Source organism: Ceratotherium simum, chromosome 10, assembly GCF_057802395.1.
Source record: "Ceratotherium simum simum isolate JZ-2026a chromosome 10, ASM5780239v1, whole genome shotgun sequence".
NCBI lineage: Eukaryota > Metazoa > Chordata > Mammalia > Perissodactyla > Rhinocerotidae > Ceratotherium > Ceratotherium simum.
This window is the reverse complement of record NC_141909.1, coordinates 83108748-83397105: the sequence shown is the minus strand read 5'-3', so window position 1 is coordinate 83397105 and position 288358 is coordinate 83108748. Positions and strand designations below refer to the sequence as shown.

Genomic DNA, 288358 nt, shown 5'->3' with positions numbered 1-288358 from the left:
CATACACCTTCACCAGTATTGACTTACATAGGTTTTTTCTAACTTCACCAATTTGGTAGGTAAAAAATAGCATCTCATTTGAATTTGCATTAATTTGATTGCTAATTAAATAATATATTTCTTCATTTGTTAATTTCCAATTTGTATTTCTTCCCCACTCATTGTCTTCTTCCTATATTGAAGTGTTTATATTCATTTCATTGATTTAAAAGAATTCTTTAGATATTAATAATTTTCATACTTTCTCTTTCAATATTGTGTGTGTATTTTCATTTGTTTAATATTAGAAGTTGTTTAATTTTTAGAGACAAATTTATCGATGTTTTCTTCTGTGGTTTCTTCCATTGCTGATACCATCCTTCCCTATCCCAAGATCAGCTATATTTCCTGTTTTTGTTTCTTTGTTTGTATATGGTATGAGGTAGGAATCTAATTTCACTTTTTTACGTAGAATATCATTTCTCCACTAATTTGTAATGCCTCCACTATCTTACATCAAGGTGTCATGTAAATGTGTATTTGTTTTCTATTCCATTGATCTATTTTTGGTCTCTTCTATTCCATTTGTCTATTTTGATTCAATACCACTGTGTTTTAAATACTATAGCTTCATGATAATTTCCAACTTCAATAGTTCAAGTCCTTCTTCTTAATTCTTTTTTTTTCAGAAATATTTTAGCTATTCTCAGATCTTTTATTCTTTCACATGAATTTTAGGAACAATTTGTGACATTCCACGAAAAATTTTGTTGTAATTTTTATTGGAATTGCATTGGATCTAGAGATCAGTTTGTGTAGAATTTATATCTATTTGATATTGATCTCTACATTCATGAAACCTTGTTTATTTCTCTATTTATTTAGATCTTCCACATCTTTCAATAATATTTTATAATTGATTCCATAAAGTTCTTTCACATTTTTGTTCATTTTAATTTGAAGTATCTTGTAGTTTGTTGTTTTTTCTAAGACATTTTCTAGTTGGTTATTGCATTAAAATGTTATTAATTTTTTAAACCCACTTCATTAAAGTATAATTTACATAAAATAAATGCACACATTTTAAGTGTACTGTTAGATGAGTTTTGACAAACATACACATTCATGTAGCCAACACCTCAGTCATGATACAGAACGTTTCCATCACCCCAAATCGTCCCCAATCTCTACCCATAACCCCAAGCACCACGGATTCACTGATCTGCTTTGTGTCACTATAAGTCAGATTTGTTTTTCCTAGAATTGTATACAAATAGAATAATACAGCATATACACTTTAGTACCTGTCTTCCTTTGCTCAGAATAATTTTTTCAAAAGCCATCCAGATTGTGTGTATTAGTAGTTAATTTCTTTACATTTCTTCTGTTGTGTAGATGTACCATAAATTGTGTATCCATTCATCTGCTGATGAACATTTGGATTGTTTCCAGTTTTAATTTTAAATAAAGCTGCCATGAACATTCACGTACAAGTCTTTGTGTGAACATACGTTTTCATTTCTCTTGACTAAATAACTAGAGGTGGAATTGCCAGGGCCTACAAGTGTATGCTTAACTTTACAAAAAGCTGCCAAACTGTTTTCCAAAACAGTAGTACTATTTTACATTCCCACCTGTAATGCATTTATTTGCTCCACATCTTTGCTAACAGTTGGCAATCTGAACCTTTAGAAATTTGGTAATTTGAATCTTTCAGCACATTTATCCATTGCATTTAAATTTTCAAAATTATTGAATTTTAATATCTATTATCCTTTAATGTCTCTAGGATCATACTGATATCCTTTGTTCTTTTTTTCTTGACCAATCTAGCTAGATTTATCCATTTTTATCAATTTAAAAAAAACAACTCTATGTTTTATTTTCTGTATTACTTGTCTTTCTTTTTATTTCATTGATTTCTACTCCTGTCTTGATTATTTCATTCCTACTTGCTTTGGGTTTAACTTATTCTTCTAGCAGCTTAAGCTGGAAGCTTAGTAGTTGATTTTAGACCTTTTCTTATTTTCTAATATAAACATTTAAAGCTACAAAATTCCCTCTAAGTTATACTTTTATGCTGCATCCCACAAATGATATGTTGTGTTTTTATTTTCATTTTTATTCAGTTCAAAATATTTTCTAATTTCCTTTGTGACTTCTTTTACCCATGGGTTATTTATATGTGTATTGCTTAATTTCAAAATATTTGGAGATTTTCCAAATATGTTTCTGTTATTGAATTTATAAATGATCTGTTCAACAAATTGCTGAACTCACTTATTAGTAGTTGTAGTTCATAACTAGGTTTTCTTGGATTTTTTCTATAGGCAATTATTTCATATTCATATTTGTATTTCATATCTAGAACCTCCAGTGTAACATTGAATTGTAAAGGTCATAACACAGATGTCATATGTCTGATTTTAATGAGAATCTTCTAAGATTTCACCATTCAGTATGATGTTTGCTATAGGCTTTGAGGCAAAACTCTTTACCAGATTAAAGAGTATTTATATAAGCAAAAATTAGATATTTGAGTGCATTTTCTACATCTACTGATATAATGATATGATGTTTTTCTCATTTAATTTGCCAAAGTGGTGGATTACATTGAAGATTTTCTGATGGTGAATTATTTTAGCAATCCTGGGATACACTTTATTGCTTATTTTTTTTTTTTTTTTAAAGATTTTATTTATTCATTTTTTTCCCCCCAAAGTCCCAGCAGATAGTTGTATGTCATAGGTTCACATCCTTCTAGTTGCTGTATGTGGGACTCGGCCTCGCGCTGGACGGAGAAGTGGTGCCTTGGGGCGCGCCCGGGATCTGAACCCGGGCCGCCAGCATCAGAGCGCGCGCACTTAACCGCTAAGCCACGGAGCCGGCCCTGCTTATTTTTTTAAAATATAATTCTGGATTCATTTTTGCTTGTTTTGTTGTTGTTGTATTTTGATAGTGATTTTAATATATCCGAAATTTGTTTGGGCATATGGTGTGAGGTGAGAACCAAAATATAGTTTATTCTGTAGCTAATTTTTCCTATATCATTTATTGAATAATTCATGTGTTTTCTATTGGTGTGTGATCTAAAAAACTTTTGGTCTTTCTTTTTAAATATTTTAGCTGTCCTGTGGTTTTTGCTAAGGTATTTTAATCTTATTGGCCACTTCAGATTTTTCTTGAAAGTAGTCAGGATATAAACGATTGTTGTTTTACTCCAATGAAGGTATTAAAGTTTTTCTCATACAGGAAAACAAAAATAACACTCTCAAAAGGGTGTCTGTCTATGTCTTAGTCAGAAAGATTTTTACTCAATGAAAATAATTTTAGATAAAAGGGAGCTCTGCTTATCTTTGCAAGAGTATTTACTACCTTCTATTACCATAAATGCATTTTCATTAATGGGAAGGAAAGCAAGTCCAATCTGGTTTACCTAAATGATAACCAAGGTTAGAATTCAGTTTGAGCTGGGCCTGGGGAAAGAAGCAGGGTCAGGTGACGGAGAAGTAATCTGGTTAGTCTCCATTCCCTTCAAAAACTCTCCAAGGACAAGGCTCTGACCCTTCAGAGCAGGCAAGATTGTGGCCAGTCCCAGGCCCTTTGCCCAGGTGTAACCACTGTTATCCATTTGTGCATGTCCTTCTAGAACTAGGATGCATATATCTATCTGTATTTATACAGATGTACATTCAGAAATATGGAATATTGCAGGTATGGATGTATGCCTGTTTCACACAAGTGGTACTACTTATCCTTGATGTTTTTACCCAACAATGCCTTACAGATCTTTCCACCTGAGTACATGTAAGTCCAACTCAGTCTTTGTAACTGCTGAATGTTGTGATGCAGATTGGCAACATCAAAACTTATTTAACTATTCCCTGATTGATGGGCATCTAAGTTGTTGACAATTTTCACTGTTACATTGTAATAGCAATCTTTCAAGATAAAGTTTAGAGGTATTCATTTGAGGTTCTGTACAATGTGTCCTCCATCTGTCTGTAAGTCTCACCTCCCAGTTACATACCCTTCCCCAAATAGTACACTCTAGTCAAATTAGTCTAGCCTCAAAACCTTTGTGCGCATCAATCCTTCCACCCAGAAGGCCCACTTCTCTGCTCCCTGTCTTTCTAAACCTGGCCCATGTTTAGGCCATCTCACATCCCCACACTTCTGTGAAAACTTCCCTCTTCCCTGGTCTCCCAGCCTATAATAATCTCTCTTCTTTCAAATATCTATTTTATTCTGTACCATTCATTCAATATTCATACACTCTCTTGTATTATATTTCATGAGATTAATAATCCTGATGTCTCCAACTAGAAGCTAAGTACTTGAAGTCAGAGAAATTCTCTTGCCTTTTAGCTGTCCTCCCCAGCTCTATTTTCTTTCCTCTCCAGACATCCTTCCCACCAAATCCAAACAAATTTGTCCACATTATTCCTCTGCTCACAAATCAATGATGATGATGACGATGTCATCAACAGCTTCTTCATAAGTGACATCAGCAATCTTCCTCAGATTAAGTAGTCACAACAAGGAGTGTCTTATAGGGTGATTCCTGACTTAGGCTTACAAAAACCCCTCCCTTTTCCCTTCCTTCACCCCCAATAGATTCCCTTCTGCATTGCCTGTAAGCCTGTATTTGTCAGGAGAAGCTAGGCTATGAGGTAACAAATAAATCCCAAAGTCTTAGTGGCACAAAACAACAAAGGATTTTCTCATTCACATCACACTTGGCCGTGGGTCAAAATGGTCTCCTTGCACCTCCTTTTCCTTTAGCACCTCTGCCGTCCTGAGGTCTTCACTTGTAGCCACCCAGACCAAAGAAAGAGTGTGTTGAAGACTCGCACTTGCTCTTAACTACCTCTACCCAAAAGTGACCCACAACATTTCCACTCATAGCCCAATAGCCACTACTTGTCACATGGCCCCAACATAACTGGAAAAGAGACTAGGAAGTGTAGGGGCACACAGGAATATGTTGTGATAAACTTGAGACTTTAAGAAGGGGATGCAGCAAGACACCATAAAAGGCAGAGAGAGCCGTGAGAAATTGTTCAGGAGAAAGACTTCCAAAGTAAGCCTGAACTGGGGCCTCTGACCAAAAGTATCCACCCCAATATTATCTGAGAATCTTGACTAGGTCACTCTGCCCAAAACTCTACCAATGACAGAGGCATTTGGCTTCATGAATTTTCTTCTTAAAAATTCTGAGAAATCTAAGTGGTTGTGTTCTCTCTCACTAAATTAATTCAGATAAGGTTTTCCTCACAATCACTAAATGAGGTCAGTGAGAGACAAGGCACTTTGATGAGAGAAAATAAAGAGGTAGGTTTGGAGCAGGGTTAACTTTAGAAGTGGGCACGCCTGGGCAAGGTGCCAGCTGCCATGAGAGGAGAGAGGAAGAGCACAAGATGGAGAGTAGTGGGAAGCCCCTATTCCACATCTTTCCTTCAACCACCTCTGGAAGGGGCAGATCCTCCTCCCACTTCTCCTTCTATCACTTACTTCCTCTCTCCTAACTCATCCTCCTTCTCCTAAGGCTCAGATTTCAGGCTTACTTCATAAACATAAATCACTTTGAGAAACATGGCAGAGTTAGTAATTAGTTAGGTTAGCCTTATATTTTCAACTACTTTGTGGTTTATATAGGCTATTATAACCTGGCCTGGGAATCCAAACAGCAATTTTGGTGTGTGTTTTTTTCTTTTTCCCCAAAGCCCCAGTAGATAGTTGTATGTCATAGTTGTACATCCTTCTAGTTGCTGTATGTGGGACGTGGCCTCAGCATGGCTGGATAAGCAGGGCGTCGGTGTGCGCCCGAGATCTGAACCCGGGCCGCCAGTAGCAGACCACACGCACTTAACTGCTAAGCCACAGGGCCACAAACAGCAATTTTAACTGTTTCTATAGAAAAAAATAATGTTCTAAGTTCCAAACACCTGGATTAGATTTTTTTAAATGAGATGTATTGCTTTTTTCTGATTATAAAAGTAACACGTAATAATACACTATGAAAAATACAGGAAAATGTAAAGAAGCTCATTTAAATCATCCATAGTTTCACTTTAGAAACACAATCCATTCTTTAACTGGGGCAGGACCCATGCCAGCCATCAGCCAGAATTCTTGTTTTTGCCTCCCTGGGTACACAGCTGGAACTCATTTCCTCTATTGCTGCCACATGTGGCCATGTAACCAAACTCTAGCCAATGAACATAAATGGAAGTTGCATGTTCCACTTCTGGGCCTGGCCCATAAAAAGCTCCCACACCTGCACTTCAGTGCTCCCTTCCTTTTCAGCTGGCTAGAATGCAGATGGTCTGCAAGGTAACGTTGGAAGCCACACACTCGAGATAAAAGTATACCCCTGTCTGCCTTCAACCTGCAGTAGCTTCCTAGAGGAGGGGCCCATGCCAATCTGCACATCCACCCAGCAGCACTAAGTAAGAAAAAATCATCTTCTCCTGTATTATGGCCTTTATACTTTTGGGTCTACCCCGTCACACACTTAACCTGCACTATTAATATAGCTAAGGATTGCCTAGATGTCTCTAGTAACCTGCAAACTATCTACCGTGGGCCTCGCATATATACTGGGCGCTCAACAAACATTTCTTATTTGATTATTGATCAATTGATAGACTAAACACATATATTCTCAATGAAATGATTTCTATAGGATCCCTCCCTTTCTAAAGCTGCAAAATTTTAAATACTGGAGTTGAGGCCTTGCTATCTAAGAGCTCCATTGCCAGCCTCTCTGGGAAGCCTTTGGTAGACTACAGAATTTTCCATTTCTTCCACTGAGAAACAAGACCATAAATCTTTCAAAACATAGCAAACTCTAGTAAAGAAAGAGTTTAATACTTATTTTACAAATCCAGAGTGTGCAGGGGAGTGTCATATCGTCACATCTAGATTCTAACTAGTATCTTCTGGCAGGAGTTTCAGTACAATAAGCATGCATTGATGGATCAATCCAGATAGAAGTTTCCCTACCTAAAGCACATGTTAATTTCAAGCATGTTGACAGGTGGCTTTTAGAACACACATAATCAGTAAATGTCCCTCACGTGTAAAGAAAAGAAACAATGGAAAGTGAAATTAGGGGATTGAAAATGGAAAGCAAGAAAATATAAAAAAGAAAATGCTTAAATTGAAAAAAAATAGAAACAAACAAATGTATCTTATAGAGAAATGAAAAGAAAGCTAAAGATCCAAGTAAAAGCCCTGAGATTCTCCAGCTTCCCTGTTGCCACTGGCCCGTGAGACTGGATGGAGTGGGATTCAGATCAACTGGCCTTTCTGTGGTTGGTGGATTTAATGTGCATCCCAAGACCATTCACCCACTTTCTCCTCAATGAATATACCTCAGTGTAGAATTTTGCTAACTATTCTGGAATTGCCTCTTCAAACCAGTGCAACAGCTTTCTTCAGCCAGAGTGATGTGGGGCCAAGGTTCACGGAAACTGGCAGTGGTGCCAGGATCATCACACCTGTGGTGTTACACCTTCTGTCACTGAACAGACATAAGGGGCATCTTTCAAGGGGACTAGTTGTCCAAAACCCGCCCCTCCACACTGTGAGTCAGACCCTGACAGAGGCCACTATTGGACCAGGTGGGACCCCAATGACTATGTCAATGAAAAAGGCGTGAGCTGGAGGTCCTGAATTGGTCTTAGCATTCACCAGTGAACACTATCTTCCTGAAACACCGGAGGGGCCTGTGTCAGTATCTAAATCAACAGTCACACCAGATGGGACTTTGGAAAAGGTCTAGAATCAAGCCTATCACCCTGTACATCTCCAAAGACATTTGCTGTCTGCTATGAAGAAAAGTCTCCCCTGCCACTATTCACATCTGCATGGGCAGCGCTGTGGCGTTCCCAAGTCTTGCCCTGTCAAAAGCAAACATCAGGGCAGGCCCCTTATGGATAAGTGTCAGGCCTGCCAGGCCACTAAAAGTCTCTGAGATGAAAGCAGGCTTGCTCCTGCACTCATTCTCACTCTCGTGCGTCTCGGTGCTGTTTGGTGTTGACAGAGTGGGAAGCACCTTACATGATAAAAACTAAGACCAGGACCAGCCTTCAACAAAATTGTGAAGTAAGCAAGGTTTATCTTGCCCATTCTCCCCACTTCTGTACCCCCACCGACAACCCTTCATTATTCCTGTCGTGGCCTGGCCTTCAGCTGACTGACATAGCCCTAAAATGACCAGCCGATGAATGCTGAATGATGTGTATGTTTTAACTGAGCCTCTTAGAAATCAAGAAGCCTTCAAGATTCATAAGGAGGAAACTATCATGGTGGGATTTCAGGCCCATTGGAGAGATATGGGGACTTGCTAGATCCTTCCCAAACCACCCCACATGGGTACTAACAACTCAGTAAATGTTTTAGATTTTTCTGTCCAAGGACATGAGTCTCCAAAGCTGACACATTTTCCTGGCTCCAGAACATCTGACCAGTCTACCTGTGGAAGTAATAGCCATGCAGTAACCCCGAAAGTGCAGTTAACTCCTTCCCCTCTTTCAACCAACAAGAAGACCATGTGTAACACAGCTGACTCTGAACACTCCATGTAGAGTTGCTCAGTGAAACCATAAAGTGATTGAACTCTAAGAAAATTCAAGCAACTTTTATAAATACTCTCCATTTCCTCCTTCCCCTGGGCAGCCTGTTCCCAGAGTTATTCCAGCACAGCAAAGAGAACAGATTTGTGCTGCCCCTTCACTTTCTGGTCCCTTTTACGTTCTGCAGGAGACTCTATCCTAAAAGGAACAGTAATAATCAAAGAGGAAAAGCAGGAGGAGAAACCAAGGGCTGGAGGATAAATGGGCAGGGTAGTCAGACTTGAGGACCAAGAATCAACCCATTAGGTAAAGGCTCGTAATGGAATATGAAGCATTTCATCACTCACTATCTCATATGATCCTCACAGCAACACTATGAACTAGGCAAGCTGGGTGTTATTCCATGAGGAACCAAGATTGATAGAAGAACACAGGTTCTCTAGTTTCTTCTCCAGTGTTCTTTTTGCTATATCCAACTACCCCTTGGGCAAATATATCTGATTCCAGACAACTATGGTCCGAATTGAATACTATAAAGATGCCTGTCGAGAGAGGCCCCTCCTAGGCGCCCAACCTCTAGCCAGAAAAGGCCATTGACCCAGAGGCTGGGTGGAAAAAAGCCACCATCCTACTTCTTCCTTCTCATTGCCTATTTCTCGGGAAAGGTGGGTCTCCATCGGCACAATTCCTGAGTGTCTGAGTCTCAGCTGATAAAGGATGGGGGGCGGTATCAAAATAAGAAAGTAGAAGTAAGTAACCAAAATAAGTTTAAATAGACTAAATTCACCTATGAAAAATGGAAACTATCAGTTTATGTTGTTTTTTAAACCCACCTATATATTACTTACAAGAGGCAAAACTTAAAAGAAACTGACATAGAAAGATTGAAAATAAATTGATGGAAAGAGATATACCAGATGAATACTAACCAAAAGAAAATGTGTGCCACTATATTAATACCAGAAAAATAAAATATAAGGCAAAAAATTATTAATAAAGATAGAAGGACCCTACCTAATGATAAGAGGGAAAAATCCATCAGGAAGATGTAACAACGTGGCCAATTACAGAGCTTCTACTCCATAAAGCAAAACCTGGCATAAATCACATAAGTTACAAGAAGAAATTAACAAAGCCACAATTGTAATGGGAGATTTTTAAGACACTTCTAAATCAGAAACTGAAAGATCAAACATGTAAAAAATTAATAAAATGATAGAATGATTGAACAACACAATTAATGAGCCTAATCCCATGGTTTCCAAACTCTACATGGAGGCATCCCAGGTTGCTGAAGAGAGGTCATGAGGACACTATAGGAGATTTCAAGTTTCAAGGAAAACAGCTAGACTCAACATCTGGTCAGACATTGTAGAAGTTACAAGCTTGAGAGAGCTCACAGTTTCAAAATTAATTCACACTACATTCTTTCTGTGACTTCACATCTTTGTGAAGCTGGGGTTTTGGCAGTTGTCATAATAAAAAGCAGTTATCATGGGAAAATCAAGATGGCATGGGACATGAGGGTAGGAGCAGCATCCACCCTGCTTTCATGGTCTGAGAAGTTGTACAGTGCCCAACAGGCACACACATCCCATTCATAAACAATCGTAGTTATTTAAGAAGGTAAAATTTTTTTTCTTTCAATTATATGTATTATTTTTTCAAACAGCTACAAGTTGTTTGAACAAAAATACTTACCAAGTCATTTGGATCTAACTACTTAAACAGAACTATTAGGCATTTCTTTTGGTCTAGAAGTGCTACAAAACAATTACTGAAACACTAAGGGTGCTGCGAATAGAGAAAATCTGGGAGTCACTGGCCTAATCTAATAATATATGTAGAAACCTACACCCCAACATTGGGAATATGCATTCTTTTCAAGCATACAAGAAACATTTTAGAAAAACTGATTATGTATTAGGTCACAGAGGAAGTCTCCACCTAGTTCAAAAAATTGATACTCCACAAACCATGATGTCAGATCATAATATCTTTAAATTAGAAATCAATAAGAAAGACGGTTTTAAAAAACACATGTATCTAGAGATTGGAAAGCACACTTCTAAATACCATTGGCTCGACAGGAGAAGTCAAGTTGGCAGCATAGGCAGACTCTGAACTCATCTCCTCCCACAGACAGCCAATTTACAACTACTCTTGGAAAAATTACCCCTGAGACAGAGCTGAAAACTGGATAAGAGGAACTCCTGCAACAAACGACAATCCTAATTGAGGTGGAAGGGACAGAAACTCCCTACTGGAGAGCAAAAAACCCACCTTCACAAGCCGCCAACTTCACGGCCGCCCGGGAGCAGCCCAAAGGAACGCAGCCCTCCCTGGAGGCGCGGGGTCCTGAGCCAGGGAGCGCTCCCGCTGTAGGCATTTTATGGACCCAGCACAATCGAGACAACTGGCATAATATCTGACTTTGCTTGCTACTAAAACATTGGGGAGTACCCCCAGAAAAGCTGGTTGACAAAGAAACTTAAAGGGCCCACGCAGAAACTCACCCGTTGCAGAAAGCAACCTAAAATCACCAGAAAGAAAGGTGCACAGTCCGTTGGTGAAAAGAGACTCACCTGATAGGCCCTGTGTGCATCTCAGTGAGAGGTGAGACTTCTCCCAGGACTGGGACATTGGCGGCAGCCATTGTAGTGGCCTGGTGTGGGCGTGCTGACACAGACACTGGCAGACGCCATTGGAGTTCTCTCTGGGTCCTGCTAGTCCAGGGTTTGCCCCACTAGGACACCGATTTAATCCAGCTCAACCAGGGAGGGCAGCCCACTCTAGGGACTGGCCCCACCCAACAACAAGCCCACAGGCAACTTGTGGGCCTGCATAGTTTGGTGACTGGATTCTCTGCAGCTTAGTGACTGGGTCCACCTCTCTGTGGGGCAGGGCATGTGTAAGGAGCTGGTGGAGAGTGTGGGGCACTGGTGGAGTGTGTGGGGCACCTACCTTGGAGAAACTCGGTCCACTTCAGGAGGTTGGGGTATGTGGATGGCACAGGACTGTGTTGACTGTGTGTGTGGACCTGTGGGCAGTAGGGCTTGCCAGCTGCAGAAGACTTGTGCTTCTCAAAAAGCCACATAGGGGATCAGCCCTACCTTCCAAAGCCTGAAACAATTGGGTGCTCCCATGCCTGAGGCCTGCTCCACCCAGCTGTAATCCTCAGAGAGCTGACAAGAGACCTAAAGGTGGGAGGCTTATAGCAATTGTAAGGCCCTGAGCCTAACAACCTGCCACACTGGGGGCCTACTCACTTTACAGAAATACTGCAATAGGAATGTGCTATTAGAACTTGCAGCCAACTGTGCTGGGGATCCCCAAACCTGATAAAGAGACTGAAGGGGCCACAACAACTACAAGCAGCTGAGCATTACAACAGCTGACCAGGGGCATAGCTCAGCCTCCCTGAGCACCTACAGGAAGAGCAACCATGCCACGACACGACACATGTAACCCACATAGGGGTCACTCCTAGAACATTCAGAACTCAGGGAAGCACACTGCCAGGCCTCATAAAACATCGCTTATAAAAGGTCAACTCTCTAAGAGCAGGAGATGTAGCTGACCTACCTAACACATAGACACAAGCACAGGGAAAGAGGCAAAATGAGGAGGTAAAGGAATACGTTCCAAGTAAGGGAACAGGACAAAACCCCAGAAAAGGAACTAAGTGAAACAGAAATGAGCAACCTACCTGACAGAGAGTTCAAACAAAGAGGGTTAAAGATGTTCACTGGTTTGGGGAGAAGAATGGATAAACTCAGTGAGAACATCAATAAAGAAATGGAAGATATAAAAAAGAACTGATCAGAATGAAGGATACAATACTGGAAATGAAAAATTCACTAGAGGGACTCAAAAGCAAAGTAGAGGATACAGAAGAACGGATCTGTGAGCTGGACGAAAGACTAGAACAAATCACCCAAGCTTAACAGATAAAAGAAGGAAGAATTAAAAAGAGTGAAGAAAGTCTAAGAGACCTCTGGGACATCATCAAGTGCACTAACATCCGTGTTATAGGTGTCCCAGAAGGAGAAGAGTGAGACAAAGGGGCAGAGAATATATTTGAAGAAATAATATTTGAAAACTTCCCTAACCTAAGGAAGGAAACAGACATCCAGGTACAGGAAGCACAGAGAGCACCAAACAAGATAAACCGAAAGAGGCCCACAACAAAACACATCATAATTAAAATGTCCAGAATTAAAGATAAAGAGAGAATCTAAAAAGCTGAAAGAGAAAGACTCGTTACATACAAAGGAAACCCCATAAGGCTATGAGCTGACTTCTCAGCAGAAACATTACAGGCTAGAAGAGAATGGCACGATATATTTAAAGTGCTACAAGGAAAAAACCTACAACCAAGAATACTCTACCCAGCAAGGTTATCATTCAAAATGGAAGGAGAGATAAAAAGTGTCCCAGACAAGCAAAAATTAAAGGAGTTTGTCATCAAGAAACCTGTACTACAATAAATGCTAAAGGGACTGATTTAAGGGGAAAAGAAAAGACCATAAATAGGAACAATTATCGATTTCCATTATAAGAGGGTAATGGATACAAATGCAAAAAAAATGAGGTTAGAAACGATATCAAAAACATAAAATGTGGGAAGAGGGGAGTTAAAGTGTGGAGCTTTCAGACAGAGGTCAAACTAAAGAGACAACCAACTTAATATAGATTGCTATATATATAGGTTACTGTATATGAACCCCATGGTAATCACAAACCAGAAACCTATAATAAATACACAAAAATAAGAGAAAGGAACCCAAACATAATACTAAAGAAAGCCAACAAACCACAAGGGAAGAGAGCAAGAGAAGAAAGGAACAGAGAAGAACTACCAAAACACTGAGAAAAAAAGTTAAAAAATGGCAATAAGTACATACTTATCAATAGATACTTTAAACATCAATGGACTAAATGCTCCAATTAAAAGGCATGGGGTGGCTGATTGGATACAACAACAGGACGCATATATATGCTGCATACAAGAGACACACTTCAGACCTAAAGACACGCACAAACTGAAAGTGAAGGGATGGAAAAAGAAACTCCATGCAAATGGCAATGAAGAGAAAGCTGGGGTAGCAATACTCATATCAGAAAAAATAGACGTTAAAACAAAAACTGTAACAAGAGACAAAGAAGGTCACTACCTAGTGATCAAGGGAACAATCCAACAAGAGGACATAATACTTGTAAATATCTATGCACCCAACGTAGAAGCACCTAAATATATAAAGCAATTATTAACAGACATAAAAAGATAAATAGACAGTAACACAATAATAGTAGGGGACTTTAACACTTCACTTACACCAACAGATAGATCATCCAAACAGAAGATCAATAAGGAAACATTGGCCTTAAATGACACACTAGAACAGATGGACCTAGTAGATATATACAGAACATTCCATCCAAAAACCAAAGAATACACATTCTTTTCAAATGCACATGGAACATTCTCCAGGATTGATCACATACTAGGCCACAAAACAAGTCTCCATAAATTTAAGAAGACTGAAATAATACCAAGCATCTTTTCTGACCACAACGGTATGAAACTAGAAATAAACTATAGGAAGAAAATCAGAAAAGCCACAAATACGTGGAGATTAAACAAAATGCTACTGAACAACGACTGGGTCAATGAAGAAATCAAAGAAGAAATCAAAAAATACCTGGAGACAAATGAAAATGAAAATACGACATACCAGAATTTATGGGATACAGCAAAAGCGGTTCTAAGAGGGAAGTTAATAGCAATACAGGCCTATCTCAACATAACAAGAAAAATCTCAAATAAACAATCTAACAATGCATCTAAAGGAAGTGGAAAAAGAAGACCAAACAAAGCCCAAATTCAGTAGAAGAAGGGAAATAATAAAAATCAGAGCAGAAATAAATGAAATAGAGACTAAAAAACAATAGAAAAAATTAATAAAGCCAAGAGCTGGTTCTTTGAAAACATAAACAAAATTGACAAACCTTTAGCTAGACTCACCAAGAAAAAAAGAGAGAAGGCACAAATAAGTAGAATCAGAAACGAAAGAGGAGAAATTACAACAGACACCTCAGAAATACAAAAGATTATAAGAGAATACTATGAAAAGCTATATGCCAACAAATTCGACAATCTGGAAGAAATGGATAAATTATTAGAATCATACAACCTTCCAAAACTGGATCAAGAAGAAGTAGAGAATTTGAATAGACCAATCACTAGTAAGGAGATCAAAACAGTAATCACAAACCTCCCCAAAAATAAAAGTCCAGGACCAGACAGCTTCCCTGGTGAATTCTACCAAACATTCAAAGAAGACTTAATACCTATCCTTCTCAAACTCTTCCAAAAAATTGAGGAGGGGGGGAAGCTCCCTAACTCATTCTACGAAGCTGACATTACCCTGATACCAAAACCGGACAAGGAAGACACAAAAAAAGAAAACTACAGGCCAATATCATTGATGAACATCGATGCAAAAATCCTCAACAAAATACTAGCAAATTGCATACAACAATACGTTAAAAAGATTATACACCATGATCAAGTGGGATTTGTTCCAGGCATGCAGGGATGGTTTAACATTCGCAAATCAATCAACGTGATACACCACATTAATAAAATGAAGAATAAAAATCACATGATCATCTCGATAGATGCAGAGAAAGCACATGACAAGATACAGCATCCATTTATGATAAAAACTCTGAATAAAATGGGGATAGAAGGAAAGTACCTCAACATAATAACGACCATATATGAGAAACCCACAGCTAATATCATCCTCAATGGTGAAAAACTGAAAGCTATCCCTCTAAGAACAGGAACCAGACAAGGATGCCCACTGTCACCACTCCTATTTAACATAGTACTGGAAGTCCTAGCCAGAGCAATCAGGCAAGAAAAAGAAATAAAAGGGATCCAAATTGGAAACGAAGAAGTGAAACTGTCACTATTTGCAGATGACATGATTTTATATATAGAAAACCCTAAAGAATCCACCAGAAAACTTTTAGAAGTAATAAACGAATATGGTAAAGTTGCAGGATACAAAATCAACATACAAAAATCAGTTGCATTTCTATACACTAACAACGAAGTAGCAGAAAGAGAAATTAAGAATACCATCCCATTTACAATTGCAACAAAAAGAATAAAATACCTAGGAATAAACTTAACCAAAGAGGTGAAAGAGCTGTACCCGGAAAACTATAAAACATTGCTGAAAGAAATTGAAGAAGACACAAAGAAATGGAAAGATATTCCATGCTCTTGGATAGGAAGAATTAACATAGTTAAGATGTCCATACTTCCTAAAGCCATCTATAGATTCAATGCAATCCCTATCAAAGTTCCAACAACATTTTTCACAGAAATAGAGCAAAGAATCCTAAAATTTATATGGAACAACAAAAGACCCCAAATAGCTAAAGGAATCCTGAGAAAAAAGAACAAAGCTGGAGGTATCACACTCCCTGATTTCAAAATATACTACAAAGCTATAGTAACCAAAACAGCATGGTACTGGCACAAAAACAGACACACAGACCAATGGAATAGAATCAAAAGCCCAGAAATAAACCCACACATCTATGGACAGCTAATCTTTGACAAAGTAGCCAAGAACATACAATGGAGAAAAGAAAGTCTCTTCAACAAATGGTGTTAGGAAAACAGGATAGCCACATGCAAAAAAATGAAAGTAGACCATTACCTTACACCATACACAAAAATTAACTCCAAATGGATTAAAAACTTGAATGTAAGACCTGTACGCTCTTTGACATCGGTCTTTGCAACATATTTTCAAGCACCATGTCTGACCGGGCAAGAGAAACAATAGACAAAATAAACAAATGGGACTACATCAAACTAAAAAGCTTCTGCACAGCAAAGGAAACCATCAACAAAATGAAAAGACAACCTAACAATTGGGAAAAGATATTTGCAAACCATACATCTGATAAGGGCTTAATCTCCAAAATATATAAAGAACTCATGCATCTCAACAACAAAAAAACTAACAACCCAATTAAAAAATGGGCAAAAGACCTGAACAGACATTTCTCCAAAGAAGATATACAGATGGCCAACAGGCACATGAAAAGATATTCAAAATCATTAACTATCAGGGAAATGCAAATTAAAACTACAATGAGATATCACCTCACGCCCGTCAGAATGGCTATAGTTAACAAGACAGGAAACAACAAGTGTTGCAGAGGATGTGGAGAGAAGGGAACTCTCATACACTGCTGGTGGGAGTGCAAACTGGTGCAGCCACTATGGAAGGCGATATGGAGATTCCCCAAAAAATCAAGGATAGATCTACCATATGATCCAGCTATTCCACTGCTGGGTATTTATCCAAAGATCTTGAAAACACCAATGAGTAGAGATACATGCACCCCTGTGTTCATTGCAGCGCTATTCACGATAGCCAAGACTTGGAAGCAACCTAAGTGAGCATCAAGGGACGAATGGATAAAGAAGATGTGGTATATATACACAATGGAATACTACTCAGCCGTAAGAAACGATGAAATCCAGCCATTTGTGACAACACGGATGGACATTGAGGGTATTATGCAAAGTGAAATAAGTCAGAGGGAGAAGGTCAAATACTGTATGATTTCCTTCATTAAGTAGTAGATAATAACAAAAATAAACAAACACATAGAGATAGAGATTGGATTGGTGGTTACCAGAGGGGAAGGGGGAAGGGAGGAAAGTGAAAGGGATAATTCGGCACATGTGTGTGGTGATGGGTTGTAATTAGTATTTGGGTGGTGAACATGATGTAATCTATGCAGAAATAGAAGTATAATGATGTACACCTGAAATTTATACAATGTTATAAACCAATGTTACTGCAATAAACAAAAAATTAAATAAAAAAATAAAAATAAAAAAATAAAAAGAAGTAAGACAGAGTGATTAAATTGAGACCAGCTTTTTCGATTCTTTGTGGCATGCCTTTCATCACTTGCCGAAGTGGAACTGATGAAAACTCCGGGCAAAGGATCTGGTTCCCAAGCAGGGCCAGGCCCAGCCCCTTTGAAAGGTGGAGGCCCCAGGGCACAGCCCAGAGGCTGGCTCCTCCAGTCCAAACCCAACCCCAGCTAGTCTTCCCCGGCCATGTAGGGAGTGAAAGAAGGAAAAGAAAGATGTCTTTAAGCCACCACGTAAGTGCTCCTGAGCTTCCAAAGGCACTCCGTGAGAAGAGGCGGTTAGTACCATAGATCCAAACAACCTGTAATTGCCTAGACTAGCAGGACTGCTAGTCACTCACTCACCACAGGAGCAATACCGTTCTCACTGCAGATGAACCAGCTCTTACACACTCTTTATAATAGCATAAAGACCAAATAACTTAGCACAGAGGAGTAGAAAACAATCAACAACGCTTGGCTTTTGCTGCACTGAACTGGAAAATCTCCTGAAGAGACCACAGGCGCTCAGATCCTAGACGGGAATTGGAAACTGACTACACTGAGGTAAGCTTTGTTCTGTTGATCCTCATTCCCTTCTGCTAATTCAGTACCCCAGCAGCTACAGAGGTCCTCCTGCAGCCCTGGAATGCCAGGAGAGGTCAAGTTCTCCCTCTTCCCCTTCCTCTGCTCCAGCTCTGGTCACATTCCACTGCTGCCAACTAACTGCCCATCCACCGGACTCCAAAGTTTGTTACCACTTCCTGCAACTTCCCGTTGAACCTCAGTCTTCCATGAGGCATAGCCACTGTTGATGCACAGAGCCTGCAGGCAACGTCGATGCCAAAACCTCAGCATTCATGGAGATCTGTGAAACAGACTTCTGAGCTTTTACTATCAGTCATCTCTCTTCCACGGGCCAGAGATGCATCCATGAGCTGGGCCATGAGATAAATCAAAATGAAAACACGCTGCACTGTCCTTCCAATGACTAGGTTTTGGTACTGGACCAATCTTTGCATACCTCACTCCTACCTCCCCGCAAGGAGGCACCTCACCCGACCTCCTCCCTTTTGGTCTGCCCTACCAGTTAACCAGACATGCCCAGGCAGGTCCTAATGTTGGACATAATTTAGGCTCAAGCTGGAAGCCCTGTCATACTTGCAATGTGTTCCTCTGCCCTTGTGTAAAATCATACACACATAAGTTACATTTAAAAATATAGAACTAATTTGAAATCTAGTTACTTTGAGGTCATCACAGTTCAATATGTTGTTTGCAGAATGATTCTACATCCCCCTGTATAAAAAGCTCCATACAAATGTCAATAGTACCTACACATAACCAGAAGCCAGCACATGACTAGGGTGCTCACCTTGCTGCTGCTGAATGTGTACTTCAAGTCTCCCTCATCGCATAACTGGCTTGTGCTGACTTGCCCACACCTCACATCCCCTTCTTTCTCTGAACAGAGTGGTCCTTCGTCAGGGGGTAACTCTGAAGCATTTGCCCTTGTAGGGTAGGAAGACAATTCCTCTACCCTCTAGGTCCTTCTGGCTGGTCTAAGAACTAAATTGACACGAGACAGAGTAACAGGAGAAAATAAAACAAACTTTATTAACATGTACACATGGGAGAAACCCAGGAAAACTGAGTAACTTGCCAGAATGGCTGAAGCCTGCTGCCTTAAATACCGTCTTCAGCCAAAGGCAAAGGAGGATGTTGGGGGTAGTGGTTTGGGTCTTCAAAGGGGAGGAAGGCAATTCACATGGAGATGGAAAAGCAAATGTTTGGTAGACAGAATGTTGATAAGAATGGGCTTAGCAAGGACCCTCCCAGTCTACTGATACACGGAGTTATCTATGGTGATGGCCTGTCCTGGGTACAGGCCTTCTACCTTAAATTCTTTTAGGCAGTTAGGGGGAAGCTCAAAGCTTCTTTCAGAGTCTTTTGTCCTTAACCAAAGAGACACATTTTGGGGTGGCCAATTATGATCTCCCACACCCTTCAGTCCATAGATTTGAGCTACAAGAGCCCAGCACCATTGCAACTAAATGCAATAAAACTACCACATGAGTACTTATGAAGGTAGAGAAAAGGTTCTCAGATCATAAAGTGTTAGAGGCAGAAGGATCTTAAAATCATCTAGTCCAGGGCCCTTGACCTTGCCGCACATTAGAACCATCTTGGGGGACAGTTCAACCTCAGCTCACACCAGACCACTGAAGTGACTCTCTGGTGGTCCAGGCATCAGTATGCACAGGTGAGAACCAATGGTCCAGTCCAATGAGTCTCAAGCCCACTGGTTCATAAGAATCACCTGAGAAGGTTTATAAACATAAACTTCCAGAGCTTATCCCAGTCTTATTTGGGTGTGGGTTCCAGGGCATTTTTAAAATTCCCAGATTCTGCAATTAGCCAGGTTTGGAAACCATTGATCTACTCAGCTCTGACACTGTCTGAGGCCACAGGAATATTTAATGTCTTGCCCCAACAAATACGGTCGGCAAACAATAAAGCCAGGACTAGAATGCAGGTCTACAGGTTCTCGACTCAGCATTATTTATGAAGAAATTATTGTCTCTCTCTCAAGCTGGAAAGAAATATGTGCTTTTATGTTTTAGGTTTCACAAAAAATTTAAACCCATTTTTTTTCTATCTCATCAGGACCCACTCACATCTAGAAATTAACTCCAGCTGCAACATGAGTTTTTCGGTAGCTTATAAGGAACTTTCCCAGTTGCAAGAGTCAATCACTAAAATAAAGGGTGATGAAAGGAGATTGTGAGATCTCCTTTTAAAATGATATTTTAAAAATGTTCTTTGGGCCGGCCCTGTGGCTTAGCGTTTAAGTGCACACGCTCCGCTACTGGCGGCCCGGGTTCAGATCCCAGGCGTGCACCAACGCACCGCTTCTCCAGCCATGCTGAGGCTGCATCCCACATACAGCAACTAGAAGGATGTGCAACTACGACATACAACTATCTACTGGGGCTTTGGGGGAAAAAAAGGAGGAGGATTGGCAATACATGTTAGCTCAGAGCTGGTCTTCCTCAGCAAAAAGAGAGGAGGATTAGCACGAATGTTAGCTCAGGGCTGATCTTCCTCACAAAAAATAAAAATAAAATATAAATAAAAATGTTCTTTCCTTTCTCCAAGAGAATTGAGACGTGGAGGCACCTACTAGGTGCCAGTCACTATAGCCATGTCTTTGAGAGACCTAAAGAAAGTATAAGACATGGCATCAAAGAACATATGTCCTTGCTCCTGAAATGACACAATCAGGAGACTGTCGGCCAGACTATGAATACTTCAGCCCTTTGGAGAAGGTGGAGTGTGGGGTGGGCTGTCACTCAAAGGATGCCTCACAGAGAAGCAGGTCCTGAAAGGCTAAACATGATGTTTCCAAATCCCGTGCAGCCCCGGGAGTAGGGAAACATTCACAATTTGTTTTTTCTTATAACCTTGTAGTTTGTTGCTTTTTTGTGCTGATTATCACGGGAGTTTTTTTGTTGTTGTTTCTTTTCTTTTACCAGTGGGCTTTTTCTCTGGTTTGTTTGTTTTGGGTTTGTCTTTTACCCAAGTTGTCCACTGCTCAGTCAGGAATGAAGCATTTGGCACACAGCTGCAAAGTCTGCGGTGCTCTACAAATTCTCGGTGCCTGAATCACATCTTGAGGCACTGAGGTGATAATCTATCTCATCTAGGTATCCTGAGCCTGCATGTCCTTGTAGAATGTGCTCCCTCTGCTGGTCACCTCTAAAACTGAAAATTGGTTTTGAGAAGTCATTGAATTCCCACAGCTCTTCTCAGATCCAATAATGTGACTCCTGCAGTAAAGGACTGACCCCCAAGGCATCTAGAGGAAGCAGGGTTGCCAGAGCTGGCAAATAAAAATATCCAGTTAAATTTGCATTTCAGCTAAACAGTGAATAATTTTTTAGTATAAGTACGTCCCATGCAATATTTGAGACATACTAAAAAATTATTTGTTGTTTATCTGAAATGAAACTCTAACGGGAGCCCTGTGTTTTATCTGGCAACGCTAAAAGGGAGGAAAAAGAGACTAAGATGAGGAGAAAGGTCAGCGCAGAGTCTAAGAGGGCTCAAACGTGGATGCTGGACACCACGGACAGTGGAGCCAGGACACTGAGACGATAACCAGCCCCACTGAGACCCTTTTAACTTCCTCTCCCTATGGCTGGAGACAGTTAGGCCCTACTCTATTGCATCTGTCAATTAACTGAATGCAGCTTGTCCTGTGTTTCTGACTCTGGTTTTTCCCGGCCTGTAATCATGCAGGTCGCATGTTAATTAACACGCATTGTGCTTCAGCAGCCAGTGGCTTTATGTCCTAAGGGGACACTGGCAGCCACAAAAAGATGGCACCTGTAAATGTCCCAAGCATTTTTCTCCTGCCCTTCCCACTTCTCCCCCAGTGCCCAGGTGCACTTTGGGAGCAGGTCTGACCCTTTGCCGACCCCCCTGCATGACAGTGGATAAAAGTTCAGAACCTCAACTACCCACTCACCTCTTAGGGGAACCTCCCAGGAGAATCTGCAGCCAAGCAGCTGCCAATTTTCTCCCAGTCGCCCCTTGGAAGGAGTTTCTCGTCTCCTTTACTTGTTTTTATTTCCTCAAGTTTACATACAAAACGCCTGAAGTCTCTAAGCATGTTCTGAACTCTTTGCTGGGTTGTGGCCTGGGCCCCTCTTGGCCACCCTTTTGGATCAGCGAGAGCTCATTTGTCCCCTTGTGTGAACGAGACAAGGAATTTGGGCTGTGTTCCTTCTCTTTTTCCCTATTTGCTTCCAGGGTTAATTTTTATGATTTTGAAGTGCTGATCCCAGGATAGATATGTTCATAGAGTTAGACTAACGTACTTCACGCTAACTTAAGATGTTGGGTTATCACAGATAATTATTTAAAGTATAGCAGAGAGAAAGAGGGAGACGACCAAGATAATGAAGTGATTGTCACCTGCACCTGGCTAATATGGAACACTGACCCCATAAGAGGAGGTCATTCATCTCGTACACCCAAACACTGAACCTGGCATCTTACGAGGGACAGATCAGGCAAGAAAATTGGGGGAGATGAACACAGCTTTATTAATATCACTAGAAAAAGGGCAAACTACTTTTTTTATTAACTTAGATCATCGTAAAGAATGACAACACCCATCCCTATTATTAGATTGAAGCAGATCTTTGCAGATGAGACGGACCAGGTCTCACATGACATTCTTTAATTCTATAGATCCTCTCCCCCACACAGCTCTTAGAACAGCTCAGTGCACCCTGGAAACACAGGATAAAAATATATTTATTGGGGGCAGGGAGAGAGGAGAGTCCTATAAACTTCTCTAACTTAGATTGGGTGACTGTCTTTTGCCCTTTGCCTGGTTTCATTTCAAAGACTCTTGAGAGAATGGATAAATTATATCTGAATTAACAGTTGCTTAGAGACTAGACATGCTCAGGGATTGGGGTGCTAAAGCACATACAAGGAAAGCAACACACCGCCTCGTCTCCAGCCTGTTCACTGACGGGACCCTGAAAGATAGGAAACTGGGATCAAGCCTCATGTGGGACAGCTGCGAGACCAGCAACTTCACGGAGTCCGGAGGGCTCTCTGGTTTTGCTATAAAACCTCTCATCTTTCCAAAATGTCATTTCCATTATGCTGCTCTCCTCCTCAGGGCTCCCCAGGGCAGGAGGACGAAGCCCAGGCCCTGCACAGTCCCACCTTGACAGCCGGGCCTCCGCTGCTTCCTGGGACCACCTGTCCTCTCCCTGAACCACCACCATTTTCCTTCCCACCTCCTACCTTCCCCACGGCATGGGCCATCCTCCTCCTCCCTATTTGTCTCAGGTTACCCACCCTGCAAACTCCACTTGCACTTGACCCCCTTCAAGAAGCACCCATCATCCCACCACACGGAGCTCACTCCTTCCTCAGCTCCTCTGGGACTCTGGTGTCTGCCCACGGACTCAGTGCTGGACTGCGCGTGGCCTTTGACATGTCTATGTTGATATTCTAACCTGCGGTGATATAGTTTATCTCCTCCACCAGGTGAAAGCTCTTTCAGAAGAAAGAGCTGCTATGGTGCTACACACAGATCACAAACCTCCAATAAATATTTCAGGAGTAAATAAATATTGGAGTGTCTGCTTTTAGTGCCCTAACTCTGAAGAATGTGGGAGCTGGTGACCAAGAGGGTATCACCTCACTCATCAGAAGAGGTGAATTCCTGCAAAGTTAACCAAGCATATTTGTATGAATAATATCCTTCACGTTGTACATGTTATGTCATATATGTTACATATGTATGTATATTATAACTTCCATGATAAGGGTGAAGATGATTCAAAGGGGAAAACTCTGTTTTCACCCTAGATTAAAAACAAAAATTGAAAGGCTTCAGAATGTGATTTTTTCCAATCACCTATTAAAAGGAAAATGGTAATTTTTTGAAAAAGGATCTTATTACCCAAAATAAGTCACAGAGAATAAACACTGTAGTAACCTAACATGTGAGGAGCTACATCCACAGTGAAGAAAACATGCCCTGTGGTGCCGCGGCCACCTGAGCCCCATGCAGGCCTTTCCCCACTTCTGACAGCACCACTGCCCTCTGGGCACAGCCTCCAACAGCCGCAGGCAGGACCCTCACATAGTCGTGCTCATTTCTGAAAGCGGGTTTCCTTTCTGCAGGATGTTCATACGCCGATCTCCGGGTGCCATATACAGTAAAGGAAGAAAGGAGGAAACGGCATAGAAGGGTGCTTGGCTGCAGTTTTGTTTTGTTTTTGTTTTTTCATTCTGACTCCAGCTCTAGGCGGCTCTCGTTGGTGGAGAAACGCTGCCTAGTCACAGCCTGGCACGATCAGTGGACACAGGTGTGAGGACTGCCGGTAAGCATGGGAGAGGAATCCGGGAGAGGAAGAGGACAGTGGGCAGCAGCGGCAGGTCCACCCTAGAGGCAGGAAGTGAACCCTCCTCTTCCCACTGTCATCTGATCCTCTTCTCTGTACTTTTGAGTCCTCACACTCACACTTCGTGAGCCTGCTGTGGACGTCCCTTTACCCAGGACTCTGCAGCAGGAGGGGCGTTTCAGGGCACCAAAAGGAACTGACACACTGACAAACACTAACGCAGCTGCCCTTTCTCCCTCTCTCCCACCTTTCATGGAGGGTGGAAAGGGACAGAAAAAAAATCTGAATAACTAATTCTAACTAATAAAAATCTTGCTATCTCCCCCACCTTTCCTTTAAATTCTTAAAGCACTTAGAGCCTATACCATTTAGTGCTAAATTCTTTTGCCTTACATTATTTACTATTGTTTATTCGTTAATTTTGCCTCTCCAACTCAAGTGTAGAGAATGACACAATTTTATTACCATTTCTCCCCACCACCCCATATGTCTAGTACAGTTTCAAATACATTAAGTATATTAATTGATTAAAATGAGCTAGGAATAGTTACAGATATTATGATAGCCTATTCCAAATATGTTCTATTTGTCAATCAGAACAGTCCTAGAAAAGACTCGGGATGGTTAGGCCTCTTTTTAGAAAGACAGGATAACCCAGCCTCAAGTGGAAGCTGCTCCTAGAATATTCGGGCTGCGGAGGTGTCCAGGTGGTACCCTGGCCTTTATGGCCAACCCAAGAGAGGTCATCAGAATTGGGTGGAGTTCAAGGTCATCACCCAAAACAGCACGGGAGATTGAAAACCTCTGGGGCTGGGGCTGGGCGTCCCATATAAAGTAGAGGAAGATGGCCACGGATGTTAGCTCAGGGCCAATCTTCCTGGGGGGGGCGGGGGGGCGGGGAAGGGGAGGATTGGCATCAGGTGTTAGCTCAGGGCTAGTCCTCACAAAAAAGTAAAAAAAAAAAAAAAAAAAGAAAACCTCTGGGGCTGAAAAGAGGTGAGTGTGCGTTTCTGAGGGGAATCAGGTCATAGTTCCACTAGGTGACATCTGGCGGGGGCCTGCCTCACAGATCCCTGGAGGCCATTCTCCTCAAGGAGTAATGGGATGTCCGGACTGTGGGGCCGGATAACCAGTGACAGCAAAGCAGTAACTCTGCAGTTAGGGTGGCTGTGGGGGGAGTCGCCCCATTTGTCCTCTTTGGTAGAGGTCACACTCCAGGACACCTGATGGCATCAGAAGCTGCCACAAGGGCCACAGCCACAGTGGCTGAGACGGGCACCTGGCAGATGCCGGGAACTCTGCAGGACCAGAGGAGAGGGGTGCTGGAGAACCTGACAATGTTCTCTTGTGTCCAGTTTGGTAGTAGCTAATGTTTTTTCAAACTTGACCCCAACAAGAACAAACAGCAATCTTCTCCAAGGGGAGTTGCTACAATTTACTAATTTTTAACCCTATGCCATCCCTTTTTCATTAGCCCACTCCTCTTCCCCACCTCCCACTCTCCTATCCCCCCCAATCAAGTCAATATGAATCAGGGTTTGCTCTTGAAGTCCGAACTAGACTTGAGTTCAGGGGCATCTCTCTAAGCATCCTGCTTCTCTATTCCACACCTGTCCGAAAAGGTAGAGCAGAGGCTAGAACAGGTCAAGGTGAGCAGCAGCCACTTGGGCCTGCAAAACCCTTTTTCTTGGATTTCGAGGAAACAGTGGGAACATCAGGTTCATACAAATTTTGTATCTCCTTACTCCTATCCTCAAATCTTTTCTTTGAAGAGCATTCTCAAGGGGAGAAGGAGAGAGGAAAGACGGAACGCAGACTTCCCCAGAAGTCCACTGTTGCTTGAGTTTGAACTGGAATTTAGGGGCGGCCCCGTGGCTTAGCGGTTAAGTACGCGCACTCCGCTACTGGTGGCCCGAGTTCGGATCCCAGGTGCACACCGATGCACCACGTCTCCGGCCATGCTGAGGCTGGGTCCCACATACAGCAACTAGAAGGATGTGCAACTATGACATACAACTATCTACCGGGGCTTTGGGGGAAAAAAAAAAAAGGAGGAAGATTGGCATGGATGTTGGCTTAGGGCTGATCTTCCTCACAAAAAATAAAAAATAAATGAACTAGAATTTAATGCCCCCTCCAATTCTAGACAACCTGTGAGGTGTATCTGTAAACCAGATGTCACCAGAGTCTTCCTGTCCCTTACGATTTAGTTAAGGAGTGTCTCATTGGAGTTGCCCCTGCTCCACAGTGGGGGCAGGGGGGGCTGAATTCAAATTCTGCCCTTTTAGAAAGAAAAGAGAGGGAGATGGAGGGAGGGAGGAGGGAAGAAACAAGGAGGGGCAGGGGGAAGGGAAGACCGAGGGATTTGTGTTTAACATTTTCCGGGAGAGGGCGATCTCCATCCCAGCTGGGGGATGGGTGGGCTGTTACCCAGCGAGCCCAGAGCCTCAGTTCTCCCGCCAGACAACTTGTCCCGGGGTCCCGACCTCCCCGCCCTGCAGATCTGCACAGTGTCCTCCATCTCTCCCTTCCGCCCTCTCCCGCCAAAATTATTTCAAAACACCAAATTCTTATCTGGATCCTGCAAACTAATTCAGTTACTGCTCAGAGGCTCTCTAGGTCATTCCCAAATTCACTCTGAGACCCACATTTGCCTATCGAAATCCATTCTCCGGCAATAAAGTGGCCTTTTATTGCCAGGACACCTTAGAGAGCAGTTGCTGCTAGAAACTGCAATTCCCTCCTCTGCTTACATATTTTTACAAATTCCTTTATTGGTAAGCAAATTAAACTTTAAAGAGAAAAGCGGGTGTGGGTTTTCACAAAGCTCGGACGAAGGCGTGGCGGAAGCCGCTGGTTGTCGGCGCCGGCCGCAGGGTCCCCCACGCTGCTCCCGCCGGGCTCCCTCAGGGACCCCCCGGCCGGCCGCAAGGCCCCCCGCCCCGCCCCCGCCGGGCTCCGGCGGTCCCGCCCGGCCGCCCCGCCCTGCCCCGGCCCGCGGGTCCCCGCCCCCCGGCCGTCGGGCGGCACCCGGCTCTGCGCGGGCACGTGGGCGGGCGGCTGCACTTAAGGCGGCGCCGCCTCGCGGAGGCAGCGGCTGCGCTCGGCCGCGAGGCTCTTGTCGCCGCCGCCTCCTCCTCCTCCGCCGACGGGACCTCCGGCCTGCGCCGAGCCCGGACCCCGCGCCCGCCCGCCGGCCGCTCCGGTCGCGTCATGGCCCAGGTGCGTGCAGCCCAGCGCCCCCACGGCCGGCCGTGCGGACCGCCTCTGTTCCGCACTGCCTCCGCCGGCCCCTCTCCCCTCGCAGCCGCCGAGCGCGCGTGCTGGGAGCTAAGGGCTGGCTGGGTAGAGAACCGAGTCCAAACGCGCGGGGAAGGGGCCCCCGGCGTCCTGGGCCAGCTCGGGTTCGGAGCGCTGGGCCGGGGGTGAGGGGTGGTGGTGCACCGACGCGTTACGGTCGGTAAAGCCTCCTGCCCCGTCCGAGGTGCACGAGTTCAGTGGGCACCCGCACCCAGGAGACGGCCACACGGTCAGCGCGTCCTGCGGAAACAAGGTACTAGGGAGGCCTTGCCGCTCCTGGGAGGGATCTTGTCTCGAACTGGGGGAAACCACTTCCCCACCCCCAGGAAGGGGTCCACCTGTGGAGATGCCACCGGCCTGTCCCTACCCAGCCTTTCCTCCAGCTCGGAGGAGAGGGCGGGAGAGAAAAGTCAAGGCTGGGGAGCTGCGCTGGGGAGTGGAGAGAGAACCTCCCACAGCCCTGCGCCTGTCTCTCTCCAGTGGAGGGGATGAGAGGAGGGTCGGGGCTCCCTTCGCTTGGCTCCGACCCACCAGGAGACACGCTCGCTCTGCACCGCCTCGGGAAACCCGCCTTGGGCTAATATTGCACCTCTGCTTCTCTTTCAGAAAACGCCAGAAATTTACTCTGTGGAGCTCAGTGGAACTGAAGACGTGGAGAAAACAGACAGGGGGGGTGGTGGCGGCAAGGAGAAGTACAGGGGCCTGAAGAACAAGCGCTTGGGACTCAGAAAGAATCACCAGAAGGAAGCACTGAAAAAAGAACTTGGTCTGGTCAGTTGATTTGGTCCTTAAGCCAAATGGGTCCCCGTGAGTACTGCCCTTCCCCCTGAGAGCTTGCCCCTGTAACCTGCCTCTTACAAAAGAAAAATCAGTCTCAAAGATTGGAAAATCTCTGTGACATTTGTTTCCTCGTTTAAAATTTTAGAAATGGTGTGATAGTATCTGCCCCGGTTCGGGCCTCTGCAGGATTCCTGCGTTCTGGTTGTAGGCACTCCCAAGCAGAGCTCAGGGAAGAATCATTCCAGTCCCCGCAGGCGTGGCCCAGCCCTCTCCTTCCTAGCTGCTTCATTGAGATAGAAGTATCCACTTGCCGGTTTTTTGCTGATAAGGTAAAACTATTTGAGCTGGAACCGCCCAGTAGGAAACCAAACCACTCAGCTTTGCTAGATTTCTGGTGTGTATGGCACATGAGAAAGAATAATTCCAGCGGTAAGAATGTTGGGCTTGGAATCAGACCCGCCTCAGGCTCAACTGAAGTTCCACTTCTCCACTGATTGGATCTGTAATTGGGAACAAACTACCTAGCTTCACTGAAGCTCCTTTTTCTTTATGTAAAATGGGAAATAGGGGCCGGCCAGGTGGCGTAGCGGTTAAATTCACATGCTCCGCTTCCACGGCCAGGGCTTCATGGGATCGGATCCCAGGTGCGGACCTACTCACCGCTCATCAAGCCCTGCTGAGGCAACATCTCATATACAAAATAGAGGAAGATTGGCACAGATGTTAGCTCAGGGCTGATCTTTCTCAGCAAAAAAACAAAAGAAAATGGGAAATAATTTACATGGGTCTGTGAGGGGGAAAAAGTGAGGTAAGAGGCAGAGTATTTTGTGATTAAAGTGCTCTATGAAGCACGGTATTTTTGCTATGAAAGAAGAACTTTGGGGTATTAAAGCTGGCTGCCTGGAGAAGAGCCACCACAGTGCTGAAATGTGATAGATGACATCTCAGGAGGGCCAGAGGGGAAACTTGCACACCGAGCCTAAGATTTTGCTAGATTGTCCCTGCAGTTCATTGCACACTTTAAAGCTCTAGGACTGTTTGAGGTTTGTGCGTCGGTAGTGCTGTGAGCTCCCGTGGGTAGAGAAACAATTGTTAAATACTCGGGAATTTTGCAAGCTGACTGACATTGTGTAGTAGCTTGAAATCTGGCTATGGTGAGAAATGCCACAAATCAGAGCTTTTTATGTGTTTTTCCTGGAGAGCTCGTTAAACATTAGCAGCATACCACTAGGTGTTTGTCCATATGTATTCTGATAGACATTTAAGAACACAGTCCTGGAATTGAACCGACCTGAATTCAAATCTGTCTGATTGAGGTTTAGTTTCCTATTCTGAAAAATAGGAATTAAAAATGGTGCCTACCTCTTACAGTTGTTGAGAGTGTTAAATAAGGTAAAGCAGGAGAAAGACTTGGCACAGCATCAGACAGTAGCTCCTCATTCTTATTTCCTGTGCATTTGTAGCATTTAGGATGGAAGACAAATCTAGTCTTCCTTGAAATTTCTACCTATAACATGAACATATATCCATTCTGTTATATGCTTGTTTATTATGGTGAGATCTCCATTCTTTGAGCGTTTTGTGAAGATGTGTAATAGAGAAAAATAATTTCCATAGCATCAGCCAAAGTGTTCCCCTGCTTCCTTGCTCAGAGAGGCACATCTTTCCTTCTTGTTTCCCAGCCTTCTCACAAGAGTCCTGTAGTTTGTGACAGCATACTTGGAAGCTCTTGCATCCTGACCTCTCCAGCAGATTAGAACCTGGTGAGGAACAAAGTATCCCTGGCTTCTGAATAAACAACAGGTTGATAATGTCCCAAGCCTGAGCTGCCAGATGCTGCCCTGGGCTATTCCAGGGCTGGCCAGCAAAGTGTACCCCAGACATCCCCCTCAACCCCATCCCCTTCTCCGTGCTGTCATCCCCAAAGCCAGGGCTAAAGGGAGGGGGAAAGGTGTTCTGCCTCACGGTAAAAGCCCCTTAAAGTCTGAGATCCAGCCATGCAAACAATGGCTCTAATCATCAGTTACTTGTATCTGCCCAGCACTGAGCATACTGTGCCCAGAACTGTGTCTTAATCCCTTGAATCCACATTCAATTGATAATCGGTACAATGAATGAATGAGCACAGCAGAATCTGGCTGAGGAGAGGGGAAAAAAAATTTTACTGGAAATTCTAATCTCTCAATGCAACATGAAACATTTTTTGCATATACTTAAGAAATGGTTCTGGTACTAATCAGTATAAGTCTCTGTTTCAGACAATCAGAGCTTACAGAATCCTGAGTGCTAGGTTTTCTGCTACAGGAAGGGGCTTCTCACCTTTCAGCCCAGTGGTTCTCAAAGGGAGAGGAGAGGAGGATTTTGTCCCCCAGGGGACATTTAGCAATGTCTGGAGACATTTTTGGTTATCACTTCTTGAGAGAGAGGGAGCTAATAGTTGGCATCTAGTGGGTGGAAGCCACCACAACAAAGAGTTATTGGCCCAAAATGTCAGTAATGCCAAGGTTGAGAAACTCTGCTTTAGTCTAATGAATCTGTGGCAAATTAGTAAGTGTGGGCCATACTTGTATTTATTTGGCAGGTGTTTAATCTGCAGGTCTTCTCTAACCAGTGAACCGAGTCTCAAGTACTTGAATAAGGAAAGGCATGCTTCTCTCTACCAGAGACTACCTACCTACCCAGGGAGGGCTCGTGGGTAAAGAGTTGTCAGAACATATGAAATGTTTTGGTTTTGCTCATCACCCTCAACTAATCCCAGAATTCAGGGCTGAGTTAAGGATACAGACAGCTAATGCCTAGACAACAGATGTGCTAAGACTTGCATGTGTTGAAGTCAGATTGAGGTGAAATGCATTGCTTTGTTCATAAAAACGAAAAAGACAGGTACTATGTGGTAAATGGCAAATTAAATCTGAACTCTTCAGGGATGGCCAGCAAGTCCCCAGCCAGTGGATCAGAAGAACCAGTCTCTCCTGCAGCACGACTCTGCCCTCACTGCAGCAACCACCTGACACAGAGGGTTCTTTGTTTTTCTCCCACACTGCCTGACCCCTGTCCCATCGTCAGTGCTACTTTCCCAGTGTTATGGGCTGGTCGAAGTTTAGGGTTTGAGTCTTTTGGAATTATCTAATTCACTCTGTTCTTCCTTTCGTGGCCTTCAGGAGGACCACAAACTCAGCACTAAGGAGTTGGAAAAGAAATACGGTACCAACATCATTACGGTAAGTCATCAGGGAACTAGTGACAGGGAAGAGAATCCCTGTGACTGTCCAGAGGAGACGGCTGTGTGCTCAGTGTGTGGAAAAGAATATGGCACCTCTAGGATGAGTAGCTTTGAGAATGCCAGTGACCCACATCCCTGGCATGTGAGAGAGAGGGCTGGTTAACCTCAGGAGCTGGTGTGTCTGAACCAAGGCCCTGGTCAAGCTCCTCTGCTGAGCTGTGCAGTTGGTCATAAATAATTCTCTTGACTGTGGGGAGGAAAGCTGTGGTATCCGCAGAAAGGTTCGGGTGTTTCCTCATTGTCATGGTCAGAAGTTGCTTTTACTCCCTGTGACCAGGAAGTATAATAGTCTTACTGAAGAAGGGGGAAACACAGTGTTAAGAAGCAAGGATCCAGGGGGCCAGCCCAGTGCATAGTGGTTAAGTTCACGCACTCGGCTTCAGAGGCCCGGGGTTTGTGGGTTTGATCCTGGGTGCAGACCTGTACACTGCTCATCAAGCCATGCTGTGGCGGCATCCCACGTACAAAATACAGGAAGAATGGCACAGATGGTAGCTCGGGGAAGATCTTCCTCCGCAACAAGAGGAGGATTCGCAACAGATGTTAGCTCAGGATCGATCTTCCTCACCAAAAAAAAAAAAAAAAAAAAAACCAAGGATCCAGAGTAACAGTCTGAGAAACCTGGCTTGTCCACCTCCTCTAAGAAGGGACAATACCTCCAGGGCACACTGCTGTGCTCCCGGGCTCTCACAAATTCTCCCACCACAGAGGTGCTGCTTCCTTCTGTGAATTCAAACTCAAATTGCAAGAGTTTGGTGTCTTGACATCAGGAGATTTGGATACATCTGTTCAAGTCAACAAAAATACCTACTATGTGCAACACGTTGGACTAGCAGTAAGAGGGGCACAAAGGAGCAGGGGATCCCCGGTCTTAAGGTGGAGGCTGCTCAGTACGAGAGGCAGACGTGGAGGAAAGTGTCAACATTCACTCTATTCTGCTTAGATGGCAAATGAGAGGTTTACTGTTTATATGCTGAGAGAATGATAAATTCTGACCAGAGGAGGCTTCCTGGATGGTGCAGTGGTTGAATTGGGGCATGGGAGGATGATTCAGATTAAGTTGGCAGAGTACCCAGGGGGCCAGAAAGGACAGACTATTATCTGGAGAGAGCCATCGGGGTTCCTGGGAGCCAGCGTGCGTGGGAAGGGGAGAGGCCAGGCAGAAAACGAGGCTGGTGAGAGGTGATGCAGGTGAAACTGTCAAGCGCTTTCATATTAAATTCAGGGATAAGGACTACATTAGTTGTATAAGGGGTACAATTTCTAAACAGGAAAGCGGTTTGATAAGATTAGTTTTCAAAAGGCAATTCTGGTAGAAGATAGATACAGATATCTACAAATATATCTATATATATTTATTTTTTAAGTGGGAGATGGAAGGGTCTAGAAGAATGGGACAATAATCCAGGACTGTGAAATGAGGATCTGAAACAGGCTAGTAGCAGTGAGATGGGAAGGAAGGGGGCAGATTCAGGAGATGTTTCAGAGAAATAACTGATTTTACTTTGCCTTGCCGGGGTTTTGAACAAATCCCTAATCCCATTTTCCAAGGCAGAGAAGCAGGAAGAGGAGGAGGTTTGGTTCTGTGGTGGACTGGACCATGGCGGGGCAAGGGGGTGAGAGATTAGAGAGGGCAGTAGGGAAGAGAAAACATGAATTGTATTTTGAATTATACTATTTGAAATGTCTGTGGAACATCCTGGTGGAAATGTAAATGTTCAACAGTCATTGAGAAAGGTGAGTCTGGGGTTCTGGAAAAGGAATTGCAGATGGGGAATGATGATATCAAGTTGGTGACTCTAAATCCAGTTATTCAACAAATACTTGAGCCTCTACTACAGAAAAAGCAGTAGACCTTATAAAGGACACAAAAATGAACAAGGATAGAGTCCTTACCTTTAAGTAGTTTACAATATAATTAGAAAAGATGTGTCAAAGACTTTCTCCATAAAAGACAAGTTTGTGGGGGGAAAAAACCCTATGAATGATAGGACAGGTATGTGGAGGGGGCTCTGTGCACTGTGGATGGCATGCTTACCTGGGAAGCTTCTGACAAGTGACTGCTCATGTGGGCCTCAGAGGTTGGTAGGGTTTATAACTGTTAACATGAACAAAAACTTAGAATCTCAGGTGAATGTATAAAAAAGCACCCCAGTTAAGGATGAGAAATTAGTCCGAGAGCTATATAGAAGCTCCAGAATAGAGATTATTTTCTGGATAGTTACTGCATTGCCCTTAACCCTGGTGACTAGCTTCTGGATTTCAAATTCTCCTTAGCCAAGTTACTCTCTTTCTTATCTCTAAGACACTAATATGCCTTTGCAGAGCATAGTACAGTGGCTCAGGAGCCGGGGTGCCTGGTTGAATGCTGTGCCACCAGTTACCGGCCGGGTGACTGAACCTCTGCATGCCTCAGATCCCACATCTATAAAATGAGCAGAATAGTAGTGCCTTCATCAGAGGGTTATCCTGAAGAATAAATGAATAAATATATGGAGAACACTGCCTGGTTTATAGTAAGCATTAAGTATTCTGTCTCAGCAGGTGGGGGTGGGGGATGAGGCCTCGTCACCTCCGGCATGGTCACTTGTACCCACAACTGTGCAAGCATGATGTCCACCCTGGGGGAGGAGAGAGGTCTCACTCCTGTTTGGTTTGCTTGGCTTTCTCAGGGTCTCTCCAGCACCCAGGCTGCTGAGCTCCTGGCCCGGAACGGGCCCAACGCCCTCACCCCTCCCCAGGAAACACCGGAGATTATCAAGTTCCTCAAGCAGATGGTGGGGGGGTTCTCTATCCTTCTGTGGATAGGAGCCATCCTGTGCTGGGTCGCATATGCGATTCAGTACTTCAGCGATAAGTCCTCATCCCTAGACAACGTAAGGCATGGGGGTCTCCTGCATGGTTTTGCTAAATTAGTAACGGGACAACAGAACCGTAAATAAGGTTTTTATGAGCAAGGCGCTGGGCTGGCATCAAGAGTTGACGACTGATCCATCACTGCACGGGTTTGGGAAAATCAGTAATTTTCCCAAAGTTGCGTCTGACTCTGATGTCTCAGAGGCAGTATAAGCATGAATTTTAAAAAGAGAGAGAGAAACTGTAAGTTCTAAGTGGGGGGAAAAAAAAAGTCTGTATCCATGTGGAGAGTTTTTGGACTCTCTCCTCAAAGCTCTCTCCCTCTAACCTGGAGAGCATGTGTGCCTGCTGAGAACTGAGTACCAGAACCACAGGGCTGAGTCAGCCAACGTGACACTAAGAGAAAGGCCAGATGCAGAGGGTCACGTGCTGTCTGATCCCATGGAGAGATGTCCCCAGCAGGTACATCCTGCAGACAGAGGAGATCAGTGGTTGCAGGGCTGGGGGCAGGGTGGGAAATGACTGACAGTGGGCACGAGGGGTCTTATTAGGATGATGGAAATGTTCTAAAATTGGATTGTGGTGACTGCCGCACATGGTGTAAATTTATTGAAAATCATTTCATTATATACTTAGAGTGGGTAAATTTTGTGGCCTGTCAGTTACACCAGGACACAACTGCCCTCTTCCTCACCTTCCCGTGGTGAGCTCTAGCCTAGGAGCTGGCTTACTCCTGATGCTTGATTTCTGATTGATGCCTCTCCTCCTCACCCAGGTGTACCTGGGCGTTGTGCTTGCCCTGGTCGTTATTTTCACGGGCATCTTTGCTTACTACCAAGAGGCGAAAAGCACCAACATCATGGCCAGTTTTAGTAAGATGATCCCACAGGTGAGTGACAGCCATCCCTCTCTGGTCTCTGCATGACTTCAGGTGAGGAAGCATCAGATGAAGAGGAGAGTGGGGCGTTAGGGGCAGAGGGTTCATGCTCAAGCCCTGGCCCCATCCCTTGCAATCTGAGAAGTCTTGGGCAAGTGACCTAATCTCTCTGAACCCCCGCTTCCTCAGAGGGTTTTGAGACGATCATTGAGGTAAGATAGAGGGAAATGCTTAGTCAGGGGTGAAGTAGGACAGAAGCAGTCATTGCACAACACTTTCTGTTACTGCTCGTAAGCACTGGTGAACTGTTTGGACAAAAGTAATTCAAGTGGCTCTGACAGTAACTACAGAAGTTCAGGAGTGTTCACTGGTAGCCGAGGAGATCAGCCTAGAATTCTGTACCTGGGGCCATTTTTGCTCCTGTTCTGAGCATGTTGCCCCACAATACTCTCAGCATGGGAGGCCCACGGCTCCCCTCTTCCCTGAGGAACCTGTTAGGTGTCCTCTGGGGACACCGGGCACCACAGCACAGCGGGAAAACCACGCTGTCCCTGGCCCACAGCTGCCAGCTGGAGGGGATTCTGGGTGGGTCTTTTGTGCTAAGAAGTGGGAGATCCACCCCCTACTCCGTTCAGGTTTTCCTGACCTGAGCAAGATGATTAAACCCTTCCTAGGCGTCCCAGCCAGGATCACTCATCCTTCATTATCTGCCTCTCTGCCAGGCCAAGGGCTGTTGCTTTGCTGTATCTGTCTACAGCAGATTTTCTGCTTCCAAGAATATCTCTATGAGCTCCTCAAGAAGAAATACTTCTTACGGTCTTCAGGCCCCAAGTAAAAGTCTTTTGTTTCATTTTTTGCTGTTCTGACAGCTGCGAATTCCAATGCCTCTGTACCTGAGGTTTGCTGAGGTATAGACAGAGGAGAGTCTGCATCATTGCAAGATCTGAGGCATCTGTCATGTTTTTCTTTTGCAGCAAGCTCTTGTCATTCGAGATTCAGAGAAGAAGACAGTCCCTGCAGAGCAGCTGGTGGTGGGGGACATAGTGGAGATTAAAGGAGGAGACAAGATTCCTGCGGACATCAGGTTGCTGTCTGCTCAGGGGTGTAAGGTAAGTGTCACAGGGCACCCTGAGGTTTATGCTTGTAACTAGCTGGCATTCTGTTGTCTTTCCAGGTCTCAGTGTAACTGGGGCAGGGAACAAAGTACCTAATCTTGAACTTTTTTGAAATTTCTTCTAGGTCGATAACTCATCTCTCACTGGGGAATCTGAGCCCCAGTCTCGCTCTTGTGAGTTTACCCACGACAGTCCCTTGGAAACAAAGAATATTGGCTTCTATTCTACCACCTGTCTGGAAGGTAAGTCGGGCTGGCTCTCAGGGCCACCTGTCCCACCCATGTAACTTCTCCCTCCTCGGGCTTTATGTTTTTGTATCTTTATCATCTCTTGCTACAAAGCTTTTCCAAGAGAAAACATGGAATTGAAGAGGCTAGAGAACTATGTTGGGCCTTTGTGACATCATGTGCTAAATGATCATGTAAGCCACCAAAGAGAGGCCTGTAGGCAGGCTGTGGTCCTCTCCTGGCTGAGGACCCCTGGAATAAAATGTCTGCTTCACCTGTAGGCACAGCAACTGGCTTGGTCATCAACACAGGTGACCACACCATCATTGGTCAGATCGCCTCCCTGGCTTCTGGAGTTGGACATGAGAAGACGCCCATTGCCATTGAGATCGAGCACTTTGTTCATATTGTGGGAGGAGTGGCCGTCTCCATTGGCATCCTTTTCTTCATCATCGCGGTGTCCATGAAGTATTCTGTCCTGAACTCCATCATCTTCCTCATTGGCATCATTGTGGCCAATGTGCCTGAGGGTCTCCTGGCCACTGTCACTGTGAGTCCATGCTGCTAGGTGGCCTGTACCCTGACGCTGTTAATACATGCCATTCTACTTTGCAAACTGCAAGTCTCCTCCATCTTCAGAGCGACACTCCCTCCACGTCGGGGACAACCGTGGGACATTCTAAGTATACTGTTTCTTAGCAGGACAGAGGGAATTGTGATATTGTTAATATTTGAATGTACTGTCCTTGGAAACTTTATATTTTCATTTTCAGGAGATCTATCTGCAAATCACATATGTTGCTTTGCCCCTTAAGATCTAGCTAAAACAGACTTGAACCACTGCTTACAGATTTTTCCCAGAAGTCTGATCCCTTCCTCACATTTCCACATTTCTTAGAAAAAAAAAATTTCCTTGGCCATTTCTACAACTGAGGAATTGAGGCAGGCAGATTGTTTACCTCACTTCTCTTCCCTCTCTCAGACACACAAATTCCTCCCATTTTTTTCTGCAAAGCAATTCAGCCTTTTCCTGCCTGTACCCCCAAATTCAGCTTTGGGTCTCCCTTTGTAAGGGCCCATCTACTTCATCCTTAACCAACCCCTACCTCTCTCCCTAATCTCTGCTGTGGAGGCCCTGTGGGGTGGGGGAAGAGGGCACTCCTATTTCCAGTTGTACGTAAATGTGGCCTATGTGATCATTGGCCTGGTGTTGTCCTGAGCAAAGACAGAGAGAAGTTTTTGAACTCTGGGTCTGTTCTGACTCCAGCAGATAGTAATTTGAAGAAATTAGAGCCAACAGAACCCTTTGAGATCTGGGGGTTTAAAAGAGAGAGCTAAGAATCTTTAAAATGCAACACAGATGCTTCTAGATTTCCCAAAGCAACAAGTGAGCCCTTTGGGACATGCTTTTGGGCATATAATTGTCAAAATCCTTCTTACACGTTCATGCCTGTTAAGTGACAGGAGCTGGGCAGCCACAGCTCCCTTTATCGTGACTCATGAGTGTCAGCCATCGCACCCTTGCCTGGCTTTGCCACCTGTGGGTCCTTCAGGATCATTTTTTTGAAGGAGTGAAGGCTTTATAGTGGTTTATTAGCCGCTGGGTCAGCTGTGCTGCATCTGTACCTGTACCTCTGTCCTGAAACTAGTCCAGCTCCGGCTGTTTCTGTGTTATTGAACCTGAGTTCACAATGATGATTTTTCTCAAAGCTTCTGTCTCTCTCTTCTGTCTAGGTGACTCTGTCACTGACAGCAAAGCGGATGGCCAAGAAGAACTGCCTGGTAAAGAACCTGGAGGCCGTGGAGACCCTCGGCTCCACCTCCATCATTTGCTCCGACAAGACGGGGACTCTGACCCAGAACAGGATGACCGTGGCCCATCTGTGGTTCGATAATCAGATCTTTGTGGCTGACACAAGTGAAGACCATTCCAGTGAGTCTTCCGGAGCCCTCAGTCTGGCCCAAAGCTGTGGACTCAAGCAGGGCACTGAGCTGTATGTGGCCGCAGTGGTCTGCAGTCGCAGAGAATTGTTTGCGTGGTATGGTTTGTGGATAGCAGGCCCAGCCCGCCAGCCTTCCCTGTTCTTTCTGTTTTCCAGACCAAGTCTTTGATCAAAGCTCTGGAACCTGGGCCTCCCTATCAAAGATAATAACGTTGTGTAACCGAGCCGAATTCAGACCCGGACAGGAGAGTGTCCCCATCATGAAGGTAATGCTTATGCGTCACAGCTGGTATGACGTAACTTTCTTCTGATTCGGTGCTTGATTTAATCTCTGCCACTGAGTGAAGTTTGTACTAGTAAGAGCAAGTCTGGCTCACAAGACCTGCAGGAAATTTTCTTCACTGTAACTAGCTCTGAGACATCACAGAGATGTCTGAAAGTTCTTGGAATATTGATTACGTCTTTTGAAAATTGTCTCCTTTCAGAAAATGTGCCTTTAAGTTACTGTCCTAACTTCTTTACTAGCTAAGTAGATATAATCAAAGTTTCTTTATTACATAAATGCCATTCACTGAAGTTTAAAATATAATCGGATGGTGGGCCGGTCCCGTGGCTTAGCGGTTAAGTGCACGCGCTCCGCTACTGGCGGCCCAGGTTCGGATCCTGGGCACGCAACAACACACCGCTTCTCCGGCCATGCTGAGGCTGCGTCCCACATACAGCAACTAGAAGGATGTGCAACTATGACATACAACTATCTACTAGGGCTTTGGGGAAAAAAAGGGAGGAGTATTGGCAATAGATGTTAGCTCAGAGCCGGTCTTCCTCAGCAAAAAAAAAAAAAGGGGATTAGCATGGTTGTTAGCTCAGGGCTGATCTTCCTCACAAAAAATATATATATATATAAATGGATGGAAATAGAAGGACTAATCTTAGAACACAGTCCTCTTGGCAGCAGGTGGAGCGCTGAGGGGCTCTAAACTTCTCTTCCCTGCTCCTCCCCACTCCTCCCCACCCCCCTGCCCTCCCCTACCCTCTCTTCCCCGCTTCTCCCTCTCTTCCCCTCCTTTCTCTTCTCCTCCCCTCCACCTTCTTCTCATCTTTTTTTCCCTCAGTGAGTCACTGAATCTATGTTCTCCTGACTTTTCTATTTGCCATCTAATTTCCTTCATCGACTCTTTCTCTTTCTTACATTTTTTGTTTGCTTTTCTTGTTTTTTTTTTTTTGTGAGGAAGATCAGCCCTGTGCTAACACCTGCCAGTCCTCCTCTTTTTCTTTTTTCTTTTTTCTTTTTTTTTTTGCTGAGGAAGACTGGCCCTGTGCTAACATCCGTGCCCATCTTCCTCCACTTTATATGGGACGCTGCCACAGCATAGCTTGCCAGGTGGTGCATTGGTGCATGCCCAGGATCCGAACCGGCGAACCCCAGGCCACCGAAGCGGAGCACGCACACTTAACCGCTTGCACCACTGGGCTGGCCCCTGTTTGCTTTTCTTTCTCATCAAACAGCTCATCAAATTCTCAGACAACTGGTCACATTCTTTTTTTGGCCAATCACCTCTCTGTTGGTATCTTTCACATCCTTATCTCCGGTTATAATTTCTCACCCAAACTCCATAGATCTCCAGCAAGCTATATGTTTCCACTTGGAAGTTTTGTCATGTTAGACTCTCAACAAATTATACTTGTCACCTTCCACCTGTACCCACCCTGGCTCCAAATCAATATTTTGTCTCACGTTTTCTTTTTTTCTATGACATAACCATTTCACTTGTCATCTAGGCCAAAACTTTGGAAGTCATCTTTAACTTTCTTCTTTCCTGATATCTAGTGATTCACTGAGTCATATCATTCTTGCTTCAAAATATCTATAATTTTACATTTCTATTATCACTGATACCTTCCATCTGAATAATTATACCAACCTCTCATTTGGCCTCCATGATTCCAGCTTATCCCTCCCATCGTCTTTCTTGCATGCCAATAGTTTTCCTTCATACTTCATTAGGTGAACTACTTTACCTAACTTTGCTCAAAAACTTTCTGTGTTTCTCTATTTTCTGCTTCTCGAGGCTCAGCCTGCCTTTCTGGGCCCTCTGTACCTCACCATCTCTCACCTCCACCTGCACTTCCGGCATCTACGTTGTGCCTTCGTTCGTGGCATTTTGGTGTCTGCTCCTCTGTCTGTGGGTAACCCACCCGTCTTTCGGGATCTAGTTCATAGCTGCTTATTCCAGGAAACCACCCAGCTCTCCTAGAGCTCTTACGTTTCTGAACTTCCCTAATGCCAGTAGGTGGCACCATTCAGTTTAACACTTTGCCATGGTCTTGAATTATCACTAATTACCATGTAATTGTTGCATCTGTCTAATTAGATGATAAGCTTAGTCAGGTTACATATTCGTTGATTGAAAATAATCACAAAAGGACCAGATTATGTGCTGCAAATATTTCCTTATCTCTTTTGATTCTCAGAAAGCTGTGGTTGGAGATGCCTCAGAAACTGCTCTTCTGAAATTCTCAGAGGTCATTTTGGGTGACGTGATGGAAGTTAGAAAAAGAAACCGCAAAGTAGCTGAAATCCCTTTTAACTCGACCAACAAATTTCAGGTGAGTCTTTCCTCACACCTGAATCTCTGTTATCACTAGAAGGGCATTTCAACGTGTAAGTATCCTTTGGTTAATAAGTGTTTTGAAAGATGCTTGACTTCAAAAATAGTTCTCAGGGATGCAGGGCCTGGGCATCTGGTAAACCCAGAACAGGTTTCCCTTGCTGGTCTCCTTAGTTTGTCTGAATAGGTAGAAAAAAAAAGAAGGTGAAGATCTTGTCCGGACCTGGCTGCTCTTAAGAATGATCTATGTATACTATGTACACACACGCATACCACGCCCACCCCACTGGGTAACTTTTGCACAACTGAGGGGCAACAGCCACATCCCAAAGGATAAGTGAAAGGTGGGGAGAGTTAACACTTACTGCATCCTTAGTCTGTGTCAGGCACTTTACATACATTATCTCATTGAATCCTGACAGTAAACCTCTGACTAATTAATCCCGATTTATAGGTGAGGAAACAGGCCCTGAGAAAGTGTTGATGTGACCAGAGTCCCACAGGCCTCTAAGTGGCACAACCGATTTTCACAGGTCTGTTTGACTCCTGAGTCCATGAGGCAGAACGGTTTAGTTCAGGCCACGTGAGTAAGTCTTGCCCTTCGTGAAGACCAGTGCATAGCCTCTCAGATGACGAGCCATGTTGTTTCCACTTCTGCCCATGTGCAGTCGATAGGGATCTCCTTTCTCCCCGTTGCTCAGGAGGAAAATGGCCATCCTTGCCTAGTTGTCTCCCCTCATTCCAGGGGTGGCCAGCAATCAACTGTCTCCATAGTCCTCATGTTAGGACAGGTGACGGTTTACCGCCCAAGGTACTGCTGCAGTTGGGATTTCCCACGACTCCACAGCTGAGAGGAGGCATCGTGACTTGATGGTTGCATGACAGTAAAGTCTATATATAGGATAACCAGTTTGTGTAAAAGTTTCTGGTGATTACTCACACATTTTGTTGGGATGGAGTTTAGGATTAGAAAAGAACTATTTGTGTTGCAAACATCTTTGTGGATAATGAGCCGATAAAGAATCGCAGTTAGCCAAATAGACAACTAACAAAAATGAATGATGTAAAATCTGAAGGCCAGGAAATCAGATCTCTTGTTCAAAACATAAGTAAAAATAGAATGCGTAACAATCCTAAAATAACAATAGTAATAATAGTTATCATGTGGTTATTTCCACGTGTATTTAATTACTCAATTCTCATAACGTGCATGCTCTTAAGGACTAGGTCGGATGATCTTTGCAATCAGCAACAGGACTGAGAATCCTCCTGGGGCTCCATTGCCTCCTGGTCATGTGAGAAATGAGAAAAGCAGGCTCTGTGAGGCCTCATGTACAAAATGCTAAGGGAGAAAGTGGGCTACCTTGAGTTGGGACTAGAAAGGAGAGAGGGTCCTGTGTGGGTTCCTGCAAAAGGGATCACAGAACCTCTTTGGATGCTGATAGTGCCATTTTATATTAACACTTAGCCCTCCACAAGGAGCTTTAGGTGTCACAACCTTGGAAGGTTTCAGGTATCTTTCAACTGAAGGAAACAAAGTGGCAAGTCTATGTCTTATTGATCTTAGAATAGCAATTCCCCAAACTGAGATTGGTCCATGAAAATATTTTCACTAGTTTATGGCAAATTGGAAAATTAGGACAATAATTTCTATATAAAGATGAATGTATTTAATTTAAAAGATTATCCTTTATATCCTATATGATTAGGACAGGGACTCTGGAGCCTGCTAGCCTGAATTTAAATCCCAGCTCAGCTACCTATTAATGTGTGGCCTTGCACACAAGTCATTCACCATCGGTGTCCTCTCTTGTAAAAGGCGATAGTAATAGTGCCCACAGCCTGAGGGTAGTTTTGAGAATTAGTCAATGTGTGAAGTACTTAGAACAGTACACACTCTAGAAGTGTTTATTATTTCTACTTTTTAAATGTTAAGGTGCTCTATCTTTGAGAAAATGGTAGTGATAATAGATGGGAGGTTTTTGGTTTGGTTTTGGTTTATTAGTTAGTTTTTTAATGTGTTTTCTTGGCCATTAAAAAAAAAAAAAAAAACCTATGTGTGCCTTCTACTTTTTTTTGTACTCATCTCTGAAACCCAAAAGTCTAAGAACTACTGATTTAGAATCAACAGATAGACCCCAAGTTGTAGAATTTTTCTTTGTTACTCATTCTCTCCCAAACACTCTGCTTTCTGAAATTCCTTTCAAAGGCTTAGAAGAGTACCTGGTATATAATAAGAGCTACATAAGATTCAGCCGTTTTATTATTGTCTATAAATTTTTTCTCGTTTTTCTCGATTATCTTATTAGGATGAATCCAGAAGTAGAATTATTAGGTCAAAGGGTATTGATGTTAAAATTATCATACCTGTTACTTAACTTTTCTCCTGAAAGCCTGTCCATGAGTGTGCCCATGTCCTCACAACCCTGCCATTTGCGTTCACATCTAGGCAATAAGGATCTGGATCATTAAGGACATGAAGTGGCACAGGAACTCCTCACGCCCTCATGCCTGTCTGAGCTCAGAATAGCTAGGGTCTGAAAGGCTGCTGCTCATGACAGGGAGGCAGAGGCCAGAGGTGAGGGAGGTGGCTCACAGTGCTCCAGCCCCACGGCCACCCCAGGAGATCTGGTTCAAGGCAGAAGATTTCACAGGATGACAACCACATCTGGCCTTGCTAAAGCAGCCAGTTTCCGCTTGAAAGACGAGCTCTACTTAGTTTGGATTCAAACTCAGGGTGCCCCGCTGGGCTGGGACCGAGTCTAGATCTCTGCATGTTACTTGGCCACAACATAAAAAGGATGGGACATGCCTATAGAGAACACTCTTCTCTTCCATTTCAAGGATAAGTAGCCCAACAGGAGAAAGGGATGTTTTTAATCTTCTAGTCATGTTGCTAATTAAAAGATTTGTACAGTTCAGGCCCTTAGTAGTAAAGATGGTATCATTATTCAAAAGCATGCAGTACTTAACTCACTCAATTCCTTCCCTCCAGCTCTCCATCCACGAGACAGATGACCCCAATGACAAGCGCTTCCTCATGGTAATGAAAGGGGCCCCTGAGAGAGTCTTAGAGAAGTGCAGCACCATCATGGTCAATGGCCAGGAGCAGCCTCTGGACGAGAGCATGGCCGAGGCCTTCCACACAGCGTACATGGAGCTGGGAGGCCTGGGGGAGCGTGTGTTGGGTGAGCTCTGTGTGGCAGAACCACTGTCGGTCACCTGTTGGGTGTGAGGCTCTACGCCAGGTCAGGGCACAAGCTGAGACGGGCTTATGATCTAGCAGAATAGCTGTGGCATCCACATGAATCATAGAAAGAATATGATTAACAGCATGGTAGACATATAAGAGAAGACTACATGATGGCATCTGGGTCGGTTCCAGATAAGGAAAATCTGGGAAGATTTTGTGGAAGGAGTTACATTTTAAACTGAGCCTTGAAAATATTTGAAGGGAGGTGAGGGAAAGCATTCATGGGAGAAGGAACAACACAGGCCAGAGCACAGAGGTGGGAGTGGATGGGGTGTGGGCACACACTGCTGGTGAGCCCAGTATGTGTTGAGTGCTGCAGGGCAGATGAGGTGACACCGTCCTGGGAAATGGGGCTGGAAAGATAGACTGGAGGTCGTGACATGGAGTGCCTTCTGTGGGTGAGTGGCTGGGGCTTCGTTCTGCTGTCAGTGGAGAGTCACTGAAGGCTTTGCAGTGAGTGAACTGATCCGAGTTACCGTGTTTTTTGAAGGATCATTCTTGGCAGCAGCAGGGAGAGGAGAAGCATGGGTCTCAGTAGGAGGTGGCTGCCCTCACTCAGTTGAAAGTGGGCGGGAATTTGATCCAAGGCAATGGGAACTTGAGGAGGGGTCAGATACGAGAGACTTCAAGGAGGTGGAATTAGTAAGACTTAGCAACTAATTAGTGGAGAAAAGTAAGTTTAAAAAATTTTTGAAGTTTCCCACTTAGCTATTAGGGAAAATACACTGCCAGTAACAGAGACATCGATGTTAGAGGTGGAAACAACTACAGAAATACAACCACAGTGGCAGGAGCTTTAATTGTGGTAATTTCAGTGGTATCCCAGGATGTGTTCTGTTGTGAGCATCATGGGTTGACAAAATGGTGCCTCTGAACCACAGAATAATGAATTCAAGGTAACAAATGTTCATGGCTGATGATAAGTGTCATTAAACCTCATGAAAGTTTCTTGCCAGAAGAGACACAATCTGTGGAATGTGTGTTTCTAAAGAATATTTGAGTTTGTAAACCAAATAAAATATACAAAGGAGATGTTGCTTTAAGCATGCCTTAAAATGCTCACAGCACCAGGTAATCTTTTCAATGCAGGACTGCTGCCCATCTGCGTAGAGTCACTCGAGGAACCTCATGTTTGATTCCTAAAGTCTGTGCTTTACTGAAATGTGTAAAATGGTAGGTCATGCTGAGAAACAATTTGATGTAAAAGCTGATGAGAAAGTCACACAATCTGGGAAGTCCCACCAGATGCAGAAATCCCTTCTACCTCAACCTGTGAGAGGCAGATGCCTTCTGAGTGACCAGTGGTTCTACTCCATTCCTAATGGCCTCTCACACTTTTATCTTGATTAAAAACTAAGCTTTATACCATTCCCCTGACACTCCAGATTCTTGCCTCAGTTCGTGCAGTTTTTTCTCTGCCTAAGATGGCCTTTCCACCCCTAATTCCTCCCTTCTTTCCCTGGAGAGTGTATGATGTGTCTCAAGAGTCAGCTCCCATGTGACCTCCTCAGTGAAGTCTTCCCTGATTCCCCAGGTTGCTGCAGCGTCGCTCTGCCCTGTAACACTCACTGTGCTGTATCATGCTTTATCTCTTTATGTCTCTGTCCCCACACTAAACTGGGACATCTTCAGAAGTAAAGGCTGTCCACTCTTGGTCTTTATATCCCTAGGGTGTAACAGAGCACCTAATGGGCACACAGTAAATTATTTTTGGATGAAATATGTCTTTCCTAATAACAAAACGCATTATAGAATTGAAAGAATTAGACAATTCTGGTATGCTCTGAAGTATTGGTAAAATAGTAAAGTACTGAGGGTGTATGAAAACGTTCCTCCTTTTCTTTTGTCGTTTCTTATCCTAGTTTCATTGACTCCCAAATTCATGCCCATTCCAGGTTTCTGTCATCTCTACTTGCCAGCAGACAAGTTTCCAGAAACCTATTCCTTTGATGTAGACACCATGAACTTTCCCACTTCCGGCCTCTGTTTCGTGGGGCTCTTGTCCATGATCGATCCCCCACGGTCCACGGTGCCCGACGCAGTCACCAAGTGCCGGAGTGCAGGCATCAAGGTGCGAGTTCCTTTCCTGACTTGAGATGTCCTCTATTTATGTTGTATCCCTGTCTAATAACGTTTGTCATAGGAGATAGTCAGTATTTAGGTCTCCTTAAGTAAGTATCGTAATTCCCTTTTCTTTAATCTCTGCTTTTTCTATACTAAGATTTCAGTACGTGTCCAATAAAAGCAAAATGACTGTGTCTATGTGGAATAAATCACAATAGCAACAGCAGTGAGAAGAAAGCTATCTCTGTGTGCCATGAAGTGGCCATGTCTTGCCCTAGACTACAGTAGACAATAAAAGGTTTTTATACTTAATCTTGAGGTCCAGCCTTTGTAATCATTTGCCTTCATGATATTGAAACCAAAATATTAATTCCGTTGCCATGTTAATATCAAGAAGCACCATGAGGCTGTCCCAAGTAGACATCTACCAGCCCTTTCACAAATAAAGTAACGTCAAAGGGAAAACGCTTCCTCTAGTGTCAGAGGAGGAAATGTAAGAAGCTTAGGAGCAAGGATAGAGCCAATGGATCAGTGTGTCCTGCAAAGACAGTTCTATCTTTGATGTAAAGATCAAGAACTGCCCGTAAGGGCAAACCACAGTAGTCCCTAGCCATGTTCTGCAGGTCATGGTGGCGTGAGCAATACTGAACTGTCCCTAATCCAGCCAGGTGAGTTCCTCATTGTTCACCTGCCTTTTTTGTTGTTTGTGTTCTAGGTTATCATGGTTACAGGTGATCATCCAATCACAGCCAAAGCTATTGCCAAGAGTGTAGGTATCATTTCAGCCAACAGTGAGACGGTGGAGGACGTCGCGCAGCGCCTCAGCGTTCCTGTGGAGCAAGTGAACAAAGGGTGAGCACAGAGCCAATGTGGCAGAAACTCGAGTTCTTGTCCATGGGGCCTGTCGGCTCTAAAGAGCTATGCTGTTGGGAGCAAGTCCCCTTGTTTCCAAACACTCTCTCAGGGTAATACTAGGCTGGTTTCCTCTCTAATTCAGATATCCATTCATCCACTCAATTTTATCAAGCACCTAATACAGGCCAGGCACTGTATTGATACCACTGTATTAAAATTGGTATTGTATTCCTTGTATGAAATTGCAAAATCCAGTGAAGTAGATCTGAAAACTTAAGTGCCCAATTTAGAAAGAAAAATTAAAATAAAGAGTTTATATGAAATTATTTGCTATTGATCCAGTTGTATAATCAGGAATATTAAGAACCTTTGGGTTCTGTGCACTCCCCTAGTGCATTTTAAATATTTATTCAGTTGCCTCATAACGTGTAGCTATGTAAACATATGCTTCTTTTCTGTTTTATTTGGTAGTAAAGAAAAGGGAAGCTTCCTAAGGAAAGACTTGGTTTTTCCTGCGTCTCCTAATTCTTTTAATGATGTCCATCCTTTAGTCCATTCATTTACCCATTCATTGGTGCGTTAATTTTTTCAACAATTAATTGTCAAGTACCATCTATACACCAGGCACTGTGCTAGACGCTGGAACTAGACAGATCTTCCTCGACTTACGAGGGGGTTATGTCCCGATGACCCATCATAAGTTGAAGATATGATAAGTTGAGAATGCATTTAATACATTACCTAACCAAACATGAGAGCTTAGCCTAGCCTACCTAAACATGCTCAGAACACTTACATTAGCCTACAATTGGGCAAAATCATCTAACACAAAGCCTATTTTATAATAAAGTGTTGAATATCATAATTTATTGAATACTGTACTGAAAGTGAAAAACAGTGGTTTTCTGGGTGCAGAATGGTTTTCTGGATGCAGAATGGTTGTAAGTATGTGGATTGTTCACCCTTGTGATCACGTGGCCGGCTGGGAGCTGCATCTCGCTGCTGCTGCCCCTCATCATGAGAGAGTATTCTACCGCATAGTGCTATCCCAGGAAAAGAACAAAATTCAAACTTCGAAGTATGGTTTCTACTGAAGGCATGTTGCTTTCATAGCATCGTAAAGTTGAAAAATCGTTCAAACCATTTGTAGTAGCAAACAGACCAGACACTCTCCCCACCCTTGGGGAACTTTCCATCTAGCCAGAGGGACAGAAAAATAAAAACTAATTGTGATGTGATAAGTACAACAAAGGAGACACTCTGGGGATGAAGGAGCTGGCAGTGGGAGGAAGAGTTACCTGGACTGTGGATAATTTTAATGATCAGACTTCAAAGTCTCAGTTTGAAAATAAATGTCATTGGCCTTATTACACATGTGGAGAAAAAAATGAAAGACCAATGAACCTCTTCCAGTTTCCCTAAGTATTTATGCCTTTTAGGAGTACAGAGCTGTCAGGTAATAAATTATTTCAAGGCGACAAATTACCAGTTAAGACAACCCAAACAGAGTTACAGCCTCTGGGCACAACAGCAGTATCTGTAGTCTGAGAGTATTCCAGCACTTGTGTGTGTGAACAACACTCATCTACGAAAACAGGTTTGGTGCTTTTATTTGTTTTGTTTTTAAAAATAATAGGATTCTGCATTTTCATACAAGTGACCACACTGAGCAGGAGAGTGGGGTGGATACTTCTGTGCATGTTTTCAGTTTCCACTTGATCAGCTCTAGCTTGACAACCATATAATAACTGTATTTTTGCAGCTGTGGAGGGAAAGGAAAGACCATCTCTTTGTCTTTTATATTTTTTTACCAGGACTTAAGAAAACCTGTAGTTTGAGTCCAGTGCTGGAATTCTAATATTGAGCACCAATAGGAAAAAACAGACCTAAAAAAGCTCAAGACTTTAAAAATGTATAGAAAAAGGCATGCAGTGTTTTGTACTTAAGAGTGTTTAAGCTGAGATTTGAAGGCTGAAATGTGGAGTGTTGGCCAAGGGCAGGTGAGGTGAGAGGTGCCCTTTCCTGGCAAAGGCAGCAGGACCCATGCAGGCCTTAGGGCAGTGGGATGGAGGTGGAGGGTGGAGACCTGAAGAGTCCGGTCCGCAGGAGGAAAGAGCCAAAGGAGTGATGAGGCTCGTGACCCGGGCTGCACTGGCCTTCCAGACCAGTGCGGCACTTGGGGAGGGGCTGCCTTCAGACAGTGGAAAGCCTCTGAAGAGTTTTGGCAGGGGGTAACACAGTCAGATCTGCATAATCAGTAGTTTCTAGAACCTTACTCTTATAGTCAGCCGACAATAGTTTTCCTCAAAGAAGACCTCAATAAATTTTTCTCCTTACATAGCTCATTGTATGGGAGACACCCTATAAATCTGAAATAAACAACAAAGAATTGTTACCCATGTGTTTTGGCATAAGCTAAATCGCTAGGATCCAAAACATAAACAGGCAGTTTTTTTTTTTTACCCTCCTTTTACTTGTTTAGTAAAACATTGCCCTAGGAAGTACCACTTCTCACCCATTCCTGTAAGGAAAAGGCTATTTGGCTTATTCCTATTGTTGTTTGATATCAGGAAATGGCCTTACTTGTAGCCTCAGTTTACTGTCTTGAAATGGAGACCCAGGTGTCACCGGTACCTGTAACCCTGTCATGCCACTAGAGTATTAGGTGTCAGGGATGTTGGGTTGCAGGTAAAGCCAAAGAGGCATCAGCCCACTTCCTGCCCAGAATGGTGTTTCCACCTAAGCTCCGACCTTTGGCCTCACCCGGTTCCTTCTGGCCCTTCTAGGGACGCTAAAGCTGCAGTGGTGACTGGCATGGCGCTGAAGGACATGAGCCCGGAACAGCTGGACGAGCTCTTAACCAGCTACCCAGAGATCGTCTTTGCCCGGACATCCCCCCAGCAGAAGCTGATCATCGTGGAGGGCTGTCAAAGGCAGGTGGGTGGACAGCAGCACTGGGCAAAACTTCCAGGTCTGTCACTGTCCCATAGGGAAACGCAGGGCTGAGATCTGGATCCCAGATCACGGCTATGGTGCCTTGTAAACCTCTCAAGAGACAATTCTTTGCCTGTCCTCATCACTCCACATTTCTACCCTCTCGGGAGGCTGACCCTTCTGCCCTCCTTTGAAACCCTCCCGCACACAGCACCATGCTCCCGGAAAGACTTTCTGACAGTATAGAAAGATTTAAAAACGTAAGCTGTAGAAAAAAAGTGTAAAGACATAAGATATAAAATGTGCACTTTCACCCCCACATACATTGGTTTGATTATTCCAACACATCTTGTTTGCAGCTCATTGTTCTTGCTTCTGGGATTTCTCGTTTTTGTCTTTTCCCCTGTCGGGGAAGAGGGAGAATGCCCCTCCACCCTTTCCCTTAAGGTTCTTATGGCTGGCCAAATAATTAAAAGACAGGTTAGCAGGAGAAAATAATACCAAGTTTAATAAAATGTATTCAGGGGAGAAACCTGGGAAACTGAGTTTCTCAACACAACGGCAGAGATTCTTGTCTTAAATACTATCTTCAGCTAAAGACAAAGAAGGATGTTGGAGGTGGGGGACAGGAGGGAGACAGAAATTACAGTAATCAAGAGTATGTAGATTTAAGTCCTTTTCTTCCATCCTGATAAGAGTTTCCAGAGATACGTCCATCCCCGGCCTCTTCCCAGTACAGAGAGGGAGATACCTTTTCAAATGTAAATGTTTGGTAAACAGGACTTTGATAAGAATGGGCTTAGCAATGACCCTGCCAGTCTGTCTATACCCAGAGTTAAATTCCTTTAGGCAGTTTGGAGGAGGTCACATGTCAGTCAGAGAAAATAATCAAGGTGAGACATATTTCAGGGTGGTCAATTTTGATCTCCCACACCCCAAAACGGGCCATTCATTTCGGCTCCAGTCATCCTCGCAGCCTCAGGATGAAAGGTGGACTGTGTTGTTCTTGCCAACTTGTGACCTGCTCACTCCCGTTTTCTCCCTGTGTCCCTTAGGATGCAGTTGTCGCTGTGACAGGGGATGGCGTTAATGACTCTCCAGCTCTGAAGAAGGCAGACATCGGGATTGCCATGGGGATAGCAGGTTCTGACGCAGCCAAAAATGCAGCTGACATGGTCTTGCTGGATGACAACTTCGCATCTATAGTCACCGGGGTGGAGGAGGGTGAGTGAGGTCTCAAGTGGTCTTACCAAGGGCTGGGGTCCCTTGGGAAACCAAAAGCAAGTCCTATAAGGAGAAACATCTTTGCCTAGGTCGCCTGATCTTTGACAACCTAAAGAAGACTGTCGCTTACACCCTGACCAAGAACATTGCTGAGCTGTGTCCTTTTCTGATCTACATCATTGCTGGGCTCCCCCTGCCCATTGGCACCATTACCATCTTGTTCATCGACTTGGGCACAGACATAGTAAGTAGCTAAAGGGAACAGCGTCTGTTTACCGCCCCAGGTGATGTGAACTTCAGAGTCCTCACCTTCAAGGGCAAGGAGATGGACTAAAGGGATGGCAATTCTGCTGGCCCACCAGCCACACTTCAAAGCAAAGGACAGAGAGATCTGTCAAGTGTTTGGAAATTAAAACCACTTCACTCCATTTAAGAGCTTTTCAAAATATGAGTTCTTCACCCCACCAAAAAATAAAAATATGCCATTGGTCAGTTTCAGCTCACATCCTCCCTTTTCTTTCTATGGAGCTATCACCAAAATAGTCCCTGTGCTGCTGGGGCTCCAGTGGGCAAAGTGATATCCCACAGCTGCCTCTAGTTAAAGTAAAAGCATCTGTGATCTGGAAGCCCCTCACCTGCACACAGTAAGAAGTAGCAGTGGCTAACACTTGATGAAGCCTCACAATGACCTACAACAGCGTCACCTAAACCATTTAAGAAAGCTTCATGACAGTTACTCACATGGCTGCGGCTTATACAGCAAAGGGGAAAACAGCAACAGGGAGCAAGCCAAGCTCACAGTGGGGAGAACAGCCCTGCAAATTGCTGCCTTCCCCACTCTTGTTTTCTATGGTACCCAGGCACCCTCCACATCCAAGGAGATGAGAGATATCTTTACCTTAGAGGGGAATTGAGGTCTTTGGAGTTTACAGTCAGATCACTTTCCAGGACCTTTATATGTGTTCTGTTTTCTCCACTGTAGTGGTTCTTCCACTGTGGCCCAGGCATCACCTGGGAACTTGTTGGAAGTGCAGATTCTTGGGCTCGGCCCCGCCCAGACCTCATGAATCAGAAAGTCTGGAGGGGCACCCAGTGATCTGTCTTTTAAGAGGCCTTCCAGGTGGGAGGACCTGTGAGAGAACCACTGTGATCCAGTGGCATGCCAAAGAGGGAGAGGGTGGTAGCAGAAATCTGCCACAGAGGGGAAAAGTGTTTTATAACCAGCATCGTTTAGAGCTGCCAGCACATCAAAAAGCAGATTGATTTTTAAAGCCGACTGTTCTTAAATTCTTTACAGACAGTGCACCCTATTGCCTGCACCCTGGATAGACAATTCCATAACCCCACCACCACCACCTGCCAGCCCCACCCTGACTCCTTGGCCCCTTGCTGTGCATCCCCACTGCTGTCGTCATGCTGTGGAAAGTGAAGTGTCTTGGTGTGTGGCTTCATGGGCTCTCTTCCCTCTAGATTCCCTCCGTTGCCTTGGCTTACGAGAAAGCTGAAAGTGACATTATGATCAGGAAGCCTCGCCACAAGAAGAAGGACAGACTGGTGAACAAGCCACTTGCCATATACTCTTACCTGCACATTGGTATGATGAGGGCATTTCTTGCAGTTTACACTAGGGACCACCCAGAGAATTCATTCCAGTCACAGTCAGAAACTGTTTTTCCTTGTGGGATGGGTTGGGATGGGAAGAGGAACCAGAGGAGAATGAGAACAGGGCAGTTCTGAAGTCATTAGAACACCTCTCCCTTATCTCTTCTTTCAGGCCTCATGCAAGCCCTGGGCGCTTTTGTTGTATATTTCACGGTGTATGCACAGGAGGGCTTTAGACCCAGTGCTCTCATTAACCTCCGGGTGGAGTGGGAAAAGGACGATGTGAATGACTTGGAAGACAGCTATGGACAAGAATGGGTAAGGGAGGGGCTCTGCCATCAGCCTCCTCCTGTTCTCCCGTCCTGTCCCTGCCTTGCGCGGACTGACACAGAACTCTCATTTCCCTGACAACCTTACTGAAGCAGAGAGGGTGCGAGTTAGCTCAGTTAATAGGGCCTGTGGGCCACTGGGATACATTGGTTTGGCCTTTGCTGTGATTCAGCCTCAAATTAGATGCCTGGAGCTCAGTTTTTTCCATTAGCTTTGCAGTTGGTATGGAGGAGTAACTAGTCCAGCAATGCCCACAGTTGGGCCAAATCAATTGAATTAACATCTTTTCCTACTCACCTGCTTAAAGAAGAAACATGTTTCTTTCCAAACACAAGGAGGTGATCCTCTCTCAATCTTGGTGAGAAGCGGGAAGAGAGTAAAGTGCCACAGAACTGCATGGAAATCTCCCTGAAGTCTTCCCTCCCCAGGCTTACAGCCTCCTCTTTCTCTGCCCATGGACAGACGAGCTACCAGAGGAAGTACGTAGAATGGATGGGCTACACGGCTTTCTTTGTTGGCATCATGATCCAGCAAATAGCAGATCTGATCATCAGGAAAACCCGGAGGAATTCCATCTTCCAGCAGGGCCTCTTCAGGTACTGCCTTCGTCCGGCTGCCTCGTTCAACCCTGGGCCCTCGATGCTGGGATGATGAAGGCCATGCCTGTAACACATAAGGCATTGACTCCACTGGGCATGTGGTCCTGGGACCATGGGAATTCAGAATCTGTTTGCTTTTATGTGTCTTGTAGAAATAAAGTCATCTGGGTGGGGATTGCCTCACAGATTATCATCGCGTTGATCCTCTCCTATGGCCTGGGAAGTGTCCCAGCCCTGAATTTCACTGTGCTCCGGTGAGTTCCTCTTCAGCAGCGGGGGAGAAGGAGCCAGCCCCATTCTGAGCTGTCACAGCCTAAAGAAACGTTAGGATTCCAGGGGCTTCTTTCCCCTCAGGTCTTTCAAAAGAGGTAAAACAATTGTTTCTATATTAGTCAGAGACTTGGACCTGTTAGTTTTCCCCAAAGAGGAAATGGGTTTTCCATCTTATGGAAATGGCTCACCATCTTATCTCTGCCCTCATCCAACAGGTCACTTCAAGGGCAGAAGAATAGCCATCACAGTCCAGGTTAAAGAAGAATCTTTCCAGTTTTACGTTGTATATGAGTATATGTTGCCATATACCCTTACCTGCACATTGATACAATGAGGGCATTTCTCTCAAGTCGCACAAGGGACCACCCAGAGAATTCATTGCAGACCCAGTATTTGTTGTTCTTTCTAGTAAGGCAAGGAACATGAACAAGAAGCCCTCTGCCTGTTGGCAGCGCGAGGCCTTGTCTTGGGTGCATTAGGACTCACCCTCCTCCCTTCTGTTTCCAGGCCTCAGTATTGGTTTGTGGCTGTGCCATATGCCATTCTGATTTGGGTATATGATGAAGTACGAAAACATTTCATCAGACTCTACCCTGGAAGTAAGTAGTACTATGATTTTTGAGACTCTGTTTATCTACTTCAACAGACTCTTCATTTCTTATTTGCTTTTTCTACCTCTGCAGGCTGGTGGGATAAGAACATGTATTATTAAGACCATCTTACTTCACAAGCCTCCCAGCCACACCCTGGAGATGTTCTTCCTTTTCTTGCCACTAGCTGGGAAGTTGCTGCAGGAGGGACATCATCAGGATGCGTACAAGAAAAGGCAGAGAGCGTCTGAAAGATGCTCACTGATGTTTTGTGCTTTAAAGCAGAGATTCAACTTTTTATATATGATTTTCATCTCTATATCCATATCCTTATTTAAAAATCTGTGAACTTCAAAGTAATGGTGTAGGAAGAATGACATGTCTCTATGTGTACAAAGCTCAGTCGTGTTAAATAGTCTGGGGTAATGCAGATGTCTGCTGGGGTCTCCTTGCTCCTTAAGCTCCAGATAGGACTGCTCAGACCTCCATTCCACACCCTTTAAAAGTCCCATGACCTCCCTAAGATTTCTGTGAATTCCCAGAGAACTTATGTTTTCACAGTCACCATGCTCAAAAAAGGCTAATTCAGCTGAAGGTTTGCAAGAGGTGGAAGTGATGGCAGGTGTACATCCCAGCAACATGGACAGCCTCAGTTTTGACTCGGAGACATCCTTCTTAAAGGTCTTCAGCCACCTGGCTTCGCGCCCCCTCATCCCACATCTCACCACCTCACCAGTGCTTGGTGTCCCCCCTCCTCCCATCTTGACTCCTCACTCCCTCCCACGTTGCCCTCCACCTGTACCACCAGCTCCTCCAAAACTGAGCTCCAAGTCCATTTTGCACATCCTAACTCCAAAGGCTCTCCTGACCCAAAGAGGTTTTCATTTGCCAAGACTCAACCTCAGTAGAGAACCGTTGTGGTTTAAAACAGTAATATTGATTTCTTGTAAAACGGTTGCAAAGCACTCTCCAGTACTCGTTTTATGTCAGTCATGTTCCATGCTTTATGTTAGGTTTATTCATGTGTGACACATATATCTATGTTGACAGTCCCAGAGAAGCCTGGTTTTTACATCAGGATTTCTATGGGAGGATGCATCTTTCAGCAGCAGCACACAAGAGAAAATAGTTTTCATAGCCTTTCCATCGACTTTACACCCAGCGCAGACTGATTTGCCAGAACCTGAAAATTACGTTTGGTTAAACTTTTTTTTCAGTGGCCTTATCCCATCACCTCTCCTCCATTCTTCCTTTGTGTAAAGGACAATGTCTAAGCACATTCTGCTGCTGGTGGCTCTAGATTGGTATCTCTGCAACAGGAAAAGGGAGGCTTAGAGCCACGGTTCTCTACCATTTTCTCAGAGGTCGCATTTAGAAGCATGCAAGAAGTCGAGACCTATGATTGTAACTTTACGTGAATAGATTCTAATGCACAAATGTGTATTGTATGTGTTTATTTAAGTTAAAATAATGTTGTCCTCAAGGTTTTTATTCTCTATTTTCAGCCACAGTTATCGTTGGACTAATCTCCATTCTGTCAGTAGTTCCCATGACTGGAAACCCTTTCCAGGCAGCATCATCATGGCTGTCTCATTCCAGTCTCGACAAGATGGCTAATGCTTTCTAAACTTCAGCCAGGTTTAACTTGTCCTCACTGTTTTTCCTGCCAGGCTGTCCAAGTGCCGCTGGCTGTGACCATCCTGTCCAAGCCAGCTGGAGAAGGTTGTAAATAGAGCACAAAGCTGTAGGGGGTTAAGTTGGGGTGGATTAAGTTTGAAAGGAGTTCAATTTGAATAGAAGTCTCTTCACAGCAGGAACCCTGTCTGGAATGACTTTCATATTGTGCATACCTACTCTTGCAAAAAGTTGACACTCAGATATTTGTAAAATGAACAAATAACTAATTTAAGGAATCCCAGAAATGAGACTGGTATAACAAATACCTGTATTCAGTTGTAGACAGAGAAAGGCAATAAAATCCCATATCAGAGGGTTTTTCCCAGAGGGATTACTTCATTGACCCATTAAGGCCTAGATATTTTTTAGAAAAAGTAAGTTAATTTAAATCTAACTGGTGTGGCAGATTTAAGTCAGAGATATAAAAATGAAGCTGGATTTATAGACTTTTTTTTAACTATTTTATTCTGATTATAAAATTACAGCTCATTTTAGAAAATTTGAAATATCCAAGAGTCAAAAAATTAAAATCATCCTGAGTCTCACTGCCGAGTAATAGATCTAACTGATAGAGTAGGTATTTCTTTCGGGATTTTCTGTACATATATTTATTTTTAGGCAAAATCGAAATAGAAAGTTTTCTATTCTACCTTTTTATTTAACATTGAAGACGTGATCTTAATGAGTGTGCAGTACCCCACATTGAGAGTTCTGTAACCATGTCCCCACTGTTGGATATTCATTTAGTTCCTATTCATCTTTTTTTTTTTAAAGGCCACATCTTGTACCCCATCTCTGATTATTTTATAATAGATTCCTCAAAATGGAATTAAGGGGTTAAGAGTATTTTTAAGCCTCTTGATACACATTGCCAAATTTATTTTCAGATAAGCTATATTAATTTACATTCCTGTCAACAATAATAAAGTGAATATTTATCTTGCCTGTCATTAGCATATGAAAAATCTGTTAACTAGGAGATTTTTATTCATTCAACGAAGATGTACAGAGTGCCTGCTGTGTGGTCTGAGAGCACAGCAGGGAACAAGACAGACTCATGGAGCTGGTCAAGACAGAGTGGGGCTTAAGTCAGTTATAGGATAGGGAGGTGTGGTGAGCCTACTCTAAATGTGGGGGTCAGGAAAGTCCTTTCTGAGGAGGTGAGTGGAAAGGAACCGCCGCTGTCAAGAACAGAGAGGAGAGAATTCCAGGCAGAGGAGACAGTGTGCAAAAGCTCTGAGGACAGCGAGGTGTGGCAGGAGCACAGACAGCACAGGAAGACTGGTTCCTCAGGCAGTTGGAGAAATAGGCCAGAATCTTATCATATAGGGTCTCATGGTCCATGTGAAGGAGGTTGGATTTCATTACAAATACAATGTCCAACCACTGAAGATGAATAATAAAGGCAGTGACTTGCTCGAGTTTACGTGGTAAGATTACTTGAGCTTCTGTGTGGAGGGTGGAAGGAGGGCCAGGCAAGAATACACACAAGGAGGTGAGTTAGGAAGCAAGGAAAGCCATGATTTAAGACCAGGCAAGTGGTGACAGTATGAGACCAACGTGTGGAGCACTGGCTCTTGCCTGTGTGTGTGGACCTTTAAGTGGATACACAGACTTCCATGGAGGAATTGTGTAAGGGAGGTTACCTATAGATGGTCCAAATCAGGCCCCTAGAAAGGCCACCAGTTTCCCTGATGACATTATTATCAAGATGGGGGAGAGAAGACACTGAGGCAAGGATCTTCCTCTCAGAATTCTGAAATGGGACAAGAGACATGTCTAAATGCACACGTAGGGCCGGCCCTGTGGCTTGGTGGTTAAGTGCGCGCGCTGCGATGCTGGTGGCCCGGGTTCGGATCCCGGGTGTGCATCGAGGCACCACTTCTCCGTTCATCCTGAGGCCGAGTCCCATGTACAGCAACTAGAAGGATGTGCAGCTACGACACACAACTATCCACTGGGGCTTTGGGGGGAAAAATAAAATAAAATCTTTAAATGCACACGTACTCGTTGCTTCTGACTCCGTTGACAAAGGTTATAAGGTCTCCACGTGCATTCATTCTGCCAGCATCATTCCGTGGCGGAGTTTCATGTCTCGTAGCAGGATAGCGACAGCTGATATCTATTACATACCTATTAGGTCCTGGGCACTGTGATAACCTAAAGCAGTATCTCAATGCTCACAACAACCCCAGCAGTTAGTAGCATCACCCTTGCATTATAAATAAGGAAACCAAGACTTAGAGGTAAGTGACTTGCCCAGCACTTGTCCATTTCTTTGGCTCCACTAAGCGGCTGGCCAACTTCAGCATCTGTAAAGTGGTGTGAGAGAATTTGTGCTACATGCCCTCTAGAGCACACCCTTCAGGCATGCTTGACAGGCTAAGGTTCTGGAGAATTGATAGCAATTCAAGATATTCCTTGTCTGTAGGTACTCAAGTGAATCCTGCCCTGTGACGGGCAGTCCTTCCTCTGGAAAAGCCAGTTTTGCTTCCTTTGCAGAGTCATCTGACATTCCTTGACTCCAGATAAATGTATGCTTTGCTCCTTTGAACCGGTTTTAACAACTACCTAGTTTGCTCATCTAGATAATGAGCTAAATAAAATCTTGAACAGTTGTTCATTTTGTATCTGTATGAGAGTCATGATTTTACTTTTTCTTTGAAAATTATCCTTTCACAAGAAAAGAGGAAGAAAACTACCATGCATTCCTTCCGGGGCACTCTTAGCCTTGGCACAGACATCTGCCAGTTCCAGCTGCCCACACGTGAAACTGCTCTACCAACTCCAGCTCAGCTGGGCTGCCCAGCCAGCCGCCCACGCAGGCCCCAGGGCCTGGCTTCTGGGTTTCGCTTCTGATTAATGATGCTGTTTTTGCCGCTTCCGACCAGATCTCTCAGCAGGCTCCTTCCTCCCCTGACCCCATTCCTAGTTCCTCACCCACCCCTCTGACATATCAGCACCCAACTCGGGATTTTATCTGTTGGGTTCAGAGGTTCTAAGATAAAGTTTAATAGAAATTTAAGACTAAAGCCTAATTTTAAAGGGATAGAAGCTCCCCTCTACAGAGTTGTGAAGATAAATTGAGATATTGTGAAGAAAAGCATTTCATAAGCCTGAAAGTACTACAATTTATTAAGGGTTTTTTTGTTTGTGTTTTTACGTTTTATATTTACAATATGGGATTTCTTCCTTATGCATTCATTTTTCAACAAATTAAGCATCTGCTAGATACATGGCACCAGGCTAAACGACGTGAGAAACAGTAAGATTGATGACTAAGATTGTGGTGCCAGCCTCAGAGGAGCAAATGATGCAGCAGGAGAGACAAGACATGTTTGTAAAGAAACTGTGGATCAAGGGCAGGATTCGATACAGGCAGCAGAGGCACAGAGTGCTGTGGGTACTGAGGAGACCACCCCCGGCAGGCCCAGTTCAGCACTTCGGAGGTGGGATTTCAGTGGCAGAGGTGAGGGACAGCATCGCAGGGCAAGGAAGGGACAGAGGCCAGAGATGTGTTCCCAGGGGGTCACAATGTGTACTGGAAGCCAGCTCCCTTCCAGGCAGTTTTCAGGCTACGTGGGTGAAGTAACTGCAGGGTGGAGACACCTATTTCAGCTCTCAGAACTCCCTGTGAGCATGGGTACGATATTCCACCTGGTCATCCCTGGAGGGCTGTAGTATCTGTGATCAAACACCTAGTGGAGAGAAATAAGATTGCCTGTGGAAGTAAAACTCTAATCAACACGTCCAGGGCCAGAGCTGAGATGGCAGAGAGTCACCTTCAATAAGGAGACTGTGATACTAAAGATGTGTCAGTCAGGAAGCAGCCGTCCACAACAGAGACAAAGCAAAGGGACACTGAGGCCCAGTTGACATGTCCACCCAAGCCCTGTCAAGGGGAAGGGGCCTGGTTCCACTGAACCGGTGGCATCCCTCACAGGTCTAGTCCTTATGTGGGGACACACTTGTCTAGTCCACATCAAGTCACATCTGCTTCCTCTCATTCCATACTTGCCTGTTAACTTCTGACTTCTGACACAACCAGGGGAAGAAGGCCAGGCAGGAGAACATGAAGACCTCGTGCTCCTGGCAGTTATTTCATAATGTAAGATAATAAATGGGCATCTGGTTTACACACTTGAGCCTCTATTACTCCAGTCATGGTGGAATCAGCCTCTATGAAGCTGTCAAGTTCCCAGAGAAGACTGAAGGGCCATTGCCCCCAGTGATCATTCCCTTTAAAGTCTAGGGTGGGAAAGCATGGGCTGGTCCTAGAGGAGAGTAAGAGGTAAGTCAGGTTGTGGGCAAACGGCGGAGCCCTTGAGTGCCTGGCTCAGGACTCCAGACGTCACTCAGCAGGTAATGAGGGATGAAAAAGGCCGATGTGTTGGGGGTCTGTGTGGATTAAACAAGCTTATCATGTAAAGTGCCCAGCAGTGCTCCCAGCACCCACTAGCAGCTCAGAGGTGTTAGCCATCCTCGTTAGCCACAGGTGCTCACACTGGCGCAAAGCTCTATACAGGGTGCCTCTGACCCCCTATTCTGTGACCTGTCCGTACAGGCCTCCATCTGGCCCCTTCAGGATGTCGAGTGGTTGTCCAGCTCGGGGCCTTTGCTGGCCACTTGTTCCACTGGAAATGCTTTCTCCCAAATGTCTCCAGGCTTCTTTCCCTCCCACCCTTCCCAGAACTGCCTGACTACTACAAACACCCCAACACCCACCTACCCTTTCCATGCTTCACTTTTCTTCTTAGCAGTTCTCAGCATCTGACACGTTTTACATGCTGATCTGTTTTATTGCCTATCTCCCCATCAACAAGCACTGGAATGTAAGCTCCAGGAGGGTAGGAACTTTGGTCTTATTGGCTCGCTGCTAAAGCCTGGAAGAGTGCCTGGCACACGGTACATGCTCCTTAAATATCTGATGAATCCATGACTAGAGGCACATGGAACAGATTGTCAACAAGGGAGAAAGTTAAGGAAAGAGTCAGAAACAGAAACATGGAAAGACCTACATTCAGAAGGTAGGAGGAAAGGGGGGCAGACTGACCGATTGTTCACAGTGGAAAAGCATCCTGGTCTTTGGAATCAGATAGAGCTGGTTTTAATACTCTCTGCCATGTATTATGTTACTATGCTATTCTCTGAGTCTTCATTTGTCATTTCTAGAATAGAGATAATAATACCCACCTCCTCTGGCAGTTGAGGGAATTAACCATGAAGCACATTACCTACTAGGCACCCAGTATCCTTCAGTTGCTGCTCCTTTTGTTACTGTATGTCACCAGATGTAGATCTGTTTTTTAATTAATGCTCATATACACATATAATTTTAATAAATGTGGTCATATTATACTATGCATATTATACTTTCTATTGAAGTCACATTGGTTTATAACATTACATAAATTTCAGACGTACATCATTATATTTTGACTTCTGTATGGACTACATTGTGTTCACCACCAAAAGTCTAGTTTCTATCTGTCATCATACAATGTCCCCCTTTAACCCTTTCACCTTCCCCCCCACCTCCTCCTCTGGTAAACACCAATCTGTTCTTTGTATTTATGTGTTTGTTTGTTTATCTTCCAATATGAGTGAAATTGTATGGTATTTGGCTTTCTCTGTCTGACTTATTTCACTTGGCATAATGCCCTTGAGGTCCATCCACATTGTCACAAATGGCAAGATTTCATCTTTTTATGGCTAAGTAGTATTCCACTGTATATATATACCACATCTTTAACCATTGATCCTTTGATGGGCACTTAGGTTGCTTGCAAGTCTTGGCTATAGCGAATAATGCTGCAGTGAACATAGGGGTGCATATTTCTTTTCAAAATAGAGTTTTCACGTTCTTTGGATAAATACCCAGCAGTGGAATAGCTAGATCATATGGTATTTCTATTTTTAATTTTCTGAGGAATCTCCATTCTGTTTTCCATAGTGGCTGTACCAGTTTGCATTCCCACCAGCAGTGTATGAGGGTTCCCTTTTCTCCACATCCTCTCCAACATTTGTTATTTCTTGTCTTTTTAATAATAGCCATTCTGACACGTGTGAGGTGTCATAATTAGTGATGTTGAACATCAGATGTGTGCATTGGCCATCTGTACATCTTCTTTGGAAAAATGTTCAGATCCTCTGTGCATTTTTTCATCAGGTGTTTGTTTTGTTGTTGTTGAGTTCATATTATACTTTTCAGATGCAATCTTTTTTCTTTTCTGCTTGCTTCTCCCTGGCCCTCATCCCAGGTAACCTATATTAACAAACTGGAGTGCAGTCTTCCTCACTTTTCTCCATGCACATATAATCATGAAGAAATAAAACTTCCAATGGTAGTAATAATGCAGCATTAGCTTGAAAGCACTCAGAATGGAGTAAAATTTTGCAAATATGTAGAAAGTAGCAAATACAGGTAATGCCCTAACTTCTGCATTCACCTAACTTTGGCTTTTGAGAAAACCCTACTCTAGGCCATCCCAGGAGTGGCAGCCTGTACATGCTTTCCTTCAAGAGGATAGAGAACAGATTTATTCAACTACTCAAGTAGTAGGGATAATGTCCTTTAGTTCTTTCATGTTCCTCATGGAGCTTAGCCTACTTTTAGATGAATAATAGGCTCTCAATACTCATCAAAAAAGGGAACAAATCAGAAAGTACACTGAGCCAGGCTGAGGGCTTGTTAACTAATCGACAGAGTAGTAAGTAGTTATTAATGGCAATTATAATTTGTAATTTGAGCAAACAGAGAAATAATCTCTCTCCTCTTCATCTGAAACTTCATTTAAAAAGTAGTCTCCCTTAGAAGGACATAGACTCCGAAATTTTATTTCCAGGCAAGACCCTTTTATTTCTCTTTCAAAGAAAGTGCTCATAATGTGTTCTTTCATTTATAATTTTATGGAGGTCTCAATTGAACATGTAAAGAAAGTGGGAAAATTCTAAGTTGCCATGGATGTTGGGCATTTTTCTCACTCTACTAAAATCTACTTTCTTGGGCCGGCCCCGTGGCTTAGCGGTTAAGTGCTCGCGCTCCGCTGCTGGCGGCCCGGGTTCGGATCCCGGGCGCGCACCGACACACCACTGCTCCGGCTATGCTGAGGCCGTGTCCCACATACAGCAACTAGAAGGATGTGCAGCTGTGACATACAACTATCTACTGGGGCTTTGGGGGGAAAAAAATAAATAAATAAAATCTTAAAAATAATAATAATAATAAAATAAAATCTACTTTCTCCCCCAAGCTAAATGGTTTCAGAGATTCCAGTAAAAGGGCGAGGAGGACAGTGAGGGTGGCAGTCTGGAATCAGAGTCTTCACAAAATTCATTTGTATTTTGATGATTTGAGTATAATATTCTTAGGTTTTCCCCCTATTTCAGTTGGCTTCCTATGTTAAAAGGGAGCTCCCTTGCATTTTATTATGTTTATAACTTCAGTAAATGGGTGTTCTTGGGTTTTATGTTTTACCAATGGATTTACAAAGTGGTAAATGTCACAGAATCTAGCATCTCTTGTTTAGGTTTGTTCGTTGTGTATTGTTTTTATTTTTCCAGTTTTCTAAAAAGAGGAAAATACCCAAGAATAAAAGAAATATTCAGTGATTTAAAAAAAAAAAAAGTAGGGGCCGGCCCAGTGGCATAGTGGTTGAGTTCGTGCTCTCTGCTTTGGTGGCCTGGGGTTCACAGGTTCAGATCCAGGCATCGACCTACATACCACTCATCAAGCCATGCTGTGGCAGCATCCCATACATAAAATAGAGGAAGATGGGCACAGATGTTAGCTCAGGGCTAATCTTCCTCAGCAAAAAGAGGAAGGTTGGCAACAGTTGTTAGCTAAGGGCTGATCTTCCTCACCAAAAAAAAAAAAAAAAAATGTAGACTCCCTTACTGCTTCTGCTTCCCCCATCCTAAATCCCTTGAGATCTGACTTTTTTCTCCACTAAGACTGCTCTCATTAGGTCTGGTGGCCCCTTCTCAGTCCTCATCACACTCGGCCTCTTGCAGCATTTCATATCATATTCTAGAAATTCCTTTCTCTTTTATTTCCCTGGCTTTGTGCCCTCCCTGACTGGGGTGGGAGAGGCCCATATCAATGTGATATTACTGAACATCTGTGACATATCATTGGGAGTCAGAATAGCATAAGGAAAGACATTTGTAATAGTGCTAAGAGATATGGGCCCTGGAGTTGGACGACTTGGGCATTGTCAAAGCCCACCAACCAAAGACCACCAGGAACATATCTGCCATCAAACAAAGCTAGGTTTAGTTAACTTGCTTCTTAAGTTCAAGTGAAAGAGCAGGCCAAGAAAACCATGAGGCTCTCAGTAAGATGGAGCTTGAAGGGGCTTATTCTACAATTGGCTTGTGTTGGGAGATTCGAAGGAGAGTCTAGGGAAGCAAGAGCCAGTTTGAATTGGGCACCCTCAGGAAGTAATGACAAATTGGTGGTTGGGCATCTTGGTAACTTTTATCTAGGAGGCAGGAGGATTAAAGAAGGCTAAAACTGTCATGAGTAAAGAAGCTCATGTTAGCTGGAAGAGAGGGGTATTATGTTATTTCTAGTTGAGAGCGTCCTTTCTTTCTAGGTTCAGACATGAACAGAGTAGTCCTATTTCCATCCCATTCCACCCTGGTCACAGAGTGGACGTGTCTGAGTCTTCTTTAGAGTCTACGAAAATTGTTCATGCACAGATGGGAACATTATGACCTGGCTGTCAGCTGCCAGGGCGGGTTCCTTCCTTACTCAGTTTGAATTGGTTGCTCTCCATTTATTAGCTGTGAGGGCTTGTGCAAATAACGTTCTTTCTCTATGCTTCAGTTTCCTCATCTGTAAAATGGTGATAATAATATTGTCTCACCCAATAGGATTGTTGTGAAGACTGGAAAGAGTTAATGCACATAAAGGGCTGGGACAGTGCATCGCGCCCAGTAAGCATGCACTAATTGGTAGCTGTTATTACCAACATCATTCTCATTACGACAACTTCCCATTAGCTTAGAGATGACTTTTCCGAAGGAAAATGCTTCCAAGCAGGCGTGATCACTTGTGTGAGCACGCACACACATACATGACTTGCAGGCAGTATTTTTCCAATTCTGCTCTCTCAAGAAGCTGCTAAAAACGCAGTGTTGGTTTAAATCTGTTAAATAAGAAAGTCCTTCAGCAGCCTGAACAAGAAATTTACATTACAGACAAAGTGCAACCCTGAAGCAAGGGAAAGAATGCCGGGAGGCCTTTTTGGACCCTGAAATCCTCCAACAATCTTTGCAGAGTACAAGTTTCCCAAATTAAATAAGATCTGAGTCTGATAAGAACAATAAGTACTAATGCAAATCACTATAGACTGTTAGTCAACTAAAAATGTCCTAGGATCTTCTGTATTAGGAGGGTAACCATACAATTTATCACTTAAACTGGGATACTTTTGAAAATTCAATGAGACACTATTAATAATTGTGCTGAGATAAGATGCATAACCCAGTATGTCTTGGGCGAAGCAGGCTGCATGGCCACCCTGCGCATTAGGTGGTGTGACCCGGCAGACCCAGAGCCCAGGACTCCCTATCCAAACGTATTCATGGACAACTCATTTAATCACTCTGTACTGCAGTTTCCTCACATGTAAGATGGCAGTGAGAAGAACCCCTCTTCATCTCAGAAGGATGACTTGAAGGAAAAAAGAGATGTTAGTACTTGTTTAAGCCATATCTTATCAAGTGTGGGATAACAAGTGTCTAATGTTAGTAAAAATTTTCTATAGGGACTCTGAGAATCTGGCTTCTTAATAAATTCCCAAAAAAAGGATTTATGCTCAGAACCAGCAACCTTTGCCCTCCTCAGCTGCTGGGGTCTAATAAGGATAGAGTTGTTGGGTTTTCTCAGGGGAATGGTGTCTCCTCTAACCACCACCTGTTTAAACAGCTTCTGTGAGGGCCAGTACAGAAAGCTGCTCAAATCTTCAGATACTAAAACCGAATGCTCAGACAATCTACGGAATGGTTAGATCCTCAGTATGTGTCCTGTTTGCTTCCAAAAAGCAGTAATATTTTACCACCTAAAAGTGAGAGATTTTGGCAACAGGGCAAATTTGTACTGTCTTGCCCTTATGATTTATCTAGATTCTCCAGAAGGTAGAGCCATCCTATTTATATATTAAGTCAGCTAGCTCTTTCATTGGCTATTTCACAAATTGCATTATTGGAGAGAGTTGTAGCCACCCTGTATAAACAGAATGGACCCCACCCAAACTTTGGTTCAGATATCAAGACTATTGATACCATACACATACCAAGAGGATATAGAAAGGTTTATTACTCACATAATTAGACTTTCCGGGGAGAGCAAGGTGACTCCCAAGCAAGTCCAAAAATGGCTTACAGAGCAGGGAAAGGAAACTGGCTTGGGCTTTTATTGTGGTAGGGGTGGGGATGGATTGAGAGTTCTAAAAGGGAGACTATCCAGGCTTTCTTATTACCTTTGCCAGATGTGGAGCAGAAGGAAAAGGGACAAGTGATGCTTGAAAGCCGTCAGCACGGGGCCAGCCTGGTGGCTTAGCGGTTAAGTTCGCATGCTCCGCTTCGGCAGCCTGAGGTTCACGGGTTCGGATCCCTGGCACAGACCTGCGCACCACTTGTCAAGCCATGCTGTGGCAGCGTCCCATATAAAGTAGAGGAAGATGGGCACGGATGTTAGCCCAGGGCCAATCTTCCTCAGTAAAAAGAGGAGGATTGGCAACAGATGTTAGCTCAGGGCTAATCTTCCTCACCAAAAAAAACCCAAAAAACTGTCAGCAGTCAAACACCAAAAAGATGGAGTCTGACTCCTTATTACAGGGGGTGTGTCTGAGTTGAGTCATCTCAGCTGGACAAGGAGGACAAAAAGCAGTGACATATCTGATAAAGGACTGCTATCCAAACTATACAAAGAATAATCCAATTAAAAAACGGGCCAAAGACCTTAACAGACACCTTACCAGAGAAGACATACAGATGGCAAATAAGCATATGAAAAGATGCTCCACATCATACATCATCAGAGAAATGCAAATTAAAACAGTGAGATACCACTACACACCTATCTGAATGGCCAAAGTATGGAACACTGCAACACCAAATGCTGGTCCTCATCTCTTTCATTGCTAGTGGGAATGCAAAATGTTACAGCCACTTTGGAAGACAGTTTGGCAGTTTCTCAGAAACTAAACATATTCTTACCATATTATCCAGCAATTGAACTCCTTGGTATTCATCCAAAGGAGTTGAAAACTTATGTCCATACAAAAACCTGCACACAAATTTTTATAGCAACTTTATTTATAATTGTCAAAACTTGGAAGCAACCAAGATGTCCTTCAGTAGATGATGGATAATAAACTGTGGTACATCCAGACAAGGGAATATTATTCAGCACTAAAAAGAAATGAGCTATCAAGCCATGAAAAGACAGGGAGGAAACTTAAATGCATGTTGCTAAGTGAAAGGAGCCAGTCTGAAAGGCTACACACTGTATGATATTCCAACTATACGACATTATGTATATGGATACAATAAAAAGATCAGTGGTTGCTAGGGGTTGGGGGGAGAGATGAATAGGTGGAGCACAGAAGATTTTTCACACCAGTAAAAATACTCTGTGTGATATTATAATAATGGATATATGTCATTATACATTTTCCAAATCCACTGAATGTACAACACCAAGAGTGAACCCTAAGGTAAACCATGGACTTTGAGTGATTATGATGTATCAATGTAAGTTCATTCTTTGTAAAAAAAAAAAAAAAAAAAGTACCATTCTGATGAGTGATGTTGATAATGGAGGAGGCTATGCATGTGTAGGACCAGGTGGTATATGGGAAATCTTTCTACCTTTCTCTGAATTTTATTGTAAACCTAAACTGCTCTCAAAGAAAGAAAGAAAAAAGCCAATATTGCAGGCAACACAGTTATGGAGGCCCTACATTGTGCTGAGAGTTGTGCTAGGCACTGACTGTAGGGCCTATTTAGTGCTTATTATTTGCAGATACTGTTCTAAGCTCTTATATATATGTTAACTCATTTAATCCTCACAGTACCCTTGAGAGGTAGGTATTATTATTATCATCCCATTTTATAGATGGAAAAACTGAGGCACAGAGAGGCTAAGTACGTTGCCCAGGCACACATAATTAGCTTTAAGTAGCAGAGCCAGGAATCAGATCCAATCAGTCTGTCTCCAAAGTCTGTGCTCTTAGCAACTACGTGATACTGTCTCTCATAAACAAGGGATCAGTCAACACCTGTGAAATCCAAAGATACTTATTTTAGTCTCTTCTACTTGAAGAGAGCACACTCTCTGAGAATACTTTCCATAGTGATTTTTATGTATTAGCATAAAAAATAAAACCTCAAAAGTACTTGAATGATCTTACACAGCTTTTAAAATTCCATTTAGTTTTCTAGCATCAGTGGGAATTAAATGGGGGAAGCAGGTTTCCTCCTACACTTCCATTTTGTAGGAAGGAGAACCAAGGCTCTGAGAAGGTAGGTCTGGACTACAAAGCCCTGCGGCCAGACCGCTCCCGCGCCCCTCCTGCTTCACCTGGACTAACCTCTGAAAGGTAAGGTCAGGTTCAACCAAAGAGCAGAGCTGCTGAAATTGTGAACGGATGGAGAGTTCACTTCCCATGGCTCACTCACACATTCTGACTACTAGTGCAGTCTGGCCAAGGGATTTTAGGAAACAAAGTCTAATGAGAAGGCTGCTGAGGTTTCCATCACACCATTCAACTCAACAGCCCATGCTGCCCTGGCCACAGCCCCACAGCCTTTCCACTCATGAACATCTCCAGGAGCATGGGAGATCAAATGTCACTTAAGAACAGCATCAATATCTCACATTCATTCACACTGGACTGTTTACAAAGCCCTTTCACACTTAATCCTCATAATAAACCTGAAGAATGATCTGGGCATTTTACAGATGAGGAGAAGGAACCTCGAAGAGATTGATTTGCCTGAAGTCACACAGTCAGTGCAGAATTGAGTTTCTCTGCCTCCTGGCATGGAGCATCTTTCATGACCCCAGCGAACTCCTCATTCAAAATTCTTTAAAGATGGAGAGACTAAAACAGAAATTCAGAGCAGATGGGAGTCAATGAGCTTCTATCTTTGTTCACGTGCCCACTGGATCCCTCTCTGTGTCAGGAGCTGTGCGAGTCTGACATGCCTTATCTCAGTGAACCCTGTGAACAGCTCTACAAGGAAAGGACTATTATCACAACCATTTTGCAGATGAGGAAAAAGAGGCTCAGAAAGGTAACATAACTTGCTCCAGGGTTACATAAGTGTCCATAGAGCAAATTTTGTCTAACCTAGGTCTTCCTCCCACACTGCCCTGCCTCTGTGGTATACAGGCCCGTTTTCTTCTTCATCTCCTTGGTAGGCAATACCCTGGATAGCAGAGTCCCAGGCTATGAGGATAATATTTCGTTATTCTGGAACTAAAAACAACAACAACAACAATAACAACTGAAGCTTTGCTACCAACTGCTCACCACAAAATAAAAGAGAGAGAAAGCAGTGGGATCATTCCCCTACTTAACAAAATCCAAAGTTTTAGCATAGCCTACAGTGCTCTACATGATCTGCCTTTGCCCATCGCTCCAGCTTCATTTTCTACCATTATCTTCCTCACCTACCACCAACAGGAAGAGTGTCAACAGCACATTGCAGGGGATAAAATAGTGGCCATCTTTAGGAAAATGCAATCTGCCTTAAAAAGCAAGACTAATCCATATGAAATGATTAACGACCAATAAAATAGAGAACATAATTGAATGCTAAAATGCATGGCGCAGACAGTGACAGAGATCTGAAAAGAGTGCCTGGTGCTGGAGGGAACCCACCACCCAGCACTGGTGGGGAAGGTTTGAAGGAGGAATTGGGGATTTAAGAGCAGCTTTATGTATAAACACAATGGTGAAATGTGGCATTTTATATACAGTTTTCACTAAAATGAGATAGGCCAGTGAAGATGGGAATGAGTGTATTGGTTTCCAGAAAACTCCTGTCAATTCAGATGTGCGTTTTATTTGCTTTTAAGATGAAAGGTGTGGGGGTGGGAGGAGATAAGAAGAGAACCTCCGAGAGGGAAAGGAAGACTGAGAATTAAATTTCCCTGGTGAGGGGACCAGCCCGTGGTGTAGCAGTTAAGTGCGCATGCTCTGCTGCTGTCGGCCCGGGTTCAGATCCCGGGCACGCACCGATGCACCGCTTGTCAGGCCATGCTGTGGTGGCGTCCCATATAAAGTGGAGGAAGATGGGCATGGATGTTAGCTCAGGGCCAGACTTCCTCAGCAAAAAGAGGAAGATTGGCATAGATGTTAGCTCAAGGCTGATCTTCCTCACACACACACACACACACAAAAGCATATAGATGTAACAATGAAATATCACTTCTCACCCACCAGATTGGCAAAAAAGAAATAATAAAAATACAAAAATAAATAAACAAACAAATTTCCCTGGTGAGAAAAGGGTGGTAGGCATGATCATGTTGTGACTCGGGCTGCACCAACCCCTCAGCCACATTCTTTCATAATTCTCAGATCCTCCTTTACCACAGTGAGCTTAAACACTCCTTCATTTATTTCTTCATCTTCTTCCTGAAGCCATCATCGAAATTGATGCCATCTCCATTAGAATCATAACTAGGGTTTGTGAACCCCATTTAATAACATATCTGACTAGAGCATGGGAAGTTAGAATGGCATTTAAAACAAAAACTGGGGCCGGCCCCGTGGCTTAGCAGTTGAGTGCGTGGGCTCTGCTGCTGGCGGCCCGGGTTCGATTCCGGGTGCGCACCAATGCACGGCTTCCCCGGCCATGCTGGGGCCACATCCCACATACAGCAACTAGAAGGATATGCAGCTATGACATACAACTATCTCCTGGGGCTTTGGGGGAAAAAAATAAATAAAATTAAAAAAAAAATTAAAGCTAGGTTTAAAAAAAAAACTGGGGCCAGCCTCGGTGGCGTAGTGGTTAAGTTCTGCTCACTCTCCTTCAGTGGCCTGAGTTTGGTTCCCGGGCGTGGACCTACACCACTCGTCTGTCAGTGGCCATGCTGTGGTGGCAGCTCACATACAAAAAGAGGAAGATTGGAAACACATGTTAGCTCAGGGCGAAGCTTCCTCAGTAAATTAAACAAAAAAACTGGCAGCCATAAAATACCACAACGAGACAATAAGAGACAGAAGAAGTGACTCTGCTTCTCAAGCTTTACATGAAATGTTTTTATTCTTTTACAATGTCAGAAAGGAGGGCTGAAGAGCCTTCTACCTGTGAGAAATGGGCAGGTCAGAGTTTGGAAAGGTCAAGAGCAGAGGGCTGCAGGTGCGCGCCTACCCACCACTTTGGCCAGATGCCTCAGGAAGAGCTCCTGAGGAAAGGGCCGCGGGGCAGGAATGCCTTACAGCTAACAACACAGCATGCACAATCAGTGACTATTATGATCTGAAACAACAGGTTGTATTTTTCTATTAAAAGTCAACCCCAAATGCACTTCCTTTCATCTGCCTCACCAGAGAGTGACGGCAGCCTGCGCTTGCACTGACTCTGCTGCTCAGAGATTTCCTAATCATGGTAACTTGCCTCAATGCAAACAAACAAAATCACTGAAAACATGGGTGTTGTTTCTCCCTCGGTGTCTACAGCTTTATGTTTCCAAAAGAAGAACACCTGATGTAGACAGCAGTGAATGTACGTCTTGGAATGGAAGGAACTAGAGAAAGGTATGTGAACCACTGAGGAGCCAGAAGAAATCTCAAGTATGTAAGGCAATCTGTCTCAGTGTGGGACTCAGGCCAACTACATCCAGCACCAGGACAGCTGTTAAAGGGCACATGCCTGGGCTTCACCCTGACCTCCTGAATCAGAACCTCTATGGCTTGGGCCTCTGTATTCCCATAACCTCTCCAAGGGGTTCTTAAGCACGCCAAAGTCTGGGAACCATGAGTTAATCTCTGCCAGCTAAGTTCAGGCTAGAGGTGTATTGAGCTCTGCAACCTAGTGCCCACGCTCAGCTTAGTCCAGAAGGCAGTCGCTTGCCCTGACTGTGACAAATGCACAGGGAGAATTCCCCCAATCAACGAATGGAGTACAGATGAGAGCATGGGAGGCACAGTAGCAGATGCTAATACCACACGGCCCTATAGGGAGGCCCACAGGGGTACATCTGCTCAGGCCCTGTAGGTTATTTCCCCAACTTTTAGGACCCCAGAGCTCTCCTGAGGGCTATTTCTCAAGAAAGAACGTTGCAGCTCCCATCCTGTCCCCTAACTCTTCATAGCAGAAAGATTGAAGTTTGCTGATCCCTGCAAAGGCCCCTAAATCTGGTCTGGAGTAGCACTGGTCATCTCTCCATTTATCCAAAATTTCATGTCCATGTAGTCCATCTCTTTTATAACTCCCAAAGTAGAGTTTTCTGGAAGTGGACATGGAAATTGGTGTAGTAAAGTGCTGGAGCATGGTCCATAAATCAGACCACCAGGACTCTATCTCTGCCCGAGAAAGTCAGAGCCTTGGCTTCCCCATCCTAAATGAGGAGGTATGATTCAGTGATTTCTAAAGATCTTTTCTGCTCCACTGCCCTGTAATTTCTAAGAAAAAAGCCAGTCACTTTCTGAAAGAGTTGGGTATTCTGCCTCCTCTGGAATATATATGGAAGACAACTTATACTTTTTCACTGCACACCTCTGTTGGTAGAGATTCAGGACAGAAAGGTCAGAGGCAAAGTAGCAGAGGACCTGACAACTACCTTCAAAAAGGAAGGAAGGAGGGGACGGCCCCGTAGCTTAGAGGTTGTGTGCGTGCACTCTGCTACCAGCGGCCCGGGTTCGGATCCCTGGGCGCGCACCGACGCACCGCTCCTCTGGCCATGCTGAGGCCACGTCCCACATACAGCAACTAGAAGGATGTGCAGCTATGACATACAACTATCTACTGGGGCTTTGGGGAAAAAAAGGAGGAGGATTGGCAATAGATGTTAGCTCAGAGCTGGTCTTCCTCAGCAAAAAGAGGAGGATTAGCACAGATGTTAGCTCAGGGCTGATCTTCCTCAAGAAAAAAAAAGGGAAGGAAGGAACCAAACTGCAGTGCTGTTTCTTATGGGCCTGGCGCCATCTGGCGCATTTTGAGACTATGTCATGCTGGTTGGTGCTATGTTGGTGTTTTCTCCCTACCGCCATCTGGGGTACTGACACCATGTGAGCATTTACCACTACATTTCTACTGAGCATACACTGTGTATGGGACTCTGTGAATGTTGTATAATAAATTATTTTAATGACAACCTGATACTTTTAGTGAGTTTAGAAGAAAAATGTAAACCCAAGGTTTTATTGAAACAAAAGCAGAATAAAGTTAAAATATACTCAATCCTTTTTAAAAATCATAATAAAATGCCATTGTGGAATATCTGCCTATCTCTATATCTATCTATGTTCTGAGACGGCACTACAACAATGGTGTATATGCGGAGACACATATGAAAAGGGTACATCAAGGTTCATGATCCTGTCCATCCAAATTGCTGGGCTCTCGTGTTCCCATTGCACATACTTCCTCCTACTCCAACGCAAATACCAACAACAACAAACCCGAATTATAAAGTAGAAAGGAAGGTAATAAAGCTTATGGAAGATAATGGATAAAAAGAATGTTTAGCTTGGGGAAAGATTTCTTAAACAATACACAAAAATTGCAAATCTTAATGAAAATAGCATTGTAAAATAAAACACATTTGGGCAATAAGAGATATCATAAACAAAGTGAAAAAAAGTCACAGCCTGGAAAAGGATATTTGCAAAGGAATCTAGAATAAATAAAGAATTGTTACAAATCAATAAGAAAGAGACAAACAACCCAAAAGAAAAAAAGAATATGGAAGCCTAAATGATCAATAAACATGAAAAGATGCCAGCCTTATTAGTCTTGAGAGAAATGTAAATTAAAGCCATAAGGAGATATCATGGTACAGCCATTGAATTAGCAAAAAATAAAACAGCTGCTAATTCAAGTATTTGCATACAAGGTTCAAACACTGCTGGTGGGAGTGAACAGGTAGGCTAAAAGGCAAAGAAATTTGTCTATCTTCTATACCTTTGGGTGGGGAAATATCTCCTCAGGTAATCTAGAATACACACCTGCCTTCAGGTGAGCTTGGGATTCAAAATATGCTATTGGAGTAGTCTAGGAAAATAACAAGCGAAGAAATTAAATTAAAGTGGTCCTAGATTCACAATGTCTTGGGCACCCAGAAGAAGCAAAAACAAAAGCTGGAGAAATGTATCCTTAATACAGGCCTCACAGGATTCCCACAGATAAACACTTCCAAACACGAGTTTATAATTCAAAATTACAAAATGCATGAGGAAACAACTCACCATGAATGAGAATCAGTAAAAATAATAAATTGCAGAATTAGACCCCTCAAGATTGTCAGAGGGCCAGCCCCGTGGCTTAGCGGTTAAGTGCGTGCGCTCCACTACCGGCGGTCTGGGTTCGGGTCCCGGGTGCACACCGACGCACCGCTTGTCCGGCCACGCTGAGGCCGCGTCCCACATACAGCAACTAGAAGGATGTGCAGCTGTGACATACAACTATCTACTGGGGCTTTGGGGGGAAAATAAATAAATAAAATTATAAAAAAAAAAAAAAAAGAATGTCAGAGAAAGGAATTTGGGAATATATAACAAAATAAATGTGTTTAAAATATTAAGGTAATAAAAGATGGAAGCAAAAACACAGAAAGGAACACAATACTATCCAAAAAGATCAGACAAATATGGAAATTGGAAAAAAAAAAAGAACATTTAGAATTGGATAAAATAGTCATTGAAATTTTAAGGCTCAATGGTCATGTTAAATAGCAGATTAGATCTAGCTGAAGAGAGAACTGATTAACTGGGATATATATATCTGAAAAAACTATCCAGAATGCAGTACAAAGAGATAAATGGAAAATATGAAAGAGAAATAAGGATATTAAGAGAAATAAGGATAAAATGAGAAGGTCCTATTTACTGTCTAATAGGAGTTCCAGAAGAAAAAAACAAGGAAGAGGTAATATTCAAAGAGATAAATGGCTGAGAATTTTCCAGACTAGTAAGGCAAGAATGAATTCCTCAGATCAAGGAATTGCAATCAATCTCAAGCAAGGTAAATAAATATCTACACCTTGATATTATAATGAATATATAGAATGCCAAAGGAAAAAAACAACTTACCTATAAAGAATGACAATTAGATTTATAGCAAACTTCTCAATAGCAACAACAGAAGTCAGAAATAAGTATAATGTTATCTCCAAAGTCTGAGAAAAAATAATTGTCAACTCAAAATTTTATGTTACTAAACAATCATATAAGAATGAAGATAAGATAAAAATACATTTTCATCCAAATGAAAACTGAGAGCATTCACCACTAAGATACTCTCTCTAAAGACATTTCTTCAGGATGTCCTTTGAAGCAGAAAAATTATCCTAGAAGGAAGGTAGGAGACACAAGGAGGAATAGTTAAATAATTGGCCAACATGTGAATAAATAGCCAGACATAATAAAACTAGATTACTGAAAAATTAGATTATTTCTTAAGCTGGTTGGAGGTTACATGGGCATGCATAATTTTATTCTTTATTCCTTTTTGTGGGGCTAATATTTTATAATAATTTTTTTAATAGTTCAGGAAAGAGAGTTCCAGGCAAAGGTCCTGAGATTGGAAAGAGCTTAAGCTACTTACAGAACTGAAAAAGGCCGATGTTTCTGGAACATAGTGAGGAGAACTGGTACAAAATGAAGCTAGAGGGGTAAACAGGTCAAATCATTGTCAGTCAATGGGAAGCCATTAAAGGATTCCAAACAAGAGATTTAAACAATCTAAGTTGAATGTTAAGAAGATAATTCTGTCTGCTCTGTTTGAGAGGTCCTGGTAAGTACTAAGACCTAACATATGAGGTCTAAACATATATCATGGTATTTCTCACTGACCCTAATTTACCCAAGATTTATTCAACTTCTGGGATTACGAAAGGCATATGCCTGATGATATTCAGAGATGACTCCTCTGTACTGCACTACATTAGATTTATTTTATGACCCAAGAAGAACTCCTATGCAATGAGATTGTCCTTATTCAAACTACAGTACAGATATCCTAGTAGAAAAGGAGATTGTTGCTCCATGCTATAGTATTGAGTGCAGGGAGAAATGTGAAGGTTCTGAGGAGGAGGTTCTAAAGCTGGCTCATGAAGGATAAGGAGAATATGAATGGATGAAGAGGAAGGAGTGGGCATTCCAGATGAGGGGAATAGGGAATACCACTCACAAATCTGTGGAAGAATCAGCAAGTTACATGAGAATATTGGCTCTGAGTTCCATTATGGATTACTAGTAGAAAGTATTGGATGGGTAGCATGGGGATAGGTTAAGGAATCAGTACTTTTTCCAGAGGGCAACATATAAAGATTTTTGAGCAGGGGTGAGCTTTTGAACAGAATACTTCTGTTTCTATTTCAAAAAAAAAAAAATGTAGAGAGAAAATGAGGAATATATGCAGGCTTTTATTCTTAGCAGCTGAAGGCACCCTGCTGTCTCCAGGTGCTTCCTCCACAAGAAACTTGCCACACTGCTACCAGATTACTTCATCCCTTGTTCACACAATTTCTCCAGCACTCTACTGCTTAAAGTGTAAAGCCCAAACTCCTTAGCCCAACATTAAGACTCTCCAAAATTCGACCCCAACATACCTCTCCAAAAACCTCACTTTAAGGAAATTAATACTCTGGCCAAAGGATCTATATAAATTCCAAAGAGGCCACAGCATCTCTCACCTACTTTCCCTTGCTGTTCTTTCTCCCTGGAATGCCTCATTTCCTCTGTTTACTCCTATAAGTCCTGCCCAGGTTTTAAGGTCTAGAGCAAACCCTACATCCTCTAAGAAGGCTTTTCATACCCCTGTAGGCCATATTGACGTCATCTCTTCAGAACACAGTAATTCTGTCTCTAACTCTTCTCCGGCACTTAACACAAGCTACCTTAGCAGAAGTTACCGTTTTAGGTAGAAAGCTACAGTCCTCTCAATCAGGAACCTGTTAATTTATAAATTTTTTGCATCTCAACTGTTCCCAATACAGTGACTTGTATAATATTAGGCTCAACAACTGTTAGTAATGATGATCACACCTTAGTCTGAAATTGTCAATTGAATCTCTCCACTAAAGCTCCTATTAGTCAAGCCCTCAAATCCCTGGCACACAGGTTTAGGCCTTCTGGCCCTAATACATACTAGGGAAGGGGGATTACCTCAATACAAAGAATTGTTTGCTACCTGTGAAGTCAACAACAATGTAAGTAATAATACACGAAGGTGGCGACGGTTTTGGTAAAGATATGAAAAGTAAACGGTTCTTCACAACCACGTGGACTCACTTAGAACTGTGCCGCCCAGGTTAAAACCGAAAACAGCCTCCCAGCGCCCAGAGGGCCCCAGGCGGGGGCAAACTGAGGGGGCGGGCTTTAACTTCTCTGCCCACTAATTGGCTATCTGGAGCCTCCTGCCTCCTTTCATTGGTCGCTGCCGCTAGGGATGCCGGGACTGGCACGCGGTACCTGTCCCAGGATCCAAAAGGAGGCGACGATGGCGGCGGAAGCTTCGACGGCTGAGCTCGCCGTGTCTTCCTGTGGGCCGACGGGGAGGTGGAGTCGGCCCTGGGGTGCCACCGAGGTTCAGTGCACTCGATGTGGAAGAAGTGTGCCCAGAGCTTCGGGTGAGGAGCCCGAGGGTTAGCCCGCGGGCCCTGGCTTCCCTCGTCTCTGGCGCGCCGCGGGCGTGGAAGCCGACAGCGAGGCGGTGGGCCGGGCGCCGAGGGCGCTGGGTGGGGGATGGCCGGTTGCACGAGGCCTTGTGGAGACCGTGTCACAGGCCGCGCTAGGAGCCGCAGCCCACCGTCGGAGGGCAGCGCAGACGCCCATGTGGTGGTCGGGGTGGCTCGCGCGTCCCGCGGCCTGCTGCGCCAGCGTGCCCGCTTCTCCGCCTTCTCTCCGGACTCGCCTACCCGATGGGGTGAGCGCTCCCGTGAGCCCCGGGTCGCGCGCTTCCCCAGGCTCACAGGTTCACGAAAGAGGAGATGTAAAAATTTAGCCCATTGTCTTGTGGTCAAGAAGTAACGAAACTTGATTTTCTTGTGTAGTTCTTGTTGTAGGAATGACGAGTAGACCACTGAGAAAAGCTCCTGAACTAAGAAACATGATAGAGTTGGGGCGGGGGGTGGGGGGAGGTGCGGTCATTGCTTAATTTGGCTTAAAGCATTGCTGGGAAAACGATACGTTACTTTTGCGCACCTTGTGTTTTGCTGCCTTTGTATAGCAAGGGAAAAAATACACTGCACTCCTGTGGATCTGCTAGTTTAGAATCTACTCAAGTGAAAACAGGTTCAAGTGATGTTCTTGTACTGTAACATGCCTTAGAGTGCTGTGTCTCTGATAGGGATGAGTTGTTGAATTTCAACTCCTGAAACTGCTGAAAAGCCTTATTACCTCGTGTAAATGTTTAATGTTTGTACTTTCAAAGTGAAAGTCACTTCATCGATTTTCTCAGTCCCTCCAGGGTGGACTCCCTTTAGGAGACTTGAACTGTGTAAAGAAGGTTGGTTAGTTGTGTTTTCTGGTGGAGAGCGAAGTTTCTCTTACCCGGGATTTTGATCTCTGCTGTTACATAGAAAATCTCCATTGTTTGAATGAAATAAATATTACAAAATAAAGTTTTAGAACACGACATTTTAAAATCACTGGTGCTTCCATACATTTGTATCACAATGCTTAGAAATTCTCAATTGGAAAGATGGTGGTTATGCATATATGGTAGTGCAAGTGCTTTGTAAGCTGTTATGCAACACAAGTTATTTTGACTTGTACAATATCAGAAATTTTATGAAGATAAAATTGTTTTTATCTCTTTGGTAACATTATCTCTGGAATTTAAATAGAGCTTTAAAATTTAGCTTGGTTGTAAGCAAGTTTCAGATATTTTAGTTGGCTTAAAAACTGTAAAGCTGCTTTTAATAAAAAGTGCGGTTATAAATCATGAAGAACACTGGTTTTTTTGCTAGTAAAAGAGGACTGATTTTATCTAGTTTCTTATCCCCTTTCCTTTTTTTCTTGCAGAGTCTTTTAAAATGTCAAACTTTTTTTTTTTTTTAATTTTTTATTTATTTATTTTTCCCCTAAAGCCCCAGGCGATAGTTGTATGTCATAGTTGCACATTCTTCTAGTTGCTGTATGTGGGACGCGGCCTCAGCATGGCTGGAGAAGCAGTGCGTCTGTGCGCGCCCGGGATCCGAACCCAGGCCGCCTGCATCGGAGCGCACGCACTTAACCGCTAAGCCACGGGGCCGGCCCGATTAAAATGTCAAACTTTTGAAGTTACATGGCTAAAACAATTATGATAAGCTTCAAATTCCATTTAGAGTATTAAAATCTTGATATTAAGGTTTCATTCAGGATTATAGTCTTTCCCTTCATAAATGCTAGGTTTGTGAAAATGATCTTTATATGGGTCATGTGTGTGTGACCGTAGCAGCATCTGGCTTCTGTCCTTGCCAGTGTCTTAGATCATTGTAAAAGAGAGGTCATGCCACTGTCTCATATTGGCCCTCCCTGTCCCACTCACAGGTTGGGAAATGAAAATTAGTAGAGGGCAGTATGATTAAGTAGAAAGAACACTGGACTTGGAAACAGAACTGGACTGGAGTCTGGATTATGCGATTTACCTAGATCGCCAAAATAGTTTTCCATCTCTAGGTTGAATATAATATTCCCAGCCTATGTAGTCATGATATTTACAAAGATCAAATGAAGTATGACAGAGCACTTTGTATGATTATAAGATATGGCACATTCAAGGCAGTATAAGTACTAAATAACTGTCTAAATGAATGCAAACAGTAGTACATAGCTTTGCCTGGCTTTTTTTCTGATTGTTTTCCCTCTTTCTGGCTTGTATAGTTTTCCCTGAATTTTATTTAATAAGTCATCCATTTCTGACTAAACTAGATATCTTTTCCTATAGAAGAGACTCCCTTTTAATTTACCCTTCTTATTAATACCGCACATTCAGTGTTAACAAACAGAATTTCATCAATAGGTCACCACCATGAACTTCAATGTGGACATGATTTTTGTGAACTGTGCTTGTTAATAACTGAAGAATACAACACAATTGTATGCCCTGGTTGTGAGGTAAGTTTTATCTTTCATATTGAATGCATTACAACTTAATGTTAAAGATAAAAATGTTAGAAAAATAAAATATACTTTCAGTTAGAAACTAAAAACTCGCATTTTTGCTCTGAATCTTTAAGCAAAGAAGCCTAACAAAAGATAAAGTTTTTCCCATCCATTTTATAATTGTTTAAAGTGATCAAGAAGAAGACAAGGTTCAGGTCATCTACTAATCAGCCTATGTATTTTAACTTTTTGTGGACTTATGTGGAAAATTGCCTGTTTTTATCTTAACGAAGTATATTTTTTCAAATCCCTACTGCCCTTTTCCACACCAATGCCATGCAAGCAAATTTTGAACTCCTCCTGCACCTCAACCTTTGTGTGTCATCAAATTTACATTTGTAGAGATGCCGTAGTATCAAAAGGCAGAGAAGCACAACTGTGGGCTGAAGTTAATGTTAACTTCTGAAGCATTAAAAATAGTACAGTTGCACTAAAATCTATGGACCCATAGTAATGAGAACAAATTAAGGATTTAAAATAAAGTATATTGAACATCCTTTGCATTTACTACAAATACAAATGTAGCTCAATTTATATAGTATATTCCTGGAAAGTTGTCCTGATCTCTAAATTGTTAATGTTCACTTGAGAGATCAGATGATGAGGATTTGTATCCATTGTTTTCTGTGGCAGTATGGCAAAGAATTAATATGGAGGCACAATACCTGGAATGCAGTCCTAGTTCTGTCACCCTAAACCTCAGTTTCCTCATTTGTGAGATGCAAATAATACCTGCTTTTCTTATCTCACAGGATTGTAAAAGTCAAATCTGAATTATGTAAAAGTTCTCTACAAGCTTTAAGATCACTAAGATAAGTGTTATAGTTGACCCTTGGCTATTTAGGTGTGGATTAACTGGTTTGCAGGTAAAAAATGAAAGTTTTAATTATAGCAGAAACACTTACATATTAGAAGATGTCTGTTTTGGAATTACAAACTACAAATTATGGCCTTTAATTTGGAAATTCCTATTTCCTATCCTTTTTTTGACAGTAGGTTCCCCAGATGTGGCTGACTATGTAGTTAAGATAGAGAGGAGCTTAGCTCCTGTGGTTGTAATGGAAGATCCCTGACAAATTGAGTCTCGTGGTGGGTAAACAAGTGATGGTGGGTAAACAATAAGTGAAGGGAAAGGGACGGGACAGGCAGCTGGGACTGTTTCTGTCCATATCCGCCCTGTTCTAATTTTCAAAAACAGTAAGTTTACTAGAACAGTAAACCTTGTGCCTTTTTTGGCAAATGATTTCGTATTTAATGGTCTTAAATCATCATACTTGTATTATTTTTAGTATTTTGGATAACACCTATACAAGTGTTTATAGTGTGTTTACAAATACTGGTTTTGATTTTAGGATTGTGACAAATCTATTTTGTGTCATTTTGACTAGTTCTGACTCTTACTTTGGGAGAGATGTGATGTGTCCCATTCTTCCCTCTTTTCCCCCCTCCACCTGTGCTATTATTAGCCCAGGTAATTGACAAAGGACTATTTTCAGATTCTTCAGATGCACTAAAGCCAGTCACTGTTTAAAGGAATCCTTCAAAAACCTTCTTGAAATTGTTACCACTCTTTTATTTTTTTAAGTTTAAATTTTTGCTGATATCTAATATTTATTGGGAATAAGAGAGAATGGAAAAATCTAATCTAAATTAGTGAAAAGTCTGAATTTATAGACTGTTTCAGGATTGTAGTTTATTACTTTTACATGATGTATGTTCTCTGAAAAGTAGGGTCATCCTTTCGTGTCCGCAGGAGATTGGTTCCGGGAGCCCCGTGAATACCAAAATCTGCAGATGCTCAAGTCTCTTATAAAATGGCATAGTATTTGCATATAACTTACACACATTTTCCCATATACTTTAAATCATCTCTAGATTACTTACAATACCTAATTCAATGTAAGTGCTATGTAAATAGTTTTTATACTATATTGTTTAGGGAATAATGACGAGGAAAAACGTCTGCATGTTGAGTACATGCAGAACCCTTGGAGGGCAGACTGTATGTGATCTAAAAAGTAAGATTTAAATATCTATATCCACATGAGACTTATATTTGTAATTTTATCTTTAACGTTGAAGGCCTAGGTAATGCTGTTTATTTCAAACTTAAGCTTGAAATGATTCCATTTGGGATTAATGGGTATACTTTTGTTCTTATTGCCGAGTTTGGGTGAATATGGATTTATCTACCAGTCTTTATCTTTCATTGTAGTATGGTTTTTGATAAAATCCCTTCTTGGCTTTTTCTTGATATCAATGATTAGTTAATAATAGTCATTCTATAATTTTGCACAGCAAGATGGCAGATTTTGTTCAAGGATAAGATCATACTTAGGTATCATTCCAGAAATACTGGCATTTTATTGATCTTTTGGACCTGAGTCAAAAAATGTATTGGGGCATGAGGAAAGGATAAGTTATCCAATCAATAGGTAATTAATCTATATTAAAATCCCATATGGATTGGAAGTGTTAATAACGTACACACTGAAAACGTAAACTAGAAGAAAATACAGATAATTGTATTATCTTGGATAGGGAAGCCTTGTTAAACTTATCATAAGTCAGAAACCATAGAAGAAATGCTGGTTAAATTTGACCACGTTTTTTCATTTATAAGTAACAAAAACAAACAAGCAAAAATACCACCATAAATAAAACTTAAATTAAATGACAAGCTATGGGGGAGGGGGGTCTTTATTATATATATAACAAGTTAAGAATCTTTATACAATTTTAACTGAAATCTTTTAAATCAGTTGTGTTTAATATTGTCTTAAATTTTCTGGAAGAAACGTCCTGTATCAAATGTGTCGATAATAACTTTAACCTCTTACTATGAAATGCCAAGCCAAAGGACGTTAAATGAAGAGGCATATAGAAATTAAGGTTGCAGTCCCCAACTCTTTGGGAGGGTTCTTAAAAATAACATTTGGTTCAGTATGATTTGTTAAAAGTAACACTTTTCCCCTAATTATCTAATAATTTGGAACATGGCTATCTTTGGTACATCATACTTACAACCTTGGCGGAACACACTCTTCCCCACAAAAGATGTATATTTAAATGGGAGATCATGACATGTAATAGTCTGCTTTGTTTCTCTTGGGAACATTAACCTATTCTCATGAGAGTCTCCTACATTACTTTTAATGGCTGCATTAGAAACCATTGTACGTAGTGCTGTAATTCTTAACTAATAGGTTTATGGTAAACATTTAGGTGGTTTTCAAAATTTTTCACTATGTCTTTGCACGATTCCTCAAACCCACTCACACCAAAAAAAATCCATCATCAAGTTCGGTTAATTTCTAGCCCCAAAACAAACTTGTGTTTGCATTTGTCATTTTTGTTTTAATGTTTGTCAATTTCATGGGCAAAAAATGGGTATCTCCTTGTTTTAAATCGCAATTCCCTGATTAGTAGTGAAATTGAGCAACTTTTCACATGTTGACTTCTCAGCTCCTCGTCTGGGAGGGTCTTTAATAGATCCTTTTAGATCCTTTCCATATTTTTTTTTTTTGAATTGTCTTTTTCCTAACTTGTAAGAATACTTCATGTGAAGTATAATAATCCTGTAATACAATAGGGATATTAAGAACTTGTCCTGTGTATTTTAACTATTTTCTCCTAATCTTTCACTTTTAATTTCATTTATTATGTTTAGCCATTCAGACATGTTTCCTTCTTCAGTCATTTTTCCCCCTCCTTCATGGCTGCTTCTTTTTTTTTTTTTTTTTTTTTTGGTGAGGAAGATTGGCCCTGAGCTAACATCTGTTGCCAACCTTCCTCTTTTTGCTTGAGGAAGATTGTCACTGAGCTAACATCTGTGCCCATCTTCCTCCATTTTGTATGTGGGACGCTGCCACAACATGACTTGATGAGCAGTGTGTAGGTCGGCACCTGGGATCCGAACCTGTGAACTCTGGGCCTCCAAAGCGGCGCAGGCAAACTTAACCACTACGTCATCAGGCTCACCTCTCCTTCATGACTTCTGGGTTTTTTTTGATTAGGCATATCTTCCCATCTCAGAGTGCTATGTACATATATTTTTTTCAATACTTATATCATGTTTTTTAAAAAGGTATATATTTAATCCTTTTACAGTATATTTCATATGATGTATGATGGGTGTATAACTTTGTTTTTCAGAATGATAGCTGACTTTCCAACACCATTTACTGAATAATCCTTCCTCTGTTTAATTGAAATGCCACTTGTATTCTGTATTACCTTCCCATATGTATGTGGATCTGTTTCAGGGCTCTGTTCTTCTCATTTATTGTGCCAGTACCCTAGTGTTTTAATTACAGTGGCTTTATTATCTGGTGGGATAAATCTCTACTGAATGGTATGTTAAAATTTTTGTAATTCTTGCACAATGTATTTTCCATATGAACTTTAGAATTGTATTAATTTTATATTAGATGTATTTTAGAATATTAGATCTTTGCCTCCAGGAACCTAACATGATTCTCCATTTATTCACTTCTTGTTTTATGATCCCCAATAAATTTTTTTGGTTTTCTTTTCTTAGAGCTTATATTTTTCTTTTAATTTTATTCCTAAGTATTTTGAGAGTTTTGAACATACCTTAAGATATCATTATAAAAATTTTACAATAAATTTTTAAAGTATTATTGCAAGTATTTCCTTTAGAATTGTGGGAGAATGGAGTATTTTAATGTTCTGTTTAATAGTTACCAAATTACTTTTTCAAAAATTAAAATAGGTAAAAATATCATAAGTACAATTTTTTCTTTGATTTAAAGAGGATTTAAGGATCTTGAAGGTTGTTATCAACTTTATCTATGAATGGCACACTAGTTGTTTGAATTCTGGATCAACAGAATTTATTGAATAACTTTCTGTTTTTTTGTTTTTAATCTTTTGTGCTAAGGTTGCTACAACTATAAATATAAGAGAAGGGTACTATCCAATAGATGGATGTATTAAAGAAGATTCTTTTATGGAAAAACTACAGCCTACAAAGTATGTTCTGTGTGCACTTATTTTAATATTTAAAGTTCAATATATTTCTGAAAGAGTTATTTTAGAATTATTGATAAAATGTCATTCTAGATCAGTGTTTCTAACTTATTGTTTAAAGAGTGCTTTTTAAGTTTATAATTTGTCTTAGCTGTTAATGAAATGGATAATTCAACTCCTAAAGAAGCAACATTAGTTTGTCATTATTTAAAGTGACAAAAAAAAAAGAATGCAAGATTACCACATCAAAACAGGAAAAGCTAAGAGTACAATACTAGCAAAAGCCATCGATGCTGGATGAGAGGAAGGTAAGGAGAAACAAATAAGAAGTTACTTCTCTGTTGATTCTTAAGAGGAGCACGAGTACAATACAGTGGAGGACTTTGGGAAGAGGTAGTTTGAGAGGTGATTTATAAAAGGACAAGTCATAACTTTGGGATTCTTTTATTCACTTTTCTGTAAGACTTTGCACATGTATATATTAATAAATGCTCTTTTTGAATTAGTAATGCAGAGATTTTTTTTTTTTTAACATATCCTAGCTAGAGACAAGCGCTCATGTGGTTTTTATTGCATTGTTTCTATATATATGTACCCTTCTGCTGATCTGTAAGCTTCTTTACAGGTATGGACCACAGTTTATTGCTTTCTACATTCCTGGCGTGGGACACAGTAAACATGTAATAATTGTTTGTTAGATAAAGAACCATGATATTTTGACATTTGCTATAGTTTTTCTGAAATCATTTCTCGATCCTAAGCAAGTTTTACATTTAGAGTTGACTACAGGGTGGATCATGGTGAAAAAATGGTAAAGTTTGACTTTACAACTTTTTGAGAGTTAAAGAACCTTCTTATTAATTCACTAGGACCTAATCAGATGGTAATTATATTTTGGTATAACTTTTAACTTCTTAAAGTATATTAGATGTGATAGTAAATTATGTGGGAAATAAAAGAAATATAGGATACCCTCAAAGAACAATCTCGTTTGGAACTTTTCAGTTTTGTTAATGGCACCAAGCATCTATAAATCACCCCAGTTCCTCATATTTCGTTGGTTTTACCTCCTGCAGATTCTAACTTCCACAATATCTCCCATAGTCATAATTTATCTTCTTTTTCTACTACCCTGTTTAATTCTCTTATTCTCTTTTGCCTATCTCCTTAGCACTCCAGACTCTTTCCTGCTCTGTGGTTCTTCATTGCCTAAGTAAAATTTGAAATTCTTTAGACTAGCATGTGTTGCTTTTTGCATAATTACTGAAGCTTTTCTGTCCAGACTTAAATGGGTGCTTACAAACCAAAAGAATAGTTATACAGTCATGCACCACATAACAATGTGTCAGTCAACAACAGACCACATAAGATTAGTGTCATAGAGCCTAGGTGTGTAGTAGGCTATACCATCTAGGTTTGTGTAAGTATACTCTATGATGTTCACACAGTAACGAAATAGCCTAAAGACACACTTCTCAGAATGTATCCCCATTGTTAAGCAATGCATGACTGTAGTTATTTCTTTGGATGGTAAAGTCATTTAGCTAAAGTCTAGCAACCAGGTATTAACAGAACCAGAAGTAGAACTCAGACTTACTGAATGCCAGTACTTCTCCCAGCTCCTATAATTGTATTCACCAGTCACTTCTTCCATAAGCTCTGTATGGAGTGATTAGAATAAATCTTGAGGAATCTTTCTGGCTCCTTGTGACTCAGTGGCCATAACAAATTGGAACACCTACGGGAGTCTAGCAGGTGACTTACTGGGTGAGGTAGACTGAGTTTAAACAATGAGTGGTAAGGATTGTGGCACACGAAAGAAGGTTCACCTTCACCAAAGGAGGTAACCCCTACTCAGCTCCAGCCAATTATTGCTGTGAGTTAAGGCCGACCCAGTGTTGCCAGATTGTCCTTTTTTTTCCCCCAAGAGAAGACAGAAATCTGGACTTGTATTTGAAATTTTCTGACTTTTTAAACATCATGCAAGTCAAATCTGATTGTACTGTTGTCTACATAAGTGTTATATCTAGTATGGTTACAAAGTGAAATTTCACTTTCAGAAGTAGGTGAATCTGTTTTAAGTACCCAAATTTTTTCCAAATTACCATTTTTAAATTAAATTCTCTATGTCAAGTATACTTATATTAGAAACTCTTGTTCCCTAATTTCAGTAGAGTTTGGTTTAAAATAGTTGTATATTTTTAAATAGAAGTATCCCTTGTTACATGATGTATTTCCTTCCTGATTTATTGTTAATGTTTTGAAACAGGAATTGAATAATGGACTCCTCAGGGCTAGTGTACTCACATATGTTTTCAAGAACATGAATATTCACTTTTCACAGTAATTGAATGTTTAAAAATTATTTAGACTATTATTTCTCTCTGTAAGAGTAACATATTTAAACATCATAGTTTCTTCCATAAACTCTTGTAGGTTTATGATTAACTTATTCAGCAAACACTGTTTACTGTGTGCTAGCCACTATGAGGACATAAAGATAAAAATAGGCAAAAACTCTTGTCAGCTATAGACGAGAAATGCAACTTTTTCTTTGCAGATTAATTTACCTAGTAAATTCATACCTTTTTGTAAATTATCCAGGCCTGTAAGTACATTTTGTTAATAGCTGGCATTTGTGTGTATAAGTACTTACTTTGAGCTTAAGACAGTTCAGTGGTTTATCAACGTCTCTACCAAAAAATGTCAGGTAAGGAGAGGGGATTAGGAAATTAAAGCACAATTTATACTGTAAGCTGTTATTTTTAGAAATTTGTTAAGAAGTTGAATTCTTGATTAAAATTAAGTTTTATATGAAAGCATATTTAGTCATGGTTTCCCTCTCTTCACTTATCATAATTGAGAACCTGCTGTGCGTGTTCTTATAAGTCGTCACATGAATTATTTTTCATAGAGGGTAAAAATCAGAATAGAAGGTTAAAACCATTATATAAATGTTGGTATTTAAAATAATGTACTTGACATTTTTCAGGATAAAGAATTGTTCTCAGGACTTTAAAAAGACTGCTGATCAGCTGACTCTTGGTTTAGCACATTCAACCTCCACACACAAGACTGTTTTGAACCCATCAACTGTAATGGCGGTATGAAAAATGTTATTCATGAAGATGAAACCAAACATTTTTATTTTGTCTCTGTTAGCTTGACTTTCCTCTCAAGGTTCCTATAATTATAGATTCTTTTGGAAGCTTAAAGGTAACAGAGGTAAACATGCTTACTAGAATCTCTTGTGGTATTCTAAACTATGCTTGAACAATTCTCTTTTCTTCCCAAGGCAGCCCATTCTACCTTTGACCACCTCGGTAGTGTTCTTGATGTTTACCTATATGCAGCTTCTTACCTTTGAACCTAGTTATTGAATCCAGATTCTATGAAACTTATATAAAGTACAAGTTTCTATGTTCTAAGTGTGATTTTCTAATTACGTTAATGGCAACCAAAAGGCCTAAAGCACCTGTTGATGATGCTGCTGTTGTTGAAATATTGACTTTTGCCTGTTACTACACCTGATAACTTTAAATAATGTATTGTTTTAATTTAAGATTAGAAATAGAACAAACTCCAAAATGCTATTGAATGAAGTATGAAGTCTTTTTGTTAAGGAGATCATTAGTGGGCTAGGGGAGAAGCTATTTTAATCTTGCTTTTACTTCAAGCTTAAATCTTAACACGGGCAACTTATAATCTTTTTTCTTAAAAACGGTTACTGTTTGCATTTGTACATTTATTGCCATGATAAATTTTTCAAGATAGTTTTAAATTGCAAAATGGTTACGGGACGTCATTCTGTTTTTTCAAAAAGATATCTAAAGAAAGAAATCTAGAATGCTGTCACCAATACTCTAAAATGTTAATGGTTTTTAGTCTCTGGGTAAGTAGGATTAAAAGTGTAATTTTTGTTGCTCGTTTTCAAATTTCTGTAGTGGGTCTAGGTTGCTTTTGTAACCAGGATGGTAGCTTGATGTTTTTGCAACGAATATAATGTATCTAAGCATCTATTTTTGTATTTTATATTTGTATGTGGTCCCCTGTCTCCTTCTTAGGAGACTAAAACTGCAGAAGAAATTGATGAAGCATTGAAGATAGCAGGCTATAATTCTGAACAATTAAGTATTGCTATAAAAGTAAGCATTTTGAATACTTAAATTCTATCATGAATTAAGGCATGTTCTCGTTAGATGTTTATATTTGGATGTCATATTGCTGAAGTTAGAGCTTAGCACTAAGTTATTAAGTATGATAAGATAGAGAAACATATGGAAAACTCCCATGGCCTCCTAGGATTAGTCTCATAGCATTGCTGTGCTAGCAGCCTGCTGAAATTGGAGCTCTATTAAGGAACCATGATTTCTGCTTGCTGTAAGCTGAATTTTGTCTCAGAGGCATTGAAATCATCTAACATTGCTTGTTATTTGCCTGTATACCCTAACACAAAGAGTTTTATGCTCTTTTCTTCCTTACCCCATCACCCAAGAGAGAGACTCACTCATTTGGTGACAAAGAACAAGCTCCTTAGCGCCCAGAAATAGCAAATTTTCAATGAAGGCATTCAAAAAGTTATAGCTGATGTGGGAGTTAAGACTTCAACATATCAATTTGGGATGGGCGGGGGGGCCAAAATTCAACCCATAACAGTCTGCCCTCTGGCCCCTCAAGATTCATGTCCTTCTGACATGCAAAATACATTCACCCCCATCCCACATCCCACATCCTGCAAATTCTTAACCTATTCCAGCATCAACTCTAAGTTCAAAATTTTGTTTAAATATCTTCTAAATCAGGTGTGGGTGAGACTCAGGGTATAATTCATCCTGGGGCAAAATTCTTCTTCACCAGTGAACTTGTGAAACTAAATAATAAATAATCTGCTTGTATAATACATTGGTTGGACAGACATAGGAATTGACATTTCCATTCCGAAAGGGAGAAATTGCAAGGAAAAAAAGGGGTCACAGATCTCAAGCAACTAATTTGGTAATAACCTTAAAGATCCTTAAATCCTCTTTAAATCAAAGAAAAAATTGTACTTATATGATATTTTTGCTTAAAAATGCAAAGAGGTATGTAGAATAGATAACATTTTAATTCAGGTATGTTTTTTTAATATATTTTAAGTCTTTTTAATTTAAGGAATCAGCTATCCCAAGAACTATCAGCTATCCAAAATGACTCAGCTAGAGAGAAATTCAGCTCTTCAAAATGACTCATCTCCTGTAATCATAAAAAATGATTAGAAAGAAGTTTAGAAAACTTAGTGGATTTTCTAGGCCTTTTTGCCAATTTATCAGTACAAAGTGTCAACAAAGATGTGATCTTGTAAAGTTGAAACTTGTGACTTACTCCATTTTTATCTAATCTCCTCTTGTGTTGTTATTTTGAAAAGTCCAAAAAGTACCTTTTACTTTGAAAATTATGTTGAACAGTACAATTTCTACAAAATAAAAATACCATATTAAGCCTTTGTATTATGTTCTTTCCCAGATGCTCGAACATATACACAATCAAGCAAAAGAAGAGACAGTCAGTCTTATAGAGGTTCTGGAGAAAAAATTTGATCAGCTTTTTACTTCTCTTGATTCCAGGTAATAACTTAAAAATACAGACTTGATGAAACTAAAGCTTTTAACATTAACTTGTCATTTTATTCCTTTGTATAGGTTGAAATAATGAGTAACTTTTACATAAGTTTAGAAGGTAATGGGTGGTCCCTACAGGCTGATGTTTTCAACTTTAAAATGAGGAACAATTTGTTTATTTTTTTTTATTTTGGCTATTTGCGTTTGGTCCCAAAGCTACCTGTTAAAATAAACAAGCTTCTTTCTTAAAGCAGTTAGCACATAAAAATATTTTCGAATTCTGAATCCCTGTTGTATAATTCAGCATACCTGGGAAAACGCAAACATACTTTTTCTTATATGTAGTTCCATCATTTTTTCATGTGTTTATTTGTATCAGAGCAAATAATACTCTGATTCTTTCTAATGCTCATTTCTAAGCAAATATCATAGTTATATATTCATTTTTTTAAAAAACTGGTATATATGATCTTTAATAATCTAATTGCATTTTGAATTTCAAGAGATAGGCTTATAAAAGTTGTGACATGCTTAAAGTAATATATTTAGTAATGGTAGTTGTCTATTTGACTCTTAGTTATTTTTTTCTTTTTAATCTCATTAGGTTGCCTAGAACATAGGCTCAATACATTATGAATGAATTGGTTGGTATTCTTTATGCTTCCATGTTGATACTATCTCACGTTTGGTCTTTAATTATAACATTTAAGTGATAGGTTGTGTGTATGCACATTTTTATTTACATTTTTTATTGTAGTAAATATACAAAACAAAGTTTACTGTTATAACATTTTTAAGTGTACAGTTTAGTAGCATATGGTAGTTTTCTGTTGAACTTTTTGAGGAAGCACCAAACTGTTTTCTACTGTGGCTACACGTTATATTCCCACCAGCAGTGCTCAAGGGTTCCAATTTCTCCATATCCTACCAACAATTATTTTCTGGTTTTTTTTTTTTTTTTTTTTTTTGATAATCACGATCCTAATGGTTATGAAGTAGTATTGTGATTTTGTTTTGCATTTTCCTAATTACTGGTCACGTGGTTATCTTTTTGTGTGCTTATTTGTTGGCCATTTGTGTATCTTCTTTGAGGAAATGTCTATTCAAGTCCTTTGCCCATTTCTGAATTGGATTATTTTGTTGTTGTTAGACTGTAGGAGTTCTTTATACATTATGGGTATTAACCCTTTATCTGATATATCACTTTCAGATGTTTTCTCCCATTCTGTGGGTTGCCTTTTCACTCTCTTGATTGCATTCTTTGATCCACAAAAGTTGTTAATTTTATAAAGTCCAGTTTATCTATTTTTTCTTTTGTTGCCTGTGCTGTGGTGTCATATCCAAGAAATCCTTGTCAAATCTAATGTTGTGAAGCTTTTTCCCTATGTGTTCTTTGAGTTAATTGTTGTATATGGTGTAAGGGAAGGGTCCAACTTCATTCTTCCCCATTTGGATATCCAGTTTTCTCAGCACCATTTTTTGAAAAGACGGTCTTTTCTCCATTGAATGGTCTTGGCATGCTTGTCAAAATTTAGTTGAACATATATGCGAAGGTTTATTTCTTGGCTCTCCGTTTATGCCAGTAGCACACTGTTTTGATTACTGTAGTTTTGTAGCAAGTTTTGAAATCAGGATGTGTGAGCCCTCCAGCTTTGTTCTGCTTTTTCAAGTTTGTTCTGGCGATTTGGGTTCCCTTGAGATTCTATATGACTTTTAGGATGAGTTTTTCTATTATGCATGAAACGTCATTAGGATTTTGATAGAGATACCTTTGAATTCTATGTTGCTTTGGATAGTATTGACATCTTAACAATATTAAGTCTTTCAAACCATGACGTGGGATGTCTTTCCTTTTATTTTTGTCTTTTTAAAATTTTTTTCAGCAGTGTTGTGAAATGTACAACAGGTGTACAAGTCTGGTGCCTCCTAGCTCAAGTTCATTCCTCAGTGTATTCCTTTTGATTCTATTGTAAAAGGAATTCTTTTCTTAATTTCTTCTTCACACTGTTCATTGTTAGTATATAGAAATGCATCTGATTTTTTTGTGTTGATTTTGTATCCTATATCTTTACTGAATTCATTTATTAGCCCTACTAGTATTTTCATGGCATCTTTAGGATTTTCTACCTATAAGATCATATTCTGAAAAAAGAGATCATTTTACTACTTCTTTTCCAATTTGGATGCCTCTGATATCTTTTTCTTGCCTGATTACTCTGGCTAGAACTTATAGTAATATGTTAAATAGCAGTGGCACAAGCACACATCCTTATCTTATTCCTTATGTGATATTAGAAGAAAAACTGTCAATCTTTCACCATCTGGTGTATTGATAGTGATATATATGGGTTTTTCATATATAGCCTTTATTATGTTGATGTAGTTTCCCTCAATTCCTAGTTTGAGTGTTTTTATCATGAAAGGGTGTTGAAATAGTCAAATCCTTTTTCTGTATCAATTGAGAAGATCATGTAGGGGTTTTTACTTCTTGCTGTTAATGTGGTGTGTAAAATTAACTGATTTTCATATGTTGAACCATCCTTGCATTCCTGGAATAAATCCTACTTGGTCATGATGTATTATCCTTTTAATATGCTGCTCAGTTCGATTTACTAGTGTTTTGTTGAGGATTTTGCATCAGTACTCATAAGAGATACTAGTCTGTAGTTTTCTTTTAGTGTTTTCATATGGTTTTGGTATCAGGATAATGCTGGCTTCATAGAATGAGTCAAGAACTATTTCTGCCTCTCCAGTTTTTTGGAAGACTTTGAGAAGGATTGGTGTTAATTCTTCATTAAATTTTTGGCAGAATTCACCAGTGAAGCCATCTGGTTGAGGACTGTTCTTTTTTGGGAGGTTTTTGATTACTGATTCAATCTCCCTACTTGTTATTGGTCTGTTCAGATTTTCTATTTCTTCATGATTTGGTCTTGGTAGGTGGAGTGTTTCTAGGAATTTGTCCATTTCATCCAGGTTATCCAGTTTCTTGGCATACCATTGTTTATAGTGTTCTCTTCTAATCCTTTTCATTTCTGTAAAATTGGTCATAATGTGCCCACTTTCTGATTTTAGTTAAGTTGATTCTTCTCCCTTTTCTTTGTCAGTGTAGCTAAAAAAGAGTTGTCAATTTTGATCTTTTCAAAGAGCCAACTTTTGGTTTCATTGATTTTTCTCTATTTTTTTCCTATTTTCTATTTTCTTACCTCCACTCTAGTCCTATTATGCCTGCCTTCTGCTAGCTTTGGGTTTAGTTTGTTCTTTTTCTAGTTCCTAGGTGTGAAGGCATTGGTTTGCTGTCTCTTTTTTAATGTGTTTACAGCTATATGTTTGTCTTTTAGCTCAGTTAAATTTTGATATTTTGTGTTTTGTTTTCACTTATCTCAAGATACTTTCCATGTGATTTTTTTTTCTTTGACCCATTTGTGTTTGGGAACACGTTATTTAATTTTCACATATTTGTGAATTTTCCAGTTTCCTTCTGTTGTTGATTCCTAGTTTCATTTCATCATCATCAGAAAAGATACTTGGTATACTTTCAGTCTTAAAATTTATGAAGAATTGTTTTTTGACCTAACATGATCTAACCTGAAGAATGCTCTATGTATGCGTGAGGAAAATGTGTATTCTCTGTCATTGGGTGGAGTAGTCTCTGTATGTCTCTTAGGTCCAATTGGTTTATAACTTCGTTTAAGTAATCTGTTTCCTTCTTGATATTCTGTATGGTTTTCGTATCCTTCACTGGAAGTAGGATGTTAAAGTCTCCACCTATTATAGTAATGTGTCACTTAACAATGGGGTACGTTCTGAGAAATGGGTCACTGAGTGATTTTGTCACTGTGCGAACATCAGAGTATACTTAAACAAACCTAGATGGTATGGCCTACTACACACCTGGGCTATGGTGGTAGTAATCTTATGGGACCATCGTTGTAAATGCAATGCGTCATTGACTGAAGTGTTGTTATGCGGCGTATGACTGTATTGTAGAGTTCTCTCTTTCTCCCTTTGATTCAGTCAGCGTTTGCTTCATATATTTTGAAGGTGTTATATTTGTTGCATATATGTGTTACATTTGTTGTCTTCTTGGTGATTTGACCTTTTTATCAATATATGATTAATGTCCTTTTTTGTCTCTTGTAGCAGTTTTTGACTTAAAGTCTACTTTGTCTGATGTTATAGCCATCCTAGATCTCTTTTGGTTACTGTTTGTGTGGAATATCTTTTTCCATCCTTTCACTTTCAACTTCTGTATGTCTTTAGATCTCAAATGAGTCTCTTGTAGACCCAGCCACTGTATATGCTGTCATATTTTAAAATCTATTCTTCCACTCTTTGACTTTTGATTTGGGACTTTAATCCATTTACATTTAAAGCAATTACTGGGGGCTGGCCTGGTGGCGCAAGCGGTTAAGTGCACACACTCCGCTGCGGCAGCCCGGGGTTCACCGGTTCCACTCCCGGTCGCGCACCAATGCACCGCTTGTGAAGACATGTTGTGGCGGCGTCCCATATAAAGTGGAGGAAGACAGGCATGGATGTTAGCCCAGGGACAGTCTTCCTCAGCAAAAAGAGGAGGATTGGCAGATGTTAGCTCAGGGCTGATCTTCCTCACAAAAAACAAACAAACAAACAAAAATAAAGCAATTACTGATCAAGAAGGACTTTTGCCATGTTATTTGTTTTCAATATGTCTAATAGATTTTTGTTGTTCATTTCCTCTATTACTACCTTCCCATCTGTTTACTTGATTTTTTTTGTAGTCACATTTTGATTCCCTTCTCATTTTTTTTTGCATGTTCTATAGTTAGTTTCTTTGTGGTTACCATGTGGATTACATATAACATCCTAAAATTCTAACGATCTACTTTGAACTGGTATCAGCTTAACTGAATTGCATAGAAAAACTCTACTCCTTTACATCTCTACTTCATCTTTATGTTTTGTTGTCATAATTGCATCTTTTTTGTGTGTGTGTGAGGAAGATCAGCCCTGAGCTAACATCCATGCTAATCCTCCTCTTTTTGCTGAGGAAGACCATCTCTGAGCTAACATCTATTGCCAGTCCTCCCCCTTTTTTCCCCCCAAAGCCCCAGTAGATAGTTGTACATCATAGTTGCACATCCTTCTAGTTGCTGTATGTGGGACGCGGCCTCAGCATGGCTGGAGAAGCAGTGTGTCGGTGCGTGCCTGGGATCCGAACCTGGGCTGCCAGTAGCAGAGCATGTGCACTTAACCACTAAGCCACGGGGCCGGCCCCTCAATTGCATCTTTATATACTGTGTACCATTAACATAGATTTATAGTCATTTTGTGTATTTGTCCTTTAAATCCTGTAGAAAATAAAAAGTGGAGTTATAAACCAAAATTACAATAACACTAGATTTTATATTTGTCCATTTATTTACCTTTGCTAGAAATGTTTATCTTTGTATAGCTTTAAGTTATTTTCTAGCCACCTTTCATTTTACCCTGAGTTGTTTTAGCATTTCTTGTAGGATACATATATTGGTAATGAACTCCATCAGCTTTTGTTTATCTGGGAATGTTTTAATTTTTCCCTAATTTTTTGAAGACCAGTTTTGCTGGGTATAGAATTCCAATGGCAGTTTTTTTCATTTCAACACTTTCAATATGTCATCTCACTGCCTTCTGGCCTCTAAAGCTTGTGCTGAGATATCAGCTGATAATTTTACTGAGGATCCTTTGTATGTGACAAATTGCATTTATCTTGCTGCTTTCAAAATTCTCTATTCGTCTTTCAACAGTTTGACTATATTGTGTCTTACTGTTGGGGTCTCTGAGTTTATCCTACTTTGATTTCTTGGATTTTTAGACTTGTGTATTCTGTCTAATTTTGGAAATTTTTAGCAATTGTTTTTAAAATAATCGCTCTGCACCTTTCTCTTTCTCTTCTACTTTTGGGGCTCCCATAATGCATATGTTGGTACCTCTGAGGGTGTCCCTCAAGTCCCTTAGGCTCTGTTCACTTCTCTGCATTCTTTCTTCTTCTCCTCAGACTCAATATATTATTTCAGTTGTCCTATCTTCAAGTTTGCTGATTCCTTTTTATTCCTGCTCAGATCTGTAGTGGCACCCCTCTACTAAATTTTTCATTTTGTTTATCATACTTTTGAGCTCCAGAATTTCCGTTTGGTTCCTTTTTTTTTTGTGAGGCGATCTGCCCTGTGCTAACATCTGCCAATACTCCTCTTTTTTTGCTGAGGAAGACTGGCCCTGGGCTAACATCCGGGCCCATCTTCCTCCACCTTATATGGGACGCCGCCACAGCATGGCTTGCCAAGCAGTGCGTCAGTGCACACCCGGGATCCGAACCGGCGAACCCTGGGCCGCCACAGCGGAGTGCACGCACTTAACCGCTTGTACCACCAGGCCGGCACCTGGTTCCTTTTTTTATTTTCTGTATCTTTGTTTGTATTCTCATTTTGGTCCTTCATTGTTTTCCTGATTTACTCTAGTTCTCTGTCTAGGTTTTCTTTAGCTTTTTGAGCATATTTAAGACAGTTGTTTTAAAGTCTTTGTCTAGTAAGCTTGATGCCTCTGCTTCTTCAGGGATGGTTTCTGCCACTCTATTTTCTTCCTTTGAATGGGCCATGTTTTCCCATGTCTTTGTATGCCTTGTGGTGTGTTGCTGAAAATTGGGCATTTGAGGTTCTTTGAAAAGATAAAGTTAACAAAGTTTTATTTAGCTAGACTCATCATAAGAAAAGAAGGCTCAAATATATAAAATCAGAAATAAAAGAAGAGATGTTACAACTGATACCACAGAAATACAAAGAATTGTAAGAGACCACTATGAACAATTATACGCAGACAAGTTGGACAACCTTGAAGAAATGCATAAGTTTCTAGAGACATACAACCTTGCAAGACTTAATCATGAAGAAATAGAAAATCTGAAAAGACAATTACTAGTCAGGATATTGAATCAGTAATCAAAAACCTCTAAAAAAGTCCAGAATGAGATCGCTTCACTGGTGAGTTCTAGCGAACGTTCAAAGAAAAATTAATACCAGTTCTTCTCAAACTCTGCCAAAAAGTAGAGGAGGAGGGAACACTTACAAACTCATGTTATGAGGCCAGCAGTACCCTGACATCAAAACCAAACAAGGACATCACGAGAAAAGAAAATTGCAGACCAGTATTACTAATGAACATACATATAAAAATACTCAACAAAATATTAGCAAACTGAATTCAACAACACATTAAAAGGATTATATACCATGATTAAGTAGGATTTATTACAGGGATGCAAAGATGGTACAACATTGACAAACCAATGTGGTACACCATATTACAAAATTAAGGGTAAAAATCATATGATCATCTCAACACAGAAAAAGCATTTGACAAAATTCAACATCCATTTATGATAAAAACTCTCAATAAAGTGGGTATAGAGGGAACATACCTCACTGTGATAAAGGCCATATATGACAAGCCTACAGCTAACATCATACTTAACGGTAAAAAGCTGATGGCTTTTCCTCTAAGATCAGGATCAAGACAGGGGTGCCCACTCTTGCCACTTTTATTCAACATAGTGTTGGAAGTCCTAACCAGAGCAGTTAGGCAAGAAAAAGAAATAAAAGGCATCCAAACTGGAAAGGAAGAAGTAAAACAGTCACTATTTGCAGATGACATGATATTATATACAGGAAACTCTTAAGTACTTCACCAAAAAATTTTTAGAGCTAATAAACAAATTGAGTAAAGTTGAAGGATACAAAATCCATAAACAAAAATTTTTTGAATTTCTATACACTAATAAACTATCAGAAAGAAAAGAAAACAATCTCATTTATAATTGCATCAAAAAAATAAATACCTAGGAGTAAAATTAAACGAGGCAAAACACCTGTATGCTGAAAACTGTAAGACATTGAAGAAAGAAATTGGAGAAGACACAAATAAATGGAAAGATGTTCCATGCTCATGAATTGGAAGAATTAATATTCTTAAAATGTCCATAGTACTCAAAGCAATCTACAGATTCAGTGCAATCCCTACCAAACTTCCAATGGCATTTTTCATAGAACTAGAACAAACAATTCTAAAATTTGTATGAAGCCACAAAAGACCCTGAACAGCCAAAGAAATCTTGAGAAAAAACAAAGGTGGAGGCATTGTGCTCCTTGTTTTCAAACTATTTTACAAAGGTATGGTAATCAAAACAGTATGGTATTGGCATAAAAACAGCCACATAGATCAATGGAACAGAATAGAGAGCCCAAAAATAAACCCACACCTATATGGTCAATTAATTTATGACAAAGGAGCCAAGAATATACACTAGGGAAAGGACAGTCTCTTCAGTAAATGGCATTGGGAAAACTGGACCACTGTCATACATTATGCACAAAAATTAATGCAAAATGAATTAAAGACTTGAACCAAAGACCTGAAACCATAAAACTCCAGAAGAAAACATAAGCTGTAAGCTCCTTGGCATTGGTCTTGGCAATGAATTTTTTGGATCTGACTCCAAAAGTAAAGGCAACTAAAGCAAAAATAAATAAATGGGACTACATCAAACTAAAAAACTTCTGCACAGCAAAGGAAACAGTCAACCAGATGAAAAGGTCAGTGTAATGAATGGGAAAAAATATTTGCATATTATGTATTCAATAAGAGGTTAATATCCAAAATATATAAAGAATTCATGTAACTCAATAGCAAGAGAACAAATAATCCAGCTAAAAAATGGGCAAACGACCTGAATAGACATTTTTCCGAAGAAGATATTGAAATGGCCAACAGATAAATGAAAAGATGTTCAACATCACTAATCATCAGGGAAATGCAAATCAAAACCACATTGAATGGCCTCACACCTCACACCCATTGGAATGGCTATTATCAAAAAGACAAGAGAGAACAAGTATTGGTGAGGATATGGAGGAAAGGGAACCCTTGTGCACTGTTGGTGGGAATGTAAATTGGTGTAGCCACTGTGGAAAACAGCATAGAAGTTCCTCAAAAAATTGAGAATAGAACTACATGTGATCCAGCAGTTTCACTTCTGGGTATTTATCTGAAGAAAATGAAAACATTAACTTGAAAAGATATATGCACCCCCATGTTCATTGCAGCAATATTTGCAATAGCCAAGATATGAAAACAACCTAATTGTCCATCAATGGATGAATGGATTAAGAAAATGTGTATATATAGGATGGAATATTATTCAGCCATAAAAAAGAATAAACCTTGTGATTTGCAAAAACATGGATGGACCTTGAGGGCATTACGCTAAATGAAATAAGTCAAAAAGAGAAAGACAAATATCATATGATCTCACTTATATGTGGAATCTTAAAAAAAAAAAAAAAAAAAAGTTCCTCATAGATACCGAGAACACATTGGTGGTTGCCAGACGCAGGGAATGGGAGGTGGGTGAATTCGGTGAAGAGGGTCAAAAGGTACAAACTTCCAGTTATAAAATACATAAGTCATGGGGATGTAATGTACAGCATGACGACTATAGTTAATAGTACTCTATTGTATATTTTAAAGTTACTAAGAGAGTAGATCTTAAAAGTCTTCATCACAAGAAAAAAAAATGTATAACTATGTATGTTGATGGATGTTAACTAGACTTATTGTAATGATCATTTTGCACTATATACAAATATCAAATCATTATGTTGTAAACTTGAAAATAACATAATGCTATATGTCAATTATACCTCAGTTAAAAAAATAAGAAATAAAAATAAAATTAAAAAAAAAAGAAAGTTGGGCTTTTGAAAAAACAGCCACCTCTCCCAGGCTTTGCAGACTGGCTCTTTGCCATGGGCAGCCCTTTACTGAGTAGCTGAGCATTCTCTGAGCCTTGGGATCAGCCTGAAGTGAAAGCTTAAGTGTTCTCAGGTCTTTTCTGAGCATGTATCTTGGGTGGGTGTAAGTGTGGCTTTTTTTTTTTTCCCATCGAGATCACAGTGATTTATAACATTATGTGAATTACAGGTGTACATAAATATATTTTGACTTCACCACCAAAAGTCTAGTTTCCATTTTGTCACTATACAAATGTCCTCTTTTAATGCCTTTACTCTCCCTCCACCCTCCTTCCCTTCAGGTAACCACCAATCTGTTCTCTGTATCTATGTGCTTACTTGTTTGTCTTTTTATATTCCACATGTGAGTGAAATCACAGTATTTGTCTATTTCTCCATCTGACTTATCTCACTTAGCTTAATACCCTCAAGGTCCATCCATATTGTCGCAAATGGCAAGATTTTATCTTTTTTTATAGTTGAGTAGTATTACATTGTGTATATATACCACATCTTCTTTATCCATTCATCCATCAGCGGGCACTTAGGTTGCTTCCAAGTCTTGGCTATTTATTATAAATAATGCTGCAATGAACATAAGGGTGTGTATATCTTTTGGAATTAGTGTTTTCATGTTCTTTGGATAAATACCCAGAAGTGGAATAGCTAGATCATATGGTATTTCTATTTTTAATTTTTTGAGGAATGTCCATACTGTTTTCCATAGTGGCTGGACCAGTTTACATTCCCACCAGCAGTGTAGGAGGCTTCACCCTCTCCAACACTTGTTATTTTTTGTCTTTTTAATAATAGCCATTCTGACGGGCATGAGGTGATATCTCATTGTGGCTTTGATTTGTATTTGCCTAATAATTAATGATGTTGAACATCTTTTCATGTGCCTGTTGGCCACGGTATATCTCCTTCGGAAAAATGTTCAGGTCCTCTGTGCGTTTTTTCATCAGGTGGTTTGTTTTTTTGTTGTTGAGTTGTATGAATTCTTTATATATTTTGGATATTAATCCATTATCAGGTATATGATTTGCAAATATCTTCTCCCAGTCATTAGGTTGTCTCGTCGTTTTGTTGATGGTTTCCTTTGCTGTACAGAAGCTTTTTAGTTTGATGTAGTCCCATTTGTTTCTCTTGCCTGAAGAGACATATCCAGAAAGATATTGTTAAGATCGCTGCCAAGGAGCATATGTCATCTTCTAGGAGTTTTATGGTTTCAGGTTTTATTTTCAAGTCTTTAATCCATTTTGAGTTAGTTTTTGTGTCTAGTCTGAGATAGTAGTCTACTTTCATTCTTTTGCATGTGGCTGTTCAGATTTGCCAACATCATTTATTGAGGAGACTTTCTCCATTGTGTTCTTGGCTCCTTTGTTGAAAATCAGCTGTCCATAAATATGTGGATTTATTTCTGGGCTCTCAATTCTGTTCCGTTGATCTGTGTGTCTGTTTTTCTGCCAGTACCATGCTCCTTTGATTATTATAGCTTTGTAGTATACTTTGAAATGAGGGAATGTGATACCTCCAACTTTGTTGTGTTTTTGTTTTGTTTTTTGATGAGGAAGATTGGCCGTGAGCTAACACCTGTTGCCAACCTTCCTCTTTTTGCCTGAGGAAGAGTGGCCCTAAGCTAACGTCTCTACCATTTTCCTCTTTTTTGTGTGTGGGTTGCCTCCACAGCATGGCTTGATGAGTGGTGTAGGTCTGCCCTCAGGATCCGAACCCACAAACCTGGGCCACTGAAGCAAAACATGCTGAACTTAACCACTATGCCACCAGGCTGGCCCCCCAGCTTTGCTCTTTTTTCTCAGGATTGCTTTGGCTCTTCAGGGTCTTTTGTCATTCCATATAAATTTTAGGATTCTTTGTTCTATTTCTGTGAAATAGATTGCTTTGGCTCTTCAGGGTCTTTTGTCATTCCATATAAATTTTAGGATTCTTTGTTCTATTTCTGTGAAAAATCTCATTGGGATTTTGATAGGAATTGCATTGAATCTGTAGATCACTTTAGGTAGTATGGACATTGTTTTTTTCTTTTCTTTTCTTTTTTTTTTTTTTTTTGAGAAAGATCAGCCCTGAGCTAACATCCATGCCAATCCTCCTCTTTTTGCTGAGGGAGACTGGCCCTGGGCTAACATCTGTGCCCATCTTCCTCCACTTTATATGGGAGGCTGCCACAGCATAGCTTAACAAGCGGTGCATCAGGGTGCGCCTGGGATCTGAACCCTGGGCCGCTGCAGTGGAGTGCACACACTTAACCGCTGCGCCACCGGACTGGCCCCTGGACATTTTTTTTAACTATGTAATTCTTCTGTTCCATGAGCATGTATTTTTTTCTCCATTTGTGTCTTCTTCGATTTCTTTCAGCAGTGTCTTATAGTTTTCAGTGTACGGGTCTTTCACCTATTTGGTTAAATTTATTTCTAGGTATTTTATTCTTTTTGTTGTGCTTATAAATGAGATTGTATTTTTGATTTCTCTTTCTGCTAGTTTATTGTTAGTGAACAAAACTGATTTTTGTATATTAATTTTGTACCCTATAACTTTACTGTATTCACTTGTTATTTCTAATAGTTTTTTGGTGGGTTCTTTAGGGTTTTTCTATATATAAAATCATGTCATCCTCAAATAATGACAGTTTTACTTCTTCCTTTGCAATTTGGGTACCTTGTATGTATTTTTCTTGCCTAATTCTCTGTCTAGGACTTCCAATATTATGTTGAATGAAAGTGGTGAGAGTGGGCTTTCTTTTCTTGTTTCTGTTCTTAGAGGGATGGCTTTCAGTTTTGCACTGTTGAGTATGATGTTGGCTGTGGGTTTGTCATATATGCCCTTTATTATGTTGAGGTATTTCCTCCTTTACCCGTTTTGTTGAGAGTTTTTATGAATGGATGCTGAATCTTGTTGAATGCTTTCCCTGTATCTGTTGAGATGATCATATCATTTTTATTCTTCCTTTTGTTAATGATTGATTGATTTGTGGATGTTGAACTGTCCTTGCATCCTTGGAGTAAATTTCACTTGATCGTGGTGTATGATCCTTTTCATATATTGTGGTATTCCATTTGTTAAATATTTTTTTGTGGATTTTTGCATCTATGTTCATCAGCAATGTTGGCATGTAATTTTCTTTCTTTCTTTCTTTCTTTTTTTTTTTGGTGAGGAAGATCAGCCCTGAGCTAACATCCCTTGCCAGTCTCCCTCTTTTTTGCTGAGAAAGATTAGCCCTGAGCTAACATCTATTCTTCTCTACTTTGTATATGGGATGCTGCCACAGCACGGCTTGATGAGCAGTGTGATGATCCGAATCTGCAAACCCTGGGCTACCAAAGCAGAGCGCATGAACTTAACCACTACACCACTGGGCCAGCCCCTATAATTTTCTTTTTTTGTGTTGTGTGTGTCTGGTTTTGATATCAGGGTAATGTTGGCCTTGTAAAATGGGTTAGGAACTGTTTCCTCCTCTTCAGTTTTTTGAAAGAGTGTGAGAAGGATAGATGTTAAATCTTCCTTAAATGTTTGGTAGAATTCACCAGAGAAGCTGTCTTGTCTTGGACATTTTGCGGGGCGGGAGAGAGTTTTTTGATTACTGTTTCAATCTCCTTACTAGTGATTGGTGTGTTCAGATTATCTGTTTCTTCTTGATTGAGTTTTGGAAGGTTGTATGATTCTAAGAATTTATCCATTTCTTCTAGGTTATCCAGTTTGTTGGCGTATAGCTTTTCATAGTGTTCTCTTATATTCCTGTGTATTTTTGTGGTATCTGCTGTAATTTCTCCTCTTTTGTTTCTGATTTTATTTATATGAACCTTCTCTTAGTGAATCCGGCTAAACGTCTATCAATTTTGTTTATCTTTTCAAAGAGCCAGCTCTTTTCACTGATCTTTTCTATTGCCTTTTTAGTCTCTATTTTGTTTGTTTCTGTTCTGATTTTTATTATTTCCTTCCTTCTACTGATTTTGCCCTGACTTGTTCTTTTTTGTAGTTCCTTTAGGTGTAATGTTAGATTATTTATTTGAGATTTTTCTTGTTTCTTGAGGTGAACCTGTATTGCTATAAATTTCCTTCTTATTGTTGCATCCCATAGATTTTGGTATGTTGTGTTTTCATTTTCATTTGTCTCCAGGTATTTTTTGATTTCTCCTTTGATTTCTTAGTTGATCCAATAGTTATTCAGTCACATGTTGTTTGGTCTCCCCATATTTGTGACTTTCCCAGCTTTCTCCTTGTAGTTGATTTCTAGTTTTCGCACTATTGTGGTTAGAAAAGATGCTTGATATGTTTCAGTCTTCTTAAATTTATTGATACTTGTTTTATTTCCCAGCATGTGGTCTGTCCTTGAGAAGGTTTCATGTGCACTTGAGAAGAATGTGTATTCTGCTGCTTTGGGATGGAATGTTCTATATGTATCTATTAAATATGTCTGGTCTGACGTTTCATTTAAGGCCAAGTTTTCCTTGTTGAATTTCTGTCTGGATGACCTATCCATTGATGTAAGTTAGGTGTTAAAGTCTCCTACTGTTATTGTGTTGCTGTCAATTTCTTCATTTAGGTCTGTTAATAACTGCTTTATATACTTTGGTGCTCCTATTTTAGGTGCATATATGTTAATAAATGTTGCATCTTCTTGATGGATTGTCCTCTTTATCACTATAATGTCTATCTTTGTCTCTTGTTATCTTTTTTGGCTTGAAGTCTGTTTTGTCTGATGTAAGTATGACTACACCCACGTTCTTTTGGTTGCCATTTGCTTGCAGTATCATTTTCCATTCCTTCACTTTGAGCCTATGTTTTTCTTTAGAGCTGAGATAGGTCTTCTGGAAGGCAGCATATTGTTGGGTCTTATTTTTAATCCATCCTGCCACTCTGTGTCTCTTGATTGGTGAATTCAGTACATTTAAGGTAATTATTCATAGATGAGGACTTAATGCTGCCATTTTATCTTTTGTTTTCTGGTTGTTCTGTATTTCCATTGTTTCTTCTTCCTTGTGTTTCTGCCTGCCATTTCAGTTTAGTAATTTTCTGCATGTGTTTCTCCTTTTCCTCTTTTTTTGTGTATCATGGCTCTGCTCTGAATTTTTGTTTTGTGGTTATCATAAGGTTTATATAAAGGCTCTCTTAGATAAGATATTCCTTTTTCTGCTGATAGCATCTTATCTCCATTAGCCTCTGCAGGTTCTGTCCTTTTCCTCTTCCCCTTCTATTTTTTTGTTGACCCAAATTATCCCTTTTTGTATTGTGAGTTGGTTACCACATTGAAGTGGTTATAGTTAGGTTTAATGCTTCCTTTTCCTTTAACCTTTCTGTTATTATTAAGTTTTTACTAACCTATTCTGATATAGAGTTGGAATTTTCTGATTCTATCACCTTGATCAAAGTTTTGTATACCTCTGCCTTATCATTTCAGGTAGGAGAGCTCCTTTCAACATTTCTTATAAGGCAGGTCTAGTGGGAATGAACTCGCTCAGCTTTTGTTTGTCTGGGAAAGTCTTTATTTCTCCTTAATATCTGAAAGATAACTGCTATATAGAGTATTCTTGGCTGACAGTTTCTATCATTCAATATTTTGAATATATCATTCCACTCCTGGCCTGTAGCATTTCTGCTGAGAAATCTGCTGGTAGCCTAATGGGGGTTCCCTTGTAGGTTATTGGGTTTTTTTTTCCCCCTGGCTGCCTTTAATATTCTTTTTTTGTCATTGTTGACAGTTTTATTATCATATGTCTTGGAGAAGGTCTTTTTGCAGTGAGGTAATTGAGTGTTCTGTTAGCTTCATGGATTTGTATATTTAGTTTCTTCTCTAGGTTTGAGAGAGCCTCACCTATTATTTCTTTAAATAAGCTCACTGTTCCCTTCTCTCTCTCTTTTTCTTGGCTACCCAGTTATACTTATGTTGCCATTTAGATAATACTTTTAGAATTTTTGCATTTTTAAAAAATCTTAGGGGCCAGCCCCGTGGCATAGTGGTTAAGTACACACACTCTGCTGCTGGCGGCCCGGGTTCAAATCCCAGGCGCGCACCAACGCACCACTTGTCAGGCCACGCTGTGGCAGCATCCCCCACATAAAGTGGAGGAAGATGGGCATGGATGTTAGCCCAGGGCCAGTCTTCCTCAGCAAAAAGAGGAGGATTGGCATGGATGTTAGCTCAGGGCTGATCTTCCTCACACACAAAAAAAATCTTAGTTCTCTCTTCTCTACTACCTGCATCGTTTCTAGGTTTCTATCTTCGAGCTCGCTAATTCTCTCTTCCATATGGTCTGCTCTATTTCCAGTGCTTTTTAATGCATTCCTCATCTCATTTATTGATTTCTTCAGCTCCAGAATTTCTGTTTAGTTCTTTTTTTAGAGTTTCAATCTCTTTGGTAAAGTAGTCCTTCTATTCATTGATTTTATTCCTAAGCTCATTGAACTGCCTTTCTGAGTTTTTTTTTTTTTTTTTGGTAGCTCCTTGAGTTTCTTCGTGGCAGCTGTTTTGAATTCTATATCAGATCACAGTCTTCTGTGACATTATGTTTGATTTCTGGAGAATTGTTATTTTTTGTGTGCAATGCTGTATTCCTGTGGTTTTTTGTGGTGCTTGCTGAGTTATTTGTTTGCCAGCACATTTGTTGTAGAAACACTTTTCTTATTTAGGTATAGCTTTGTTTTGATTCAAACTTTTTAACTGGTTAGAGATTAGAGGTCTTTCTTTTGTTTTTTAGTAGGTGGTGCTATAGTGCTAGTTTTTGGTTTCTGTTACCTGAGCTTCCTCTGGCTATATTTGAGGGATCTGCACATTCCACTTTCCACCACATCTGTTTGGGGTGTCAACAGTACTCTCGTCATTGCTGCCTGCGTTTCTGGGGTCACTGATGCCTTGCTGTTGCCAGTATTGCCCTGGTTGCTGGCTTTGCCACTGGAGGTACAGGGATGGCTGATGCCTCCACCACATCTGGGATCACCTGGGTTGGAAGCTCTGCCGCTGTGGCAGGGAGCAGGGTGCAGGGGAGGGTGGAGAGGGAACTGGGTTCACGAGGCACCACCTCTGCTGTTACCCGTTGCCTTGTGGTCGCAGGCACCAGTGCAGTTGGGATGTCAGAGTCCTCTGTGCACCTCTGCCGCTGCTACCAGCCTCTCAGCTGTGGCTGGGGGCCCAATTATAGGGCTCTGCCTCTGCTCCTGCTCCACTTCCCATGGCCACAGGTGCCACCACAGCTGGCCGGCTGGAATTGCATGCGTTCCTCCGCTGCTTTGAGTGTGGTTTTTTTGATTCCCTTGTCTACATAGCTGGTTTTAGATGTCTTAATTTCCCAGAGAATCTCACCCCAGCTTCTCCTCCAAGCCTCAAATGGTCTGTCGTATGTCTTTGCCTGTGATCTCTTGCCCAAGCATCTGCAGCTCTTAGTTCTCCTGCAGCATTCCCAAGCAGTGCCTGCTGCTTCTCACTCACCTGAGCTCCAAGTTAGGTGAAGTAGACTAGTTCTTCAGGCAGCCCCCCAACAAAGTACAACATTGCAAATAAGGTTTGCTATGCTCCCTTTGGTTAGAGAGAAGGAATTGGGAACTGTGCTACCACCTTCAGACCAAGACTGCACCGTGCTGAGGAGGGGTCTGGGCAAGGACAACTGAAAACATCATGAACTTCTCTACTGTTGTGAATGTGGCTTTTGGGCATTTGCTTGGTTGATGTACACCTTTATCTATTTTCCAGAGTCCCTGTATGATTGTTTTAACCAATTTTGGGTTATTATTTGACATCTCCATTGGGGACTAAGGGCTTACAAGTTTCCTAGTCTGCCATTTTGCTGATATCACTCCATGGGCATGAGTTTTTAGGAAGCTTACTATAACTTACTAAAATGAGCATTTTCTCCCCTAAAGGAATGACCTCAGAGATTATATATACAATACTAAAAGGTTTTTGGACTCCCTCTTCACCTTAAGAGCCTGTGTTCACATTCTTGTTATTCTTCAGTGTGGAAAACTCTCCTTTTTTGAGGCCAGATTTGATTTTGAGGGAATAATGAAAAGTTATTTGTTTGATGAATAAAATAAGTAAGTTAGACACTATAATTCTGGGTACAAAATATTTTAATTGCCATAATTAGATAATTCCACCATAGGCACAGAAAAAATTTTGAGTTATGAGGTACAGATGATGAAGGAATAGCTATATAGGCTTCCTAAGTGATTACTTTGAGGATTCTAGTTAATTGACACCTAAGTTCTAGTTGGGTGGAGTCTATATTAAAATCCCATTTTATAGTCATGCAATATGTGTCTATTGATGGAAATTTTTGTGTGTGTGTGTGTGAAATTTTTGTTGTACATTATTGTTTATCAGTCACCATATAAGTGCATCCCTCCACCACTTGTGCCCACCCCCCACCCCCCTAGCCCCTGGTAACCACCAAATAGTTCTATCTGTCCGTGTGTTGGTTTATTTTCCACCTATGAGTGAAATCATGCACTGTTTGTCTTTCTCTTTCTGGCTTATTTCACTTAACATAATACCCTCCAGGTCCATCCATGTTGTTGCAAATGGGATGATTTTGTCTTTTTTTATGGCTGAGTAGTATTCCATGGTGTATATATATACCACATCTTTATCCAATCATCAGTCGCAGGACACTTGGCTTGCTTCCATGTCTTGGCTATAGTGAATAATGCTGCGATGAACATAGGGGTGCATAAGCCTCTTTGGATTGTTGATTTCAGGTTTGTTGGGTAGATAGCCAGTAGGGGGATAGCTGGATCATAAGGTATTTCTATTTTTAATTTTTTGAGGAATCTCCATACTGTTTTCCATAGAGGCTGCACCAGTTTGCAGTCCCACCAGCAGTGGATTAGGGTTCCAATTTCTCCACAGCCTCTTCCAGCATTTGTTGCTTTTTGTCTTGGTGATTATAGCCATTCTAACAGGTGTAAGATGATATCTTAGTGTGGTTTTGATTTGCATTTCCCTGATGATTAGTGATGTTGAGCATCTTTTCATGTGCCTATTTGCCATCTGTATATATTGATGATAATTTTTAAATGTGCAGGTAGATCCTGCAGGTGAGAAAGGAGTACAGGTATGTCTTTGTAATGGCTCAAGTGACTGCAGGAATGCCAGGGTCTCTTACTTTAGGTGGAATCATCTAGGATCTGTCTTACCTCTGTAAGTCTGTGGCAGCTGTATCTGTGACATGAGATACAAAATTTACTTTTTCTCTAGTTATACATGCATAACTTTCAACTGTAATACGTTTCAGTTCAACTGAATGTCTCATTTAACCATGTTATGTTTACTAGTTCATAAACTAGTGAAATTACGCTTTCAATTCTGTTCACTTACTATAAATTCACTTTCATATAAATATTTATGAAATACTGCAAAATAACTTTGGGATCTTAATGAAGGAAAAAGAACCTCTGTGAAGAAGTAGTAAGAAATACAGATGATTATTTATCAAATGTAATAATGGCTAAAAGCTACATTGAAGAGAAAAAAAATGATTTGGATGCAGCTATGAAGATAGCAAGAGAGTTAAAATCAGCACCTTCTCTAAGGACATATTGTGACCTGAATCAGGTAATTTTAATAGTTCATAATGTGAATTATTTCTGTGGTAGTTTATTTTACATACTCTGGAATATGATATTTAAGACATAACAAGAATTTGTTTTTTAGATTATCCTAACTTGTATTGGCATCAATTTAGAATTCTTAGGTATTTGAATTCTAAGACAAACATTAATAAATCTGTTTAGCTTTTTATTGTTATGATTTAGGGAAATGGTGCAGTAAGGTCTTTATAACACGTGATCTGAGAGCAAGTAGGATGACAGTGAGTCAAAAGTTGTTGTTTCTAGGACACTTGAATAAAAAATGAGGACAAATAAGAGTAACAAATTAAATGGAACTCTCTTTTCATAAAGAATTTAGGTATTAGTGTCAACTCTTGATTTAAAAACTTCTCAAGATCCCATTCAGGTTTTTCTCTCGGCCCCCTCCCCCCTTAAATGTGAGGTCAGGATACAAGTTGTTTCAGCTATGTCCTGTCATCTAATCATGTGCCTGGAGGTCAGGGCTGGGCAAAAATAGAAACATGTTTCTTATGAGATCTTTTGGCAGGACGGGGTTAACCATCAATCTTCTTTACTAATTTCTCCCTTGCTCCCTTAGATCCTTTGAATCCTCATGGCCTCATTTCCCGTAGGTAATCAGATGTTTGGACTGAACTGAGGTATAAAAATAGAAGTCATTGGTTTACCTGCCTCCAAAGTCTCTAACTTTAAATGAAAGGAGAAGAGTTTGCCACCATCTTACTCCCTCCAACTGTAATTCTAAAGACAATAATAGTCGTTTCCTGTGTATTACACGTACATTAGAAAATGAAAAAAGGTAGTAAGATTTGGTCTTTACCCTAGTTAGCTTCATTAGGAAGTTGGGGCAAAAAAAAGAGAGAAACATTTGAGGATAGCATTGCAGATACGAAATGAATCTGATCAGAATTTTCTCTGATCATGTAGCTATATCCTATTTATTAACTAGTGTCTTTTGTTGTTGTTATCTGTTAATACATACCTCCAAAAGATTTTAAATTCCTTTAGGGGAAAAAGTCATAAACACTTATTTGCATCCCTTCCTTTGCGTGCCTAAAAATCAAACTTTGAACGCATTAATTAGTAAAATACCTAAAGAGTATAGTTTTCCTTCTAAAATCTTACTCTGTTTCAACAGTATTTATAACAAGAGGAAATTCACATGAGCGCCACTTCTCTTTTGATTCTAGATTATCCGGACTTTGAAGTTAACATGTAAGAGTGAATTGTCACAAGTTAGCTCTTTAAAACTAAGGAACTCTCCCAGGTAAATAAGTTATAATTCAGGAGAATATAACAATTAAGTATAAAAATGTATTACAGCCTAGACTTATTAAAATAGCAAGCAATTATAAATTGAAAATTTGGGTCATAAATGTTTCCCGAGTTAGCAGCCAAATGAAAATTAGTGTAATTTATGATAAATTGGAAAGTTATTTAAATGTTCTTTTAGAGTTTTTAATGTCTGCAGCTGATTTTTATTTAGAGGGAGTAATAAACTTGTATTAGAACATTTGCTTACATGCTAAGTGTTTTATTTTAGGTTGAATATGAATTGCAGTGAGATCATCTGCATGTTCAACAATATGGGAAAGATTGAATTTGAGGACTCAAGAAAGTAAGTTATTTATAAAAATGGGAACATGCCATTGTGTCTGACATGGCCTAAGAGACAGAAAAATTGATGTTTAGTGTAGTATGATTCATAAGCTGAAAAACAACATAAAGGGCAAAATAGTTTCTATCAGTTAAATTCTGTGTAAAATATTTAAGAACTAAAAGACCTAGAAGGGATCAGTATTCAGTGATACGTGTCAAAGTTATCTTTGAGATTCATTCATTCCGCCAGTATTGACCACTGGTTTTATACCAGGCACCAACACCCTACGTATTGAGATATATGCAGAGAAGTTACAATAAGCAGAGGATGACGCATGTAAACAATAAAGTAGTTTACAATAAAGTAAACAATAAAGTAAACAATAATTGCTATGATAGTAGTAGATGCAGAATTTAGTGGAGATGCCAAGGAAGGAAATAGTCAGTTCTTCTGGAGGTAGCAGGGGACTTGGAAAGAGGAGATATTTTCCCTCATCTGTGAAAAATGAGTAGCAATTGGAAAGGAGGACAAGAAGGAGGTAGGCATCTTAGCAAGAAGAAATGTATGGGCAGTGAGATAACGTACTACATTCAGGGAACTGCGTATATAACTCCATATGGCAGAGGATACATAGAGGCTAACTCCTGAAGGTTTTGGTGTTTGAACTTTATTTTCTAGACCTGTGCTATCCAGTATGGTAGCCATTCACCATGTGTGGCCGCTTAAATTTAAGCATAAATTAATTAAAACTAAATAGAATGAAAAATTCAGTTCCTCAGGTGCATTAGCCACATTTCAAGTGCTCAGTAACCACATGTGGCTACCGTATTGCACAGTGCAGCACATTTTCATCATCGCAGAAAATTCTGTTGGACAGCACAGCTGTAGACAATAGAAAACCACTAAAAGATTTTCAGCTTAAAAGTAAAAATAATTAGGTTAAAAATTTAAAGGATAAATCTGGTGGCCATTTAGAGGATTATTTGGAAGAATGTGAGGCTGGAGGCTGAAGGGTCAGTTAGGCTATTGTATCAGTAGTCTCAGCAAATGATGAGAAACCAAACGTGGATAGTAACACTGGAGAGGAATAGATTATGACAAATGCTAAATAGGGAAATTTGATGGAACTTAGTAATAGTTTGAGTGTGAGGAATGAGGAAAAGGGAAATGTCATCAGTGATTTACAGGTCTGGCTTTGGTGATTAAGTTGATGGATTGTGGTATTATTCACCAAGATTGGGAATACAGGGAGGAAAGAAGTTGGGAGAGGGAAGATAGTGGACATGTTGAGTTACGGTTTACCAGATGTCTGGGGAGAAATGTCCAGAGGGTACTTGGCTAAATGTGCTAGAATTTAAGAAGAGATGTTGGACTTTATTCTAGTTTTAGGATTAGTCAGAGTAGATGGTTTAGAAACCCCCCAAAAGAAAATAAGTTCATTTACTTGCAGATGGTATGTCTCCCAGGGAAATTGTCCCCCAAGAAGCGTCACAGTCATTACCTTAGGAAACTAATCAGAGTCCGGCCCAGTTTTATAAGCTCAGTAGCAGACATGAGCAGATCCACTCTAAGCCAGGTAAACTCATAAGCTGAGTTCACAAAACTGATGTATAGTCAGAATGCCAGTTTATTAACTTAAGGGGCAAATATAATTGCCACAGGGACTAGAATAGTTATATTGGCATTCTTTTCCAATGTCCAGATAGAGACGAGAAGCCAAATTATTGGAAGTTGCTTTGTTTGTGGTCTTGTTTGGAATAAAGGGAATAAGATTAATCAAATAGCTTAACAGCAGTAGGCCTAGACAGGCTGCTACTTTCCTTGCCACCACAAGGAAGACCTTGCTAGAGGACTAGAGTACCAGTCCTTTGGCTCAAGTCATCTTCCCTCAAATATGGAACACTGCCCCATATTTGCCTCTGTGACTTTACTTTTTGTGCTTCTGTGGATAATCATCATCCTTTCTTTTTTTTTTTTTTTTTTGGTGAGGAAAATTGTCCCTGAGCTAACATCTCTGCAAATCTTCCTCTGTTTTTTGTATGTGGGACGCCTCCACAGCATGGCTTGATGAGTGGTGTGTAGGTCCACACCTGGGATCCAAACCTGCGAACCCTGGGCTGCCAAAGCAGAGCGTGCGAACTTAACCCTTATGCTACTCGGCTGGTCCCTCATCATCCTTTCTAATCAGTAGATTCTTCTGGAGAGTTTCATAAGCTGAATATGGTTATTATCAAATATTTTTAATAACCAAAAGCTATTCTGTTTCTTGAAGAGTCTGTGTTGATCTTGTCTTGATTTTATATTTAACTCAGAGTAGTCTTTTAAATTTTTTCCCAGTTTTTAGGGAAAGTTTCCTTGTAACCTGCCTCTATTGATTACAGGTGGTAATTATTATTTTTTTTTTTGAGAAAGATTGGCTCTCTGCTAACATCTGTTGCCAATCTTCCTCTTTTTTTTTTCTTTTTTCTCCCCAAAGCCCCAGTACCTAGTTGTGTATGATAGCTGTATAGTTGTGGCTTTTCTATGTGCGATGCTGCCTCAGCATGGCTTGATGAGCGGTCAGCAGGTCCGCGACTGGCATCTGAACTGGGGAACCCCAGGGCACTGAAGCCGAAAGCATGAACCCAACCGCTGCGCCACCGGGCCAGCCCCAACAGGTGGTAAACAGTGGGTTTGCCCAGTGAGAGCAGGTATTGAAGTAGGTCAAGGACAGTACCCTGGAAAAATATTAAATATTAAGACAGGGAAAGGGTAACTTGCAAAAAAGCAACTGAGAAGGAGCAGGCAGAGATTAAAAGACAAACAGGAGCGAGTGGTGTTCTAGAAGTCAAAGGAGAGGTTTATGAGACTGGAGATGGTTGACGGTGTTAAATGTCTCAGTAAGGTCAGATAACAGTTGTTATAAAAAGAAATGTTTAGATTGCGAAGTTGTATATGTATCCTCAGAAGGTGTTTGGACCTTTATTCAACGTGTATTAGTTTTACTTGAGTTAAATGCATACCCTCTGTTGGAAGAGATAGATATGATGTCATTACAGAATTCAGTTAGCTTTGTTGGTTCTTATTTCTAAAATGGCTTCTTAAATGATGATCTGTGAAGAAGCTAAATCCATCCTGAGTTAACTAAAATACAAGCTTTTTGAGGCTTTATCAAAGAAATGAGATTGAATTTCCTTTTTTGGGGGGGGGGAGCCGGAGATTGTCCCTGAGCTAACATCAAGCTAACATCAGTGCCAGTCTTCCTCTATTTTGTATGTGGGATGCTGCCAAAACATGACTTGATGAGTGGTATGTAGGTCCACACCAGGGATCGGAACCCGCAAACCCCAGGCTGCCAAAGTGGTGTGCGCAAACTTAACCACTACGCCACCGGGCTGGCCCCTCCTTGATAGAATTTCTGTACTTGTAGATTTGTAGCCTAAATCTGTGTCAATATATGAAGAAGAAAATATGGAGTAAAACGAATAAATAACCAGCTGTGGATTAGTAACTATTGAGTATTCATACCCAGAGGATTTGGACTAATAGTGATTTTTAGCCTAGCCAGAGGTTTCTAGTGATTTGCTCAGGATTGTACCCTTCACTGTTTACTGCACTTTATTCTTAAGCCAGTGAATTAAAAGAAGGAATAATCTTAACATAATTTAAAATCTAAGCCAAATCAAAATGACTTCTTTTTGATTTGCACCTATATCTGCTGTCCTTTTAGGATCAGATCATTGTGACATGACTGTATCAAGTTCTTTCTTCAGCTTCTCATTGATTATACCTCTTGTTGACTTTTTAAAACCACTGGGCTTGCTTGGGGTTGGGAATGAGCAGAAGTTTCTTTTTTGGGTAATAGAAATGTTCTAAAATTAGATTGTGGTGATGGTTGTACAACTCTGTAAATTTAGTAAAAATTATTGAATTTTATGGTATGTAAATTATACATCAATAAAGCTGTTTAAAAGGTACCCCTGGGGCACCTATACAACTTGAACCTTTTGTATGTATCACAGTGTTAACTGTCATGTGGAAAGGAAATGGCTTGAAAGTGAATATAAAAAATTTATGGAATGATTTATAGTAGCTGTACGCCTCTATATTTTTAAACAGATGTGATCCCCAAGAAAATGAAATTGGACAGAATGTTCAAAAGAAATATAAAAAGGAATTTTTTTGTTGTGATACATACCCATCACTAGAAAGGAAAAAGGTTGACTTGCCTGTCCTAACTAATGAAGCCCCACCAACTCCTTTGCAACGGAAAACCAACTATGTGCGTTTAGAAGCAAAAAACACCCAGCCACAGAAAGAAGTTGTTGCAACAACGTCCTCTAAAACCATTGCTGCTCTCCCTCAGGTGGGATCTAGCCCTGATGTGATAATTGAAGAAATTATTGAAGAAAACCTGGAAAGTGAGTGAAAAACAAAAGCAAGGAAATAATATATCATGTCTGTAGTTAGAAACAAAATCAGTACCTTTTTGTCCCTATACTTGACAGAAGCATGTTGCTGTTATCTTACACCTCATTATGAGTTAACACCTGTTGATTCCATGCCCCCACTTTCACATTTTCCAAAGTTAGGATAATTTTTATTTTTAATGCAATAATATAGCTAAGCTCTGAGATGTAAATTTAATATTTGGTTTAAATTTAAAATTTGGTTTTTAGCGTTCCACGTATAAACCTTGTATAAAAGATGAAAATATAAATAAATGAGAGAGATTTGTAGAAGCAGTTTGATAACTTCGACCTTAAATTTGAGAACAGCTTCTCTTGAATCTTTGTTCTGAGATATAATCTGTTATAAAATGAACTGTCATGAGTATAATAGCATCTATTTTGTAACATTTAAATATATCATAACTGTTTGATTAGGTTTCCCATGTTGGTATTCTCACCATTAACATGAGAGTGAGATACTACTGTGTGTAGTTATACAGTACTGTCAGTCTTCTTTAGGACCATTTTCAAGATCCACTTTGGTTTTCTCCCCTACTCCCCATCTGTTTCATTGGCTCTCCAGAATGATGTTTTGAATACAAAAAAAGGACATGCTGTTTTCTCTCATTTCCGCTGTATTATCATCACTGATATCTCAGAGTTAAGAAACGTATCATGACTTTACTTACTAATACAAGGGGTCTTGCCATTCCAGTATTTTGCCAATTCAAACACAGGTTTTTAAACAACAGTGTGCCGTTGTCAACTTAATAAAATTAGTACAATTGCCTTTATTTCCTATTTTGATGAAGCATGCATCACAGATTATCTTGTGGAGACACCTAGATATCCACAAAAGCCTCTTCAGAAAAAATCGCCTGTTCCTTTTGGATCAAAAGCAGGTACTTTAACAACTCTGAAGTTGATGTAGTAGAGTTTGCTGTGTGTATAGTAACTTTTGTGTAGCGTGAGGCAGTGAGTAAAATGGATTTTACTGATAACTAGAACTTATTCCTTTTTAATGTTAAAAGTTTTGGCTGTTATTGGCAAAAATATTTCTGAAATTTATAGCACTTCTCTCAGCTGTCTCCCCAGTTACACATACTTATCTTTTTACCCCATCCTCATTATGGGTATTATTCTTCGTGATATATTTTGGATAGTTACAATGATCCATTTGTTCAATTTTTATCATCTGTCTGTGCTTGGATATCTCCAATTCCATTCCTCCTAGTGTTTGTTTTGTTTTTTTTGTGTGTTTTTTTGCTGAGGAAGATTCACTCTGAGCTAACATCATTGTATGTGGGATGCCACCACAGCATGGCTGCCAATGAGCGGTGTAGGTCCGCGCCCAGGAACTGAACCTGGACCACTGAAGCAGAGCGTTCCAAACTTAACCACTATGTCACCGGGCCAGCCCCGCTCCTGGTCTTTGTTTTTTTAAACATTTTTAGTAGATAAAACACCTACATTGTTCAAAATTAAATATATATATTAAAATACCCTGTGAAACTTTTCCCCTAACCTGTTCCATCCATTCTCTCCCACACTTCCAGAGTTTGTTTATGCATATAGAAATATACATTATTTTTCTGTTTTTTTGTTTTTTTCCACAAACACAAACATACCCTACACACTGTTCTGTTCTTTTAATTCCTTTCTTAGCATTGTATTCTGGAGATCTTTTCATATCAGTAGAAACACTTGGTTTATTTACTATTATATACAAAAAATTTCTCACTTTTACTCCACCCTACCCCTCCCTCCACCAAAACACTCACATCTTCCCCCAAATGCTGCCCGGTATGTTGTCTCTGCTCACACGTTTTTTCACACCTCTCTAACCTGATAAGATTTGGGATTTGAGTGTTGTAATACAGTAGAGTTAAGGCATAAACTCTTGACTGTAGAATCTAACTACCACATGAGTTGCAATTCCACTTATTTAACATATTTTGCAAGTAAAATGAAATATTTGCAGTTCAGATTGCTAAAAAAATCGTTGTTGAAAGTGAGATCTATTTATCAGTCTAGTTATTATTTTGGGTTTGGACTCTTGTGGGGCCTAAGTATTCTAGAGTTTGCAATGCCATGAGACACTTAGAGGATATTACATTCAGTTTTTGTGAATTCTTTCCTAACTTATGGTTTATTATGCGGTTTAAATATTCTTATCCAGGTTCTCCAGAGCTAGTTTTTGTGAGCCATGTAATACATCCTTGCCACTTCTACATTCGGAAGTATTCGCAAATAAAAGATGCAACAGTACTGGAAAAGGAGGTGAATCAGTTTTGCAGTAAGAGTTCACACCTTGATCCTTCAGACATTTTGGAGCTAGGTAACGAAATATTACTCCAAGTTAAAAATATCAAGTTTATTTAAATATTGTAATATTTGGCCAAACCATATAGAATTTTTATAATACATATTTGTACACCAAGCATAAAAGTTTTGGAGTTATTTAACATAAGTTAAATTTTATTTAGGTAGCTTAGCTAAATATTAAAATTGATCTTTGAGTAAGATATACACAAAAACTCCATTACGGAGTAAGGTGAGTTATTTTTTAAATTACAAAACCCGTGACAGGTTATGTAGTTTGCCCCCTAGTCTCCAGGGAAAAGTGTTCCTCTCAGTTGCTTCCTCGTAGTGTGTACAGTCCTTGCTGTCCACATGTGAATGTTGAGGATATCATTGGACACGTAAATGAGATGCAGGCACATGGTGGCACCCATTTACTAGGGCCACATGGAGGGCAGTTGGTACACTGAATCAGTCCATCTAATTCTAAGTGTATGTAATCTGCCATAATTTAGGCTTTCATTACAAATATTTTCCTTTTAACAGTTAAGTAAATTTGATTATATTTTGTATTAAGATGAAGCTATGATTTGTGTGATTTATAGAGCATTTTTCTCGTTCTGTTAATAGCAATCAATGTCCATATGTAACTAATACCAAAAAGTATTATCTGTTTAGCCTTATGTAGTAGTTCTTTAGAAGTGTGATTAACTCTCAGCTCGTCTACGTAGTTTATCGGAAGACTAGGAACATCATGTACTTCTGAAAATGAGTAATAATTTTAAAAGTTAAAAAATAATGTTTAAATTATGAGTATCCAAGAGGATGGAAATGTAATGTTAAACTTAATTTTTATGGCTGCAAATAATTCTCCAAAATTTAATACCCAGAAGGGCTCAGTTTAGATTCAGAAAATGTTCTAAGAAAGCTGAAAAGTCATCCTTTGTTTTAAGTTGTCAAGGATAATTATTTAAAGTAAATATATGTGATTTAAATACTCATTTATATTTTGAGAAATTAGTGATAAGGGAAGAAATGTGGTATGATGCTTTAGGAGAGTATTCTCTTGTTCCCTTTGCCTACTGGTGTTCTTCATTATAAAGAACAACAAATGGCTTCAACAGTCTTTTATCTTATCTGTTGCAAAAAAGAATGGTTTAATAGCATATAGTTTAAAACTAAGAGTACTGGTTATGTGGTATATCAGCATAAGAGAAAGGTTGATGACAATCTGAAGGCCAAACAAATGTTTTGGTAGAACTTAAAATTAAAAGGCTGTCCTGATGTACCTCCCAGCTATCCTGTTTTTATTAGCATATACAGAGGGGATTATACAGTATCCCTCTGTATATAATCAGTGAACAAGTCTTGCCAAATTTATCTCTGATGTGTAGCTTGGTTGTTAAGAGGATGGGCTCTAAGACTACCTGGATTCTCCTCCTACCTCTTCTAAGTAGCCATGTGGCCCAGGCTAGGTTTCCATCCTTTCTTTGCCTAGCACCTATGTGATGGAAGCACCATCTCCATAGGGTTATTATGGGGAATAGGTGAATTCAAACATAAAAATCTGAGAACATTGCCAAGCTCATAGTCACATTCAAATTCAGGCCTCTTTCTTCTTTGATCTTTTTTTCCTGGTTATTAATTTGTAATTCATCTGATTCTTCCTAAGGTCTTCCTCTGCAGCTAGGTCCTTGGTTCATCTTCCCCTTCTCTGAATTCCACTGTATATTAATTTCTTAATTTTGGCATTTCATACTCTGCCTTTCTTTGTTTCTTTGCTCTCATTCCCCATACCAAGAGAAGGTAATTGTTTCTTCTTTTATGCTACCAAAGTATTTTACAAATTTCAGTATACATGTATGTGTACATGTATGTATGTACATGAGGATAGAAGGTATTTATTATTGTAAGTACAGTGTGTTATAGTCATTTATTTGCCTGTCTCTTTTCCTTTTGTGAGCTTTTTGACGGCAGGACGGTCTCATTGATTTTTGTTGTAGTTCATAAAACATAGATTAATAAGTAACTTAGTATTCTTTGTTTTTACCTCCTCATTTAGCTCATAAGTTTCTGTATGACAGAAACCATCATAATATACCATCTTTATCCTTCTCATAGCACTTGATACAGTACTATATTATCAGTAAATAAATGAATTAAGACTTCTTAGCGTGGAACTAGTGTACATGTTTGTAAATTAGAGCTTATTAGGCATTTTTCTCCGTAATGATTTGTAATTTTGGTAATGATTTGTCTCCCTCATTTAGGTGCAAGAGTATTTGTCAACAGTATTGAAAATGGAATGTGGTGTCGAGGAACTATCACTGAATTAATTCCAGTAGAAAGTGAAAATATTAGAAAACTTTGTAGTCCAACCAAATTCTCAGTCCGTGAAGTTGCGCTAATACAAATATTCATGGTAGATTTTGGAAATTCTGAAGTTCTAATTGTTGCAGGGTATGATATTTTATAATTATTTTGTGTTCCTGGCCTGCTTAGAAACATTTGTGACTGGGGGAGAATAGTAAAGAATAAAAGAAATTGGGAAGGAATAGAGAGGAGTAATTTATCATTCTTCACTTCCAAGGCATACACTTTTTATTTTGCTCTAATTTGTCTTACTAATTACTAAATTAGTAAAGTATTACCATTTATCAGTGTTACTAGATGGGGAGCTTGGACAAGGAGCTTTTTGATATATCCAAACTTAAGTACTCTTCTATGTTACTTTCAAAGCAGGGAAAGATGCACAAAAATAGTTCTTTTAAATAAAGTGTTATGGTTAGCTGCAGGGTGATTGAGTGAAAGACCAGCTCAGGGCTGGTCTTCTATAATTTTATAATTTTTATATATAATTCTATACATATATAGTATATATATCTATTATATTAATATAGTTATATATAATTTCTATAATTTTATTAATGCATGTTAAAGTGGCATAGCTTCTAACTCTAGGTATTCAAAATGTTTCCCTCAGTCTTCTAGGAAAATAAAACAAACTGAAAATGTGTCTGTAGTAAGGACCAGTATTAACTATAGCATGGTCATGTTATTTAATGGTCATAGCTTTATAAGTAAATAGATTTCTATTTGGGGTGCCATTATGCCCTTTAATTTTAAACTGAATAGATATATGAAAGACAATTCAGATAGAGGCAGTTGAGATTTAATTTTTTAGAAAGAAACAGTGTGCTTAGAAAAGCTAGATTAAATCTATATAGTAAGATAGTATGAATTAGATTATAACTTTTTAGAAGATTTAACTTGAGAGTATTTTTAAAAATTCATACTTTTCATAGGGGAAAGCAAGTTCGAGTTTGAAGCATTATTTTCAATAAATATTGCTTAAATTCTTCCTAGAGTTGGTGATACCCATGTGAGAGCAGAACACATTGCTGAGCAGCATATAGTACTAAATGACTTATGTCTGGTTCTGAGAAAGCCTGAAGCCATTGAAGGGCTGCTGAAAGACATCCAGCCATTAGCACAGCCATGCTCATTGAAAGACATTGTTCCACAGAATTCAGTAAGTGAGAGTTAAATTATTTCTTCTTTGGGGCCTAAATATTCCAATTTTAGCTACGTGTTGCAGATCACATTGCTGAGTGTAGCTTCAAGGCACCAGTTCTTTTGGTAAATACATTTTGCATAATAAACTATTGGTGCCAATAAAAAAGGAAATGAACTTCAGTTTCCACAAGTGGAAACATTCATAATGGGAAATTAAGTTGAATAAGCATATATGTACATAATGATGGGTGAAATATCCAAGTAAACCACCAAATTTTGGAATCAAATAAGTATGGAGAGAAAAACAAATTTAAAATATGGTGTGGTGTGTGTTTCTATACATTTCTTCACTATTTCCATGGCACTTTGTTCATTACTTATTGCCCATATTGTATTCTGCATTGTATTATTAGAGTATCTATTCCTCAGCAAGTTTGAAAACTCCTAGGAGACAGGAATTGTATGTAAGAATATATATTAAGCAGTTATGTTATAAAGTCTATGAAAGCAGGCGTCTGTCTTTGATTATCATTGTATTCCCGTTGTATTCCCAGCACTTAGCAGATCATCTAGCACATAGGCATTCAACAAATATTTGAAAGAAGGAATGAATAAATAAAAAAGTGAAAGGAAACACACAACAATATTAGCACTGTATTTTCCTCAAAATGTTAGTTTTTTTTTTTAATTTTGTCTTTTATACTTTTTTGCATTTTCTATTCTGAGTAGGCTTTGCTTTTATACTCATAAAATCTTTATAAAGATGTTTTATTTTTTGTTTTTTGGAAATGTATAGTTTTGACCCTTGAAATTTACTATAGATAGGGGTACTTAAAGGTTCAAAGACCAACTTAAAAAAATCTTTTTTGAGTGGGTAAATATTTTAATTTTATTTATTTATTTTTTTGGTGAGGAAGACGAGCCCTGAGCTGACATCTATTGCCAATCCTCCTCCTTTTTCTCCCTTTTTCTCACCAAAGCCCCAGTAGATAGTTGTACGTCATAGTTGCACATCCTTCTAGTTGCTGTATGTGGGACGCGGCCTCAACATGGCCGGACAAGCGGTGCATCGGTGCGCGCCCGGGATCCAAACCCCGGGCCGCCAGCAGCGGAGCGCGCGCACTTAACCGCTAAGCCACGGGGCCAGCTCGATATTTTTCTTTATTGTTTAAGCATATACCTCATATATTACTAGTAATGGAAGCTAAGTTAACTGATGATGATTATAAATATCTTGATTGTATTACATGACTTCCATTATACTTTTAAAATTACCTTTGAATTTTCATGAAGTGGAAAATTCATGTGTAATACTTACTTTAAAATCTTCATATTAACATTCAGAAGTGAAACTAAATCCTCAAGTGCAACAGCTTATGGGTACCTTGAGACTGTGTTTATAAAATCGACTTATGATCCATACATTGTGCATATGTAAAGACTGCCCTTGGGTTTGTGGTCCTCAGTACTTCTAATGTCTCTGGTTGGTTCAGTGCCTTTGCTCAAATTTGCAGACTTTAGTTGGTGTAAAGCTAAATCCAGAGCATTGTACCATTAGAGCTGATTATAATTACTCAGTACATTGGAATTTTACTTTTTCCACAGAATGAAGGCTGGGGAGAAGAAGCTAAAGTAGAATTTTTGAAAATGGTAAATAACAAGGCTGTTTTAATGAAAGTTTTTAGAGAAGAAGACGGTGTGCTTATTGTAGATCTGCAGAAACCACCAGCAAATAAAATAAGCAGTGATATGCCTGTGTCTCTTAGGGATGCCTTAGTTTTTATGGAACTGGCAAGGTTGGTAACTTACTAAAGCTTAAATATTTTTTGAAATTATAACTATAAATTGGAATAGCAGATTTTTCTTTTAAAAACTATGAGCTCTAAAGTGAACCTCAGTATACTCTAAGAGGTTAAAAATACTGCTGTCAAAGAGTTTTCTAAGTAAGGTTGTCTGTGAAAACTGCATTCATATAGTTTGATTTAAGGAAATAAGGGAATTAAGGTAGCTCAAAATAGAAACTATTTGTAGATACTGAACATTTTTTAGACTCTTGATAACTTTATAAGCAGCTCCACTAGGATTTCAAGAATTACAGTTTTAACAATTCTTTTTTTTTTTTTTTTTTAATTTATTTTCCCTCCAAAGCCCCAGTAGATAGTTGTATGTCATAGCTGCACATTCTTCTAGTTGCTGTATGTGGGACACGGCCTCAGCATGGCCGGAGAAGCAGTGCGTCGGTGCGTGCCCGGGATCCGAACCCGGGCCGCCAGCAGCGGAGCGCGCGCACTTAACCGCTGAGCCACGGGGCCGGCCCAGTTTTAACAATTCTTGACTTAAATTTTCTAACCTTTGGAATAAGTTCATGATCACCACTGTATATTTCATGTATGAATCTAGAATAGATACTTCAAATTTCTTTCCTCCCTCATCTCTGATGAACAAAGTAAAATGACTAAGGAACCACAGAAATAGTGGAAGATACTAACGTTCTGTTCTGAGTGATTACACAACTCTAGAAGTGACCAAAGTAGGTTCCATTCTGAAAAAATAAAAGTAGAGTCTTGGAGCTGGAAGGAACCACAGAGACCCCTCCACTGGCCTTACTGAGTGCTACCATAGACCATGGTTATCAATTCAACCGAAAGAGTAGAAACTTTGAAATCTGAGTAGAACATACAGGTCCAACACTGATTTGAAGGTTAATTATTGAGTTTTGAGACTTGACGTCTTATTTAACCTGGTTTGATAATTGGAGACAGTACCAAGAAATGTTATAGGTTAGAAGAGAGAAATTGGAAAGGGAATACTCTTGGGAGATAAATGTATGTACAGGTCCTTTCTTCAGATCAAGTCACTGAGAGAAGAGAGACTTTAAGAAAATGGCCCTTGCTTATGCTTTTAATTATGCTTTTAATTAGGTTTAGGTCACAATCACCAAGAAGTCACTCTGAAAAAAATATGACTTTAAACTATCATCCACCTATTTTGCCTAAAGAAATGACTGATGTTTCAGTTATGGTTTGTCATATAAACAGTCCTACTGATTTCTATCTTCAGTTGGTAAGTATATAGTGTTCCTTTGAGACAAAATATTTTTTCAAATTTTAAGTAGAAATGTATAATGGAAATGAGTGGCCAGTATGAATCTTAGAGCAAACAAACCACTATCAATTTTCTGTAAATTTAAGTTTCTGAATAGCTGCAACTTTTTTTTTCAGTTATTTTATTGAGGTCATAATGGTTTATAACATTGTGTAATGTCAGGTGTACATTATTATTTGTCAGTTTCTGTATAGTCTGCATCGTGCTCACCACCAATAGTCTAATTTTCATCCGTGACCATATATATGTGCCCCTTTACCCCTTTCGCCCATCCCCCAAACCCGTTTCCCTCTGGTAGCCATTAATCTGTTCTCTATCCGTGTGTTTGGTTTATCTTCCACATATGAGTGAAATCATGTGGTGTTTGTCTTTCTCTGTCTGGCTTATTTCACTTAACATAATACCCTTAGGGTTCATCCATGTAGTTGCAAATGGGACGATTTTGTCTTTTTTTATGGCTGAGTAGTATTCCATTATAAATATATACCACATCTTTATCCATTCATCAGTTGATGGGCACTTGGGTTGCTTCCATATCTTGGCTATTGTGAATAATGCTGCAGTGAACATAGGGGTGCATAAGTCTCTCTGAATTGTTGATTTCAAGTTCTTTGGATAAATACCCAGTAGTGGGATAGCTGGGTCATATGATATTTCTGTTTTTGATTTTTTGAGAAATCTCCATACTGTTTTCCATAGTGGCTGCAACTTTATACAAGAAATTCACATGATTCATAGTAAATTGAAGAAACTCTTTATCATGCAAGTTAGTGAAATATGAAGGGAAAAGACAATGAAGGATACCTAACATATAAGTGTTTATTGCAACTTTCTGAAATCTAGAGAATAGGAAAGCACATAGGGCTGACAAATCAAAATAAAATGATAAAAACCTGTTTCTGATCATGTATATCTGAGAATTTACTGATTATTACTAGGTAATTTTCTGAATTTGAACACCAAAATAGATTTAGATTAAAGAGATTTTGTATTAAATTTTGGATGTGTGACTAATGGGTTTGTTTAGATTGCTGCTCACAGTAAGAATTATTCCTTATCTTTTTGCTTCAGTGCTTTATATAATTCATATAAACTCATTCTACGAGCCATAATGCTTGGTGTGAATTAACTGATTAATCTTCACAGCAATCCTCTGAAAAAGATACTGTTATCTTCCTTGATATGTGGAGATTCTAACCAAAGGGATGAAGCAAATTGCTTGAGGCCACACAGCTGCAGAAGGGTAGAGCCAGGATTGAACTGGGCAGTGCAGCTCATTCAGAACCTGTCATCTGAAGCACTGCACCACACTGTGCGGGCTCTCCAGATGAGTTGTGGAAGCCTGCTTATTTGTCACTACGTTACGCCTTGCATGTATTTCTTCTGTTGAATTTTTTTACAGCGTCTTTTATTTAAATTGAGGTAAAACATATATGACATACAATTTACCATTTTAACCATTAAGTTTACAGTTCAGTACCATTAAGGACATTCACAATGTTGTGCAACCATCACAACTATCCATCTCTAGAACTTTTTCATCATCCCAAACAAAGCTCTGTACCCATTAAACAGTAACTCCCTCTTTTCCCTCCCCCCAGCCTCTGATAACCTCTGTTCTACTGTCTTTCTCGATGAATTTACCTATTCTAGGTACCTCCTAAGTGGAAACATACAATATTTTTCCTTTTATGTCTGCCTTATTTCACTTAGCATAATGTTTATGTATTATAGCACGTATCAGAATTTTGTTCCTTTTCACGGCTGAATAATACTTCATCGTGTGTATATACCACATTTTGTTTATCCATTCATATGTTGATGGACACTTGGATTATTTCAGCCTTTCCGCTGTTGTGAATAATACTGCTGTGAACATGGGTGTACAAGTATTTGTTTGGGTCTCTGCTTTCAGTTCTTTGGGTGTATACCTAGGAGTGGAATTGCTGGATTTTATTATAATTCTGTTTAACTTTTCAAAGAACTGCCAAACTGTTTTCCGTGAGAGCTGCACCATTTTACATTCACAATAGCCATGCATAAGAGTTCTAATTTCTCCATATCGTCATCAACACTTGTTATTTTCCTTTTTTTAGATAATAGCCATTGTAAGGGTGTGAAGTAGTATCTCATTTTGGATTTGATTTGCATTTCCCTAGTAGGTAGTATTGTTGAGTACATCTTTTCATGTGCTTATTTATTGGCCATTTGTATCTTTTCTCTGAAGAAATATCTGTTCCAGTCCTTTGCCCATTTTTGAATTGGATTATTTGTTGTTGGGTTGTAGGAGTTTTTTATACATTATGGATATTAATCCTTTATCTGATATATCATTTTCAGATATTTTCTCCCGTTCTGTGGGTTGCCTTTTCACTCTTCTTGATAGCGTTGTTTGATCCACAAAACTTCTTAATTTTATAAAGTCCAGTTTATCTATTTTTTCTTTTGTTGCCTGTGCTATGGTGTCATATCCAAGAAATCATTGTCAAATCTAATGTCGTGAAGCTTTTCCCCTATGTTTTCTTCTAAAAGTTTTATAGTTTAGCCCTTACATTTAAGACTTCGATTCATTTTGAGTTAATTGTTATATATGGTGTAAAGGAAGGGTCCAACTTCATTCTTCCCCATTTGGATATCCAGTTTTCTCAGCACCATTTGTTGAAAAGACAGTCTTTTCTCCATTGAATGGTCTTGGCATGCTTGTCAAAATTTAGTTGAACATGTATGTGAAGGTTTATTTCTGGGCTCTCTGTTTTATTCCATTTATGCCAGTAGCACACTGTTTTGATTGCCATAATTTTGTAGCAAGTTTTGAAATCAGGATGTGTGAGCCCTCCAGCTTTGTTCTGCTTTTTCAAGTTTGTTCTGGCAATTTGGGGTCCCTTGAGATTCTGTATGACTTTAGGATGGGTTTGACTATTCTGCATGAAACATCATTGGGATATTGATAGGGATAGCTTTGAATTATATGTTGCGTTGGGTAGTATTGACATCTTAACAATATTAAGTCTTCCAGTTCATGAATGTGGGATATCTTTTCATTTATTTGTGTCGTCTTTAATTTCTTTCAGCAGTGTTGTGTAGTGTACAAGTCTGTTGCCTCCTTGGTTAAGTTTATTCCTAAGTGTGTTCTTCTTTTTGATTCTATTGTAAAAGGAATTGTTTTTTTGATTTCTTCTCCAGATTGCTCATTACTGCTGTGTTGAAATAAATGATTTTTATGTCTTGATTTTATATCCTGCAACTTTGCTGAATTTGTTTATTAGTTCTAACAAGTTGTGTGTGTAATCTTTAGGATTTTCTACATAAAAAATCATGTCATCTGCAAATAGAGATCATTTTACTTCTTCTTTTCCAAGCAAAATGCCTTTTGTTTCTTTTTCTTGCCTAATGGCTCTGGCCAGAAGTTCCAGTACCGTGTTGATTACAAGTGGAAAAAGCGAGCATCCTTATCTTGTTCTGTCTTAAGGGAAAAGCTCTTGTCTTTTACCATTGAATATAGTGTTATCTTTGGGTTTTTCACATATGGCCTTTATCATGTTGAGGAAATTGCCTTCATTTCCTTGTTTATTGAGTGTTTTTTTATCACAAAAGTGTGTTCAGTTTTGTCAAATACTTTTTCCACATCAATTGACATGATCATAGTTTTTATTTTTCCTTCACTCTGTTAATGTAGTGCATTGCATTAATTTTTTTTGTATTTTTGAACCATTATTGCATTACAGAAATAAAATCCCCCTTAGATCATGATATATAATCCTTTTAATATGCTGTTGAATTTGGTTTGTTAGTATTATGTTGAAAATTTTTGCATCAGTGTTCCTAAGGGATATTGATCTGTAGTTTTATTTTTTTGTAGTGTCTTCATATGGCTTTCGTATCAGATAATGTTGGCCTCTTAGAATGGGTTAGGATGAGTTTCTCTTCAATTTTTGGAAGAGATCGAGAATGAATGGTGTTAATTCTTTAAATATTTGGTAGAATTCATCAGTGAAGCCATCTGGTCCAAGGTTTTTCTTTTTTGGTGAGGTTTTGATTACTGATTCAATCTCCTTACTAGGTATAAGCCTGCTCAGACTTACCGTTTCTTCATAATTTAGTCTTGGTAGGTTTGTGTTTCTACTTATAGTAGACTCTTATAATTGTTTTTATTTCTTAAAATTGGAAGTAATGTGTCTACTTTCTTTCTGATTTTGGTAGTTTGAGTCTTCTCTCTTTTTTCTTAGTCTAGTCAAATGTTTGTCAATTTTGTTGATCTTTTCAAAAACCAACTTTTGGTTTTGTTGATTTTCTCTGTTCTCTGTATTGTTTGTATCAATGCTCTAATCTTCAGTTTCTTCCTTCTGCTAGTTTTGGGTTTAATTTGCTCTTTTTTCCCTGTTTTCTTAAGGTGTTTAGTTAGGTTGTTGTGATCTTTCTCTTTTTTTTTTTTTTTTTTACTGTATGCATTTACAACTATCAAGTTCCCTCTTAGCACTACTTTTGCTGCATCTCATAGGTTTGGTATGTCATGTTTCCATTTTCATTTGTCTCAAGATATTTTCTTATTTCTTTTGTGATTTCTTCTTTGACTCTTTGGTTGTTTAAGAGTATGTTGTTTAATTTCCACATATTTGTGAATTTGCCAGTTTTTTTTCCTGTAAATTTCTAGTTTCCTTCCACTATGTGTGGGAAAGATACTTTGTATGATTTTAGTCTTTTTAAAATTTGTTAAGATTTGTTTTGTGACCTGACATATGGTGTATCCTGAGAATGTTCCATGTGCACTTGAGAAAAGATGAGTATTCTGCTGTTGTCTGGAGTGTTCTGTGTGTGTCTGTTAGGTCTAACTGGTTTATAGTGTTGTTCAAGTAATCTGTTTTCTTCTTGATATTCTTTTTAGTTTTATCTGTTATTGAAAATGAAGCATTGAATTCAACTATTATTGTATAACTGTCTTTCTTCAATTCTGTCAGTGTTTGTGTCATATTTTGGGGCTCTGACGTTGATGCATATATATTTTTTTTTTTTTTTTAAAGATTTTATTTATTTTATTTTTTGCCCCCAAAGCCCCAGTAGATAGTTGTATGTCATAGCTGCACACCATTCTAGTTGCTGTATGTGGGACTCGGCCCCAGGATGGACAGAGAAGTGGTGCCTCAATGCGCACCCGGGATCCGAACCCGGGCTGCTAGCATCGCAGCGCGCGCACTTAACCACCAAGCCACAGGGCCGGCCCGATGCATATATATTTATAATTGTTATATCTTATTGGTGAATTGACCCTTTTATCAATACATAATGTCATTCCTTTCTATTGTAATATTATCTAACTTAAAGTCTGTTTTATTTGATAATATCATAGCCACCTCAGCTCTCTTTTGGTTACCTTTTGCATGGAATACCTTTTCCATCCTTTCACTTTCAACCTAGTGGTATGTCTTGAGATCTAAAGTGAGTATCTTGTAGATAGCAAATTGTTGGGTCTTTTTTTAAATCTATTCTGCTAATCTTTGCCTTTTGATTGGAGAGTTTAATCCATTTAAAGTAATTACTGGTAGGGAAGGCTTCTGCCATTTTGCTGTTTGTTTTCTGTATGTCTTTATAGCTTTTTTGTCTGTCATTTCCTCTATTTCTGCTCTCTTTGATGTTTAGTTGATTTTTTGTAATGTCTTGTTTTTTTCAACTTTTTTAACAATTGTTGTAAAAAACATAAAATTTTCTATCTTAACCATTTTTAAATGTACAGTTCAGTAGTGTTAACTATACTCACATTGTTGTGCAACGGATCTCTAGAATTTTTTCATCTTGAAAAACTGAAACTCTATACCCCTTGAACAACAACTCTCCATTTCCTGCTACGCCCAACCACTGACAACCATAATTCTACTTTCTTTTTCTTTGAATTTGACTATTTATATAAGTGGATTTATATAGTTTTTGTTTTTTTGTGACTGGCTTATTTCACTTAGCATAATGCCCTCAAGGTACATAATGTTGTAGCATGTGACAGAATTTCCTTGTTTAAGGCTGACTAATATTCCACTGTATCTATATATCACATTTTATTAATCCATTCATCCATTGACAGACATCTAGTTTGCTTCCAGCTCTTGGCTATTATGAATAATGCTGCAGTGAACATGGGTGTGCAAATACTAGAGTGTCATGTTTTGATTCCCTTATTTCCTTTTGTATGCATCTATAGTTTTTTTAATCATTACCATAGGGGTTACATATAATATCCTAAAGTTATAACAATCTAATGTGACTTAATACCAGCTTAACTTTAATTGCACAAAACCCTACTCCTTTGCAGCTCCATTCCTCTTTTATATTATCAATCTCACAAACTAATGTTTGTATATTGTGTGCTCAATAACACAGATTTATAATTATTATTATGCATTTGTCTTTTAAATCCTGTAGAAAATAAAAGTGGAGCTACAAATCAAAATTAAAATAATAGTGGCTTTCATATTTGTTCATGTATTTGCTTTAACCATAGATCTTTATATCTTCATGTGGCTCTGAGTTATATTCTAGCATCCCTTCATTTCCACCTAAAGGACTCCCTTTAGCATTTCTTATAGGGCAAGTCTAGTGTTAGTAAACTCCCTCACCTCTTGTTTATCTGTGAATGGCTTGATTTCTCCCTCATTTCTGAAGGACAGTCTTTCTGGATCTATAATTTTTAATTTTTTAATAAAGACATCAGTCATATTGAATTAGGTCCCACTTGAGACCTTATTTTAACTTAATAAACTGTAAAATCCTCTCTGCAGATAAGATCAGTGAGGTACTGGGATGTTAGAATTCTAACATATTTTTTGGGGAGGACACAATTCAACCCATAATAGTCCACCCTCTGCTCTATCAAAAATTCATTTCCTTCCCACATGCAAAATACATTCACCCCATCCCAACAATCCAAAAAGTCTTAATCATTCCAGCATCAACTCTAAGTCCAAAATCTCATATAAATATCATCAACTCAGAGTCCCAAATGTTGTCATCTAAATCAGGAATAGGTAAGAAGTGAGTATCACTCAAGCTGGGGTAAAATTCGTCTCCAACTGTGAATCTGTGAGACAAGGTGAGTCCAAAACTTAGGACAAATTCTATTTGATTCTTATGACTTCAGAATAATTCTCATTAGCTGGATACTGTGTCCTCCAGTCCCACTGGGGTAGTGGCCATGCCTGCTCAGCCCTAGAAGTAGCCTCACCCATTGGAATTGAGGAGTTGTCCTCACTCTCTGGAACCCAGAAGGAAGCCCTCCCTCTAGAACAGAGAAGGAGACAGCCCTGCCTCTCAGGCCTCTGCCCTCTGGGCCAGTGGTGGCAGTGGCAGACAAGCCAGCCTCTGAACCTCCTTCAGGGTCATTCTTTCCTTGTCTTGAAAGATAACACATGTTCATGACCAAATAGCTTTATCAGCTCACTTCCTGCCTGTAGACTCCCACAAGTCCAACAGTCTTCTTTCATTTCCTCTCATCACTGTCCCCTTCAGTTCAAGCTGGCAGTGTTTCTGCTGAGATAATTGATTGGATTCACAAGTCACACACTTGTAATCTCTTGAGCACACAATATCCAGCCACACCCTTGGTGTTCCCTCCAGAGCATGCTTTCTCATTTTTTGCAATATGGATAGGCTGAGAATGTTCTAAATCTTCAAGTTCTATGTCCTTAATGGTGAACAATTCCTCCTTCAATTTATCTCTGTCCTCTCACATTTTATTATAAGTAGCAAGGAGAAACAAGGCTGCACTTTCAACATTTTGTTTAGAGATCCTTAGCTAAATATTCAGGTTCTACTTTCCATCCAACAGAACACGATTCAGCTAAGTTCTCTACCGCTTTATACCAAGGGTTGGCATTCCCCCAGTTTCCGATAACCTGTTACTCATTTCTGAGATCTCACCAGAAGCACATTTAACATTCGTATTCCTACCAACAGTCTTTGCAAGGTGATCTGGACTTTTTAATTCAGGGTGCTTGAATTAAAGAATTAACTCTTTCTCCTCTACCCATTACCAAATTCCAAAGCCACTGCCACATTTTAGGTATTTGATAAAGCAATACTCTGCTTTCCAGTAGCAAAATCTGTATTCATTTCCTAGGGCTGCCATAACAGAATTCCACAAATTAAGTGGTTTAAACAACATAAATTAATTGTCTCACAGTTCTGGAGTCTAGAAGTGCAAGATCAAGTTGTCAGTAGGCTTGGTTCCTTCTGAGGGATGTGAGCAAGAATCTATTTCATGCCTTTCTCCTTGCTTCTGGTGGTTAGCTGGAAATTTTTGGTGCCCCATGGCTTCTGCCTCACCCCAGTCTCTGCCTTTATCCTCACATTCATTCTTTTGTATGTTTCTCTCTGTGCACAAATGTACCCCTTTTAATATAAGGACACCAATCATATTGGATTAAGGCCTGCCATAATGGCCTTATCTTAACTTGATTATCTCTGTAAAGATATCTCCAAATAAGGTCACATTCTGAAGTACTGGGAGTTATGCCTCCAACATACCTTTTGAGGAGAGACACAATTCAACCCATAACATTGAGCTGCTTGGATTTGTAGAAACATGTCTTTCATCAAATTTGGGAAATTTTTGTTTTGTTTTTTGTGAGGAAGATCAGCCCTGAGCTAACATCCATACCTGTCCTCCTCTTTTTGCTGAGGAAGACTGGCCCTGGGCTAACATCTGTGCACATCTATATGGGCTGCTGCCACAGCATGGCCTGACAAGCGGTGCATCGATGCACGCCTGGGATGTGAACCCGGGCCGCCAGCAGCGGAGCACGTGCACTTAACCACTACACCATGAGGCCAGCCTCAAATTTGGGAAATTTGTGGCCATTATTTCTTCAAATAATCTTTCTGCTCCTTTCTGTCTTCTCTTTCTGGGACTCCTATAATATGTATATTGCTGTGTTTAATGGTGTCCTACAAATCCCTTAGTCTCTGTTCACTTCAGTCTTTTTTCTTTTTGTCCTTCACTCAGTGATTCCAACTGTCCTATCTTCAAGTTCACTGATTCTTTCTTATACCTGCTCAAACCTACTGTTGAACCCCTCTACCCTATTTTTCATTTCAGTTATTGTACTTTTCAGTTCCAGAATTCTATTTGATTCCTTTTTATAATTTCTGTCTCTTTATTGATATTTTCATTTTGATCCTTTATTCTTTTCATAGTTTCCTCTAGTTCTTTGTTTATATTTTCTTTTAGTTCTTTGAGCCTATTTAAGACAGTTGTTCTAAAGTGTTTAGTAAGTCCACTATCTGGGCTTCCTCAGGAGTGATTTCTGTTTGCTTTGTTCCTTTGAAGGAGCCATGGTTTCCTGTTTGTTTGTATGCCTTCTGATTTTTTGTTGAAAATTTGGCATTGGCTATTATAATGTAAGTCTGAAATCAGATCCCCTCTCCCAAGGGTTTGCTGGAGTTTTTTAATAGTTGAAGACTGTAGTAGTTGATTTGTTTTGAGACTTTTCCAAACTTTTTTGAAAGACTAGTCCTTGTGTGTGATCACTGAAGTCTCTGCTCCTTGAGCTTGTATTCAGCAAATGTTTTGACAGAGATTTCTTTGAACGCTAAGAGCTTGACTGGGTGTTTGCTTGGTTGCTGTAAACCTTTGATTGTTTTTCCAGAGCTCTGACAACGTTGGTTCAGGTTATTTCTCATTTTGTCAGTGCTTCTCTGGGGGAACGAGAGCTTGGAGCTTTCTGGTCTGCTCTTTTGCTGATGTCATTCCTCTGTTGAATTTTTCAGTGTTCACTTTGGATAACCTGTTAATGGAATATGAATAATACCTACTTAGAAATAAAAGTTCAGAAAGTTTAAAGTAGTTGTTAAACTAATTTAAATGAAATAACAAGAAAAGAGAGATTCAGAAAATTTTCACTTGCATTGTTATATTCACAAAAAACAAAAACTTCATTTTTTTGCCAATTGAGATGGACTTTAAAATATTTTTTAACCTTAACAATTGGTGTTTGGAGAAATAAACATTTATCCTTGATTTTGTTTTAAGACCTATGTTTTAGGTACTATAGGAACTTTATAAACTATGTTTTAAAGTAAATTTAATAAGAGAAAGCTCTTTTCTATTCAATAATGCAGTTATTAAACAAACCCTACTGAAATTATTGATGTAAAGGTTTATCAGTTCACTTTAAAACCATTAGGTAGATGGTTGATAGGAAACTGGATATTAATATAATGCCAGAATAGCCCTACGTGAATTACTTGGTAGCCACAAAGGGCAAAACATAACTATACAATGGAGAGATCAGAATCATCACTCCAATCTGTAGGTGAATCTTAGCATATTAATAGTGAGTCAGTAATAATATTGTCTTTTGGTGTGTTGCAAGCTGAGTATACTATGATGTATTCTAGCCAAATAGGTTTGGCTTGAAACCATCAAACCTGTAGATAAAACTTTCAGCTTTTGGGAAATTCAGGGGATAGACCCTACTCATTGAAGGAACAAGCTGAAGAACAGCATGAGGACATAACCACGTGAATCCAGAAGATGGTGCATTCTGTGGAAAAATAGCAAACTCTTTTAAACAAGACATTATCATTTAAAAAAAGGAACACTACACTAAATTATAAAAGACTTATTAAGATAACCAGATATAACGTGTAGTCTTGCATTGGATACTGATTTTGGTTAGTTAGGGAAATCTAAATATAGTCCCGAAGTACTAGTAAGAACACTTAAATAGAAAAAGTGAGAATTGATAGAAAAATGCAGGTTATCAAATTATACTTATGGTATGGTCTCACTTTTGGTAAAAACAAAAGTATGGAACGTGTGTGTATAGAAGAAGATCTAGAAGGATATACACTTAAGATATCTGGAGGAGTGTGATTTTTTAAAGAATTCTTTTTACATCTATATGTGCTAATTTTATATACTACTTCTGTAATAAAATATTTTCAAATGTGCATTACATAACAATTGATTTCTGTCTAATTCAAATTCTCACATTTCATAATTTTATGAGTAGTGCCTATAATACATACAACATTTAAATTTTAAGTTTCTGTGAAACTACAGTGCTTTAATCCCTTTATTTCTTAGATAGAGAGCCTGGATTTTTTATTTCTATTAAAGACAATTGAGGAATTCTATAAAAGTGAAGATGAGGCAAGTCTGGAAATCCTCTGTCCAATTCAAGATCAAGCCTGTGTAGCTAAATTTGAAGACGGAGTTTGGTACCGAGCAAAAGTCGTTGGTAGGAAATTGCACACTATTTCTAGAGGGAAATAGAATGCTTAAAACCTGATACCATTTGAGTTGGTACAAATTAAATCGTGGAAGTGATATTATTTGATCTTACTATCTTGCTCTGTCATCTGTCTTTAGAAAGCTAATGATAATGTTGGGAGATGAATCTCTAGCTCCTTAGATTTTGTTTGCCTTCACTAGGACTTAACCATTTTTTTTCCTAATGTCTGCCTTATTTAAAAAGCTAAATAATGCTTAACAACTTACACACACTCCACTCTTCTCCTAAAAGGCAAGTGCTTTTAATTCTTTCAGCTATTTCTTTTGTTATTTACCTGTATTATTTCTTACTACTTTGTTAATTCTTAGATAGTATCTATTTTTATTATGTTAGATAACAATTTTAGATCTTTTATAGCTCTTTTGTCCCCTCCGTATCCGCCTCATAGTTGTATCTCAATTTTTAGTTAAATCCATATTCTATGTAAATATTTTCACTGCTAAGCCATAAAGTATACTTTGTTTAATTCTGAGTTAATAATTGCATCAAGTTTTCACTTTATTTTCTTTTAATTTATGGCTACATTTTTTAATAGTTTAAAACAATTTTCCACATGATTAGACTTTTCAGATAATGTTAGTTGGATTTTCTTTTCCTTAACGGTGAAAACATCCTCTCTCCTGCTACAGTTAAACTGCTCGTCCTCTAGGCTTACTACATTTTTGCTATTCTTGGAATTTATTTCAGTTGACAATACACTTCATTGTTCTCCTGTATTGGATTTCTTGTTTTTGGGATCCCATCTTTACCTCTTTGGTTTACTCCCTTATTTTGGTGAAGTGTTTTCTGATTGAGATGGATCAGGAAGAATAAATGGGAGGTAAATTTTGAGATCTTCCATGTCTCCTGACTCTACTCTCATACATGATTGATAATTTGGGTAAAAAATGTTCTTTAAATTCCATCCCATATCCATTTGTTTTTTGGTTTATTTAAACTGCATCACCATTCAGAGACTTGAGGAATGCTAAGAATCTAATGGCACTGGTACGGTTGAGAGTATCCTTCTAGCATGAGGACTCCAGTGGAAGTAGGGAGAGGTTCCTTCACCTCCTTACCTTACACTTATGGTAACACGTGTCTTCTCGGTTACCACAGATTTCCACCACCATAGGGCCTAAGTTGTTGGAAAGGTCATCTTGAGTACCAGTGTTGTTCTACCTGCTTCACTTCTACCAAGGAGCAGAGAATACCTATGCTCTTTCCCATATTGAAATTATATATACTGTATTAGTCTTTAAATTTGAAAATGGTGGCAACAAGTTTAGTAGCACTGTACATACATGTGCTGAGAGATGTTCAAGTCAACTGTATATTTTGAGTATTTATAAAAAGGTTAGTTTGTGATAGGTCTTGATTCAAACTTTCATGTGTTTTAACCTTCCAGAGATGTATTTGGTATCCTTTAAAATGTAGAGACTAGAGGGGCTGGCCCAGTGGCACAAGCGGTGAAGTGCGGGCACTCTGCTGCGGTGGCGGGGTTCGCCAGTTTGGATCCTGGGCGCGCACTGACACACCGCTTGTCAAGCCATGCTTTGGCGGCGTCCCATATAAAGTGGAGGAAGATGGGCATGGATGTTAGCCCAGGGCCAGTCTTCCTCAGCAAAAAAATAAAAAAAGAAGAGGATTGGCAGATGTTAGGTCAGGGCTGATCTTCCTCACAAAAAAATAAATAAATAAATCAATGGTAAAAAAATAAATAAAATAAAATATAGAGACTAGATGGACATAGAGGTCTGTCTCTGTGTGTTTTTCACAATATCCCCCAAAATTAAATTTTTAAAAAATATTACAGTTAGATATCATTATATAAATGAATCTTTAGTTTGATTATTAAATTTTTTGCCTTGTTTGATCACCTGTGTTGACCAATGGTAGACATTTATTAAGTGCTTGCTCTGTGACTGGTGCTTTGCAAAGTATTTTAAATAGGTGAATCCTCAAAAAACAGTCTTATGAGATTTGATTCTATTGTTATACCCATTTTACAGATAAAATAATGAGGCTTAGAGAGAAAAAGTAACTTGCTCAGGTTAGTATCTTAGAGATATTAATTAGCTTTCTTAGGATCATATGGTGTTTAAATGACTGAGCTGGGGTCCTAACCCAGTCAGTCTAACTCAAAGTCTAATTCATAACTTTTAGGCCATAATGTCTAGCATTTGATAGCTATTTATTTTATCCTAATTTTGATTGTCCTTTGGATATCTTAAAATTGTTAGTTTCTCATTCACCAAGTCTGAACAACTATGCATTGTGGTTGAATTTTTGAAGTTCATGTAGCTGAAATATTTTTTACATTTTAAACAATGTTAAGTTTGTATGTTGAACATAAAAGTATTCTAATCTAGTTGACTGTAAATCAATCTGAATTTTGCTAGATAATTCTCTCTTTTTGTTCCAAGTTTTTGATTTATAATTTCATAATTTTTGAAGGATTGCCCGGACATCGTGAAGTTGAAGTTAAATATGTGGACTTTGGCAATACTGCAAAAATAACACTTAATGAAATGCGTAAAATAAAGGATGAGTTTCTGAATCCCCCAGAGAAGGTAACCTACTTATTGTGAACTGCAGAGAGAGAATATTACCACAAATAGGAGAGTGTTTTTAGAAGTCATTTTCACCATAGAAATGTTCTCTTAACTACCATTTTTGTAAATAATTTTTGATACATGGACTGTAGGAAAGAGTTGCTATAGTTACTATTTAAGAAATAATATGTACATCATAGCAAATGAGCATTAATTATAAACATATGTATGTATATATATTTGTGTCTCTTTAAGTACTTACTGGTCTGCAGCTTTTAATGTGTTACTTTGAAATACCTATGTAATGTGGTAAGAGTATGATATATTATGTGAAAAAAGCTCATTACAGAAGTACTTTTATTGTGATCCCATTTACGTTTAAGTATATATAACATGTGTGCAAGAGAAAGAAGTCTAGAAGAATAAGTAAAAAAAACTTATCCTTCTCTTGGAATCCTGCACCCCAGAGATAAGCAAGATTAAGGGGGCTTATTTTCTAATTCATATACTCCTATGGTATTTGAATTATTATTAAGCAATATTTTTCGTTTTAAAAATGGGTGAAATGTTATAGGAAATATTTGAAAATATTGATGAGCAAAATGAGGGAAATCACTCAGAATTTATTCAGTATTTTTTACATGTATATACTTTTAAGATGTAGTGTTTTTCTTTTTTTTTTTTTTTTTGGTGAGGAAGATTTGCTCTGAGCTAACATCTGTTGCCCATCTTCCTTGTTTTTTTGCTTGAGGAAGATTAGCCCTAAGCTGACACTTGTGCCAGTCTTCCTCTATTTTGTATGTGTGTCACTGCCACGGCGTGGCTTGTTGGGTGGAATAGGGCTACACCCAGGGTTCCAAACCCCAAACCCAGGCCACTGAAGCGGAGCACACAAACTTAACCACTAAACCATGGGGCTGGCCCCTAAGGTGTAGTGTTTTTAACAATTATGGGATTAGACTATATATAGTCTACTTTTCTCATTTAACAGTGTATCATGAGTATCTGTAATTCTTTCAGTGGATGTTTGTTATTCCAGTATCTGAATGTACAATAATTCATTCAACCAAATACTCTGTTGATTCCAATTATTTGCATTTATAAAGTACTGTTATAGACACCTTTGCACATTTGTTTATTTTCTAAATATGTAAATTCAAACAAAGTTTAAGTTTTGCACACACATAAAACTTTAATTCTAAAATAACTAGAAATTAAGTTTACTTTCTTAATGGTGCAATTCTGTTTGACACAGGCAATTAAATGTAAGCTGGCCTATATCGAACCATGTAAAAGGACAATGCAGTGGTCCAAAAAAGCTAAAGAAAAATTTGAAGAAAAGACTCAAGATAAATTTATGACATGTTCAGTCATCAGTAAGCTATTTCTATTTTTATTTATTGCTATGTCATCATACATAATTTTAAATAAGAATAACATTATGATATAACATTTGCCAGATCTTATAGTAAATTTAATATATTATCAGTAAGAATAGTGAGAGAGAACAGTTACTGAGAATTAGGTACAATGGAATAATATATTCTGGAGGCTCTAGAGTCTAACATCAGCACATGAGGCAAAAATCACCATTAAAGATCAAGTCACCCTTATCATCGCCTCTTGAAAGCCCTAAAATCAGGAATTAGTTTCTCTTGTATCTGTTTGCATTTTTGCTAGGGCTCTGTCCCTGATCTTGGAGTGATGGATGCTCAGGTTTAATTTGCAGGAAAGTGAGGGGAGGAGGGACATAACTGGTAAATAGTTTTTGATTGTTTGTTTTTTGTTTCATTTGACTTAAGTGAATTCAACTGTAGGCTCTCAGCATATTTTGAAAAAAATTACTTTTGGAACAGTTTGGGTCTAAGAGACAGGCTGACCACTGGCCCACAATTTTGTAATCCAAACGTTCTGAAAATCAGAAATCTAATGGCACAACTTGATCTGAATTAACGTGAGGATATATATATATTCTTTATCAAAAGTGATAAAGTAAAAGTACAGTGTACACTGTAAAAGTACAGTGAATATTCATATATTCCACTTCAGGATAGTAATGTTTATTTGTGGGCTGCTGCCTCAGAATCTGCTGCGGGTATTACAAAATATGCAGTGTATGTTCTGTGTAGCTTTTCTCAATTTGAAGAATTCTGAAACACGTCTGGCCCCAAGAGATTTAGATAGGGGGATTGGGAATCTGTTATTTATCTGGGGTTTTGATCTGTTCCAGAGCTATGACCAACATTGTCTGTGTTGGTCTTAGTGAGTACTAGTGCAGGATACACAAGACTGTGTTTACTTAGGGTTGATTTATGGGACTTCAAAGGGTAATTTTTACTATATCCATTTTTTCACTTTTATCATACTACCATTAAATGAACCCAAACATCATAAGATTATTAGCTTGTTTTACAATGAGGAAACTGAAGCTTAGAGATCAACGGCTCCGGGTCACATAATATAGGAATGATGGCATATCTGTGATAATTTGTTCACTTTGATAGAAGAAATTGTTCTGAAGAAATAGTTCCATTGAAGAGGAATGTGATTATAGAAATTGAATCCTTAGTCTGTAGCGTTTTTAAATCTGGCTTCTCGGATATGAATAGTAAATTAAGGGCCTCTTAGACCTTGAGTAACCTCCACTGATTTTGAGCTGACTTGAACCTAGATAATTCTGCTTCCCAGCGTCCCTTTCGGTATTTTATTCTGTTGGTTTTTAGCTCCTCCCTTGAATGTTCCTTCCTGTGAACAAGCCATCAAGACCTGATTATCTGGGTTTCTTTCTTAACTCCCCTTTTTTCTTTCTTGTTTAATTATTTGTTATTCCAATAACATCCAAACACTAGTTGTACCATAGTTATTAAGGTAGATAATTTGATTTAAGGAGTGCCAGCCAGAAGGCCCTGCTCGACCTAAAATATCTTTCCCCATTAACCTGCACAATGATGAGATTGAGAATTCACGTTTAAAATGAGGTGAACTACCACAGATGAGAATGGGACCTTTATAAAGCAAGGGACATTTACATTTTAATTAGGAGCAGAGCAGGGAAGATGGTAAAGGTACAGAACACAAGGAAAGTTGGCCCTGTTGTTAGAATAAAAGACTTGGTACATGGGAAGTGTGAGATCAAAGAACTAAAAGGGAACATATGAGACTGAAAGTAAGGAAATCTAAGTTTATTGAGGCTCAGTGTTGCTTAGCCTTTTATTTCTAGATAGTATATCTTGTCCGTTGAAAAGTAGAGAGGAATGATTTTTAAGCTCTTGAAAAAAGCTTTCTAATATGTATTCTTATGACTAGATAATATGAGATGTTACTGCTGGTAATGATTTATCTTTTTATTTGGAATCATCATTCTGACTAGCAGCTACCAGCTACTATTGTATAGGAGGTGTAGGCATAAACTGATCTCAGTGCATAGAAGTATATGTTTCCTAAAGAACTGTCATTTATTCAGATGCTTATGGAACAGATTCTCTGTTCTGTGTACCAAATGTACCATAATAAGTAAATAGGCACATGAGATATAAACTTTACCCTCAGCTGACTCCCAGTTTAGTTTAAGAAATAGGTACAATAAACAAGTAACGAATTTGTTTTCTAAAAGAAATTAAAAGTTAGATGATTTGTCCTAGAAACAGGGATGGGGGAAAAATTCCAGTTAATTAAGGGTTCTAGATTGAATTTTTGTTATTTTAAACTTGGTGCTATTCTTACAAAAGCTGTAAACCTTTGCAAATAATCACTGGCCTGAATTTAAATTCTTTTGTCCTCTGGAACTTGATTGAATCTGACAAAACAATTTAAAAACACAACAGAACACTTCTTCAGTGAATATATAGCAATTTATATTTTTCTGAATCTAAAAGCTTTAAACTACTTTTGGTTCATTATAGAACACACAATAACCTAAAATGAAAATTTTATTAATTTGTATATGCTACAGATAACATTGGCACTTCTTTTATGTCTGTAAAATGCTATTTTTTCCCTTAGAGAGGGGCTTTGATGTTATTCAGCAAGAAACCCCATGTATGCAAAATGAAAGAAATTAAGTTGCCAGTTGTTTTTAATTGCTTCATTTAATATATTTTGCAACATATTTATTTCTTTCCCAAACTAGTCTTAATGGTTTTACAGAAATTCTGGAAGATAATGTGCTCTTAGTTGAGCTTTTCGATTCTCTTGGTGTTCCTGGAATGACTCCTACTAGTATTAATGACCTGCTAGTCAAAGAGGGCCTAGCATCTTATGAAGTAGGGTAAGTAGACCTGTAAACTTTTATTTTTATTTATTTATTTTTTTAATTTTGACTTACTTATTTTTTTCCCCCAAAGCCCCAGTAGATAGTTGTATGTCGTAGCTGCTCATCCTTCTAGTTGCTGCGTGTGGGACACGGCCTCAGCATGGCCGGAGAAGTGGTGCATCGGTGTGCGCCCAGGATCCGAACCCCAGGCCGCCAGCAGCGGGGCGTGTGCACTTAACCGCTAAGCCAAGGGGCCGGCCCGTAAACTTTTATTTTTAATTCATATGTAATGCTTTGTTCACAAGAAGGGAAACTGGCATATCATTTCCCATTGGATATCTGCTTAAGCCATAGACTTGGGAGTTTCTCCCTGTTCATGGGTCCAGAAAAATAGAGGGAAAAATAATTGGAGTCATTAGTCTAATGGGGAGTAGAGTGGCTTTTCCCTCCACCCCGAAGGGACCCTGAAACCACGAAAATTGCTCCTAGAGACTGATGGCATTTCTAAGAAAAGGAGATTGGTAGGGCCGGCTCCGTGGCTTAGCGGTTAAGTGTGCGCGCTCTGATGCTGGCGGCCCGGGTTCGGATCCCGGGAGCGCCCCGAGGCACCACTTCTCCGTCCAACGTGAGGCCGAGTCCCACGTACAGCAACTAGAAGGATGTGAACCTATGACATACAACTATCTACTGGGGCTTTGGGGGGAAAAAACTGAATAAATAAAATCTTTAAAAAAAAAAAAAAAAAGAAAAGGAGATTGGCATCCTATTTCTAGGTGGAACATCGGCTTAGGCAACCTCTGGTACCTATTTGAGAAGAAAATTAGGAAGAGAAATGGCAGGATAGAGAGTAAGCATAGTGGTAGAGTAGCCTGCATTCCCATTTGGAGAAACGTGAATTTTTCCTGGGTTCGGGTGGATACTTTGAAAGAGAACCAGGCTTGAGCCATTGTGGTAATACCCAGGACAGAGCAGTGGTTGAGGTGACCCCAAAAACAGAAGGGCAGAGTGGTGGTGAGGAGGGCTGGGAGGATTTGGAGTCAAGACAAAGCAGTTCTTCCACGATAGGAACTTGTGCAGTGGGGTGGCCCCTGAAAGGTCTTCTGAAGAACTCCCACACATAGCCCTCAAGAAAGCCAATATTTGATAACATCCACACATAATGCCTGTCAGGGTAAGCCAGAGAAGCAGTGACACCCAGCACAGGCCTGCAATCACACGCTCAGCATGTGGTCTTGCTTATCCTTCCCACCCTAACACTGGAGGAGCTAGTAGCAGAAGAGAGAGCACCTGTCCTTGTTCTACTATAGGTCTTAAGTGAAGGAGGGAAAGAGATTGAGAGGAAACGCTTAAATATATTAAACTGAATTTTCTTTTTTTTTTTTAAAGTTAGGGTTATTGAGATGTATACAATAAAAATTCACCCTTTTTAGGTGCACAGTTATGAGTTTTGATAAACATATATGGTCATACAACCATCATCACAGTCAAGATATAGAATATTTCCATCACTCCAAAAGGTTCCCTTGTGCACCTTTGTAGTCAGTCCCCTTCCTCCATACCCAGCCCTTGGCAACTACTGATCTAATTTCTGTCTATAATTTTGACTTTTCCACAACTTCATATAAATGGAGTCATATAGTATATTGCCTTTTGTATCTGGCTTTTTCATTTAGCATAATGCTTTTGCGATTCATCCATGTTGTTGCATGTATCAGTAGTTTTTATTGCTCTGCTCACTAGTATTCCATTGTATGGATGTACTACAATATTATACATTTACCAGTTGATGGACATTTGGGCTATTTCCAGTTTTGGGAGATTTCATGAATAAAGCTGCTATAAACATTTGCATACAGGTCTTGTGTAGACACATGTATGTATTTTCTCTTGTGTAAATACCTAGAGGTGAGATTGCTGCTTGTGAACTAAGTGTATTTTTAACTTTGTAAGAAACTGCCATATGTTTTCCAGCTTGGCTCTACCATTTTGCATTCCCACCAGCAATGTATGAGAGTTCTGTTGTTCTGCATCCTTGCCAGTACTTGATTTTATCATTTTGTGTTTATATTAGCCCTTCTAATAGAAGTATTGTGGTATTTCATAGTGGTTTTAATTTTAATTTCCTTGATGACATTAAGGATCTTTTCATGTGCTTATTTGCTATCTGTATCTCTTCTTTCGTGACGTATCTTTTCAAATGTGTTGCCCTTTCTAAAAATTGTGTTCCTTACACATGGACAGAGAAAACTGTATTGTGGTTACCAGGGGCAATGGGGGTAGGGGGTAGGCACAAGGGGTGAAGGGAGACATATATATGTATGGTGATGGACAAACAAAAATGTACAACCCAAAATTTCACAGTTATAAACTGTTAAAACATCAATAAAAAAAAATGTGTTGCTTATTGTTACTGAAACTTGAGAGTACTTTATATATTCTAGGTACAAGTCCTTCATTAGGTATCTTCTTTGCAAATATTTTCTTCCAATCTAATGGCTTCTTAACAGTGTCTTTCAAAGAGCAGAAGTTTCTGGTTTTGAAGTCCAATTTGACAATTTTTCTTTTATAATTCAGGTACTTTGTATTATAACTAAGACATCTTTGCCTAACCCCAGATCATAAAGATTTTCTCCTATGTGTTCTTCTAAAGTTTTATAGTTTTAGGTTTCATATTTAGGTCCATCGTCCTTTTTATTTTGTTAAATACACTTGATTTTTTTGAGCAGTTTTAGGTTCACAACGTTGAGCAGAAAGCACAGAGAGTGTGTGTATATTCCCTGCCCCTACATGGGCACACACCCTCCCCCACTATCAACCACCAGAGTGGCATATTTGTTAACATCAATGAAACTACCTTGACACATTATAATCATCCAAAGTCCATAGTTTACATGAGTGTACATTCTATAGGTTTTGACAAATGTATAATGATGTGAATCTGCCATTATAGTCCCATACAGAGTATTTTCACTGCCCTAAAATTTCCCTGTGCTCTACTTGTTCATCTCTCCCTCCCTTCTAACCCCTGGCAACCACTGATCTTTTTACTCTCTCCATAGTTTTGCCTTTTCCACAATGTCAAATAGTTGGAATCATATAGTATGTAGCCTTCTCAGACTGGCTTCTTTCACTTAGTAATATGCATTTAAGTTTCCCCCACTTTTTTCATGGCTTGATAGCTCATTTCTTTTTAGTGCGGAATAATATTCCCTTGTCTGGATGTACCACAGTCTATTTATCCTTTTACCTACTGAAAGATATCTTTTTTTGTTGTTTTTGTTTTTTTTATGAGGAAGATCAGCCCTGAGCTAACATCCGATGCCGATCCTCCTCTTTTTTTGCTGAGGAAGATTGGCCCTAAGCTAACATCCGTGCCCGTCTTTCCTCTACTTTATATGGGACACCGCCACAGCATGGCTTGACGAGTGGTGCGTCACTGCGCGCCCTGGATCAGAACCTGCGAACCCCAGGCCGCTGAAGCGGAGCTTAACCACTGCGCCACTGGGCTGGCCCCCTGAAGGACATGTTGGTTGCTAATAAGTTTGGCAATTATGAATGAAGCTGCTTTAAACATCCATCAGCAGGTTTTTTTGTGGACGTAAGTTTTCAGCTTCTTTGGGTAGATACCAAGGAGTGCAACTGCTGGATCGTATGGTAAGAGTATGTTTCATTTTGTAAGAAACTGCTAAATTGTCTTCAAAAGTGGCTATTCCATTTTGGATTTTCAACAGCAATGAATGAGAGTTCCTGTTGCTCCACATCCTCACCAGCATTTGGTGGTGTCAGTGTTGCAGGTTTGGGTCGTTCAAATAGATGTTTAGTGGTATCTTGTTATTTTAATTTGCATTTCCCTGATGACATATGATGTGGAGCATTTTTTCATATGCTTACTTGCCATACAGAATGTCTTCTTTGGTGAGGTGTCTGTTAAGGTTTTTGGCCCATTTTAAAATTGGGTTATTTGTTTTCTTAATGTTGAATTTAAGAGTTCTTTGTATATTTTGGATAACAGTGTGTCTTTTGCAATATTTTGCAATATTTTTTCCGAGTGTGTGGCTTGTCTTCTCATCTTCTTGATAGTATATTTCATAGAGCAGAACTTTTTAATTGCAGTGAAATCCAGCTTATCAGTTGTTCCTTTCATGGATCGTGGAATAAAGCTGATTTTAAACTTTAAAATTTCCCTTTGTTTTAAACAGCCTCAGGAAATAAGTCCTTTATTAGATGAATATTCCAGAAACCCATTAAGAATATCAAGAGCAGGGGCCAGCCAGGTGGCGCAGTGGTTAAGTGCGCGTGCTCCGCTTTGGCGGCCCGGGGTTTGTAGGTTCAGATCCCAGGCGTGCACAGACTCACCGCTTGTGAAGCCAGGCTGTGGCAGCGTCCCATATAAAGTAGAGAAAGATGGGCACAGATGTTAGCCCAGGGCCAGTCTTCCTCAGCAAAAAAGAGGAGGATTGGCATCAGATGTTAGCTCAGGGCTGATCTTCCTCACAAAAAAAAAAAAAAAAAAGACTATCAAGAGCAGAAGAAGAAAACAGAAAGCTCCTGTCACCTCATCTTGATATGTCACTGTTACAGGGGAGCACCAAAGCTAAAACAAAACTCACCCACAGTAAGCAAAATAGAATCTGGGAAGAAGAGCTCTTTGGGACAGTGAGAGAACTTTCTGGAAGAGTAGCATTCGGTAGAATACATAGGGAGTTACTGTCTTTTAAAATAAAATTTCCACACCTTTAGCACCATCTTTATATATATTCCCCTTGCATATAAATTCAAATATTAAATGAGAGTTTTCTAGTTACAAAATCGTGAATTTAGTGGCAATATTGAAGTCATTTAAGATACATACATCTCTGCCCTTACCAAAAGAAAAAAAAAGATAAATTTGTGAGGCAATAGATAACTAGATAAGGGGAATCCTTCCACAAGGTATACGTATATCAAATCACCACAATGTACATTTCAAATATCTTATAATTTTATGTGTCAGTTATACCTCAGTAAAGCTGAAATTTTTTAAAAAATTGGCTATCTGGTGGTAAAGTATGTTTGACACATAATAAGAAGGTAACATTTATGTGTCAAACTGTGAGCATGCCCTGAGTTTTTCATCAATATTAATATCTTTAGATGGATATATAACCCATATAATCCAATTAGTTCTGTTGTAGCCAAAATTTAGAGGCACAGTTCTTGGCCATGGAACCTTGTATTTTTTTGAGTTATGCCGTCAGCCAGTCTGGATCGCTAATGATAGGAGTGATAACATTGATTGACTTCAGGAGCCTTCCATTGCTACACTTAAGTGTTTTAATTAAAAACATTAAATATTTTCTTACCTTTCATTTAACCAAAGTTTGTTTTTTTTTTTTTAAATCAAGGTCATATAGTTTTAAATAAATTTGTTTTTTTCCAGTTAACATTAATTTTATAAGGCATCAAATTACAGCATAGAACCAATGATGGATGTTTAATTTTTTTAACCAGAAAATATTGTATACATGTATATGTACTGTTTCTCTGAAAAGATTCATAAAATGCAGTAATCATGTTTATCTCTAGGTATCTTTTTTACCTTTTAAATTTTAGACCATCTGCATGTATTACCTTGTCAAAAATGAATAACATTTAATTTTTAAAAGTCTATTAGTGTACCACTTTACATCACTAAGATGAATATAATCAAAAAAGTGGAAAATAACATGTTGGTGAGAATGTGGAGAAATTTGGCCCTGTACATTGCTGATGGGAATATAAATGGTACAGTTACTGTGGAAACCAGTTTGGCAGTTCCTCAAAAGCTTAAGCTTGGAATTATCATATGACCAGAAGTTCTTTTCCTGGGTATATACCCAAAAGAATTGAAACAGATACTCAAACAAATACATGTATGTGTATGTTCATAATAGCCAAAAAATGGAACCATTCCGAATGTCCATTAGCAGTTATAGATAAATGAATTGTGGTGTATATACATACAATGGAATATTATTCAGCCTTAAAGAAGGGATTAAATTTTGATATATGCTGTAATATTGATGAACCTTGAAAACTTTTGCTAAGTGAAATAAGCCAGACACAAAAGATGGCATAGTGTATGATTCCATTTGTATGAAATATCCAGAATAGTTAAATGCACAGAGACAGAACATAGATTAGTGGTTAACGGGCTGAGAGGAGGGGATGATGGGGAACAACTCCTTAAGGGGATTTTATTTTGGAGTGATAGAAATATTTGGAACTAGATACAGGTAATGGTTGTACAACATGGTCAGTGTACTAAATACCACTGGATTGTTCACTTTAAAATAGTTTTATGTTATGTGAATTTCACCTCAGTAATTTCTTCTTAAGTATTTTAAGTCTGTTAGCTATGGATTCAACTCAACCCCTGTCAAAATTCTGGCAGAGCTTTTCTCAGAAATTGACTAGGAGATCCTAAGTATATGTGGAAGTATAAGACACTTAGAATAGCCAAAACAATTTTGAAAACAGAGCAAAGTTGGAGTACTTGCACTTCCCAATTTCAGAACTTAATATAAAGCTACAGTTACCAAGACAGTGTGGTACTAACATAAAGATAGATATATAGATCAAAAAATAGAATTGAGGGTTGAGAAATAAATCTTTATAATCAGTTGACTTTTTTAACAAGGATGCCAAAGCAGTTCATTGGGAAAAGGTAGGTCTATTTAACTAACAGTGCTGGGGCAATTGGATATCCACAGGCAAAAAAGATGAACTAGCGCTTATCGCACACCATATACAAAAGCTAACTCAAAATGGATTATACTCTTAAAATTGAGTTAAACCTAAACTTCTAGAGGAAAACAGGAGGAAATCTTCAGGACTATGAGTTGGGCAAAGATTTCTTAGATATGACACCAAAAGCAAAGTCCATAAAAGAAAAAAATTGGTAAAATTTTAGTAAAAAATTGGTAATTGGTCCTCATCCAAATTCAGAACTTGTGCACTTTGAAAGACACTATTAAGGTAAATGAAAGACAAACAACAGACTGGGAGAACATATTTGCAAAACATATTCTGTAAAGGACCTTGTATCTGAAATTCATAGAACTCTTACAACTCAATAAAAAGACATAATCCAACACCCAAAATGGGTAAAAGATTTGAACAGACATTTACCGAGGAAGATATACAGTTGGCTAATAAGTACATGAAAAGATGCTCAACATCATTAATCATTAGAGAATGAAAATTAAAACCACAATGAGATACCATTTGTCACCCACTCGAATAGCTACTATATATAAGACAGACAATTACAGGTGTTGGTGAGGATGTGGAGTAACCCTCATTACTTGTGGGAATGTAAAATGGTGCAACCTGTTTGGAAAATGATTTGCAAATTTCTCAAGTTAAATGTAAAACTACCATACAACCCGGCGATTTCCTTCCTAGGTATCCACCCAGGATAACTAAAAACATATGTCCATACACAGACTTGCAAGCAAGTGTTCATAGCGGCATTATTCATAATAGCCAAAAACTGGAAACAATGTAAATATCCAGTGACTGGTGAAAAGACAGACAAAATACAGTATATTCATATAATGAGATACTATTCAGCCATAAAAAGGAACAAACTACTGACAGATCTACATCATGGATAAACTTCAAAAATTCTTTGCTAGGTGAAAGAAGCCAGACACAAGAGATTGTATGTTGTATGATTCCAGCTATAGGATATGTCCAGAAAAGGCAAGTTTATAGATATAAAAAAGGTAGATTAGTGGTTGCCTGGGGCTAGGGATGGGAATGAGGATTAACTGTAAAGGGACATGGGGATGTTACTGGGGAGGTGGGTCAGTGAAAATGTTTTAAAACCAATTTATGGTGATGGTTACACCATTTGGTAAAGTTACTAAAAATCATTGAATCATACACTTGAAATGGGTGAACTTTTTGACACGTAAGATATACCTCAATAAAGTTATTTTTTTTGAAAAGTACATTAACTAGTTTTCCCTTTTTTGGTTATATGAGCAAGAAATACTTATATGCCTACTTGTTGTGCTGTAACAAATGCTGTACTCAGTGGTGAATAAGGATGGTTTGTTTTGCCCCTCCCAGGGTACCCATGCAAGTTAAGGGTCCTGAAACTTAAACTCAGTTTTAGTAAATCCACCCCTGGTCCTCTGGCAGCCCCAGTCAATCTTCTTGCCCTCCAAAACCCACATTCCTCTTTTCTAACTACTGCAGCTAGACCCGCTGTTTTCATTGTATCTGTTGCCTGTCCTCAAATTAGAACATGAGCTTTGCTTGATCGTTGCCTGCTCTGATCACCTGAGGAATGATAAGAAATGTGAAGTCCTGCATTCTACTCTCTCTATTGGACTCAACTATGTCAAACACAGTGCCCACCATCCTTTATAAAATAAAAAATAATGTTGCCCAAATAATCTGGCCCCTGCCTACCTCAAAGTTAATGCAATCTCCTGTTGTCTTACTGTGTCACAGCTACATGTTTTCTTTCAGAACCTGGAATGCCTAGCTAACTTCTACTTATCCTTTTTAAAGCTCAGTTGAAATGTCACTTAATCAGAGAAACCCCAACTCCCAGACTAGATTATATTTCGTTGGCCTATGCCCTTGTTCTTTTCTTTATAACTCTTCTTCATATTATAATTTATTTTTTGTGCAATTATGTAATATATCACTACACTATAAGCTCCATGAGTACAGGTACCCTGCCTATTTTGTCCACTGCCATATTTCTGTTATCTAGCATTATTCTTGGCTCACAGTATCTACCCAGTAAATATTAGTTGAGTGGAGCTGTATGGATCTAAAGCAGAGAAGAGAGACCTGGTTAGGTAATTCAGATGGGAGTTAGCAGCATATAAATGATAAATGAGTTCATGAGAATGAATGAAATTATTACTTTCATCATTCATCTCAATATCGCTTGATAAAGATGCAACTCGGAGGATTATCACTTATGGGAAAGAAAGAGAAGTCCAAAAAAATGGTAGATAGGAACCTGAGACTCAAGGAAAACCAGGAACTAAAGAAAGAACATTTCAAGAAGGAAAGAGTAGCTAGTACTCAGAGTTCATGTCAAGTAAGAACTGAAAACTGTCCATTAGATTTAGCTGCAAAAATTGTTAGTCACCTTTGTTGGCTAAGTCTCAAGCTTATTATGAAAAAAATTTTTTCCTTAATAGAAATAAAAAATCTAATTATCTGTGGTTAGTGTCTGAACTAATCTGATATATTAAACATTCTAAATACCTCATTCAATAATTTTGCTCCTTAACACGTTTTAATAACAGTTGTTTTTCCACTTGTATTCGCATTGGCAAAGGATTGATGCTTTTTAGTCAAAGAGATATATTCAAGTTATCAAAAAACTTAATAATTCTTCTCTTCCTTTGTGAATACAAAATATCAGTGGGAAATGGTGAAATTATGAGCAAAGTTGGTATTTTAAACTGTGTTTTTAAAATAGAAAGTTTGGCTTTTAGATTTTTTCTTCTTTTTGTGCTTACATTGGTGGTAGTTAACTTTAAAAAAAAAAAAGACTAAAGTTGCTATTAATATCAAAACTGGGAAGCAGTGAATCACAGCTGAAATTTGTTCAGCTCTAGATCTAAGCAATTACAAACAAATATTTTGCAAACTACTCTTTTTGCTAATGGGTTTTGTTATTTTTCAGATATACTCTCAAAGATAATTCCAGAAAGCATATTGAAGTATGGGATCCTTCTCCAGAAGAAATTATTTCAAATGAAGTAAACAACTTAAATCCTGTGTCTGAAAAATGTCTACCTAACGAGAATCTCCAATCACTTTATAATAAGGAACTGCCTGTGCATATATGTAATGTAATATCTCCTGAGAAGATTTATGTTCAGTGGTTATTAACAGAAAACTTACTTAATAGGTATAATATATAAGGAAAACATGTTGCATATGGTTTTATTCTTTTTTCTATATTTTGTTTCAAAGATCTAGAAGTCGTAATTGCAGAATTTCAAAAGTAGCAAAATTATTTCAGCTAAATAGTCACTAAAAAACTAATTAAAAGTATACAAATAGTATCTTTAGTGGCTGTTTTCACTATATTAGAATTTATTCATTCCAGATACTTACTGAGCACCCATTATTTGACAGCCAGTATTCTAGGTGTTGGGGATACAGTGGTAAAAACATGGGTAAGACTTTGCTGTGATAGAGCTTAAATTCTAGAAGAGAGAGAGAGACAACAAATAAAATATTTAGTGTGGCAGACGGTGATAAAGACAATAGAAAAAATAAAGCAGTTGGGGAGGAAGACAGTTTTAGGAAGATCATGGAAGTCTCACAGAGACAGTGAGGTTTGAAATGGATCCTGAAGGAGAAGAGAGAGAGAAAGCCATGAGGATATCAGGTGGAAGTTCATCTCAGGTGGTGGTAAGAGCTAGTTTGAAGACTGCAGTGGAAATATGCTTGGGTATTCAAGGAAGAACAAGGTATCCAGTTTGGCTGGAGTAGAATGAGTAAGAGAGGACAGAAGACATGTGGTCAGAGAATTATATGTTATAAGCAAAGGTTTAGAAACGTAAATGTTTTTTTCTTTATATAGTTTAGAAGAAAAGATGGTAGCTGCTTATGAAAACTCAAAATGGGAACCTATTAAATGGGAAAATGATATGCACTGTGCTGTTAAGATCCCAGATAAAAATCAGTGGCGAAGAGGCCAGATCATCAGAATGGTTACAGACACATTGGTAGAGGTAAATACAGTGAAAAATATAATCATGAAAGTGAATGCATTTTGCATTTTTATCCTGGAGTTATTTAGTCCAATTTTTATTGTGCTTTTCAGTTTGCAAAAAAATATTTTGAAGTGTTGTCTTTCCAAAGACTTAAAAAGTTATTGTTTTCGTAGGTCTCGCTGTATGACGTGGGTGTTGAACTAGTAGTGAATATTAAATGTTTGAGAGAACTTCAAGAAAACCTAAAGACAGTGGGAAGATTATCTTTGGAATGCTCTCTTGTTGACATAAGGTAGTTTTTAGCTGAGTAAATTTTCTTATTATTGAATATGATTTTAAATATTTTTCTTTTTGGTTGGGTTTTAATTTTAATTTTGCTAACGTTCTGAAATTTTCATAAAATCTAGTTAATTTTAAGATTTTAAGAAGGAGAGATAAAAATCTGGAACACGTAAATTTTAGTGGTGTTAAAGAAATAGAGATAGATGAACGTGACAGGTTTGTAGATAGAATTCAAACTGTTAAATATAAAACTTGAGGAACAAAGGAAGATAAAAATAAAATGTATTTCATAAGCTTAGAATTGCATGGAAAGCTGAAAATGTGTAAATAACCAAAAAGAGTGACTTAGGATTCTGGGAAAATGGCATGGTATAGTTTTTACATCTACTAGAATCCTACCATAAACACAAAACAACTTGGATGGCAAAACCACTGATTGCACAGTCACTGTCTGCAGCTAAAGTAGGCAACGTCTCCCCCTCTGGACCCCCAAATACAACAGGTGTGGCATACCATGAACCTGGACCCTTATGGTATCAGTTTTTGTGTGGGAGGGTGCAGAGGTAAAGCTGACTGGGGTGTTAACAGCTCTGAGAATAGGAATTGGCAATAAGTATTTCACTGGAGTGAGTAGGCAGACCAATTTGAGAACAGCAACCAAAACTGAGAAAGGAGTAATGCAGGATGGTATTCATAGTTGAATGCAAGACATCTGTAATGTGCCCAAGTTTCATGGTTCTGGATCCTTCTTAGCCATATAACCTCTTGAAAGTAAACTGAAGCTCTCTTCCATGACCCTATACTGAGGAGAAACTGCTGGAAATAGAGCCTAATTTAAGCAAGACAGTGGGGCAAAGGAAAGAAAAGATACAGATAAATGTAGGAGAGAGGAGCAAGATATCCACGTATGAGGCCATATTTTCGGTCACTTTGGGAAAACAACACAAGAGACAGGTCTAGAGCCATGAAGCTAGAAAAGCAATTGTAATCCACCTCTTCCCCTTAAAAGCACAGGAAATTTTATTTCACTTAAAACATGAGGAAAAGAAAGGACTACAGTAGAATTCCATACAAATTATTATGAGAAAAAAGAATAAGGAGCCAAATAATATCCTTATTGGCAATGGAAATCCACCAAAAGACATGCTCACAAAACAAGAAAACTGTAATCTCCTATTTCAAAATGAACTAAAAAATTTAGAAAGTGATAGACTCTATGAAGAACAACATAAAACAGAATTAGAAAAACTCGGAAATAAGATTACAGAAAAAGGAAGATTTGAAAAGAGAGCTAACACTCAGGAAAGAATGAGAAATAAAATCATATCAGAAATGTAGACTACACGAGAAAAAACACAAAAGCAAGTACACAATAGATTAATGCCTTATGACAAAGACAGGATAGGACAAATTTTTAAAATTAAAAAAGATTAAAATCCAAAGGATTCAAAAGAAAACAAGAGATACACAAATAGACAAAAAAAAAAACCCCTGACATGTGCAGTAAGAATCTCAAAGGAGAAAAATGAAAAGAAGTGGAACAAAAAAAATACTAAAAACTCAATTTAACAACGTGTCCCTAAACTAGAAGACTATTTAAAACTATATATTGGAAGGGCACACTGCATATCTTGGGAAATCAATTCAAGAATGCCAACACTGAAAAATTATCTAGTAAAATTATTGACTTAGAAAGAAAATCACACTGTCGTCACCAGTACTTTATGCCAGAAGGTAGTGGAGTAACATTTTAAAAATACTCAAAATGACAAGCTATGAGTTTTATATCCAGCCAAACTGACCTTCAGGTATAAAGACCACAGACAAACTGATATGACTGCTCAGGGAATGTTGTTTCTCGGAACCATTCTTGAGGAATCTGTAAGAGAACAAGCTTTAGGTTAACCAACAAGGCATGAAAGATTTGACGTAAGGACTGATGATGAGCATTACCTTTATTTTACCTAAAGAACTAAGATTAAATGATCATGATTAGGGAAACAGTATACTATGCAAAGTAGATATGGCACAATTTCAAAAAATGTGGGGAGAAAGGAGAGTGTGTATGAAAAGTTGAATAAGCTTACTGTTTGTCTTATTGGTATTAACTAGGAGTAAGTACTTCAAATAAGACATAGGGGAGAAGAGGTTGCTAACAATATTGATTTATCATTGGAACTATGTTAATATTTTATATAAACATCAGTAAAATGGTAAGGAAAAGGAAATTTACTGTATATAGTGGTGGCATAGCCTCTCGGAGAGGAACTTCTTCAAATGACTTTAAAACACAGTAAGTTGGGGCCGGCCCAGTGGTGCAGGCAGTTAAGTGCACGCACTCTGCTGTGGGAGCTGGTTCGGATCCCGGGCGTGCACTGGTGCACTGCTTGGCAAGCCATGCTGTGGCAGCATCCCATATAAAGTGGAGGAAGATGGGCACAGATGTTAGCCCATATAAAGTGGAGGAAGATGGGCACAGATGTTAGCCCAGGGCCAGTCTTCCTCAGCAAAAAAAAAAAAAAAAAAAAAGGAGGACTGGCAAATGTTAGCCCAGGGCTGATCTCCTCACAAAAATAAATAAATAAATAAAATAAAAATAAAACACAGTAAGTTGATTGTATATCCTTACCAGAATATATCCTAAGGATAAAAAAATAGCTGCCCCCCCCCACATCATCAGCTGTTTTCATTAATCCCAAAGTTGGTTGTAGTGTTACTGAAACTACTGTGTGTGTATTGTGGGATAAGTCACAATAGCAATTGCGTACATATTAAGAACTGGGATAGTTGATAGGTGATAAAGATGTGAGATAAGGTTAATTTACCTTGTACTCCTGATTTTGAATTAGAAATAACAGTAGAAACTCATGAGGTATTTTAATTGTAAAAAATGCATATTTTGTAGCCCTGTACCTTGAAGGACCCAGTAGCAGTGAGATATACTGGTGCACAAATTGTGGTCTCCAAATACTGTTTCTCACTAAAAGAAACTAGTGCTCTTCGGGAAAATGTCTGATTCCAGGTCTTAGGCAGGAAATGTACAGTATGAGCCTAGAATATCTTGTCATAACAAACAAGCAAGAAAGCTATAAAAATTATGGAGATTGTGACCAGAGGACTTAGTACTCAACCTGAATAAACTTCCACTGACCAAAGATGGGACGTCTTAAGCATCAGTAGGATGATAATTGTAATGTATTAAAGCATTTGATATGTTTAAATCCGTAAGTTCATAAAGTGATTTAAAAAAAAAAACCTCATTGGTCACTTTCAGAGGATTCTAGGGAACCACCTCATTATTCTAAAAACTGGTGAATAAGGAAAATGAGCATTTGTCTAGCTTTTCCTGTACAATCCATATTTCAGGATAATCAAGTAGTTGATAAGGGAGAGTTGTTCTTTATGAGTATTCCAACGAACAAAGGAAGAGTATCATTAGAATGCCACCATTTTACAACCCTATAAACTAAGGGATCTAGACAATGATTATCAATGGCTGCTAAAATCACAAAAAATGAATCAGATATTATGTACCTCCTGATGGAAGTACACAGCTTTTCTGAAAAAAGAAAAATGCAAACTTGCATCTGATCAAGACTCTAGACCTAGTTATGAATTTAAAAGGAGCTATGAGGGCCGGCCCTGTGGCGTAGCGGTTAAGTGCGCGCGCTCCACTACTGGCGGCCCCGGTTCGGATCCCGGTCGCGCACCGACACGCCGCTTCTCAGGCCATGCTGAGGCCGCGTCCCACATACAGCAACTAGAGGGATGTGCAGCTATGACATACAACTATCTACTGGGGCTTTGGGGAGGGGAAAGTTAAAAAAATAAAGGGAACTATGAGGAACATGTTAAATGCCGTGGGAATGTAATCAGCTAAATCCACACCGTGGAAACTGCAGAACAATTGACTCAAGTTTCTTCAACAGAAAATTGCAAGGGAAAGAGGTGGAAGGGGCACTCGGCATACATATCAGCCATTCACGATGTACTAACTTTTGAAGCATCAGGAGAAAATGAACACTATCTGAATGGTTGATATTAAGGAATTACTCAGTTTTTTAGATGTGATAACAGTGCTGTGGTTATGTTTGTTAAATACTTATCTTGGCAATATAAACTAAAATCTTTCAAATGAGATAATATGATATCTGCAACTTGCTTAAAAACAATCAGGGATGGGCATGAGTATGTGCGAGTATAGATGCAATAAAATTGGTCATGTATTGAGTTATTGAAGCTGAGTGATAGTAGATACATCAGATTTTTTATATTCTGTCTGCTTTTTAATATATTTGAAGGTTACCATAATAACTTTTTAAAGGTGAATTCACCAGACTTTTAAGAAAATATTCAGGTAATCTTCAGCTTTACAGTAAGAAAAATTGATAAATAAGGTGTAGCTTAAAGGAATATAGGAAAATACAGCCTGTTCTGAATAGATTATTTAGGAGGAAAATGTTGTTTGGTAAAACCCGATGTGGCTCTTCCTAGATCTCACTGTTGACTTTTAGTTTCTAGTTTTCCCAGGCTGGAAAGGAGTCACAGGAGTGCTTAGCGTGGGTACATATTATCCTCAGATTTCTTTTTGAAAAATACAGAAATTGCAAATTTCTGCTTCTAGGGGACCTTTTTTCATTGATAAATCTGTGGCGGTAAAACCATAGTGTTTTTCTAACAAGAATTATAGAATCTTAGACTTGGAATCCAAACAGCTTAGAGGCATCATGACAGTAATTTCTTTTATACTAGACCTAATAAATGGACATTTTAGACCTGATTGAAAACTTCCAGTGCTGTGGAGTATACTTCTTGCTCAAGGGAGCTTGTTTCTTTATCAGGCAGCTTCAATTGCTAGTATTTTCTTACGTTGTATTAAAATTGGTCACCTCATATCTTCTAAACATTCTAATTTTTCCACTAAGACTTTTTTTTCCCCAGGCTATCTACAGTTTTCTCAAATAATCCTAAAATAATATGATTTCTAGATTTTCCTGCTTGCCTTCTCTGTTTTCTGCTGTAAGTTGGAAGAATTATTTCAGGGATATTCTCAGCAGGTCTCACTAAAACTATAAACATGTAATACTGTTCATCACGTTTTGCTTAATGCAGCGTGTTTAAATTTGAGAGAGTTGGATTGAATTTCTTAAGCAGTTTTCATTGAACTCACATTGAGCTTGTGAATACTAATCAGAAACTCACTGGTCGGAGCTGTAACTCCATTTGAGTATAGATGATCTCCAGCATGTCAGTCCTCTGTCTGTCTGTTGACTGTACCAGGATTACAATGCCCCATCTACCCTGAAGAAGAAGGTATTACCAGCTGAAACAGATCAGAGTTTACAGCCAAAGACCCAGCATTGATCTAGAGGAGCAGGACAGACCTTGATGTCCTTAAAAGAGCTTTCCACTTAGAAGGGCTTCGTAGAAGTGGCACTTGCTCTTCTCTGCTCGAACCTATTGTGAAACTATGTTTTTTTCCTACACTTAATTGATTTTTTTCACCAAAATATATAATTTTATATTTATTCTTGTCAAATTTCATCTAATTGGTTTTGAAATTCAAATATTATTGTTCAGTGTCTAGGCTCTCCTTTCTAATGTATTATCTGTAAATTTGAAAGCATATCTCTGTCATAGGTAACAGTTGGTGGGCCACATTTAACTAACATGTACCATATATTTGGCCTACAGAATGTTTTTAAAGTTTTGAACTATTTATCAACACTTTCTTAAAAACTAGTAGGTGCCACATAAATATTTGAGTTTCTGGCTTCTCTTGACAAAAATCAGAGTATCTAGTCACAGAAGTAACAGTGTTGCCAAAAATTAATTGACTTTCCCTCCAGAGGTTCAAAAGAATCATTAACTATTGCTAAATAAATCTTAGCTACTGTTCACTATGGCGTACTGGGTATAATCTTACCTATGGAGGCAGCTCTGTCATTCGTTAAAGCCTGTGGGAGGATCATTTCCTGTTGTTTTGCTGTGCTACTCACAGTTATCCAAATCTTACAGGGAAGCTTATAGTTTGGGGTTGTCTCATATTTGCTTTCTATTTTGAAGCAAATCTATCTAGGCAATTGCTGTTATTTGGCAAAAAGGTATATATACATAACACACACATATATACATGTATGTGTGTACGTTTTTCAGACATGGGCACAAATAGGAATATTAAAAAATCTGTTCACGGGGCCGGCCCGGTGGTGTGAGTGGTTAAGTGCATGCACTCCGCTGCAGCGGCCCAGGGTTCACCAGTTCGGATCCCGGGCACACTCCGACGCACCGCTTGTCAAGCCATGCTGTGGCAGCATCCCATGTAAAGTAGAGGAAGATGGGCATGGATGTTAGCCCAGGGCCAGTATTCCTCAACAAAAAAAGAGGAGGATTGGCAGATGTTAGCTCAGGGTCGATCTTCCTCACACACAAAAAAAATCTGTTCACAAATAGAGCTAAAAAATCCCAAAGACTCTTTCAACATTATTATAAAAACTTTAATGAACTGTTTAAAGTTACAGGTTTATCCAGCCTATTTTTATCTCACACACAAGGATCTCATGAGAGAACTCCAGATGCACTACGCAGTGACACTCAACATTTACTGTCTACTCGGGCAGACATTGTACAAAATGCTTTACTTGTATTAGTTCATTTAATCCTCACAACACTGACATGGGAACTTTTATTATCCCAGTGTTACAGTTAAAGAAAAAGACACAGAAGTTAAGTACCTTGCCCATAATTATCTAGAAATCTGACATTGGTTTATCAGTTTTGAAACCTGATTTTTTAAAAATTGAGATTAGAATAGGATGTCTTGTTCTTATTGACCCCTTTCTGTTCTAATTGCTGGTAGACCATCTGTTTAATGCTCTTGAAAAGCACATCAATAGTAGTTTCCATAATCCACCTGTTTGCACAGAACATTTCTCCAATCTTACAGGCACTTCTGACATTGTCTATGGTTGCTAACTGGCTGTGGGACCATACCTGTAAACTCTTTCAGTGCCCTGGAATGGGAATCTCAGACCCACAGTCTATATAAATCCTATCCTAGTTTTGACTTCCACCTTACACAGTTCAATCAGAACAGAATTCTGTCAATCTCTTAGTTGTTTCTTGAATTGTATCTTATGGACTGTAGTGGAATACCATCATTTCAAGACTCTAATAACAATAGCTAACCTTAAGCACTTCTGAACCCTATATTAATTGCCTTACAGGCGTTATTTTGCTTAATCCTCACAACAAACCTTTAAGCTATAGATAAGGTATTATTTACAGATAAGGAAAGTGAGTCTTCAAGGGGTTAAGTATTTTATTATCCAGAGTAATGCATCTACTCACTATGTTGAGCTAGGATTATAAACAAAGTCTGAATCCAGAACTGGAGCTCTAACCACTACGTTTTACTACTCTTCTGAGAAATCTTTTTCCATAGATTTCTTTTTCATTGTGGTAAAATATACATAACATAAATTGACTGTTTTTCAGTAGACAGTTCAGTGGCATTAAGTATATTGTTGTGCAACCTTCACCACAATCCATCTCCAGACCTTTTTCATCTTTCCCAGCTGCGAGTTTTATGGATACAGACCATAGATTTTTTTTTTAATGTTGTAAATACTTTTAATATTTATAAAATGTATATCCACAATAAATTTTTTTTGTGTGTGAGGAAGATCAGCCCTGAGCTAACATCTGATGCCCATTCTCCTCTTTTTTGCTGAGGAAGACTGGCCCTGAGCTAACATCCGTGCCCATCTTCCTCTACTTTATATGGGACGCTGCCACAGCATGGCTCAACAAGCAGTGCATCAGTGCACACCTGGGATCCAAACTGGCGAACCCTGGGCTGCTCCAGCGGAGCACACGCACTTAACCACTTGCACCACCGGGCCGGCCCTCGCAATAAATCTTAGGAAAACCTTAATGTTAACTGATTTTTTATCTGTATACCATCATAATAAATAAAAAACCATAACTAATTCTTGGAGTCACTGATAATTTAAGCTTCTTAGCTCATAAGGACACTGTTTGGGCCTAGTAAATAGGATTTAGTAAATATGCCATACTATTTGATCAAACTACACACACAGTTGATTTCATTAGTTCAGTCGTATGAACCATTTAACATGAAAAGATTGGCCAGATCGGTTATTTACTGTGTTGGTGGGTCAGCACCAATGCAACTCCAGATCTAGAGACTCCAGTCTAGGGAGCCCTCAGAGCCTACATCGTGTTATTGTAATCTCTTCAGGGTACCAGTTTTTCATTCCTTGAGGTGGATTTGGTGGTTAAAAACATTTAAAGTCACTCACTTGCAACTCTGCAAACTAAAATAGATGATGAAGTTGGATACTCTGCTTTTCATTGATGTGTCAATAAATATTTATTGAGCGCTTTTTACCATGAATATTAAAAAGTAAATATGTAAATTATTGAGGCTAATATTCATGAGTGACAATTCATATTGGATTTAAATTCTAGAAAAAAACTTCCAGGAATGTTTGAGCAGTGGAATCATCATTGCAAAGGGACTGTTCTTTTTTTTAATTTCCATTCTACTCCATTTGGAGTGCCTTCTGCATTCCAGGCACTATCCTAGATAGAAGGGATATGATGGTTGACATAACACATAATACAACACATATATACACATGTACACGTAACACTTAAAATACATTATCCCCGCTCTCAGTTTATAGTCGAGTTAGCATATATGAAATGTATACAATAACTAAAAAAAAAATAGTTAAACCATATACTTTTTGAGGGTTCTCAGTGTAGCTGCACAACAGATATACATAAATAAGTTGGCATGTAATATGGGCCATAGGTAGAACAGATGGAACAAAAGGCTATGAAAACAGGGAAGGAAATTGTGAAAATAACACAAAGCCATGTTCAGATTGATTTCTCACTACATATGAAGTTGGTTTAAATATATGTGTATATGGTAGTTTTTATGTTTCTGTATTCTATACTATTTTTTATAAAACAAGTTGTCATTATTTTTGTTTTAGACCAACTGGTGGGAGTAACAAGTGGACAGCGACAGCTTGTGACTGTCTTTCATTGTACCTAACTGGAGCTGTAGCGACTATAATCTTGCAGGTGTGTAATGGGGTGAACAGTTACAATAGCTGTTCACTGATGTTTTCTTTAATTCTTATTTATTTTCTTGTTGAGAAAGTAACAGCAAACTATCTAGATTTTTTTCTCTTGCAACTTTTCATGGCCTTATTTTAAGTTATAATGCCTGTTTGATAATGGATGTACCATAAATGATTGTATGAATAAACCAAAACATTTCTGAAGTAATATTCTTGAGTTGATAATTTCCATGTTGAAAAACAGAATGTAGAGGCCAGCCTAGTGGCATAGTGGTTAAGTTTGAGCACTCCGTTTTGGCGGCCTGGGGTTCCTGGGTTCGAATCCTGGGCGCGGACTGACACACTGCTCATCAAGCCATGCTGTAATGGCATCCCACATACAAAGTGGAGGAAGATGGGCAAGATGTTAGCTCCGAGCCAGTCTTCCTCAGCAAAAGGAAGAAGATTGGAAACAGATGTTAGCTCAGAGCCAATCTTCCTCAGCAAAGAAAACACCACAGAATGTTTGGGGGTCAGCCCCATGGCATAGTGGTTAAGTTCGGTGTGCTCCACTTCAGCGGCCTAGGGTCAAGGGGTCGGACCCCAGGTGCAGACCTACACCACTCATCAGCCATGCTGAGGTGGCAACCCACATACAAAATAAGGAAGATTGGCATGGATATTAGCTCAGGGCTAATCTTCATCACCAAAAAAAAAAACAGAAACAAAAAGAGAATGTATGTATGCCAGAGTACATTTCTGAAGCCTTTTAATGTTCTTTACAAGCTGGAAATCATACTAACTGTGTGTCATAAAATGTGTGTATGTATGAGTATGGATTTGAGAAGAGGATATGTGTAGGATATATTTTTTCAGAACATTTAAAATATTCTTTGCCTCCTTTTTTCTAATTTGTTACATTTTATTAATGATTGGAATTTTCTTACATAAGTAATTTTTCATGTTACTTCTTTCTATGTGTACTTTCTTTTTGTAATTCCACATGAAGCAAAAGATAGATATGTTTTCTAGTTCTTTCTTTTGCTTTTTGCAGAAAAAAAGATACACCTGGAAAAATATATTTTGATTTTATAATTTGCAAAGAGTTTAGGATAATAGAGAAACTTGTAACTGATGATGTGTTCCCTCCCTCCCCCATTCTGGGATAAAAAGTAGTTTTCAGTCCGCTACCCCGGCTTTGGTTAGTTTCGTCTTCCCAGTGAGGTCTTCCTGATACGTTTCACAAAACAACCATCTGTCCCCACTGACTCTGCCATGCTGTTTTCTCTCTGATATGTTCAGATATGCAAATAACTTTACTTTGTTGAGAAATTTTTTTTTCTGGCTTGGAGAAATGTGGAGGAAATGCCTGTGAAAAGTATATTATTTATAAAAAGATTTCATTTTTGAGTCTCATATTTGCTCTTAAATCACTGCAGGAAAACAGCACAACATGGCCATTACCTGTGAAAATTTTCTGCAGAGATGAAAAAGGAGAGCGTGTTGATGTTTCTAAATATTTGATTAAAAAGGGTTTGGCTTTGAGAGAAAGGAGGTATAGACTTGTTTTTTTAACATCAGTTTGTGATGGAGTCTTCTTATTTGCCTGTGTAAATCTTCATATCTGTGTGCTTTCAAACCTGAATTGCATCTTGTTTACTTAAAAATGATTTATAAACCAACCCTGAGAGCCAGCTCAGAAATAAATTCATTCAAGATTACTAATTTCTTTATTCAGTCCCATCAGCTCTTATATATTTAAACCCCTACTGACATTTTTGCTTTTGTACTTTGCCCTGTGCTTTGGCATTTACACTCTAAACCAAAGGAAAAGAGAATTATATAGTGGGTACTAGATCTGAGCCCTTTGGCCTCATTTGCTTAGACTGAGATGTTTAAGCTTAATCTTGGAAATTCTGGTAGATGTATACCAAAATGTGTTTATGTGAAACAGAAATAGGTAGCAAAAAAAGTAATTGAACAATATTTACAATTAAAGATCCTTTTAGGTACTAAGTTTGGGGTTTAAGTACCTTTATAGCCCTAGCTTCCTCTTTTTATCTCTTTTTTTCTAGAGGTAGAGGTATGTTGGAATTGCAAGCACATGTTCCAAGTAGCCATTTTGTAACACAGATGGCCAGATCTCTGTTTTTATCTTACTTTTATAGTATCTTACCTTATTTTGACCAGGACCCCAGTCCTGATGAAATGGAAGGAGAATGACAAATCAAAAATAAAATGGGACGTGAGGTAGTTAGCTAGGTATAGTAGATGCTGACTTAATTGCCTGGGCATTGGCGTATGGCTAGGCTCTGCATCTTTAGTCCTACATGTGTCTCTTTTTAGGTTCACTGACTTTAAGCTAAGGTAATTCCTTGATAAATGTTAAAGTGAAAAATGCTAGGCAAGTTAATGTTACTTACAATATCTGCCACTAATTGTGATGTTCTTTACTGCTTTTACGGCACTAAAACTGCCAGCTGTCTCAAGGCTGGGGATGGTGAGGGAGCAGTATTAGTTGAGGAAGTATGTAGCTATTTTATCAATACTTATTTCCTTTTAAAAGAAAATACAAGAAAGTAGAAGGAACAAAAATCTGCTGTAATTCTGCTAAAATAAGCAATGTTAATATTTCCTTACAAGATTTTTTTTTGTAGGCATACTTTTTTTTTTAACTGGAAAGGAATAACAGGAACTTAAAAAAATTGAAAAATTGAGTGGATATAGTACATATTACCACTAACACAACAACTGAATAGTACCATATTTTTTAGGGATTCATATTATCTTTGTATTATTTTATTAATGTTGATAACTTGCCACAATTTTATGTTTTATCTGTGGACTGAGTTAGAATCAACTTGAGGGTGTTATATTTCCTATTAACATCTAGTTAATTGTGTAATACTTGGAATATACTGATTATAAGATTTTAAGAGAGAGTAGTATGTAAATATGAGATAGTAATATAAAGCATTTAAGTAAAATTATATTGCTTTTTTCTCATCAAGCTCATTCAAAATTTAAAATAATTTTCATTTTAACTTAAGTTATGCTCATTTCCATGTAACAAATTAGACTAGTATATCCTAGATTAGAGCAAATATTTTCTCTAAATTTCAAGTATATTTGAAGGATTCTTTTTCTATTGTTTTCCCCAGAATTTTTTTTATTTGCTCATGTTTATATATAAATGCTTTTTTGAATATTACAGAATTAATACATTAGATAACAGCCATTCATTATTTGAGAAGTCTCTGGAAATCTCCCTGAAACGAGAAGATTCAGTGGATACTAAGTGTGTTAAAATTAACTTTGACCCTGACAGAAAAGCTGCTGATATTATCAGGGAACACAAGGTATCTGAATTTAAGGAGAAAATTCTAGAACCAAGAACCACGGGATACTACAAGCCACCAGCTATTCCTAACATGGAAGTATTTGAGGCAGTAGTCAGCTGCATTGGTGATGATGGAACTATATTTGTAATACCTAAATTATCAGGTAAGATCTTTTACGTTATATACGAGTAGTCAGTAAAAGTAATGCCCAGCAACTCCAGTTCTCGAGTAAGATAGACATGGATTGAAATACCTTGGGCAAGTAGTTAACCTCTCTGACCCTCATTTTCACTGGGTTGTTGTGGGGGTTAAATGAATAATAGGCACAAAGTGCTTTTCACAATCTCTAGCGCATAAAAGCCATTTGTGGAGACATTGGAAAGAGATAGACATTGGGCCTAAGATTCGCATGGGTGCAGTGCCAGGTTTGTAAGACCTGGCATGTGCACAGGTTTGGAGGCTCTTTAAGAAAAAAGAATGCAAAAGTTTATGTTGGTTTAGAATGAGAAAAGAGGGGCCGGCCCCGTGGCTTAGTGGTTAAGTGCGCGCGGTCTGCTACTGGCGGCCCGGGTTCGGATCCCGGGCGCGCACCGACACACCACTTCTCCGGCCATGCTGAGGCCGCGTCCCACATACAACAACTAGAAGGATGTGCAGCTATGACGTACAACTATCTACTGGGGCTTTGGGGGAAAAATAAATAAGTAAAAAAAAAATAAATGAGAAGAGAAATCACAACAAACAGCTGGAGGGTTAGGGCCCTTTGAGAATATTCAGGTCCTTCTTGAGGTCTCTTTAGGCTTATGTACAAGTGCATCCTCTCTACAACCTGAGTGTGTCCAGAATACTCACAGCAAGTCTAGTACTCACAGGACTTAAGCTCTGTTAGCTTCCTAGTAAGTTCACCTATATAGATAAGGGTATGGTGGCTATGAATTTGTTGAAATTTTTGTCTCATTTGTTGATCTCCTAAATACTATTTCTTAATTTGGAAAACAGTAAATCTGTGTAGTTGGCTATTCTAGAAGAAGTGAACAATGTTTGAGATCTTTAGCAATAATGTACTTAATCCAGAAGCTTTCCTTGACTTGTATAAATAGTCATAGCTAAAACCGGTGGACTGTGACACGCCAGGCAATGTGCTAGATGCTTTACATTTAATCCCCGCAATGCTGATAATGCAGGTGGGTGCTATTATACCCAGCTTACAGAAGAACAAACTGAAGCTTATGGGGGTAAAGGAACTACCCAAGATCACACAACTAAAGTGGTAGAACTGATATGGTGGCTGACTTGAGAGCATGCCTTCTGTGGTATCAATTATGAGGATATATATTTATTGTGGAAATAATGAGCCAATTAGCAGTAAGTAGCAACATTAGGATTTTGATTTTATGAATCCTCAGCATTCTGCTGTATCTAAGCATCAAGTAACATAACTTGTGTTCTATTTTACTTAGGTGTGCTGTCAAAATGACATTATCTTAAAGCGGTAGTTCTTTTATATTAGGCTATGTGGTATGTGTTAGAGCTTTTAATGATTCTTGCACTCCCAATGTAATGCTTGCATTTATAACCAGAGATCAGAATAATTGCTTACATGCTGTTAGTCACTAGTATGTTTTGAAACATATAGAAGCTGCTGACTGAATTAGATTTTTTTTTTTTTTTGGTGAGGAAGATTGGCCCTGAGCTAACACCTGTTGCCAATCTTCCTCTTTTTCCTTGAGGAAGAGTGGCCCTAAGCTAATATCTGTGCACATCTTTATTCTGTATACTGCTTACCGCCACAGTGTGGCTTGATGAATGGTGTAGGTCTGTGCCCAGGATCCGAACCTGCAAACCTGGGCCTCTGAAGCGGAGTGCGTGAACTTAACCACTACACCACTGGGCCGGCCCCTGAATTAGATTTTTATTAAAGCTCTGTTATGTGGGGACTGATTTTTAATTCCTTATAATATCCAAGTGATGAGATTATTAAAGGTTGGTGATAACTTCATTTGAAAACGGTAGGGAATTTTTCCTAAATGTTTTTTATGTTTAATAATTTTTTCAGAATTTGAACTAATAAAAATGATGAATGAAATTCAGAGGAATTTAAAATGCCTTGGTCTTTTGGAGCCTTATTTCTGGAAAAAAGGAGAAGCCTGTGCAGTAAGAGGATCAGATACTCTGTGGTATCGAGGCAAGGTAATGGAAGTCATTGGCGGCACCATCAGGGTGAGTCTGATATTTTGTGACTATTTTAAGGCTAAATGCTGTGACATTAAGTGGTGCTTTGAATCTAAATACATGAAAGTTTGATTAAAACATCTTTTAAGAGTTCAGTCCTGTAGGAAGACCAGTCAGATGCATTACATGTTTGTTTGAAATAAGAATTTTTCTGTTTATTTTCAAATGTATTTATTAAGCTGAATAACCGAAAAATATGTCCAGATAGGGATTTGGCCACTGGTACTTTAATGGTACTCCTTTTTTGTGATTGGCAGCCCTGTTATATACATGGTGTTAAGTAAAACAACTTGTTTTCCAGTATATTACATACTGGAAATTTGTTTACAAATTAGCCAATTTTTTTATGGCCCAGCTAATGTATCCTTATAGCATAAGGGCTAATTTACCTTTCCAGAATACTATCACAGTACTTGAGTTTCATGCAAAATCTTCAGAAAGAGCTGCATGATTTGAAAAAATGTGTATGTAAAAATACTATGGATACCTTCATTTACAATTTAAGTAAAACAATGAAATCATGAGACATTCAGCACTTGAAAATTTTAGTGTTAGGACAGGAGGGAAAATGAAGGAGACAGTCTGTTTCTGCTTGCACAGGTTTATTATCTGTTTGATGATGATACCTGACAATTACATAGCACTTGAGGTTTTTAAGTTTTTTTCACATATGTGTGTTCATAGTTTATAATTTGTTTCCAACTGTCATAGATATAGGCTATTATTCCCATTTTACTAATAAGAAAATTAAAATTTAGGTTCAGTGATGTGCCCAAGGTCACCCTATCAGTGGGTGGTGATGCTGGAATTCATATCCAAGCATTTGATTCCTAAATTTCTGATCTCTTGTGCCATTTCTGCTGGACTAGAAGCTTTAAATGGTTTTAATAGAAGTAAAATGGTTTCAAATTTTGGGTGAATGTTTAAGCATATGGATACTTAACAGATTCATGTGTTTATTTGCAAATGAGTCTATTTTTGCATACATTTGAGTTGTTCAGATAACGATTTTTCTTTTTTAGTACAAAAGTAAACTGAAATTCAATTTTCATTAAGTTATAATTCATGAACTTTACATATATGGAATCCAAATATATAAGATGGTGGTGAACTTTATTTTTTCTCATGCTAATATCTCTGTTTTTAAAATTTATTTAAAAGTATTTTAATATTATTTTGATATTTATTATTCACTTTTTATTTTTTCCTATGGTCATTTTACATTTCAAGTGTAAATTACTTACTTTCATTCCTTAGCCTGATATCTTTCCAAGTTTATCCTATGATCCACATTAAGAAATATGATGAAATCCACCATTTGTGACAACATGGGTGGACATTGAGGGTATTATGCAAAGTGAAATAAGTCAGAGGGAGAAGGTCAAATACTGTATGATTTCCTTCATTAAGTAGTAGATAATAACAACAATAAACAAACACATAGAGACAGAGATTGGATTGGTAGTTACCAGAGGGGAAAGGGGGGAGGGAGGAGGGCAAAAGGGATAATTCAGCAATGTGTGTGATGATGGGTTGTAATTAGTATTTCGATGGTGAACATGATGTAGTCTATGCAGAAATAGAAGTATAATGATGTACACCTGAAATTTATACAATGTTATAAACCAATGTTACTGCAATAAACAAAAAATTAAAAAAAAAAGAAATAAACATTACGTGAAACCATACTCACCCTAGCTATCTTTAGTGTACTCATATTTTTTATTCAATTCTGTTTTATTTTTTAAAAATGCTGATTGCCAAGCCAACCCAATTAAACAGTGATATCTTAATTTCATAAGTTGGGGCCAAAAAATACTTGTTGACATTCCTTTTTTTTTTTTTTTTTGTGAGGAAGATCAGCCCTGAGCTAACATCCATGCTAATCCTCCTCTTTTTGCTGAGGAAGATCGGCTCTGAGCTAACATCTATTGCCAATCCTCCTCCTTTTTTTTTCCCCCAAAGCCCCAGTAGACAGTTGTATGTCATAGTTGCACATCCTTCTGGTTGCTGTATGTGGGACACGGCCTCAGCATGACCGGAGAAGCAGTGCGTCAGTGTGCGCCCAGGATCCGAACCCAGGCCCCGAACCCGGGCCACCAGTAGCGGAGCGCGCACTTAACCGCTAAGCCACGGGGCCGGCCCATCTTGTTGACATTCCTTATTCTTACTATAATTTAGAAGTTGTTTAGGACTTCTTGTTTCTGGTTCCACATGTAAGGAGCTTAGAAGTCACCACCCCATCCTAACAAGTAAAAAAGCTGAACAGACTGAAAAAGTCAACAACTCTTCTTGGATCCATAAGAGAGGTAGTACACAGGGCAAACCACTGCCGCAATGATTAGAGAGTAAGGTGAATATAGGGAGTCACAGCTTATGGGAGCAGAGACTTCGTGACTGGAACTATAATTGAGGAATTGCTGAAGGCTCAGTGTGGACAACTCTGAGAGTTAAAAACCCCACGGGGACCCAGTCGTAGGAACGCCTCCCACAGTTCTGTGAGATTTACCTCCAGGAGCTCTACCTGGTTCTCACAGTAAATATCAGAGATGCTTCCGGCAGGGGAAGAGGTAAAGGAGCTATTTTGAAACATGCCAGAGCATTCTGTTTTTCTTAACAAGTCCTGCCCTCAGGAGAAACTCTAACCAGGGCCTAAGCAGCTGGGGTTGTATTATCAGAACCTAACTGACCTGTGAGAAAGGAAACTACCCAATTCCAGTTAACTCTGGCCTTTCACATGGGAGAAAGGAAATACCCAACTCCTGCCCGCTCTATTCATCCTCTCCCACCTAAGGGGGAAGAACAAAAAACAGAAACACTTGTGAAGTTCACAGTCCAGAGGCATAGGCTCACTAAAAGACTGAGACCTAATCGTAGGACTGCAGAACGCTTCCCCTCTCCCCACATCTCACTACCACATTACTAAAGGCCTATTTATAGCAGTTCCTTTTACACAGTACATCATCTGGCTATCAAGAAAAAAGTTACAGTCAAAATGGTGTGAAAAAGCAGAAACGTAGATCAATGGAACAGAATAGAGAGCCCAGAAATAAGCCCATGCATATATGGTCAATTAATTTAGGAGAAAGGAGCCAAGAATATACAATGGAAATAGGACAGTCTCTTCAATAAATGGTGTTGGGAAAACTGGACAGCCACATGAAAAAGAATGAAACTGGACCACTATCTTACACCATACACAAAAATTAACTCAAACTTGATTAAAAACTTGAACATAAGACCTGAAACCATAGACTCCTAGAAGAAAACATAGGCGGTAAGCTCCTTGACACAGGTCTTGCCAATAAGCAAAGGCGACAAAAGCAAAAATAAACAAGTGAAACTACATCAAACTAAAAAGCTTCTACACAGCAAAGGAAACCATCAACAAAATGAAAAGGTAGTTGACTGAATGGGAGAAGTTATTTGCAAATCACATATCTGATAAGGGGTTAATATCCAAAATATATAAAGAATCCATACAACTTAGTAGCAAAAAAAAAAAAAAATCCAATTAAAAGATGGACAGAGGAACTGAACAGACGTTTTTCCAAAGACATACAGATGGCCACAGGTGAAAAGGTGCTCAACATCACTAATCTTCAGGGAAATGCAAATCAAAACCACAATGAGCTATCACCTCACACCTGTTAAAATGGCTGTTATCAAAAAGACAATAACAAGTGTTGGTGAGGATGTGGAGAAAAGGGAACGCTTATGCCCTATTAGTGGGAATGTAAACTGGTGCAGCCACTGTGGAAAACAATATGGAGGTTCTTCAGAAAATTAAAATGAGAACTACTATATGATCTAGCAATTACACTTCTGGGTATTTATCTGAAGAAAATGAAAACACTAACTTGAGAAGATATATGCACCCCCATATTCATTGCAGCATTATTTACAGTAGCCAAGCTATGGAAGCAACTTAAGTGTCTATCAATGGATGAATGGATAAAGAAAATGCGTGTGTGTGTGTATAATGGAATATTATTCAGACATAAAAAAGAATGAAATCTTGCCATTTGTGACAACATGGATAGACCTTGAGGGCATTATGCTAATGAAATGTCAGACAGAGAAAGACAAATACTGTATGATCTTATATGTGGAATCTAAAAAACAATGACAATGACAAAAACTGAGCCTCATGGATACAGAGAACAGATTGGTTGTTGCCAGAGGCAGTGGGGTTGGGGTGGCTGAAATGGGTGAAGGGGGTTGAAAAGTACAAACTTGCAGCTATAAAATAAATAAGTCCTGGGGTTGTAATGTACAGCATAGTGACTATAGTTAATACTACCGTATTGTCTATTTGAAAGTTGTTAAGAGAGTAGATACTAAGTTTTTATCATAAGAAAAAAAATTGTAACTGTGTAAGGTGATGGATATTAACTAGACTCATTGTTGTGATCATTTTGCAGTATATACAAAAATCAAATTATTATGTTGTACACCTAAAACTAATATGATGTTTTATGTCAATTATATCTAAATTTAAAAATTAAATTTTTAGAAAAATAAAAAATTACAAGGCATAGAAAAAGGCAAAAAATACAATTTGAAGGGACAGAGCAAGCATCAGAACCAGACATGGCAGGAATGTTGGAATTGCCACATCAGGAATTTAAAACAACTATGATTAATATGCCAAGGGCCCTAACAGATAAAGTAGATAGCCTGCAAGAACAGATGGGCAATGTAAGCAGAGAGATAGAAATACTAAGAAAGAATTGAAAAGAAATGTAGGAATCAAAAACACTAACAGAAATGAAGAATGCCTTTGATGGGCTTATTAATAGACTGGACACAGCTGAGGGAAGAATCTCTGAACTAGAGGATATATCAATATAAACCTCTAAAACTGAAAAGAAAAGAGAACAAAAACTGAAAAACACAGAACCAAATACCCGAGGACGCTGGGACGAATTAAAAAGGTATAACATATGGATAACGAGAATACCAGAAGGAGAAGAAAGAGAGAAAAGATGAAGAAATATTTGAATTAATTATGACAAGAATTTCCCCAAATTAATGTTAGACACCAAACCACAGATCCAGGAGCTCTAAGAACACTAAATAGGATAAATGCAGAAAAAAAAAAAACCCACATCTAAGCATATTTCAAATGAGAAAAAGTCAAAGGAAAAATCCTGAAAGAAGCCAGAGGAAAAAAAGCACCTCACCTGTAGAGGAACAAAAATAAGAGTTATATCCAGCTTCTCCTGAGAAACCAAGCAAGCAGGAAGAGAGTGGATGGAAATATTTAAAATCTTGAGGGGAGAAAACCCACCAGCCTAGAAATCTGTACCCCATGAAATTACCCTTCAAAACTGAAGGAGAGAGAAAGACTTTCTCAGACAAACAAAAACTGAATTTGTTGCCAGTAGACCTGCCTTAAAACAAATTCTTTAGAGAAAGAGAAAATAATATCAGTCAGAAACTCAGATCTATTTAAAGAAGAGCATTGAAGAAGGAATAAGTGAAGATAAAATAAAACTTTTATTTTTCTTATTCTTAATTAATCTAGCATAATAGTTTATTCAAAGTAATAATAACAATGTACTCAATTACATACGCTTATGTATATGTCCTATATATATGCTTATATGTAAGTGAAATGAATGACAATGATACAAGGGATAGAAAAGAGGAATTAGGATTATTTTGTTATTATAAGGTACTCACACTACCTGTGAAGTCATATAGTGTTATTTGAAAGTGGACTTGGATTTGTTATAAATGTATATTGCAACCTGTAGGGAAACCACAAAAAAAAAGTTTTAAAAAAACTATAACTGATATGCTAAAAAGAGAAAATGAAATCATATAAAGTGCTTAATTAAAACCACAAGAGGCAGAAAACAGTGGAAAGCAAAAATAAGAACAATGAACAAGAGCAACAAATAGAAAACAGAAACAAATATGTTAGATATTAATCCAACTATATCAATAATCACTTTGAAGGTCAACGGTGTAAATGTAGCAATTAAAAGACAGATATTGTCAGAGTGGATCAAAAAACAACACCCAACTATATGTTGTCTAGAAGAAACCCATTTTTAATATGACACGTATAGGTTGAAAGTAAATGGACATAGAGTGATGTCAGCAACCTGGTGGAGTGAGCTGTTCCCTTTATCTCTTCCCCTTTGAACTGCAACTAAATGCACATTCATTGACCAATAGAGGATGTGCACACAGCACAACAGGATGCCTGAGAGACCCACGCAGCTATACATCTGAAGGTGGATGGGCTGGGTCCCCAGGAAGTGGTGGAGATAAGTGAGCACTCCCCTACCCTTCCTGGCAGTCCTGTGTGCGTGTCTGAATGCTTTCCCAGCTGATGTGAGTGCCCATAGTACCACTGCAGCCCCGAAAGTGTGAACGCACCTCGGTGTGGCTGTGGGAATGGCCAGTGGCAGCGGTCACCACCACGGCCCTGGGCCCACAGGTGAACAGTTTCCCAGCCAGTGAGAGAGCCCACCCTGCCGCTGTGGTCCCAATGAGTGGCCCAGGGTCAGACCCCAAGAAGAAGCCCCGCCCACCAGCACAGCAGCCAGCGCGACTGTTAGAAGAGGTGGCAGCAGGTACATGCATACACGTGAATGCTTCCCTGGCCGGCACGAGCACCCACAGTACCACTGTGGCCCCACAAGTGGGAATGCGCCTCAGTGTGAGGGCAGCTTTTAGCCATGTGTGAACGCTTTCCTGGCCGGGGGGAGCACCCACCATACCCGCACAACTTGCAGCAGACAGGGTGGGGTCAGAAACACAGCTCCTTCTCCCCCCCAGCAGTAGCAGGTGGAATCTGTGACCTGATGCTACCACAAATGTGCTGGCAAAAGATTAGTTCATCACACACCATGAGCACTCCCCTCATGCAAAATTCAGAGCAAAAATTCAGAGCAAAAGGAAAATGACAAATCTCCAGAAACCAACCCTGAAGTCACAGAAATTTACAGTCTAAATGACAGAGAATTCAAAATAGCTGTCATAAAGAAACTCAACAAGTTACAAGAAAACTGAGAAAGACAGTTCAATGAGCTCAGGAATAAAATTATGAGAAGAAGGAGTACTTCACCAAAGAAATTGAAACTATTAAAAAAAAACAAGCAGAAATTCTGGATATGAAGAACACAATTAATGAGATAAAAGATAATCTAGGGCCAGCTCCGTGGCTTAGTGGTTAAGTGCGCATGCTCCACTACTGGTGGCCCAGGTTGGGATCCCGGGCGCGCACCGATGCACTGCTTCTCCAGCCATGCTGAGGCTGCATCCCACATAGAACAACTGGAATGATGTGCAACTATGACATACAGCTATCTACTGGGGCTTTGGGGGGTGGGGAAGAGAGAGGAGGATTAGCATGGATGTTAGCTCAGGGCTGATCTTCCTCACAAAAAAAAAAAAAGATAATCCTTAAAAAATAGAACTGATGTTATGGAGGAAAGAATGAGTGATTTAGAGATGGAAATATAGAAAGGCTGCAGGTGGAGCAGGAGAGAGAATTAAGATTTTTAAAAAATGAAGGAATTCTTCAAGAAATATCCAACTCAATTAGGGAAAGCAATGTAAGGATTATAGGTATTCCAGATGGAGAAGAGGGGGAGAAAGGAGCAGAGAGCTTGTTCAAAGAAATAGTAGCTGAGAACTTTCCACATCTGGGGAAGGAACTGGACTTAAAAGTACATGAAGCCAATAGAACTTCTAATTACATCAGTGCTAAAAGACCTTCCCCAAGGCATATAATAGTAAAACTGGCAAAAGTCAACCATAAAGAAAAAACATTGGGCCAGCCCAGTGGTGCAGCAGTTAAGTTTGTGTGCTCCGCTTCGGCGGCCCGGAGTTCACAGGTTCCATCCCAGGCGCAGACCAACGCACTGCTTGTCAAGCCATGCTGTGGCCATGTCCCATGTAAAGTAGAGGAAGATGGGCACAGATGTTAGCCCAGGGCCAATCTTCCTCAGCAAAAAGGTGGATTGGCAATGGATGTTATTTCAGAGGTGGTCTTCCTCACCAAAAAAAAAGAAAAAGAAAAAGAAAAAATATTGAGGGCAGCAAGGCAGAAGAAAATAACCTACAAAGGAACCCCCATCAGGCTTTCAGCAAATTTCTTGGCAGAAACCTTACAGGCTGTGAGAGAATGGAATGATATATTCAAAATACTGAGGGACAAAAACTGTCAACTAAGAATACTCTGTCCAGGGAAATTATCCTTCAAATATGATGGAGAAATGAAAGCTTTCCCAGACAAACAAAAGCTGAGGGAGTTCATTGCCACTAGACCTCCCTTACAAGCAATGTTGAAGGAAGCCCTCATACCCGAAACAAAAAGGCAAAGGTTCACAAAGCTTTGAGCAAGGAGATGAATAGACAGACAAAATCAGAAAGCTTTAGCTCTCTTTCAGAACAGGGTAGAAAATACTTAATTATAACTTAAAATTGCAACAAATTATAACTTAAAAGATAAAGGGGAGGAAAGCATCAAAAGTAACTATCAATACTTCAACTTAGTCACAGACTGACAACACAAAACGGAATAATTTCTGACAACAGTAACTCAGAAGTGGAAGAGGAAAGGGATGGGACCTGCTTATGCTAATAGAGATAAGAGGTTAACAGAAAATGGACTGTCTCATCTACGAGATCTTTCATACAAACCTCACGGTAACCACTAAACAAAAAATCAGAGCAGAGCTACAATTCATTAAAAAAGAGAAAACTGAGAAAACCTCCACAGAAAACCACTAAACTGAAATGGCAGTTGGAAATACAAAGGAAGGGAAACAATGAAAATACAGAACAACTGGAAGACAAGAGATAAAATGGCAGTATTAAGCCCTCATATATCAGTAATCACTCTAAATGTAAGTGGGTTGAATTCTCCAATCAAAAGATTCAGAGTGCTGGATGGATTAGAAAACAAGACCCAACAATTTGCTGCCCCCAGGAGACACATCTCAGCTCTAAAGGCAAACATAGGCTCAGGGTGAAAGGATGAAAGACAATACTCCAAGCAAATGGCAAACAAAAGAAAGCAGATGTTGCCATACTTATATCAGACAAAAAGACTTCAAGATAAAAAAGACAATGAGAGACAAAGAGGGGCAGTATATAATGATGAAAGGGACTTTCCACCAAGAGGACATAAAACTTATATATAGGCACCTAACAGGAGCACCAAAGTATGTAAAGCAACTATTAACAGACGTAAAGGGAGAAATTTACAACAACACAATAATAGTAGGGGACCTCACACCACATTTACATCAATGGGTAAATCATCCAGACAGATATTCAACAAGGAAATAGTGGATTTAAATGAAACACTTGATCAGATGGACTTAATAGATATATGGACAGCATTCCATCCAAAAACAGCAGAATACACGTTCTTCACAAGTACACATGGAACATTCTCAAAGATAGACTGTATGTTGGGAAACAAGGCAAGCCTCAATAAATTTAAGATTGAAATCATATCAAGCATCTTTTCTAACTACAGTGCTATGAAACTAGAAATCAACTACAAGAAAAAAGGTGGGAAAGTCAAAAATATGTGGAGAACAAACAACATGCTACTGACCAACCACTGGATCAATGAAGAAATTACAAAGTACCTGGAGACAAATGAAAATGAAAATGCAAGATACCAACTCCTGTGGGATACAGCAAAACCAGTTATAAGAGGGAAATTCATAGCAATACAGGCCCATCTCAATAAACAAGAAAAATATCAAGTAAGTAATCTTAAACTACACATAACAATAATAGAAGAAGAAGAACAAACAAAGCCCAAAGTCAGCAGAAAGAAGGAAATATAAAAACTACAGCATAAATAAATGAAATAGAAACTAAAAAAACAATAGAAAGGATCAGTGGAAGTAAGAGCTGGTTCTTTGAGAAGATAAACAAAATTGACAATCCCTCAGAATCTATTCAGAATCCACAAGAAATCTATTAGAAATAATCAACAACTACAGCAGAGTTGCAGGGTACAAAATCAACTTATGAAAATCAGCTGCATTTCTATACACTAATAACGTACTAGCATAAAGAGAAGTCAAAAATACAATCCCATTTACATTTGCAACAGAAAGAATAAAATATCTAGGAATAAATTGAACCAAGGAGGTGAAAGATCTAAACTCTGAAAACTATAAGACATTATTGAAAGAAATCAAAGAAGATATAAAGAAATGGAAAGATATTCCATGCTCATGGATTGGAAGAATAAACATAGTTAAAATGTCCATATTCCCTAAAGCAATCTACAGATTCATTGCAATCCCATTCAGAATCCCAATGACATTCTTTACGGAAATAGAACAAAGAATCCTAAAATTTATATGGAATGACAAAAGACCTCAAATAGCCAAAGCAATCCTGAGAAAAAAGAACAAAGCTGGAGGTATCACAATCCCTGGCTTCAAAATATGCTACAAAGCTATAGTAATCAAAGCAGCATGGTACTGGCACAAAAACAGACACACAGATCAGTAGAACAGAAGTGAAAGCCCAGAAATAAAACCACACATCTTTGGTTAGTTAATCTTTGACAAAGGAGCCAAGAACATACAACGGAGGAAAGAAAGTCTCTTCAATAAATGGTGCTGGGAAAACTGGCCAGCCACATGCAAGAGAATGAAAGTAGACCGTTGTCTTTCACCATACACAAAAATTAACTCAAAATGCATCAAAGACTTGAATGTAAGACCTGAAACTATAAAACTCCTAGAAGAAAATATAGGCAGTGTGCTGTTTGACATTGGTCTTAGCAGCATCTTTTCAAATACCATGTCTACTCAGGCAGGGGAAACAGAAGAAAAAATAAATGGGACTACATCAAACTGAAATGCTCCTACAAGGCAAAGGAAACCATGAACAAAACGAAAAGACAGTTCACCAACTGACAAAATATTTGCAAATCATGTATCTGACAAGGGGTTAATTTCCAAAATATAGAGAGAACTCACACAACTCAATAACAAGAAAACAAACAACCCAATCAAAAAATGGGCAGAGGATGGGACCAGCCCAGTGTCGTAGTGGTTAAGTTTGCACACTCTGCTTTGGCAGCCTGGGGTTCGTGGGTTCGGATCCTGGGCACAGACCAACCTACACACTGCTCATCAAGCCATGCTGTGGTGCTGTCCCACATACAAAATAGAGGAAGATTGGCACCAGTGTTAGCTCAGGGACAATCTTCCTCAATCAAAAAGAGGAAGACTGACAACAGATGTTAGCTTGGGGCGAGTCTTCCTCACACAAAAGAAAAAATGGGCATGGGATATTAACAGATATTTGTCCAAATAAGATATACAGATGGCTAATGGACACATGAAAAGATGTTCAGCATCACTAATTATTAGGGAAATGCAAATCAAAGCTACAATTAGATATCACCTTACACCTGTCAGAATGGCTATAATTACTAAGACAAAAAATAACAAATGTTAGAGAGGATGTGGAGAAAAGGGAGCCCTTATATATTGTTGGTAAGAATGCAAACTGGTGTGGCCACATGGAAAACAGTATGAAGATTTCTCAGAAAATTAAAAATAGAAATACTGTACATTCCAGCTGTCACACTACTGGGTATTTATTCAAAGAACTTGAAATCAACAATCCAAAGAGATTTATGCAACCCTATGTTCATTGCAGCATTATTCACATTAGCCAAAACATGGAAGCAACACAAGTGCCCTGCTACGGATGAATGGATAAAGAAAATGTGGTATATATACACAATGGAATACTACTCAGCCATAAAAATGACAAAATTGTCCCATTTGCGATAATATGGATGGACCTTGAGGGTATGATGTTAAGGAAAGTAAGCCAGATAGAGAAAGACAAATACTGCATGATTTCACTCATATGTGTAAGATAAACAAACACATGGACAAAGAGAACAGATTAGTGGTTACCAGAGGGGAAGGGGGTTGAAAGTGGGCAAAAGCAGTAAAGGGGCATATATGTATGGTGATGGATAAAAATTAGACTACTGGTGGTGAGCACAATGCACTCTATGCAGAAATTGATAAATAATGTACACCCCAAATTACACAATGTTATAAACCTTTATGATTTCAATAAAATAATTGAAAAAAATAGTAAATGGATAGAGAAAAATATTCCATGATAACACTGATCAAAAGAAAGTAGAAGTAGCTATGATAATTTCAAATGGCGCAAACCTCAAAGCAAGGAAAGTTATCAAGGAAAAAGAAGAGCATTGCATAGTGATAAAGCGGTCAGTTTTCCAAGAAGACATAATGGTTCTTATTGTGTATGCACTTAAAAACAGAGAATCAAACCACATGAGGCAAAAACTAATAGAATTGTAAGGAGCAGTAGATGCATCCACTATCATAGTTGGAGAGTTCAGCAACCTTCTGTCAGAAATGAACAGATCCAGTAGGCAGAAAATCAGTAAGGACGTAGTTGAATTCAACATCATCACCAATCAACTAGATATAATTGGTATCTCAATAACACATGGGTCAAGGAAGAAATCTCAAGAGAAATTTTAAAATGTTTTGAAGTAAATGAAAATGAAAACACAACTTATTAAAATTTATGAGATGCACCTAAAGCAGTACTTAGAGGGAAATTTATAGCATTGAATGCATATGTTAGAAAAGAAGAGAAATCTAAAGTCAATTATCCGGATAACTGGAAAAAGAAAAAATTCAAAATAAACAGAAGAAAAGAAGTAATAAGAATTAGCAGAAATCAATGAAATTGAAAACAGGAAATCAAGAACAAAAATCAAAGAGATTAAAAGCTGGTTCTTTGAAAAGATAAAAGATAAAATTGATAAGCCTCTAGCCTGGCTAATTAAGAAAAAAGAGGACATGAATTACTAATATCAGAAATGAAGGATGGCATATCACTACAGATCCTATGAACATTAAAAGAGAGTAAAGGAATATTATGAACCACTGTATGCCCACAAATGTGATAATCTAGATGAAATGGACAAATCCCTTAAAGGCCGCAATCTGCCAAAACTCACACAAGAAGAAATAGACAATCTGAGGAAGCCAATATCTATTAAAGAAATTGAATCAATAATTGATAATCTTCCAAAACAAAAACCACCAGGCCGAGATGGGTTCACTAGTGAATTCTACCAAACATTTAAGGAAGATATTTTACCAGTTCTCTACAGTCTCTTTCAGAAGATAGAAGCAGAGGGAATACTTCCTGATTCTATGTGGCCAGCATTACCCTAATACCAAAAACAGACAAAGACATCATAAGAAAAGAAAACTACAGACCAATATCTCTCAGGAACATAGATGCAAAAATCTTCAGCAAAGTATTAGCAAATCAAATCCAACAATATATAAAATGAATTATACACCATGACCAAATGAGATCCCAGGTATACAAGGGTGATTTAACATTTGAAAATCAGTTAGTGTAATGCATCACATCAACAGAGTTAAAAAGGAAAATCATACGATCATATCAATAGATGCAGAAAAAGCAGTTGAGAAGATCCAACACCCATTCGTGATTTAAAACTCTCAGTAGAAGCCAAGAACATACAATGGAGAAAAGAAAGTCTCTTCAACAAATGGTGTTGGGAAAACTGGACAGCCACATGCAAAAAAATGAAAGTAGACCCTTACCTTACACACTACACAAAAATTAACTCCAAATGGATTAAAGACTTGAATGTAAGACCTGAAACTGTGAAACTGCTAGAAGAAAACATAGGCAGTATGCTCTTCGACATCAGTCTTAGCAATATATTTTCAAGCACCATGTCTGACCAGGCAAGAGAAACAATAGAAAAAAATAAACAAATGGGACTACATCAAACTAAAAACCTTCTGCACAGCAAAGGAAACCATCAACAAAATGAAAAGACAACCTAAGAATTGGGAGAAGATATTTGCAAACCATACATCTGATAAGGGGTTAATCTCCAAAATATATAAAGAACTCATGCATCTCAACAACAGAAAAACTAACAACCCAATTAAAAAATGGGCAAAAGACCTGAACAGACATTTCTCCAAAGAAGATATACAGATGGCCAACAGGCACATGAAAAGATGTTCAGCATCATTAACTATCAGGGAAATGCAAATCAAAACTACAATGAGATATCATCTCACGCCCGTCAGAATGGCTATAATTAACAAGACAGGAAACAACAAGTGTGGAGATGACATGGAGAGAAGGGAACTCTCATACACTGCTAGTGGGAGTGCAAACTGGTGCAGCCACTATGGAAGGCAATATGGAGATTCCTCAAAAAATTAAGGATAGAACTACCATATGATCCAGCTATTCCACTGCTGGGTATTTATCCAAAGAACTTGAAAACACCAATACGTGAAGATACATGCACCCCTGTGTTCATTGCAGCGTTATTCACAATAGCCAAGACTTGGAAGCAACCTAAGTGCCCATCAAGGGACGAATGGATAAAGACGATGTGGTATATATACACAATGGAATACTACTCAGCCATAAGAAACAATGAAATCCAGCCATTTGTGACAACATGGATGGACATTGAGGGTATTATGCAAAGTGAAATAAGTCAGAGGGAGAAGGTCAAATACCGTATGATCTCACTCATTAAGTGGTAGATAATAACAACAACGAACAAACACATAGAGACAGATTGGATTGGTGGTTACCAGAGGGGAATGGGGGAGGGAGGAGGGCAAAAGGGATAATTCAGCACATGTGTGTGGTGATGGGTTGTAATTAGTGTTTGGGTGGTGAACATGATGTAATCCTATGCAGAAATAGAAGTATAATGATGTACCCCTGAAATTTATACAATGTTATAAACCAGTGTTACTGCAATAAACAAAAAATTTTTTAAAATTATTATTAAAAAACAAAAACTCTCAGTAAACTTGGGAATAAAGGGGAACTTCCTCAACTTGATAAAAATTATCTATTAAAAAAACCCTATGGCTAACATCATATTTAAAGGTGAGAAAACTCAAAGCTTTCCAACTAAGATCAGGAGCAAGGCAAGGATGTCCCTTCCCAGCACTCCTTTTCAGTCATACTGGAAGTACTAACTGATGCAATAAGACAAAAACAGGAAATAAAAGGTATACAGATGGGGAAGGAAAAAATAAAATTGTCTTTGTTTACAGATGACACCTTCATCTGTGTAAAAAATGCAGAAGAATCAACAGAAAACTTCTGGAACTAGTAAGCAATTATAGCAAGATTGCAGGACACAAGGTTAATATACAAAAATCAGTCCCTTTCCCATATACCAGCAATGAATAAGTGGTATTTGAAATTAAAAACACAATACCATTTACATTAGCCCCCCCCCAAAATGAAATACTTATGTATAAATATAACAAAATATGTACAAGGTCTATGTGAAGAAAACTACAAAACTCTGATGATTGAAATCAAAGAACAAAATAAATGGAGAGACATTCCATGTTCATGGATAGGAAGACTCAATATTGTCAAGATTGCAGTTCTTCCCAACTTGATTGATAGATTCAGTGCAATCCCAGTCAGAATCCCAGCAAGTTATTTTGTGGATATCAACAAACTGATTCTAAAGTTTATATGGAAAGGCAAAATACCCAGAATAGCCAACTAATATTGAAGGAGAAGAACAAAGTCAGAGGACTGACACTACCTGACTGCAAGACTTACTACAACTATGGAAATCAAGAGAGTGTAGTATTGCAAAACAAAAGACAAATAGTTCAACGGAACAGAACAGAGTGTCCAGAAACAGACCCACATAAATATAGTCAACTGATCTTTGACAAAGGAGCAAAGGTAGTACAACTGAGCCAAGATGGTCTTTCAACAAATGGTGCTGCAACAAATGGATGTCTACATGCAAAAAAATGAATCTAGACACACAGTTTATACCCTTCACAAAAATTAATGCAAAATGGATCACAGACCTAAATATAGAACACATAACTATAAAACTCCTGGAAGATAGCATAGAAAACCTAGATGATCTTGGGTATGGTGATGAATTTTTAGATATAGCACCAAAGACATGACCCATGAAAGAAATAAGGGATAAGCTGGACTTCATTAAAATTAAAAACTTCTCCTCTGCAAAAGACAATGTCAAGAGAATGAGAAGACAAGTCACACAATGGGAGGAAATATTTGCAAGGGACACATCTGATAAAGGACTGTTATCCAAAATATACAAAGAACTCTTAAAACTCAACAATAAGAAAACAACCCAAGTAAAAAATGGGCAAAGGACCTTAACTGACACCTCACCAAAGAAAACATACAGATGGCAAATAAGCATATGAAAAGATGCTCCACATCGTGTGTCATCAGGGAAATGCAAATTAAAACAACAGTGAGGGGCCGGCCCGGTGGCGCAAGCAGTTATGTGCATGCACTCCACTTTGGTGGCCCAGCATTGGCAGGTTCGGATCCCGGGTGCGCACTGATGCACCGCTTGTCAAGCCATGTTGTGGCGGCGTCCCATGTAGAGTAGAGGAAGATGGGTACGGATGTTAGCTCAGGGCCAATCTTCCTCAAGAAAAAAGGGGAGGATTGGCATCGGATGTTAGCTCAGGGCTAGTCCTCCTCACAAAAAAAAAAAAAAAAAAAGCAATGAGATACCACTACATGCCTATTGGTATGGCCGAAATCTGGAACACTGACAACATCAGATGCTGGTGAGGATATGGAGCAACAGGAACTCTCATGCATTGCTGGGAATGCAGAATGGTGCAGCCAACTTTGGAAGACAGTTGGGCAGTTTCTTAACAAAACTAAACATACTCCCACCATAGGATCCAGCAATTGTTCTCCTTGGTATTTACCCAGGGGAGATGAAAATTTATGTCCAAACAAAAACCTGCACACGGATGTATAAGCAGCTTTATTCATAATTGCCAAACTTGTTAGCAACCAAGATGTCCTAACGTAGGTGAAAGGATAAATAAACTGGTACGTCTGGACAAGGGAATATTATTCAACACTAAAAAGAAATGAGCTATCAAGCCATGAAAAGACATGGAGGAACCCTAAATGCATATAGCTAAGTAAAAGAAGCCAATCTGGAAAGGCTGCATACTGTATGACTCCAACTATAGGACATTCTGGAAAAGGCAAAACTATGGAGACAGTAAAAAGATAAGTGCTTGCCAGGGGTTGAGGGGAGGGAGGGATGAATAAGCAGAACACAGAGGATTTTTAGGGCAGTGAAAACGTTCTATATGATACTATAAAGGTAGATACATGTTTTATACATTTGTCACGCCCATAGGATGTACACCACCAAGAGTGACCCCTAATATGAGCTGTGGGCTTGGGATGATTATGAAATGTCTATGTAATTTCATTGGTGATGACAAATTGCCACTCTTGGTGCAGGATGTTGATAGTTGGGGAGGTTGGTTGGGGGAGGTAGAGGGTATGAGGGAAATCTCTGTACCTTCCTCAGTTTTGCTGTGAACCTAAAATGGCTCTAAAAAAATAAAGTCTTTTTAGGAAGTTATTTTACAGAGAAGTTTGAGGAACACTGGATGATATAAAAACAAATTTCTTTCTTACAAGACTTCTCAGAGCCTTTATTATGCAATGTGATTCTCCAAGAAGGAAACATTGCATGCAGAGTTTCCTAAACTGTGAAACTGTTTGAGGAGTACTGAGAATTTTAGAAATGCTCCTTTATTAAATATAAATCAGTGCTTCGAAAATACTTGGAGAAACAAAACAAGATTAAGAAATCATCCTCAGAGAAAGTGGATTATTCTCAAGAAATTTGTAAATCTAGTAAGACCTAGTTTAAACAAAAGGGCTTTGGTATATGTGTAAGAAAACCTTTTGATGAGGTTTGATACACTATAGGATGAGGGAATACAATGTTGCTTTTTTCCTGGAGATTTTTCAAATCCAGATTTAGGTATCTTTCTAGTATGTCTTTTTTTTTTTTTTTTTTAATACCAGGGAGTCCCTCTTTCCTCTAGTTTTTAAAGATTTTATTTATTTTATTTTTTCCCCCCAAAGCCCCAGTGGGTAGTTGTATGTCGTAGCTGCACATCCTTCTAGTTGCTGTATGTGGGACTCGGCCTCAGGATGAACGGAGAAGTGGCGCCTCGATGCGCACCCGGGATCCGAACCCGGGCCACCAGCATCGCAGCGCGCGCACTTAACCACCAAGCCACAGGGCCGGCCCTCCTCTAGTTTTTAGTAGTAAATTTTAATTATAAATTTATTTGTCCTGTTTCAGGTACAATATTTAGATCACGGATTCACTGAGAAGATTCCACAGTGTCATCTTTACCCTATTTTGCTATGTCCCGATACACCCCAGTTTTGTATTCCTTGTCAGCTCTATAATACCATACCTGTGAGTAATCAGTAATTTGTAGGATGATTAATTTTAAATATTGTTTTTATATTAACAATAATTTTTTATAAAGTAGAATGTAATATGAAATCCCTTTCAGTTGCAACAAAGTTTAATAAGACAGCTAAAGGGCTTTTATGAAGAAAACTACAAAATTATACTGAAGGATATAAAAACATCTGAATAAGTGAAGAGACATAATATCATCATAGATGGGAAAGAGTAAAATTGTAAAAATTTAGTTATTCATCAAATAAAATTTCAACAAATTTGAAGCTGGAAATCATATAAGGAGCGGTATAATAGTTATTTCTTGCTGCAGAACAAATTAAACTAAAACTTAGTGGTCTAAATCAACAGTAAACTTTTTAAAAATTTCATACAGTTTCTGTGGCTCAGGGATTGGGAGCAGCTTAGCTTGGTGGTTTTGGCTTGTGGTCCCTTGTGATACTGCAGTCAAGGTGTCCACCAGAAGTGCAGTCATCAAAGGATTGACTGGATAGAGGATCCCCTTCCAAACGGCTCATTCACGTGGCCTTGGCGGGACGCTGAGGCTCCTCATTGGCAGCTGGCCCCCATTCTTTGCCATGTCAGCCTCCTTAACACATAAAATATAACGATCTCTGCTCCTTAATAAATACATAGTGTAGGCGTTGTACAAGCACCACACTGGCATTTTGGTCTTTTTTTTTTTAAGTTTTATGATGCTTTTTTTTTAATTTAGATTTATATTTTAAAAGCATAGAATGCTTTAAGAGAGTACTATGGGAAAATCTCAGACAAATTATTAGTTTCTTAAGATCATTTTAATCATATACCTATGATATTCTCTGAAAACTGCTTGTATATTTTGTACCACTCTCTAGTGTTATGTTTATGGCTACTTTTGTGTATCTTCATTTTCTTCCTGCTCTGTCTTATTTTGTGAAAGTGTGAAAGAATCTGAGTTTATTAATCTCAAATAGGTTGGGAATGTCTGGCAACCAGATGCAATAGAACTCCTTCAGGAACTGCTTTCAAAGAGAGAGGTGGAAATTCACATAAAGGTAATTTGTATGTAAAGCATCTATCATTGATTTAAATTATTTGCCATAAAGTGTTATAGGTAACATAATTTGAGGGATATTGTTTATGATGAGCAATGTTCCTATGTGAATGTAAATTACTCATTAACATACAAGAAGTTACCACTTTGGTTCCTTCCTAGGCTTATTGTAAATAAGCCTAACTTTGAGCAAGTTCTTGAGAACTTTCATAAACATTCAAGTCAGTAATTTGGAAGATCTTTATTAACAACTTAGTTGATACAGGGAGCAGTATCGAAGAATTAGAGATATTTATAAATACATATAGTGGTTTTCAGGATGGTACAGCGTGTGTAGCACTGAGTTAGATGCAGGTAATCCATGTCCTCAAAGACATTCTCTAAGTAAAACAGCAGACACAAGACATCAGCCTAAAACTCCACACCACAGAATAATGTGCTGAGAGCCCAGTGCCTGGTGAAAAGAGTAAGTGTAATAGGAAGTTAGAGATGGTGAGAATTGAGGTCGCCCTTCCAGAAAAGGTGGTCAAGTTCTCCTGACCAGGGAAATGGAATGCACAAGTAGGCACAGAGGGACAGAAACGAGCATGGCACATTTTCAGGAAATGGTATAACTGTTTGGCTAGAATAGTAGAGGTTTTCTGAGGAGAGTAGTGGTGAATAGGATTTAAGAGAGGTAGAGGTCAGTCACTGGGGCCCCATTGGAGGTTTCTGAGCAGTGAGGTGCTAATATTAATCTGCAGCTATGTTTGAGGATTCAAGTAGAAAGATATAAAAACTGTGAGGAAAGTATTTCTGTATGAAAGGTGTGATGCTAGGGTCATAAAGACCTAAAGAGAGCCACAGACCCACCTAAGAAAATAGAGATGCTTTAATGCTGCTTATGTTAGTACTAAGAGCCCCTCTCTGGTTACTCCTGTCTTCTGTGAAGGTCACAGATGTAAGGTAGAGATTGAAATTCTTTGCTTTATCAAGGTAGCTTTCTTCACTGCTTAGCTTAACATGGGAGGACAATTTGCAGTACTAAAGGCTGCCGAATTTCCCAGAAACCGTGAATGTGTGTGCCCTGCAACCCTTACTGCCGTGGCAAACCTTCCCCAGACTTTCTCCTCTCACCTTCACTACTAATAACAAAGCCTGACTCAGTGCCTCGAATGTGCCGGGCTCTGTGCAAGGGCTGGAGGTGCAACAGTGAACTGAGTAGTCGGGAACTCCTGCCTCCGTGGAGCTTCCATTTTAGCGGTGCGAAACAAAATAAAAAAACACAAAACATAAGGTGTAGTAGATAGTGATAGGGGCTAGGAAGAAAATAAAGCAGGAAAGGCTGATGGGGGGTGGGGCAGGGGAGGAGTGTCGTTTTAAATATAGTGGTCAGGGAAGACATCACTGTAAAGGTAAGATTTGAGTAAAGACTTTAAAATGGTGAGAGGACAAGCCATGCAGATATTAGGAGAATAGTGCAAGAGCTCCGAGGCAGGAGCACGCCTCGAGTGTCCAGGGCATGGCCGGGAAGCCGCTGTGGCTGGAGCAGAAGGAGCCCAGACAGCAGAGTCCAGACGGGGAGGGGACGTGAGAGCTCCGGCTCCCAGCTGACGTAGGTGGCATGTGAGGGTCTGAGCTAAGGACTGACGTGATCTGACCTCACAGGCTAGTACTTTCACTCTGCTCTGTTAAAAACTGGATAGCAGAAAAAGATAGAAGCAGGGAGATCTGCTGAAAGGCAATCACAGTAACTCGGTAGAGATATGAGTTTGGACTAAGGTGGCACCAAGTAGAAGTGAGGCTTATCAGCTATGTACATGTTCAACACCTGATAATTATAAATGGACTTAAGAGTTTTAAAGCCATTATCATGACTCCTTCTAGACTGTGGTTAGTTTCTTCTGATTCCTGCCATTTGGGGATTTTTAACTACATTTCTTTACCCCTGAACATACCTTTTCTTTCTCCTTCTACTTAGTATAAATTATTAGTATCATCTCAAGGTGATGTGTAGTAAATTATGTATAGTGAATTATTTTCTAGTAAATAACTAGGAAACTCTCTACCTTGTGGACATGTAAATGTATTTTACATAAACCCAGGTAGTAGAAGTACTGCTTCATAACCTGCCAAAATACCAGGAAGACAATTTTATCAAATGAGTCATTAGTCAAACTGGTAATACCATGATTGTCAGAAATCTCATTTCATTTTTGCTAACTATAAAATTTTAATCTTCAAACAGATTGTATTTTTATAGTAATAATCTTCATTATTGAATTTAAATAGGAATTACCTGAAAATCCATGGGGGAAATTATCTATTCATCTCTATTTTGATGGAATGTCACTTACTTATTTTATGGCACACCATAAATATTGTACTTTTGAACATTCTGAGGAAATACTGAAAGAAGTAAGTGAGCTATTTTTCTATAAAAATCTAAACTATAGAAAACAAATTCTGGTTAAAATGTCATATTTTGTTTTACACCTTGGTCTTCAATATGGTTCTACATGTCTGATATGTTAAGAGAGTCTAAAAGAATTTGTAAATTCTTTATTGAGAAAGCAATATACTATATCGTGCTTTATAAATGTCCTAAAAAGGACTTTAATTGCATTAAATGCATTAATTTAATTAATTGCATTTAATTGCTTTAACAATTAATGTTTCTGTACCTTCAAACCTAGTGAGAAGCCCATATGTTATCCAATGTTGTTTGAATATAGAGGTGTAAATTATAAAATCTTAATAGAATTCACTGCAGAGAAGGACTCTCTCCCCAGATGAAATGTTTTTTCCTTTTATTTGATATTATAACATTTTCCCCATTTTGCCTTCTTACAAGAAACTCAGAGCCAGATTTTAAGCTTAGCTTCAATAAATAGTCCATTCTAGTTACCTTGTGCTTCTGTTTTTAATATTTTAAAAAACAGAATTAGCCTGTTATAGATATGGTTTCACATTGCAAGCTGCCATAAATACTTTACAGAAATAGGGTATTCATCCTAAGTAATACACTGACATTTTATATAGCAAGATATTTTTATTTCTAGACTTACAGTTCACTTGTTAGGTTTTGAGTATTCATTTTAGTGTTGTACACAACCAAACATCGGGTGTTCAGTTTAGTATAGAAAACTACTCTCTTCTCTCAGAAAGCAACTGATATTATTTACTGCCAGCCCTTTCTTTTGGGCAGAGGGGTGTGGTGTGTGTGTGCGTGTGCGCATGCATGCCCCGTGTTTGTGTAAAAGGTGTCCCATCTATTAAACTGGTTTTATAAAGATTACTGAGTCTCTTCTGGTTGTTCTCTTCAGTGTCAACATTTCAAAGGAAAGGTAAGAGCTCCCACTCTCTTATAATAAACTAGTTACAATTGACAGGTCAACAAGGTCATGCACTCAGTTTTTGTGGGGATGAAATATGAAAGTCCCTTAAAACAATATTATATAAAGATGGTTTTATTAATTAATAATACTATATTATTTCAGAAACCAACAGATTACAATAGAAAGTATGAGGAGGAAAGATGGGAAATAAGGTTTGAGGTAAGTTTCAATCCAAGTATTTTGGGAACTTTGGACACTTCATCAATACAAATGATCTGATACAAGGTCAGGAAGTAAGCGTTTTCTTTTATAACAGCTTTTTTGAGATATAATTTACATACCATAAAATTCAACTTTTTAAAGTATACAATTCAGGGTTTTTAGTATATTCACAGAGTTGTGCAATCATCATGACTAATTCCACAGCATTTCATCACCCCAAAAAGGAACCCCATACCAACAGCAGTCACTTCCCATTTTCCTCTTCCCCAGTTTCCTGGAAACCACTAACATTCTGCCTCTATGGATTTGCCTGTTCTTGACATTTCATATAAATGGAATCATACAGTACTGTACATAGCCCTTTGTGACTGGCTTCTTTCACTCAGCATAATTTTTTCAAGGTTCATTCTTGTATTCTTTTTATTGCTGAATGATATTCCATTGTATGAATAATGCCACATTTTGTTGATCCATTCATCCATTGATGGACACTTGGGTTGTTTCCAGCTTTTTGCGATTGTGAATAAAGCTGCTATGAACATTTGTGTACAAGTTTTTGTGTGTATGTCTGTTTTCACTTCTCTTGGGTATGGACCTAGGAGTGGAATTAAGTCATATTGTGACACTCTTTACTATTTTAAGGAATTACAAAACTGTTTTCCAAAGGGGCTGCACCATTTTACTTTCATATTAGGTAATATACAAGGGTTCCATTTTTTCCATATCCTCACCAACACTTGTTATCTGACTTTTTTCCTCACCATCCTAGGATAGGTGTGAAGTGGTATCTCATTGTGGTTTTGATTTGCATCTCCCTGATGACTGATGATGGTGAGCATCTTTTCATGTGCTCTTTGGCCATTTGTGTATTTTCTTTGGAGAAATCTCTGTTCAAATCCTCTGCCCAGGATTTGACACCAAAAGCAAGGGTGAAAAACAAAATTAAACAAGTAGAACTAAATCAAACTAAAAAGCTTTTGTATAACAAGGGAAACCCTCACAAAATGAAAAGGCAACCTACTGAATGGAAGAAAATATTTGTGAGGATGTGGAGAAAAGGGAACCCTTGTGCATTGTTGGTGGGAATGTAGATTTGTGCAGCCCCTATGGAAAACAGTATGGAGGTTCCTCAAAAAATTTAAAATAGAACTACCATGTGACCCAGCAATTTCACTTCTGGGTATTTATTCGAGAAAAACTAAATCACTATCTCAAAAAGATATCTGCACCCCGTGTTCATTGCAGCATTATTTACATAGTCAAGATATGGAAACAACCTATGTGCTCATTGATGGATGAATGGATAAAGAAGATGTGGTATGTATATACAATGGAATATTCTTCAGCCATAAAAAAGGAAATCCTGTCATTTGTGACAACACAGATGGACTTTGAAGGTATTATGCTAAGTGAAATAAATCAGAGAAAGAAAAATACTGTATTATTTCACTTATATGTGGAATCTAAAAAAACTTAACTCATAGATACAGAGAATAGATTTGTGGTTGCCAGAGGTGAGAGTGGGGGAAATGAGTGAAGGTGGCAAAAGGCACAAACTTCCAGTTATAAGATAATTAAGTCCTGGGGATATAACGTACAATATGGTGACTATAGTTAACACTGCTGTATTGTATATTTGAAAGTTGCTAAGAGAGTACATCTCAAATGTTTTCATCAGAAAAAAAAAAAAATTTAAAACTGTGAGGTGATTGATGTTACTGTCATAATCATTTCACAGTGTATACATATATCAAATCCTGTTGTACATCTTGGACTAACAGAATCTTATATGTCGATTATATCTCAATAAAACTGGAGAAAAATAGAAAATAACATAAAAAAGACTGGAGAAAATTCTCTGCCCATTTTTAGTTGGGTTGTGTTTTTATTGTTGAGTTGTAAGTGTTCTTTATATATTCTGTATACAAGTCCCTTATCAGATATCTGATTTACAGATGTTCTCTCCCATTCTGTGGGTTGTCTTCACTTTCTTGACAGTGTCCTTTGAAGCACCAAAGGTTTTAATTTTGATGAAGTCCAATTTATCTGTTTTTTTCTTTTGTCATGTGGTTTTTGGTGCAGGAAGTAAGAGTTTTAATAAGTAAAAGTTTTAGCATTTATAAGTAGAATTTCATTCTGTGCCTATAAAAATAACATCCTTGTTGTAAAGTGACTTGCAACAAATCAGTAAAATTGAACAGTGGGTGTTACTTTTTGCTGAACTCTGCTGAGTGGTTCAAATATGTTTTGTTTTGCCACGAGTTTGGAAGTGGTAATAAATTAATACACAGATTTGAATGTGATGATTTTACTTTTTATGCTAATTACGACATTCAAGAATTTTTTAACTTTCAAATTTTTTTAAACTTTCTAAAAGAAGAGTCACTGGCCTTTTTATGTGTGTTTGCTTCTGGCAACTGCTAACTACCATGATCCTCTTGGGAATCACATCACTTTTTATTCCTTATGCTTTTATAGAGCTTAAGAGAGAGCACATTTTTTTGATAATTTTAACCTACTTAACTCTTCTTTTGGCATTTCATATATCATTTTAGTTTTTATTATAAAATAAGTACTTATTCTAAAAATAAATGAAATACTACAAAAACGTGAGAAGGAAAAAAAAGTGCCCCATTCTACATCTCAAACACCCTAGTCCCACTAAGCGGTGGCAATTACTATTAACTATTTGTTAACCATTCTACCAAAATTTTGTGTGTATATGTAAATATGTATACATAAACATTCATGTGGGCTTTTTTATACAAAATCTTTTTTTTTAATTGAGGGGACAAAAGAATTCTGAAGATCTTCTGTTGACTCATCCCATTTTGGTCCTCCTACTATAAAATCGTTTTGTGGTGTGCAGTGTCTGAGAGCTTGCTTTCTGCTGGGGGTGCTGTTGTGGATTTGATAATGTGGTGGATCTCGGTCGTAGTCATCCTGAAATGTGGATTCATTTGTGGTGTTGTAGAAAGTGCTTTCATCTGACACGGAGACTCCTATCTTACCGCTGTATTTGTCCTCATCTCTGCCGCCCACAGAAGAACTCTATGCCGTCCAAGTCAAGCACATTGTCTCACCCAATGAAGTATGTAATTGAAGTGATTAGTTGTTGGTTAAAAACGTAACAAGCAATCTTGGTCTTAAACTCTAGGTTTGACTCTTCACATTTCCATCTTCCTAATTTTAAATAACTGAAAATTGATCACCTTTAGTTTGCCCATCCTATAATTTCCTCTTCAGACATTTGTTTATACTTAATAAGGCGAGGGTTTCTTAAGCACTTGCTGGTTTTCCCAGTGTTGTGTTGCTTTAGTTATGTTTGTATAAATTATTTAGATTTTAAGCTGGAACTCTTTCTTTCTTTTTTTTTTTTTTTTTTTTGTGAGGGGATCAGCCCTGAGCTAACATCCACGCTAATCCTCTTCTTTTTGCTGAGGAAGACCAGCTCTGAGCTAACGTCTATTGCCAATCCTCCTCCTTTTTTTTTTCCCCAAAGCCCCCGTAGATAGTTGTATGTCATAGTTGCACATCCTTCCAGCTGCTGTATGTGGGACGCAGCCCCAGCATGGCCGGACAAGCAGTGCATCGGTGCGTGTCCGGGATCCGAACCCAGGCCACCAGTAGCAGAGCGCACGCACTTAACCGCTAAGCCACAGGGCCGGCCGAAGCTGGAACTCTTTCCACCTATGAAATCTTAAACATCTCCTTCCCCCTCCTCTTCCTGCACGGAACTCTAGATGGTCTTTATCCTGCTCTGTGTTGTCCACACCATTTATCACCTTCTCACACTGCAGGCCACTTTCTTACGAAGTTTGTCTGCTTCTCCCCACTAGAATGTAACTCCCTGAATCGGGGACTGTTGTCAGTTTTGGTCTTTGATGTGTCCCCAGAACCTAGAATACTCTGTAATATCTAGTAGGCACTCAGTAAATATTGAATGAGTAAGTACACTAAAGGAAATTCAATTATACCTCCTTGGCTAACAAGAAAGAAAGAAAGAAGTGACAAGTAGCACAGGCAGTCCCTTCAGCCCCCTACACAGTAAGCCATTCTTTCACAGGCAAGGGAAGAGTTTGCTCTACAATTTCATCAGAGAGCAGACCAACTATTGTTGGTTTTTATAGGTTTTTTTTTGTATTGGTTATTGCTGCATAACAAATTACCCCAAATTTAGCAGCTTAAAACAACACACAATGAGAGTCAGGAATCCAGGAGCTACTTAATTAAGTACTGGCTCAGGGTCTCTCGTAAGTTTATGATCAAGATGTTGGGGTGGGGGAGGGCGCTGCAGGATCCACTTCCAAGAAGAGTCGCGTGGATGTCGGCTGTGGGCTCAGTTCCTTGCCTGGCGGGCCTCTCTGCTGGCCTGCTACCAAGAGGCTGCACGCTTGCCCTGAGAGAGAGCAGTCATAGACAGCACCACCAAGACAGAGGCTGCATGTCTTTCATAATCTGATCTCATCAGTCACATACTGTCGCTTCTGTTGTGTTCTTTCTGTCATAGAGATCAACTCTGGTATTGTTATCTGGCCCACCGACCTCTCCATTCTTTGGACATTGAATAAAATTTGTGCTATTGAACGCTCAGCTTAGGTCTCATTTCAAAGTGGCGACACCGAGCAGAGGAAGAAACCCAAGAGGAAGGGCAAGAGACCCTTCCTTGGGTCTCTCCTCAGCTGGGGAGAGAGTTCAGTTGATAACAGTATGATGTGGGAGAGGAACTCCATGAGGGATCATTGGAGCCATCATTGGAGTCTACTGCATTGATTTTGTCTATATAAATGAATACTAAAAATTACAGAATTTGAAAGTTTTTTCCTTCCCTTCCCCCTACTTAGGTGTATATTTGCCTTGATTCTGTAGAGAACTGTAATCTGTATAACCAGCGCAGTGACACAGATGACAGTGGAGTCAGCTGGGAATCTGAGTCTCAGAGCCTTGATGAAGCACTGCGGAGGTTTAATAAGAATGTGGAGACATTTCCTCCTCTAACGGATTTTAGAACAGGTATACTAAATTTTCTGAGTAAAATAGGATTCTTAATAAAACTGTTTGTTTTGTTTTAATGGGCTGATGAAATTGGGTTATTTCTAACATGGACTGATATTTTTATTACATGCACTTTCTGTGCATGATCTCTTTGAATCCTTACCACACTCTGTAGATGATCTTTCCTGTTTTCTTTAAGCGAACTAAGCAAAGGTAGGTAACTGCCTTGGGGCACTTTATTTTCCAAAACTCAGGCTGTATTGGAAAATCGACTGCATAAAGATGATTTTTCTGAGCTTGAGGTTTTGCCACTAGCTCAACTTGCGAGGGTTGTCATTCAAACCTGAATGGCAGTAATTTTCATTAAAAGCCATCTGAGCTGGTAATTTTGGAGTGGGTGCAGGGGAGGTCAGATTGTGTCCTGTCCTGTCAGGATAGGTCAAATCCTGCTATCTTTTTTTCTTTCTAATCCATTCTTACCCATCTTTATTAAATATATGTGGTTCTCCTATGAGGAAAATGCATCTAGTGACTGGTGTTGACAATAGGTGAATACCAAGAGTGGTGTCTGTATATTTTTATCAATATGTAATGTGTAGAGATGTATTTATTCTTGGTATTTTGTACATATCAGAGGATGTCTTAGTAAAGGAAAACATCAGCTTGATGTCTTACTTGATTTTTATTCAATGAGATTTAATTAGTTGTGACCCATGTTTGGCTGATAAGCAGCACACTCTGTTCCCTCTGCCTGGAATGTTCTTTCCCCAGACTGTGTAGCAGTTCGGGTTTCTGCTCAGCTTTCCCCAGACCGCAGGTCTTCTTTGCCCTCCCTGCACCAGTGGTGGTGCCTGCCTCCCTTCCCTGCCTCACTACTCTCCCTCCCTCCTGCTGTCTGTCCTCAGCAGCTGAGCAGGACTCTGCTGTGTCACCAGCAGTTAGAAGGGCACCTTGTATAGGTAGTTGCTCATAAATATTTGTTGAATGAGTGAAAGAATAAACTCATTTTTTCTTGTAAACGTAACTTTATAGTTTGGAGGAAACAGTTCTTTCCTCATTGTGTCCGTGCTTCAAGGGAAGTCACACAAACAATCTATGCATAATGTGATAATCCATGATAACTCATGGAGCTACACATATATTATTGTGCATTTTTCTGTAGGTATTTTATTCTTCAGTAAAAGTTTTTATATATGCATATGTATAAGTTGATTCATAGGCAAGTACCTTTTAAATATGTATATTTGAATAAGGAGTTTATATTGAAGTTGTTGTTTTGTGGGTTAAAATATCATGACAACTAGATGGGTTTTTTTAAGTTCTATTTTGAGATGAAACTTCAGCCATGTTTTTAAGGCTGGAAATGGTAAAAGTTGGAAGGGACTGTTAACAGTGATTCAGTTGTTCACTATGCAGATGGATCCATTAGATGCATTTCTATCAGTAACCTCTGGATACTCAAGAAAATGTTTACAACTTCAGTAAAAATCATTTGAAATAAAATATCTTTGTACATTAGAGTCATGTAGTCTTTAAATGCTTGCCCACAACCATACTTTATTCCATACTTTATGGAAATTATGTGTAAGAGAAGATGATAACATAAACAAGGGAGGGGTGGTGGAGGTAGAGCAAGATGGGAACCTGAGGGTGTTGTCCATGTACTCTGAACCTTGATAGTGTATGAAGAGAATGGAGTACATACTGTACTAATTTTTCCACTATTTTACTCAAGGCTAGCATTCATTAGCAGACTTTTTACTGAGCAATTGCTTGTACCAGGTACCATGTTAGGAATACAACCTACAGTTCTGCACATAAGCTCTAGTGGGTTAGCAGAGAAGGAACATGTAAACCCAGTACAGTATGGAAATGAGAGCTCATAGTAAAGGTGCGTGTGTAATGCCAGAGGACCACAGAGAAAGCAGTGATCAGGAGTAGCCAGGGCTTTATAAAGGTCATGTTGGAGCTGATCTTTGAAAGAAGAGTAGATGTTTATCATCAAAGCAAGGCATAGGGGAACATTCTAGATATGGGGAAGAGCCGTGAGCTAAAATAATTCTATTCAGGTGATTCTATTTAGGTAACACCGTGAGGATATGTGGTAGGAGTTGGTTGGGAGTAGATGGTGAAGAACTCTGCAAATTACAGTGCTAATAAGGACTTGATATTGCAGACAGTTAAAATGTCATTGAAGAATTTTAAACAAGGGAGCAATGTAATTGAAATTTTTAAAATTTAATTCTAGTGGTTTTATAGAGAATGGATTGATGGAGGACAAAATTGAAAGCAGGAATAGCAGAAACCATTTATTATCGTTTGCAGCTGATGATGACCCAAGTGAAAAGAGATTTAGGGAGTATAAGAAGTAGGGGCAATGGCAGGAGGATGTAAGCCATGGGCCGTAGAAGAACTAGGAACTCTGAGAATGGGAGAAGTGCCTTTCTTAAAAGCTTAATTCTTAGGAATTAGGAAAAACGGTTTATAAAATATAAACTAAAAAAAAGCACAAGTCAACATATGGCTAATTGTTGAGTGTTAAATTCTGAATAATGAGTATATAGTGATTACATTTTCTTTATACTTTACTGTATTTAAAGAAAAATCATTTTTAAGAAAATAAAAGGCAATGTGATTTTTTTTCCTGTCTCTGTCTTTACAGAAATGCCTTGCCTTGCAGAATATGATGATGGCTTATGGTATAGAGCAAAGATTGTTTCCATTAAAGAATTTAATCCTCTAGCTGTCCTGGTACAATTTGTTGATTATGGATCAACTGAAAAGCTGACAATAAACAGGTTAAAAAAAAAAGTCAACTTAGTTGAATTAGGATTCTTAATTTTCTTTTGTTTTTTTTTATTTTTAAATTATGGGGAAGATTTTGCCTCTTTTAAAAGAAAAAGCTAAAGCTGTTTATATATAGGGAATTTTTTAAATCTAAAAGTTCTTTTTATTGTAAAATATAACGTAAAATTTACTATTTTAGCCATTTTTAAGTATACAATTAATGGGCATTAAGTACATTCACAGTGTTGTGCAGCCATCGCCACTGTCCATTTTCAGGACTTTTTCATAACCCCAAAGCGAAACTCCACACCCATTACACAGGGCTTCTCCCTGTTTCAGGGTTCACCCAACTGTAGCATGTATCAGAATTATATTATTGTTATTGGTAAATAATATTCCATTGTATGTACATACCACATTTTGTTTACCGTTTCATCTGTTGATGGACACTTGAGTTGTTTCCATCTTTTGGCTGTTGGGAATAATGCTGCTACGAACACTGATGTACAAGTATCCGTTTGAGTCCCTGCTTGCAGTTGTTTTGGGTCTATACCTGGAAGTGGAACTGCTGGATCATATGCTCATTCTATTAAACTGTTTTCCATAGCAGCTGTACCATTTTATATTTGCCATTTTACCCACCAAGTGTCCAAGGGCTTCAGTCTCTCTCTATATCCTTTGTGTGTGTGTGTGTGGAAGATCAGCCCTGAGCTAACATCCACACCAGTCCTCCTCTTTTTGCTGAGGAAGTCTGGCCCTGGGCTAACATCTGTGCGCATATTCCTCCACTTTATGTGGGACGCCGCCACAGCATGGCCTGACAAGCAGTGCATCAGTGCACACCCGGGATCCAAACCCAGGCCGCCAGCAGCAGAGCGCACACGCTTAACCGCTACGCCACGGGTCCAGTCTCTCGCTATATCCTTTTCTAACACTTGTTATTTTCTGGTTTTTTTTTTTTTTTTTTTTTTGGTGAGGAAGATCAGCCCTGAGCTAACATCCGTGCTAATCCTCCTCTTTTTGCTGAGGAAGACAGGCTCCGAGCTAACATCTATTGCCAATCCTCCTCCTTTTTTTTTTTCCCCAGAGTCCCAGTAGATAGTTGTATGTCATAGTTGCACATCCTTCTAGTTACTGTATGTGGGACGCAGCCTCAACGTGGCCTAAGAAGCGGTGCGTGCACAGGATCCGAACCCAGGCCGCCAGCAGCGGAGCACACGCACTTAACCGCTCAGCCACGGGGCCGGTCCCCTGGGGTTTTTTTGATAGTAGCCATCCTAATGGGTGTGAGGTGGTATCTCACTGTGGCTTTGGTATGTATTTCCCTAATGATTAGTATTGTTGAGCATCATTTCATGTGCTTGTTGTGCATTCATATATCTTCTTTAGAGAAATGTCTATTTTTTAACGTATATTTTCTCTTATTCTGTAGGTTGCCTTTTCACTCTGTTGATTGTGTCCTTTGGACAATTTTTTATTTTGATGTAGTCCAATTTTTTTTTTCTTTTGTTGCTTATGCTTTTGGTATCATGTCCAAGAAATCATTGCCAAATCTAATGTCATAAACTTTTCCCCTATGCTTTACAGTTTTAGCTATTAGAGAGTTTTGTGACGTTCTGAACATTTTAATTTAAATTCATTTTAATTTTGTGACAGATTGCGTCAAATTCCTCTTCACCTTATGCAGTACCCAGCCCGAGCCATAAAAGTTCTCTTGGCAGGGTTTAAACCTCCCTTAAGAGAGTCAGGAAAGACAAGAATACCATATTGTCCCAAATGGAGCATGGAAGCATTGTGGGCTATGATAGACTGTCTTCAAGGAAAACAACTTTATGCTTCTTCCATGGTAAATATCCATCTTAGCCAAAATCCTTTTGAAGCTATTTCAAGGGTCCCTATTAACTTTCTAAAGTGCTTTCTATCTGTGAAACTCTAAATGCAAAAATGCTTGAACTAAAGCATATAAAGCTGTAAATACTATAGGATTAATTTTAAGGCTCGTTGAAGTGATGTCTTAAGTTTACGTTTAACAAACTTTTTATTAGCTGTACAGTGATATAAAATGTCATTGATGTAATTAATGACTAAGACAAATAATCAAGATGAGTATCCTGTAATCAAAGAACTTGTAAGTCAATGAGGGAAACATATGTAAACCACTAATAATATGAGGTAGAATAAGTACTATAAAAGAGATATAGGTAACTGTAGGGGCATGCAAGAATAATTAATCATTATTTCCATGCAGAGAGATCAGGATATGGTGTTTGAGGTCCTCCTTAGAAGGCGCTCACGTGCTTACTGAATAAGTGAATAAGCAGAACAAGGAAGTGACATTTGAGCCATATCCTAAAAGATGAAGGAGAAAGCCCAGAATGGGAATTCTGGTCAAAGCCATAGAAAGACTTGAATTGTACTACTATCATAATTGAACTAATTTTGAATTGTTTAATACAGTAGAACCTGTATCAAAAGGTTCAAATAAGAAACTCCAGATCATGGTTAGTATAAATATGCTTTCTTTAGAGGCTTAGCATGTCACAGGGTGGCCTGCACCCATGTTCTTTTAGTGCACATTGCTTTAAAATTGGAAAATTGTTCCAAAAATCAGTCTGTATTTCTGACTTCTAATGAAGTATAAAATTTAGGAATCCTAGGGGCCGGCATGGTGGAGTAGCGGTTAAGTGTGTACGCTCCATTGCTGGTGGCCCGGGTTCAGATCCCGGGCGTGCACCGATGCACTGCTTGTCAAGCCATGCTGTGGCGGCGTCCCATATAAAGCAGAGGAAGATGGGGACGGATGTTAGCGCAGGGCCAGTCTTCCTCAGCAAAAAGAGGAGGATTGGCAACAGATGTTAGCTCAGGGCTGATCTTCCTCACAAACAAACAAAAATTTAGGAATCTTAGATCTCCCTTTTGAAATGTCAGCCAGTTGGCATGGTGTAGCAGCAACTTGCTCTTCAATTCACCCTAGTCCTCACCACTGTTATTTCAGCCCAACCTGCCCTGATTGGGGGAACCAAGATTTTGGGATTCGTGATATACTAGCTATGACAAGAATGAATTCCTAATGACACACAGTGCCGTCACTAGAAAGTGCTTTTTGAAAACCTCTGTACATACAGAGGTTATGCTTCTTTGTGTGCAGAGTGGTGTAAATAGCTTATGCAGGGTTTCTCTCAAGAAACCACTGAAGGGGCCGGCCCCGTGGCTTAGCGGTTAAGTGCTTGCGCTCCGCTGCTGGCGGCCTGGGTTCGGATCCCGGCGCGCACCGGCGCACCACTTCTCCGGCTATGCTGGGGCCGCGTCCCACATACAGCAACTAGAAGGATGTGCAGCTGTGACATACAACTATCTACTGGGGCTTTGGGGGGAAAAAAATAAATAAATAAAATCTTTAAAAAAAAAAAAAGAAACCACTGAAAATACAGACAGGGCAAGTAAGTATTCTTACAGATACGTATTTATTCATCTCTGTGATTAACACTCAAATTTGGTCAGTTTATGCATAAAGGTGTAAGCTTTATGTGTAGAATGTAAGTGAATTTTAATAAGGATGGTAGTGTTAAAGCCCACTGGCTCAATCTAGCAAAACTTTGGGGAGGAGTTACATTTTAAAATAAAGTAGAAGAATGCAAAGATTGGGATTTAGCAGAAAAGCAGCATCACAAATACCTTTGAAAGTAGAGAGTATAAATTATAAATAAACTTAGAGAATGCCTTTTCCCTCTGGCCAGATGCTGGAGGTTAAAGGCAGCGAAGACATTATTGTGTTTTCTTGACAACTACAGGTTTCCCCCACAATCTGAAAGTAGAGCATTCCTATGAAACCTTTCATAAGCTGAAATGGTGTAAAGTGAAGAAGCAATTACCACTAATTTATATGGGAAAAATTTTTGAGTGTTCCCAGACCCAAAAAATAACCAAAATAAATCGAGAGAAAGCACAGGTGCTCAGAGACACAGTTCAAAGGCGTGGTGGCTTGATGCTGAGCTGTTAAGTGTAGTTCCCGGGGAAGGCGCTTGGTGGCACCACTCTTGCTGCTTGGGGTGCGCATTGCCTCGATAGCGGCTTGCTGCAAAACAAATGCTGAACGCTATTTTCACTTTTTGCCTTTTTTCATAAAAACGAAGATCCTCTTTGGATTTCTTTTGGTTAACAAACACTGGTACTAATGTAGGTCTTTTGTGAAAGTGAAGTGGTGTAAAGTGACTTTTCAGATAGCAGGGGAAACTTGTATGTCTTTTAATTTTAGGCTCAGGCGCCAGAACAAATAGTGACATTATATGAAGATGAACAGTATCCAGTTCATATGTCATTAGTAGAAATGGGGCTCGCAGATGAAGATGAATGATGTAAGTATCATGACTTCTTGTTCACCCTTCTTGTTCATCCTTATAATCAGCATTGGCATGTGACTACTAATATAGCAGAGATTAATGCTAAATTGAATATAAAAGCACCTTTGGACTTTCCTTGATTTCTCAAAGGAATGACAACAAAGCTCAACGAAAAGCTCTCTTCCAGATTTCTCTTTCATAGGCCCTTCTCTGAATACCAGTATCAAAGAGGTTCCATATCTAAGAATGCTTGGAATGGCTATCATGACTTAATTCATAGTACCAGATAGTTAGAGGGATAAGGAGAAGAGCAGAAGGTGGGCACTATAAATAATTTAAGCACATAACTGTATGGTATGCATATAGCACTAATGAACAATCAATGTCCTAATAACAAAGTTATGAAAGTACTTGGGTAACCAGCTAACTCTTGATCCATTAATGTAAATGTAACAAGTGATTCAGTAACTCAACTTGAACATTAGCATTAAGCAAAAGTTTAAAATAACACATTTTGTTTTCCAGGTATACAGTACAGAGCATCTACGGCAGCCCAGAAGAAAGTTTTCTGTTATATGTAGACCATTTCAGGCTTATTTTTTTTGACTTGTTCTGCAATAGTGCTGGCCTTTTTTTCCCTCCCCCTTTTATTACATGTTGAACTGTTAGGAACTGTTTGAAAAAATAATAAATATTTGCTTTCAAATATTTTGTTTTATTTTACTGTAATTTTGAAATGAAATATTTTAGGCACATGAAAAAGACACCATTTTAGGTCATTTTATAACGTATATTCAGCTTAAGAAATTAGACATTGTCAATTGTCAGTACAGTTGTAGGGGTTTTCTAGTATATATACTTAGTAGTGGAATTTACTAGGTCATGGGGTAATTGCTTTCCAAAAAGTTGTTTTACCAATTTACTCCATCACCAGTAGTCTGAGTTCCTTGCCAACACATGGTGTGGCCAGACCATTATTTGCCGGTACATGATACTAGTATAAAAAGGTATCTTATTTTAATACACATTGACTGGTTTCGTAGTCACTTGTTTATTGCTTGTTCATATCCTTTGTCTATTTTTCTATTGAGTTTGTAATTATCATTGATTTGTAGGAATTCCTTATATATTCTGGATATTAATGCTTTGTCAGGTAATTGTATCTTTTCCTAGTCTGTGGCTTATCTTTTCTCGTTTTTGTGGTATCTTTGGGCAAAAAGAAAGTTTTCACTCACTTATCAACCTTTTAATTAAGGTTTCTGTGTCTCATTTAAAAATCCTTCTCTAGGGCCGGCCCCGTGGCTTAGCGGTTAAGTGCGTGCGCTCCGATGCTGGCGGCCCGGGTTCGGATCCCGGGCGCGCACCGACACACTGCTTCTCTGGCCATGCTGAGGCCGCGTCCCACATACAGCAACTAGAACAATGTACAGCTATGACATACAGCTATCTACTGGGGCTTTGGGGGAAAAATAAATAAATAAATAAAATTAAAAAAAAAAAATTAAAAAAAAATAATAAAATAAAAATCCTTCTCTATCCTGAGGTAATATATATAACTAACTCCTATTGTCTTTGAAAAGTTTTAGACATTTTTCATGTTCAGTTCTTAAATCACCAGAAATTAATACATCCACCTATTTTTTTAACTGAGTCATTGCCAACACTATTGTCATACTGCACTGAGTGACTGGACCAACCTATAGTTATATAAATTTACATGTAGGTGACTTGCCCTTCCTTCAAGGACATCTTGCTTCTGTCAGCCTATAGTTTTATAGGCTATAACATCAAGGTACCTGTGGTCAATCAGTATACACCAGCTAGTTATTTTCCACACCCCCTCCATTCTCAAGTGTCCCATTTTGACCAGTTGTATCATCACCCCTCACTATGAGATCATTTGTTCTCATAGAATGAAGTCTTCTGTTTTACTGTTGGACCTATTTGTATTCATTTGTTATTTTAACTTCCCAGTCTATTACAACTAAAGAACCTCTGTAGTAGATAAAATGCTTTGAGTACTAATTGAACACAGTAATGTTTTGACTGGAGAGATGCTCTTACTCCTTGAGTAAACTTTCTGTGTTAAGTCTTTGTTCTATGGCTGATGTGCCCATGGAAAATCTATGAGATACTGCATTTCTTGGACTTCTTGGTTTTTATAACCATCTCCAACCAATAAAAGTGCCCACTTACTATTTTTAAAGTCTATCCAGTTTATAACAAAGTAATAATGCTTTCCTTAGTCATGCGTTTAACTGTAGAAAGACAGGACAGGTGAATTAAAAATGAAAGCTGTCTTTGTGATTTCAAAGTATAAAAAGCAGCTGCCGAGTTTTATTTTCTAATCCAAACATAACCTCGTCCATTCACACACACACACAGTTTATATACATTAAACCACAGGATCCACAAGAAATGTACCTTTTTTAACAAGAAAATCAAGTTAGTGTTATTGCATGATTAGTCACACACAAGGATCATCACAATTTTGTATCCATTAGAACATTTCCGTCCTTGTCTTTAACTCTGATTCGACCAGATGTATATTTTGTTTCTTGATGACCATTTGTATATACAGTTTTAACAGTGCCATCTGGATATTCCCGTCTCTTAAACTGGGCAGTATGTAGTTCTCTTTGGCCGTTATTAAACTCTATGATTTTGTTGCCATCTCTGTAAATTTAAAATAATAGAATTTAATTTCTTTGAAAATACGAAATACACGACAGGAAAACAATTTATAAGTAACCTTCTGACTCTGGCAGTTATTTCCTCTCCTAGAACATCCCTTGGTGCTTTTCCCAGCACCAGATCTCCTTGCAAATTCTTTCCACACGTTTCTGCTGCAGGTTGATAGTTCCAATTATCAGATAAGCACTTGTATGTGCCCATGAAAAGTTTATTTTAATAAATTTGTTTTCACCACAAAATGTGTAGGCTGCTTTTGACTTTATGTGTGTTCTGCCTCTAAAAAACCTGGGCGTTGTATTAAAATATGGCTTTCAGTTTGGACTCATATTCTTTTCAATAAGTTAAAAGCTGTCTGAGTGCTTGCTCTTTCCCAGGTTAGAGAAGAGAGCTATATTCCTGGGAAGTGGCATGATCGGACTTAAGTCGTGTTTTGAAGCAATGGAACAAAGAAGCAGAATATGGAAAATAGTTAATATCAACTTGATTGTCTGTGGGACATTCAAACTAAACCCCTAAATATAGGTATAATGTGCCATTAGAAACATAAAGCTAGGGTTAAAGATTAGGAATCACCAGTTCTCAAGAGAGTGGTTTTTTTCTATTTTGGTTATTTCTCAAATTTTATATGACTGTGATGGCTTTGTGCCACATACAAGTGGTAGACCTAAAAGCCATTATCTAAGTGCAGCCCCTGGCCCAGGAGTGTCAGCATCACCTGAGAACTCCTTACAAATGCATATTATTGGGATGGGGCCCAATCTGCATTTGAACAATCCTTCCAGGTGATTTTAACATACAGTAAAGTTTGAGAACCACCGCTATGAGTGAAAAATGCCAACATAATCCTGAATGAATTGCATATTTGAAAGTTGCTAAGAGAGTAAATCTTAAAAGTCTTCATCTCGCACAAAAAATTTTGTCTGGTGACACGTTAAGTAGACGTATTGTGGTGATCATTTCACAGTATGTACAAATATCAAATCATTATGTTATACACCTAAAACTAATGTCAATTATATGTCAATAAAGAAATAATCCTGAATGAACTAATATAATATCTGGGATTTGCTTGAGTGTAGATGAAAAAAGATTGGCGATGAGTTAATACTTGAAAATGGACAGATGGGTACACAGTTTTTCATATTATTTTCTCTACTTTTTATTATAGAAAGTTTCAGAGTTAAAAAATTGAAAAGTTCCTGAAATCATTCAAAGTATAGTGTACACATAAGATTTTCCTCAGATTTTAGAACAAACTGCTATTTATTTAGTTGAGCACCAAATAGTTTCAGGCCATGTTAAGAGAAAAACACTATGAGGACCATAAGAAGTTCCTACATTATTTGAATTCATGTTTTTACCTTTTTTTTTTTTGGCCAAGTTTATGTTATAGAATTCAAGTTAGTTAAATGCATCTACGATGTATTAGTTGTATACAAGTTAACGGGCACATAATTGTCACACTCTAGGAGAGGAGGGTGAAAACTAAAAGTACGACACTGGATTTGATAAACCTTCACCATGGTTTTAATTAAAATGGTGATTAGAAGATGCTCTTGGGCCGGCCCCGTGGCTTAGCGGTTAAGTGCGCGCGCTCCACTACTGGCAGCCCGGGTTCGGATCCCGGGTGTGCACCGACGCACCGCTTGTCCGGCCGTGCTGAGGCGGCGTCCCACATACAGCAACTAGAAGGATGTGCAACTATGACATACAACTATCTACTGGGGTTTTGGGGCAAAAAAAGGAGGAGGATTGGCAATAGATGTTAGCTCAGAGCTGGTCTTCCTCAGCAAAGAGAGGAGGATTAGCACGGATGTTAGCTCAGGGCTGACCTTCCTCAAAAAAAAAAAAAAAAAGGCTCTTTATTGTGAATTGAAGTCACTTAAAGAAGTCATCTCTAACTTTAAGAAATGTTAACCCTCAGAAGGATAAACCTTTATTTTATTTTTTGCTGAGGAAGATTGGCCCTTGGCTAACATCTGTGCCCATCCTCCTCTACTTTATGTGGCACGCCACCTCAGCATGGCTTGACAAGCAGCATAGCTCTGCACCCAGGATCCGAACCCGGGCCACCAGAAGCAGAGCGTGCACACTTAACCACTATGCCACTGGGCCGGCCTGGAGGTTGCTAATTCTAAAGAATTGGATCAGGGAGGCTGGAGGAGTAAAGTGCTTATCAGGCTGGGACAAGGAGATCCAGAAAATCAAACTATAAGTAAGAGAAGAGAGAGTTTAATTTAAACACGGCTGCCACTGTTTGGTTATTTTAAAAAGTGACAGGGCAGCTTTCCTTTTTTGTGTCTCATTCACTGTTTTCAAATTTCACAAAATTATTTCTAAACAAATACTTGCCATTCTCCTTTCCTGAAGTGCTATTTACACTACCTTTAAGTCTCCAGATCTATATATCTCAAACTAGTTCCAAACTCACCTGCTCTAAAAGTGTCCTTCTTTGCCCACTTCTGAACTCACTGAAATTTTGAATGACTTACACATACACAAATGTTTTAAGATTTTAAAAATTAAATTGATAATAAAATGGAACCATGAAAATGGAAAAACCTAGAAATAAATTTTAACAGCTATCATACCGTTGTACTCTGACAATTGTACCATCTGGGAAAATGCTTTCTTCTTGTCCATCAGCAAATAAGTTTTTGATAGTCTGGTCAGGAAACGTGATTTCTTTTCTTCCATCTGGGAAATGTTTTTCTATTTAAAAAAGGTTACTATAAATATTTAATTATAAAGGAAGGGAAGAATTTAATAAGGAGAGGGCAGAGCAAGTTTTTACCTATCTGTCCACTTGAGAAATGTAAGACTTCTAGTCCTTCTGGATAAGTAGTGTGCGTGGTCCGGGCAGCCGCGTAGTAGTAGATCTGCAAAGACATGAAGTCAGTGTGCCTTTTATTCAGAGAAGTTTAAGCCATGAAGAAAAACACCTCACGGAAACCTACCACTCTCTCGTCTGGCATGACCTGCTTCACGTCACCATTAAAGAAAGCGACGGTGACAGTCTTCCCATCTGCACTTACTTCTTTTCGAGTTCCATTTGGAAACAATATAACATGGCACCCATTCTTATAAACCTTTTCTATCTACAAAAAAGAAAAACAAGATTATCAATATATAAGATTTCCTCCTGAGACTATGTGACAAAACATCCCTAATGCTCTTCCTAACTGCCTACTTTGAAATTTTTCATAATAAAAAGTAAAACATGGGGCTGGCCCAGTGGCTTAGTGGTTAAGTGCATGCACTCTGCTTCGGCGGCCCGGGGTTCGCAGGTTCGGATCTCAGGTGCGCACCAATGCACCACTTGTCAAGCCATGCTGTGGTGGCGTCCCATATAAAGTAGAGGGACAGGCACGGATGTTAGCCCAGGGCCAATCCTCCTCAGCAAAAAGAGGAGGATTGGCAACAGATGTTAATTCAGGGCTGATCTTCCTCACACACACAAAAAAGTAAAACATTCCTTCAAAAGGAGAGAGAGTTGTTAAACTCATAACAATCAACTTTAAGTATCTACACATCACCATTCTTATGTCACCTGTTCCCCCAACACTCTTCCTTTGGTGGAGTTTTTTAAAGCAAACTGCAGACGTACCCTGTACACACTTCAGTAGATGTCTCTAATGGAAGGATTTTTAACGTGACCAAGTCAGCATTACCCCTACAAACTAATTCCTTCATCGCATCATAACCATGTATAATGTTTTCCCTAAATTCACAAAAAAGGCTTTTTACAGTTTATTTGAATCAGGACCAAAACAAGGTCCTCCCACAACACTGGGTTGACGTGTCTCTTAAATCTCAATTTTAACAGTCCTGTCCTTTCCTCCTCTTTGATGCCAATTACTTGTTGAAGGAACTGGGTCACTGAACATGTAAAATTTCTCACATTCTGGATTTGATTGCTTTCCCATTATGGTGTCATTTAACATGTTCTCATATCCCCTATATTTCCTTAAAAGAACCAGTAGTTAGATCTAGAGGCTTGATTAAATTCCAGTTAAATTATTCTGATATTAATACTTTCTAGGTGCTGCTGTGAGCTTCTCATGGCAACACCTTCAGAAGCACAGTACACAGTTGTCGCCCCCGGCCTCAGGCCTGACCGGGTCATGCCAGATGTGCCATGAGGCCCCATCCATTTTTCATCTATGGTTTCAGGAGTCAGCAGTGACTGCTGCCTAGAGCCTTTACTTCATTAGAGGCTGTAAACTGGTGATACTCTAACTTTCTCATTCCTTTTCCATTTATTAGCTGGAATTCTTCTAAAAGAGGAAACCCTGCAGCATAACAATTTGTTACCCTAAACTAGAGCTTGTACAGGAAAAGTCTGCTTCTTTTGACTGTTGTTCTTTGTCCTTCCCTCATTCCTCAAAACTAGCAGTGAACTTTTGCCTTATAATTTCAATTAAAATGGATCAGATGAGGGCATTTGGAAAAGTAAATTCTCTATAAACCTGAGGAAAAATTCCTTCATTACCTCCCTGGTAACAAATGCTGTTTATGTCCCTTCCTTCATTCCTCCTTGTAGCTGGAACACCCAGCCAGGCAGTTTTCCCACTCCAAACCTTTCTCATGCACAAGACTAAAATTGTGCAGGCTGGAGACAGAGAGAAAGACACCTGACCCAGGATGTATTTAAGAAAGGCTGCAAGAAGGATAAGGCCTAGAACTGAGGCTTTTAAAAAATATTTTTAAAAGTAAAGGATTGCAAAGGCATTTTAGCTTTGTTTGGAGGAAGAACAACGAGTTTAAACAAAGGGACTGTATTCCTTCTTTACCTGCATCTCTCAAGTAGACATGGCAACTAAACGAACACTGTATAGTGAGCATTTTTAGAGGAATCCAAAGGTTTAAGCCAAAGTCATGCCCCAAAGTACTGCAAGTTCTTAAGCCCCATCAACAGTCTTAAAGATCAGTTATTTTAGAATCTGTTTCAACTCTATTTTAACCCATATTTATTTTTTATAGTATTATTTTTTTTTAAATTTTTAACCTTTCCATCAGGATGACTGATTTCTCCCTGAATTTCTTCTTTTTCCTCTTTTTCATCCTCTTCTTTATATGCAGGATCTGGGAGGTCCACTGGTTCAGGGGGCTCCCTGGGTGAGGCAGTCTGTAAGGACAAGAGGCTCTCATCTGTCCCAAAGGACATGTAATAACATTTACAGCAGCTAAAACTTACACTTATTTCCAAAAGCCAGATTCTACTATTATAAGGTTCTATGACTAGTGTTTGGTGTTCTATAGAAAACATTCACCATGTAAAGTAAAAAGCCTCCTTTGTAAATGGTTTAGAAACTTAAGTCAGTTAACTAATCAATTTCAAGCCTGAGTAATCTATGTTTGAATATATAAAAATATAAAGAGATTTACTTGTCCCTTATCCGAACTGCCTAAATCACGAGGAGGCATAGACTTGGATCTTCGAGATGGATTACCTGTTAGAATATAATTATCAGAGTTAGTTTTAATGTTTAATTGAAAGTTTTAAATTTACTTAATATTATGGTCAAACATTTCCTTAGTTCATATCCTTCTTTTGTGAACTGCTGTCCTTTACCCATTAAATAAGGAAGTCTTAATATTTTTCTTTATTAATTTGTAGGAGTTCTTCATTATAGAAGTTCAAATATTTATTCAGGTACTTAAGTCCTGGGTGACCAAGAAAGGCAAAGACAGTACCTGTTCTCTGATGGTTTACAATCTGTAGTACGAGACAGGTGCTCAGTTAACCTAACAGATGGACCCGAAGGCATTTTGGAGACAATCATGAGGGCTTTATCAGATGCTAGGTGTGGGGTAGAGATAAGAGAAGCATCCAAGAATACACAGAGAATTTGGCTTGAAAAATAACTGAGGATTTAATTACAATCTAGATCTAATAGCTAGGTCTAAACTTTTTAGATCATGACCAACACCTCAATGATATGCTGCATTGGTAATACATACATTATAAAATAAGTATACAAACACACATACCACCACCACTACCAACAAGTTGAGGTGAACTTTTTTTTTTTGATGAGGAAGATTGTCCCTGAGCTAACATCTGTGCCCATCTGCCTCTATTTTGTATGTGGGATGCCACCACAGCCCGGCTTGATGAGTGGTGCATCAGTCCATGCCCGGGATTTGAACCTGTGAACCCTGGGCCGGCGAAGCGGAGCACATGAACTTAATCACTACACCACTGGGCCGGCCCCTGAAGTTTTAAAAATATACTGAAGTTCTAATATTTTTTTTCCTATATGCCAGTGGGTCATATTATAAACACTCCCAAATTTGAAGGGTTTCAAGCAAGTGCCAGGATCTGACTCATATGTTAAAAACTAGAATGGATGCTGGATGCTACAGGGAGAATAGATTAGAGAAGAAGAAGAAAGGCAGAGGCCAGTTAGGAGGCTGTAGCATATGGGAAGGCTTGTGTGGCATCCATGGAGACAGAAGTTTTGGCCTGAGCAAACAGGTGATGGTAGATAAGGTTCTGGTGATAAAAGGAGTGCTCAGTTTTAGATATGACGAATGAGAATAACTTCCTCCACCTCATAGGTGCAAAGTAAACCATGCACTACCATTTGAGCTCTGTGTTAGCTTATTTCTAAATCTTATAACCACTGTCCATAGAAGAATAATACTCCATTTTACAGGTGAGGAAATCAAGGCTGAGAGGTTAAATAACATGCCACAGTTGTCAATTAATAAAAGGCAGAACCAGGATTCACACCCATTAACCTTAATTCTCTCAAGTTGTTCATGAACATTAACTTGAAGCCTCTAAGCATTCACTTAGCTGGGAGGATCAAGGAGAGGTGAACAGGAGCATAGAGTTCGGACTCCTAGGGGTGTGTTCACCATACTGAGTACTGTATATACACAGCTTATAAACTTATGTATAACATAAGGGATGGGAAGAGTAAAAGTATTTAATAAACAGTGCTGGAATAGCTAGATATAGATAATATAGGAGGATATGTTTATGACCTCAAGATAGGGAAAGACTTAAGAGGCATTACCCATAAAGGAAAAAAACTGAAATTCAACCACATTAAAATAAGAATTTTGGGAATTTTTAAGGTGATGTCAGCATCATGGTGGCATAAGTCATTCCTCTTTTCTCTCATCTTTTTAAAAAACTAATTAGACATCCATAACCAAACAAAAGTGTCTCAGCACCTTAACCAAGGGATCTGGGAGGATTCTTGCCCATCTGTCCACCTAAAAATAAACAAGGCCTCAGTAAGGGCTGTGGACCCAAGGGAAGTTGGCAAACCTGCCCCACTCCCACTCACTGCGACTGGAGAAAAGACTTGGAGCATGCAAAGCTGAGCAAATACCCAAAGACAAGAGAGAATCTGAAGAAGTCCAGCCTGCTTCAGAGGAGATGCCAGCATGCCATCAGACCAGGACAGAGACAAGTTCATACACAGAGGAGAGGGAGGAACTTGCCAGAGCTGCCCCCTAACCCAGGGTGACACTGCACCACTAACCTGTGTAGCAGTGGCAGCGATGACCTCTCCCAAGGAAGAGGTGGAAAGCAAAAGCAGTGAGTGACTGCCTGGCTATCCCAGTTATGTGGTTTGTGGCTGGAGAAACCTGTTTCTCTCCAAGAGCACTCGGATTTCTGAGGAGGGAACTCCATGACTAGCAGGAGGGAGGAGAAAGGGAAGGAAGCAGAAAAGAATATCAAAGGGCACTGAAGGAATGTGGTTCCTGCTGTCTGCTTCAGGACTTCAGCAAGAAGTCCACCCACAAGCCTCCAGTAGTACCCCACTTGAGGATCTCCCCACTAGGCCCACAGGGACCCTCAAAGCCCCAAGTGCTCTGCCCTACACCACCCCAACTCTGCTGCCAGCTCCTTGTGCACACTCACGAGAGCATCCACAACAACGTGCTCCAAGAGACAAGGAGTGTGTTCAGAAAACAGGCCACAGTTGGTGGGCAAGGGAGAAACCACAAACTTGAGCTTTAGCACCACCTTCTGGAATACAAAAGAAAGGTTTCTAATAGCCAGCCTGGTGAACTGTAAGAACCAAAGAAGTCACAGAAGCTTAGTTAAGGAGGTATCCGCTACTTCAAATGTGAAAACAGAAGCACTGAGCTACAAACACTACCAAAAAAATCAAAGAAACATGATATCACAAAAAGAAAATGATAATTCTCCAAGCAACTGAACTCAAAGGCAAGGAATACTGTGATCTACTAAATAAAGAATTCAAAATTGCTGTTGTGAAGAAATTCAATAAGCTACAAGAAAACTCAGACAATTCCAGAAAATCATGAATAAAATTAATGAACAGAAGCTCTTTACTAAAGAGATTGAAATTATAAAAAAGAACCAAACAGAAATTCTGGAGCTGAAGAATTCAATGAATGAGATGAAGAATGCAATAGAGCATCTACAGCAGGGCAGACCAGATAGAAGAAAGAATATGTGACTTAGAGGATAGGAATACAGAAATACTACAGTTAGACGAGAAGAAACTAAGATTTAAAAAGAGTGAAGCCACCAAGAGCTGTGGGATTCCATTAGAAAGGCAGATATTTGAATAATTGGTGTCCCAGAAGGAGAAGAGAGGGAGCAGGGGGCAGAGTTTATTTAAAGAAATAATAGCTGACAACTTCCCAAACCTGGGGAAGGACTTGGACACACAAGTCCACAAAGCTAATAGAACAGCCTATTACCTCAATGGCAAAGGACCTTCTCCAAGATACACTATAATGAAACTGTCAAAAAGCAATGATAAAGAAAATCTTAAAGGTAGCTAGGGAAAAAAAGAAGTAATGTACAAAGGAACCCCCTTAGGTTATCATCGGATATCTCAGCAGAAACTCTACAGGCCAAGAAAGAGTGGAATGATATATTTAAAGAACTGAAAGATAAAAATGGCCAGCCTGGCAAAGTTATCCTTCAGATATGATGGAGAAGTAAGGGCTTTCCCAAACAAAGGCTGAGGGAGTTCATCACCACTAGACCTGCCTTGCAAAAAATGATGAAAAGAGTTCTTCAAGCTGAAACAAAAAGACACTAATTAGCAACATGACAACATACGAAAGTGTACAACACATTGGAAAAAAGTGAAAATTTATAGTGAGAAACAGAAAACTCAAATACTATAACAAGATGGTATATTAACAACTTAATTACAGTATAAAGGTTAAAGGAAAAGAGTATGAAAAATAACTAAAGCTACTATAATTGGTTAATGAATACACAGCATAAAAGAGGTCAATTGTGATATCAAAAACATAAAAGGGGAGGAGTAGAAGGGTGGAGCCTTTATAGGTGAACAAAGATAAGCTGTTATCAGCATAAAATGGACTATTTTATCTATGAGATGTGTTATTTAAACCTCTTGGTAACCACAAGCAAAAATCTAGAGCAGACCCATGAAACATAACACATGGGGAAGCAGAGCTTACCACCATGGAAAACACCAATTTACAAATACAGGCAGAAACAGAGGGAAAAAGAACCAAGAGAAATACAAAACAGGCAGAAAGCAATAAATAAAATGGTAGTGGTAAGCCCTCATACATCAATTATCAACTAATGTAAATGGATTGAATTCACCATTCAAAAAGCACAAAGTGGCTGATGGATACAAAAACAAGACACAACGGGCTGGCCCAGTGGTGTAGTGGTTAAGTTCGTGCATTTGCTTCAGTGGCCTGGGATTCGCAGGTTCAGATCCCAAGTGTGGACCTCCACACCACTCATCAAGCCACACTGTGACGGCATCCCACATACAAAATAGAGGAAGATTGGCAGCAGATGTTAGCTCAGGGCCAATCTTCCTCACAAAAGAAATAAAATAAAAACAAGACCCAACTATATGCTGCCTTAGAGACTCATTTCACCTCTAAATACACACATAGGCTCAAATTCGTGAAGGGATGGAAGAAGATATTCCATGCAAGTGGAAACCAAAAGAAAGCAGGGGTAGCCATGCTCACATGAGACAAAATAGACTTTAAGCCAAAAACAGTAACAAGGGACAAAGAAGGTCATTATATAATGATAAAAGGGGTCAATACATCAAGAAGATACAACAATTGTAAATACATATGAACCCAAATCGGAGCACCTAAATATATTAAGCAAATATTAACAGATCTGAAGAGAGAAATAGACCACAATACAATAATAGCAGGGGACTCAATACCCTACTGTCAGGAATGGATAAATCATCCAGACAGAAAATCAAGAAGGAAACGCTGGAATTGAACCACACTTTAGACCAAATGGAATTAACAGACATTTCATCCAACAGGAGCAGAATATACATTCTTCTCAAGTGCACATGGAACATTCTCCAGGATAGATCATATGACAGGACAAAAAACAAGTCTTAGGAAATTTAAGAAGATTGAAATCATACCAACTATCTTTTCTGACTACAATGGTATGAAATTAGTAATCAACAACAAGAGAAAAGCTGGAAAATCTACAAATAAATGGCAAGTAAACAACACTCTTCTAAAAAACCAATGGGTCAAGGAAGAAATCAAAAGGGAAATTAAAAAATATCTTGAAACAAATGAAAATGAAAACACAATATACCAAAACCTATGGGATGCTGCAAAAGCAGTTTTGAGAGGAAAGTTTATAATGACAAATGTATATATTAAAAAATTAAAAGAGGTAACATCAGCATCATGGTAGAGAGAGCTCTTCCCTTAGTCTCTCCCTCCTAAGATACAATGAAAAGGACATTCATAAACCAAGAGAGGACATACACACAACACAAAAGACGTCTCACAGACCCACACAGCCATATGTCTGAAGGTGGAAATGCTGGACCCCCCCCCAGGAAGAAGTGGAAGGAGGTAAGGGGATCACCTCTCCCTTGCCGGCAACGACCCAGAGCGTGGGACCACACACGGCTCTGAGAAAAGAGGAGGGAGAGGCAGCTCTCCGCAGGAACACCTTTGGTCTCCAAGTTCCCTCACAGCCTGTGGAAAACCTCCACACAGAGGAGGCTACGCTATTGCAGGGGTGTCTTCATCAAACCAGCGCCCCTGAAGAGCAGACAGCGAGGGCAGAGCAAGAATGGCCGCGGGATCACACACACGAAAGAGAGCGCTGCTCCCCCTGAGCAGCACACCAGCTCAGCTGGTAGGCGAGAACACCCACATGTACAATAGAAAAGCAGCAGCAGTGACCCAGCAAGCAAACTGGCAATCGCAAATGGGCTCCGTTGGCATAGATTCCAAAGGACAGACAGAGATGCCGGGGATTGTGGTGGGCTCAGAATACACAGCTCCTGAACCCCCACCCCAGCAGTGGCAGGTGGAATCTGAGACCAAATACTATCACTATGGGAAGGCACAAATCAGCGCCATCTAATAGTATGAAGAAATATATTAATACTCCAGACCAGAAGGAAAATGACAAGCACACAGAAATCAATCCTGAAGGCACAGAAATTTACAGTCTAAATGACAGAGAATTAAAAATAGATACCATAAAAAATTCAATGAGTTACAAAAAACTACAGATAGACAGTTCAATGAAATCAGGAATAAAATTAATGAACAGAGGGACTTCTTCACAACAGAGACAGAAACTGTAAAGAAAAACCAATCAGAAATGTTGGAGATAAAAAACAATGGATGACGTAAAGAAAAATCTGGAATCCCTGAAGAACAGAGCTGATATTACGGAGGAGAGAATTAGCAGTCTGGAGGACAGAAACACAGAAATGCTTCAGATGGAGGAGGAGAGAGAACTAAAACTTAAAAGAAATGAAGAAAATCTCCTAGAAATATCCAACTCAATTGCGAAATGCAACATAAGGATTATAGGCATTCCAGAGGGAGAAGAGAGGCAGAATGGAGCAGAAAGCTTGTTCAAACAAATAATAGCTGAGAACTTCCCAAACCTGGGGAAGGAGATGGAAATGTAAGTAAAAGAAGCTAATAAAACTCCTAATTATATCAACGTAAAAAGACCTTCTCCAAGTCATATAGTAATAAAACTGGCAAAAGTCAATGACAAAAAATATTAAGGGCAGCAACAAGGCAGAAGAAAATAAGTTACAATGGAACCCATATCAGGCTTTCAGCAGACTTCTCAGCAGAAACCTTACAGGCTAGGAGAGAAGAGAATGATTATTCAAAATTCTGAAAGACAAAAACTTTCAACCAAGAATACTCTATCCAGCGACAATATCCTTCAGATATGAGGGAGAAATAAAAACTTTCCTAGAGAAACAAAAGCTAAGGCAGTTCATCACCACAAGACCCCAACTACAAGAAATGATCAAGAAGGCCCTCATACCTGAAAAAAAAAAGAAAGTGTTTACAAAGCCTTAAGCAAGGAGATAAACAGGCAGACAAAATCAGAAAATTGCAGCGCTCTATGAGAACAGGTTAGAAAACATTTAATTATAATATTAAAAATAAAGGGAAGGAAAATATCAAAAGTAATTACAATCCCGTCATTTTAACCACAAACTCACAACACAAGATGGAAGAAGTTGTGACAACCATAACTTAAAAGGGGAAGAGAAAAAGGATGGAATTGGCTTAGACTAAGGAAATAAGAGGCTATCAGAAAATGGACTATCTCATCTACAAGAATTTTATACAAACCTCAGGGTAACAAGTAACAATCAGAACAGAGACACCAATGATATATAAAGAGAAAACTGAGAAAACCATCATAGAGAACTATCAAACTGAATTGGTAGTCCGAAATATACGGGACGAGAAATAAGTGAAATACAGAACAACCAGAAAACAAGTGATTAAATGGCAGCATTAAGCCCTCATATATCAATAATCACTCTAAATGTCAATGGATTGAATTCCCCAATCAAAAGACATAGAGTGGCTGGATGGATTAAAAAACAAGACCCAACAATTTGCTGCCTCCAGGAAACATATCTCAGCTCTAAAGACAAACACAGGCTTAAAGTGAAAGGATGGAAGACAATACCCAAAGCTAATGGCAAACAAAAGAAAGCAGGTGTTGCCATACTTATATCAAAGTAGGCTTCAAGATAAAAAGAAGTAATGAGAGACAAAGAAGGGCAATATATAATGATAAAACGGACACTCCACCAAGAAGACATATCACTTATAAATATACACGCACCCAACACAGGAGCACCAAAGTATAGAAAGCAATTATTAACAAACCTAAAAAGAGATATCAACAACAACACAATAATAGTAGAGGACCTTAACACTCCACTTACCTAAATGGATAGATCATCCAAACAAAAGTCAAGAAGCAAATAGTGGACTTATATGAAAAACTAGACGAGACGGACTTAATAGACATACACAGAGCACTCCATCCAAAAACAGCAGACTACACATTCTTCTCAAGCGCACATGGAACATTCTCAAGGATAGACCCTATGTTGGGAAACAAGGCAAGCCTCTATAAATTTAAGATTAAAATCATAAGCATCTTTTTTGACCATAATGCTATGAAACTAGAAATCAACTACAAGAAAATAACTGGGAAAGTGACGAAGATGTGGAGACTAAACAACATGGTACTGAACAACCAATGGATCATTGAAAAAATTAAAGGAGAAATCAAAGAATATCTGGAGACAAATGCAAATGAAAATACACCATACCAACTCATATGGGATGCAGCAAAAGAGGTCCTGAAAGGGAAATTCTTAGCATTACAGGCCCACCTCAACAAACAAGGAAAATCCTAAATAAGCAATCTTACACTACACCTAACAGAATCAGAAAAAGAACAAACAAAGCCCAAGGTCAGCAGAAGGAGGGAAATAATAAAACAGAGCAGATAAACAAAATTGAAACCAAAAAAAAAAAAACAGTAGAAAGGATCAATGAAACAAAGAGCTGGTTCTTTGAGAAGCTAAACAAAATTGACAAACTCTTAGCCTGATGCACCAAGAAAAAAAGAGAGAAGTGTCAAATAAATAAAATTAGAAATGAAAGAGGAGAAATTACAACAGATATCACAGAAATACAAAGGATCTTAACAGAATACAATGAAAAACTATATGCCAACAAATTGGACAATCTAGAAGAAATGCATAAATTCTTAGACTCATACAACCTCCCCAAACTGAACCAAGAAGAAATAGAGAATCTGAACAGACCAATCACAAGTAAAGAGATTGAAACAGTAATCAAAAACCTCCCACAAAATAAAAGCCCAGAACCAGATGGCTTCTCTGGAGAATTGTACCAAACGTTCAAAGAAGATTTAATACCTATCCTTCTCAAACTATTCAAAAAAATAGATGAAGATGGAACACTTCCTAAAACATTCTACGAGGCCAATCATCACTCTGATACCAAAGCCAGAGAAGGACAATACAAAGAGGGAGAATTACAGGCCAATATCGCTGATGAACATACACGCAAAAATCCTCAACAAAGTATTGGCAAAACGAATACAGCAATACATTAGAAAGATCATATACCATGATCCAGTGGGATTTATACCAGGGACACAGGCATGGTTCAACATATGCAAATCAATGTGATACACCACATTAACAAAACAAGGAATAAAAACCACAAGATCATCTTATTAGATGCAGAGAAAGCATCTGACAAGATCCAACATCCATTTATGATAAAAACTCTCAACAAAATGGGTATAGAAGGAAAGTACCTCAACATGATAAAGGCCATACATGACAAACCCACAGACAACATCATACTCAATGGGGACAAACTGAAAGCCATTCCTTAGAGAACAGGAACAAGACAAGGGTGCCAACTCTTCCCACTCTTATTCAACACGGTACTTGAGGTTCTGGCCAGAGCAATTAGGCAAGAAAAAGGAATAAAAGGAATCCAAATAGGAAAGGAAGAAGTGAAACTCTCACTGTTTTCAGACAACATGATTGATATATAGAAAATCCTAAAGAATCCATCAGAAAACTATTAGAAATAGTTTTCTACAACTACAGCTAAGTTGCGGGGTATAAAATCAACCTTCAAAATCAGTTCCATTTCTATACTCTAATAATGAACTAGCAGAAAGAGAACTCAAGAATACAATCCCATATACATCGCAACAAAAAGAATAAAATACCTAGGAATAAATTTAACCAAGGAGATGAAAGTCCTATACAATGAAAACTGTAAGACATTATTGAAAGAAATCGATGATGACATAAAGAAATGGAAAGACATCCCATGCACACAGACTGGAAGAATAAACATAGTTAAAATGTCCATACTACCAAAGCAATCTATGGATTCAATGCAATCCCAGTCAGAATCCCAATGACATTCTTCAAGGAAATAGAACAAAGAATCCTAAAATTTATATGGGGGCACAAAAGACCCTGAATAGCTAAAGCACTTCTGAGAAAAAAGAACGAAGCTGGAAGAATCACAATCCCTGACTTCAAAACATACTACCAAAGCTATAGTAACCAAAACAGCATGGTACTGGTACAAAAACAGACACACAGATCAATGGAACAGAACTGAAAGTCCAGAATTAAAACCACACATCTATGGACAGCTAATCTTCAACAAAGGAGGTAAGAACACACAATGGAGAAAGGAAAGTCTCTTCAATAAATGGTGCTGGGAAAACTGGGTAGCCACAGGCAAAAGAATGAAAGCAGACCATCTTTCGCCATACACAAAAATTAACTCAAAATGGATCAAAGACTTTAAGGTAAGATCTGAAACCATAAAACTCCTAGAAGAAAATATAAGCAGTACACCCTTTGACATCAGTCTTAGAAGGATCTTTTCAAAGACCATGTCTACAAAAGGAAAACTAAAGAAAAAATAAACAAGTGGGACTTTATCAGACCAAAGAGCTTCTGCAAGGCAAAGGAAACCAGGAACAAAATGAAAAGACAACCCACAAACTGGGAGAAAATATTTGCATATCATATATCCAACAAGGGGCGAATCTCCCAAATATATAAGGAACTCAGACAACTCAACAACAAGAAAACAAACAACCTGATCAAAAAATGCGCAGCGGATATGAACAGACATTTTTCCAAAGAAGACATACAGATGGCCAATAGGCACACGAAAAGATGTTTGACATTACTAATCATCAGTGAAATGCAAAACAAAACTATACTAAGATATCACCTTACACCTGTTACAATGGCTATAATTACCAAGACCAAAAATAACAAATGTTGGAGAGGATGTGGAGAAAAGGGAACCCTCATAGACTGCTGGTGGGAATGCAAACTGGTGCAGTCACTGTGGAGAACAGTATGGAGATTTCTCAAAAAATCAAAAATAGAAATACCACATGACTCAGCTATCCCATTATTCGATATTTACCCAAAGAACTTGAAATCAACAATTCAAAGAGACTTAAGCACCCCTATGTTCACTGCAGCATTATTCACAAGAGCCAAGAAGTGGAAGCAACCAAGTGCATATCCTGATGTTTGGGTAAGATGATGTGGTATATATATACAATGGAATACTACTCAGCCATAAAAAAAGACAAAATCGTCTCATTCGCAACAACATCGATGGACCTTGAGGGTATTATGTTAAAGGAAATAAGCCAGACAGCGAAAGACAAACATTGTATGATTTCACTCATATGTGGAAGATAAACTAACACGTTGACAAAGAGAACAGATTAGTGGTTACCAGAGGAGAAGTGGATTGGACGTGGGTATAAGGGGTAAAGGGGCACATATATATGGTGACTGATAAATAATAATGTACAACTGAAATTTCACCATGTTATAAACTATTATGACCTCATAAAATTAAAAAGATAAATAAATTTAAAAAGAAAAAAAATTTAAAAGATCTCAAATAACCTAAGTTTACTCCTCAAAGAACAAGAAAAAGAAGAACAAAGTAAACCAGAGTTAGCATAAGTAAGGAAACAATAAAGATCAGAGTGGAAATAAATGAAATAGAGACCAGAAAAACAATAGAAAGGATCGATGAAACTAAGAGCTGGTTTTTCAAAAAGATAAACAAAATTGACAAACCTTTAGCTACATTAACTAATAAAAGAAGAAAGACTCAAACACATAATATTAGAATTGAAAGAGGAAATATTACAAATGATGCTACAGAAATACACAGGGTCATAAATGACTACAATAAACAATTATATGCCAACAAATTCGATAACCTAGAAGAAATGGATAAATTCCTAGAAATAGACAACCTGCCAAGACTGAATCAGGAAAAAATAAAAAATCTGAACAGACCAATAACAAGTAAAGAGATTGAATCAGTAATCAAAACCCCCCAATAGAGAACACCAGACAGCTTTACTGGTGAATTCTACCACACATTTAAAGAAGAATTAATTCCAATCCTTCTCAAACTCTTCTAAAAAAACGAAGAGGAGGGAACATTTCAAAACTCATGCTATGAAACCAGCATTATCCTGATATCAAAGCCAAATAAAGACACTACAAGAGGGCCGGCCCCGTGGCTTGGTGGTTAAGTGAGCGAGCTCCGATGCTGGTGGCCCGGGTTCGGATCCCGGGCGCGCACCGAGGCACCACTGTCTGTCCTGAGGCCGAGTCCCACATACAGCAACTAGAAGGATGTGCAGCTATGGCGTACAACTATCTACTGGGGCTTTGGGGGGAAAAAATAAATAAATAAAATCTTTAAAAAAAAAAAAAAGACACTACAAGAAAAGAAAACTATAGACCAATATCCCTGATGATGCAAAAATTCTCAACAAAATATTAGTAAACCAAATTCAAGAACACATTAAAAGGATTTTACACCATGAGCAATTGAGATTTATCCCTGGGATGCAAGGATGGTTCAACATATGCAAATCAATAAATGTAATAACTCACATTAATAGAATGAAAGATAAAAATCACATGATCATCTCAATACATGCAGAAACAGCATTTGACAAAATACAACATCCTTTCATGGTAAAAACCCTCAACAGACTGGATTTGGAAGGAACATAACTCAACATAATAAAGGCCATATATGACAAACCCACATCTCACATTATGCTCAATGGTGAAAAATTGAAAGCTTTTCCTCTATGATCAGGAACAAGACAAAGGATGTCCACTCTCACCACTCCTATTCAATATAGTCCTAGAAATTCTACTTGGAGCAATTAGGCAAGACAAAGAAATAAAAGGCACCCAAATTGGAAAGGAAGCAGTAAAACTGTCATTTTTTGCTGATGATACAATTTTATATATAGAAAATCCCAAAGACTAAATAAAAAAAATTGTTAGAACTAATCAATGAATTGAGTAAAGTTGCAGGAAATAAAATCAACATACAGAAATCAGTTGCACTTCTATATACTAATAATGGAACATCTGAAAAAGAAATAAAGAAAACTATCCCATTCACAATAGCAAGAAAAACAATAAAATACCTAGAAATAAACTTAACCAAGGAAATGAAAGATGTGTACAATGAAAACTACAAAACTTTGTTGAAAGAAATCAAAGACAAAGAAATAGAAAGACATCTTGTGTTCATGGACGGTAAAAATTAATATTGTTAAAATGTTCATGCTATCCAAAGCCATCTATAGATTGAACCCAATCCCTATCAAAATTCCAATGGAAACAGAACTAGAAAAAACAATCCTAAAATTTGTATGGAACCACAAAAGACCTCAAATAGCCAAAGCAATCCTGAGAAAAAAGAACAAAGCCGGAGGCATCACAATTCTTGACTTGAAACTCTACTACAAAGCTATAGTAATTAAAACAGCATGGTACTGGCATGAAAACAGACACATAGACCCATGGAACAGAATAGCCCAGAATTAACCCCCCACATATATGGTCAACTAATATATAACAAGTGAGGCAAGAATGCCCAATGGGGAAAGGACAGTCTCTCTTCAACAAATGATGTTGCAAAAACTGGATAAACACATGCAGAAAAATAAAATTGGACCCTTATCTTGTACCACTCATAAAAATTAACTCGAAATGTATCAAAGACTTAAATATAAGACCTGACACCATAAAACTTCTGGTAGAAAACATAGGGAAGAAGCTCCTCAACATCAGTCTTGGCAACAACTTCTTGGATGTGACACCAAAACCACAAGCAACAAAAGCAAAAATCAACAAATCAAAATTCATCAAACTTAAAAGCTTCTGCATAGCAAAAAAAACAATCAAAAAAATGAAAAGGCAACCTAAGAATGGGAGAAAATTTTCACAAACCATATTATCAGATGAGTTAATATTCAAGTTATACAAAGAACTAGGGGGCCAGCCCAGTGGTGTAATGGTTAAGTTCACGCACTCTGCTTTGGCAGCCCAGCATTCACAGATTCAGATCCTGGGCGCAGACCCATATCAAGCCATGCTGTGGTGGCATCCCATATATAAAGTAGAGGAAGATGGGCAGAGATGTTAGCCCAGGGCCAATCTTCCTCAGCAAAAAAAGAAAAAAAAATTATATAAAGAAAATTTAAAAAAAAACAAACAATCCCATTAAAAAATGGGCAGAGGAACAAAATAAACATTTTTCCAAAGAAGACATCCAAATGGCCATCAGATACATGAATAGATGCTCAACATGAGTAATCATCAGGGAAATGCAAATCAAAACCACAATGATATATCACCTCACACCTGTTAGAAATGGCTATCATCAAGAAGACAAGAGAGGGCCAGCCCAGCAGCATAGAGGTTAAGTTCGGTGCACTCTGCTTCGGTGGCCTGGGGTTCGCAGGTTGGGATCCCAGGCACGGACCTACACCACTCATCAAGCTATACTGTGGCAGCAACCCACATAGAAAACAGGGGAAGACTGGCACAGATGTTAGCTCAGGGCCAATCTTTCTCAAGCAAAAAGAGGAGGACTGGCAACGGTTGTTAGCTCATGGCCAATCTTCCTCACCAAAAAAAAAAAAAAAAAAAAAAAAAAAGACAAGAGATACCAAGTACTGACCAGGATGTGGAGGAAAGGGAATCCTTGTACACTGTTACACTGTTGGTGGGAATGTAAATTGGTTCAACCACTATGGAAAATACGGAAGTTCCTCAAAAAATTAAAAATAGATCTACCATATGATCCAGCAATTCCACTTCTGGGTATTTACGCAAAGGAAATGAAAACAGGATATTGAAGAGATATATGCACTCTCACATTTACTGCAGCATTATTCACAATAGCCAAGATACAGAAATAACCTGAGTGCCCATCAACAAATGAATGGATAAAGAAAATATGGTGTGTATATATATATATATATATATATATGTATACACACAATGGAATATTATTCAGCCATGAGACAAAAGGACATCCTGCCATTTGTGACAACATGGATGGACCTTGAGAATATTATGCTGAGATAAGTCAGACAGAGAAAGACAAATACTGTATGACATCACTTATATGTGGAATCTGAAAAGGCCAAACTCATAAAAACGGAGAGCAAAATGGTGGTTATCAAGGGTTAGAGGGTTGGGAGATAGGAAAGATGGTGTTTAAGGGTACAAACTTGCAACGAGTAGTAAATAAGTCCTAGAAATCTAATGCACAGTATAGTGAATACAGACAACAAAATTGTATTATAATCATCAAACTTACTAAGAGACTAGATCTTAATTACTCCAACCACTAAAAAGAAATGATAATTATGTGACGTGATAGAGGTGCTAATTATCACTACACTGGCAATCATATTATAATATATAAATGTATCAAATCAACATGCTGTATACCTTAAATTTACACAATGTTATATGTCATATATATTTCAATTAAAAAAAGATAAAGAATTTTGGTTCAACAAAAGATACCATACAGGGTAAAGACAAACCATAGACTGGGAGATGATATTTGCAATACACATAACTGTTAAAGGATTATGATGGAGGGGACCCTCCCACAAATCAACAAAGAAAAAGACAGCTATCTCCACAGAATAATGAATAAAAGACCTGAACAACTTCTTCTCAAAGAGGGAATCTAAATAACTAATAAATATAGGCAAAGGTGTTCAACATACTTAATAATCAAGGTGATGCAAATTAAAACTATAATGAGATACTGTTACACTCCTACCAGACTGGCAAAAATTTAAGTCTGACAACACCAAGTGTTAACAAGATGTGGAGCAAAGCAAGTACTTACACTGCTGGTGAGAGAACAAAATCATTTTGGAAACTATTTTGGCAAAATCTATTAGTATAATAATATTCCTGCCAATTACCCAGTAATTTCAGCCCTAGGTATATGCCCTAGAGAAATGAATGTGTGTACCAGAAATGTATAAGAATGTTCACAGCATCATTGTTTAACATCCCAAAACTTAAAGAAAAATTAACTATCAACAGAAGAATAGCAAATTGTAATGTATGCATAAATGGAATTTATGAAATTAGTGAAAATTAGTGTACTAGAGCTACAGATCAACATGATTAAATCTCAAAAATAATGTATAATGAAAGAAGACAACAGAATACATATAGTATGACTCTATTCAGAAAGCTCAAAAACAAGTAAAACATTTTTTACGGTGGCAACTGCACCTATGAGAGTAGAAACTACAAGGAAAAGCAATGTAATATGATCATGGAGGAGGCAGTTCCAGGGGCTGCTCATCTATTGCTTTATCTAGGTGGTAGTTATTCAAGTATTTCCTTTATAATTATCAAATTGCATATGTTATATCTACTTTTCTAAATTTAATTCACAAAAATAATTTCTAAAAATTCCAGGTAGATTAAAGACCCAGTTGTAAAAACAAAAGTTCATAGGAGAAAATAGCATATTTGTGCTCTAAAGATTGAGGATTTCTTAAAGTCATGAAAAGCACAAAACATAAAAAAGATTGATAAATTCAATATTAAAAGGAAAAAACATGGGGCCGGCCCCGTGGCTTGGTGGTTAAGTGCGCGCGCTGCAATGCTGGCGGCCCGGGTTCGGATCCCGGGTGCGCATCGAGGCACCACTTCTCCGTCCATCCTGAGGCCGAGTCCCACATACAGCAACTAGAAGGATGTGCAGCTATGACATGCAACTATCTGCTGGGGCTTTGGGGGGAAAAAACAAAATAAATAAAATCTTTAAAAAAAAAAAAAAAAAAAAGGAAAAAACATGTATACAAAAAACACAAATCAAAAGTTAAACACAGATTTGGAGAAAATATTGGCAGTGCTTGTAACTGACAATGGATTAGTTTGCAGAATAATTAATTTCAATAAGGAGAAACACCCACACATACCCAAAGTTTTAATTGGTCAAAAGAAATGAACAGGCAATTCACAAAAGAGGAAACCCAAATGCCCGCTAAATATACGAGAAGATGTTCCCATGACCTTACCAGTAATCAGGGAAATACCATTTTAAAATTATACTAATCCACCATTTCATACCCATCTGATTTGCCAAACTTTTACAGTCTGACCAGATCAAGTGTTGGCAAGCACAAAGAGCATATTCTGCTGATGGTAAAAACCTGGTAAAACCACTTTGCAGAACAAAGGGAAAACCTCCTAAAGTTGCACAAACCTAATATGACTCAGCATCCTACTCTTGATATACACCCTTGAGAAACTCCTAAGATCAAGACATGCTAAGCAGCCCTGTTCATTCTCGTTGACAAACTGCGAAAGAACCTGAATACCCATCAACAGGAAAACTTAACACTGGCAAATATACACAAAATCTGTACAGCTATTAAAATCAATACATAGTTTATACGTATTAATGAAGGTAAGTCTTAAAATACTGAGAAAAAAGCAAATTGCAGAGGGATACATACAGTATGAAGTAATACTATATTGATTTATGGACACAATGTATGAAAAGAATGAAAAACAAGAATGGGAATGCTGTCAAGGGGAAAAACTTGGGGAGTAGGATACAGAGGGGCTTCAATTATATTTACAATGTTTTGTTTCTTCAATTGGGTATAAATTCTCTACTCTCTAAATTCCTGAAATATTTTATAAAAAGATCATGCAACTTCTTACCTTGTGTTGGTAAATAACTTCTCTTGTATTTTTCTACCTGGATTCCTGCAGAAATTTGACTCTTTTGAAATCGGACTGATGAATTCTATAATATGAGATAATTTTGAATATAAAATTAGCATTAGTCTATATTAGCACAACGAATGAAACTAACAGAACTCAGCTTGCAATGAGAATGCTGTAAGTCTGTTCATTCATGTTGTTTTCATTTATCATTATAAGCAACAGTGAACAAGCTATTATCTAGGAATGAACTACACACAAACACACACCACCTTTGGAAATACATTCATTCTTCAAGTGACGGCATAACAGACAACGTAAAACAAAACAGTTTTCTCTGACTGTGACCAGATTAGCCAGAGGAGAGGGCAGGAACTCATGGTCAACATCAACAAAAACCTCCTAATCTCAACCTGTGAACACGTCCCTCATCATCTTGCTCCAACACTCTAACTGAGTCCTAGCTCCTGCTGAGAAGATTGCTCAAAACTGTCCACTTCCAGGGATGGAAGTTTCTCGCCTTCAGAGATCACACCCGTAGGTTTAGAGGTAGGGCAGATGTCCTCCTTGCTCCCCACCACTGCTTCCAAACCAAACCTCTTTCTCTCCTCCCTAACCACCCCACCCCAGCTCGGAGTCTCATGTCACCCACCATGTACCCTCCTTGCCAGGAGATGATACTGCAATGCCTTCACTTCCGTTTCTTGACCTACTCCTCCTCCAATTTGTACTCGATCCTACCTCAGCCATGCACTCCAATGCGCAAACTCTGGAACTAGTCATTATCAATACCCGCAATTATCAATAACCCTAATTTCAAAGCATTCAAATCCAGAATGCGGAGCATTCTACAAAGTTACTAGCCTGGTCTATTCAAAAATCCAATGTCATTTAATAAAATGCTGAAGTATTTAGGGGTGAGATGCCATGATTTCTGCAATTACCTTCAAATGGTTCAGCAAACTACACATACACAAATATGGCAAAATGTTAACAGTGGTTGAATCTAGGTGAGTATTCAGGTGTTCATTGTACTATTCTTTCAAATTTGTCTATTTGGGGAAGATTCATAATAAAATGTTTGGGGAGGGGGAGAGAATTCTACTTTCTGACTACCATATCCTGTCCTTCCAGCTCACTCCTCTGACTACAACAACGCTTACAGCCGACAGGGTCCTACAATTCATTGATCCACAGGAGTTTTCAGTCTATTATTTCAGTCTATTTCCATGCCCCTCTCTTACTCTCTGGTCACCTGGATGACCACACCTCTTCTAAACTATAACTCTTCACCACCCTACACCCAAAAAGCTGAATAAGAAAAAATTAATGTCAACAATTCTCACTTGAAATATATGGTCTCTAACCTACATGGGCTCCCAATGCACCCCAAGAACCACACTACACTTCCCCAGTCCCTTTGCTTTCCACTCTCTTAGACAACTATTTCACACTTTCTCCCATCTCCTCAACCCTCCTACAACTCCTTCTCCATCCTCACTCTCAGCTGATGACTGTGCTTTCCACTTCACTGAGAAAGTTAAAGCCTTAGGAGGGAACTTCCTACCAACTGGCACCACACCTCTAGCCCAGAGCCCATACCTTAGACCTTCTGTTATTAGGCATGAACTGTTCGTGCTCCTGGCCAAGGCCAGCTCCTTCATTCATTCCCTAAATCCCATCTTCTCTCATTCGTGAACATTGCTTCCACAACTCTCTCACTTTCTCCTGTGTCGATATTTTCCTCTCTACTAAATCAATTCTACCAATACACAAATAGTTGTTAATTTTCCCATCTTAGAAAAAAAACCTTCCCCTACAGCCACTACCCCACCTCCTTACATTTACTGCACAACTTCTCCACAAAGTTCTTACACTCTGTCTGAAACCTCCCATTCTCTTATCCAGACAGGCTTTTGTCTTCAGCACATCTCTGCTTGGTAAACCCAATGACCACTTTTCAGTCCTCATCTTACTCAGCAGCATCTTTGACGCCGCTCGCCACTCTATTCTCCTTGAGGTACTTTCTTTACTTGGCTCTCAGGACACCACACTGGCCTCCTTTACTTCATACTCGCTGGTTGCTTATCCTCCGCATTCCCCTTCTTTTCACAATCTGGATCAGTACTTGGATCTGTTCATTATCCACTTTCAGCCTTGGTGATCTCTCCCAGTCCACAGCTTTACCACACATTCTATGACCCCAAACTTCTAGCTCCAACTGACCTTCTCCTGATATATGTATAACTGCCCAGTTAACATCTCCACCTGATGTCTAACAGGCAACTCAAACTTATCTTGTCTAAACCTGAGCTTCTAATATCCACACCCCCAAGAAGTATGTGCTCTCTTCTTGTGGTCCCTCATAATAAATGGAAATTCTAATAGGCCAAAAAACTGTACTGAACTTGGAAACCATTCTTGACTCCTTTCTTGCTGTCACACCCCATATCCAGTCCATCAGTAAATCCTGTCCACTCCTCAACTCTGCACTGCCACAGGCCCAGTTTAAGCCACTATCATTTCTGGTCTGAATTACTGCAACAATCCCCATACTCCCTCTTCAGTCTATTCTTCAGTCTACAGCAGAGACAGTGAGCTAACTAAAATAAAGGATTAGGCCACCCCTCAGTCAAAGCCTTCCAAGGGCTCCCCATGTCACTCAGAGGAAAAAGCCCAAGTGCTTACAGGAATCTATTAAGGCCTAATGAAATCTGTACCCACCACCCTCTGTCACATCTCTGATATCATCCTCTAGTATTCTCCTCACTTAGTCTGCTCCAGCCACACCAGCCTCAGGCCTTGCTCATCATCAGGCCCACCAGGCAGAGAGCCTGCAGGCCTCAGGGCTGCTCTGTTTGCTCTGCTCCTCACCCCGGCTCAGCCTAGCTTATTTGTGCCTCTCCTCAGGGCATGATTCAAATGTCACTTTCTCAGTAAAGCCTTCCTGGGCCATCCTATCTAAAACTCAAAACCCCTAACTCCAACAGCTATCTCCACTTCCTTGCTTTTTCTCCTTACTTCTTGTCACTATGCCACACACCACATATTTTATCTATCTTATTTATAGTCTTTCTCCTGCCACGAGAATATAAGTTCTAAGAGGGCAGGGAGTCGGTCTGTTATATTCACTGCTTTATCCCCAGTGCCTAAAGACAGCGTCTGGCACACCACAGTTGTGACTACAGATGAATGAAAGACCAATTACTTGATTCAAAAGGATCATATACATGTGACTCTCTGCAAAAACTTCACTTGGCCTGTTTTAACTGAGATTATCTGCCTATTGTGGCATAATTCCTTTATAAGAATTATAAAAATGAATTTGAAGACTTCCTGTACAGCAATGCTCAAAACATTTTTTATTGTGGTAAAATATATGTAACATAAAATTTACCATCTTGGGGCCAGCCCGGTGGCGCAAGCGGTTAAGTGCGCGCACTCGACTGTGGCGGCCCGGGGTTCACCGGTTCCGATCCCGGGCGTGCACCGACGCCCCGCCTGGCAAGCCATGCTGTGGCGGCGTCCCATATAAGTGGAGGAAGATGGGCATGGATGTTAGCCAAGGGCCAGTCTTCCTCAGTAAAAAGAGGAGGATTGGCAGATGTTAGCTCAGGGCTGATCTTCCTCACCAAAAAAAAAAAAAATTTTACCATCTTAATTTAACCATTTTTAAGTGTACAGGTTAGTGGTATTAAATATATTCACACACTGTGCTACCATCACCATCATCCATCTCCAGGACTCTTTTCATCTTGCAAAACTCAAACTCTACACTCATCAAACAACAATTCTTCATTCTCCGCTCCCCCAGCCCTGACAGCCACCCTTCTACTTTCTGTCTCTATGAATCTGACTGCTCAAATATTTAACATCTTCCCCTCACTTGACAAAACCAGCTGGCCTCCAAACCCACCATGGATCCATCTTTATTCGCAGCAGTCACACACTGGGCTGTCCTGGTGCTGCTCTCAGTAGCTTCTGCTTTCTTCCAGGCATCTAGTCGGAATCTTTCCATCACTTTTATTTCTTCCCGGAGGTCTGTGTTCTCTTTGACCAATACTTCTATCTGGCTTCTAAGACGGCCATGTGTACTTGACCATTTTGCTTCCTTTCTTTTCAAATCTTCCTGTAAATCTGCTATCTGCTGTTTCAAAGCCTTTCAAAAAAAAGAGAGTTACTAGAATTACAACAATGCAACAGAAGAAAAGAGACACATCAACGCAACAGAATACCACAGACAGTAGAAAAGGGAAGGCTTAGTCAATTACATTTCAATAACACTGGGATTTTCAGGAAGGGAATAGGGGTTCAGGCTACCTCATACCGTTAACAAAATTAATTCCAGAAGTCAGGAGAAAAAGGAGTTCACTGCAATAACACTGCCATGAGGTAATAAAGGTATAAACTCAGACAGTAACTGAAATAGAAAGAAAGAGATAAATGGGGGATACCTGGTGAAGAAAAAATTAATAGGAATTCATGACTAATTGAAGGAAGAGCTAAGGTAAAGGGAAGAATAAAAGATACAAAGTCAAAACTACCAGCCCTGAAAACTGATTCTTTCTGGAATTCATAAGAAGAAACAGGTTTTAAGAAAGTAAGTTGTTTTAGATGAACTAAATGACGTAAGTGAAGAAACTCCTGGAAATGTCTAGAAGCAATTTGCAACTGTACAAATAGAAAGCAAGATTGACATCAGAAGTAAGGAGAGATTAGTCACCTACACAGCTTATGTAGGGCAAATTATGAGTGGCTGAGAGCTGAGGAAAGGACTATAGACAGAAGCAAGAAGGCATTCGCCACCACCTGAGAACCCACTCCGATAGGAGACTGAAGGCAGTGAAGAACCCTAACCACCTCATGAATACACATGTAAAACCTGACATCCATCCTTTCTCATGTAAGCCTCACAATAGCCAACAAAGTAGCCTACGGGACAGCGGAAGAAACTAGGGCTCAAAGGACTCTTCCTTGGGGTGTTATATCACATAGAGCATGGACTCGGGATGTGGGTGAGAGCAAGGCTCAAATCCGCATTCTGTGCCTCGAAAGCTCTTGAAATAAGGTCATTAACCTCCCTAAACATCAGCCTCCCTATTTATAAAATTGTGGAGTATAATCAATAAATGAGCAATTTCTAACTGGTAAGCATTTTTACCATGTGGGAAAACAGACCTATTAATACTAAAATGGTACATATAAGTCTAAATAGGTTAAGAATTCAAAGGCAAATAAGCCAGACAGAAAAAGACAAATACTGTATGGTATCACTTATATGTGGAATCCTAAGAGAAAAAAAGCCAATTTCATAAAAACAAAATAGAATTGTGGTAGCCAGGGGCTGGAGGGAGAGGGAAATGGAGTGATGTAGGTCAAAGGATACAAACTTCCAGTTATAAGAATAAGTTCTGTGGAGCTAACATACAGCATGGTGACGATACAGTACTGTATACTTGAAAGTTGCTAAGAGTAGATCTTAAGCATTCTTACCACATGCACAAAAAAGAGTTAACTATGTAAGGTGATGGTTAATTATCTTAATCTTGATAATCACACCACAATGTATATCAAACCATCACAATGTATACTTTAAATATATAATTATACCGTTACTGCAATAAAAAAATAAAAATGTGTTAAGAGCATAAAAACATAAAAATAAGACATAATTTTTATATTGATTGCACGCTGAAATGATATTTTGGATAGATTGGGGGCCGGCCTGGTGGCACAGTGGTTAACTGCGCGTGCTCCACTTCGGTGGCCCGAGGGTTCACAGGTTCAGATCCCGGGCGCGCACTGATGCACTGCTTGTCAAGCCGTGCTGTGGCGGCATCCCATATAAAGTAGAGGAAGATGGGCACGGATGTTAGCCCAGGGCCGATCTTCCTCAGCAAAAAAGAGGAGGATTGGCATCGCAAGTTAGCTCAGGGCTGGTCTTCCTCACACACAAAAAATATATATTTCGGATAGATTGGGTTAAATAAAATGCATTATTAAAATTAAAAAAAAATAAACATATACAATTATATTTTTCAATTATTCTTCAATAAAGTCAAAAAAGAATTCAATAGCAACTAATATTTATAAAATACCTATCAACTATCAGGTACTGTTATAGGTCCTTGAAATACAAAGAACAAAACAAAGATCGCAGGGAGAATTATTTTGGAAGGTGGCACGGGGCTATGGAAGAAAAAGCGGGGTAGGTAGGAGGAATCAGTGTTGCTGGGGAGGGAGGCATGTGCAGGGAAAGTGAGCTGCAGTGTTAAATATGGTGGATCTCAGGGAATAAAGACCTGGAGGAGGTGGAGAACGAGCCACGTGGCTGTCCAGGGCTGTCCAGAAGCACCAGCAAACACACCAGGAAGGAGGGTGCCTGGCACAGCTACAGAACAGCAAGGGAGCCAGTGAACTGGGGCAGAATAAACAAGGGGAAGTAGGAGATGACGTGAAAAAGGTAAAAGAGCACCAGATCACATAGGAACTTCAGGCCATTGTGAGGACCGGGGCTCTTATTATAAAAGCAAAACGGGGAGCCATGGAAGGACTGTGAGCAGATAGGGGACGTGACCTGGCTTCCTAATGAAAGGATCGCTGGCCACTGCATGACAAAGAAACCACAGGGACAAGGGTGACAGCAGAGGCCAGGTTAACTCAGAGATGGCAACTCAAATCTGGGTAGGTTTTCTGACAGAACAGCATAGAGTATAAGAAAAAGAGAATGATTCTGGTTTTTGGCCCGAGTACAGGGAAGGTCAGGGTGGCCCTCATCTGAGATGGGAGACGACTGAGGGAGGGAAGATCAGGAGTTTACTTGGAGACATACTGAAGTGAAATGTTTAGTAGCTAGTCAGATATACCAGACCAGTACAGAGAACAGTCTAGGCCAGGATTTCAGTTTGGGAATCTTTAGCATATAAATCATAATTTAAGCCATGAAACTAGATAAGGTCACCAAGGGAGGATAGACTCTCCTCTCTGTTGGATGAACTCCACCATCAAGTTAAAGAGAAGAAAAAAGCAAAAGAGAATAAGACGAGTCAAGCAGCCCAATGAGGGGAAAAGCCCAAGCATCAGGTATCCTGAGAGTCAGACGAGTGAAACCTATGATGAGGAGTCGTGTGCTGCTGACGGGCAAGCCACACGAGGACCAAGAACTGGGCACCGGGTCTACCATCCGGGAGGGGCTGGTGACTTTGACAGGGGCAGTTCCAGCACAGTGGTATGGATAGAAGCCTGATTGCAGTGTGTGTAGAGAGAACAGGAGGCAAGACTTGAAGACAGTGATATAGACAACACTTTCAAGGAGTTTGGCTGCAAAGAAACAAAGAAATAGGGTTGTGGCTGACACGGGGCGTGGAGAGGTTTTAAGAAGTAACAGCAAGGGTATACACTGATAGAAAGATTAGGTAGAGAGTGGAAGATGGACGGTGTAGGAGAGAGCGGGAAGAAATGCTGGAGCAGGGGTGTAGGTGTGAAGGGGTAAGACCTGGTGTGTAAGCAGGGCTTTATCTATAAGCATGGACAGTACATCTACACACAAGAGGGAGGCAGAGAACATGGGCTGAGAGGCCACAGGCGGCACCAAGGGTAGGGTTAGTGGGAAGTTCTCAGCCAAGCAGAAAGCAGAGTCTTTAGGGGAGAGTGAGGCCACGGAGTGGGAGGTTTGAGAAGGGGAAAATATGAAATGGTCCTCTAGGAGAGTGGGAGAGGAGGTGGGATGGAAATATTGCAGGCCCACTGGTGGTTCCTGCTCATGACTTTATTTATTACTATTTTTTTTTTTCGTGAGGAAGATCAGCCCTGAGCTAACATCCATGTCAATCCTCCTCTTTTTGCCGAGGAAGACTGGCCCTGAGCTAACATCTGTGCCCATCTTCCTCCACTTTATGTGGGACTCCGCCACAGCATGGCTTGACAAGCAGTGTGTTGGTACGCGCCTGGGATCCAAACCCAGGCCACCAGGAGCGGAGCACGCGCTCTTAACCGCTACGCCACGGGGCCAGCCCCCTGCTCATGACTTTAGAGTGAGCCTGTTCCCTGTGAAATTTTTCTTCCAGCTAAATTAAGCATTATGGGCACAGAGATGGAGCAGGCAGGAAACGCACGGTTGTAGTTTTGCCAAACAAAATCTGATGACTTGAGAAAGAGGAGTAAAGAACATATTTAAAGTAATGATTATAGCGATTGACTCTGGGGTTCAAGAACATAGGGTCAGGGCCGGCCCCGTGGCTTAGCGGTTAAGTGCTTGCACTCCGCTACTGGCGGCCCAGGTTTTGATCCCGGGCGCGCACCAACACACCGCTTCTCCGGCCATGCTGAGGCCGCGTCCCACATACAGCAACTAGAAGGATGTGCAACTATGACGTGCAACTATCTGCTGGGACTTTGAGGGGAAAAAAAAGGAGGAGGATGGGCAACAGATGTTAGCTCAGAGCCGGTCTTCGTCAGCAAACAGAGGAGGATTAGCATGGGATGTTAGCTCAGGGCTGATCTTCTTCACAAAAAAATAAATAAATAAATAAAATAAAAATACTCTTAAAAAAAAAAAAAAAAAAAGAACATAGGGTCAGGTGAGTAGGATCAATGGATTTGAAAGTCCTAACGGGAATGAAAGTTTATTGGGGTCAGAGTAATAGAGGGAGTGACAAATATTCATTTGCATGGTCACAAAAGGCTAGGAAATAGGGTTTAAAATAACTACTAGAGATTGCAAGTATTAGTAACTGGAGGAATAGAAGCTGTCCAATCTTAAAGGTATGGGAAACATAATCAAAGATAAGCTTATTGAAGCAGGTTTTCACTAAAAGACCAATACATCAGACAAATAAGCAGAAAGAGAAAGGTTACTGTGAGACAGAGAAAATACAACATACGAATGCAGAGATGGGAAAGAAAGGCTGAGGAAAGGATCTATCCAGGGGAAAAGCGCAAGACTTGGAAGGGAGGAAGGAACATCACTATGAAGGGTCTTGTATGGCATGTGAAAGAGTTTGCATTTTATTCCAGGAGGAAGCCAACTGAAGGATTTTGAACAGGAGAAGAACATCAAGTTTTATGTCAAAAGATCACTCTGACAGCAAGAGGAGGACAGAAGTGGACAGGAAAGAAGGAGAGACAGAAATGAAGCTAAGAGACAAATGAAGAACAAAGACACAAGTTAGACATGGAAGGAGTTGGGGGGGAAGAGAAAGGTCAGGACAGAAAAGATATGACGGAGATAAAGTCAAAAGAACTTACTGTCTGATGGGATTGAAAGAGGTCCAGATTTTTATACCAAGTGAATGGGTAAAAAGTCAAAAGGAAAGGCAGAGTTAGTAGGTACAGGATAAGTTAAGTTTGAAACTCTCAAATAGAGCTGGCCACCTCACTAGACAGCACCTCACAATCCTGGGCCCTCAAATATCGGCTGAACGAAGAAACAGATACACAGGTCTGTAGTGCAGCAAAGATCTGACTGAACATCCATGTGTAAGTTGTCAATGAAACCTCACTCTAAGAAAATCAGAATAAAGTTACATGATTAAGAGAAAAATCAATGTGAACTCATGATTTCAAAGAGACACTGCCCTTCCCCAGCTCTGCCACTGGGACAGGACCCAATAGCAAGGAGAGCACGGAGGTCTACTGCCAATCTTCAGGTGAATCCCTAATGGTAGAATAAAAGGAATAGGGCTCCTTGGAGGATGGCTAATTCAGATCTGGGGTAGGTTTCAGGGGGAAAAAAAAAGAAGAAAAAACCAGGTGGTCTGAAATAACCAGTTGTTACAGAAAGCACGGATACTTTCAAAAATTCAAGGGCAATGGCAATGCTAAAGGACAAGTTGGGACCACTTGATTATCAAAAAGGAAATTTTATAATTAATTAGAGTAACTTGAGTTTGTGAAAGGCTGTAAGTCAATAATGATGAATATAAATTCCAGGAGGACAGAAATGTCTTATTCATCAACAATTCCCCAGTGCTTAGAACAGTATCTAGTCATAAAGAGTTCAACAAATTTGCTGAATGAATTCTCAAAAGAAGAGAGTTAATATTTTTAAAAACAACTATAATATAAAGGAAGGTTAACTATAGCATCTCTTTAATCTTTTAATGATTTAATAAGTAGAAGAGTATCAATAAAGAAAGGTTTGTTTTCTATTAAGTATATATCTGTTTTTAAAATATGTGTTTCCAGGGGGCCAGCCCAGTGGCACAGCAGTTAAGTGCGCACGCTCCACTTTGGCGGCCCAGGGTTCACAGGTTCAGATCCTGGGCGCACACTGATGCACCGCTTGTCAAGCCATGCTGTGGCAGTGTCCCACAGAAAGTAGAGGAAGGTGGGTACGGATGTTAGCCCAGGGCCAATCTTCCTCAGAAAAAAGAGGATTGGCAACAGATGTTAGCTCAGGGCTAATCCTCTTCACAAAAAAAAAAAAAAAAGTGTTTCCAGGGGCCAGTCCAGTGGCCTAGTGGTTAAGTTTGGCACGCTCCACTTCGGTGGCCCGGGTTCAGTTCGGGCCTACACCACTCGTCAGCCATGCTGTGGTGGCAACCCACACACAAAACAGAAAAGATTGGCGACAGATGTTAGCTCAGGGGGAATCTTCCTCAGCAAAAACAAAAAGTAATAATAAAAAAATAAAGATTGTGTTTCCATAGTAGAAGCACAAAGAAGGATAAATACAGGAAACTATGAATAAGCCAAAGAGTGTAAAGAAAGAAGGAAATGTACCCAAAATAGAAAGAAATAATAAATAACCCTGGTCGCCCACGATAACCAAGTATGAAAAGGGTCCAACACTTAAATCAACACTAACGAAGTAGAAGGAAAATTCAAGAATGAGTTATGAAATAGTCTAACATCCTAAACAGGAAAGCTAACTCACCAACCCAACTCATCTCCAGGAGATGAGGCCTCTAGATCAACACTATCCAGAACCCAGGAGATGAGGCCTCTAGATCAACACTTTCCAGAACATTTTGCAACGATGGATATGTCCTAGACCTCCACTGTCCAATGTGATAGCTACCAGCAACACATGGCAATTGAGCACCTTGAATTGTGGCTAACGTGACTGAGAAACTGAATTTTTGGTTTTATTTAATTTCAATTAACCTCAATTTAAATAGCCACAGGTGGCTAATGGCTAGCAGACTGGACAGAACAGGCTTAGAGAATAAAAAGACACAATATTTGAGGGAAAGGTACCAGGTTGCAAGAACGTAAAATCTATGTGTTATTCACATAAAGTAAAGTAAACCATATCAAGAAAGCTCGTCTGCTCTGGTTTGAATCACAGTGGAAGAAGTAATCAGGTCCCGAGCTATGAGAAAGAGGGGAAGGTGGGGAGAATCAATCTTATAACCTTAGGTAGTCTGAGGTTTTCTTTCTTTTCAGGTCTCATAAAATTTTCTTAACATAGCAAGGCATCAAAATAAGTACTGCTCTACTCCTAGGAGATCAGGAAACAAGAAAAATGAAATGACAAACCCACTGTGCAGATATTTTAGAATAGGCTATGGCTTTAATTTAGCGAAAAGTTTTCTGATAGCTGAATTTGATTTTAACTACTGCATTATACATTATTTAATCTATAATCTTAATCGATTATTTAAAAGAAATTCAATTAAGTTTAATATCAATTTTTAATCTTTTACCTTTTAGGCAAAGAGCAAAAAACACTCTAATAATTGCTAGTAGAATTAAAAATTGGCATGACATTTATGGAGGGATAATCTGACAATATCTACCAATGTTCATACCCTATAACCTAGAAATTTCACTTCCAGGAATATTTCCTGCAGATATACTTGAGTACGTAAGCTACAAGGGGGCAAGGATGAATTTGTTTTGTTCACTACCGTATTCCCAGGACATGCCTGCTACATAGTAGGTACTCAATAACCATGTGTTGAATGACTAAGTAGAAGAATGAGAGGTGATGTATGTACAAAGTTATTTAAGACAGCACTTCTTATACACAGAAAAAGAACAGAAATAACATAAATGCTTAGTTAAGTAAATTATAGCACAACCATATAATGCAATTCTATTCAATGGTAAAATAAAGAAAGATGATGCTCTTTATGTTAAGATATAGAATGATTTCAGTATACCACCATTAATTTTTTTTAAAATTAAGAATATATATATGGGGCCAGCCCTGTGGCTTGGTGGTTAAGTGCGCGCGCTGCGATGCTGGTGGCCCGGGTTCGGATCCCGGGTGCGCATCGAGGCACCACTTCTCCGTTCATCCTGAGGACGAGTCCCGCATACAGCAACTAGAAGGATGTGCAGCTACGACATACAACTATCCACTGGGGCTTTGGGGGGAAAAAAAATAAAAATAAATAAAATCTTTAAAAAAAAAAAAAAAAAAGAATATATATATGTATTTGCTTAGAATTTCTCTGGAAAGATACAAGAGATTGGTAACATTGCTTGCCTTAAAAGAGAGGTGAATTAGGGGCCAGGGCAAGGGGGAGAGGGAGAAGTTTCACTGCACATCCTTTTTTACGTTCTGAACAGGAATATATTACCTTTTGAAATAAAAAATTTAATAGATTGTTAAAGTCTAACATATTAGATTTAATAAACCGAGCATTAACCAAAACAAAATGGCACATGTTTCTCCCCACAAAAATAAATAAATGGAATTAAAGACCCTAATCAACACGACATGTGATAACTTAAGCTACAGGTGTGCAGACGAAACTGTTCAAGGATGGTGTACTACATGAGAAAGGAAGAAAGCAAAGCATGGAACTCAAAAATACTAGTATTTAAAATATGATATATGGAAAAAAAATTAAATATGGAAGTGGAAGATGAGTTTGCATTTTATGCCATAAGCAATGGACAGTCTTAAAATTTTTCTTTTGGTAAACTGAAGTTTTACTTTTGATGAAGTCCAATATATCCATTTTTTCTTTTTTCTTCCTTCCTTCCTTCCTTCCTTCCTTCCTTCCCTTCCCTCCCTCCCTCTCTTCCTTTATTTTTGTGAGGAAGATCAGTCCTGAGCTCACATCCGCCAATCCTCCTCTTTTTTTGCTGAGGAAGACTGGCCCTGGGCTAACATCCATACCCATCTTCCTCCACTTTACATGGGACGCCAAGACAGCATGGCCTGACAAGCTGCGCGTGGATGCACGCCCAGGATCCAAACCGGCGAACCCTGGGCCGCCACAGCGGAGCGCGTGCACTTAACCGCTTGCGCCACCAGGCCGGCCCCCATTTTTTTCTTTTATATTTAGTTCTTTGTGTCTTCTCTTGGAAATCTTTACATATGCCAATGTCACGAATATATTCACTGGCCGTTTTTTTACAAGGTTTATACTTCTAGCTAGAAATGCATTAGTTCTTTTTAACTACCTCATTCCTCTAATCATGTCCATTTCTAAGTTTGAAATAAACAGGACTGATAATTTGGCCTATCAGTTTATAAGTTTTAGAATTAAACAGTTAGTATACGGGCCTTAAATTATTATAAATGAACAAAACTAACAGTATTTGGTGTGTAGTGGGTCAAACAGATTAACACAACATTATACTGGTGAATTGCCAACTCCTGGCTTGTTAATTCATCCATGTCATTATCATAGTCTTTATTTTGGAAGCCTTTAGTACGAAAAGAAGTGATATGTTTTACTCTTTAAAAGTCAGACTACAAAAGATGTTCCAGATGCAGTGTCTCAGACAGATGATTTGTTGAGTTAATGGATGATTAATAAATTGATACCCAGTTTCTCTTTGACATCAAATAACCCTGAGATTCTTACAAAGCTGTCATCTTTACTAACTTATATGAGCATAACGTAAAGAACTGGCATACCTGTATTTCTTCACGTTCCTTTTTATCTGGAAAAATTCTTGCAACTGTGGTATACTTTTCAAAAACTTTGCGTTCTTTTTGTAATTTCCTCATTTCCTCCTTTTTAAACTCTTCTATTCGAGCTAATTCTTTTGCTTTCTGTTGTTCAAAGTCTGCAATTTCTTTCCTAAAATGACCAAACCATGTTATCATCTAAGGGGACCGTCTCAATATGAGTAACCCATATGAGGTGTCAAAATGGAACACTGGTGATAGCCTGTAATTGAAGAGCTGCTAGTTTTGGTGAATCCATCTTCCATCCACAGTCCTGTAATAACAGTCAATTAACTCAATAAAGCATTCCTCCAACAAGCATTCATTGAGCATCTACTATGAATCAAGTACTACACCAAGTACTAGAAAAACCATAGTGAAAATAATAAACATCCATACTCCCATGAAGCTTCTTACATTCTAACGGGAGGGACAAATGATGATAAACAAGATAAATAAGTAAAATATATGGAACATTAGAAGTGTTAAAGAGAAAAATAAAGCAAGGAATGAGTTAGGAAATATCAGGGTAGAAGACTGAAATTATGGATGGGGTCATCTTGCTGAGATAATGTCTGAAGTAAAACCTGAAGGAAGTGAGAGAACAGCCACGAGGATATCTGAACAAAACAGTTCAGGCAGAGCGAACACCACATGCAAAACTCTTGAGGGAGAAATATGCCTGAAGTGTTCAAAGAACAGCCAGGAGGCCAGTGTGGCTAAAAAAGAGTGAGCAAGAGACAGAACAGTAGGAGAAAACGTAAAGAAAAAAACCCAGAAGCCCAGATTAATTAGTCTTATACACACCACTGTGAGGACTTCAGTATTTAGCTTAGGAGACTGTCAAACAGAAGAACTGTCATCACCCAGGTTCATCTGGATGCTGTGTTAAGAGCATAGGGAGGGGCTGGTCCCATGGTATAGGGGTTAAGTGTGCACGCTCTGCTGCTGGCAACCCGGGTTTGGATCCCCGGCGTGCACTGATACACCGCTTGTCAGGCCATGCTGTGGCGGCGTCCCACATAAAGTGGAGGAGGATGGGCACGGATGTTAGCTCAGGGCCAGTCTTTCTCAGCAAAAAGAGGAGGAGTGGCGACAGATGTTAGCTCAGGGCCAATCTTCCCCACAAAAAAAAAATTAAAAAAGAAAAAAAAAAAAGAGCATAGGAAGAGTGACATCAGCAAGATGGTGGAATAGGAGGTCCATGGGTCACATGCTCCCAAACAAACAATTTGACAGCCATTCATGGAAAAAAGTCCTTTTGTGGGAGCTCTAGGATCCAGGTAGGAGGTTGAGAAATCCCAGTGAAGCCTAAGATCAAGGACAGCCACTTTGAGAAGGCAGGCCTGTACCCCAGTGGCAGACTTACTAAACGTCACCCAGGCTGTAGACCAAAAACAGCATGGTCCCCCTGTGGACTCAGGTCCAGCCCCATCTGTCAAAGGACACAGGAGGAACCATGCCCATCTGGGCCCCTGGTAACAGGCCCACAGACCTTGCTCCCAACTATGGATCCTGAAACAGCCCTGTGACACAGCTCCAGCCCTGCTCTACTGTGGTACTGGAGGTAGTCCGGCACACCCAGGGAACCAGCAGGAGGATACTCAGGGGCCCAGCAGGATGATGCTCAAGAAGCTGGCAGGAACCACACCCATCGTCACCCCTGGTAACAGACCCACTGCCTGCAGACTCAACAGTGGACCCAAAAGCAGCCCCATGACTTAGCTCCAGCCCTGCTCAACTGTGGTGCCAGAAGCAGTCCTGTCAAACTGGGGATCCAGCAGCAACCACACCTGCCTGTGTCCCTGGTAATAGGCCTGCCAACTGTGGACCCCATTTTAGACCCAGAAGCAGCCACATGATCTGGCTACAACCCCACTTGATCTGCAATCTTGGAGGCAGACTCATCAGTCCAGGGATCCAGCAGGAGAGAAGGTCTTTACCTGTCAAAACCAATTTGTAGACAGGAAGAGGTGTTTTCTCTTTCAAATGAAAGACATCAACACAGGCTACACAGATCATGAAGAATCAGGCAAACATGACACACCAAAGGAAACCAATCAAGCTCCAGTAACCAACCTCAAAGAAAGGGAGATCTACAAATTGCCTGACAAAGAATTCCAAATAATTGTTTTACGGAAGCTCAGTAAGCTAAAAGGGAAAACAGAAAAGAAAATCAACAAAATCAGGAAAACAATACATGAAACAAAATCAGACATTCAACAAAGAGATAGAAATCATAAAAAAAAAAGAACCAAACAGAAATTCTGGAACTGTAGAATACAATAAATAAAGTGAAAAAATGCAACAGAAAACTTCAACAGCAGACTCAGTCAAGCAGAAGAAAGAATCTGTTACCTCAAAGACGGGTAATTTGAAGTTATTCAGTCAGAGGAGAAAACAGAAAAAAAGAATAGGACCGGCTCAGTGGCATAGCAGTTAAATGTGCACACTTTGCTGTGGTGGCCTGGGGTTCAGATCCCAGGCACACACCGACGCACCACTTGTCAAGCCATGCTGTGGTAGCATGCCATATAAAATGGAGGAAGATGGGCACAGTTGTTAGCCCAGGGCCAGTCTTCCTCAGCAAAAAAAGAGGAGGAGTGGCGACAGATGTTAGCAGGGCTAATCTTCCTCACAAAAAAAAAGAATAAAAAAGAGTGAAGAAAGCCTATGGGATTTATGAGACTCTGACTAACAAACCAATATATGTATTATGGGACTCTCAGGAGGAAAAACCCACACAAAATTGACAAACTCTTTGATTGACTAAGGAAAAAAGAGAGAAGACTCAAATAAATAAAGCTGTAAATAAAAGAGCAGACATTACAACAGATGCATCAGAAATCAAAAAGAACATATTATGAACAATTATACTCCAAAAAATTGGATCACCTAGAAGAAATGGATAAATTCCTAGAAACATACAACCTACCAAAAGTGAATCTGGAAGAAATAGAAAGTCTTAACAGACCAATAATAAATATGGAGATTGACTCCATAATCAAACACTTCCCAACAAAGAAAAGTCCAGAACCAGATGGCTTCACAGGTAAATTCACCAAACATTCAAAAAAGAATTAATACCAATCCTTCTAAAACTCTTTCAAATAAGGAAGAAGGAACGCTTCCAAACTCACTTTATGAGGCTAATATCATTCTGATACCAAAGCCAGACAAAGACACCACAAGAAAAGAAAACTAGAGGCCGCTAGCTCTGACGAACATAGATGTAAAAATTCTCAACAAAATACTACTAAACCAAATTCAACAGCACATTAAAAGGGATATACACTATGACCAAGCAGGATTCATCCCTGGGAGGCAAGGTTAGTTCAAAATATGCAAATCAATTAATGTGATGTAACCTGGTGTACCCACTGTGGAAAACTATGGCAGTTCCTCAAAAATTTAAGTATAGAATTATCACATGATCTAGCAATTCTACCCCTGGGGTATATATCCAAAACAATTAAAAGCAGAGACTTGAACAGATATTTGTACACCAATGTTAACAGCAGCATTATTCACAATAACCAAAAGGTAGAAACAACCCAAATGTCCAGCTGCAACCAGGGAACAACAAAGGATCGTTGGCAACCACTAGAAGACAGGAGAGAAAGCATGGCTCTGCTGATGACTTGACTGCATATTTCTCCCCTCCAGAACCCTGAAGAAATAAATTCCTGTTGTTTTAAGCCACTCAGTTTGTGTGTACTTTGTTACACACACTTAGCGCAGCTCTAGGAAATTAATACAACAGCCAAGGTAGCAAGTGAATTCATGGTTCAAAACTGCTTTTCAAATTTCAATTTATGATCTCAACACTAAGACAATTCTCTTTTTAACACATCTTTGACCACAATGGGTCATTCGATTCAATCAGAAAATTCTTGGGGCCGGCCCGGTGGCATAGTGGTTAAGTTGGCGCACTCCACTTCGGTGGCCCGGGATTCACAGGTTCAGATCCCGGGCTTGGACCTGCTAACTGCTTATCAAGCCATGCTGTGGCAGGCATCCCACATATAAAGTAGAGGAAGATGGGCATGGATGTTAGCCCAGGGACAATCTTCCTCAAGGAAAAAGAGGAGGCTTGGCAACATGTTAGCTCAGGGCTAATCTTACCAAGGGGAAAAAAAATTCTTATGTGGTATAGATTTCAATTCCTTTTCATTTATACTGTTGGACTGATAAAAACTGTTTCAAATATTTTAGATATAATCTTAAAGATATTACAACCACTGTATATTTTTCCCAACTTATAAATGCAAACTTACCTGAGTTTTTCCAAGGCACTTTCTCGTTTAATGCGAAGTCTAGCTAAAGACATGTTCTCAGCTTTAAATTTTTCTATTTCCATTTCCAATTCAATAACTTTCTCTCTCAAAACTTGAGATCGAGCACTGTCACCTATAAAACAGGCCATAAATATTGAACTTCACAAAGGGACTTCAGCAGCAAAAACACTAGCTAGCTGTATTAAAACTAAGAGCCAAAAATATAGTAAACACCTGTACAATTAAAATGCAATGCTTCCAGGCTGGCCCCACGGTGTAGTGGTTAAGTGCGTGTGCTCCACTGCTGGCAGCCCGGGTTCAGATCCCCGGCACAAACCAACGCACCGCTTGCCAAGGCATGCTGTGGCGGCGTCCCACATAAAGTAGAGGAAGATGGGCACAGATATTAGCCCAGGGCCAGTCTTCCTCAGCAAAAAGAGGAGGATTGGCATGGATATTAGCTCAGGGCTTATCTTCCTCACAAAAAAAATAATAAAATAAATAAAATAAAATAAAATGCAATGCTTCCAATAACAAAAAGAAAAAAACACTATATTGGCCTAACTTTCCACATGAAACCAGTCTAAATTTAATACAGAATCAAATTATTCTACCTCAAAAGATTATTCAATCTGATAATGAATTAATATATATAAAAAGAAATAATTTAAATAAAATTTTTCTATGGTGAGGAAGATTAGCCCTGAGCTAACATGCGTTGCTAATCCTCCTCTTTTTGCTGAGGAAGAGTGGCCCTGGGCTAACATTCATGCCCATCTTCCTCTACTTTACATGTTGGACACCTGCCAGAGCATGGCTTGATAAGCAGTGCATAGGTCTGCACCCAAGATCCAAACCTGTGAACCCTGGGCCACCAAAGCAGAGCACACAAACTTAACCACTATACCTCCAGGCCAGCCTCTTAAATAAATTTTTTTAAAAATCAATACATAAACATAGTTTAAGGGGTCTGGCCCCATGCTTAAGTTCAGCCTGCCACGATCTGGCAGCCCGGGGCTCATGGGTTCAGTTCCTGGGCACGGACCTACACCACTCATTGGCAGCCATGCCGTGGCAGTGACCCACGTACAAAATAGAGGAAAGACTGGCACAAACGTTAGCTCAGTGCAAATCTTCCTAAAGCAAAAAGAGGAAGACTGGCAACAGATGTTAGCTCAGGGCGAATCTTCCCTCAACAACAACAACAAAAAAAAGCTTAAGAACAAGAATAAGCAATTCACAACAGCTCTAAAGCACTAATCAACACCAAAAATAAACTTTACCCCCACTAATCAAAGAAATACAAATTAAGCCTGAAAAATATCAAATTTTCTATTTAAAAGAGGAAAATACTTCTGTCCTTCAACTACCTTTGGGAAAAATAAATCTGATTTATATCACAAGACTAAAATACCCATATCCATCCTTTGACCCAGTTATTCTACTTCTAAAAATCTAGTTTAACAAACCTGTAAAATCACACAAATAGTTTTGCACAAAAATATGCACAACAGTGTTATTTTTAATACTGAGAAATAATTTAACTGTCTAACATTAGGTAAATTACTGAATAAACTTATGCTACATACATATAATGTTCTGCAACCATTTTTAAAGAACAAAAAGAATTTAATTATATGGGCCAATGCATATTATACACCTAATCAAAAAAGATGAGTCAAGTTATAATATATGTTTCTACCATATTAAAAATACACAAGAGGAGACCTCCAGAGCATCACGGCAGACTGAGCTTTCTCCTTTGAACTCTCCCCATCTAAGACACTACAAAAAGGACATTTTCATACCAACAAAGGACACACACAACACAGAAGACATCTGAGAGACCCACACAGCCTTACATCTGAAGGAGGAGGTGCTGGAACCCCCGAAGGAAGTGGGGAGAGGTATGGAGAAATCCTCCCCCTCCCCGTTCAATAGGTGACTCCAGGTCTGCGCAGCTCCCAGAGAGGTGGGGGAGGGGTGAGCCTCTGCAGGAAAACTGTTGCTCTCCAAGTTCTCTCACAGCCTGTGAGAAATTCCCATACGGAGGAGAGTGAACTGTTGCAGGGGTGCCATCAACATCTGAGCACCCCAGGAAAGCAGATAGGGAAGAATGAGAAATCCCAGGATTGGGCAGGTGAAAGAAAAAGCCCCTCCCCCCACATGCCCAGCATTTCAGCACAACCAGTTGGCCAGAGCGCCCGCAGATTGCGGCAGGCTTAGAACACACAGCTTTTCACCCCCACCCAGTGGCAGTGGGTGGAAACTGCAACCAGATATTTTCAGTATGAGGAAAAAATCAGCCAACATCGGCAGGCACAATACAAAAATATACTGAATCTCCAGACTAGAAGGCAAATGATAAGCACCCAGAAATCAATCCTGAAGACACAGAAATTTATAATCTAAACGACAGAGAATTCAAAATAGCTATTATAAAAAGGCTCAATAAATTACAAGAAAATACAGATAGACAACTCAATGAAATCAGGAATTTCTTCACAAAAGATTGAAACCATAAAGAAAAACCAATCAGAAATGTTGGCGATGAAAAAAACAATGGAGGAGATAAAGGAAAATCTGGAATCTTTAAAGAACAGCGCTGACAATATGCGGGAAAGAATTAGCATTATTGAGGACAGGAATGCAGAAATGTTCCAGATAGAGGAGAAACAACTAAGACTAAAAAGAAATGAAGAAATTCTCTGAGAACTACCTGACTCAATTAGGAAATGCAGCATAAGAATTGTAGGTATTCCTGAGAGAGAAGACAGGCAAAAAGGAACAGAGAGCTTGTTCAAGGAAATAATAGCTGAGAACTTCCCATCTTGGGAAGGAGCTGGAAATACCAGGGAATGAAATCAATAGATCTCCTAAATACATCAACATGAAAAGACTCTCTCCAAGGCATACAGTAACAAAGCTGGCAAAAGTCAATGACAAAGAAAAAATATTAAGGGACGCTAGATTACAAAAAATAATAATAATACAAAAAAGGAATTCCCATCACTCTCTCAGCAGATTTCTCAACAGAAACTTTACAGAGTAGGAAAGAATGGAATGATGTATTCAAAATTCTGAAAGACAGGGGCCGGCCCCATGGCGTAGTGTTTAAGTGCGCACGCTCCGCTGCAGGCGGCCCGGGTTCAGATCCCAGGCGCGCACCAACACACCGCTTGTCAGGCCATGGTGTGGTGGCATCCCATATAAAGTGGAGGAAGATCGGCACGGATGTTAGCTCAGGGCCAGTCTTTCCTCAGCAAAAAGAGGAGGATTGGCATGGATGTTAGCTGAGGGCTGATCTTCCTCATGCGTGTGCGCGCGCATGCACACACACACACACACACTAAATAAATAAATAAATATTAAAAAAAAAATTCTGAAAGACAAAAACTTTCAACCAAAAATACTATATCCAGCAAAAATATCCTTTAGATATGATGGAGAAATAATAACTTTCCCAGATAAACGAAAGCTAAGGGAGTTCATTGCCACAAGACTCCCACTACAAGAAGTGCTCAAGAAGGCTCCCTTGCCTGAAAAAAAAAAAGGAGAAAGGGGATACAAAACTTTGAGCAAGGAGAAAAATAGGTAGAGAAAATCAAAAAAGCTCTCTATCAGAATAGGTCAGCAAACACTTAATTACCAAAATCAAAGATTAAGGGAAGGAAAACACCAAAAATAAATATAAACTCATCACTTTAAACACAGACTCACAACACAAGAAGGAGTAAGTTGTGACAATAATAACTTAGAAGGGGAAGAGGAAAGAGATCAAATAGACTTAGTCTAAGGAAATAAGAGGTCATCAGATAATGGACTATCTTATCCATGAGATTTTTTTATACAAACCTCATGGTAACCACTAAACAAATAATCAGAACAAAGTCACATGTGACAAATAAAGAGAAAACTAAAAGAATCATCATACAGAACTACCAAATTGAATTGGTAGTCCGAAATACATGGGACGAGAAACAAGGAAATGCAAAAGAACCAGAAAATGAACCAAAAAATGGGCAACATTAGGCTCTCATATATCAATAATCACTCTAAATTTAAATGGATTGAATTCTCCAATCAAAAGACACAGAGTGGTGGGATGGATTAAAAAACAAGACCTGGGGCCAGTCCCACGGCTTAGTGGTTAAGTGTGTACGCTCCGCTATTGGCGGCCCGGGTTCAGATCTTGGGCGCACACTGAAGCACCACTTCTCTGGCCATGCTGAGGCGGCATTCCACATACAGCAACTAGAAGGATGTGCAACTATGACATACAACTACTTAATGGGGCTTTGGGGAGAAAAAGGGAAAAAAAGGAGGAGGATTGACAATAGATGTTAGCTCAGAGCCAGTCTTCATCAGCAAAAAGAGGAGGATTGGCATGGATGTTAGCTCAGGGTTGATCTTCCTCAAAAAAAAAAAAAAAAAAACACCCAACAATATGCTGCCTCCAGGAAACACATCTCAGCTCTAAAGACAAACAGGGGCTCAGCGTGAAAAGATGGAAGACGATACGCCAAGCTAATGGGAAACAAAAGAAAGTAGATGCTGCCATACTTATATCAGAAAAAACAGACTTCAAGATAAAACAGGTAATGAGAGACAAAGAGGGGCAATCTATAATGATAAAAGGGAAACTCCACCAAGAAGACACATCAATTATAAATATATATGCACCCAACACAGGAGCATCAAAGTACATAAAGCAACTATTAACAAACCTAAAAGGAGATATTAACAACAACACGATAGGAAAGGATCTTAACACCCCACTTATATCAATGCATAGACCATCCAGACAAAAAGTCAATAAGGAAATAGTGGACTTAAATGAAAAATTAGACGAGATGAACTTAGACATATACAGAGCACTCCACCCAAAAACAGCAGACTACACATTCTTCTCAAGCGTGCACGGAACACTCTCAAGGATAGACCATATGTTGGGAAACAAGGCAAGCCTCTGTAAATTTAAGATGATTGAAATCATAACAAGCATCTTTTCCAACCACAATGCTATGAAACCATAAATCAACTACAAGAAAATAATTGGGAAAGTGATGAAGATGTGGAGATTAAACAACATGCTACTGAACAACCAATGGATAATTGATGAAATTGAAGGAGAAATCAAAACATATCTGGAGACAAAAGAAAATGAAAATACACCGTACCAACTCATACGAGACTCAGCTAAAGCGGTCCTGAGAGGGAAACTCATAGCAATAGAGGCCCACCTTAACAAACAAGAAAAAACATAAACAAGCAATCTTAAACTATACCTAACAGAATTAGAAAAGACGAACAAACAAAGCCCGAAGTCAGCAGAAAGAGGGAAATAATAAAAATTAGAGAAGAAATAAATGAAATTGAAACCAAAAAGCAGTAGAAAGGATCAATGAAACAAAGAGCTAGTTCTTTGAGAAGCTACACAAAATTGACAAACCCTTAGCCAGATGCACCAAGAAAAAAAGAGAGAAGGCTCAAATAAATAAAATTAGAAATGAAAGAGGAGAAATTACAACAGATATCACAGAAATACAAAGGATTATAAGAGAATACTATGAAAAACTATATGGCAACAAATTGGACAATCTAGAAGAAATGCATAAATTCTTAGACTCATACAACCTCCCAAAACTGAACCAAGAAGAAATAGAGAATCTGAATAGACCAATCACAAGTAAAGAGATTGAAATAGTAATCAAAAACCTCCCAAAAAATAAAAGTCCAGGACCAGATGGCTTCTCCAGAGAAATTTACCAAACATTCAAAGAAGATTTAATACATATCCTTTTCAAACTATTCCAAAAAACAGAGGAACACTTCCTAATACATTCTAGGAGGCCACAATCACCCGGATACAAAAGCCAGACAAGGACAATGAAAAGAAGGAAACCTACAGGCCAATATCGCTGAGGAACACAAACACAAAAATCTTCAACAAAATATTGGCAAACCAAATACAGCAACATGTTAAAAAGATCATACACCATGTTCAAGTGGGATTTATACCAGGGACACGGGGATGGTTCAACATCCACAAATCAATCAATGTGATACACGACATTAACTAATAAAAACCACAAGATCATCTCAATAGATGCAGAGAAGGCATTTGACAAGATCCAACATCCACTTATGATAAAAACTCTCAACAAAATGGGTACAGGAGGAAAGAACCTCAACATAATAAAGGCCATATATGACAAACCCACAGCCAACATCACGCTCAATGGGGAAAAACTGAAAGCATTCCTCTGAGAACAGGAACAAGACAAGGGTGCCCACTCTCGCCACTCTTATTCAACATAGTACTGGAGGTTTTGGCCAGAGCAATTAGACAATAGAAAGGAATAAAGGGTATCCAAACAAGCAATGAAAATGAAACTCTAACTGTCTGTCAACATGATTTTATATATAGGAAACCATAAAGAAACCATTGGAAAACTATTAGAAATAATCAACAACTACAGCAAAGTCGCAGGGTACAAAATAAACTTACAAAAATCAGTTGCATTTCTATATGCTAATAACGAACTAACAGACAGAGATAATCCCATTTACAATCGCAACAAAAAGAATGAAATATCAAGGCCAGCCCAGCAGCGTAGTGGTTAAGTGCACACGCTCCGCTTCAGCGGCCCAAGGGTTCACAGGTTTGGATCCCGGGCGTGCACCGATGTGCTGCTTGTCAAGCCATGCTGTGGCGGCGTCCCATATAAAGTAGAGGAATATGGGAATGGATGTTAGCCCAGGGCCAATCTTCCTCAGGCAAAAAGAGGAGGATTGGCATTGGATGTTAGCTCAGGGCTGATCTTCTTCAAAAAAATAAAATAAAATGTCTAGGAACAAATTTAACCAGGGAGGTGAAAGACCTATACAATGAAAACTGTAAGACATTATTCAAAGAAATCGATGATGACCTAAAGAAATGGAAAGATATCCCATGCACATGGATCAGCAGAATAAACATAGTTAAAATGTCCATAACAGATTCAATGCAATCCCAATCAGAATCCCAATGACATTCCTCATGGAAATAGAACAAAGAATCCTAAAATTCACATGGGGCGACAAAAGACCCCAAATAGCTAAAGCAATCCTGAAAAAAAGAACAAAGCTGGAGGCATCACAATTCCCAACTTCAAAACATACTACAAAGCTATAGTAATCAAAACAGCATGGTACTGGTACAAAAACAGACACACAGATCAATGGAACAGAATTGAAAGCCAGGAAATAAAACCACACAAGTACGGACAGCTAATCTTTGACAAAGGAGCTAAGAACATACAATGAACAAAAGAAAGTCTCTTCAATAAATGGTGCTGGGAAAACTGGACAGCCACATGCAAACGAATGAAAGTAGACCATCTGCTTTCGCTATACACAAAAATTAACTCAAAATGGATCCAAGACCTGAAGGTGAGACCTGAAACTATAAAACTGGAAGAAAATATAGGCAGTACACTATTTTTCATCAGTCATAAAGGGATCTTTTCAAATTCCATGTCTACCCAGACAAGGGAAACTAAAGAAAAAATAAACAAGTGGGACTTCATCAGATTAAAGAGCTTCTACATGGGCCGGCCCCGTGGCTTAGCGATTAAGTGCTCGCACTCCGCTACTGGCGGCCCAGGTTCGGATCCCAGGCGCGCACTGACGCACTGCTTCTCTGGCCATGCTGAGGCCACGTCCCACATACAGCAACTAGAAGGATGTGCAACTATGACATACAACTATCCACTGGGGCTTTGTGGGGGGGGGAAGGAGGAGGATCGGCAATAGATGTTAGCTCAGAGCCGGTCTTCCTCAGCAAAAAGAGAAGGATTAGCACAGACGTTAGCTCAGGGCTGATCTCCTCACAAAAAAATAAATAAATAAATAAAAATAAAGAGTTTCTACATGACAAATGAAACCACGATCAAAATGAATAGACCACCCACCAGGGAGAAACATCGCCCACCACCTGGGAGAAAATATTTGCAAATCATATATCCGACAAGGGGTTAATCTCCATAATATAGAAAGAACTCACACAACTGAACAACAAAGAAACAAACAACTCAATCAAAAAATGAGCAGAGGATATTAGATATTTTTCCACAGAAGATATACAGAAGGTCAATAGGCACATGAAAAGATGTTCAACATCACTAACCATCAGGGAAATGCAAATAAAAACTACACTAAGATATCACCTTACACCCATTAGAACGGCTATAATCACCAAGACAAAAAACAACAAATGTTGGAGAGGTTGTGGAGAAACAGGAACCCTCATTCACTGCTGGTAGGAATGCAAACTGTTACAGCCTCTATGGAAAACAGTATGGAGAGTCCTCAAAAAACTAAAAATAGGGCCGGCCCCATGGCTTATCTGTTAAGTGCACACGCTCCGCAGCTGGCGGCCCGGGTTCGGATCCCAGGCGCACACCGACACACCACTTGTCCAGCCATGCTGAGGCCACATCCCAAATACAGCAACTAGAAGGATGTGCAGCTATGACATACAACTATCTACTGGGGCTTTGGGGGGAAAAAATAAAAAATAAAAAAATCTAAAAATAGAAATACCATATGACCCAGCTATCCCACTACTGGGTATCTATCCAATGAACCTGAAATCAACAATCCAAAGAGGTTTATGCACCCCTATGTTCATTGCAGCTTTATTCACTGTAGCCAAGAAGTAGAGGCAACCCAAGTGTCCTGATGATGGGATAAAGAAGACGTGGTATATATATACAATGGAATACTACTCAGTCATAAAAAAAAGACAAAATTGTCCCATTTGCAACAACATGGATGGACATGGAGGGTATTATGTTAAGCGAAATAAGCCAAAGAGAGAAAGACAAACACCACATGATTTCACTCATATGTGGAAGATAAACCAACACACGGACAGAGAGAACTGTATGGTGGTTACCAGGGTCAAGGGGGTTGTGGGGTTGGCCCAAGGCGTGAAGGGATGCATTAATATGGTGACTGACAAACAATAATGTACAACTACAATTTCAAAATGTTATAAACTATTAAGACATCAATTAAAAAAAAAAAAACACAGGAAAAATGACTGGAATGAAATATCCCCAAATGGTATCACAGTTACCTTTGGGTAGTTGATAAATATTTTTGCTTCTATACTTTTTAAGCTTACAAACTTTCTGCAAAAAGTAATATTTTTAAAATTACAGTAGTTTTTAAAAATAGCTTAAGTTATAATTTATATTTTAAAACATCTATGTTTTGCTAGGCATTCACAGTTTATAACATAACATGATATACTGGAAAAGAGTTTTTCTTTTTTTTTTTTTTGTGAGGGAGATCAGCCCTGAGCTAACATCTGTGCCAATCCTCCTCTTTTTGCTGAGGAAGACCAGCTCTGAGCTAACATTTATTGCCAATCCTCCTCCTTTTTTCCTTCCCCAAAGCCCCAGTAGATAGCTGTATGTCACAGTTGCACATCCTTCTAGTTGCTGTATGTGGGACGCGGCCTCAGCATGGCCAGAGGAGCTGTGCATCGGTGCACGCCCGGGATCTGAACCCGGGCCACCAGTAGCGGAGTGCAAGCACTTAACCGCTAAGCCACCGCGCTGGCCCAAGAGTTTTTCAATATAAGTTTAAAAAGTCCATCATATTAACTAAATACTATACAACCATTAAATGGAATGAGGCAGATGTGTATGTGTTAGAATAATCTTCAAAACTTATTATAAGCTGGGCCGGCCCCGTGGCTTGGTGGTTAAGTGCGCGCGCTCTGATGCTGGCGGCCCGGGTTCGGATCCCAGGCGCACACCGAGGCACCACTTCTCCGTCCATCCTGAGGCTGGGTCCCACATACAGCAACTAGAAGGATGTGCAGCTATGACATACGACTATCTACTGGGGCTTTGGGGGAAAAAATAAATAAATAAAATCTTAAAAAAAAAAAACAAAAAAAAAACTTATTATAAGCAAGCTGCAGAATGGTACCTAAAAAGCATGTTTTCCTTTGTGTAGAAAGGAGGAGGTTATATACACACTCACACATATGCTGTCACATGCATGGAACCTTTTTGGAATACACAAATGAAATGGGAATGCTGGTGCCTCTAGGGAAGGAGACTAAGAGCCCAGGCCTAGGGAAGAAAGGAAACTTCAATTTTACTGCATTTCTTCTTGGTCATATTTAGCAAGTTAATGCATGAGGTAGTAAAAAACTTAAGTAAAAAAATAATTATTAAAAAAAAAGTGTGCTGGCCGGCCCCGTGGCTTAGCGATAAAGTGCGTGCACTCCGCTGCCAGCGGCCCAGGTTCGGATCCTGGGCGCGCGCCGACGCACCACTTCTCCGTCCATGCTGAGGCCGCGTCCCACATACAGCGACTGGAAGGATGTGCAGCTATGACAGACAACTGTCTACTGGGGCTTTGGGGGAAAAATAAATCAATAAAATCTTTAAAAAAAAAAAAAAGTGTGCACTGGGGCCAGCCTGGTGGTGCAAGCGGTTAAGTGTACGCACTCCACCTCCGCGGCCCAGGGTTCGCAAGTTTGGATTCCCAGCGCGCACCGACGCACCTGCCAAGCCATGCTGTGGCGGCGTCCCATATAAAGTAGAGGAAGATGGGCACAGATGTTAGCTCAGGGCTGATCTTCCTCTCACACACAAAAGTGCACCCCACAGTAACACAAATCATAATTTGGGTACTCCTTGGTTGTAAAAGAAACTTAAATGCTATCTCACTTTATAATAAAGTAATTAATTTTAAAGCCTTTTAAATAACACACACGCTTAAATTTCAACTATCTGAAATCACAATTCATCTGAATCTCTTATACTAGTGACTATTACATTATTTAGACCCACAAAACAAATCATATTTTAACAAATAACATACTAATTAGACTTCTACTGAGCAACTAGAAAGGTTAGGATTTTAAGCATTCTGACAACATACTGATAAAATAAATGTTAAATTCATAACTTTCTGATACATATTTTATAATGCTCTGACTTACCTGGTGGTTGGTCTTGACTTATGTTTAACTTGGGTTCATTTTCCAAGTGTGAATCTGATTTTGGTTTTGGTTTCAAAGAAGGGAAGAACTTCATCATCAGATCCGAAGTAGGAGGAGGACTTGGGCCCCTACTGGAATTGTTCAAGTCTTCTCCCTTCTTGACTGGGGCAACCTTCCTTTTTATTGTTTTGTCTAATACACACATTTCACTCTTGTTAGGGTAGGTTATCTGGGGAGTCCCATAAATGGCTTCATTCCCAAGAATAACATCATGTTTAAATGAATTCTCTTCAAGGTCGGTCCAAGTTCTTTCATCATCAAAGTCAATTTTACTCATCCTTATAGATGAGGGTCTTCTTGAGGACTCAGAAACTTTATTTTTCAAGCTTTCTGTTATGATAGACTCATCACTACTATAATCTTTATCAGACAAATCTAAATCAACATCTCTCCTTTTATCATCTCCTTGAGTCCCAGTGTCCCTAAAAGGTCCCTTACCATCACAGACTTGTGGACTATCCTCTCTGCTGCTGAAACCCCTTTCTTTATCCTCCATTGATAGTTTTATGGTAACATCAAGTTGTTCCTCAGAGTTAGTGCTACTGTCACTGCTCATAAGACCTTCATCATCACTTGCATTCCATCTAGTTTGACTTTCAGAAGTGCTCACTTGGAAGGCTTTCATACTGACTTGACACGACTGTTCCCTCAATCCATCAGGTGAGGGTACTGAATCAAGCTGTTTGGGTGCGACTTCACACTCACCCTTATTTTCACGTTCAGGACAGTCTGGATCCTCATTTTGGTTACACTGACTAATGGGATCCAATGTCATTTTCTCCTGTTGCACAGCTTTGACAGGGGTAGAAGACAGCCGGCGACCTTTACAGATCTGTTGGTCCCTCTCTAAGATCTTCAGTACAAACGAGGAATTACTGGAAAACGATATTTCATCAGCAGCTTGTTCTAAAAACAAAAATTCATCTAATTCCAAGTTTTCCTTTTCCTTTTCTCGTTCCCAGTTCTCTAACTTTTTCTGAAGAGAAATGTCAAGAGAAGTTTCTGACTCTCTCAAGGTCTCACTTATCAGGCTCTTAGAAGCCATGCAGCTGACCAGCCCTGTCGAAAAGGGGAGTCTGTCTTTACCTTCTGTTTTATTCCAGACTTTGCAACCAATATCACAAGATTTTGTAGACTCAGGTACATTTTCTTTATTATTAGATTCTACTTTTTTTCCTAATTTGATCTGGTCCCTAAATTGCCCATCACATTTCTTCCCTGCTGGTATTTTCCCTCCTGATGGAGACAGACTTTTCCTATTACTCTTAAGCACTTTTGGCTTTTGACTGAGTGTGAAAGAACCACTTTTGGTTCTAGATTTATTGTTCTTTTTAACAGAAAGGTTCTGTACACACAGTTCTTTATTTATAAGAGCAGTTTTCCGCTGGAATTGTTGTCTATCTATTTTAAACACAGGTTGGTCCTCTGAAATGCTCTGATTAGTCACTAGTTTACTTTCTCTCCCTTTCTGAAACTTAGATTTAGCATTAGTAAATCTAGCTAAACCTTCTCCTCGTTTTAAGAACGGTTGTTTTGGTTTTGCTTTGATTAGCAATGATCCTTCTGTTTCCTAAAATAAAAAAAAAAATACTTGAATTATTTCTACTATATCCAAGTAATCTCAGAAGTTATTTTTAAAGCAAATTACAAATAAATCTGTAAAGCCTTAGATAATTTAACCAAAATAGTGGAAATGCTAACCCTTAGCTGTTTTTGTTTCAGTTCTTGTTCTTCCAACCGAATTTGTTCTTCTAAGTAGTCTTCAAATGTCTGTTTCTTTTCTCTAATAGCAGCTTTAATAGGCCTAATTATAAAAATAAAGGTATTTAATATGCAAATCATGATGTGGTGAATATTTTACACTTAGTGTGCCTGATATAAACACCCCTGACTACACTGAGAACTAACCTTTTTCAAAGTCACAGACCCCCACTGAGAATCTAATGAAAGCTACAATCCCACTCTATCTCCCAAAATACAGATATATACAACGTTCCACATAAGATTTGGAAAAAATCCTTTTGAAGTCCATCTATTGACCTTAGATTAACTTTTGAAGTAACATATTTATTACATAACTTCAAAATATATTTCAGAAATAGTTCATTAAATACATATTCTTTAATTAAGATCCTTAACAATGTAAATAGAGCAACAATCAAAAAAGTCATTTGTCCATCCATAATGTATATTAAAACACTTCAAATATTTAAGAAAATCATAAACAATCTCAATACTGATATTTTATCTTTGTCATAAAATTTTTAAATTCTGTGACCAGACTTCTGCAATTATAATTTATAAGTAACACCAAATGTGAGAGTCCAATATTTAATTTGGTTTTCTCTTTTCCAAAATAGGATTTACTTATTTGAGAGAAGATTAATTTTATCCAGATATTTCTTGTAGGTGAAAAAACTTGGCTCAATTCTTCCAATACAATGTCAAAACTACTTTAATTGATGTCTCTCCCCAACTTCTTTCTGTTCCTGATAGTATGTGACAAGCTGTATCTTCAACCTTATACGTAAAAGCATATTCAAGCAAAAACAAGAAAACTATGGATCTTTCAAACAAAGAAAGTGCTCAATAAAAATGGCTGGCTATTATATTAAACTGCCACATTTCTTATTCCTTTCAATATGGATGATACCTTTCTTCAATATTAACCACTTCTGAGGAATCACCAATTTTTTTTACATTTGTATCGTTCCCTTCCTGAATCTGTTCCGTCATTTTCTCCCAACATGGTAAAATACCTTCTCCTAGGGAAAAAATTAGGAACAATTTAGTTAAAAAAAAAAGCAGATTAAAGCCTTAAAACTTGAGAATTTTACAAGTTACCATGCTAAAAAAAATATTTAGTTAAAAGTAATGTATGCCAATGATTTTAAAACTCACAAGGATTTCTTTAATATGATAAACTACGAAAACTTAATTAAAACAAGACATTCTTAAAAAGGTTAATGTTATGAAAAAAAATGTAGGCTTTTCTAAATTAAAAATACTAAAGCGTTACAATTGAATGTAATACATGATCTTGCTTGGATCCTGATTTTTTAAAAAAACATCTTTAAAAGACATTTTTGGGATAATAGGGGGAATTCTAAAATGGATTTGAATATTAAGGAAGCATCGTTAATGCCCCTAGGTATGATAATAGTATTGTGGTTATATAGAAGAATGTCCTAATTTTTACTTGACATGGGCTGAAATACTTGAAATTATGTAACATAATGTCTGTACATTACTTGCAATGAAATAACTTAGCAAATTATATATATGTGCAGATAGAGATATAGATATAGGTATAGATATAGATATATATACACACATACAAACATATATAGACAAAGTAAATACAGCAAAATATTAACTGTTGAATTTAGGTGGTGGGTATACTTGGTAATCCCTGCAGTGGTCCTTCAGCTCTTCTGGATGTTTAAAATTTTCCAAAATAAAAGATTAGGGTAGTGTATTCTTTAAAAAATGAGAAAAAAACATTTGACCTTTCTATACCAAAGAATATCTGTAAAATAGGAATAAGATATTATGCACAAAGGTACCCAATCCTAAGTAGTAAGTATAGACACCTTTTGTCATATTATTTGCATTTTCCTATAACTTACTCAAAAGAATAGATTCACAAAAACACTATTAAAATTGAAAATTAAATTAAAATTCAAAATACTAGAAACAACTCAGTCCTACCACAAAGAACATTAAATACTGATATATTATTGACCACTAGCATAATGATGACAACCATTAAAATTATGGTTATGAAGACTACAGAACATACCATAAGCATTTTCCATGTTGAATGGGAAAAGAATACAATTTAGTAAGCAATATTCTATGATTATAAAATGTGAAAAAAAGAGGGAAGGTGCACAGAAACAGAACTTAAAGAAAAAAAAAGACCAGAAGAAAATATACCAGAATTGCAACAAGAGCTCCATGAGTTCAGACATCAGATACTGAGGGCCAGTTCTCTGGCAGGAACAGACTGGATACTGGGAATACAGAGGTACAGTGAAGACAAACCAAGTCTCTGGGTTGGGAGGATTTCTTTTATGAGTAATAACTCCATCACCAACCTATTTCTCAAATTTCACAACTTCTATCAAGTGCCCAACCACTACCACACACATTTTAAGTCAACCTCAAACTATTTCTAAGCTTTCAAAGAAAAATGGTACAGGCAGAACTCGTTGCCTCCCTTTTTGAAGACCCCATACTACCATGCAAGGTTTAAAGTCAGCATGAATACTGCGCTTGTTCTTAGAAAGTCACAAATTCTATGTCGGCTTCTACACCCAAACCAGGCTCAGTGGCTATGCAGCATGTAGGACCCCACAATTAAAGCAGAAGGGAACAGGAAAAAAATGCAGAAAAAAGTTTGCTTGTCTTAGGACAACTTGGTAACACTGCTAGTTAAGTAGAGGAGAGAGAAATATGTATAAGTAACCCACCAATAGGCTGGTTTTGGTTTTTTTCCTTCAAATCATTTTTTTTCACAAGCACTTCTTGATACCGTCCGTGCCTCCTAAAACCAATTGGGAGAAGCACCACTTTTTGAAGTTAAGACCAAATCTTGATGAGTAGTTCTATAGAAGCTGTTTTGTTCATTAGCTAAAATGTTGGACATGTGTGTTTTTTCTTGGGTTTGATTGTGGTAGATACATGAAGATAAGGGTGTGGTTTTCTCTACAGTGGTTGAATTTCCTAGAGATCTGTACTTCTGGCTCTGATCATCAGGAAGTAGAGTTAAACCTTTCAATTAAGAAAACCAACAAAGCTGACGACTTTAACATTTTTCTTCTGCCTGTCAGTGACCACTACCACAAAGTTTTCTCCAAAGTGATAAAAGTATTTTTTTCTTCCTTTAACAAGGAAACTGCGTTTAACAAAATCATGAAATTTTAAAATTCCAAAGTGACCCTTGCATAATTTTAATTAAAAGTATACTTATACTACGATTCATGTGCAGACAGTGTGTACATGGCATAGATGCAGCACAGCCTCATTCTGGAAGGCACCATTCATGCTCCATCTATGCAAAGGACTGCTGGAGTTGCCAACTCTGCAGACCCATGACCAACACAGATAGAGCACCAATGCAAATAGTTACAAATGATCTGAATTGTTCCCTAGTGATTGATAACTGCTCTGTGTCACAATGTATAAAAATATCTTCCCTTTAGAACACCGTTAACATTTTGGTATCCTCAGGTGGTGAAATTATGGGTGACTTTTCTGTTTTGTACTTTTCTGTAGTTTCTAAATTTCCTGTATTACTTTTTGTCCATTTTGTTTCTTAAGTCTCTGCTTTTAAAACAAATAAACAGAGAGAAGATTCTCCTTCTATATATCTCTAAGATACAATTCTTGGGGGCAGATGGCAATATGAGCCATCCTACCTGCTACAGCAGCCCACTGAAATCCTGCTACTATCCCTCTGTTCTCCCAGATTGTCTCAACTAAATTTAAAAGTGAAGACACAATGGGAAGTGTTAAAAGCCAGGCCACATATCTCTTATACCTAACTACCTCACCCCTAGCCCACAAATAAAACTGAAATCAGGTAGGTCCTAACTGAATATGAGGTTCGACTTCCCTTCCTTTATAACAATACTCTCCTCATCTAAACATTTTTGACTAATGGTCATCTCACTTCAGCTGAAAGACATCTTAGATAAAAGAGCAATATCCCAAAGTAGCAGTTCTCAAAGTGTGGTCTATAAACCCATGGAGGTCTCCAAGATTCTTTCACGGCATCCACCAGGTCAAATCTAGATTCATAAAATATTAAGATAGGTGACGTGAGCACCACAGCGGAGTGACCTTTCCCTGTAAACTCTCCCCGGATAAGATACAACAAAAACGACATTCACATACCAACAAAGGACACTCACACAACACAAAAGTACGTCTGAGAGACCCACACAGCCAGAGACCTGAGAGTGGACGTGCTGGAGCCCCCAGAGGAAGTGGGGAGAGGTAAGGAGAAATCCTCCCCCTCCCCATCGGAACGGCATCTCTGGGTCTGCGCGGCTCCCAGAGAGGGGGGAGATGCGGGCCTCTATGGGAAAACTGTCGCTCTCCAAATTCTCTCACAGCCTCTTGGAAATTCTCACACAGAGGAGACAGAATAGTAGCCGGGGTATCGTCAACATCTGAGGACCCAAGGAGAGCAGATACTGAGGGAAGAACGAGAAGCCCCCCAAGAGTGAGCACGAAAAGAGAGACGCCGCCCTCCCCCCCGCACACCCAGCGCTTCAGCAAAAGCGTCTGGCAAGAGAGCTCAACAATCACAGCAGGGTCAGAATACACAGGCCTTGACCCCCACCCAGTGGCGGCAGGTGGAAACTGCAACCAGATATTTTTAGGATGAGGAAAAAACAAGCCAACATCAGCAGGCACGATGCAAAAATATATTAAATCTCCAGACCAGAAGGAAAATGACAAGCACCCAGGAATCAATCCTGAAGGCACAGAAATTTATAAGCTAAATGACAGAGAATTCAAATAGCTATCATAAAAAAGCTCAACGAATTACAAGAAAACACATACACAATTCAATGATATCAGGAATTTCTTCACAAAAGAGATTGAAACCACAAAGAAAAACAAACCAGAAATGTTGGAGATGAAAAATGCAATGGTGAAGATGAAGGAAAATCTGGAATCTTTAAAGAACAGAGCTGACAATATGGAGGAAAGAATTAGCATTATTGAGGATAGGAATGCAGAAATGTTCCAGATAGAGGAAGATAAACAACTAAGACTAAAAAGAAATGAAGAAATTCTCTGAGAACTATTTGACTCAATTAGGAAATGCAATATAAGGATTATACATATTCCTGAGGGAGAAAACAGGCAAAAAGGAACAGAGAGCTTGTTCAAGGAAATAATAGCTGAGAACTTCCCATCTGGGGAAGGAGCTGGAAATACCAGTGAATAAGACAACAGATAACCTAAATATATCAACAGGAAAAGACCCACTCCAAGGCATATAATAATAAAGCTGGCAAAAGTCAATGACAAAGAAACAACATTAAGGGCAGCTAGACAAAAAAAATAATGTACAAAGGAATTCCCAACACTCTCTCAGCAGATTTCTCAACAGAAACTTTACAGAGTAGGAGCGACTGGAATGATATATTCAAAACTCTGAAAGATAAAAACTTTCAGCAAAAATACTCTATCCAGCAAAAATATCCTTCAGATATGATGGATAAATAATAACTTTCCCAGATAAATGAAAGCTGAGGGAGTTCACTGCCACAAGACTCCCACTACAAGAAGTGCTCAAGAAGGTCCTCACATCCGAAAATAAAAAGAGAAGGGGATACAAAGGTTTGCGCAAGGAGAAAAATAGGCAGAGAAAATAAAAAAAATAGCAGCTCTCTATCAAAATAGGTCAGCAAACACTTAATTACCAAAATCAAAGATTAAGGGAAGGAAAACACCAAAAATAAATATAAACTCATCACTTTAAACACAGACTCACAACACAAGAGGGAGTAAGTTGTGACAATAATAACTTAGAAGGGGAAGAGGAAAGAGACCAAATAGATTTAGTCTAAGGAAATAAGAGGTCATCAGATCATATATAGACTATCTTATCCATGAGATTTTTTTATACAAACCTCATGGTAACCACTAAACAAATAATCAGAACAAAGACACATATGATAAATAAAGAGAAAACTAAAAGAATCATCATACAGAACTACCAAATTGAATTGGTAGTCTGAAATGAAATACATGGGACGAGAAACAAAGGAAAGGCAAAAGAATCAGAAAATGAACGAAAAAATAGGCAACATTAAGCCCTCATATATCAATATCACTCTAAATGTAAACACATTGAATTCTCCTATCAAAAGACACAGAGCAGAGGGATGAATTAAAAAACAAGACCCAACAATATGCTGCCCCCAGGAAACACATCTCAGCTCTAACGATAAACAGGGGCTCAGAGTGAAAGGATGGAAGACAATACTCCAAGCTAATGGCAAACAAAAGAAAGCAGGTGTTGCCATACTTATATCAGACAAAGTTGACTTCAAGATAAGAAAGGTGATGAGAGACAAAGAGGGGCAAACTATAATGACAAAAGGAACACTCCACCAAGAAGACATATCAATTATAAATACATATGCACCCAACACAGGAGCATCAAAGTACATAAAGCAACTACTAACAAACCTAAAAGGAGATATTAACACCACCACAATAATAGTAGGGGATCTTAATACCCCACTTACATCAACAGATAGATCATCCAGACAAAAAGTCAATAAGGAAATAGTGGACTTAAACGAAAAACCAGAGAGATGGACCTAATAGACATATACAGAGCACTCCATCCAAAAACAGCAGACTACACATTCTTCTCAAGTGTGCATGGAACTTTCTCAAGGATAGACCATACACTGGGAAACAATGCACGCCTCTGTAAATGTAAGAAAATTGAAATCATAACAAGCATCTTTTCTGACCACAATGCTATGAAACTAGAAATCAACTACAAGAAAATAACTTGGAAAGTGACAAAGATGTGGAGATTAAACAAATGCTACTGAACAACCAATAGATCACTGATGAACTTAAAGGAGAAATCAAAAAATATCAGGAGACAAATGAAAATGAAAATACACCATACCAAATCATATGGGACGTAGCAAAAGCAGTCCTGAGAGGGAAACTCATAGCAATAGAGGCCCACCTTAACAAACAAGAAAAATCCCAAATAAGCAACCTTAAACTACACCTAAAAGAATTAGAAAAAGAACAAAGCTCAAAGTCAGCAGAATGAGAAAAATAATAAAACTCAAAACAGAAATAAACGAAATTGAAACCAAAAAAAGAGTAGAAAGGATCAATGAAACAAAGAGCTGGTTCTTTCAGAAGATAAACAAAATTGACAAACTCTTAGTCAGACTAAGAAAAGAAGGGAGAATGCTCAAATAAATAAAATTAGAAATGAAAAAGGAGAAATTACAACAGATACCACAGACATAGAAAAGATTATAACAGAATACTATGAAAAACTATATGCCAACAAGTTGGACAATCTAGAAGAAATGGATAAATTCTTAGACTGATACAACTTCCCAAAACTGAACCAAGAAGAAATAGAGAATCTGATTAGACCAATCACAAGTAAAGAGATTGAAACAGTAATCAAAAACCTCCCAAAAAATAAAAGTCCAGGACCAGATGGCTTCTCTGGAGAATTTTACCAAACATTCAAAGATTTAATACCTATCCTTCTTAAACTATTTCAAAAAATAGAGGAAGATGGAACACCTCCTAACACATTCTCGGAGGCCAATATCACTTAGATACCAAAGCCAGACAAGGACAATACAAAGACAGAAAACTACAGGCCAATATCGCTGATGAACACAGATGCAAAAATCCTCAACAAAATATTGGCAAACTGAATACAGCAATATGTTAAAAAGATCATACACCATGACCAAGTGGGATTTATACCAGAGACACAGGGATGGTTCAACATCTGCAAATCAACCAAGTGATACACCACATTAACAGAACAAAGAATAAAAACCACATGATCATCCCAATAGATGCAGAGAAGGCATTTGACAAGATCTAACATTCATTTATGACAAAAACTCTCAACAAATCGGCTATAGAAGGAAAGTACTTCAACATAATAAAGGCCATATATGACAAACCCACAGCCAACACCATACTCAATGGGAAAAAACTGAAAGCCATTCCTCTGAGAACAGGAACAAGACAAGGGTGCCCACTCTTGCCACTCTTATTCAACACAGTACTGGAGATTTTAGCTAGAGCAATTAGGCAAGAAAAAGGAATAAAAGGAATCCAAATAGGCAACGAGGGGCCAGCCCAGTGGCGCAAGTGGGTAAGTGCGCACGCTCCGCTGCAGCGGCCCGGGGTTGGCTGGTTCAGATCCCGGGCACGCACCAACGCACTGCTTGGCAAGCCATGCTGTGGCGGCGTCCCATATAAAGTGGAGGAGGATGGGCATGGATGCTAGCCCAGGGCCAGTCTTCCTCAGTAAAAAAAGAAGAGGATTGGCAGATGTTAGCTCAGGGCTGATCTTCCTCACACACACAAAAAAAATTAAAAATAGAAATACCTTTTGATTCAGCTATCCCACTACTGGGTATCTATCCAATGAACCTGAAATCAACAATTCAAAGAGGCTTATGCACCCCTACATTCATTGCAGCATCATTCACTGTAGCCAAGAAGTGCAAGCAACCCAAGTGGCCCTCGACTGATGATTGGATAAAGAAGACCTGGTATATATATACAACGGAATACTACTCAGCCATTAAAAAAACACAAAATTTTCCCATTTGCAACAACATGGACGGACATGGAGGGTATTACGTTAAGTGAAATAAGCCAGAGACAGAAAGACAAACACCACATGATTTCACTCATATATGGAAGATAAACCAACATACGGACAGAGAGAACTGTATGGTGGTTACCAGGGGCAAGGGGGTTGTGGAGTTGGCCCAAGGGGTGAAGGGACACATTTATATGGTGACTGACAAATAATAATGTTCAACTAAAATTTCACAATGTTATAAACTATTAATACATCTATAATAAAAAAAAAAATACTAAGATAGTATTTGCCTTTTTCATTGTGCTGAATATGCACTGATGGTGCAAAAACAAAATGGAAACTCCTGGTGCCGTCACTCAAAAGCAAGACAGCAGGACAGCAGCATCCAACTATGCTAGCAGTCACTGTATTTATCATCACCATGCACTTGCAGTTTAAAAAAAAAAGTTTTACTTAAGAATGTCCTAGATGAAATAGCAGAAAGTATTAATTTTTTTATTAAATCTCAAGCCTCGAGTACATGTCTTTTGAACATTCTATAGGACAAAATGAGAAGTATGCATAAATCACTTCTGTAAACCAACAGATGGCTGTGTAATTTTCTGTGTAGTTGTAAGTTCGACTAGCTACTTCTTTCAAGGAACATCATTTTTACCTGAAACAATAAACGACAAATTACGATGATTTAAACCTTGGTACTTGGCAGACATTTTCTCAAAATTGAAACAAGTGAGCCAGTCCCTTCAAGGAAAATAACTGACAATATTTGTTGCTAATGATAAAATTTGAACTTTCAAGTAAAAATTTGTATTTTAGAAACATATCCACCACCACAAGCTTGACAGCTTTATAATACTTTAAGATTTTTATGATGAGATCCATTAGTGATACTAATGGATATAATTTTTTGATATTATATAAGGAAATATGTCAATATGTTAAAGACCTACATATCTCAGTAAACCACTGTTTTCCAAATAACCACTGCGTGATTTTACCAAATCATGCAAGATGAAAGATCCATTCAAAATGCCAAGATATTCCAATATATTTTAATGTAATAGAGTACAAATAATTCATTAATATGATTTCATATCCCACACTGAGCATAATCGCTAAGAAATGACCACTTGCTGAATTTGGGTGCAACATCAAAGAAATAACCAGAATTATTTGAAAAGGCTATTAAAATACTCTCTCCTTTTTCCAATTACATATCCATGTGAGGCTGGATTTTTCTTCACATACTTCAACCGAAATAACATAACTCAAGAGATCGAATGCAGAAGTAGATAACGAGAATCAGCTGAGTTCTTTTAAGCCAGAAGGTAGAGATTTTCAAAAACATAAAACAATGCTGTTCTTCTAATTTTTTAGAAAAGTTTTTTCATTAAAAAATGTTATTTCTGATAACATGTAATTGGTTATTATTTTAAATGAATTAGTTTTTCAATTTCTCAGTTTTAATTTCTAATACAGTAAATATCAATAACTACAGCCCCCCATATAACAAAAGCTCTTTGGGGTCCTCAATAATTTAAGAGTGTTAAGGGGTCATGAGACTAAAAAGTGTGAAACCGCTACTCTAAACCACTGCCCTAAAGCGACATAACTGAATGGGGCTAATTCTTATATTAATAGCTTTGAAATGTGCTTCCCTATTGCTCTACCATAGTGCTATTTCTACCTTAAAAAGGATCACAGGCTGTTATTTAGGTGATCTTGATTATTCTTTTTATGTATTCCATAAAGGAGCCCTGAACCATTCAACTCTTTCAAGATACACACCACATTCTCTAAGATGAACATCCAACTTCTCTATACCATTCTTCATTTGCTACATTTCTCATCACAACTACCGCCACTCCCCAGTTTCACCCAGCCACATTTTGCACACTCATCTGCCAATGTCTTTTCTTCTTTGTATTCTCAATGCCCAGTGCAACCTCTGAACAGAACAGGCACTTTCCTGAATCAATAAGGTATGTCTCCTAAAAAGTCGCACCAAAAAGCAAACACATTGCTCCAGGTCACTGTTTTTCAAACTATGGGACACAATCCATGAGTAATTTTATCATTAGATGCAACAGGTAGGTAATGACTGGCATTTTTTTTTAATGACATAGAATAGAATAAATAAAATAGTAAGTATCTTTGCTACATGCCAGGTACACAAATAAGGACTGATTTATGAAACTTCTTTGAAATTAAGAGTCATGATTTAAAATGTTTTTGTTACTATGCAGTATGATCAAAAAACTTTAAAACCACTGCTCCAGATCACATTTCAACAGGTTTCCTCCCCCCTGATAAGCACATCATGCATTCTATTAATTGATCCAACATATAACAAAAGAATTCTGTCACCTACTACCACAGAAAATATTTTTGGTATGTTTCTTCAGCTGAACAGAATGGCTTTTACACATATTTACCTTTACAGCCCCGAGCAATTTTTCATTCATCAGGCAGAGGTTGTAAACCAGTAGCCCTAGGCCAAATTTGGTTCTAGATCTTTTATTCTGCTAGGTCTTTTTAAAATGTTATTTTGTAAATAAATGTGAATGCCTTTAAGCAGGGCACAAATGCTCCAGATTGGCACAGCTCCCACTTGTCCCAATTATACAACACCACCACCATTTCACAGTTATCTGCCTGCCCCCTAAACAAATTGGAGTTTGCAACGTGTGATAAAGAAATGGCAGGGGCCGGCCCCATGGCTTAGCAGTTAAGTGCACGCACTCCAGTACTGGCGGCCCGGGTTTGGATCCGGGCGCGCACCAAGGCACCGCTTCTCTGGCCATGCTGAGGCCACGTCCCACATACAGCAACTAGAAGGATGTGCAACTATGACGTACAACTATCTACTGGCGCTTTGGGGAGAAAAAGGAAAAGAAAGGAGGAGGATTGGCAATAAATGTTAGCTCAGGGCTGGTCTTCCTCAGCAAAAAGAGGAGGATTGGCATGGATGTTAGCTCAGCGCTGATCTTCCTCACAAAAAAAAAAAAAAAAAGAAAGAAATAGTAGAAATAACCTGTCAAACAACTAAAGGTAAGAAATGTATGTGACTGTTTACCATTGTACTAACTGAAGAGCCTATGTAAGCAAACAGTACCTGGGAGTGCATGTTGCCCAGACGCCACGGAAAGCACCCTCTCTTGTTCTTCCATGAGTCTCTGCAGCTGCTCTAACTGTTGCCTCTTCAGTTGTTCCTGCTTCTTCTGTTGTACTTCTTTCAGCTTTTTAAACATAAAATAACTTTATTAAACTAACTTTACATTTCTTTATGGACCTTTGCTCCTTACATTTATCTTAATCCCTCTGATCGCCCTTCTCATATCTTCTCTAATAAAGAGTTTCAAAGAGGGATCCCTAAGGAACTAAATCTGCCACCAAAACTCTAAAATCCAGTTTTTTATGAAGGAAACCGTATCGACGATCTCAACTAAGAAACAGAAAAAGTCATATAAATCCTTTGATTCTTAAAATAGGATAGGTATCAGAACATTTATGATCAACATTTCCCCCCTAATATTTGATCAACCATTTCTAATTTAGTTTTTGTTATCTTAAGTTTGATATTTATGACTTACACATTAAACATGTTTTAATGTTTCTGATTAGGCAAAAGGCAAAATTTGGCATTTTAAGGATTTCACAGTAAAGGAGAAGAAAAAGAGAACCTGCAACAGGTTACTTTTCACCATAAAGAGAAACCTGCAATGACACAAAGACATTTGACATTTAGGCCAAATCCTGTTGTACCTGTTCAAGCCTTTTGAAAAGTGGGTCTTTACAAGCCACTTCTTTGAATTCACTTGCAAGATCTGAGATAAAGTCATTTTTGTTATCATATTCCCATTGTCCAGGAGCATTCTGACATGCCACTATTGGTAGTCCCTCTTTAGTTAAAGGAAAGACTATATGTGCTTCAAATTTATCTGGTTGTAGTTTGTAAGGGCTGTTATACTCCAACTTCTGTTCTTCTCGAAGTGAATCTTCTTCACTTATAAAGCTGAAACTATTTGAAAAATGTGTGGCTTTAACAGGAAAGTTGGTAGAAATGTTCACATTTGCTCGATTCTCTTTGTCGGCTTGCAAAATAGGAAATCCACGATTTAATATGACCCCAGCCCGAGAAGGACTGGTCATCCACTGAGTTAAGAAGTTCTGCCCACTATTTAACTCTGAAGAGGTTGGCATCAGGAACATTTTAGTCCAATGACAAACACTATTGTCTTTAAATCATGTAAAAGCTAGAAGAGGTAATAATTTCCAACACCTGTTGAAAGAAGACAGCCAACAAAAAGTATTAGTTAAAGCTATTCTACCCAAACCTCAACCCAGCACAAAAATCTACTGAATATTTCACATACAAGAGACTTTAACTAGCAAAGCAATTGGGCATTAAGCTACATGTTTTTTTTAAAGTCTTAAAAATATCCAAATTGAGTGGATCAAAAACCTAAATTCCTTTTTGATCTAATCATTTAATAGCCGATGACTTTATACAAGTGCTAGATCAGTTGACAAGAGCAAAAGCACCTTCTAAACTATTTGATTGAGGCCGGCCCCGTGGCTTAGTGGTTAAGTGCATGCGCTCCACTGCTGGCAGCCCGGGTTTGGATCCCGGGCGCGCACCGACGCACCGCTTCTCCGACCATGCTGAGGCCGCGTCCCACATACAGCAACTAGAAGGATGTGCAACTATGACATACAACTATCTACTGGGGCTTTGGGGAAAAAAATAAATAAATAAAATCTTTAAACTATTTGATTATCAAAGGAAAAAAAAGCCACTATCAATATCAAGTATTACCCACATTAAGCACTTTCATGCTTCTGACCCTCCTCCAACATTGCTTCTTTGCCCAACTGGGGAGCCTGTGTTCTCCCTAGTTCCAGAACAAAAGTCACCACCACCCCAAGACTTTACCTAGCACTGTTTCCTGCTGTCCCTTCCTCCCTCATCTTCGTTCTAACCCTTCGTCCACCAGGCAGTCCCTCATCTGTATTCCAGTGGTCTCTGACATCACTATTTCGGCATTCATCTCGGTATTAGTGCTATGTTGCTCTTGTGTTCATAATCTACGAAGTTGTGAGTTCCTTGAAGATATCTGTATATTCACCATTGCCTAAGATCATTAACTCCTGGCAGACAGGAGAAACTTGATAAATATTTGCTAAAATTAAGTTAAAATTAAATCAGAACTAAGCTTATATTACTGAAAATAAATTCAGCATTATAAAGTATTATTTGTGTTCATTCAATGCTCAACACTAAAAATTACATTGGCTCATACCATAGGACAGCTACTCTGTGTGAATCATACTCTAAAATAATGAAATTCCGAGTGTAACTCTGCCACAGTGCAATAGAGAAACTTAAATGGGACATCACAGAGACGATAAGCTCTTCCTCCTTTGTATGTCTGATTTTACTCAACTAACACTTATTGAGTTCTTACCTGTGCCAAATACTGTTTTAGGCACTGGCTATACAGCAGTTAATAAGTCAGAGTCTAGTGGGGAAAATTCACACACACAGAAGTAAATTATATAATATGTTAAACAGTAATAAGTGCTAAGGAGAAAAATAAAAACCATGTTGGGGAAGGAGATTGCCAATTTAGACAGGCTGGACAGGGAGGCTTCATTTAAAGGATAAAATTAAGGACCTGGTGGAGGAGAAGGAGCAAAGGGTGCAGCTACAAGGGGCAAAGCAAGAGCCAGCCACCCAGACTTTACAGCCTTCATCTGCAGGATGTCCCCCACCAATGCCCCATTCCTCCAGAAACCCACCAGTTGTCAGGGTCCCATCACAACTACCTACTTTGAATTCTCCAGGATTAATCTCTTCATGTGAGATGAAGAGATTTAGAGAGTAGAGAACAAAGAGATTTACACCAGAAGACCATGGCTCCCAAGCCACACTTTATCTCTTATACTCTAATCTCCATGCACATGCCTTATTCTGTCTCCATTTCCCAAGCATCCCCAATGCCAAAACACTCTCCATCACCAGCAAAATCTATTATCCTTAACCTCTTCTCTCACCTCCCTGAGAAAACTTCTTCCTATCAAGTTCATACCCTTGTACCACTGGGTCTGAAAGTAAAATATGTGTTTTCCTTATTGTTCTTTTTTGCTTCTAGACTATTCTCCCTTCCTCTACCATAAAAAGCACCCAATTTTGAAACTCATATGATCAGACTACATAACCTACACCTGGCTCCTTTATTGTCTACCAAACCTCCAGAGGCCACTGGGATCTTCCCCTTCATTCTTTAAAATTTTCTGGCAGAGCAGCTAGAAGAACAGAGTTGCCATTAACTGAAATGGGGAAAACTGGGGATGAAACAGGTTTGGTGGAGTGAGAGATCAAAAGCTGAATTTAGGACATTTTAAGACGTCTATCAGACGTCCCAAGAGACATCATGTAGGCAGCTGGACACACAAGAATGGAATTCATGGATGAGGCCAAGGCTGTGAAGCATAAATGTGGGAATCCTTAGCATATACATGGTATTTAAAGCCTTAACACTGGATGAAATCACTAAAGGATTGAGGGTAGAGAAAAAAGAAAAGACGTAAAAAGCGTAGTGTCTTTGAAGCCAAATGAAGGCAGTGTTTAAGGAAGAAAGGGTTGAGTTAAATGCTGTTAACAGATGAAAGGTGAGGAGCACTGAGAACTGACCTTGGAATTTGGCAAAGCAAAGGTCATGATAATTTCAGCTTGTGTGGGGGGGGGTGGTCACAAAAGCTTGAATTAAGGGGATACATGAAAGAATAAGAAATTGGAGAGAGTGAATATAGCTAATTCTTTCCAAGAGTTTTGTTATAAAGGGAAGGAAATAAATAGAACAGTAGCTGCACAGGAAAGCAGGGTGAAGAGAGATTTTTTTTTAAGACAGGAGAAACGGTCCAGCCCCGCCACCTAGTGGTTGAGTTTGGCGCACTCCACTTCGGCGGCCGGGGTTTGCGGGTTCGGATCCTGGACACAGACCCAAACTATTCGTCAGCCACGCTGTGGCGGTGACCCACATACAAACAGAGGAAGACTGGCACAGATGTTAGCTCAGGGACAATCTTCTTCAGCAAAAAAAGAAAAAGAGAAATAAAAGCATGTTTGTAGGCCGATGAGAATAGAGGGAGGAGAGAACTGCTATAGCCATGTCTTTGAGAGGAGAGATGAGATCTAGTACCTAAGTGGAATGACATCTCACATTAGTTTTAGACAAAATTCTGACAAACTTTATCAGTATAATACAGCAAAATATATATAACCAAAGTGAAATGAAAATGGCAATTTGGAAGCAAACAAATATGTATTTAGCTTCATATCTAGTGTCTAAAAAACATAAACACACAAAAGATAAAAACAGAAAAAGAAATATAGATGCTCAAACATTAAAATATGCTCATCCTCGTTCAACTGAATAGAAATTAAAACAGTAACAACATACTATTTTTCACATATTGGCTTGGCAAAGACTAAAATTTGATAATACCCAGTGTGGAAGAGGAACTCTTTCATAAAATGTTACTTGGAAATGTAAATTGGTACAATCTTTTGGAGGGCAATTGGACAACATCTATCCAAACTGTAAAGGCACAAAAACTTTGACTCCTCAATCTCACATCTAGGCATTTTGTGCTATATTGGCACAAGTTCACAATATTTTTAATAAACTGAAATTACCTTAAATGTCCAATAACAGGGGACCAGCTAATTATGGTATTCATATCATGCAACTATTAAGGAGAACAAGTAAGCTCATTAAGTACTGATCCGGAAGTAATGAATATATCCAAGATATACTGTTAATTGACAAAGGCAAAGTGCAAAGCAGTGTATAACAGATGAGAAAGAAAGACAAAAATATATAATTACATAGACTTGTGCTGTCCAATATCCAATATGGTGGTAGCTACTACTTATATATGGCTATTGAGCACCTGAAATGTGGCTAATGTGACTGAAGAACTGAAAGACAGATGGTGTCATTTTATTACGTCAAAAATACAGATTTAATAAAATTTTAAAACAAGAGACTGCTGTTTCCCTTGTTGCTTTGTTCCACTGTATGACACATTGAAAATACTTGTGCTCCATATTCTGAAGCAGAATTCTAGAACAGTATCACTAGATAGTTGTTAAAATTGTTCAGTATGTATATGCAAATACTATGAATCACCAGCTTATGGAACTGTTGAAAGATACAGAAGGCAGTAAACTTAATGATATTGTTTTTTGCCAATGTGCCCTCGTTGAGTCGTGGACGAGTTTTACAAAGGCTTACCAAGTACTTACTGTACGTGAATTCCAACTAAAGATTTTCTAGGAACAAAAGGAATGCCTGCAAACTATTCAATAACCAAAGACAAAAACAGCAGTGTGAGTTGTTTTCTCACTGATATCACACTTGGAAAACCACAGCTATTCAGGCATTTTAAAAAACTGCTGCTACAGGCAACAACATGAATGAGTAATGTTGAATCAAAGTCTGACATAAATACGCACTGTATGTTTGCATTTAATATGAACTTCAAGAATAGGCAAAATAAATCAATAGGTACAGAAGTTAGAATCACGGTTATCTAGGAAGCTGGGGGTGGTATCATAGACTGGGAAGGGGCTTCTGCCTTCACCGATGACAGCAAGTGTTCCTCATCTGGGTGGTGAATACACTGGTGTATAAATTTGAGCTGTACCTTTAAGATTAGGGCACTTTACTGGATATTCCAGAATAATTTTTAAATATCTGTTCTGGGGAGCTGGCCCCATGGAGTAGTAAATTCTACACCCTCTGCTTTGGCAGCCCAGGTTCATGGGTTCAGATTCCGGTGCGCAGACCTACACTACTGTCAGCCATGCTGTGGCGGTGGCCCACATATAAAACAGAGAAAGATTAGCACAGATGTTAGCTCAAGGTGAATCTTCCTCAGGGGAAAAAAAAAAAGAAATTTGTTCTAAGCAAACTAATTCCATTGCTGAGTTGGAAGCCTATCTAAAAACCTAACAATTTTTCATCAAAATCAACCAAGTAACCTTGGTTAAATTTAAATCACCTTAGCAGGAACCACTTGAAATCCAAATTCAGAAAAGAGACAAGCTACGAAGTCATTTTGTAACATCAAAGCCTAGAAAAGTTCCCTACTAGACGGATAAGTCCAAGTACCCGTTGTGATGCAGCACTCAGACATCTGCATCTTTCCCCCGCTCAAAAAAAAAATCCTCTATTCCCTCATTTCAATATCACGCCTATAATCCTAAAAGCATAATTACTTTCAAAATGCAGTATAAAAATACTGTTTCATCTTAATATACTATTTATTACCGATACTAAGGCCTTGGTAAAGAGAGCATATGCTGGGCCGGCTCCATGGCTTAGCGGTTAAGTGCGCGCGCTCTGATGCTGGCGGCCCGGGGTTCGGATCCCAGGCACGCCCCAAGGCACCACTTCTCCGTCCAACCCGAGGCCGAGTCCCCGCCGAGTCCCACGTACAGCAACTAGAAGGATGTGAACCTATGACATACAACTATCTACTGGGGCTTTGGGGGGGTGGAAAAAAAAGAGAGCATATGCAGCAAAATGTCTAGAAAGGATTAGTATACGGACTCATGCAGACATCTGGGTAATGAAACAAACTGACAGGCTTGAAGCCTCCAAAGAGTGCTATGTAAACATTCTTTAAAGCAGGGGAAATAAAAAGATAAATCCTTTGCATCGTGAGGGGAAAATGTGGATACAAAGAGTTAATCCAAAGCCACCCTCAGACCGTGAAAAGCAGCTAGCTGGTTTGGGAGGTGATTTATCAGTCCCCCAAATACATCTCCTTGAGAGCCACGAACGAATCCGCAGCAGGCTTACAGGACAAGCGCTCGCCGCGGGTGGGGGAGCCGGCCTCACGGGGGACGGAGAACACTCTGCCCGAGCACACGGCGCCCCGCGCTCCTCAGCAGCAGCTAAAGGACGGCCCAAACCGCAGGCGATGAGACCCGAGGGGAGCGACGCCGCGTTGACGGAGACGGACACCGAGCTGGAGGCGGCACAGCCCCCGCCACGTCCGCCCGAGCCCCAGCGGGTTCCTCCGCGCACCACCCGACCTCTTGGGTGCAGGACAGCCAACACACCAGCTCGGCGGCTCCTTTCCACGAATTACCGCTCCGCAGTCCCCCGGCCTCTCTGTCCACGCTGAGCAGGGCCGGAATGCCCGCTACAATTACGAACCAGCCGCCACAATCATCGCCACCGGCCGGAGCCCCGCCCCCGGCCCCGCCCTGCCCCCGACCGAGGACTCATGGGAAGTGTAGTTCCCACCAGCCCCCTTCTGCGCTTGCGTGCGGTGCCGCCGTTCTCACGCAAACTACCGCTCCCAGCGACGAGCCAGCGCCGACGTTACCTGGGGCTTCGGCGCAAGGCGCCTTCCGCCTGGGCCGGGGGCGGGCGGCAAAAACCGCTTTCAGGGTGCACTTCCGGGTCAGGCCGCAGCGTCCTGCCTCCCGCACGAAAAACTAAGGGTAGAGCCTGCGGGAGAAGTAAATCTCCGAGTTCCTGGGGCGGCAGGGAGCAGGCTCAGCTAACAACTCAGAGACCGACGGTTTCAGAGGGGATGGGGCGGGAAGCTTTCTGCTTATGGTCGGTCTGTTTGGGCATTATTTAGTCATTTACTTTTTGTCTTTGTTTTCCGCTTTGGCTGGGTGTGACTTAGTAAAGGGGAAAAAAAAGGGCAGTCTGCGACACTATTTCGTAAGGCAAAGGTAACCATGCGAGAACTCACTCCAAAAATAGTCATCGCTCATCTTTTCTTGTAAGGTAATCCGTGATTTGGAAGTATGTGTCCATTAGGTATTAAAACTGTTTATTTTGAAAACTGAAAGTGCAAAGTTCAAAAAATGTTTTCTAATTGCCACCACAGAGTGCTGCGTGGATGCAGACACGGCGCTGCAAGTTACTGTAGTGTACATACCCGGGCTTCGTTTTGTTTAAGTAACAGTAAGCCAAGTAATATTTTTAAAGAAGTGAAATGAAGTGCCATTTATAACAACCCGTATAATAGCTGAAACAAACTACCACTGGTTAAAGATAGTTAAAAAATACTTTTCTAGGGCCGGTCCCGTGGCTTAGCGGTTAAGTGTGCGGGCTCCGCTGCTGGCTGACCGGGTTCGGATCCCCGGTACAAACTGAGGCACTGCTTCTCCAGCCATGCTGAGGCCGCGTCCCACATACAGCAACTAGCAGGATGTGCAACTATGACATACAACTATCTACTGGGGCTTTGGGGGAAAAAATTAATAAATAAAATTATAAAAAAAAAAAACACTTCTAGAAATCTGCCCCCCCTCCCCAAATTGTTTTACTATCTTCTTCAAAAATAGTCCTTCTTCCCTAAATCAAGGTTTTGGTTTTGCCTCTTTTTTCTTTTTTTTTAATTTTCCTTATGGATGAGGAAACCAAAGCCCAAGACTTTGAAGATCACACAACTATTTCACATGCCTTACAAGGACCCAAATGCTCATCTTCATTTATTATAGTCCTTTGCCTTGAAAGCATGCCCAAAAGTCTAATAATGTTTCTTAAAATGTGTATCTTTTAAGACAGTCACATTATCCTCTCCTTTTTGTGCATATATTTTATTCCTATATTTTTATTCTAATGTATTATGTAGTACCACATTGCTTGTTGGTTGAATAAATGGGTCTTTTACCACACTCAAGTTTTAACTGGATGTTAAATTAAGTTTCTAATATATAAGTGTTCACCTGTAGCCCAGGTAATCTTCAAAACAGCCCACGAAGCTTGAAGGGTCCTCAAAATCCAATACAAGGCAGAAGAGGTAGAGGGGAGAACTTCCAGCTTCTACTCTGCCAGACAATGAAAGATTCAACCTTATGAGCTGCTCTATCCTAGTTGCATCTTCAAGTATTGCTGTAGAGAAAAATTAGACTAATAGCTCCATACAGGAGTTTTAACCACAAATTATCCATTCTGATACAATCCTTTATGCCATCATAGGAGGCAGGAGGGCACTGTAATGTAATGATTAAGAGCCCATGTTTTGGAGTCAGGCAGGCCTGGGATCAAATGCTACCTTGACAACTTACAAAGAGCTTTGAAATCTTCAGCACTCAATCTCTCAGAAACTCAGTCTTCTCATCTGCAAAATGAGGATGACAATAGTACCTACCTCATTGGATTGTCAAGAAGATTAAATTAAAAGAAAAATATACAAAAACTTGGCAAACACCTACCATGTAGTAAAAATTTAATGAGCAGGAGGTGCTTTCATTATTTTTAACCACTTTATTGAGGTATGATTGTCATACAAAAAGCTATACATATAATGTATATAACTTGATAAGTTTGAAGATAAGTATTCACCTATGAGACTGTCACCACAATCTATACTATAAACATATCTATCCAAGTGCTTTCATCTTTATCATGACTTCAACTATTAATGAACTCACTTTGTCTGCCAAAGCCCAGCACTACAGGTTATGTCAAATGGTTTTGCAAGATACAAAATAATACTATGTTTTCTCAAATTATTTGATAATATTTTAACATAGTTGATCTGGGTATGAAAGATATTCAAAGTTGAGAACTTTTCATTGCTGGACTAGTGGTAGCAGTGACTGCTCTGTCAAGAGAGGACAGAATTGCAGGCCTGGCTGAGGGATCATCCCCATGCCCATGTCATCCAGGCTAGAAAGGGTGACTGGTAGGTCAGGGAGATACACTGAGAGATGCAAGTACCTGGCCTGGAGGCAAAGGCAAGAAAACCCACCCGTTTCACCTGTGGGGAAGAGGGAGTTCCTCACCAAGGCCCCAAACCTCAGATTTCTAGATTTCTACCTCAGTAAAGAAATCTCTAACAACAGTCTTGGATGTTGAAAGACATCTTTTTTTAAATCCTGTAATTTTAATATGATTTTAATATAGATAGAACTCTTGCTGGTGTATTGAACTTGCAGCAAAAGATCAGGGAAACCTGTGAGTCTAAATAACGAAGGAATTATCACATCCACTACATTCTAGAATGCCTGAGCAATAATGGTAAATGGAATAATAAAGGAGAATTCCAGCCTGAATCTTTGCTGTTATCACAGCAGAGCAATACCATGATACTTGTCACATTTATATTTTTTTTACTTTGTTTTTGAAAATAACAGTAATTGAGAATTTGATGTAATCGTCTGATGGTTTTTGAAGCATTCTGTAGGCTTTTATTACACATTTTTAAAGCAGCATGTTTACTTTCCACAAATACGAAAATTACCAATGATTTGTGTATCCTAAAAATATATTAACTACAAGGGGTAGAGCTGTCCAAAAAACTTTCACATGTGTTCCACTGCCCATTCCTTAAAATATTGTTCCTATGTGTCAGGCGCATTCTTTGAATGTTTGGTAGAATTCACCAGTGAAGCCATCTGATCCTGGGCTTTTCTTTGTTGGGTATTTTTTGATTACTAATTCAATCAATATCTTGTTAAGTATCTATTCAGATTTTCTATTTCTTCCTGAATAAGTGGTGGTAGTTTGTGTGTTTTTAGGAATTTCTCCATTTCATCTAGGTTATCTAATTTGTTGGTGTACAATTGTTCATAGATTCTCTTACAATCCTTCTTGTTTCTGTAAGGTCAGTAATAACGTCCCCACTTTCATTTCTGATTTTAGTAATTTGAGTCTTCCCTCTTTTTTCTTTGTGAGTCTAGCTAAAATTTTGTCAATTTTGTTGATCTTTTAAAAAAACAACTTTTTATTTCATTGATTCTATTTTTCTATTCTCTTTTTCATAATTCTCTGCTCTGATCATTATTATTTCCTTCCGTCTGCTGGCTTTGGGTTTAGTTTGCTCTTCTTTTTCTGGTTCTTTAAGGTGTAAAGTTAAGTTGTTGATTTGAGATCTTCCTTCTTTCTAAATGTAGGCCATAAATTTCCCTCTGAACACTTCCACTGCATCCCATAAGTTTTGGTATGTTATGTTTTTGTTTTTATCTCAAAGTATTTTCTAATTAACTTTGTGATTTATTCTTTGACCCATAGGTTTTTTAAGTGTGTTTTGTTTAATTTCCACATATTTGCTGTTTTTCTGGATTTTCTCTGTTACTGATTTCCAGCTTCATTCCATTTAAGTTAGAGAAGGTACTTTGTATGATTTCAGTTATTTTAGATTTACTGAAAATTGATTTGTGACCTAACATATGGTCTATCCATGTACATTTATTTATTTATTTATTTAGTGAGGAAGATCAGCCCTGAGCTAACATCCATGCCAATCCTCCTCTTTTTGCTGAGGAAGACTGGCCCTGAGCTAACATCTATTGCCAATTCTCCTCCTTTTTTTTCCCTTTTTCTCCCCAAAGCCCCAGTAGATAGTTGTATGTCATAGTTGCACATCCTTCTAGTTGCTGTATGTGGGACGCGGCCTCAGCATGGCCGGACAAGCAGTGCGTCGGTGTGTGCCCCGGATCCAAACCCGGGCCACCAGTATCAGAGTGCGTGCACTTAACCACCATGCCACAGGGCTGGCCCCTCCATGTACATTTAAAAGAATATGTAGGGGCCGGCCCCGTGGCTTGGTGGTTAAGTGAGCGCGCTCCACTGCTGGCGACCCGGGTTCGGATCACGGGCTCGCACCGACGCGCTGCTTCTCTGGCCATGCTGAGGCCGCGTCCCACATACAGCAACTAGAAGGATGTGCAACTATGACACACAACTATCTACTGGGGCTTTGGGGGGAAAAAAATAAATAAATAAAATCTTTAAAAAAAAAAAAAAAAAAAAAAAAAAAAAGAATATGTAGTCTGCTGTTGTGTGTGAAGTGTTCTGTTTGTGTCTTTTAGGTCTCATTGGTTTATAGTGTCTATTCCCTTATTAATCTTCTCTCTGGTTGTTCTATCAAATATTAAAAGTTGAGTATTGCAGTCTCCAACTATTATTGTAGAACTGTCTATTTCTCCCTTTAATCCTGTCAAGTTTTGCTTCCTACATTTTGGGGCTGTGTTGTTAGATGGGTATATATTTATAATTGTTCTATCTCCTTAATGTATTGACTCATTTACTAATATATAATATCTTTTGTCTCTTGTAACAATTTTTGACTTAAAATCTATTTTGTGTGGTATTAGTATAGCCCTTTCTGCTGTCTTTTGGTAATGGTTTGCATGGAATGTCTTTTTTCCATCCTTTCACTTTCAACCTATTTGTGTTTTTGGATCTAAAGTGAATTTCTTGTGGACAACATATAGATGTTTTTTTTTAATCCATTCTGCCAATGTCTGCCTTTTACTTGGAGAGTTTAAGCAATTACTGCTAATGACAGACTTCTGCCATTTTTTCCTGCTATTATTTCCTAAACGTCTTATATCATTTTTGTTATCCACTTTGTCCATAACTGTCTTCTTTTGTGTTTAATTGATTTTTTGGTATATACCATTTTGATTCCTTTCCCATTAACTTTTCTGTATATTTCTTTCTTTATTTTCTTGTGGTTACCTTTGGGATTACAATTCGCTTCTTAAACTTATGACAAGCAGATTTAAATTAATGGCAACTTAGATTCAATAGTATATGAAAACAAGCTCCTATATATCTCCATCTCTTCCCCTTTATGTATTATTGTCACAAAGTACATCATTATACATGTGTGTGCCATTAACATAGCTTTATGATTATTGTTTTATGTGTTTGTCTATTAAATAATATAGGAAAAAAGAGGAGTTAGAAACCAAAAATACCATACTATAGGTTTTTATATTTACCTATACAGTTACCTTTCTCAGTGTTCTTTATTTCTTCATTTGGCTTCAATTTACTGTCTAATGTTCATTTCAGCATAAAGTACTCCCTGTAGCATTTCCAATAGAGCAGACCTACTAGCAGTGAACACCTTCAGCTTTTATTTATCTGCAATTATCTTAATTTCTCTTTCATTTTTTTGGATGATAGTTTTGATGGATACAGAATTCTTGGCTGCAGTTTTTTTCTTTCAGTTCTTTAAATATATTCCACTGCCTTCTGGCCTCCGTGGTTTCTGCTGAGAAACTGGCTGTTGATCCTTTTGATAATCCCTTGTATGGGACTATTTGCTCCTCTCTTGGTGCTTTCAAGATTCTCTCTTTGTCTTTGTCTTTCAGCAATTTGATTATAATGTGTCGTGGTGTGGATCTTCCTACCTGGAGTTCATAGAGCTTTTTAGATGTGTTGCTTCCTATCTTTTATCAAATTTGGGGAGTTTTGACCATTATTTCTTCAAATACTCTTTCTGCTTCTTTCTTGCTTTCATTTCGTTCTGGGACTCCCATTATGCATATGTTGGTATCAGTGATGATGACTCCTAGGTCCCTTAGGCTCTGTACATTTTTCTTCATTCTTTTTTCCTTCTGTTCCTCAGACTTGATACTTTCAATTGCCCTATCTTCAAGTTTGCTCCTTCTTTCTTCTGCCCCCTCAAATCTGCTACTGAGCACCTCTAGTGAATTTTTCATTTCAGTTATTATACTTTTAAGCTCCAAAATTTCTATTTGGTTCTTTTTAAAAATTTCTGTCTCTTTATTGATATTCTCTATTTGTTGAGACATTGTTTTCCTGGTTCCCTTTAGTTCTTTGTCCACGTTTTCCTTTAGCTCTTTCATTTGTCTTATTTAATGCATTTGTCTAATAAGTCCTTTGTTTGTGCTTCCTCAGGGACAGTTTCTTTTTTCGTTTCAATGGGCCATATTTTCATGTTCCGTTACATGCCTTTTTATTGAAAACTGAACATTTTGAGTATTGTAATGTGGCAACTCTGGAAATCAGATTCTCTCTCCGCCCCAGGATTTCCTGTTGTTGCTTGCTGTGGGCTATAGTTGTTTATTTGTTTAGTGACTTGTAAAAACTATTTTTGTAAAGACTGTATTCTTTGTCATCTGTGATCTCTGAAGTTTGTGTTCATTTAGCTTAGGCCTCTTAAATGCCTGTGTTAAAAAAAAAAAGGAAGGAAAGGAAAGAAAGAGAGAGAAGAAAGGAATAAAATACTCTCCAGGTCTTTGCAGATTGGCTCTGTGTTGGGGCCCTCCTCCTATGTTTAGGTAGGCCATTTATAACTCTGCCTTAATCTCCACTTCCTGCTTGTGCTGAGCCTAAAGACCAGCTAGAGGTGAGATCTTACGGTGTTCTCAAGTCTTTTCTGAGCGTGGGTCCTGCCCTGGGCATCTGTGCAGCTTTCTAGATGCTCCAGTATACACAAGAGCTTTTCAAAGCCCTTAATCCTGCAAAAAATTCTTAACTCCTGGTTTTTCCTTTCATGCTTTTTCTCCTAGCCCTTAAGCCTTTCTGTTGTTTGCCTCAGGCAGCAGCAGCAGCTTGTTCATCTGACTTGCAGTGTTTTTGAGTACACCGTCTAAGTGGCTGTTTTTCTGCCCTGAGAGAGTTTGAGTTAGAGAAAACAAAGGCAAGCCCCTTGTGTCTGTCCTTCAGGGAGCCCCCAGATAGGTCAAGACAGACAAACACAATTCTTTAGGACAAAGAACTGTGCTCCCTCCAGAACCAGGTTATCCAACACTGGTAATGAGGGCTGCCAAGGGAAGTGGAGCTAGAGTAAGTTAAAACACCATCATAATCTCCTCCCTTGTTTCAGTGGCCTTTCTCCTGGTTACACATTTGCTTGTTTGCTGTTAACCTTTGTCCTCTAGGTTCTCATAGGGTGGTTTCTGACAGTTTTTGCCAGGTTTTAAAGATGTCCTTGAAGAAGGATGGACCCTGGAGCTCCCTACTCTACCATTTTTGCTGCTGTAGCCTAACACTTAAGTTGACTCTTATAAAACCCTGTCAGGTAGGTAGGTAGTAATGATGAAAAATGGGGGCCCCAGTGAAGTATCTTGTCCACAATCCCCTGGGTAACAAAAAGTAGAATCAGGATTCAAATCCATACTCTTTCTACATCTTTTCTATTCCCATTTTATTCACTATCTGGGGAATTTTATTCTTTCCCATTACTTGACTCTCTACTCAATGAATCTCCAGCCCCACCTCTCTGGAATGGCAGATACATACTTCTAACTACTTAGGAACACTACCACGAATTTCAAACTCAGGAAGTCCTAAACTAAATTCATTATCTTACTCTCCTGTTTCCCCAATCCCAAACCCTCCAGAAATTTCTTTCTTTCCAGCTCCTGGGAATTACCCTCCACCCTTCCACCTACTTTTCCCAAACTTCAACCTTGGAGTTACCCTCATTGAGCAAATCCCGTCTGAA

General features: G+C 39.1%; 3 protein-coding genes across 10 annotated transcripts; 2 read left to right on the top strand and 1 right to left on the bottom strand.

Moving 5' to 3' along the window:
• The first annotated feature begins 27530 nt into the window (after positions 1–27530).
• On the top strand, positions 27531–57796 carry ATP12A (ATPase H+/K+ transporting non-gastric alpha2 subunit). 2 transcript variants are annotated; one of them, XM_014791196.2, is made up of 23 exons: positions 27531–27679; positions 28364–28528; positions 31699–31758; positions 34493–34696; positions 35452–35565; positions 36528–36662; positions 36793–36910; positions 37177–37445; positions 38630–38828; positions 38995–39104; positions 41314–41448; positions 44446–44638; positions 46599–46774; positions 47483–47619; positions 50409–50559; positions 51612–51780; positions 51870–52024; positions 53251–53374; positions 53555–53700; positions 54175–54308; positions 54464–54565; positions 55092–55183; positions 55268–57796. In XM_014791196.2, exons 1-23 carry the CDS (start codon positions 27671–27673, stop codon positions 55294–55296), a joined length of 3126 nt encoding a protein of 1041 aa, XP_014646682.1. In that variant the 5' UTR covers positions 27531–27670; the 3' UTR covers positions 55297–57796. The 2 variants fall into 2 exon arrangements, with proteins under 2 accessions (XP_014646682.1, XP_087292492.1); XM_087436366.1 differs by lacking the exons at positions 55092–55183; positions 55268–57796 and adding an exon at positions 54800–55085.
• Positions 57797–78541: 20745 nt separating this feature from the next.
• On the top strand, positions 78542–204941 carry RNF17 (ring finger protein 17). Of its 3 annotated transcripts, none has more exons than XM_004435233.3 (35): positions 78542–78671; positions 81047–81141; positions 86093–86184; positions 89174–89285; positions 90246–90326; positions 91684–91784; positions 110972–111143; positions 112348–112424; positions 112701–112775; positions 116856–117157; positions 119367–119525; positions 121759–121948; positions 122855–123020; positions 124610–124800; positions 125926–126067; positions 137181–137334; positions 139825–139940; positions 141178–141298; positions 144069–144189; positions 153857–154084; positions 154766–154916; positions 155072–155190; positions 164210–164300; positions 165718–165833; positions 167493–167782; positions 169676–169839; positions 188087–188206; positions 189172–189252; positions 191523–191648; positions 192731–192787; positions 195765–195881; positions 197635–197803; positions 200448–200583; positions 202229–202418; positions 204828–204941. In XM_004435233.3, exons 1-35 carry the CDS (start codon positions 78542–78544, stop codon positions 204924–204926), a joined length of 4851 nt encoding a protein of 1616 aa, XP_004435290.1. In that variant the 3' UTR covers positions 204927–204941. The 3 variants fall into 3 exon arrangements, with proteins under 3 accessions (XP_004435290.1, XP_087292485.1, XP_087292484.1); XM_087436359.1 differs by having other exon boundaries at positions 164210–164312; XM_087436358.1 differs by having other exon boundaries at positions 78542–78686.
• A 2271-nt stretch (positions 204942–207212) lies between these two features.
• On the bottom strand, positions 207213–280363 carry CPAP (centrosome assembly and centriole elongation protein). Of its 5 annotated transcripts, XM_087436364.1 has the most exons (17): positions 280245–280359; positions 275043–275257; positions 273872–274388; positions 273222–273345; positions 262391–262502; positions 261439–261541; positions 259678–261307; positions 248667–248799; positions 244357–244522; positions 234451–234693; positions 230532–230616; positions 212995–213059; positions 212615–212734; positions 210564–210704; positions 210401–210485; positions 210198–210318; positions 207213–207588 (listed from the first exon to the last, which is right to left on the bottom strand). In XM_087436364.1, the coding sequence occupies exons 3-17, from the start codon at positions 274316–274318 to the stop codon at positions 207396–207398; spliced, it is 3768 nt and encodes a 1255-aa protein (XP_087292490.1). In that variant the 5' UTR covers positions 274319–274388; positions 275043–275257; positions 280245–280359; the 3' UTR covers positions 207213–207395. The 5 variants fall into 5 exon arrangements, with proteins under 5 accessions (XP_087292490.1, XP_087292488.1, XP_087292486.1 ...); XM_087436362.1 differs by lacking the exon at positions 275043–275257 and having other exon boundaries at positions 280218–280363; XM_087436360.1 differs by lacking the exon at positions 275043–275257 and having other exon boundaries at positions 280245–280363.
• Between the last annotated feature and the right edge of the window lie 7995 nt (positions 280364–288358).

What these genes read in the sequence shown, in the direction of transcription:
- ATP12A (XM_014791196.2), top strand. An exon ending in CACAAGTGAAGACCATTCCA is followed by an intron (nt 38,829 to 38,994) that starts GTGAGTCTTCCG and finishes TCTGTTTTCCAG; the next exon opens with ACCAAGTCTTTGATCAAAGC. An exon ending in TGGAGGGCTGTCAAAGGCAG is followed by an intron (nt 50,560 to 51,611) that starts GTGGGTGGACAG and finishes TGTGTCCCTTAG; the next exon opens with GATGCAGTTGTCGCTGTGAC.
- RNF17 (XM_087436358.1), top strand. Translation starts at nt 78,542, where the DNA reads ATGGCGGCGGAAGCTTCGACGGCTGAGCTCGCCGTGTCTTCCTGTGGG. An exon ending in TTCAGACATTTTGGAGCTAG is followed by an intron (nt 119,526 to 121,758) that starts GTAACGAAATAT and finishes TCCCTCATTTAG; the next exon opens with GTGCAAGAGTATTTGTCAAC. An exon ending in ACATTGTCTCACCCAATGAA is followed by an intron (nt 195,882 to 197,634) that starts GTATGTAATTGA and finishes CCCCCTACTTAG; the next exon opens with GTGTATATTTGCCTTGATTC.
- CPAP (XM_087436362.1), bottom strand. Translation starts at nt 274,318, where the DNA reads ATGTTCCTGATGCCAACCTCTTCAGAGTTAAATAGTGGGCAGAACTTC. An exon ending in CGAATAAAGATGGATCCATG is followed by an intron (nt 230,617 to 234,450) that starts GTGGGTTTGGAG and finishes CTCATATTATAG; the next exon opens with AATTCATCAGTCCGATTTCA. An exon ending in TCATGCCAGACGAGAGAGTG is followed by an intron (nt 210,486 to 210,563) that starts GTAGGTTTCCGT and finishes ATGTCTTTGCAG; the next exon opens with ATCTACTACTACGCGGCTGC.